We start from the raw sequence: 288,358 nt of genomic DNA, 5'->3' as shown, positions 1-288,358 counted from the left end.
GGGGTACCTCCTGCTACTTTACGAACCTAAACTATGACACAATATTCACTATATTCAGTGTCTTGGACACTGATGTTTGTAGGATAAGGTTAGTTTAGAAGCATCCTAGTGATAAGTATCTGGGGAAACAGAGAAGATACAAAATCATACAGTGGAACTAGTGTTAGTTTCTTCCTTCTAACTTTTATCTTAAATTATCAAAATCAGTCATAAAAACGGATTGATCTTATGGATACATTTTGAAATATTTTAGCAGTGATGAAGGAAAGTCTTCTTGCCAATAAGATTTTAAATAAAAATGCAGTTAAGATAGAACAATAAATTAGGAAATGTCAGTCATAATTCAGATTAAGAAATTCATCATAATTTTTGTAATTATTTCTTTAAATAACATTGAAGCCACCCCCTAAAAATATTACACACAGAAATCTAACACATTTTTATCTCCCCTAACAAATTGTGTTTATCCTTCAGTTTGCTGTGATGTATGTAAGTGAAAATTTTGCATTTTTCATTCTCAGAGGCTTTATATATACTGTCGTAAATCTCAGTGCTTAAAGCAAGATCCAGGCAACTCTTTCTCAGTCAGTTAAGTTGATGATCCACTTGGACTGGTAATCATATCACTCTGTTGGCTAATTAGCAGAGTTTTAACTAATTCTTCTGTGAGCTTTTAAGGAGTTGAAGCCTGATAATGTGTTCCATAATACTGTCTTTGAGTCAGTTCAGTTCAGTTGCTTAGTTGTGTCCAACTTTTTGCAACCCCATGAACCACAGCACGCCAAGCCTCCAAGTCCATCACCAACTTCCGGAGTCCACCCAAACATTGAGTCGGTGATGCCATCTAACCATCTCATCCTCTGCCATCCCCTTCTCCTGCCCTCAATCTTTCCCAGCTATTGTCTTTGAGTGCTATTGTCTAAATCTGAAAAATTGAGAATTTATCCATAATGCCTTTATTTTACTATGACAACCACAAAAAATTTTATACCCTCAACTTAAAATTAGAAGCTGAGACCTTATAGAACCTAAAATGTTTTAGTATGATGATGTAGAATTCTTAAAAGCACCATTCCATCAGAATCAAGCCCTCAAAGCAGGGAGGGGGGTGGTGGAAAAATTGTAGATTCAAGTGACAGAACCCTACAGATTTAGGAGATTCAAACTAAATGTGTATATAGAGTTCTTACCTTGATTCCTGTAAGTCCTGTCTTTATGCTCTTGTCCTAGATCAACTAATTTTATGGTATATCGAAAAAAATGAATGAATTCTGCTAGTAAAATTCCTCAAGAGAACTCTCTTTTTTTGGCTTTCTAAAATGCACAATTTGGTTTTGTTCATGGAAGCAATCTGATTTCAGTTATGCTTATGGTCATACATAGTACAAATAGATATAATACTAAATGTAAAATAGTCTAAGCAAATTGTAATATTTTAGTACTGCTGTGTTATGTGGTATTCTGATCAATGTAACTAATTAATGACATAATAGCCCTTATAAAACATTGTGGTGCTATAAATTACAAGTGTGTCACTTATTATCAACCAACACAGTAAATATATATTGCAATAGTTATTAGTCTGATTCCATTAATTCAAATCTTAATTGGAGTTATAACCAGTTGAAAGCAGATGATATTGATATGGTAACCACGGATATTGAAATTGCTGGGTAATTTATTGTTATGAAAAATATGTATAGTATGAATGCTTCCTCTAGTAACTGTTTCTTCTGGAAGCTTTCAAGGAATTGAAGCCTGATAATGTGCTCCAAAATACTGCTTTTAAATACTGAAAGAAATTTTTTAAAATTTCAGAGCCCTTTGTGTACACGATGACAATCGATATTTCTAAGAGTCTGTCCTTTTTTTTTCCCCCATTAAATTAGCTCTAAACATCTTTTAAAAGATTTTTTTAAGAATATGCCAATGGAAATTTGCTGTATGACTCAGGGAATTCAAACCAGGGCTCTATAACAACCTAGAGGGATGGAATGAGGAGGGAGGTGGGAGAGATGTTTAAGAGGGAGGGAACATAGGTATACCTATGGCTGCTTCATGTTGATGTATGGCAGAAACCAACACAATACTATAAAGCAATTATCCTTCAATTAAAAATAAATAAATTTAATTAAAATAATTTAAGTAACTGTAGATACTTGAAGGTAATATTGTAATTCTTTTGAAAATACTTTTTCACTTTGATTTTCACTAAGTCAGTTGACCTTGCACTTAGCCTTTCCCATTTCAATACCGGCGAATTGTTAGAAAAGCACCTCCCACCATTCATAGCTGTTTTAATTGGCATCATTATAAGCCTGTCATTCTAACCAGAGTATAAATTCTAGGATTGTGGAGGATTTAGTATCCACAGTGCTTAACATGTAGTAGATACACAGTTTCTTAATTACTGCATAAATTAGTGAATGACCAGTTTACCTTTCCTTCTTTTAAATCCTGCTTAAATAACATCCTGAGCTTGAAGTTGATCCCAAATAACATCATGGAAAGTGTAATCTAACCCTTAGGTCTTTATGCTAAGACAGGACTTCACTCGGACTGTTTCTCTAAAGAGTTACAACTAATCAAAAAGAAATCAATGAATTTCAAAATACTATCAATATTTGCTAGTATGGACTTGCCAAGTTTTTACCTGAGCTAACTGAATTTTCTGTGTATCCAAAAAAATGTGGGAAAATTATTACCACAAATGTTGAAGAAAAATTCTACTGGTAAGGCAACCTATATGACACTACTGTTAAAAGATTAAAGGTGTGTTTCATTTAGTATGTTTCCTTTGCCTGTATTTTGTGAATGAAAATAAATTATTCGCCAGATTTTTGTTGTTGTTTCCAGAATTTTTTTCTTGTGGGTTGTCTAGATGCTTGAATGCTATCAAATTAAACTTCCCTGAAAATGATTAATGCATAAGCTACATTTATTTTATTTCATATAATTAGTCCAACTGCAAATTGAAACCTGAGATGCATCTGTATATGTATGTGTGTATATTTCTGCATCTGAAAGAATAATAATCTTTTATTTCTAACCTATAAGCCTCTAATAATTCAGTCTATCACATCACTTATACAAGTCATCCCTTAATTTCTCAGCATGCTGATACGCAGCACATGGTTCAAAGCATTCTTAAAATGTAGATAAATGTGATCCGCCCAGCTCCCTTTATCCATTCTGTCATCTCAAAAAATGATTGTATTAGCATAGCAAGATCTGTGCCTTGCAAATACATTCTGACTATTATGCAATCCTTTTCTTTGAGTGTTCTTAAATCAATATCATAATTATGTTTGCAAGTACTGTATCCAAGATGAAAGTCAGGCTACTCACCGAAACTTGTCCAGGGTAACTACTTTGTCTTCCACTCTTTAAACAGTGAGACCCCATTTAAACTGCCCTTTGCGCTCCTTACACAGCCCAGTTGATTTTCCATGTATCGAATATCACTGCATATTTACATAAACTCTCTTTTTTTTAAACCATTTACTCTCCAACTCTTTCCATTTTTGTTGAATTATGTAAAGGTTACATTACTTCATTCAACAATAAAGTTTGGCTTTATAGTTTCCTTCTTTAAAAATAAGCACTTTTTTCCTAATTCTGTATTATATTTTAGGAAAAATAAAATCTTTCAGTTCACTTTTCCTGCTTATTCTTTGACCTAATAAATTTTTGACCTTCTTTTTCTCTCTCTGTGTTTGAAAATGTTTCGACTAATATATAATTTAAAATCATTTCAACTTTTCTCCTTTTGATTTCTTTCTGTATTATTGAATGCTGGAGTATAACTGCCCAGGTTTTCTGTATTTTATCTTTAGTATGCACTTAAGGGTTCTAATTATGTTTTAAATCCATTTATAAGCATTATTGTTTTTCTGTGCATTTTGACTTCTAACATGAATTTCTTATTTATGGCGTAAGTATGAGTGCATGCACACTCGGTCCCTTCAGTCATGTCTGACTCCTTGCAACCCAATGAATTGTAGCCCACCAGGTTCCCCTGTCCATGGGATTCTCCAGACAAGAATGCTAGAGTGGTTTGCCATGCCCTTCTCCAGGGGATCTTCCCAGTCCAGAGATTAAACCCACGTCTCTTATGTCTCCTGCATTGTAGGTGGGTTCTTTACCCACTGAGCCAACTTGGAGGCCTGGCATAAGTATATTGATTTTTAAATTGCACCTCCTGCCCCCCCCTTTTTGTGTTTATTCAAAATAACTATCCATTTGTTAGTTTTCTACTTAAAATATTTTTGTTGTTGAAAGTGTTAGGCAATCCATTCTAAATTATTTGTGGAAATGGTAGATAGTGATAATACAAACATAATATTAAGTAATTCAGGTGAAGACTTAGAAGAATCTTCAATTCTCATTTGTTTAAGTTGAAATCCATCAAACCTTTTCCATGTCTACTTGACAAAAAGTAAAATAGATTAGCCTTAATTTCTTCTTTTCTGTTGTTGTTAATCCTTTAGCAAAGCTGGGGGTAAAAAGTACTAGTAATACAAAAGAAAAAAGGGGGTGCCAGGCAATGTTCATATACTTTACATATTTTAACTCTCTTAATCCTTGTGAACTCTGTGAGATTTGTGCCATTATCCCTGTATTGTAGGGAGGATAGGCTTGATAACTTGCTGTATAGCTAGTAAGTAGTGAAAACAGTACACAAACCCATTCCCCCTCTTTAAACATCCTGCATCCTTACAGTCAGTCTTCAAATATAGTATGATTTAAATTGCTCACCCTCTATCCTTTGCCTTCTTCTCTGGATCTCACCCTCTAACTCTTAAGTGCTTGCTTGCTGTTTTTTGTATGTCCTCAGATAGATCTGTACCCATTTTATGTTGCCTCATTTGGGTTTCTGGGACCCCAGAAGGTGAAGTTCTCCAGTTTGAGGCACGTTTTGTCACGGCATCTATGTACTTTTCCCATCGACTCTACTTGCTTTTCTCCCCAGTGACTGGCTGGTCAGTGGGAGACAATCATTTGTCAAGTCCACACCATCCTTCAGAGCCTGGACCCAGAGCTAAACCTCCTCTTTCTCAGAGGTCCTGGCTCCCCTACGCTTTGAGGTCCCTAGCACAAAGCACACTTGGTACCATGTCTTGTGACATCCCGAGAGAGAACTGTTACAATCCCTCTTTCCCTCCACTCTGACTCCTTGCCTAAGACCAGAGAAGATAAATGTTTGGGGTTCTGAGGCACCCTTTATTCCTTCTGGACACCCATTATAAGAAGGTTGGAGTGAAGTTAGAAGGGTCAGCAGGCACAAGGGTATCATTTAGCAGTCAGTGTTTATACAGTTGGCATGTTGGCATAAGTATGTTAGATAGAAATAGAGATTGTCCTCTCTAACTCTCTTCTGAATTGGCTGCACATTGTAATAATACACAGTATGATTTTCTTCTTAGGTGCAAAGAAGAATTTGAAAGTTTACCACCCCCCACCCCTGTCTTACTTAATTAGTTATTATTTATATATTAGATGTTACTTACTACTTATTTATTAGATAGTTCCATTCCAAGATTTTAAATATTCCTTTAGGAGATTTGTACTCCCATGTATCAGATTTAATCATTGTACATATTTCATAATGTATTTTCTATATATCTGTATAGCCTTTTAACACACTAGCTCTAATGTTAGAGAACTGCTTTCTTTAAGAAGAAAATTAATCTGCTTAGCTAGGATCCATTGCTTTATTCCATATTTTTATCCCTCAAGTTCTTATTTAGTCTAAAAATCACTCAAGAACAGTCTGTTACTTAGCTGAGCCATCTGTCTTATTTCCCTCAGAAGTGATTTGTCCTTTCTTGTCCACTTGATTCCTTGTCTGCAAGAACTGGATTGTTAAATATTTTTAACCTTTCTTTTGCATATAGTTTTATCTGTCATGTTTACATGACATCAGCTATTTATTCCCCAGTTTTGACATGTCCAATGAATGTGTGATGTGTGCTAGTTCATTTTTAACTAACTTTTTAGCAGTGAAAACTGTCCTTCCTTATATTATAGCTCACTAGCTCAAAAGCAGAGACATTACTTTGCCAACAAAGGTCCGTCTAGTCAAGGCTGTGGTTTTTCCAGTGGTCATGTATGGATGTGAGAGTTGGACTGTGAAGAAAGCTGAGCACCGAAGAATTGATGCTTTTAAACTGTGGTGTTGGAGAAGACTCTGGAGAGTACCTTGGAGTGCAAGGAGATCCAACCAGTCCATTCTAAAGGAGATCAGTCCTGGTTGTTCTTTGGAAGGAATGATGCTAAAGCTGAAACTCCAGTACTTTGGCCACCTCATGAGAAGTGTTGACTCATTGGAAACGACTCTGATGCTGGGAGGGATTGGGGGCAGGAGGAGAAGGGGATGACAGAGGATGAGATGGCTGGATGGCATCACTGACTCTATGAACGTGAGTCTGAGTGAACTCTGGGAGTTGGTGATTGCCGGAGTCCAGCTCCAGCGGCCAGGGATTCAACCTGAAGAGATGGGCGGTGTCGGCGATGATGATATAGCCTCCGACTCATAGTACGGGACTACATCCGACGGACGATGATGTAGCCTCTGACGGGACTGCATCGTCGTCCGCCGATGTAGCTCCGTGCTATGAGTCGGAGGCTACATCATCATCGCCGACACTGTCCATCTCTTCAGGTTGAATCCCTGGCTGCTGGAGCTGGACTCTGGCAGGTGATGGACAGGGAGGCCTGGTGTGCTGCAGTTCATGGGGTCACAAAGAGTCGGACACGACTGAGCGATTGAACTGAACTGAACTGAATAATGTTTGTGCTTCATATGCACAGCTGTACTCTGTACAGGCTTGGAAGCCAATCTAGATAACATTTTACTTATTTTCAGTAAGGTGTTCGTGTATACGAATGCAGACTCGTATACTGCCTTCCTATTTAACCATCAGGTAAATATTGACACCTACTTAACCATGTTTAGACCTCCAATGAATGACTATCATGTGTTAGCTTACCAATTTAAATATTTTCTCTGCTCTAGATACACAAATTTCAAGACCAAATGAAAGCTACAGCTTTCTTTTCAACCAGCTATTTCCACTATAAATTAAACATTAGAAAGCTGATATACATATTGAATGTCCACAGGTGTGTAGTCTGGAAGAAACCTGAGGAAGCCATCGCAATATAAGGAGTCAATTATACTGTAGTGGAAAGAGTCCCATCTTTTTATAGCTGAAGTAAGAGAAGTATGAGGTTCAGAGTCCTAGACTTGCCATTTACTGGTTCTATGACTGAGTCTCTTAACTTCACTGTGACTCTAAAGTGGTAAAGATAATAAAAATATATCCAGAATTATTATAAACAGAAATGTATAAATTGTTTAAAAATCATTTCATAACTCCATGAAGTGAAGTGAAGTCGCTCAGTCGTGTCCGAGTCTTTGTGACCCCGTGGACTGTAGTCCACCAGGCTCCTCCATCCATGGGATTCTCCAGGCGAAAATGCTGGAGTGGGTTGCCATTTCCTTCTCCAGGGGATCTTCCTGACCCAGGAATCGAACCCAGGCCTCCCACATTGCGGGCAGACGCTTTAACCTCTGAGCCACCAGGGAATCCCTATCATAACTCCATAGGACTGTATAAATATACATTTTCATTACTCAGAACTGCAATACAAAGAGTATCATTCTTTTACTATTCATTTCTTTTATACTTTTTATCAGTTTAAAAAATATACTGACTGTCTGGTACATGCTGGGTACTGTTTAAATCATATGAAGAGAGCAGTGAAAAAAGAATTTGAGGCCCCTACATTGGAAGAGCTCACACTCAAACAAGGATAGTAATGTTTTCTCATCCTCTGTATGATCTTAAGTGGTCCCTTTAAGCCCACTTTCCCTGTCTGTTAATAAATAAGGATGAAAAAAAAATAAGAATGATAATCTCTCTACCATCTAAGGATGTGGTTGTGATACAGTAGATATGAAACCATTTTATAGACATTATAAAATGGTAGTAATTGCTCTTTTAGTATTAATTTTTAAAATACTTTAACTAGCTCTCTTCAGTGATCCATAAGTGAAAAAAGGAAATCACAGTGGAAAACAAAAGATCACATATCAAGATTTATGTGATAAAGATGATGTAGTAGAATGAGCTTATTTGAACTCACCTTCCTCTGAGAACACAGAAAATCTGGTCAAAATATTAAAAGATATGTTTGAAGGTATGAGAGAGAGCCTAGAGGAGAAGTATGGGTCCCTCTTTAAAGAAAATAATGTGAGCACAACCATTGGAGCTAGTTTTCTCCTAGAAATTATTCCAGTAGTAGCATTCTTAAAAAGGTGATGTTGATTCTTATAAAGATCACTGAAAAGCTAAGAATCTGAGCAGAGATTTTGAGAGCTTTATGAAGCTATGGAGATAAAATCTAGAGTTCAGGACCAGTCAGGGAAGGGAAGACTCTGATAAAACCACCAGGCTTTGGGTTGGGATTTTAATAGATTATTCCCTAAAAGTAAGGATGAACCAGAAATAGTCAGGCACCCATGGGGGCTGAAGCCCAATTTTGAATCATCTCAATTCCTGATTGAATTAAGATGAGTCAAGGTTGCCAGTTCAGTTCAGTCACTCAGTCGTGTCCGACTCTTTGCGACCCCATGAATCACAGCACACCAGGCCTTCCTACCCATCACCAACTCCCGGAGTTCACTCAGACTCACATCCATCGAGTCAGTGATGCCAGCCAGCCATCTCATCCTCTGTCATCCCCTTCTCCTCCTGCCCCCAATCCCTCCCAGCATCAGAGTCTTTTCCAGTGAGTCAACTCTTCACATGAGGTGGCCAAAGTACTGGAGTTTCAGCTTTAGCATCATTCCTTCCAAAGAAATCCCATGGCTGATCTCCTTCAGAATGGACTGGTTGGATCTCCTTGCAATCCAAGGGACTCTCAAGAGTCTTCTCCAACACCATAGTTCAAAAGCATCAATTCTTCGGTGCTCAGCTTTCTTCACAGTCCAACTCTCACATCCATACATGACCACTGGAAAAACCATAGCCTTGACTAGACAGACCTTTGTTGGCAAAGTAATGTCTCTGCTTTTAAATATGCTATCTAGGTTGGTCATAACTTTCCTTCCAAGGAGTAAGCATCTTTTAATTTCATGGCTGCAGTCACCATCTGCAGTGATTTTGGAGCCCCAAAAAATAAAGTCTGACACTGTTTCCACTGTTTCCCCATCTATTTGCCATGAAGTGATGGGACCAGATGCCATGATCTTCATTTTCTGAATGTTGAGCATTAAGCCAACTTTTTCAATCTCCACTTTCACTTTCACTTTTACTAGGGGTTGCCAGTACCCCTAGCTAATTACCAAACCACATATAAACCTTTTCTGGAAGAAGGTAGCATTATCCTAATCCTCAAATTATCTTTACAATTGTTTCTATATGACATCCATTAAGAATCACCAGGCATATGAAAAAACAAGACAAGGTGAAGAACAATGAGAAACAAGAAGACAGAGAAACAGCAGTCAATCGGGACAGATTTATGGAGGATCAAGATAATTGAGTTGTTCATGCAGATTTTAACATTACTCTGCTTAATATATTCATGGAAATAAAAGATGATACTGAAAATTTTAGGTGAGAAATGGAAACTAAAAAAGTAAAAAGAAAGTATAAACTGAAAAATACATTAATTGAAATCAAGAACTTAATGAAGACTTAAGCTTCATCTAGGCAGAGAAGAAAAAAGGAATTAAAGAACTGGAAGATAGATTAGAAGAAAAACAATGGAATGAACAATGTTTATTATGGAACTTATTTGTCTACTAGTTGCAAGATTGTACCCTTATAACATCTCCCAACCCAAGCCCCTTGTAACCACTATTTTTATGAGTTTGGCTCTTTGGGGTCTTCCCTGGTGGCTCAGAGGATAAGAATCCACCTGCCAATGCAGGGAATGTGGGTTTGATCCCTGATTTGGGAAGATTCCACATGTTGCATAACAGCTAAGCCTGTGCACCACATTACTGAGCCTGAGTTCTAGAGCCTAAAAGCTGCAACTACTGAACCCACAGGCTATAACTACTGAAGCCCGTGCACCTACAGCCTGTGCTCCACAGCAAGAGAAGCCACTGCAATGAGGAGCTCAGACACTGCAACTAAAGAGTAACTGCTACTTGCTGCAACTAGAGAAAGCCCATGCAAAGCAACAAAGACCCAAAAATGAATAAATAAATAAATGAGTTTTGTATTTCACATATAAATGATATCATATAGTTTTTGTCTTTCTCTATTTGACTTATCTCAGTCAAATAGTAATGAACTCAAGGTGCTTCCATGTTGTCACAAATGGCAGGATTTCTCTCTTTCTCGTGGCTGAATAGTATTTCATTGCATGTATATAAATCACATCTCTTTTATCTATTCATTCATTAACAGGCACTTAGGGTGTTTGTGTATCTTGGCTATCAGGAATAATGCTGCAATAAAAATGGAAATGAAGATACCTTTTCAATACTCTGTTTTCATTTATTTTGGATATGTGCTCAGAAGTGGAATTTCTAGATTATATGTACTATTTTTAATTTTTTGAGGAACCTCCTTACTATTCTCCATAGTGGCTGGACCAATTTACATTCTCACCATGCACAAAAAAGTTCTTTTTTCTCCCCATTCTTGCCAACACTTGTTATCTCTTGTGTTCTTGATTGTCACCATTCTGACAGGTTTGAGGTGCTACTTCAGTATGGTTTTGGTTTTCATTTCCCTAATGATTAGTGATGTTAAGCATCTTTTCATGTACCTACTGGCTATTTGCGTGTCTTCTTTGGAGAAATGTCTATTGAGTTCCTCAACAGACTCACTGAGGAACTCATTGACTCATTTTTAAATCAGATTGTTTTTCTCTTACTAAGTTATATGATTTCCTTATTATATATACTGGATATTAATCCCTTAATATATGGCTTGCAGATAGATTCTCCTATTTTGTAAGTTGCCTTTTCATTTTGATTATTTCTTTTGTTGTATAGAAACTTTTTAGTTTGTTACATTCCCACTTGATTTTTGCTTTTACTATTTGTGCTTTTGGTGTCATATCCAAAAAAAAAAAATTGTTGTCATGACTGTGTATATTTGTCATATATATTTAGGATTGTTATATCTTCTTGACCCATTGATACATTAGTTGACATTATGTTCTTTGTTTCTTGTTATTGTTTTTTTTGCTTAAAGTATTTTATTTGATATAAGTATAACCACTCCTGTTTTCTTTTGGTTTTTATTTGCATGGAATATCTTTTCCATCCCTTTACTTTGAGCTTGTGTGTGTCCTTAGATCAGAAGTGAGTCTCCTGTAGACCTGTAGTGTATAATTGGGTCTTCTTTTTTTTAATCCATCCATCCACTCTGTGCTTTTTGATTGGTGAATTCAATCTATTTACATTTAGAGTAATTATTGATATGTGCAGACTTTCTAAAGACTTTCCCGGTGGCTCAGCAATAAAGAATCCTCCTGCAATGCAGGAGATGCAGGTTTGATCCCTGGGTTGCGAAGATCCCCTGAAGGAGGACATGGCAACCTACTCCAGTTTTCTTGCCTGAAGAATCCCATGGACAGAGAAGCCTGGTGGGCTAAGGTCCATGTGGTTGCAAAGAGTTGGACAGGACTTTGCAGGTATGCATGCATAGACTTACTAATGCCAGTTGTTCTCTGGCTGTTTTGTAGTTGCATTGTTTCTTTTTCCCTATGTTTGTGATTTTCCATGATGGTTTATTCTGTCTCCCATTCCTTTCAGTTCAGTTCAGTCACTCAGTCGTGTCTGCATCTTTGCAAGCCCATGAACCACAGCACGCCAGGCCTCTCTGTCCATCACCAACTCCCAGAGTCTACCCAAACCCATGTCCATTGAGTCAGTGATGCCATCCACCCATCTCATCCTCCGTCGTCCCATTCTCCTCCTGCCCCCAATCCCTCCCAGCATCAGGATCTTTCCAAATGAGTCAGCTCTTCAGATCAGGTGGCCAAAGTACTGGAGTTTCGGCTTCAACATCAGTCCTTCCAACGAACACCCAGGACTGATCTCCTTTAGGATGGACTGGTTGGAGCTCCTTGCAGTCCAAGGGCCTCTCAAGAGTCTTCTCCACCACCACAGTTCAAAAGCATCAATTCTTTGGTGCTCAACTTTCTTCACAGTCCAACTCTCACATCCTCACATGACCACTGGAAAAACCATAGCCTTGACTAGACGGACCTTTGTTGGCAAAGTAATGTCTCTGCTTTTTAACATGCTGTCTAGGTTGGTCATAACTTTCCTTAAAAGGAGTAAGTGTATTTTAATTTCATGGCTTCAATAACCATCTGCAGTTATTTTGGAGCCCCCCAAAATAAAGTCAGCCACTGTTTCCACTGTTTCCACTGTTTCCACATCTATTTGCCATGAAGTGATGGGACTGGATGCCATGATCTTAGTTTTCTGAATGTTGAGCTTTAAGCCAACCTTTCACTCTCCTCTTTCACTTTCATCAGGACGCTCTTTAGTTGTTCTTCACTTTCTGCCATAAGCATGGTATCATCTGCATATCTGTGGTTATTGATATTTCTCCCGGCAGTCTTGATTCCAGCTTGTGCTTCATCCAGCCCAGCGTTCCTCATGATGTACTCTACATATAAGTGAAATAAGCAGGTGACAATATACAGCCTTGATGTACTCTTTTTCCTATTTGGAACCAGTCCTGTTCCATGTCCAGTTCTAAATGTTGCTTCTTGACCTGTATACAAGTTTCTCAAGAAGCAGCTCAGGTGGTCTGGCATTCTCATCTCTTGAAGAATTTTCCACAGTTTATTGTGATCCCCACAGTCAAAGGCTTTGGCATAGTCAATAAAGCAGAAGTAGATGTTTTTCTGGAATTCCATTGCTTTTTTGATGATCTAGTGGATGTTGGCAATTTGATCTCTGGTTCCTCTGCCTTTCCTAAAACCAGCTTGAACATCTGGAAGTTCATGGTTCTTGTGTTACTGAAGCCTGACTTGGAGAATTTTGAGCATTACTTTACTAGCGTGTGAGATCTGTGCAATTGTGCAGTAGTTTGAGCATTCTTTGGCATTGCCTTTCTTTGGGATTGGAATGAAAACTGACCTTTTCCAGTCCTGTGGCCACTGCTGAGTTTTCCAAATTTGCTGGCATATTGAGTGCAGCACTTCCATAGCATCAACTTTCAGGATTTGAAACAGCTCAACTGGAATTCCATCACCTCCACTAGCTTTGTTCATATGGATGATTCCTAAGGCCCATTTCACATTCCAGGATATCTGGCTCTAGGTGAGTGTGAGTGATCACACCATCATCATTATCTGAACCCCATGAACAGTATAAAAAAGCAAAAAGATAGGACACTGAAAGGTGAACTCCCCAGGTTAGTAGGTGCCCAATATGCTACTGGAGATCAGTGGAGAAATAACTCCAGAAAGAATGAAGGGTTGGAGCCAAAGCAAAAACAACACCCAGTTGTGGATGGGACTGGTGATAGAATCATGGTTTGATGCTGTAAAGAGCAATATAGCATTGGAACCTGGAATATTAGGTCCATGAATCAAGGCAAATTGGAAGTGGTGAAACAGGAGATGGCCAAGAGTGAATGTCGACATTCTAGGAATCAGTGAACTAAGATGGACTGGAATGGGTGAATTTAACTCAAATGACCATTATATCTATTACTGTGGGCAGGAATCCCTTAGAAGAAATGGAGTAGCCCTTGTAGTCAACAAAGAGTCCGAAATGCAGTACTTGGATGCAGTCTCAATAATGACAAAATTATCTCTGTTCATGTACAAGGCAAACCATTCAATATTACAGTAATCCAAGTCTGTACCCCAACCAGTAATGCTGAAGAAGCTGAAGTTGAACGGTTCTATGAAGACCTACAAGACCTTCTAGAACTAACACCCCAAAAAGATGTCCTTTTCATTATAGGGGACTAGAATGCAAAAGTAGGAAGTCAGGAAACACCTGGAATAATAGGCAAATTTGGCCTTGGAGTACAGAATGAAGCTGCTCAAAGGCTAATACAGTTTTGCCAAGAGAACGCACTGGTCATAGCAAACACTCTCTTCCAACAACACAAGAGAAGATGCTACACATGGATATCACCAAATGGTCAAGACTGAAATCAGATTGATTATATTCTTTGCAGCCAAAGATGGAGAAGCTCTATACAGTCAGCAAAAACAAGACCAGGAGCTGACTGTGGCTCAGGTCATGAACTCTTTATTGCCAAATTCAGACTTAAATTGAAGAAAGTGGGGAAAACCACTAGACCATTCAGGTATGACCTAAATCAAATCCCTTATGACTATACAGTGGAAGTGAGAAATAGATTTAAGGGACTAGATCTGATAGATAGAGTGCCTGATGAACTGTGGACGGAGGTTCGTGACATTGTACAGGAGACAGGGATCAAGACCATCCCCAAGAAAACGAAATGGAAAAAGCCAAAATGGTTTTCTGAGAATGCCTTACAAACAGCTATGAAAAGAAGAGAAGTGAAAGGCAAAGGAGAAAAAGAAAGATATACTCATTTGAATGCAGAGTTCCAAAGAATAGCAAGGAGAGATAAGAAAGCCTTCCTCAGCTATCAGTGCAAAGAAATAGAGGAAAAGAACAGAATGGGAAAGACTAGAGATCTCTTCAAGAAAATTAGAGATACCAAGGGAACATTTCATGCAAAGATGGGCTCAATAAAGGACAGAAATGGTGTGAACCTAACAGAAGCAGAGGATATTAAGAAGAGGTGGCAAGAATACACAGAAGAACTGCACAAAAAAGATCTTCACGACCCAGATCATCATGATGGTGTGATCACTCACACTCACCTAGAGCCAGACATCCCCTTCCTTTACCTTTTATGAATCTACTCTAGTTTTTTTACTTTATGGTCACCACGAGGCTTATATAAAACATCTTATAGCAAACTAATCCACTTTAAACTGATAGCAACTTAACCCTCATTGGAAAAGACCCTGGTGCTGGGAAAGACTAAAGGCAGGAGAAGGGGATGACAGAAGATGAGATGGTTGCATGGCATCATCCACTCAATGGACATGAGTTTGACCAGACTCGGGGAGATAATGAAGGACATCAAAGCCTGGTGCGCTGTAGTTCATGAGGTTGCAAAGAGTGGGACACAACTTAGCAACTGAACAACTTAACACTGATCACATACTAAAGCTTCACCGTTTTAATCTCCCCTGTTGTAAATTTGATGTTACAGTTTACCTCTTTTTATATTATGTATTTTAACAAGTTATACTGTAGTTATCTTTAATACTTATTTCCTTTGACCTTTATATTTAATATAGTTAAATGCTTAATATACCACCCTACTACAAAATTAGGTTTCTGAAATCTCACTATTTACCTTTACCAGTATGTTGAATATATTCATATGTCTTCATGTCACTAATTAACATCCTTTTTTTTTCATCTTGAAAAGCTCCTTTCAGCGTATTGTGCAAGGCAGATCTAGTGGTGATATACTTCCTTAGCTTTTGTTTCTCTCGGCAAGTCTATTCCTTCTTTGCATCTGAAGGATAACTTTTCTGTGTAGAGTATTCTTGGCTGGCAGGGTTTTGTTTTGTTTTGTTTTTTTCCCTTCAACACCTTGAATATGCCCGTCTACTCTTTCCTGGCCTGTAGAGTTTCTGCTGACAACTCTACTGATAGCCTGATGGGACATTCCTTTGTAGGTTATAATGTTTGGTGTTTTGTTTTGTTTTTTCTCTCCTCTCTGGCTGCCTTCAGAATTCTCTTAATCTTTGATTTTGACAATTTCATTGTACTATGTCTCAGATACATAGTATAATTTCGCTGTACTATGTCTTTCTTTATGGAGGATGGGGTAATCTATTCACTTCATAAATGTAAATACCTAAGTCTCTCCCCAAGTAGGGGGCAGTTCTCAGCTATTATTACTTTAAACTTTCTACCCTCTTTTTCCTCTGGAACCCTAATTACTCTAGCATTTGTACATTTGATGGAGTTCCATATCATGTAGGCTGTCTTTGCTCTTTTTCATTCTATTTTCTTTGTTCTCCAATAACTGTTGTTTCAAAGTTCCTAACCTCTAACTCACTTATTCTGTCTTCTGTTTGGTCTACTGTAATATGGATGCTTTCTATAGTATTTTTTTTTTTTCATTTCATCCATTTAATTCTTCAGCTCCAGAATTTTTGTCTGTTTCTTTTTTTAATGATTTCTATTTTGTTGAATTGTGTTTCTTTGTTTTCATGTAGCTCATTGAATTTTTTCAAAACAACTGTTTTGAATTCTATATCAGATCATGAAATTCCAATGTGCTCAGTTATTGGAGGCTTCTTTTTACCTTTTGGTGGTATGTTTCATTGATTTTTCACTTTTATTTTAGTTTTGCGTTACTGCTTTTGCATTTAAAGTAGCAGACACCTTCCAAATCTTTACTAGTTGCCTTCAGATGGAATATACTGGGTTTTGGTCCTATTATATCTGGGATTTTCTCTGATCTCCTATGGATACTCCTGCTCCTTACTCTCTCTTGTGGTAGAATCCTTAAGCTTTTATGTTTTCTCTCATTCTTACTATTCACCAGGCTGGTTGCTGGAAACTTCCCTTTTGTTTTTCAAAGATTGTGCTATAGCTCGTTTGTGATTTCTCCCTTGTTCACAGATTTGGTCTATTTTTCTGAGAGCACTTCGTATACCAATGAATGAGCACACTCGGGAGTGCACACAAGGAACTTAGCCCTGAACTCCTGAATGGAATAACCCATAACTGTATCCCTCTCATGCTCTCTGACATTCTTATCTGCCTCTTTCCTGATTTCCTTCCTCCAATGAGTCATGGAGTTCCTACCTCAGTCGTCTGGGTGCTGCTGCTGAGATACAGGTTTCTACAACAGCATCCCACTCAGCTGTGGATGCTGAACATTCACTTACTGCTCTCCCTCTCCAACACAAGAGAAGTTGTTCCAGTTCAGTGGTGCAGTGTTACCTTGAGTGAGGGATAGCACTAGCAAGCTCCTCTCTCTGTCTCCAGTGCGTCCAAACTCTTTTGTTGTCTTTTGTTGTTTTCAGCAACATGCTGAAATCTCCCCTTGGGAAAGCTGAACTTCTACAGAATCTCTCTCCGTGGGTTTCTGTTCAAGTCTCCAGGTTTTCCCAGGCTATGGCCTGGAGTAGTTATGGTGTATTTTCCAGCTCCTGTTAGTTTCACATCCATAATGAAGTCTGTCTATTACCAGATACACAAGAGGGTAAGAGTCTTCCCAGGCCCTTTGGCATATGGTGCTGGATTCTACACCTCCCATTAAGGTGCTTTCATTCATGGATAGATGCCTGATTAGTTGTTAGACAAAATGGAAGGACATCTTATGCTGCTGATATCATTCCTCAGCCCAACAGTTAATGTTTATTTAGCCCAAGGCTAAATAGTGAAATATTGGATAACATTTCCAGTGAGTTATTTTGATGAGTTTTTCTCTAAATAATGAGAAAAATACCCAAAAATATATAGGTCACAATTATTACTTGTAAATTACAACTTTCCTTTTTATTTTAAAATTTTCTGCAAATCACCTTTTGTGTATCAGTTTTGTTGTATGAAGGGTAGTGATACTACAGAATTAAGTGATTTTATCCACCTGTTCCTTCCTATAGTTATTATCCAAAAGATTTAGCTTCTTTTTACAGTTCTTGGCCGTGATAGTAGTATGTTATCTACACAAAAGATGTTTGTCCAGCTGAAGATGGATCGATTAATACTGTGCTGTGTTGAGTCTTATACTACATCTTCTCAGGGAAATGAAACAGTATGGAAACAATCTATAAATAATTATAAATATAAACCTGCTTTTACACCAAGTTTGAAAGATCTTGACTTTATTGAGGGGAAAACTGATGTTTATTTGCATAAGCTGGCAATATTATCTACATGTCAAGTTACCTTACATTTAATTTTTAGCAGTAATAATGAGACATATCTATTTGCTGAAGATCAAACATAAGCCAGTGTTCACACAGGAAGAGAAATTAGCAAGTTAGCAGATTAGCAGGAATCAGGTTGTATTTAATGTAAGAATGATGATGGCTTAGCCTAAGTAAGAACTCTGCCTTGATTATAGTATTAGTATTTGAAAACAGTAATTACCTGTTAACAGAAAACAGATGAAATGCAAATAATTTTTGCAACTTACAATTGTTAATGTTAGTAAGGCTCAAGTTTTTTTCTTGGGGAAGAGGACACCACACTCAGCAGCATGTGGAATCTTGGTTCCCTGATCAGGGATCAAACCCATGTCCCCTTGCAGTGAAAGCTTGGAGTCCTACCACTGGACCAGAAGGGAATTCCCTCAAGTCTTATTAATACCTTTAATGATATCAGTATATGTTTACTGTAGAAAAATATTTGCTCTAATAAAAGAAATATGGATAAAATCCAATTAGAGTATGTAAATGTTTATCTCCTACAGCATATCTTATAATCTGCCTTTGACCATAAGATGTATGGCTATAATATATTCAGAGATAAATATTTTAAGGACATTAAATTATTGATTACACATTAATCAATATGTATAATAAATAATGAAGTCAGACCTAGTTTCTAAATACAGTATTTTATCCTCCGTATATTTTATTTCCCAAAACATATTTTTAGGCTTACTGGCAGACTAGCAAGCTGTAATCCTGCTCTTAGAAGTTTGGAATGGACATCCAAGAATAATTCTATTACCAAAAAGTTTTACAGAAAATCGACCTTCTTTTTCTCTACTACTAGAAATATATTTATGTGATATTTTTACTGTAATTGACCTTTTCTGAAAGTATATGTATGTTTATTTTATTTTTCTGGGATTAATAGGGCTATGCCCTTCATTTTCTAAATCATGTTGCTAACAGGAAAATTAGAGGATTAATATAACATATGATGAAAATGTTTTCTAAATTACAGTTATTACTTGATGTAAGAAGAAGAAATGGAATAGAGAATAGTTTTCAAAGCAAACAGTTTATGTAAACCCTGATTAAACTTGTGCACGGTTAGTATGATTAGATAAGTAGCCACTGGTTTTGGATAGAAAAAGCTAAGTCTGTTTACACCAAATCATGATCTGGCCAATCCTGGACATTTGCACCTTACTATGCACTATTATTAATCCAGGATGATCAGCAAGACCCAATGAAAATCATCTCTGATGTCAAGAAAAAAAGAATCATTGTCAGATTGGATATTAGGCATTACATAAAGCAAGTAGGGTTGAAGTAGAACCAAACTTTAGAGGAGAGTTGAGGTTCAAGAAGGTCATGTAACAAGAATCAGAATCCTAAACTGGAAAACCAAGCAGTTGTTTAGTCAGTCAGTCACATCCGACTCTTTGTGACCCCGTGAACTACAGCACACCAGGCTTCCTTGTCCTTCACTATCTCCCCGGGTTTGCTCAAACTTACGTCTGTTGAGTCAGTGATGCCATCCAACCATCTCATCCTGTTTTGTTCCCTTCTCCTCCTTCCTTCAATCTTTTCCAGCATCAGAGTCTTTTCCAGTGAGTCAGCTCTTCACATCAGTAGCCAAACTGTTGGAGCTTCAGCTTTAGCATCAGTTCTTCCAATGAATACTCAGGGTTGATTTCCTTTTAGATTGGCTGGTTTGACACTTTGCTTGTCCAAGGGACTCTCAAGAGTTTTCTCCAGCATCACAATTTAAAAGCATCAATTCTTCACACTCAGTCTTTTTTATTGTCCAGCTCTCACATCCATACATGACTACTGAAAAAACCATAGCTCTGACTATACGAACCTTTGTTGGTTAAAGTGATGTCTCTGCTTTTTAATACACCATCTAGGTTTGTCATAGCTTTTCTTCCAAAAATCAAGCATCTTTTAATTTCATGGCTGCAGTCACCATCTTCAGTGATTTTGGAGCCCAAGGAAAAGAAATCTGTCACTCTTTCTACTCTTTCTCCATCTATTTGCCATGAAGTAATGGGTCTGGATGCCATGATCTTTTGTTTTGTGAATGTTGTTTTAAGCCAGCTTTTCCGCTCTCCTCTTTCACCTTCATCAAGAGGTTCTTTACTTTCTGCCATTAAAGTGGTATCATCTGCATATCTGAGGTTGTTGATATTTCTCCTGGCAATCTTGATTCCAGCTTGTGAATCATCCAGCCCGTCATTTTGCATGATGTATTCTGCATAAAAGTTAAATAAACAAAGTGACAGTATACAGCCTTGACTTTTCCTTTCCCAATTTTGAACCAGTCCAGCACAGATTACTAACTGCTAATGGAATTCATCTTAATATGAATTTGATAACTGAGCCAAATCTGACTTCATGATGATTCAGATTATAAACTTGAATCCAATTTATGGAAATGGCCTGAATTCATCTAATTATGTGTTAGGTGCCTTTGTATATTCAGTTATTTCTTTGCATGCAACTGTTTCCATTTATGAATAAAAATTTAAAATAAAATTATCTCAGAAATGAAAATCCACATCTGGAACAACTAAACTTTTGAAAGGAAAGAAAATAGAAGAGATGTGGTTTTCTTTTGAGCGATATTATTTAAAATATATGTCCTTTGAAATAAAAATGACATTTTAATTCCAGGGGAATAAGTGGTGATAGTAAGTCACACAGTCATTAAACTGGTGAAGCCAGTATTTAAGTACAAATCTAATACCAGAGCCCAGGAGCTTAATATAATCTTCCACTGTTCTATCCTATGGTGGTACCTTTTTTGAAAAGGATTTTACTGTATTACCTCCCTCCCCACAAAACTAGTTTGCATTCATATATCTTTTGGGGATGTGAAACATCAAGCTAAAGAGATTTAAATTGCCAAATTTTAAATGTTAATTTTTCAAATTAATTAGGAGATTGATTTTACTACTTGGAACGTATTTTGTAAATCTGTTTCTTAAAACTTTGTATATTGCATTTTGTTTTACCTAGAGACATCCTTTTAAATACAATTACATTTTTATAATAGTAATATGAACTTATTGTAGAAAATATATAAAATATAAAGGAGGAAATCAATACACGTAATCCCATCACCCAGAGAGAGAATTTAGGCTGATATTTTTTATACTCTCCTAATGTTTGTTTCTTTATAATAAGATCATGCAGCATGTACAGTGTTAGTTTAATGTATCAACTATGTATTGTAAGAAATAAGAGGAAAGCGATCTCACTGTGCAGAGGAGGCCACATTCTGTGGACCTCCAAATTTTTACATAGTAAAAAGTTTCCAGTGAAGTATAAGCACACCTTACTCTGCCTCCCACTCCACAAATCCATCTCTCTTTTTGGTCTCCAGACCCAGATATATACAATTCTATATTCTACATAATTCACTAACCTATATAGCTATTTTCTCATGCTATTAATAGCTCTTTGAAAACATTTTAATAGTTATATAATATTCCAGATTTACAGATATGCTATGACTTAAGAATTTCTCTGTCTGGGGATATTTAGATTGTTAGACTATTTTGTCAGAGATATATACTCAGCAATAGGAAGCAATCCAGGTGTGGGAGCTTAGTGCTAGACCCATACAGGTTCTTACTACTGCTACTACATACATGGAAAGTCATTCCTTTTGTTTATAAAGAGCTTCCCTGTGCAGTCTTAAAGAATTAGTATTTCCAGAGCTATAAACCATGATGAAAAAGGGACAGTTTAGGCCAGAGAGGGAATCAGTGAACTTTTACAGGTGTATATTATTTAACTTACTCTACTCAATTCCGCAAGGTAGAAAGTATTAATCCCATTTTATAATTGAGAAATTAATGTTTATGCTTAAGCAGATGGCTCAGATGGCAAAGCATCTGCCTACAATGCGGGAGACCCAGGTTCAATCCCTAGGTCAGGAAGATCTCCTGGAGAAGGAAATGGCAACCCACTCCAGTACCCTTTGCCTGGAAAATCCGATGGATGGAGAAGCCTGGTAGGCTACAGTCCATAGCGTCACAAAGAGTCGGACACGACTGAGCAGTTTAGGCCAGAGAGGGAATCAGTGAACTTTTACAAGTATATGTTATTTAACTTACTCTACTCAATTCCACAAGGTAGAAAGTATTAATCCCATTTTATAATTGAGAAATTAATGTCTAAAATGAACCCCCCAAAAAAATTTTCCTAATGGACAGTAGTTGCTTCTGTACAAGTTTCAATAACTGACTCTGCTGTAGTAGACAATACTTTGCTTGTTTTTTCAGCTAATGGAACAGAGTGAAAATATACCCTGAAGTTGGATCTACTCAGGGTTGAAATGTAACCCTTTTTGGTATTTTAACAACCAGCAAATTGCCCCGTCTTACTTTTTTTGTAACTTCTGGAAATGTTTAGAACTTTCCTTTAGATATGTTACAGAGAAAACAGATTGTTTTCCTGAAGTAGTATTAATTCATTAATCTGAACACAAATTCAGAACAGTCACGTTTTTTAACTGGTTCATATTTTTGTCAAAATATGAGGTCTCTCTTTTAAATGGCAATCTATTCCCAAAATTGTATTTTCTTTAGGAATCCTTCACCAGAATATATATAATGTTTCATGGCTGCCTTCAGCCTATGATATGAACTGAAGTTTGGAGAAACTTTTTTATTTGCTCTTAGTTCTTCCTAGTTAATTCATATACTTCAGGAATGGTAAAAAAACACTCGAAGAATGGCTCATATATAATCATAAAGCATTAGAATTGATGTTGTTCATCTGAAAATAGACCTGTCTGAAAACCAAGCTCTACTGAAAAAAATGGACTAGGGGAAAAAAAAAGAATTCATTTATACACCCACAAATTGCAGTTGTGGGAGTCATCTATTAATCCTTAATAAAAGAAGGTTTATCTGAGTGGTTTTCCTCATTTTAATTTTTTTGTAAAAAGATAAATTAGTGCTTTATTTTGTAGCCTCAATGCAAATTTATACTACAGTGAGATACCACTTCACATGCACCAGATGGCTATAATCAGTAAGACAATAACAAGTACTATCTGTGATATGGAGAAACTGGAGAGAATGTAAAACAATGCTTATGAGAATATAAAATGGTACCCTTTGGAAAACAATTTGTGGTGGTTTCTTAAAAAGTTAAACACACATTTACTATATGACTCAGCCCTTTCACTCATGGAGATATTTAATCCAAGAGAAACGAAACATGTCTATACAAGAATAATAGAGTATAAATATTTGTAGCAGCATTATTCACAATAGCCCCAAAGAAGAAACAATTCAAATATCCATCAACTAGTAAATGGGTAAATAAGATATTTTCACATCCATCTCAGAGGATGCTGTTTAGTAACAAAAAGGGAATAAACTAATGATACATGTTACAACATGAACACAAGAGACTACATTTCTGTGAAATGGAATTTTTTACCTTTGAAAATGTAAGTGTCCAGACATTAGGCTGGGAGACAGAAAATGTTTGCTAAGTTACAGTTGGACATCTGGTGTTCAAAAAAGAAAGGAAAAGAGACTGTCCCTCTTTAGGACCTCCACCTATGCTCTTCCCTGTACCAGAAAAGCTGAAAAGTTCTGCCTCTTCTTTACTTGGCTAATGCATGCCAGCACTTCAGGTATTAACTTAAAAGTATCTTCAGAGGAACTGTGTCCTTACCACACAGTTTAATCAAGTCTCATTGTGATATTATCTTCTACAACCCCTTGCTGTCTTTTAGTAGCATTTATCACAACTGTAAATCATTAATTTATTCAACAAGCATATGCTGTTGAGCCGCCTCCTACATGCCAGGCACTATTCTTGTCTCAGACTATAGAAGAAAGCAAAGCATGGAGCACATCCTAGTGGGGAGAGACAGATAATGAACAATTAAGCAAATATGAAATACATGAAGATATGATAAGTGGTAGGGAGTATAGTAGAACATGGTGAGAGAAAAGTTTGGGGAGGGATGTCTTTATTTATATAGTATCTTCAAGAAAATTATAATAAGGTGACATTTGAACAGAGTTTGAATGAAGAATACACATTTCAAAGAGTATACCTTTCAAAGTTAATACTTTCTTGGTTTCTTCTTTTTCTTGATAAATCCCAGTCCTATAAATCAATATTCTTAAATTTTGAATGATTTGCATTGTATCTGATAATTCTTCAAAATAAGAGATACAGAAAATGCAGACAATTTAATCTCTTGCCAGATAATATTTGTGAATTTGTATTCTGTAGCATGTTATTACAATCACATTGGCAAGTTAGAAAACATTAGCGTTTTCTCCAAAATGTCAGAATCATTTTACATTGTTACCAAATTCCATCTGACCACTATAAACTTACAAAAAAAAAAAAAACAGTGGCAATTTCTTTGGCAGAGGTGGCAAGGAACAAGAAAAAAGCCTAATTTATTAAAACTGAAAAAGTTAGTTTTTAGCCATAATGAATATTGAGACTTTTTTAAACATCATAAAACACAGTTGTCACTAATCCCCTTCCCTTCCTCCCAGATACTTAAGTTTCCGGTCTATTTGTTTTGATGTTTAGTTTTTATATCTGTAGAGAGCCATATATTACCTGTCTAGAGTTATTTTTTAATTGGTAAGGACATTCTTGTATATCTTCAGAGATAGGAGATCACTTTTATGACCTCTCTCTCCCTTACCCTCAGTTATTTCCTTTTTAATTTATTTTTATTTGTTTAAATTTATTTATTTTTAATTGAAGGATAATTGCTTTACAATATTGTGTTGGTTTCTGCCATACATCAAGATGAATCAGCCATAGGTATACATGTGTCCCCTCCCTCTTGAAGCTCTCTCTCACCTCCCTTCCCATCCTACTCCTCTAGGTTGTCACAGAGCACCAGCTTGAGCTCCCTGCCTCATACAGCAAATCCCTACTGGCTATCTATTTTACTTATAGTAATGTATATGTTTCCATGCTACTCCCTCCATTCATCCCCCTGCCCTTTTCCCACTGTATCCACAAGTCTGCATCTCCATTGCTGCCGTGCAAATAGGTTCATCAGTACCATCTTTCTATATTCCATATATATACGACAATATACATTATTTGGTTTTCACTTTCTGATTTACTTCACTCTGTATAATAGGTTCTGGGTTCATCCACCTAATTAGAACTGACTCAAATGCATTCCTTTTTATGGCTAGTAATCATGGCATCTAGTCCCATCACTTCATGGCAAATAGATGGGGAAACAATAGAAACAGGAGAGACTTTTTTTCTTGGGCTCCAAAATCACTGCAGATGGTGACTGCAGCCTTGAAATTAAAAGACACTTACTCTTTGGAAGAAAAGCTATGACCAACGTAGACAGCATACTAAAAAGCAGAGACGTTACTTTGCCAATTAAGAATCATCTAGTCAAGGCTATGGTTTTTCCTGTCGTCATGTATGGATGTGAGAGTTGGACTGTGAAGAAAGCTGAGCGCCGAAGAATTGATGCTTTTGAACTACGGTGTTGGATAAGACTCTTGAGAGTCCCTTGGACTACAGGGAGATCCAGCCAGTCCATTCTAAAGGAGATCAGTCCTGGGTGTTCATTGGAAGGACTGATGCTGAAGATGAAACTCCAATAGTTTGGCCACCTCATGCAAAGAGTTGACACATTGGAAAAGACCCTGATGCTGGGAGAGATTGGGGGCAGGAGGAGAAGGGGATGACAGAGGATGAGATGGCTGGATGGCATCACCGACTCAATGGACATGAGTTTGAGTAAACTCCGGGAGTTGGTGATGGACAGGGAGGCCTGGCGTGCTGCGATTCATGGGATCGCAAAGTGTCAGACACGACTGAGCGACTGAACTGAAACTGGATAGATCAGTTGGCAGTGAATCCACCTGCAATGCAGGAGACCCCAGTTTGATTCCTAGGTCAGAAAAATCTGCTGGAGAAGGGATCGGCTACCCACTTCAGTATTCTTGGGCTTCCCTTGTGGCTCAGCTGGTAAAGAATCCCCCTGCAGTGTGGAAGACCTGGGTTTGATCCCTGGGTTGGGAAGATCCCCTGGAGAAGCGAAAGGCTACTCACTCCAGTATTCTGGCCTGGAGAATTCCATGAACTGTATAGTCCATGGGGTCGCAAAGAGTCAGACACTACTGAGTGACTTTCACTTTCATAGCCTGTTTATTGCTAGCTGACATTTGGGCATAACTGCAGTATGCTGAAACCCATATTCAGTTTATGCATTTAACATGAATTTGTCCATGAACTGTTTTACCTGGGAAGGTATCAATCAGAAAAACAAAAAATGTATATGTATTGTTTTGGTTTGGTTTCATTTTTGTTTCCTGAAAAATACTACCTTAATTTTATTTCTTCAGAATAAAATTTGTAGGCACTTTTATAATAGAAACTCTCTTTAAAATCTGTGACTAATTACAGAGCCTTATTTTGCCATTTGGAGAAGGAAATGGCAACCTACTCCAGTATTCTTCCCTAGAGAATCTTAGGGATGGAGGAGCCTGGTTGGCTGCCATCTATGGGCTCACACAGAGTCGGACACTACTGAGGCAACTTAGCATGTGTTGGAGAAGGAAATGGCAACCCACTCCAGTATTCTTGCCTGGAGAATCCTAGGGACAGGGAAGCCTGGTTGGCTGCCATCTGTGGGGTCACACAGAGTTAGACACAACTGAAGCGACTTAGCAGCAGCAGCAGCATTTTGCCTTTAAACATGGCTTAATTCATTATTATGAAGTGATTCCAGGGATGTTGTAATCTGCATAATCCAGAGCATATAATCACAGGTGTGTTTAAGTAGGAACTCCATGAATCTATGGGGAAATGTACTTCAGTTCAGTTCAGTTCAGTCGCTTGGTCGTGTCCGACTCTGCGACCCCATGAATCGCAGCACACTAGGCCTCCCTGTCCATCACCAACTCCCAGAGTTCACTCAGACTCACATCCATCAAGTCCGTGATGCCATCCAGCCATCTCATCCTGGGTCGTCCCCTTTTCCTCCTGCCCCCAATCTCTCCCAGCATCAGGGTCTTTTCCAATGAGTCAACTCTTCGCATGAGGTGTCCAAAGTACTGGAGCTTCAGCTTTAGCATCATTCCTTCCAAAGAAATCCCAGGGTTGATCTCCTTCAGAATGGACTGGTTGGATCTCCTTGCAGTCCAAGGGACTCTCAAGAGTGTTCTCCAACACCACAGTTCAAAAGCATCAATTCCTCGGCGCTCAGCCTTCTTCACAGTCCAACTCTCACATCCGTACATGACCACAGGAAAAACCATAGCCTTGACTAGATGGACCTTAGTCAGCAAAGTAATGTCTCTGCTCTTGAATATACTATATAGGTTGATCATAACTTTTCTTCCAAGGAGTAAGCGTCTTTTCATTTCATGGCTGCAGTCACCATCTGCAGTGATTTTGGAGCCCCCAAAAATAAAGTCTGACACTGTTTCTACTGTTTCCCCATCTATTTGCCATGAAGTGATGGGACCAGATGCCATGATCTTCGTTTTCTGAATGTTGAGCTTTAAGCCAACTTTTTTACTCTCCTCTTTCACTTTCATCAAGAGGCTTTTTAGCTCCTCTTCACTTTCTGCCATAAGGGTGGTGTCATCTGCATATCTGAGGTTATTAATATTTCTCCCTGCAGTCTTGATTCCAGCTTGTGTTTCTTCCAGTCCAGCGTTTCTCATGATGACTCTGCATATAAGTTAAATAAACAGGGTGACAATATACAGCCTTGACGTACTCCTTTTCCTATTTGGAACCAGTCTGTTACTACAGACCCTTAAAACTGCTAATTTGAATCTAATTCAACAAGTCAAGATTTTCAAACAAAAATTTAGAGGGAAGGACATTTCTAACTCTTGGAAATAGCCTTTAGAAACAGAAAACCTCCTTGCTATTTGAGGAAGGAGGTGTTTGACCTTTTTTCTCATAGAAAGCAGTATCATGTTGTCCTCTTGACTCAGCCCCAGAGAAAGTTTTCACAATACCCTTCATCATCATAGATCGCTCTTTCTGAAAGTGAAAGAAACTGAACGTTAAGTCACTCAGTCTTGTCCGATTCTTTGCGACCCCGTGGACTGTAGCCCACCAGGCTCCTCTGTCCGTGGGATTCTCCAGGCAATAATACTGGAGTGGGTTACCATTTCCTCTGTCTAAATCATGTTAGGTGTCGGGTAAAACTGTCTTGTTGGTTACCACCACTCCCTAATCCTCATCAAACTACAGTAGGTGATCTCGCTGTATGCAGCCCTGGTACCTGTATTGTTCCATTCACATAGCAGGACAATAAGACAAATCATAGTTGCTTATTCAAAGCTTAATAAACGTTAATGATTTTCTAGTCCAGTCCTCTCATCTCACACATTTGGGAAATTGAGTCCCAAATGGTTGTTATTTGCACAAATCGCATAACAGAACAGAAACTAAATCACACGGTTCAGAAAAGTCTGAGTTTGGAACTCAGATTGGTTGACAGCGTTGAAAGTTTTTTGTTTTTGTTTTGTCCTTATCCATATCAGCTGCATTGAAGTTTCCAGTCCCTAAAAGAAGTGAGGCAAAGCTGCCCACAGAACTACTAGGTCATGAACTAAAGAAAGACAACAATCAAGCCAAAATAACTTAAAAAAAAAAAAAGATTGATAGTATTTTAAATGTGAATCTGTATACAAATGTTAAAAGTTTCATGAAAGTATAAACAGGTCCTATTTTTCTTTTTGTACTTTTTCCATTTTATAATTGGATCAGCTCCCTGATTTTCATCATTTTAATATTAATAGTGAGGATAACGATGACGTTTGTTCCACTAGAATGTGAGCCGCAAGAGAGCAGAGACCATGCTTGTTTGTTGGCTTTGGTCTGCCCAGCACCCAGCACAGGGCAATTAGTGTAATAATTAAAAATGATGACTCCTCAAGGAATTCCAAAAACTCTAAAGAGTTCAGTTTTTTAAAATAACATGGAATCTTATCAATCTAGAAGATCAACTTAATAAAACCTTTAGTGTTTTTATTTCCTGTTTGTTGCCTGAGTAAGCTTATGTTTATTTTTCTCCTCAGTTTCATTGAAATTAATATTCTTTTTCAATAGTGAATTAACAAATTAGTATGATAAAATTCACTCTGATGAAGAGAAAGCTGCCCCTCAGTAGAAGAAAAACCAAATAGATCAATATAGTTGCAGAAGATCGTATCCAAAGAATAAACCTTCCAACCAAAAGGTTAAAAACTATAAAATCAAATGTATTGCATTTCTGTATATTTTCATATGATTAGTAAGTCTAATAATCTTTGTTTTGCCTATGTGATGTAAATCTTAATCCAGCAAATATTGCTCTTTAATTCAGTTTTATATGTTACTTTATAATCAAATCCATGATGTTAGAAAGACATTGCGTTTTCAACTTCTAGTTTCCCACTTAATTGTTTTTCTCTTATCCAGTATTGAGAAGCAGCAGTTCTCCTAAAACAGCTCTTGGATTTTTTCAACAGATGGAAGTTTATCTTAGATCAAAACAAAGCTTCTGTTTCAGTGTAGTCCTGCCTAAAGGCAGGAGAATGGACTCAAGACTTCTTAAAGTCCCCTCCATATCCCTATATTTTATTTGCAAATGTCACTGCTTTTTAGTGAGTTAAAATAGATGGAGTCTACAGTGCCCATATAAAAGAAGATAGAATATACTTTTCTCAACTATCATGCTTTGTTAAGTCATTTTTGCCTTTGTTTCTGAAAACTTGGGGCTTAGGAATATAATAAACAAATGTAATACTTTAAGTAAACTTACTGTTTCTCAACCCTTTAGAAAAAAGTTCTTATTTCTCCACTGTATAGTTGTATTGTTCCTATGTTATTTTTATTGTAATTGTATTGCCAAATCAGGTGTGAGATTAGATGTTGGATGTTACATGTAATCTGCACAGAAATCAAATTATTTAACCTCTAAGCCCACAATACCCCCTCCTGCTGGTTTGCTGTTAAATATTCAGTATGTTCTTGTCATGAATACAAATGGAGGACAAATTAGAATCTACAGACAGCTGACCTGAGCTTCAGATTAGAGACTGGGGGGCTTGTGCTGTTTTAAATGTTTTAATTATCATAGTCCCAGTAGCCAGTTGAAGGACACACATAAAATCATTTTTTAACAAAAGAAAAAGAGAAAGAAAAGCTTCATCTTCCTTCTTCTTAATATGAATGTTTGAGTATGATTACATTTGCACTTCCATTGGAACTATGCTAATTTGCTGCATTAAATTAGGTCTATTAGTAGTAAGAATTTTTTAAACCTTTAAACATTTACAGTTTTATTTTCAGTTGGCATGTGTCTTCCATATAGAGAAGATGATATATATTCCTCAGTTTATTTCAAACAGTAGATCTGTGTTTACTTGTAAAGCCTAATTTAGACAACAGGTCTGGCAGTTCACAATTAATATGGTGAAAATGTGTAAGAATAATGGACCAGTTTAGATTTGATTACATGTATTTGTACAGTAAAGCACAGAGCACTGAAGTAAAATAAGCTAGAAAGATTGTTCTTGGAATTTAAAATATTTAATGTTTCATTAAATATTTTTAAGATTTATTTTTAAGTATTACTGCTTAATTAAAAACATTTCCAATTTAGAGTTGAAAAGGTATGAAGTAAGTAGAATGTTGTATTGGATGATGAAATAAAATTATGGCCGTTTATATAGCAAAGAAATACACTTTGAATCTTTAAAAAGAGATACAAGTAAATTTTTTATCTTAAGAGTAACTTTATATTAATATTCATTCTCAAGGTTACATTATTCTGATGTCTGCAGTCTTGAATTTGCAATTTTTGTTTCTTGTATATGTTTGTCTAATGTTGATTTGATTAGTTATGGCTGACTAGTAAGCAGTGAAACATTTTTATATACTCTTGGGAAATAAATTTGGCAGAAAATCAGCATGAGTAGATTTAATTATCACTCTGAGACCTTTTCCTTTTCTAGCTTAGTGATCCTGAAACTCCATGTGTCTCACTGAAATCTGTGTGGACGCTAAGCTTCGCTTCCCAATTTGTTCCTCCATGCAATGATAAGCCAAGCAATTACTGGTTTATTGATTTTTCATCATGGTAAATTTAAAGTTGATTTTTTCCTGAAAAGGCAGGGGTGATTAAGTGTTTCCCCTCGGTTTAGTACAAGAGAGCTATGTGGCAGAATCTAATATCCTGAGGTCAACCTCTGCAGGCAGATAATACGGTGTCTTGGCCACGTGTTAAAGAGAGAAATCAGGGCTACAAATGTGATAGGATATATGTGGAGACAGTTTAATTTGCTCCATTTATATGAACAAGTCATGTGGCACATGCTTGGAAAACATCATTTTGAATGAGCTTAGAAGTGAGGGCCACGTGGGCAGAAAGAATGAGTGAGTATAAACAAAAATGATGTTATTGGCTATTAGGGGAATTTCACTGTCATTTTTAAATGAAAATAAGTAAACCATTGGTATATAAGATGTTCAAAATATAGAGTGAAATCTACATATACCATTATGAAGATTTGCTGGTTTGTAAAATGTAAAAATAGATAGGCTGTCATGTAAGAGAATCATGATTAAGCTCTGCATACTAGTTTAAAAAATATATAGTACATTCTGATCTCTTCAGGCAGTTTTCTAGCAGCAGTATATTTTTGTGTTTTTCAAAGGTAGCAATTTTTTAATCAGATATTCAATGCTTGATTCCAAAATAATCTACAAAATTATTTAGGAACATTTGGGAAAATACTAGTTCATAGACATTATTAATTACTAGTTGTAAATAGGAGTATAGATAAATAAACAAGTAGACATTGTTGTGGGAAACCTTAAATGGGAGAATGGCAAGAAAACTCATCAATAACTGGATTGAATATTTACTATAATTCTTATGAGAAATGGTAGTGTTCCAGTTTTAGCTTTTCCAGTTACAGCAAGCAAATACATTCACTAGAATATAAAACAGAAGATGCAGTTTTCTATGTGGTAGTTTTTCTTAATCTAGTATTGAAAGCTAAATATTTTACAAAATTGTTGAACAAATTTAACCCGGTCCTGAATCTACAGAGCCCATTTTTCAACTGGTTTTATTATTTTGCAGTTTAATTCCTCAGTATTTACTCATTACCAATCCATGTTATTATATGTATATTTTATCAGTGTGATTCAGAAAGATTTTAATTGTGTTCCCCTGATAACCTAAGAATGATGATTGTTGGCTGCTTTGTGTATCTTGTTTACTAAAAAGTCCACTTGTTTGTGTCATCACAACAAGTGTCATTACCTGAAGTTAATTGTAGATCGTACTTTTGGTGAATAACTGAAATTCCTCATTTTTAATATTCAGATGCTTTTATTTATAAAAGCTAATGAACATTTAAATTCCTTTGAAACAGTGGTGCTAAAGGCAAATATTTTATGTTAAGCGAAGCTTACTTCTGATTCTAATACATCTTTTACAATCTTCCACAAAGGATATAATATAAATATATTAAGATCATGAATACCATCTGTTCTCTCACTAAGCACTAAAGCTACACATGCCACCAGAGGTCTGCTTCTGATTGTGTCCTTTCCTATGGATTAAAACTCATGTGGCTAGAAAGAGATTGCACTTTCCAATCAGGAACCCCCTTACTTCCTCAGTGTATGAGCTCTGAAGTTTTGTAGATTTTCCCCCCCCCCCTCACATCTGACAGTAACTGTCTGGCTACTTTTTGAAACTGATGAATCTTCACCTCAAAGTTACATTAGAAAGATTTGTGAATTATTTCTAGTCTTGTGGTAGATTTACGTGAGCTCATCATTTTCCAGTACAGGTTGACTGTTTTAAGTTAGATGAGCATGAGCTTCACTACTCTGAAGTTTTTATTTAAAGACCTTTTCCTATGAAACAATAAAATTTACAATAAAAAATTCTAGCTTCATTAAAAACGTTTTCTACCTGGGTTGATGTGACGTCTACACGTGTGTAAATTATCCATACAGTACTTAAACAAAGGCTTCGCTGGTAGCTTAGCTGGTAAAAAATCTGCCTGCAATGTGGGAGACCTGGATTTGATCCCTGGGTTGGGAAGATCCCCTGGAGAAGGGAACAGCTACCCACTCCAGTATTCTGGCCTGGAGAATTCCATGGACTTAAAGAAACTTAGGACATGATCTTAAAAAGCTTATTTTTAAGCATAAAAGAAAAAATTAATTTTTCTTTCATCCAATGAAAAATGGACCATTAGTCAACCATACAGATGGTTATTTCTTCAGGTATTGTAGTCCTGTACTACATCCTCATCCTTCCCCAGAACAATTACAGATATTTTTGGACTAAGAAAATGGCAGTACATTACCCTTTCTTTAAATGTCTTTGTCTGCTAACCTTCAAGTAAATGTTAGTTGATTTTCTAATGACTAATTGATAAATCACATTCTGATGCTCCTTCACCTGACTTCTAGTGTTGACTTCACAGCAGTGACCACTTATACTTAATAGCTGTTTAAAGGGAAAGGTCAGTATGGAAACTGGATCACCACCTTCCTATTTCATACATATCCTTCCATTAGCAAAACCCCAAGTCTGTTTCAAGCACCAGGCTAAATGCTAGGGCTCTCAAGATAAATAAGACATGGTTCTTGCTCTAATAAGGTTTACAGCCTATTAGAGATGATATGTCGTGTGCATAAATTAGTGTAAAGCAAAGTAGAAATAAGCTTCAGTAAAGGAATACAGGTAGACTGCCTGTGAGAAGCGGGGAGATTACTTGCAGCTGAGAGAATTGGGGAATGCCTTGAGGAAATTGCTTACATTTTTCAAATCTGTCAATATGAACAAGCCTGCAGTAAACATGTAGGTAGTGGGGGAGCTGAGAGAACAGTTTTTGAGTTTATACCCAGTGCTGTTACCAGTGCTAGTACCTAAACATAAGTTATCTAATTTCAGCCCCACAGCAACCCTATGAATTATGTATTTTCACTTTATAAATAAGGAAACATGACAATTTAGTGACTTACTCAAGGTCCTACAACTAGTAAGTAGTAACTAGCTGGAATTTGAAAATTCATATCCTAACTTTATATCTAGAGCTCTTTTTACTGTTACAGTCAACTAGCCCACCTAGCAATTGGACCTTAATCTTGACTTCCACAGCAACATGGTCTAAACTGTACCAGTGCTTCCCAAGCCTGGCATACATCAGAATCACCTGAGAGTAATTTTTAAAATATTTCAACTCCAAGCACTTTATATTTTTTCTGAATTTTGAGAAAGTCAAACCAAGAGCCTATATATTTTCTTAAAGTTTCCCTAGTGCTTCTGATTTTTAACCAGCACTGCTGCACAAACAAGTATTTGGACACAACAGCTCTATGCAGTTGAACTAACTAGTCACCATCATGATTTACCCCAGACAAGAATGGAGAGTCATGTGTTCATATTTATTCATATGTCTTTTTAACTAGTCACTGATTATTTAAATATTCAATGGCACAAATTTGAAAGTGCCAAAATTTCCAATTTTAAAAAAAAAAATTTCCAAAAAAACTGACAGAATGAATGTCAGTAATTTGGAGGAAAACCCAGAGACAATAGTGGAGTACCTTCTTAAGAAAGGCTACCTCACAAATATCCTTGATAGCAGAGAGAACATTATTTTAAGCAAACATATAGGCATCTACAATTCTTAAGTTGAAAGATTCAGAAAAGCTGTATTTTGAATATGGAAAACTTTTGAGAATACCGTAGCCCATTTGTTTCTCTTTGTCTTTTTGTGTATGTGCAAGAGTCATAGATAATTTTTTTAATAAATGTATTTAATTGGAGGCTAATTACTTTACAATATTGTAGTGGTAGTGTAGTGGGTTTTGCCATATATTGACATGACTCAGCCATGGGTGTACATCTGTCCCCCATCCTGAAGCCCTCTCCCACCTCCCTCCCCATCCCATCCCTCAGGGTCATCCCAGTGCACGGGCCCTGAGCTCCTTGTCTCATGCATCGAACCTGGACTGGCGATCTATTTCGCATATGGTAATATACATGTTTCAGTGCTATTTTCAATCTAAAAGAGCTCTTTTAATAAGTAGAGGTAAACAATTCTAAGTATTAAGAAAGCATAGTGCCATAGATGGACAGCTTTTTCTTTCTTACTGAGGTATAAGAGAATTGTGTACTATAATCAATGATATCTTAGATTTGATGAAATATATTAGTACCTGTATCACATTATTTTATTGTACAGTTTTATCATTTAATTTCTCTGTTGTGACCTGCCATGGTCAGCTCAGCAGTACTTTGTGATGATGACTAACAAGAGCCTATTTCTCATCCCATGCTTAGCATGTTCGAAATTGTAAACATTAAAGAGGACTTGCTTAAGTATGAGATATTAGAGTATATTAAGATGTTATTTGAAACTTTAGTACCTCTAGCAAGCTATCTCTTACAGAAATAAAATTCCCTGATATTTTGAAACTAAAATTAATTTTGTTTTTGACAGGTGAAAGAGTCCATTCCCACATTAACCTCTACTGCTAAATGAGTAGTTTATTTCTAACTAAGTTAAGTCTGGAGATGAGTCTCTTTGTTTAACACTTCTTAAAGTAAAAGTTAACATCCTACCTTTATCTAATTGCTATCAAAGACATTAGCCTATTTGGCTCTAGCATGATTCGATTGCATGAGGTCATGCAGCCTAGCTGTAATAACTTAAAGTGCTTCACTTGGTGATAAGAAAATATATTAAAATGCTCTCAGGTTCATTAGTTATTGCCTAAGGTCATGCTTTATGGTCTGTCCATTTACTAAAGTTAGTTGAAATAGCACTGACCTGAAATCACATTTTTAAGTCTTTCAATATAAGAAACATTAAATTTTAAGAAATGGTGTTTGTATTTTAATCCACTTAAAGAAAAGTTATTTATTTTCATTTTTACCACTTGTAGAGGAGTTGGAAATATATTTAATGATATCTTGTCACTAGAATATACTTAAAACCTTTAACAACAACAGCAACAAAAACTACTGTATAAATGAGTGGCTTTGATTTAATTTCATTTTTACTATGATTTGAAATCCTTCTCTATACTTTCATAAATAACCAAATGAGAACAGGTCCCTCCAAGTCCACCCTTTGTGTCCCTCATGACCATGTGCTGCTTCATTAGGCTGGCTCAACCACCTGGTGTGGAATCTTTGGTCTCAGGAGACTGTCTCAACATCTGGCATTAGCTATGATCTTTGTATATGTATACTTAATCTTTTTATTGACATTTTATAAGAAAAAAAAAGTGGGACAAATTAGGAAGATGTATAGAACAATATAAAATAAAGCTGTAGTGTATCCATGATGCCATAATATTATACAGTGTATAGAAGAAACAAAGCAATAGAAGATCAGTAAGTATGTAAAGTTAATTTAGAACTTAGCATGATATATATGACATAAAATATATATTTTATGCCAGATATTGTGGTTGAGATATTCTAGGGTCAAACTCCATTCATCCTTAAAAAGAAATTATATATTCATATTTCAATCAGCATTAAACTGTTACAGCTTTTTAGTACCGTTTATAATAGGTTAAAACAATTAAGATGATTTCATGGTAAAATAGGAAAAGTGTTTGGCATCTTATTAACTTTCTGAAAGATAATGTAGTTGAGTTTCTGAACTAGGGAATATGGAGATAATGTATAAAAGTGTTTTCTTATCACAAAAAAAAAACAAAGAACAGTGTTATGTCCTGAAAAAAAGTAAAAGGAGTTAGTGAGTAACTATTAATATAACTGAACTAGTTACAATGAAAGTGAAAGCGCTGTGGCTTGTTTTTAATTGAAAAGCTATTTCTTTATTAGTTTAAGAATTGTTAGTAAATATAACAAAGAACAACAAATACTCTATGTTATCACATAGGTAGAATCTAAAAACTAAATATATATAACAAAACACAAACAGACTCACACATATAAAGACAAGCTAGTGATTACCAGTTGGGAGAGGGAAGGTCAAAGGGATGAGATAGGGCTATGGAATAAGACGCACAAAGTGCTATGTATAAAATAAATAAGCAGCAAGGATATAGTATACAGTGCAGGAAATCATAGTCGTTGTTTTATAATAACTTGAAATGGAGTATAATCTGTAAAAATATTGAATGACTGTTGTACACTTGAAGCTAATGCAATATTGTAAATCAACTATATAACAAAAACATTTTGAATAATAAAAACTGAAATTTTAGTATAATTTTCAAAATTATCCTATGTATTTGAAATGAGACAAAACAGGCACTTTGCGCACAAAATAAAGCAGCTTGTAGTGATGTGTTGTTCTTTTGTTTGTATATTTTACAGTCCTTCTTTGTAGTAGTATTTAATATTTTTATTAGAAGCAAATGAAGAGTGAATTATCAAACAAGGTATGGGTGTCATCTGTAACTATTTAATTTAGATAAAGTAAACATTCGACTCCATAATGTATATACTTACAGTATGGGACAATGTTGAGATCATATGTAATAGACCTGTAGGTGAATAGAGAGAAATTTCTTCCTGGAGCCCAGGAGATGGAGAGTGACTCTGATCTCAATCTGCTGACCTGCTGAGTGATCTTGATTAGTGTTCATATTATACATGTACAGCTAAGATTGTGAAGATTGTGCAGCTATTAAACGCATTGCATTTTTAACTTAATGGGACAAAGATTAACAGCAGCATTGAGCACTAATTTAATATAACAGATTCACTAAGCGTAATTTTAGCAGTTGAAGACAAACCTCTCTAATAATTGGTGGGGGGGAGTAGAGACATCATTTATTATTCTGATACTTAAGTGAGGTCAGCACATTAAATTATATAAAACTTTTGTTTTTCAATTATTATCTTTTGCTGCCCTATTTTGAGATCAGCTGAAACTGGTAATTTTATCATGGTTTTCTCAGTAATGTGATTCATATAATAAATATCTCATTTCCTGTTGTCTGCTAGGAGATGGGCCAGAAGAAAGACCTCTAAAAGAAATAAATAATAGCTATAGCAGCACTTTTACTGCAAACTTCTTTACCTATTAGACTTTTTTTTATGGTAAATTCAAAATTGAGAAGTGTTCTTAATGTAGGTTCCTAATTAAGTAGGTATAGAATACCATATTGGAGAAGGCAGTGGCACCCCACTGCAATACTCTTGCCTGGAGAATCCCATGGACAGGGGAGCCTGGTGGGCTGCAGTCCATGGGGTCGCTAGGAGTCGGACACGACTGAGCGACTTCACTTTCACTTTTCACTTTCATGTATTAGAGAAGGAAATGGCAACCCACTCCAGTGTTCTTGCTTGGAGAATCCCAGGGACAGGGGAGCCTGGTGGGCTGCCGTCTATGGGGTCGCACAGAGTCAGACACGACTGAAGCAACTTAGCAGCAACAGCAGAATACCATATTTGTGGGGTAACTTAAACTGGCTTTTTCACAGCCACATAGTTCAGGTAATTTCAGAATTATCCAGGATTATGAGAATGCCAGGGGTTTTGTTTTGGGTTTTGTTTTGATTTTCTTTGCTCTTTAGATCCCAGTGAAGAATGTTAAGGATTTCAATATGTGACCATGTTAAAATTGTATGTTTTTAACTGATTAGCAACAGAAATGGGATGTTATAGATTAAAAGTTTAGATTGATTTAGTTAACCACTTTGAGTGTATAACAGTTTTAACATTATTAGACAAATACTGTCATCTTTAATTGTCAAATTACATGCCGAAATAATGAAAGTGAAGATAAGTTTGTAATTTTCACATATGATCAAAGAGGGACTTCCCTGATGGCTCAGATGGTACAGATCTGCCTGTAATACAGGAGACCCAGGTTCAATCCCCTGGAGAAGGAAATGACAACCCACTCCAGTATTCTTGCCTGGAGAATTCCATGGACAGAGGAGCCTGGTGGGCTGTAGTCCATGGGGGTCACAAAGAGTCGGACATGACTGAGCGACTAACACACACACACACACACACACACACACACACACACACCACCCCTGAGATCACAGAACATGCCAACAGTGGAAACCTTTAGTACTTTGACACCTGGTGATATGAGTTGGAACATTTTTAATAAAACGTTTTTATGTTCTTTATGCAGGAGTTTTGCTTTCTTTGTATAATACAAAAATAAGCGTGCTATATTGATATGGTGAAGAGAATTTTTCATATCTCAGTAGTATTTCTTCATGAAGTTTGCTTTTTTAAAGAAAAAAAGCTTTTAAGCTGTATTTATTTAATACAAGCCTTTCCTAGTAGTGTTAAATAATGTAGTGTTATTGCTGCTGCTACTAAGTCGCATCAGTCGTGTCCAATTCAGTGTGACCCCATGGACAGAAGCCCACCAGGCTTCTCTGTCCCTGGGATTCTCCAGGCAAGAATACTGGAATGGGTTGCCATTTCCTTCTCTAAGGCGTGAAAGTGAAGTCACTCAGTCGTGTCCAACTCTTAGCGACCCCATGGACTGTAGCCTATGAGGCTCCTCCATCCATGGGATTTCCCAGGCAAGAGTACTGGAGTGGGGTGCCATTGCCTTCTTCCAATGTAGTGTTAAATAGTGCTAAATAAATAATGACAGTTTTTACGGTTAAAGTGTGTTTTCAGTCAAATAGTACTCTCATTCTGAAACTGGACAATTCTGAACAAATTTAGCCAGAGCTGCTCTTGGGTAGTTTTCATTACAGGATGCTCTCTAGATAGCTGCAAACGGTATAGGAAATTGATCTAAATGTGTTCTGCTCCAGGACATAATCCAGAAACAGGCTATGGGGGAGATGGGGCTGGGAGGTGTTTGCTTGTTATTTTCCCTTCCTTTTTTTTTTCCTCTAAGTAAATTGCCAGTAAATGACTTCTATTCTTAGATACTTTTCAAGTTACCTTTTTCTTCCAAGTGCCATTTTGTTTCATCTCTTTACCTTTAGAAATAAATCACAAAATTATAGATCTAGGAGAAAACTTAAAAATATCTAGTTCCACTATCTCATTGCTGTCTTACTTTACAACTAAGAATTCATTTTGCCCCATCTCCTCAAACCCCCGTCCCAACTCAACAGAAATGTGCTGTGGCGAAGGGGAAGAAGTGAAACTAGGTCAAGGTGTGGAAGATGTTTCAAAGAATATGAGTCAGAGAAGGAAGTTCTAAAGATCACCTTGCTTTAAAGAGTGGCCATTTCTAACAAGAAAACTTCTGGAGAAACAACCCTTACTATTGCAATAGGCAGAAAAGGGCAGTCTAGTATTGTATGTTAATTCACTCTACTCAGTGGTTCCCGACCTGACTCCCAGGGTTTTACAACAGTCACACCTTCAGTTATCTTTAGCAGAGTCAGGGAATTCTGGGAAGCAGATTGAAGTAACAAAAGACTTGTTAAATCCCTTTCAACAAATGCCACAAGAAGCCCTAATCATCACCTACTGTGCTGAAGCAGTAGGTCATTGTTCAGAGCTAAGCACTTGCTGAGTGAGTACCTTGCATTGGAAGAGCCAATAAACTTTCGTTCTCTCAGCCCAGGAGTAGAAGCCTTTGAAGCAGTTTTAGTCAAGTCCTGTATTCATATTTTGAAGTTTGGACTTGTAATTTGTTTTCTGTTAGGGGTGAGGGGGTGCTGGTAAAAATGGAAAGAGAGGTCCAAGCAGAGAATATAGGAAATAGTTTTGTCCCATACCTCCCTTTTGGAATTCCTACACAAACAACTTTCTTTTTTAAAGAGATGCTCTGTATATGGGTCAGGTTAGAGAAAATAGACTTTTTGATCTATCTAGAGAAGTCATTAAGAAAGATTTTATACTGGAATGAAAATCATACCTGAGATGGTAAAAATAAAGGGTGAAGAGGGCTTATTTAAAAGTTTTAGCAGTGGAATTCTTGAAATTATTTTATGACTTCAGTATTATGATATTTTCCCTTGTCTTGAATGCAGTTAGGGAACAATTATAATTTTTGTATTCTCAAAGCCCACTCAGCTAACAGGGGAGAAAGATGACCCAATCAAGGCAAAGAAACCTATAATATGCCAAACTGTGTGCCTTACCTGTGTTCTCTCATTTAGTTTTATGTTCACAAGAATCTGCTCAAGGAGATAACAGTTTACAGGTAAGGAAACTGAGTCTTGGAAAGGTTGAATAATTCTTCTATGGTCACTATACACAGGACAAGAACCCGGATTAATACTCCGTTTATATATCCCAAACCCATGATTTTTTATATGTTGTCTAAGTAACCATTATAAAAGAATAAAGTTAGCTCTAAATAGCAGTAGTTGATGAAAGTAGAATATTTATCGTCACAAAGCCCACTAGTCATTAAATCAACAGATATTAATGAATACTTATTAAGTATATAACACTTTATTAGGTACAAACAGACATTTCTAAGCTCTTTCCCCTCAAAGAGTATCCATCTTTGAAATTGAATTTTGTGGGTACCTTTAAACGTATATGCATAATCTTAATTTCTCTCACATTATATGTATTTTCTTCATATAAAGCCGTATCTCCAGTGTGAATTATTCATGCAGTGTTTGGTTCCTGATTATGCACACACTGCCCTCAGTCACTCAGGAAGCTCAGGTAATGGAAATGTGTTTTAATGACAGTTTAAATCAGAGGTGAGCACATTACAGCCGACCTGCCAAATCCAGCCCACCACCTGGTTTTGTAAATAAAGTACAGTAAGAACAAAAGCCATACTCACAGTTTACATATTATCTGTGACTGCTTTTGTCCTCAGTTCAGTTCAGTTGCTCAGTCGTGTCCGACTCTTGGTGACCCCATGGACTGCAGCGCACCAGGCTTCCTCGTCCATCACCAACTCCCAGAGTTTACTCAAACTCATGTCCATTGAGTTGGTGATGCCATCCAGCCATCTCATCCTCTGTCATCCCCTTCTCCTCCCGCCTTCAATCTTTCCCAGCATCAGAGTCTTTTCCAATGAGTCAGCTCTTCGCATCAGGTGGCCAAAGAATTGGAGTTTCAGCTTCAACATCAGTCCTTCCAATGAACACCCAGGACTGATCTCCTTTAGGGTGGACTGGTTGGATCTCCTTGCAGTCCAAGGGACTCTCAAGAGTCTCCCCCAACACCGCAGTTCAAAAGCATCAATTCTTTGGCACTCAACTTTCTTTATAGTCTTTCTTTTGTCCTACAACACCAGAATCTAGTAGTTATGACAGAGCCATATGGCCTGCAAAGCCTAGTATATTTACTGTCTGGCCCTTTATAGAAAATGGGTGCTGACTGCTGGCTTAAATCATAAACCAGCACAATAAAGTAATTCTAATAGTAAAATATAGTTACAAACATAATTCACACACATATATATACTATCTATATCTGCACACAAACACATGTATATATATACATATATGTATGTTATAAAGACAAAGTAAACATGAAAGAAAAATTATCTGGGATTAGTTTTTTTGTGTTTGTGTGATATCTGTGCCCCTAATGCTCCTGTCACCTAGCTTCTTTGTCCTGGATGTTAAATATTAGTGTCATAATCCTCATAATATATATATCTCAAGGTACACTTGGGGCTTAAACTTTGTTTCATGAATGCTATTCTTCCTATGAATAAGAACTTAGCTTTGATTTTTAGGTATCTGTCATATTTTTGTGTACTTGAGAGATCAGGTTCCTGTTTGAATATATCAGTTGTCCTCAAATTTTCATGTGCCTCGAAATCAGCTGGAAATTTATAGCACCACCCCCAGAGCTTCTGATTCAGTAGGTCTGGGATGGGCACTGATTACTGCATTTCTAAAAACCTTCCAGGTGTTGCTGATGCTTTTGCCCTTAAGACTACACTTTAAAAAGCCCACTGGAATAAGCATTGGAAGATAGTATGAGGGCAACAAGAACCCATGAAAGCATTCAGTGAGATAGCCTGAGTCTTTGGGAAATTTACCACACTTTGCCAGAGAGGGTCTGTAACATTAAGAGGATTTGTTAAGTAAGAATGAAAAAGCAGAATACAAAATAGAATACATATTATAAAATTGGTAATTGTACAGTCAACAAATGTAATATGCAGTGAAAAAAGTGGTGTTAAACAATGAAAGGTTCTTTGCTATTTTATTTTGCTACATTTGCTTACTGGCCTTTCTACTTAATAATTTAATGACTTTGGCCATATTATTTAATCACACTGAACTTCAGTTCTCTATGTAAAAATAAAAGCAAAACAGTTCCTGTCTCACAAGAATTTTGTAAGGATTAACTATATGAAAGCACTTAGTAAAGTCTATTTTGGTGTTAGCTGGAGGCTATGGACCTTCAAAATCTTGATTGTGGAATGAAATAGAGATTATATTTACTAGGAAATGATCCCATCATTAGGGTAAAAGAAACCTTTAAAATGTATTAGAGGAAAAAGTTATCAACACTGACTTAACTGTTATTAAGTGTATTAGATTCATTTGTTAGATATTTCATTTAAATTCTGAGGTTCAGTCTTCAAATTTCCATTAATTTGGACTCTTCAGACTTTTGATGTTTTCATTTGTAAAAATTGTTAGCTCTTGGGTATTACTAACACAAATATCGATGTGTAGCTTTGGCCTGTTAGCTATCAATGGAAATCAGAAAATCAATAAACTTAATAGCTGTTCATTACATAGTTGATGCATTTGCAGGACTATGTTGAGTACTGTCAGTGAGTAATCAATTCAGTCAAAATCTATTACCAGATTACTGCCAGAAATTTCTTATATTATTTCATGACTGTATAGCTACTACAGCATATTTTTATGATGCAGTTTTTGTCTTGTGGGATTCATATTGCTTATAATTTGTGGTATTTCCATTCAGTTGGAAGCACCTACTACCTAGGAAGTATTGTTCCTAGATTAGCTGCCTCATTACTCAAAGCTATACAGGACTCCAGCTCAGCGGTCAGCTTCTGCCCTAGGATTAATTTCATCTTATCCGTTCCTTTAGTCAGCTTATATTATCTGAATCTGCCCTGTGTGCTAAATACCATATAGGGACATATATCTGGGCTCCTTTGTAGTATATCAGCTAGTGTAAAGCAGTAATATAAGGAGAATATTAACTACTGTACAATTGCACTCATCTCACACGCTAGTAAAGTAATGCTCAAAATTCTCCAAGCCAGGCTTCAGCAATACGTGAACCGTGAACTTCCAGATGTTCAAGCTGGTTTTAGAAAAGGCAGAGGAACCAGAGATCAAATTGCCAACATCTGCTGGATCATTGAAAAAGCAAGAGAGTTCCAGAAAAACATCTATTTCTGCTTTATTGACTATGCCAAAGCCTTTGACTGTGTGGATCACAGTAAACTGTGGAAAATTCTGAGAGATGGCAATACCAGACCACCTGACTTGCCTCTTGAGAAACCTGTATACAGGTCAGGAAGCAACAGTTAGAACTGGACATGGAATAACAGACTGGTTCCAAATAGGAAAAGGAATATGTCAAGGCTGTATATTGTCACCCTGCTTATTTAACTTCTATGCAGAGTACATCATGAGAAACACTGGGCTGGAGGGAAGCACAAGCTGGAATCAAGATTGCCGGGAAAAATATCAATAAACTCAGATATGTAGATGACACCACCCTTATAGCAGAAAGTAAAGAGGAACTAAAAAGCCTCTTGATGAAAGTGAAAGAGGAGAGTGAAAAAGTTGACTTAAAGCTCAACATTCAGAAAATGAAGATCATGGCATCCAGTCCCATCACTTCATGGGAAATAGATGGGGAAACAGTGGCTGACTTTATTTTTGGGGGCTCCAAAGTCACTGTGGATGGTGATTGAAATTAAAGCCATAAAATTAAAAGATGCTTGCTCCTTGGAAGAAAAGTTATGACCAACCTAGACAGCATATTAAAAAGCAGAGACATTACTTTGCCAACAAAGGTCCATATAGTCAAGGTTATGGTTTTTCCAGTCATCATGTATGAATGTGAGAGTTGGACTCTAAAGAAAGCTGAGCGCCAAAGAACTGTGGTGTTGGAGAAGACTCTTGAGAGTCCCTTGGACTGCAAGGAGATCCAACCAGTCTATCCTAAAGGAGATCAGTCCTGGGTGTTCATTTGAGGGACTGATGTTGAAGCTGAAACTCCAATACTTTGGCCACCTGATGCATAGAGCTGACTCATTTGGAAAGACCCTGATGCTGGGAAAGATTGAGGGCAGGAGGAGAAGGGGACGACAGAGGAGGAGATGGTTGGATGGCATCACCGACAAAATGGACATGGGTTTGGGTGGACTCCGGGAGTTGGTGATGGACAGGGAGGCCTGGCGTGCTGTGGTTCACGGGGTCGCAAAGAGTCATACACGACTGAGCGACTGAACTGAACTGAATAAGAATAAAATCAGTGCTGTGTTGGGGGTTCAAAGAAACAATTCACTTTAATCAATAGGGATTGGAGAAGGCTTCATAGGAAGTGGCATTTGAGCTGAATTTTGCAAAAGTAAAATTTACTTTAACCTGAGGGAAGAACTTGAAAAGATGTAGAAGCTTGTAGGAATCAGACTTACAGGCAAAGGGAGGGGTTTTGGATAAGGTAAATTCTGAGCTGAGAGTTAAAGAATAAGTAAGATGAAATGGGGAAACATTAGGAGTGTTCCAGATAGAGGACAGTGTTTGTGAAACCTAGAGACAAGAGAACATGGTTTCTCAAATAACTGAGAACTGAATAAAGCTTAGCATGGCTGAAACCAAATGATTCATGTAGGGAAATGGTGTGCTTGAGTAATGGAGGCCTTATCATGCAGAGATTTACAAACCCTTTCTTAACAAAGAAAAACCCTCTAGAAATTTTTTAGGGCTAGAGGTTTACCCACAGCAGAGTTTTTTTGTTTGTTTGTTTTGTTTTGTAGGTGATACTATGAATGTCTGTTCTAAAGCAAACATTTTATGGTCTTGAAAGTCCATAAAAGAATAATGGTACTTGATGAAAGTAGTTGTCCTTTTTTGTATACAAAGTAAAGTATGATAGTTCTTGCTTTGTAGCAGGACTAGGATTATTCTCTATTCAGAAAAAAAAAAAAAAAAGAATGGAAATATTTCAAGAATGCTAGAATTTCCACATCTTAATCAAAAACTTGTTTAACATTCTTACATTTATTTTTATGTTTGGCTGTGCTGGGTCTTCCCTGCTGTGCAGACTTTTCTCCAGTTGCACTAAATGGGGACTGCTCTCTAGCTGCTGTGCACAGGCTTCTTGTGGCAGTGGCTTCACTTGTTGTACAGCACAGGCTCCAGGGCGTGCAGGCTTCAGTGCCTGTGGCTGCCAGGCTCTAGAGCACAGGCTCAGTAGTTGTGGCACATTGGCTTAGTTGCCTGCAGCATGTGGGATCCTCCTGGATCAGGGATCGAACTCGTGTCTCTTACATTAGCAGGCAGATTCTTTACCACTGAGCCACCAGGTAGAGGTATTAAAAAAAAATTTTTTTAATAAGAATTCTTATAATATCTGGTTTTAATCCAGTACATTAAGGATATTTGTATTGGTGCTTTGCTTGTTTGTTTTAAACACTGGTCTTCCTGTAAGGACTTTGTGTCCTAGATCTTTGCCCAGCTTTACATACTGATCAAGCTCTGCTTTACGTATTGGTCAAGCTATACTTGACCCATCCATCTGACACCCTGTCATAAGGTCGAGAATCTTTCCTCTCTCCCCATCCTATTTACTTTTTTCTTCTCTCTTTCTCATCTTTTTATTTCTCTTTTCTGTTTTTTTCTTGCCTTTTTTTTTTTTTGGTTTGTGTCACATTTGCCTTCTCACCCTCGTTCTGTATCTCTTTCTCCCCATTCCTCATTTTTCTTACTCATCTCTCCACAGCATATAACTAAAGTCTGTTATATTTGTTATACTTAATAAATATCATATTGTTTCCCTCTGCTTTTAAAACTATATATATGTAAGATATTTTACATTTCTCTCCAGATATGTTCTCTATTCATATATGTAAAATATATATGATTTGCTTACTTATATATTATATTTCTCCCCACTATGGATCAATGATATTTAACTGACAAATATTAATCTCTCCTCATTGATTATATACAACAAGCCAGGAGAAAGCTGCTGGGGTAATATTGTAAAGTTGAACCAAATCTCTAATCCCACATGATTTTGGTATATATTTTTTTATAGTCCTTGATTAAATCTGTTTATATATTAAACATTCACATGGATATATATTTCTGTACAAGCATATGTGTGTATTTGTTCCTCTCTTACCCTTTTTGCATCTGCATTCATGACTTGCTTCTACGATTTCTTTTTTGTACTGTTCTTGACTGTTTTTGAAAACATGTTTGTGCTAGCCTAATAAAATGAGTTAGTAAGTCAGTTGGTATAACATCAAAATTATCTTTTCCTTGAAAGTTTGGTAGAATTTTTCTGTAAAACCTTCTCAGCCTAGTGTTTATAAAAATTTTTTCACAAATGATTCAGTTTCTCTAGGAATTAGAGGACTACTAAGATTGTAAACTTCCTTTTGGATCTTTGGGGATTGCTTACTTCACATGATCTCAGCAATTCATTTAATTTAATTTTTTTTAATATTTTATCCATTATTATTTGTTCCTGGGTTTAGCAGAGGTATCATTTAGAGAATCTTGTTATAGCAGAAAGTGAAGAAGAATTAAAACAGCCTCTTGATGAAAGTGAAAGAGGAGAGTGAAAAAGTTGGCTTAAAACTCAACATTCAGAAAACTAAGATCATGGCATCCAGTCCCATCACTTCATGGCAGATAGATGGGGAAACAATGGAAACAGTGACAGAGTTTATTTTCTTGGGCTCCAAAATCACTGCAGATGGTGACTGCAGCCATGAAATTAAAAGACGCTTGCTCCTTGGAAGAAAAGCTATGACCAACCTAGACGGCATATTAAAAAGCAGAGACATTACTTTGCTGACAAAGGTCTGTCTAGTCAAAGCTATAGTTTTTCCAGTAGTCATGTATGGATGTGAGAGTTGGACTATAAAGAAAGCTGAGCGCCGAAGAATTGATGCTTTTGAACTGTGGTGTTGGGGAACTCTTGAAAGTCTCTTGGACTGCAAGGAGATCCAGCCAGTCCATCCTAAAGGAGATCAGTCCTGAATATTCATTGGAAGGACTGATGCTGAAACTGGAACTCCAATACACTGGCCACCTGATGCGAAGAACTGACTCATTTGAAAAGACGCAGATGCTGGGAAAAATTGAAGGCAGGAGGAGAAGGGAGTGACAAAGGATGAGATGGTTGGATGGCATCCCCCTGAGTTTGAGCAAGCTCCAGGAGTTGGTGATGGACAGGGAAGCCTGGCGTGCTGCAGTCCATGGGGTCGCAAAGAGTCGGACACAACTGAGTGACTGAACTGAACTGAACTGTCCTCCATTATCTAAGAAACAGAAATCTTCATTTAAACGTCTTCTCTCTCCACTGTGACTTACCACATCACTCAATTAAAACTGCTGTTTTTAAAATCACCAAAGCTATCTAGACGATTTGCCAAGTCTAGTGAGATTTTTCTCCACTAGACCCTGTAGCAGCTTTTAATGCAGCCCACCACACTTCTTGAAACATCCCTTTTTGTCACTTAAATATGGCATAATACTTATCTGTTTTTCCTGCCAGCCCTGGCCAGCCCTCTGTCTTCCCTCTACCTAATCTGCAAGCATTGGTATTCATTGGAACTTAGTTCTTTCCTATCTCTATATTTTTCTCCTCAAGTGAATATAAACTGATAACATTTATATAAAATATAAATATTATGAATGTTATGCTTATTAAGTATAGTATGCTTATTACTTCCAAATATACATCATCAACCTAGACTTTCTCTTTGAACTCCAAAACTAGAGACATTCTTTTTAAAACACAGAAGCATCTCAAAGTCATCATCTTTAAAGCTGAACTCTTAATTCCACCTCCAAGTCTTCTTTGTCTTTATTAATATCACTGTTTATTAGTTACTTGATCCAGAAAATTGAAAATCACCTTCTCTTTGCATCACTCTGCACAAAATTCATATCTGTCCTTTACTTAAAATATGTCCCCATCTTCCCTGCTACCCCTGATCTGGGTAGTCATCATCTCTTGCCTAGACTCCTATGATAGCCTCACAATTAACTAGTTTCTTTACTCTCTCTTGATGTGCTAGAGAATGACCATTGGCTACTTTAGACTGATCACTCTGGGAGGGCCTCCTTAAGAAGCTGGCATTTAAACTAAATCTGAACAGAAAGTGACTTGTCGTGCAAAGACCATTCTAGGTGGAGGGAACAGCTTCTATAAAGATTGTAAGGGTGGGGACGGGGTACTTTCCTGGTGGCTCAGTGGTAAAGAATCTGCCTGCCAATGCAGGGGACACAGGTTCGATCCCTGATCTGGGAAGATCCCACATGGCACAGAGAAACTAAGTCCTTGTGCCACAGCTACTAGGCCTGTGCTCTACAGCCCAGGAGCCGCAGCTACTGAAGCCCTGCAGCCTGTGCTCTGCAACAAGAGAAGCCCCTGCAGTGAGAACCCCTCACCCTGCAATGAGAAGGCAGCCCTGCTTGCTCCAACTAGAGAAAAGCCCATGCCGCAATGAAGACCCAGTGCCCAAATAAATAAATAAAATTATAAATTTAAAAAAAGATTGTAACAGGGAAGCAAGTTTAGAATTCTTAAGAAGAACAAAGAAGGCCTGCATGGCTAGGGCAGGGGTTAGAGATTTAGTTGAAGAGTTTAGCAGGGTTCAGATTATGTAGAGTTTTATTAATATAAGAGCATGAAAGTCATGTCTGACTCTTTGTGGCCCCATGGACTGTAGCCCGCCAGATTCCTCTCCCCATGGAACTCTCCAGGCAAGAATTCTGGAGTGGGTAGCCATTCCCTTCTCCAGGGGGTTTTCCCAGCTCAGGGACTGAACCCAGGTCTCCTACATTGCAGGCAGATTCTTTACCATCTGAGCCACCAGGGCGTTTGAATGTTATTCTACATGAGATAGGAAGCTAATGGAAGGTGATAATTTAAATTTAGGAAGTAAGAGAGAAAAATCAAGACAGGAAGTTTGGTAAAGATGTCAAGACCTAAAGATTTGAGGGTCATCAACGTACAGATTGTATTTATGGCTATGGGTCAGGCTTCCCACATGGCAGTAGTGGCACAGAATCTGCTTGCCAGCGCAGATGGACATAAGAGACATGGGGCAGGTTTGATCCCGGGGTCAGGATGATCCCCTGGAGGAGGGCATGGCAGCCTACTCCAGTATTCTTGCCTGGAGAATGCCATGGACAGAGGAGCCTGGCGGGCTACAGTCCACAGGGCTGCACAGAGTCAGACACAACTGAAGCAACTCAGCAGCAGCATAACTCTGGACCACCTAGAGAAAGAACACAAAGGGAAGAGGAAGGGGTCCAGTCTGAGCGCTGGAACACTCTAACATTTAGAGGGGCCTTTAGAGGAAAATGAAGAATTGTGACCAGTGAGGAGAAAGCCAGAAGTGAAAGGTGTCATAGAAGCCAAATTTTTAAAGTTTCAAGAATAAGGAACTTGTCACCTCTGTTGAATAATGGGTCAGAACACAAATAGAATCCTGCTACTATGAAGCTCACCACTTAGTAATTTCAAGGACAGTGAAAAGGTAAATTTTACGTACTTTCTAGAAATTTTTAAAAGCAGTAAACAAGTATCTGCCATTTTCCAAAAAACTGAGAGTCTTCAAGGCATTTCCCTCCTTAATAAAGGAATGCCACATTTTTAGCAACAGTAGCCTGACTTTATTTAACTCATCATTCAACAGATAGCTACTAGAGGTTTTGCAAATGTTAGCATGACCCAAACACTGTTCTTATTAGACTTTCAAACATAGTGTTTGGTTCTCTGCTTCACGCTGTTTGGCCCATTGCTACTTTATAGCAAAATTTCAGGATGTTTGATAAACCTGTGGACCAGATCCGATTCTCCAAGAACTTACAGCTTTATAGTACCTCTGACTGGACAGACACAGAGAAATAAACATGTTCTTCCTCACAATCAGCACATGGAGGAATAAATAAACTTGTTTTATTAAGAAGGAACCTTCCTTCTGTCATCAGTTTTGAACAAAAGCTTTTTGCAGTGAGTAATTGTTGTTTGAGGTAGTAACTGGGTTTATTTACTAAACAAGATTTTTAGCAGGGAGACATTGAAAGTTATCTTTTAAATCCATTTTTGGGCTATTTTGGCTTTCTGACATGTTGGACAATAATTGTTTCTGGGGACTTGTTTCACTTCATGGCACATAGATGGGGAAGAAATGGAAACTTTGACAGACTATTTTGGGGGGGTTCAAAATCATTGCGGCTAGTGACTGCAGCCATGAAACTTAAAGACACTGCTCCTTGGAAAAAAAAGTTATGACAAACCTAGACAGCATATTAAAAAACAGAGACATCACTTTGCCAACAAAGGTCCATATAGTCAAAGCTATAGTTTTTCCAGTAGTCATGTATGGATGTGAGAGTTGGACCGTAAAGAAGGCTGGACATCAAAGAATTGTTGCTTTCAAAGTGTGGTGCTGGCGAAGACTTGGACAGCAAGAAGACCAAACCAGTCAGTTCTAAAGGAAATCAACCCTTAATATTCTTTGGAAGGCCTGATACTGAACTGAAGCTCCAATACTTTGATCACCTGATGTGAAGAGCTGACTCATTGGAAAAGACCCTGATGCTGGGAAAGATTGAGGTCATGAGGAGAAAGAGGTGACAGAGGATGAGATGGTTGGATGGCATCACCGACTCAGTGAACATGAGTTTGAGCAAACTCCGGGAGATAGTGAAGGACAGGGGAGCCTGGCGTGCTGCAGTCTATGGAGTTGCAGAGTCAGACATGACAGCGATTGAACAGCAACAAAAGCCTCTACATAATCCTGATCCTTTCCTCAGTTCCTCATCTCTTGGATTTCTCCTTCCTCCTAATTTATGAGTGCTGTAGGACCCTCTTCTCTTCTATGGAACAATAAACTCATCTCTGCTGAAGTGCTTCTTCCAACCAGAGATCATATGTGCACTTTAGTAGATGTCCCTATATTGATTCAGGGCTTCCCTGATAGCTCAGTAGTAAAGAATCTGCCTGCAATGCAGAAGACCCCGGTTCGATTCCTGGGTCAGGAAGATTTGCTGAAGAAAGGATAGGCTACCCACTCCAGTATTCTTGGGCTTCCCTTGTGGCTCAGCTGGTAAAGAATCTGCCTGCAATGTGGGATACCTGGGTTTGATTCCTGGGTTGGGAAGATCCCCTATAGAAGGGAAAGGCTACCCATACCAGTATTCTGGCCTGGAGAATTCCATGGACTGTATAGTCCATGGGGTCAAAAAGAGTTTGACACAACTGAGCGACTTTTACTTTCACTATCTTAATTCAAAAGAGGATACAGAAATTTAGTGGGAATACTTGCGCAAGATAATATAGTTAGTTGTGAAGCTAGAACTTAGAGCACTATTTTCAGTCACTTCATCTGTAAATAGAGTTAAACTTGACTAATATTTTGCAGCTTTATGCCTTACAGCATTATATTTGTTATGAAAAAATACTCTTAGAAGCAAATTAATGGTTAGTATTAATATTACTTTTTTCCTATAGCTGATTTCCCTCAAAGTCATGGAGGCATAAGCTAGTATGTATCTTATTTCCCCACTTGTTAATTCCTTTATTTCTTCATTTATACTTTGCTCCTCATCATATTTGAATGACTGTGTGTATCAGTTTACTGTGAAAATGTGGGAATTAAGTATGATTTACTTTATTGATATTACATTGAAAACAGGTTAAAATTATGGAAACTTATCTCCATTTTAATAAAAGTATGGTCATTACTGATGTAAGATTTCCAATTTAAATGCTTTCTACATTCTTTTTCTTAAAGTAGAATTTTCAAAATCAAATCATTAGGTTATCTCACCAGGATACTTTAATTGAAAACATTATACAGCTATGCGTGTGATTCATAGCACCTACTTACTATCATATAATTTTCATAACATTGTTTAGGTTTTAATCCTACCCCAAGTTAGCAGCAGTAAAGCAAACCAAATAAGAATCATGTGCATTTCTTGATAACAGCTCAACCAACTGTATTTCAACATACCCTAATTTCAATGCACCCTAATTTAATAATATAGCTGACATGACACTTAAGGCTTTTCTTGATTAGAAGCCAAAAATCTTCCTTGCATTTTTTTGAAAGGAAAAACTATCATAAGAACAAAATACTGGCAGGGTGATGGGCCAAACAGAGAGGATATTATAATTGCAAACTTCAGAGTTCAGTTTAGGATGTGTATGTACGTTGCTGCTTAGGTGATAGTTTGAAAAGTAGAGATTATTTATGTATTTGGTTTGGGATCTCTGTGCCCCTGTTCTGTTCCCTGAACAGTTAGAGTTTCTCCAAGTTTTAGTCTTTCAGACTCTTAAACATATACACTCATCCTGGATATCCTTATGGGGAGAAATGAACATTGGCCCTTAACTCACGCTATACATAAGAAGTAGCTTGAAATATATTATAGACCTAAATATAAAAACTAAAACTATAAAACTTCTAGAAGAAAAAATAGGGTCTTTTTCAAATCTTTGTAGGCACATATTTCTTTGATAGACGCAAATAGCACAAACTATTTTTTAATGATAAATTGAATTTTTTATTAAGTTTCTACTCTTTGAAAGATTCCATTAAGAACAAAAAAACAAGTCGTAGAATGATAGAAAATATTGGCATGTTGACAAAGGATGTACAAAGAACTCTTAAAACTCAAATAATAAGACAATTAAATAATGAGCAAGAGGTTTGAACACTAACTTTAAAAAAGAAGTGAATGGTCAGTAAGTGCTAAAAATACTCAATGTCATTAGCCATCAGAGAAATCCAAACCCACCATATAATCTAGCCTTTCCAATATTACATATTTACCCAAGAAAAGTGAAAACATGTCCACACAAAAACTTGTGCATAATTGTTATAGCAGCTTTATTCTCAAAAGCCAGAAACTGGAAACAACCCAAATTCTATCAACAGGTGAATGGATAAATGAATTGTGGACATATTCATATAATAGAATTCTATATTGTTATATATGAGTTATATATATATATTGTTGTATATGAGTTATATATTCATGTAATAAAGTTCTGTCAGTAATTTAAAAAAAGAAAAGGGAGATACCCAGCAACCTGGAGCTATCACAAAAATATGGAGAGTGAAAGACCTCAGACATGAAAAAGTATAGCAGTTTATATGAAATTCTAGAAAATGGAGACTAATCCTTTTTGGCAGAAAGCAGATCTGTGACTGTCTGGGGTCAAGGTATAGAAATTGACCACAGTGAGAGGCATAAGGAAATGTTGGCGGTGATCAAAGTATTCTATAGTTTTATTTGGGTATTGTTAAAGTGAGTATAATCATTATACATAATATGTAAATTATATTTCAGTGAAGCTCAATTTGAAGTGTTTAGTAGTTTCTTTAAAACTATTGATTTTGTATGCTGTACTTCCTTAATATTAGAGCAAAATACTCTGCTTTTAAGAAAGAGAAATTAAGGTCTTCTACCATCCACTACTATTCTCCCTACCTCATCTCTGTTTAAAAGATCAAATTGTATATATATTTGATAAGAATGTGAAATACGTGTAAGCAGTCATAGCTATTCATCATTTAAGGCATGTAAGGTTATCAGAGATTTAAGGGCTAAGTAGACACTTGGTGCAATGGGAAACATACAAAATGTGAAGTTCAAAGACTTGGTTTCATATCCCCACTCTGCTTCTTACAGTATCTCTTAAACTTTGAGTGTCACATACCCGATTTGAAAAACAGGGATATTATATATTACCAAAAATTATGTCTGTTTCAGTGACAAATGAAATAATAGATGCAAAGCTACTTTGTAAATACCACAGATCCTTGTACCTATCCACTGTACCTTCAGCTCGTAATTACTTGCAAATAGAAATTATAAACAAAAATTCGATTTTTCCCATGAGCTCTGAGAGAGCAAAATCAAATGTCATTTCAACCAGAAATCTCTGGCACCAGACTAGCATCTGGCAGATAGAGGCATTAAATAGATGTTGGCTGAATTAATTTCAATTCCTGTTTCTGAACCCCAGCATTTTTATCAATATGTTTAGGGAAATTAGAGTAGGTAGAGCCATGGCTTATGAGTCCAAACAGAAAATGCTTTTAAGAAAATGTATTAGAACTCATAAATTTTATCTTGACAACTGTGATATTCAAATATGTTAGGTACCTATTTGCTTCTGACATCATAAAGGAATGGATCACAAAAGACTTGAATTTAGGCTATCCACTTATCCTGGCATAGCAAGTCCCCTGGTTCACAGCATTAAGTCCTTAAAGAATATACTTCATTCATTGCTTCTAAACCATGTATGTGAAGTGAAGTGAAGTCGCTCAGTTGTGTCTGACTCTTTGTGACCCCATGGACTGTAGCCTACTACGCTCCTCCATCCATGGGATTTTCCAGGCAAGAGTACTGGAGTGGGTTGCCATTTCCTTCTCCAGAGGATCTTCCTGACCCAGGGATCGAACCCTGGTCTCCCGCACTGTAGGCAGACGCTTTACCCTCTGAGCCACCAGGGAAGGACAACCATGTATAACTTTCTATTAAAGATTAAATCTAATAAAGAACTAGCTATGAGAGGAAACATAAGATGAAGTCAAGCTGATCATCACCTTCTTTATTCTTAAGAAGTTAGTAGTTCAAATGCCTTTTTTTTTTTCTTTTTTTGGTAGAGGACTCCTGAATATACTCTCTACCACAATCCTGTGGTGTTAGGAGTACGCGGCAGCTGTACAACTCCAAAGGGCTCTGACACCAATACCAGTATAGCTGACGTTTTTCCATTAAGTTTTATTTCATTAATCTGAATGCCACATATGCACCCTTCTCTAGCTACTGGGAAGCCAGAACGTAAGAACTTGCAAACAAAGACAAAAACCATTACTGGGGTGATATGAAGAAGAGAGTTGCAGATTTTTTTTCATTTCCTCTGCACCTTGGAGTGAGCATAACCATTGCTTTGTGGGGGGATGGGGGGGGGAGTACTATAAGGAGGGTACATCTTTTCATTTTCTCTGGGTTGGAAAACCGAGTGGATACTCTGTCTCTGGATTTAATATTTATTGATGGAAAATTTGTCTTCTCCTTTTACTGTCATTCTGTAATAAACTGATGCATTAACTTTGCAAAATTTAAGACTATGGAGTTATTATATGCACTTACAAACACTTTTGGGTAAATGGTTCTTTTGACCTTCTATTACTCTTCATTTTCATCTTATTGACTTTCCAGTTTTAACATGTTTTTTTAAATAAGAATTTAAACATAAAATGATAACCGTAGATAAAGAACTAAGGGATTTTAGTATTTCATAGCTATTCTTTCTGTTTTTAATAGTTTTTGACCTTTATAAGTATATATAATAGTCACTATTAATGCTCTTATTTTCTCAAATTTCTTATAAAAATTATACCTTTACTGCAAATGATATATTACTTTTTAATCATGGGAAACTGTAGCAATATCTATATTGAACCCCAAATATAATATGAATATATGTGATCTTACTTTATATTAACATCTGTATTTTTTATATATGTGGGGGGATATGTGTTTATTTACTTTAGGTGCATTTTACTACATTTATATGTTCACAGAGATTTTATATGGAGGCATTAAAAAAGTAAACAGGTATAGTCAGTCATGGGTGTTTATTTTATATGTGTGTGTGTATATATATATATAGGTTATTGGGAATGCAAAGGATATAAAAGATAGAAGAATCTAGTAATTGCCTTTAAGATCAGAGCACAAAGCATTAGTTTGGATTTTACAAGGCCAGCCAGCAACAAAAGAGCAGTAATTTATGAGCTCAGCGTAAAAGAATAGCATAATTGCATTAAAAATTAATGCTAATGAACACTAAAATGGGGAAGGTGGTTATGATGAAAGTTTGTATTCATCTTCTCTGGTTTGAATGATGGCTAGTGGCTTGATTAATGGCTTAATTTCTATCAATTAGCGGGGAAAAATCTCCTGCGAGACAAGGGTAAATTGAGCATTGAATTACATATCTTGCTTTTGTGTGCTAAGAAAAAAGAGCTGCGTATCTCTGATATTAGCCACAGTGACAAATGTGGTGTGCCCTGCGATGTCTGCATTAGCTCTCCTGACAGGCGAGTTGTGTGTGGTTATGGGGTGTTTGGAGATGGCTGGCAGACAGCATTCACTGCGAGTGCCTCAGAAACACAACTCTTCCATCTACAGAATTTTAATTAGAGTCAATAAGAATTCTGAAATTTAAATGGACAACAAATAACAATTTCAGAGTCTATATTCTCCCCTGTTAATCCAGTATACTTCAAATTATATTCCTTTCTTCTATCCAATAGCTTTAGCTTTGTTGGAATTATTACTTTTATTAAAGTGAATTTAACTACCCATGTTTATTACATTTGAGATAAGCATAAGGTAGTAGTCTGTTAATATTTTGTTTAGTCAAATTCTCAGAAACCATTCTAGTTTTTTGTAGCAACAGTTACTGCACGATAAATAAACAACGGCTCTCAAGTAGTAATTTACATGAAAAAATGATAGGTTTTCTAAGAATTTTGTTTCTTTTATTCATTAATAAAGATTATCAGAATATAACATATATAATTCTTTAAAAATTTATTTGAGTAAGAAAGTTTCCAAAAATATACATCTGTAATCTAGCTCAAGATAATGCCAGAAGACCAAGACAATATTTATGGTGTCTCTTCTACTAATAAAGCTATGTTGTATTTTACTGAAGGAATAAGCATTAAAATGCAGAATAAGAACAATACTAGGGACATTTACTATACTAGTAAATGGTTAAGAAGGTGGGAAAAAGAGTATGTTGCCTGGCAGGAGGGAATAAAGACTTTATTTGACTAGTAAATAATGACTGGATCACAGTTCAGGGATTGGATCCCACTTCTACCACCAACCAGCTGTGTGACCTTGGCCAAGCTACTTAGCCTCAGTTTCTCATCTGTACAATGGAAATATTAACACTACTCTCTTTGATGGTCATGATCATTAAATGAGGTGATCCATGTGAATCTGCTTAGCACTTAATGCCATAAATGTAAGCTTCTGTTACTGCCATGATGACTGCTCCTGCTACCATAACAGCTCAGCTCACCTTTTTAACAACCATTTTAGTGAAAAATTAGCCTCTGTGACCTTCCTCACTGGAAAGGCATTCCAGATATTGATGATCAAAACAAGGGTCTGTAGACTTACAAACACTACACTAACTGTTTTAAAACATGAATTCTACCAGAGGACTACTCTTATAGGGAATGTGTGTTACTAGACATCCATTAGGATTCCATATGGCCAGAAATTGAGAGGTTTATACACTCACTTTTTAGCTAACTTCTATGTCTTTAGTACGATTACTAGATCAGTGCTCTAGAACTAGCTCTCAGCTATTCAGTGCTTTTGTTGCTTCCTGAGCCCTGTGCCTCCTTTTGTAGCCCTCTGTTTTCCTCGATATTACATTGTCTATTTGCATGTGTATTAATCATCTCTCCCATTAAAACATAAGTTCCACGAGGGAAGAAACTCTTGTCTCTAAACCCTGGTATGCAGAACACTTGCCTGAATATGCTCAACTATTTGGAAGTAGGAAAGGAGAGAGAAAGAGAGGGAAGAAAGGAGAGAAGCAATGTCTCAGCCATCCTATGATGTTTCAGCTAGTTTCCCTATGTCACAGAGGAGAAAACAGACCATCACAGCCCACTTGCCCAAAGGTCACAAAGCTAGTAAGTAGCAGAAACAGGGTTTAATCCAGATAGTCTGGACTCAGAGCCATAACTAACCACTTAGAGACATTTAATTTCTTAAGTTACAAATTTCTTATAATTTGACATTGCTCCCCCATGATTTTTTTTTTAATAGTTACTTTGTGTGCATGCTAAGTCACTTCAGTCCTATCCGACTCTTGTGACCCTGTGGCCTGTAGCCCACCAGCCTCCTCTGTCAATGGGATTCTCCAGGAAGAATTCTAGAGTGGGTTGCCATTTCCTCCTCCAGGGGATCTTCCCGACCCAGGGACAGAACCCACGTCTCTTACATCTCCTGAGTTGGCAGGTGGGTTCTTCACCACTGGCACCACCTGGGAAGCATGTCTTTTAATTTTTAAGTTTCAGCAAGTATTTATTGACTGCTTACTAAATCATAGAGCACACCATGCTAACTGCTGAAGTTGACACAAAAAGGTATGTCCCTATAGCTGGGAGAAATGAACCCTTTGCTTATGAACAGATTAATATCAGTGCAAGGTAACATATGCCGAGAGCCAAATGAACTATGGAAGATGTCCTTTACTCACAGATGCCAAGGGAAAGTGATAGGGAGGATTCAGAAAAAGTTAAGAGCATTCTAGGTGAGAAGAACTAAATGAGGTAGAATTTGTGTAGATTTTCAGTAAGGATTTTGTTTTTCATAAAACCTAGTCTGATTCTCAGTTCACTTGCACTTATTAAAATGTTTATCAGAAATTCTTCACTGGTTCAGTCACATTAAAAATATTCCTGTTACTTAATTTGATATGGGTAGCAGTTTGTTGTAAGTCTGTCTTGGACCCCGTCCAAGGGGGTTTGTTACTAGAGATAATCCAGGAGCCTCATTGGCAGGTATAAGTTGGTACTGTACCATAAGCTTCCAGAAGACTGGTAGACAAGCCACATTCTACTTAAGAAGCTTTCTCATCTTTCATGTTATTTATGGATATCAGGTAGTGTTAGTGTTGGATGGATTTCTAATATATATTTTGTATGCTTTGTGAAAGAAACTTACTTAAAATACACTGTTTTGGAGGGAAGCCAGTGGCTGTTTAATTAAAATTTTTGTTCATGAGAAGTTGCTTTAACTTTAGAATTCCAAGTAAGCTTTATAGGATGTTTTATTTGTTTATGAATTTTATTGACTAGCCATCTTCATTTGTATATTGAATAACCAGTTTGTTACTGTTTGCTTTTTTTCCTTCTTTTAAAACACTTGAAAATGCTTTACATTTCAAGGACTTTGTTTTGTTTTCAGTGTCTGTATTGGACCATAAAAGGGATTTTTCAGATATTTCCCTTCTTGACTAAAATTTTAGTCCATTTAAAATGAAAATAAGATATTCTCTTGTATTATTTATGTATTTATAGCAGTATATTAGTATATAATTTTTTTCCCCTTTGGGAGAGAAAAGCAGCATAACTAACTCAGTAACTATGAAGCCAACCAACCCAAATTCTTTGTAAAGTAAAATGCATTTTAACTTTGGGGAAATTCATAAATTAATAATATTCAAAAGGAGTCAAGGTACCTTTCATGAAACTCATGTTGTCCGCTAGCACGATTACATCTTGGGAAATAGTGCCATCTGCTGTTTTCAGCCTGCCATTGCTGCCAGTTTAGAGATGGGCTTGTTTGTAATCTGCAAATAGTTTACAGATTTACATTTTGTCTTTTCAAATAAAAAATTTTTATTGGACCTTGTCATCATTATTTACCAATCTTAAATTTGTGTACCATTTGATAATATTTTCAAAGAAAATTCTTTGTGTCATGTGAAATTATTAAATACAGCTTTAAGTAGCAGGTGAGCCTAATTTTTATAAGATCAGTGGTAACAAAATATTTGATTTTAATTTTCATCTTAAGAGGAACAAAATAATATTCCATTCAGCAAGTGAGTTAATACCTGACTTTTTTAGTCTCTAGTGACTTAATTTTGACTCCATAATTTTTTCTTACTATGAAATATGAAATATTCTACAGACTTCTTGTAAGCAACCTATGAAAGTCATTTTGTTTACCGGTAATGTATTTATCAAAAAGCATCAAGTGCAAACATAAATGTTTACCTCATGTTTATCAGGTTAATATTTTAAAACATCCTATAATTTTTATTCTCCCAGTAACTTCGTCACTTGTCTTCATTTTTACCTAATGGCTGGTAAATGCAGGATACTTTGTATGCTAGGCACTCATGCCAAGCATATAAACAATAATCAGTTTTAATCCACATTTTTCCCAGTCTTAAAATTGGTATAGAAATTTTAAATGACAAATTGGCATGTAAAACTTAAGAGCTTAAATTTAAAAACAATTTACTATATATTATTGATGTGTTTTATTCTGCTTCCCAAAATGACTGGGTTATACCTAAGACATACATTTGTGGGCATTGATCTTAGAATTTTGAGTATGAAGCAATTTAAAACATGTTTTATGCTTGTTTTTAGAGAGCATGGAGCTGAGCTATTTATAAGGCTGAAAATGTAAATATCCTATGAATCTTTCAAATTTTAGTTTATATATCACTCTCTTACTCTTTAATTTAAATATCACACTCTTTAAATATCGCCAGTAAAATGGTTCCCCGCATTGAAAGGTAAAAGCTATGTTGGTTTATTTTCATATTGTAAGTCAGGCAGACAGGCTTTCCCCTATCTGTCCTGTCACTTTGTTAGTCCGCATCTTTAAAGAAACACAAAGATAATGTTCTGTTTTTCTTCTAATCTTCTTTCCATCCTTTATAATTTCTCCAGTGCTGTTTTGTTAAACATACTGGCTCTTTGGCTAGCTTCTATGATAACACTTTTATTTGTGTTAGGAGCTGGTTGTATGCCCATATTTAAAGCTACAAACACTGGAAGCCTTACATCAAGTACTGTTTGTGAGCTCACCTCTGACATCTAATACTAATGATGTGCTTTGTAAATCCAAATTAGAGAATATGTTAGAGAAAAAAATCCGAAGGGTCAAACAGTTGATACTTAGGAGACATCATCCTGAAGTCAGAGATAGTGTTTTTGGTTGGAAACTAATGATTATGAAATAATTGTGAGAGTAATTAAGACCCACGCAAACAAATGTGTTTTCATATTAAAAATTAAAGTTGAATCACCTGGAATGGTATTTTTATGATTTTTCTGTGCTATATTAACGCTATTATACACGTAAATAGTAAAACACTATTCTCTGGTACAGGATGTGTTAATATTAATAAGTTAGCTGGGCAAAGAATCTTCTCGTTTTGCATGCTCAATTTGTACATTGCATAATTAAAGTCCGCAGGAGCTTTTATTCTAAAGCATGTGGAACTATTTGGTCTTCCATGACACTCTGACAGTGTTTGCTTTTATGTTGAAAAATATATTCTTCCAAAGATGGAAGTGTTGTCTCTGAAGCTATTATTTCCACACATTCCATGCAGGATTTCTCACATGAGAAAAGACTGGTTAGAGCTGTCAGGGACACATCTTCAGAAGCACTGTCTTTCTCTTAAATAAACTGGAACTTGCATAAGACTAGATACTTATAATTTGTGATTGGCCAAAAATTGAACCAAAGATTTTTCATAAAATGTTAATTTTTATTTTTTTAGCATATTAAACCAGATTTACTTTTATTCTCTTTATGTATCATTTAATCTTTGCAGCTTAGTATGTAGAAGTTGCTTTGATGCAAGTAGCTCTACCTTGTTAAACCAGTTGTTACAGTTGTTTTTTAAGTAAATTCAGTTATTCATAAAGGCTAAAATCCCAGCATTTTTAGATACCTTGGCTGAGTGTTCAGTAGCTCCTAATTCAACTGTGTATTCATTTCAGCTTAGACTAACCATAAGAGTGTGATCCATAAAGTTGCGTTTTTTCCTGCCCATCTGGCATGTGAAAACAATACAAAAACATGAAATGACACATGACTGTGGCTGTTTATTAAAGCACTAATTATAAAGGCAAACAACTGGGAACAACTCAAATGACCATCATTAGGTATTGGTAGGAAAAAAAACTATTATGCAACCGTATAATAAGTTACTGTATATCTGTAACATAGAATGAGCAAGTCTCTATACTAAAAGACATAGTGCTAAATTAGAGAAGTAATATACATAGAAATGTATAGCATTCTAATTTTGTATAAGAAAGAAGAGAATATGTATGCTCATATTTTCAAAAATAAGCAATGGAAGGATAAAGATCAAAACCTAATAAAAAATGATTGCCTGTGGATTAGGGGAAGAACTAGGGGAGTGGGGGAAGAAAGGAAACCTAGACTTTTCTGAATGATGTTTTAATTTTGACTTTAGAAGAATGTTTTATGCAATCAAAAACAAATATTAATTATGAAAACAACAGAGCAAAAGATTTTAAAACTTTTTTAAAAGCTGAAACAAATGAACCTAACTGTTATATATCAAGTTGGTAGCATAATCACATGGAAAATTATTTCTCCAAGTGACTTTATAGTGTTTTGACGGCTCATCAGTGGAACAAATCCTGAAAACGAAAAGAACCATGAATTTTAAATTGCATAACTCATCTTAATAGTAGTGTTTATCTTATTATTTTGAAACTAATACAAAGGCAACTCAGAAAGAACAAGTAAGTACTTTTGATCATATCTTTAAAGCCTAAGTAATATTCTTAGAATAAGAGGAATAATATACAAATATAAAAGACACAACAGAAGTATTACAGTCTTGAATTCAGTTGGTAATATCAGCACAAACTTATATTTGTTTTTTCTCTTCTAAAAATACATATTTCCTATCCCACCCACTGAAAAATATGAGAAGCATTGACAATCCAAAACCAACGGGAACCTCTACTGCTCAGGTTATTATCTTTAAATAAATGTCATTTCCCACTAAAAGGAATCCAAGCTTTTTGGGGAAATGGCTGATTGCAAGTCTAAGACAGGAACTGTACAGGATGAACCTGGGACCTCTTCAGTTCAGTCACTCAGTCATGTCCGACTCTTTACAACCCCGTGGACTGCAGCATGCCAGGCCTCCCTGTCCATCACCAACTCTCAAGAGTTTACTCAAACTCATGTCCATTGAGTCAGTGATGCAATCCAACCATCTCATTCTCTGTCATGTCCTTCTCCTTCCACCTTCAATCTTTCCCAGCATCAGGGTCTTTTCAAATGAATCAGTTCTTCGCATCAGGTGGCCAGAGTATTGGAGTTTCAGCTTTAGCATCAGTCCTTCCAGTGAATATTCAGGATTAATTTCCTTTAAGATGGACTGGTTTGATCTCCTTGCAGTCTGAGGGACTCTCAGGAGTCTTCTCCAACACCACAGTTCAAAAGCATCAGTTCTTTGGCACTCAGCTTTCTTTATATCCAACTCTCACATCCATACATGACCACTGGAAAAACCATAGCCTTGACTAGATGGACCTTTGTTGGCAAAGTAATGTCTCTGCTTTTGAATATGCTATCTAGGTTGGTCATAACTTTTCTTCCAAGGAGTAAGCGTCTTTTAATTTCATGGCTGCAGTCACCATCTGCAGTGATTTTGGAGCCCCCAAAAATAAAGTCTGTCACTGTTTCCACTGTTTCCCCATCTATTTGCCATGAAGTGATGGGACCAGATGCCATGATCTTAGTTTTCTGAATGTTGAACTTTAAGCCAACATTTTCACTCTCCTCTTTCACTTTCATCAAAAGACTCTTTAGTTCTTCATTTTCTGCCATAAGGATGGTGTCATCTGCACATCTGAGGTTATTGATATTTCTCCTGGGAATCCTGATTCCAGCTTGTGCTTCCTCTAGCCTAGCATTTCTCATGATGTACTCTGCATAGAAGTTAAATAAGCAGGGTGACAATATACAGCCGTGATGTACTCCTTTCTCTATTTGGAGCCAATCTGTTGTTCCATGTCCAGTTCTAACTGTTGCTTCCTGACCTGCATACAGATTTCTCAAGAGGCAGGACAGGTGGTCTGGTATTCCCTTCTCTTTCAGAATTTTCCACAGTTTATTGTGATCCACACAGTCAAAGGCTTTGACATAGAAAGTAGAAATAGAGCAGAAATAAAGCAGAAATAGATGTTTTTCTGGAACTCTCTTGCTTTTTCCATGATCCAGCGGGTGTTGGCAATTTGATCTCTGCTTCCTCTGCCTTTTCTAAAACCAGCTTGAACATCAGGAAGTTCACGATTCACGTACTGTTGAAGCCTGGCTTGGAGAATTTTGAGCATTACTTTACTAGCATGTGAGATGAGTACAATTGTGCAGTAGTTTGAGAATTCTTTGGCATTGCCTTTCTTTGGAATTGGAATGAAAACTGATGTTTTCAGTCCTGTGGCCACTGCGGAGCTTTTCGAATTTGCTGGCATGTTGAGTGCAACACTTTCACAGCATCATCTTTCAGGATTTGAAATAGCTCAACTGGAATTCCATCACCTCCAGTAGCTTTGTTCATAGTGATGCTTCCCAAGGCTCACTTGACTTCACACTCCAGGATTTCTGGCTCTAATTGAGTGATTATACCACCATGATTATATGGGACCTCTTGCCAGTCTTAACAAAAGAGGTCATATCAGAAGAGTGCTCCCACTCTCCCACTCTTCATATCCAAGAGGCTCCCACTTGGCAAAGGTAGAATCAAAATGTGAAGATGATGCCCATGGACTGAAATGCATTAAATATATAACTATTCATGAGCTCATAATGGTCACCTTTGGACCAGAATTGATCAATAAAGGGAAAGAATTAAACGCTCTGCTTTTTCCTGTACAGACTATATTTCAGTCATAAAATAGTCAATGAGGGAAGTTCTTTAGATCAGAGTTAATAAATATGGTACAAATAATAGAATTAGAAAAAAAATCACCATTTTGCAGTGCCTAATAAAATAATGGATCTAAGCAACAATCGTTAATGTCTGCTAAAACCATTAAGTGAAAGTTTAGTGGAGAACTTAATAACAGGGTAGGACTGACATCATCTTGAACACACTGATCAACCTTAACATCATTAAAAGTGGAAGAAGCACACCCTAATCTGATGTATTTGGAATTACACAGCACTACCTGTGATGTATGCTTGACCAAAAGAAACTGAACCTGATACTTAAGCCTGACTAGACCTAACTGCTGGTTTACAGAAAATATGAAGTCCAGAAGAACATCTTAAATGACACCATGATAATAATATCAGCAAAATCCAGAATATAGAAAATTTTAGAGGCTAAATGATCCATTTTCTCCAATAAATAAATGACAATGAAAAGAAGGGTTGGTGGACTGTGATTAAGAGGAATTTAAGATACTTGTTGACTAAGTGTAATATGTGGACTTTGTTTAGATCCTGTTTCAGACGAACCAACCGTTAAAAAAAAAAAAACAAAAAACACTTTTCTTGGGCAATCAGTAAAAATTAAACATGGACTATACAGGACGATATTAAGGAATTGTTCCTAATAATGTTGGACTTAAAGATAGTATTGTGGTTATGTTGCTAGTGTTTTTCCTTAAGCCCTTATCTGAGATGCCTACTAAAATACTTACGGGTAACATGGCAAGAACTGACTCATTGGGAAAGACCCTGATGTTGGGAAAGATTGAGGAGGAGAAGAGGAGAAGTGGGGTTCAGAGGATGAGATGGTTGGATGGCATCACCAACTCAGTGAACATGAGTTTCAGCAAACTCCAGGAAATGGTGAAGGACAGGGAAGCCTGGCATGCTGGAGGAGCCTGACAGGCTACAGTTCATGGGGTCACAAGAGTTGGGCATGACGTAGCAACTAAACCACCAAAATATCAATGCCTACTTCAATTTTGGGGGGGAGTGGACCTGAAGTACTTAAAATTAAATCCCACACATTATGCCACTGGAGAAGGAAATGGCAGCCATCTCCAATATTCTTGCCTGGAGAATCCCAGGGACGAAGGGGCCTGGTGGACTGCCGTCTGTGGGATCGCACAGAGTTGGACACAACTGACGCGACTTAGCAGCAGCAGCAGCATAATGCCATGTTGTTGTTGTTCAGTCACTCAGTCATGTCTGACTTTACGACCCCATGGAAGGGAAACCCACTGATAGATTAAATAAGAAGAAGAAAATTAATATATAATTAATATAAATATAATTATATATCATTATACCAGAGGCTTCCCTGGTAGCTCAGTCAGTAAGGAATCTGCCTGCAATGCATGAGACCCGGGTTCAATCCCTGTGTCAGGAAGATCCCTTGGAGAAGGAATGTTCTATTTGTGGATCTCTAGGGGTAAAATGTTTCTGTTACAACTTAACCATAACATCTTTTTTTGTTTGTTTGTTTGTTTTTTGTGGGTTTTTTTAACATCTTTTTTTTTTAATCCAGTAAGTCATAATATTACTTCATAGAAAGAACATTGTTTAGGTATAGTGCTGTTAACAAGCTTACACATCAAAATACATGGACATTATATGCTCTCTTTTAGACCAAACCACCCTGGTAGAACAAGTAAAAAGAGTCAAAGAAATTGAAGCCATTGAAAGTGATTCTTTTGTTCAGCAAACATTCAGATCAAGTAAAGAAATCAAAAAGGTAAGTTTTCATCCAGGCCTTATGAATAAGCCTTTACATTCCAACTAAAGAGATGCTTTATTAATGGATTTTACTTAAATATAAGTTCTTCTAGTTAGATGAAGTAGGGCAAAAGAGTGTCAGCATGTTATTGAGAGAAAAAATGAATCAGTGAGAATCAGTTTGTTTAAACTGTTAAAAAAAAACCTGTAAAAATGTTTCTGATGGTATTTTTATTTTAAAATTCACCAAGAAGACAAAGTAAAATGTCAACATGACAGTTCTATAGCAGTAATGTGCATTTTGTGAACATACACCATTTTCTTTTCAAATGCATACATCTGCTTTTTGAATTGACATTGCTAGAGAAAAGTTAGAAAAGAACTTTAACAATAAAATTATTGCCCACATAGTAACGTATATCTGTCTACACTCTTTGTCTATATATGGGTATCACTTACTCAGCTCTAATAAAAGGAGCTTTCGTTGGCATTTTATTTCTGTTGAATATTTGATTTATTATTTCAATCATTATCAGGGTTATTTTTTGGAATTTGTATTCCTTTAGGAAGAAAAGGCTATCTACTGTGAAATACATGTATTCTTTAATATCAAACATATAATGAAGATGTGGTATAGTTACTTTTATTCAAAAATATTCTGCATCTGTAGATATGTTAATGACTGTGTGTATGGCATTCTACTGATGAATGTATTGGATCGGCCAAAAAGTTCATTCAGATTCTTTTGTAAGATGGTACGGGAAAACCCAAATGAACTTTTTGGCCAACCCAATATCATAGTTCATTCATTTTGTTTCCTCAGATAAGTAGATATTTAAACAGTTGTAAGTTTGGAGGTATTATATATATGTTTGTGAATATCCATTATTTTCACCAGAGGATAAATTTTTCAAGATGGAGTTATTTGTTAAAGGTTAATATCGTTTATTTTCATACCTATTCCCAAAGTCATTCTCCTAAAATACTGTATCAGTTCAAATTCCACCCCAAAGTATAGGGAGAAGTGTGCCTCTCACACCCTGGTTAACACCTAACATTTTTTTAAGTCAGACTTTTTCATGTTTACTGACCTAATAGGTAAACATTGACCTTCTGTTGTTCCGTTAGCATTTCTTTTATTGTTAGTGAGATGGGTGGCTTTTCAGTTACCATATATATTTTAAAATGATTCATTCTGGAGACATGAATTGAGCATGTGCAAGATGCCGGGATGCACTAGACAACCTTGGTTAGTCCATGCCCCTGCCCTGTTATTTTGCTGATTTCGTTTGAACATTTTGTAGTGTGCCACCACAATCTCTGAAGAAAAAGGAGCTGTGAAATGCACATTCATAAATATAGCTGCCCATTTTATTTAATATCTTACTTGTACATGTTATGGGGTCATTCACTTGTCCTAGTAGAATTGTAATTTATTTTGAAGTTGACTTCAGTAGTATTTGTTTTCTAGAGTTCACCTTGACTTCCCAGTTCTCACTGGACACACTTAAGATAAACTAGCATTTTGTTTCTGTGGAACTATTTATTACTCTATGGTTAAATACTAAGTTTTCTTCTAAATAACTTTTTCCCATATGGTATTAATTATTAATATAATAAATTTATTTGCAGTTCTGTTCCTCTTTTCCAAGATAATAGCAGTTCTTCCAGTAACTAGTAAAATTGACAGTGATTGAGGAAATTGATCCAAACCCTGTTTAATATAGTGGAAAGAGCATGAACTTTGGACTCAAGATCTGACTTTGAACTTAACTTTTACACTTCCTACCATAATTTATGATCTAGAGCAAACCTCAACCTCTTTCTAAGCCTCTGTTTCCAAATTCATAACATTAAGCTAGTAATATCTACTTTTCAGAGTATTGAGGATTAAATATAATGATTATCAAATATCTAACATGTTTATTAATCCATTAAATGTTTATTTCTAAATTATAGACTAGCATCTAAATTATTTGATATCTAAGTATGTTCTACACACTAAGTATGTATAGTATATACAAAACTTGAAAAGTTCTACTGTAGGTATTCAATCTGTCTGAAGTATAAACCTTACTTCATTTATGTTCTTCTGATATTGCCCTCAGTCTCCTTGCTCACAAATCAGAGAACTTACTGATACAGAAATTCTTTAGAATTTCTTAAAAGACTTCTGAAATGAAAAATGTAATAATATCTATATATTTTAATTTCAGGATTTGTAATTTTTCTACCTTGTTATATTCCCAAGAAAAGTTTTAAAATATTATTTCCTTTGGTTATTAATCTTAAGATAACTGATTAAATCCAAGAGAAAAACTGTTCTACCCAAATTTATAACAAACCCTTTGTGTAGTTAAATGGGCTTCCTATGAAAGCAATGTAAAAGAATTTCACCTACCTCTCTCATCAAAGGGACCACCATTATTAATTATTTTAATAATTAGCTTTTATTTGCTTTAGTTTTTAGTGCTGAGTTGGAATTTACTGTTTCAATATGGCTTTTCTTATACTTCCAATTCAGATGCCACAGTTAAGCATTAAGAGGACAAGGATGGAACCCCTAGGGGGTCTCTTCATTTTGTAAGCAACCTTAAGAAATCTGTGTGAGGGCAACCCACCTACTGTCTCAACTATCTCTTAAAAAAAATTTCCCCTTAACAATAATTCATAGAAAGATATAAAATTAGAACAGGCTAGCTCTTGGCTGGATAAGAATGACAGAGAAGCAGTTCAGTTCAGTTCAGTTCAGTCGCTCAGTCTTTGCGACCCCATGAATTGCAACGTGTCAGGCCTCCCTGTCCATCACCATCTCCCGGAGTTCACTCAAACCCACGTCCATCGAGTCGGTGATGCCATCCAGCCATCTCATCCTCTGTCATCCCCTTTTCCTCCTGCCCTCAATCCCTCCCAGCATCAGAGTCTTTTCCAATAGTCAAGTCTTTGCATGAGGTGGCCAAAGTACTGCAGAAGCAGCCTCAAAATATTAATCCAGCACTGCGAGTTGAGCCACTTAGAAATATGTTTAGTTTAAATATTTTACCAATAATTTTATTTATTTCCTCTAAAATTCAAACCAGATTACAATAAATCTTGCATTTAGCAATTAGGAAGCAGTGGTCAAAAACATGAGAGGGAGGGTCAGACGTGGAGCCACATTCTGATTCTGCCATTTGCTGACTGTATCCTTCAACTGTGTAATAGTTTCATTACACCTTGACTCTCTTCTCTTAAAATGGGGATAATACCTGTAGCAGAGGTTTTTAACGGATGAACAAGATATTTACATAAAACAGTTAACCACATGCCTGGCATATATAAATATTCAAGAAATGAAAGCTATTGCCACACCTCGTCTTCCTGCTGCTAATCCACCTTCTCCTCTCACTGAAGACCAAGTGCTGGATGTGTGTGCGACTTCCTTCAGAGCGATTTTAGACACAAAAATTTCCATTTTAGTTCTGCCAGAGATTGTTTTATGTAATTTTTTATGTTCTCTATACCTAAAATTCTCCTTACTTGAGGCTTGGTGATCTACTGTATTACCAAGCAAAGAGTTTTAAAATTACTTTACACAGTAACTTACTGGTTTCATGTATAGACATCAGCTTGAAACCAGTTTGTTTCGACACAGCCATTTGGAAATGTTAAAGCACTAAGCAAATGGTATAAAACAATGTTGTATCCCAGCCCCACTTTTTCATATATATTTAAATAACTAAAATAATAATTACCATTATAATGGCTACCATTATACTAGACATTTAACTTTTATAATTTAACTAGTATCCTAGTAACATTTATAACTGAGGTTCAATAAATTTTATAATGCATGGTTAAATCTAATAAATGATTGAAAGCAGCATCTAAACCAAATTTGTCTAACACCAGAACCCATTTTTTTTCCTACTGATTAAATGTCTCTCATAATTGTAACTCAATGCATATTCCCTGTTAAGTTATTAAAAAAGCATGCTTTGAAGTGACCCTAAAAGGGGAATATGCTAAAAAGCCTCAGAAGATGGCATTTACCTTGGTAAACATACAGTAAGGCTAATAAAATATTAGCTATCCAACCCTGGACTTGTATTAGTTGTCACATATCAAAATCATCAGAAGAGCAGTGATGGGCCAGCAAAGCATAAATTCGCACTGGACTGTAATATAAAACAGTAGGCCAATTTATTAGTTTAGAAAGTGATATCCCTTCCATTTGCTAAAATGTCTGTGTCTGCAATATGAGGTATAGATTCAGGATGTCCAAGAAGATGAATTATTTATCAGGAGATGACTTAGCAAAGGGAGGTAAATTATCTAGAGGACCATTTCATCCAGGTCATGGGGAGATCTTATGGGCTATCCTTTTCTTGAAAATTAAATTATGACCCAAGTTTCAACATCCTTCTCTCCTGGACAATTCTACACATGTTGGTATAAAATTTGTATCTCTAAAGAAGGCTTTTGTATAACCTAATGACCCCTTCCATTGGTAGAGTCTTCAGCTGTATAAATTCCACTAATTCAACTAGGGAGATATTACCAGAAAAGTGGCTATCACCAGTGACGTGCTAGATGGTGTGTCTCCTGCAACACGTTGATTTAACTAGTTTTAACTCTCTACCGTCCTATTCTCTAATGTGAGTAGATAGACAGTCTGACAGTTCCTGATATATCATCAACTTGAGAAACCAAGATGCAACTTGTTTTCAGACTGCTCTCCCAGATAAGCTTATTATAAGTTATTCAGCCCTAACGTCGTGTTTGGCCGATATCCACCAGTGTTCGAAAAGGGTACCTAACTAAGCAGCATGGTCATTTGTTCTTTTACTTATAAAGTACATATTAAAACAAATTGTTCCAAACTGAACCACCAGGTGGCAATGCTACTTAAAGCCAGATGTTTGATCGTGGGCTGGCCGTATTAAGGGTTTTGTAAAAGTCAAATTTTCTCTAAAACAGCTTTCCTCACTTAAAGAAGCAATTAATCATTTTCCTCACACATTTTTAAATTCAGTTCAGTTCAATCAGTCAGCCGTGTCCAACTCTTTGCGACCCCATGAATCGCAGCACGCCAGGCCTCCCTGTCCATCACCGTCTCCCAGAGTTCACTCAAACTCACGTCCATTAAGTCAGTGATGCCATCCAGCCATCTCATCTTCTGTTGTCCCCTTTTCCTCCTTCCCCCAATCCCTCCCAGCATCAGAGTCTTTTCCAATGAGTCAACTCTTCGCATCAAAAGGGCCCAAAGTACTGGAGTTTCAGCTTTAGCATCATTCCTTCCAAAGAACACCCAGGGCTGATCTCCTTTAGAATGAACTGGTTGGATCTCCTCGCAATCCAAGGGACTCTCAAGAGTCTTCTTCAACACCACAGTTCAAAGGCATCAATCCTTCGGTGCTCAGCTTTCTTCACAGTCCAACTCTCATATCCATACATGACCCCTGGAAAACAATAGCCTCGACTAGACGGACCTTTGTTGGCAAAGTAATGTCTCTGCTTTTGAATATGCTGTCTAGGTTGGTCATAACTTTCCTTCCAAGGAGTAAGCGTCTTTTAATGTCATGGCTGCAGTCACCATCTGCAGTGATTTTGGAGCCTAGAAAAATAAAGTCTGACACTGTTTCTACTGTTTCCCCATCTATTTCCCATGAAGTGATGGGACCAAATGCCATATCTTCGTTCTCTGAATGTTGAGCTTTAAGCCAACTTTTTCACTCTCTTCTTTTACTTTCATCAAGAGGCTTTTTAGTTCCTCTTCACTTTCTGCCATAAGGGTGGTATCATCTGCATATCTGAGGTTATTGATATTTCTCCCAGCAATCTTGATTCCAGCTTGTGTTTCTTCCAGTCCAGTGTTTCTCATGATGTACTCTGCATATAAGTTAAATAAGCAGGGTGACAATATACAGCCTTGACGTACTCCTTTTCCTATTCGGAACCAGTCTGTTGTTTCATGTCCAGTTCTAACTGTTGCTTCCTGAACTGCGTATAGGTTTCTCAAGAGGCAGGTCAGGTGGTCTGGTATTCCCATCTCTTTCAGAATTTTCCACAGTTTATTGTGAACCACACAGTCAAAGGGTTTGGCATAGTCAATAAAGCAGAAATAGATGTTTTTGTGGAACTCTCTTGCTTTTTCCATGATCCAGCGGATGTTGGCAATTTGATCTCTGGTTCCTCTGCCTTTTCTAAAACCAGCTTGAATATCTGGGAGTTCACGGTTCATGTATTGCTGAAGCCTAGCTTGGAGAATTTTGAGCATTACTTTACTAGCGTGTGAGATGAGTGCAATTGTTCAGTAGTTTGAGCATTCTTTGGCATTGCCTTTCTTTGGGATTGGAATGAAAACTGACCTTTTCCAGTCCTGTGGCCATTGCTGAGTTTTCCAAATTTGCTGGCATATTGAGTGCAGCACTTTCACAGCATCATCTTTCAGGATTTGAAATAGCTCAACTGGAATTCCATCACCTCCACTAGCTTTGTTTGTAGTAATGCTTCCTAAGGCCCACTTGACTTCACCATCCAGGATGTTTGGCTCTAGATGAGTGATCACACCATCGTGATTATCTGGGTCGTGAAGATCTTTTTTGTGCAGTTCTTCTGTGTATTCTTGCCACCTCTTCTTAATGTCTTCTGCTTCTGTTAGGTCCATACCATTTCTGCCCTTTATCGAGCCCATCTTTGCATGAAATGTTCCCTTGGTATCTCTAATTTTCTTGAAGAGATCTCTAGTCTTTCCCATCCTGTTGTTTTCCTCTATTTCTTTGCATTGATCTCTGAAGAAAGCTTTCTTATCTCTTCTTGCTATTCTTTGGAACTCTGCATTCAGATGCTTAAATCTTTCCTTTTCTCCTTTGCTTTTTGCTTCTCTTCTTTTCACAGCTATTTGTAAGGCCTCCCCAGACAGCCATTTTGCTTTTTTGCATTTCTTTTCCATGGGGATGGTCTTGATCCCTGTCTCCTGTATAATGTCACAAACCTCCGTCCATAGTTCATCAGGCACTCTATCTATCAGATCTAGTCCCTTAAATCTATTTCTCACTTCCACTGGGATTTGATTTAGGTCATACCTCAATGGTCTAGTGTTTTTCCCCACTTTCTTCAATTTAAGTCTGAATTTGGCAATAAGGAGCTTATGATCTGAGCCACAGTCAGCTCCTGGTCTTGTTTTTGCTGACTGTATAGAGCTTCTCCATCTTTGGCTGCAAAGAATATCAGTCTTATTTCGGTGTTGACCATCTGGTGATGTCCATGTGTAGAGTCTTCTCATGTTGTTGGAAGAGGGTGTTTGCTAAGTGGTTATTTTTAAATTAACCATTATTAAATAATAAATTTTATGTTCTGATCCTAACCATTGAGAACTTTATGTTTTCTTTATATACCTTATATGTATAAAAGCTATTTTCGAATAAAACTGATGTACTGTGTAGGTAAAAACAAAATCAGATTACTTGATTTTTGTAATAGAATGTTATCTCTGCCACCTGAATATGTGCAGTCTGCATCTTTGGCAACTAGAATAACAACACTTCACAATTTCTTAAGGTTGTTCAATATGGACAGGTAGTCTCCTAGCTGAGCCCTGTCATAGCCTGGCCTAGTTACACAGAGCAGTATGCCCACTTCAGTATTTTTGCCTGGAGAATTCCACGGACAGGGGAGCCTGGCGGTCTACAGCCCGTGGGATCACACAGTCAGACATGACTGAAATGATTTGGCACACATGTAATACTCTTTTCCCTGTGTGGCAACACATAATTTTAAAAAATTGTGTCTTGGACCTCACTGGGCTGGGATACTTCCCCACATCCCTCTGGGTGGAACATGGGGTTTTACTGTTACATGTCTTCAGTTTTATAAAAAGTCAGTGTAGTATCACTTAGGGCTATGAGTCTTCTATGACCAGTATTTTGGAGATGTAGTAATGTTTGAGGTCTGGGAAAAAAATATATTGGTTGCAAAATAAAAGAAGAAAACTTCCAAATCAAATTTACTGAATATTTCTTTAAACATCTCTATTGTAACTTGTTGCAATTTGTGTTTATATATATATATTTTGGTATTTTTTTGTTAGAGATCTGTCACCCCTTCAGCAAAAAGTCATCTTCAGTTTGGACAGGGAACATGTCTTCTTATTCTCCCTGGTGTACCCAGTGCTAAGCAGTTAGTAGTGCTTAGTAAGTACTGGTTAAATAGACGAATCTCCAATTCTGAGATAAATCATTCTAATAGCTAATTCATGCATATTTCATTTTCCCCAGTGGCATCTGTTTTACACTTCATTCAGAGAAGTGGATGTTCAGAAGTAGGAAAGTCAACAAAACATGGAAATTGAAAAGCTATAGGTTTAGAACAATGGGTGCAGAAAAAAAATAAGGCTAGTCAATCATCTAGAGTTTTTTAATTTTAACTTTTAATTCCAGCTTCTCATCTAGTTTATCTCATCATTCATTTCATATTATCCCTGCAGCCCTGCTGTGAATTAGGCACTTCCCTGACCTTCTCCTCCCTCAGGGAAGGAGATGTTAAAATTAACCTGAGTAGTACTATATTCTTGGTTCTTTCCAAGCAGGCACAATGATTTATTAGTCTTTTGTCCCTGGTACCAAGCACAGTACCTGGCCTATGGTATTTTGTACAGTGGAATAGGATTCAACCACAAACAGGAATGAAATACTGATATACATGTTAAATGAAAGAAGCCAGTCACACACACACACACAAAAAACACATATTGTATGATTCTTTTTATATAAAATGTACAGAATAGACAAATCCATAAAGACGGAAAGTAAATGAGTGGTTGCCTAGGAATGTCAGTGTTGGGGAGAAATGGGGAGCAGTGACTGCTAGTGGATATGTGTTTTTTTAGGAGGGTTATACAAATGTTCTAAAGTTGTTTGGAGTGATAGTTTCAGAACTCTGCTGATATAATAAAAGCAATATGAATTGTGATATGGAATTAAATTTCAGTAAGGCAGTTATTTAAGAAATAGTAATAAAAATCTTTAGATTTGCTTTTTATACCTAAAGAGACCAGCTCAATGGAGATTTGTTGCCTACTTGTTTTGATTAATAGAATTTACATCTGTGTAATGTATATACTTTTTCAATAGTATAGACTCATAAGTACAAATTTCTTAAGAAAAATATGTTGATTGTAAGAATAACATTTTCACAATTTTTTTGTATTTGTTTGCTTGTTTGAGGAATAGTCTGTTATTCAGTATCCTAGGGCCATGTTGCGGTTAGTATCATCTCAAAGGAAGCCAGTTGAGCAATTATTATTCAAAATCGAAAGTGCTTTATGTTTCAGTCAGTGGAAGCTAGTGAAGTGAAGAATGCAGCAGCCACATCAGGACCAGCATCAGTGGTGTCTGATCCACCGAGTACTGAGAAGGAAATAGACCCAAGCAGCATCCCTACTGCTATCAAGTACCAAGATGACAATTCTCTGGCTCATCCAAATGTAAGACCCTTAAGCCTTAAGAATGTCAGCTTAAGTCTAGTTCACTGAAGTTAATTCAGACTGCTGTTCTTTTGGGCTGGTGACAAAAATACCATTGAAGGAAATGGATTCATATGTTCGTATTTGCCAAAAATAAGACAGCTCACCCCCAGCCCTTAGAGCTGTTACCAGTATTTGAATCTGGTTTGAGCCATCCTGTGTTACCTGATTTCTAGAAGATTCTTTATGTGGTTAAGAAAAACAGACAAAAAAGAAGAGTTTTGTTTCGTTTTTTCATCTGGCACTAAAAGATCTAATTCTGGCTCTGCTCCTGTTGGCTTATTGACTGTGGGCATGTCATTAATGTCATATTGTGCTGTCTTCTATGAATTAGGGTCATACCACTCTGTCTCTCAGAAAGTTTGTAGGAAATAAACTTTACAACATGAAATGTAAAATTGCTAATAATTTTTATATTAGCCCTTTTACTCAACTTTCCAAAGGTTATTCCAAATAGATGATCTTCAATTAAGAAGTCATCAAGAGTTAAGTAGTATCTAAATCTTGTGCTAAAGGATGTATTCTATAAAGATGATTTGTAAGATCAAATCCAAGTTGTTTGGCAAACAATGATATTTTTCTTTTTTTTTTTCATTTCAGTTATTTATTGAGAAAGCTGATGCTGAGGAAAAATGGTTCAAGAGATTAATCGCTCTCCGACAAGAAAGGCTAATGGGCAGTCCTGTGGCCTAAAGTAATATTCATGTGGTTGAATTAACAGTAACATTGGAAATTTAGGTTTTTAAATCCTAGTATTAACTTTTTACTCTTAAAAATAATTTAGCTGATTATATAAAAAGGATAATCTCATTTCATTCTTTTCTCATGTAGGCTCTACTAGTTGTTGATTTGAACTTAATCAAACATTGTGAATATTGAAACTAGTATAAAGTTTAAGAATGCATGAAAATGTCATACTGTTAATAAAGCTAATCCTAAAAGTATTAGTATTAAAATAAATGGTATACAGTAGTGTTTCTGAGTACAATTTGAAAAATATCAAGTTGCTGTTTAAAGACACAATTTTGATTGGTCATGAATATAAAAGAATCAAAATATATGCTGTGTGAGTGTGAGATTTCATCTTCCATGTATTTTAAAACCATTTGAAATGTTTTATTTCACCTTACTACAAAATTTTAAGCACAATAACAAGCACTGTAAACAATCTAAGCAGAATGAGCCGTGCTAATCTTAGAGGAATAACACATTTAGTGAAAAATGTACTTGAAAATTAAATAAATTGATGGTTTGTTTGAATTGAGATCAGCTTTTAATAGGTGCTTCTTTGGAACATGTTAGCAGTTCTCAGCTCCTTCTTTTGAAAATTACACATTCACACTAGACCTAACCAGTTGGCCAGATATTCATGATGGAGAATCATTTCTGACAAAACTGCTAAGAGCTCTCACTTCAGCCTTGCTTAACCAACTGCTATATACTGCAGAAGAATCCAGCTAATTGTAATTTTGATAAGGCTATCTGTCATTGTAGAATGCCTTTCTCTGGTGGCTGAATGAAAATCAGCTATGCATTCCATACTGAACATGCCAGAGATAAAGGCTTTTAGGCCTGTCTTACAAACTAGTTTTCAACAGCTGACATGAATATTTCCCTTTTCTATTCTGCTCAGTTTTGTATCTGTGAAGACTGTATCTCAGAACAGAAGCTAAGCATGAAAAGTTCTTGGGCTCAGATTGATGCCATCTTTTTATATTTCTGAAACTGCTAAAATTGTAATCCCTGTTAAAAATGAAAACTCTAAGTAACTTAAAATCAATTGCAAAAGGATTGGAAACAGACTGATGACAAAATACTTGCTTTCTATACAAACATGTTTCCATTTTCTCAATATACACTAGTGGATATTTTTCCTTAGTTGTAAGTAAAGTGCCCAGTATGAGCTCAGGTTTGTGTGATTTTTAACATATACAAATTTTAAGTGACTTTAAAGAGGGACCACAGTTACTGAATAATTTTATATTTCATTATTACATAAATAGTAACAGAACTATCACCCTTTGGGGAAGTATATTTTAGTGGTCTGGGCAAGAATACGGTTTGTCATTTGGGCCACTAATGATTCTACAGAGAAGGCGGACTAGGCATTTTTTCTCAGAATGCCTGATGTTCCTCATATATAAAATAGTGAAAATACTATGATCCGCTTTAATTATACTTAACATCAGAGTTCCTCTTTGGCAAGTGGTCTGAATACAGAGCTTTGAACTGCAATAGATTTATATTTTAAAGCTAAATTTTTCATGAGATAGAGAATCAAGTTATTTTTTTATTTGACTAAGCTTTAGTCCCTGCAGGAACTCAATGACTATTCCCCTTCTTCCTGATTTCCAATGTGATTTATTTTAATGTATTATTAACTTTGTTTACCTGAATTCCTGTTGAAGACTACAGTGTTACCACATAAGTGAAATCAAATTTAATGAAAAAGACTTCATAGACCACTATCAGATATATCACCAAATTCAAGGTAGGCGATCCATGCAGGCCTTCTTTAATATCCTAATAATGAATCTATAAAACAGAACAATTCCTTTCATATCAGTTGATTACTGGCAACAATTTCGACTTACATAAGATCTCAAAGTACTTTTTGAAACATTGACTTTATACAAAATGATGAGAACTGTATATACAAGTTTTCATTTCTGAACAAGTGAGTTCTCAGCGAAAATGGAAGAAGAACATTTTTTTCTCTGGCCCTCCCTAGTTAGGAGGAAGCAAATACCCAAGGATATGAGAAGAGAGCACTTTGAGTCATTCACCTACTTCTCTTCAGCATCCCAGCAGGTGAAATGAAGATACTGATAGCAGACCTGCCTACTTTGATTTTTCAGTAAAGTAACACAAAAGAAAGCCCTTGATAGAAGAAGTGTGCTATTTATGCCAAGGGAGCATTTTGTCATGGTGGCCCATCTTAATGAAATATGGAACAAATGTTGCATGTGTAATTATTTGGGAAGCTACACTCCAGCTTCAGTGTACTCCTTGTGTCTATGCTTGAACTGCCATGGCCAGTAGACCCCAGCTTTGTCCCTGGATTTCCCTGATCTCCCTTCCTGCCAAGACCACAAGAAGCACCAAATGCTCTGCAGTTAGTAACCTACTATCTGCTTACTCGAGGAATCTCAGGTCTTCTTCAGTCAGATTTACCCACTTACTCATTAACATTTTTCTAACTACCTAGTTTTTGCTGAACAGAGTAAGGGTGATTGGGTATACGTGGTGAATCCAACGGGGATCCTGCCTTCAGGAGGTTTAGTTATGAAGCCTAAACATATGTATGACATAAAAGATATAATACTTAGTGACAGGGAGAGGACATGGTTGCAAAGAAGAAAGTTGGACAATTAAAGAAGTTAATGTAAGTTAGAAAATGAAGGAAGACTTCATGGGTGAGATCACAGCTAAATGGAGACTTGAAGTATGAAAAGCCCCTGAAGCCACAGGATCTCTCAGCCATCCACTTCCATCTTCCTGATAGCTGCTTAAGGAGGCTAGAAACTGTTGCACTTCCCACCCTGGGAAGAGTCCCTCATGTAAAAGACCCAAATGGCCTTTCCCTCTCCATCTTATTAAAAATCGTGGCAAAGTCTTAGGTTCCTGGTTACCCTCTAGCTTTCTCTGATCGTTGCTTCCTTTTGGTGGAGAATCAGAGGAGTAAGCCAATTTGGCCACTGTCTTCTATCACCACCATGCTTGAGTGAAACATGCAATGTTAGCTGATAGAGACTTTCAATACTTCTGAGAATGAATTGCATCTGCTGATAAGGCTTGCACAACCATGGGGACCGCTGTACATTCCCTAATCCTGTTTGATTTTCCAGCATGTATTGTTATAGAAGACATTGTTTTGGAGTGAAATGATACAATCCATTTGCATATGGTTAAAGCCCTTGCCAAACTTCCCTTTGGTTTGGATATCAAGTGAAAATCTGTAAGTGAGCAGCTAATATAGTAACAAAAGCTAGAAATGAAACGAGACACTGGACATTTTTGGTTACTAAACTATGGATGAATTGATCTGGAATTCTTATACCCATGTTACTCCTTCCTTCCCCCTGCCTCACCACCCCAAAATTCTTTGTAAGTGTGACAAAAGAGGTTTTGAACCGTCTCTTGGCCATTACTCAATAGATCAGCACTTGGATTATTTAGAAATGTTTTAAATGTCATTCTTTAAATGTAACCCTACTTATTACTCTTTGGAACTTCCTTATGGAATAATGGAAAAGCAGGTCATCTTGATAAGAAGACATCTGAGTCTTTACAGAACAGAAATAAAAAATGGAGGTAAGAAAACTGTGAATTCTCTACTCATCTTCACTTTTATCATAGAGATGGATGTTGATCAGTATTCTATTTGGTGGAGTTTTGTTCCAAATCAAAGAAAATGCTCTGTCATGTATTTCCAAGTTATTTTTGCTATCATTGATCCTATGATCAAGAATCTAACCCTTGCCTGACACAAAGAAGGCTCTCAATAAATATTTTTTCAATGAAGGGAAAATGAATTTGCCCATCTGAAATGAGCAGTCTGTTTAACAATATGGCTATTTATATTACTCAGGCTATTTGGAGCCAAAAGTAAATCAGTATCCAGGTATATACACAAAAGAATTGAAAGAAGAGTCTTGAAGAGGTATTTGTACACCCATGGTCATAGCAGCATTATTCATAATAGCCAAAATATGGAAGCAACCCAAGTATCCAGGGATGGATGAAGTAAAATGTAGTATATATGAATGTTTATATATACAATGGAATATTCCTTAACCTTAAAGGAGAAGAATAATATCTGTTGGCCTTTGAATGGACTAACTCCCGCTGGGGCCAGATGCAACAGTACACCTGGACAGTGTTGCCCTAAGGGTTTAGGGACAGCCCACACTTGTTTGCCCAGGCCCTGGGAAAGGAACTAAGGGAAATACACCTGAAAGAAGAGGCTATTCTACAGCATTTAGACATGTGAATATGTAGCCCCTCCATGGAGGCCTCAGATCAGAACACCATTGAAATTCTTAATTTCCTTGGGACCCAGGGTTATTGGGTCTCCCAGAAAAAGGCACAAAATCTCAAAGCAACAAGTTAAATACATGGGACACATTATAAATCCTGGAAGTAGACAACTATGTCCAGATAAAAAATGAGCTATGTTAGGCCTGGGCACTCCAAAAACAAAAAGATATCTCTGTACCTTGGGCTTCCAAGTGGCACTAGTGGTAAAGAACCCTCCTGCCAATACAGGAGACATAAGAGATGCGAGTTCAATCCCTGGTTCCAGGAGATCCCCTGGAGGAGGGCACGGCAACCCATTCCACTATTCTCGCCTGGAGAATCCCATGGGCAGAGGAGCCTGGCAGGCTGCAGTGCATAGGGTCGCAAAGAGTCAGATATGACTGAAGTGACTTAGCACTTAGCGTAAGAGGAAGAAAAGTGTGCAATCTGCTACAACATTGATGAACCTTGAACACATTATGCTAAGAGAAATAATCCAATCACAAAAAGACAAATACTATATGATTCTACTTATATGAGTAATTAAAGTCATAAAAGCAGAAAGTATAATGGTGGTTACCAGGGCCTAGCAGGGAGGGGAGATGGGGCTATTCTTTAATGGGAATAATTTCAGTTTTATAACATGAAAAGGGTTACAGGCATAGATGGATGCACAACAGTGTGAATATGTTTCATAACACTGAACTGTACACTTAAAAATGGGTAAGAGACATGCTTGGAGCTGGTGCATGGGGATGACCCAGAGAGGTGTTATGGGGAGGAAGGTGGGAGGGGGGTTCATGTTTGGGAACGCATGTAAGAATTAAAGATTTTAAAATTTAAAAAAAATAAAAAATTAAAAATTAAAAAAAAAATGGGTAAGAGAGTAATTGTGTGTACTTTTACAACACCAAGAAAAAACTATTTAAATAATTAAATTTAAAAAGACACAAATTTTGTTGCCAAATGAGTTTGGTTTCTGTGATTTGTATCTCCGCATGTCTCTGAACTGAGCAAGGCCTTTGGATACCATGAGGAAATACAGAGTACACAGGGCCTTCTCTGTTGCAGTAGTGATGAGCAACAGTGGGGCCAGAGTTTAAGCCAGGATCTCATAGTCTTCACTTGCCCAGACTTTCTTTCTGGTCCAATTTTTAAATTATAGAAATAATATTTTAAGTGCTACAGATGTGGTCATTCAGGGTCCACACATGGATGCTGTGACTGCTCTCCTCGCAAATGATAGGTCCCTTTCAAGAAGTAGACTCTACCAGCATAGTAAGACAACACTTTAAACTCAACAATGTACCATTTTATTTTTAGGTCTTGAACGGCAAAATGATCCTGCAGCAGTGCTAAGAGAGAATGATGAACTGAGTTGACCCTTTCTTCTTCACATCTTGTAACATAGTACTAAGGCTTAAATCCCAGTGTTAGAAAACCTAGTATAGTACATGCTCCCTTCATAATCTTTTAAATAATTAACTGCCAAAATCCCACGTCTTGAATAAAATCCATAGCTATGGTTTATCTACCTGTGCCTGTTCTATGAAAATATCATAAGCTTAAAATGGAACTGAAAACAAATAATTGAGAAGTAAACAAATATTTTCAACATACCAGTACAATGGATTGAATTACTATATTAAAGAACAGGTAGATTTTTTAGCTGGATTATTTAGCCCCATTGTAGCTTTTTTCTTTCCTCTTTCTGCTGCAGCAAATCTAGATAACTCACTCATTAATAGTTTGAAAAAATACTTTTTTGATAATGCTGTATATTTGAATTGGCTGCAGTTACCACATGCAGTGGAAATGAGAAGTCATCCAAGGTTATAATCTTAAGTAAATATACTTTCTCCATGTTCACGGTAGATCATTAAAAACATTTTGTTAAACTACCATAAAGCATAATTAGCAGCCCAGTCCCTGTGTTATATAATAGCTGTTCCATCTAAAATACTTGAACTTTCAGGAAGTAAACCATTTTCACAGGAACATTTGTTCTCCCACAAGCACACTTGTGTTTCCAAGGTCATGTGAGCCGTTTTCAACAAAGGTGCTCAGAGGCTTTTAACTCAAACCCTGGTGGCTCAGAGGGTAAAACGTCTGCCTGCAATGTGGGAGACCCGGGTTTGATCCCTGGGTTGGGAAGATCCCCTGGAGAAAGAAATGGCAACCCACTCCAGTACTCTTGCCTGGAGAATCCCATGGACAGAGAAGCCTGGTAGACTACAGTCCATGGGATCCCAAAGAGTGGGACAAGACTGAGCAACTTCACTTTCACTTTCACTTTCTTTATGATTAACTTGATAAGAGAAGGTGACAAATGATTGGTAAATAGGTTAGTATTTGACACGGTCTAGAAATTCCCAGAGACTCAGTTTCTGTTTGGGTTTCTTGAAGTTCCACTTTCTAAGTATGTTTATCTTGCCATAATAGTGTAATATAATTCCCAAAAGACATTGTTCAGTTAATTTCTAAATCCCTTTGAAAGGCATTTACACAGACTTTCAGAGAACTTTGAAAGGGTTACAAAACTTTCAAAGAATTATCTTATTTTTTGAGAAACCCATTTTAGAATTTATCACAATACATGATAAAGATCTCTGTTCTTTTACTATCAAAGACAGCATAGATTTGAAATGTATTTTTACTTTGGGAATTTAAAATATACTGTTTAAATGTCAATGGGAGATTTGAATATTGGATTTTTTTTTTTAAGATTTTTTTAGATGTGGATCATTTTCAGAATCTGTTGAATTTGATACAATGTTGCTTTTGTTTTAAGTTTTGGGTGGTGTTTTTTGTTTTCGTTTGTTTTTTTTTTTTTAGCCAGGAGCATGTGTGATCTCATCTCCCCAACCTCTCCCTGGCCAGGGATTGAACTCACACCTCCTGCATTGGAAGTCAAAGTCTTAACCACTTGACTATCAGGGAAATTCTGAATGTTGGATTCTAGTTCAGATGTGGAATTTGTAAATTAAATATGAACAGCCACCATTTTACTAAACTAATTCTCTTTCTGCTAAGTATGTCAAAATATGTTCTCAATATTCATTTATATATTTTTCTATAAATTATATAATTTATAATTTACACCAAATTTAAATTTAAATTATTAAATGTGATCATTTGCTAGTAAAAGAATACATAAAATGAGATTTATATCAAGAATTAAGCTTTTTGTTAAGTGATATCTTCCACACTTTTGTGATTTGGATTTTTTTTCATTGAAAAATACCAACAAAACACAAAAGGAAAGTCATCCATAGGGAACCAGTTTTTGAATGTAAATATACCTATCCCTCTTGGTCAGCTGCATTGTCTCTCCCTACCTAGTGACCATTTTTTTTCTCTCTTTTCAAAAAATTTTTAAATTTATTTTTAATTAGAGGATAATTGCTTTGCAATATTGTGTTGGTTTCTGCCATGTATCAACATGAATCAGCCATAGGTATATGTATGCCCCCACCCTCTTGAATGTCGCTCCCACCTCCCACCCCATCCCACCCCTCTAGGTTGTCACAGAACACCTGGTGACCATTCAGTTCAGTTCAGTTACTCAGTCGTGTCCGACTCTTTGCGACCCCATGAATCGCAGCACGCCAGGCCTCCCTGTCCATCACCATCTCCCAGAGTTCACTCAGACTCACGTCCATCAAGTCCATGATGCCATCCAGCCATCTCATCCTCTGTCGTCCCCTTCTCCTCCTGTCCCCAATCCCTCCCAGCATCAGAGTCTTTTCCAATGAGTCAACTCTTCACATGAGGTGGCCAAAGTACTGGAATTTCAGCTTTAGCATCATTCCTTCCAAAGAAATCCCAGGGTTGATCTCCTTCAGAATGGACTGGTTGGATCTCCTTGCAGTCCAAGGGACTCTCAAGAGTCTTCTCCAACACCACACTTCAAAAGCATCAATTCCTCGGTGCTCAGCCTTCTTCACAGTCCAACTCTCACATCCATACGTGACCGCTGGAAAAGCCATAGCCTTGACTAGACGGACCTTAGTCGGCAAAGTAATGTCTCTGCTTTTGAATATGCTATCTAGGTTGATCATAACTTTTCTTCCAAGGAGTAAGCGTCTTTTAATTTCATGGCTGCAGTCACCATCTGCAGTGATTCTGGAGCCCAAGAAAATAAAGTCTGACACTGTTTCCACTGTTTCTCCATCTATTTCCCATGAAGTGATGGGACCAGATGCCATGATCGTTGTCTGAATGTTGAGCTTTAGGCCAACTTTTTCACTCTCCTCTGTCACTTTCCTCAAGAGGCTTTTTAGTTCCTCTTCACTTTCTGTCATAAGGGTGGTGTCATCTGCATATCTGAGGTTATTGATATTTCTCCCAGCAATCTTGATTCCAGCTTGTGTTTCTTCCAGTCCAGCGTTTCTCATGATGTACTCTGCATATAAGTTAAATAAGCAGGGTGACAATATACAGCCTTGATGTACTCCTTTTCCTATTTGGAACCAGTCTGTTTTTCCATGTCCAGTTCTAACTGTTGCTTCCTGACCTGAATACAGATTTCTCAAGAGGCAGGTCAGGTGTTCTGGTATTCCCATCTCTTGAAGAATTTTCCACAGTTTATTGTGATCCACACAGTCAAGACTGGGAGAAAAAGTCCTCCCAGCCTAGCCCTGTACTTGAACAAATGCATTTCTGTTGAGATATTGACACATGGGCTCTCTTTTTGGACCAGGAAAACAGATTTGTCTGCAATTAATTTTTTTTTCCATGATCATATGCTTTAGATAACTTTCCAGAGCAATCCACCTACACCTCATTCTTTTTAACAGTTGCATAGATTCCTAAAAGTGTAATTGCTGAGCCATAAACCAGTAAATAACACTAAGTAAACTTTCAAATTGGACAATTTCATGCAAATCATCATCTCAATCTGTTCTTTGAATCATTTAAGAATTAAAAAGTCAGTTTATAGTAAGGGGACATTGTATATAGCTCGTTCTCTCCATCACTTATTCAGATTCATTCTTCACTCTTTTTTTTTTTTTTTTCTCTGCAGTGTCCCAGGAAGCTGGCCTTTATAGACTGAATCACCCAGTTTTCCTTGCCCTCTGGCTTCTGATTTGGGTTCAAGCAATAGCAGGCTCTAACAGGAAATCACAGGAAGGAAGAGAGAATTGGGTCTCCATACCCTGCTGTTTCTGCTGTAGCTGCTCTCCTAAGGCCACAACTCCTGCAGAATAGCCCCTCTCTCAAAGGTACAGCTGTCACCTTGTTACAGGTACAGCTTCCTCCCTCCCCTTGTGACCTGGAGACTGGTGTCAGTCCCTGATTGGCTCCTTTAACCCTTTTCACATCTCTGTATATAATGCCTTCATTAAACTCTTTAGAGTATGTCATTTGTTTCATGCTGGGACCAAAACTGATAAAATTATTTTCAGGGGCAGCGCATCGATTAGGATTAATTAAGTATACCATTTAATTTTGCCTTCATACACAATGACAACAGTTAACAACAAATAGTGGCTTAAGTAGAAAAAAAAAAACATTTATTTATCTCTCAAGGGAGAGACATTGGAAGGTGGGTATGGTGGCTTCATATGGCAAGAACCCAGGCTCTTGTTCTAACATCCTCCTCTCTGTTGGTGGCTTCTACAGTGTGGTTCAGTACAGCTCTAGCCATCATATTCACATCCCACTGCCCACATTCCAGGCAGTGTGAAAGATATACTTACTCCCTTTCTTTTAAGAAGACTCAGAAGTTGAAAATAAAGTAAACTTGGAAGCTTATACTTCATCCAGTAGAACTTAGCCGACAACTCCCCTGTCACAAGAGAGGTTAAGAAATCTCCTTTAACAATATAGAAAATCCTAAAGAAATTCAGCTACATAGCACATCTACACACTCAAATTTCTGCTTATTCAGAAAATAGTTCCAGCAAATGCTGCTGACTGGCATACTTTTTTTTTTTTTTTTTGTAATTGAAGGATAATTGCTTTACAATATTGTGTTGATTTCTGCCATTCAACAACATGAATCCACCATAAACATACATATGTCCCCTCCCTCTTGAACCTTCCTCCCTCCTTCCATCCTACCCCACCCCTCTAGGTTGTCACAGAGCGCAGGATTGAGCTCCCTGCATCATACAGCAAATTCCCACTCGTTACCTGTTTTATATAGGGTAATGTATGTATTTCAATGCTGCTCTCTCACTTCATCCCACCCTCCCCTCCCCCTACTGTGTCCACAAGTCTTTCTCTGAGTCTCTACTGCTGCCCTGCAAAAGATTCATCAGTACCATTTTTCTAGGTTCCATCTATATGTATTAATATATGATATTTGTTTTTCTCTTTCTGACTTAACTTCACTCTGTATAACATGCTCTAGGTGGATGAACCTAGGGCATTCTCCTTTTTCCAGCTCTCCAAAAGCTACTCAACAAGCAATCTTTTCATGAAGATACATTAAGCTGTGACAGTGGTAGCTTTATGTGCAAACACTTCAAACACGAAGTGAGTGGCATCTCAACTCTGAGATTCCTAATCACCATTGCTCCTCAGCTCTCTATTCCAGACCACCACTAGTCACTGAAGAGTGGTTCTCTGAGCCCGAATGTATCTGATTTAGAGAGGTCTGGCATGAACGTTTCAGCCTGACTATGTCAAAATGGTATGATTATCTTGAGGTGAGGCCTCAGGGAAAAAGAGGCACCAAATCATCAATTTAACCCTTGGTCGTAATCACCTCCTTTCCCAGTCAGGAAGTTTCCATGTCTATTCAACTTTTTCTCCTTTAAAGGAAAAAAAAGAAACTTTCATTCATCTTAGGTTGTAAGCACTTGGAAAATGCTCAATTCAATTCTAATTCTGCACTTATCAGCCAACCTTTTCTTAATGATTTCTATCTACCCCAGCAGGGTCTTCCTGTCAACAAATATTTTAATTTACTAAAAACTGAATTAACCAGGTGTGTGATCTCAGGTGAGTGAAACAATAAATTTGGATTTTTTTCAGCTCCAGCCCCTGAAAAGCCAAGCAAAACCATCTAAGATAAACGAGAAGCATAGTCTGGCTCTCTCGGTCTTAGAAGAAAAGGTTGAGAAGGGGACTCCCAGTGCTTCAGCTCTTCCCAGGTCACTGTATTAAGGCCGTAGATCAGCTAGAAATTAGGATCAGAAATCCCAAAGGAATAGTGATGCATTTACCTGGAGCATGCCCTTGCTTATATGTCTGGGAACCGAGTTAGCTGGCAGGAAGGGGCAGAGTGATAGATGAGAACCTTAACTCCAACACATCAGTGACAGGTGACAATATGTAATAGAATATTTGTTACCTACTGTGATGGCTTTAAAGCATGTCTTCAAATTCTTTGACACCTCTCATTGAGGGGTGGGGGTCTATATCCCCTTTCTTGAATCTGGGTCAATCCTAGTGACTTGCTTTTAACCAACAGAATGTATCAGAAGTGACACAGCCTAACTTGCAAGACTAATTCACAAAAAGCTTATGCCTAATTCACGTGGAGTACTCACCTCAGAGCCCTGAGCTGCCGTACAAGATGACCAATGACTCAGGGGTGGCCATGTCCCAAGAAAGCCCAGGCCGTAGGGAGGGTCTACATTGTCGGTGTTCTGGTGTTCAGTTCCAGCTGAAGTTCCGGCCAACAACCAGCATGTGAGTGTAGACTCCTCCAGCCACAGTCCCCTCTAGCTGAGGTTCTACAGACAAGCCATCTTCACTTCCCAGTCTATACTCCTTACCCACAGCATCTATGAGCATAATAAAGTGTCACCCCATACCACAAGGTTTTGGGGTGGTTTGTTACACAGCTAGAGTAACCAGAACACCAACCCTACAGAGTCACTGAAAACTTGGTTAAACCATACACTGGACAAACACATGTTTATGTGGAGGTCTGCTGAAAGCTGGGTGATTGCCCCTTATAGCAGAGAAGCTGTGTGGTGTATGAACATGAGCTATAGAGTTAAACCTCCTGTCTCCTAAGCATTTATTCCATATCTAATATACAAATAATAATTCCTATTTTGCAGAGTCCGTATGTGGTTTAGAGTTGTGTTTACGACACTCGGCACAGTGCCTAGCAAAGAACTAGAATCAATTAAATAGTTAAAAAATAGCAGTGCCCTATTTTCTGATTTTATATTCCTTATCATTTCACTTAGATTGAATCTTTATGCTCTTGTGAGTGATCTGATTTTATAAAGTTGACTCATCATATACAGCTCAGTTGGACAGACAAATCTAATAGTATTTGGGTTAAATGGTAAATATAATTAGAAAATGAGAGTGCTACATAAAAACAAATACTGGGTTATTTGTTCTAGCTAAATACTAGCACCTTTAGCTAGAAATAGCATGTCCTACAAGCTGACTGCCATAAGACTGAATAAGCAATAATCATCAAAATGACTGAGAATTAAGAAAGAAAATTAATTCCCAAAGGTAATCACTATAGATCTCATTAGCTCAAGAATAACCTACCTTAGGACTTTAATTAAAAATAATATTTATCCCAGATAAATGAGTGCTGGCAGGTTTCTGCAGGATCCATAATCTTGGTTATGCTAAATCTTATATTAAGGCAGACATCATTAATCTCATTTGCGATGCCCTCCAGTCTGACAGCTCTTATAGCACTGGGGCTATTTCTTACAGTAGCCTTTTTATCTTCACAAAAGAGTTATAACTCATGCAGATACCTAGTGTAAAAAGGTCTAGGCAATTAGAGATATCACTCTGAGATCTACACTGGCATTTTATCATGTCAGAAGGCTTCTCATAATGAGTTTGTTCTTAAATGCAGGCCAATATCTCAACACTACCATCAAATTAATGGTGGTTATGTTATTATTTTATTTATTTATCCCTATCATTCTTTGTTCCAGAGAAGCGTCAAGTATTTTGTAATTCAAAGTATATGACCAGATAAAAGAGAAATTGTAACAAGTCAGTGAAGGAACTAGGGCCAAGAAGAGAATGAAAGTAGAGACAGCAGGAAGTTAGAAGGAATGAGGTTAATATTGTAAATGCATGCTGTAAAGTTCTGCAGAATTACACACCTGCAAACTTGTCAGCTGATTGTTGGCATATATTCCCAATCTTGGGCTCCTCCTGTGGCTCAGCGGTAAAGAATCCACCTGCAATGCAAGAGCCGCAGAAGACAAGTTTAATCCCTGGGTTGGGAAGATCCCCTGGAGGAGAAAATGGCAACCCACTCCAGAATTCTTGTCTAGAGAATCCCATGGACAAGAGCCTGGTGGGCTGCAATCCATGGGGTCACAAACAGTCAGACACAACTAAAGCGACTTGGCATTCGCAGTCTTATGTAGTTAATCCTGAGAATTTTTCTCTCCACCTATTCTGATTATTTTTGTACTGATAATGCATGCACTGGGTTGAAGAGCATCTCCCCAAAATTCATGTCCACCTGGAACCTGTGAGTATGACCTTATTTGGAATTAGGGTCCTTGCAGTTGTAATCAAGTCACTGAATTAGGATGGGCCCCAAATCCAGTGTCTGGCATCCTTAAAAGAAAAGGGGAATTTGGATTCAGAAACACATGGGGAGCAGGCCATGTGATGACTGAGGCAGAGACTAGAGGGATGGGGACAAGCCAAGGAGCGGCAAGGATTCTTCCCCAGAGCCTTCCAAGCCAGCATGGCCCTACTGACAGCTTGCCTGCTATCCTCCAGAACTGTGAGAGACTAAACGTCTGTTTCAGCCACCTAGTTTGCAGTATTAGCTCTAAGAAACTAGTACAACCCTTAAACACTTTTTTTCCTAAGAACCTAGAGTACGTGTGCAGTATGAATATAAGGATTTGAAGGGGAGAAAATGAAGAAAACAAATTAAATTCCAAATATGTTGTCTATTAAGCTGTTTGTTTAAAACCTATGGCTCTCCTATACATGCTGGACAGTGACAAAACAAGTAACAAATAAGTGAACAATGTTAAGAGGGAAAAAACTCTTGGAGGCATCCAGTCACATTTAGTTTAACAGATTGTTTTTCTATGGGTAAATAGGCTTTTGATATTTTATTGCGTATATTATGAGAGCCTGATTTTTCCAAAGCTCTACAGGGAGGACAGTCTTGAGCAAGACTGCTGTCCCACTGGCACAGAGGAGACTGGCTCTTTTCTTACCTCCCAGTGAGGGAGGGGCTTACTGAGAGCTGGAGTCAAAACCCACAAGTACTTGAGTTTGAAAAACTGGAATGTGAACTTTTTAGAGAACAGGCAAGATGATTTCAGATCTACTTTAAGACACAGAACTAGAAAGGTAATGTAATACCCCAAACTGATAATCAACTTGTGCTAAGCTTATGCAAACCAGATGAAAACATTAGTTTATAATCTAAATGCCTTGCAGAAATGAAGCTACTGCTTCATGGTATCAATATTGTAAGATATGGACAGCCAGTAATGTGGTGACTGGCGTCCACTTACAAAGGCCTTTGTCTGGGAGCCAGGGCACTTCTCAGTTCTTACAGGACAGGCTTCACTGTCAGTGTGGTTTCGAGCTACATTCAGAAGCCAGTGTACGCAGATGCTACCAGGCTCAAGTATCCTTCCCTGCCATGACGGCTCACTTTCGCAGTAACTAGATCACAGGCTTGGGCCAGATTCAGCCCTCAGGCTTGTTTTGCTTGCCTTCTAAGGTATCTTGTTTTTAATTAATTGCTCACTTTTAAAAATTGGAAGGTTCCATATGAAATCCCATACTACCAGTGGATGTGAATTGCTGCAGGGCAGTCCGGTCTGCTAGAGACAAATCCATTCAGTGCCCCACCATGCAGGCCCTTCTAGGAGCCCATGGCCATACAGCACAGGTGCCCAGCAAGACTCGCCGGGTCCCACTTCCCGCTGTATGACCTTGAGGACGTGATTTCTCTTCACTGACCCTTTGCTTCCTCTTATGTGAAATGGGTGTAATAATAGCACCTATCTCGTTAGACTGTTTGAAAGATTAAGAGAGTTAACACATGTAAAGCACTTAAAGTGCCTGGTACCCAGTGGAAGCTCAATGCATGTTTGTTGTTATTCTCTTCACTGTCTTACCTATTCCACTTTTCCCACTTTTATAACTTACCTGGCCCTTATTGGTCTTGTGTTTCTGACGTGGGCTCTAGGTAAAGCTCCATTCTCAGTTGGATGTAGAGACAGCTAGTCTCTAATGTGCTAGACAGTGGGAGTGACAGCCAGTGCGCTGAATGAGAGCTCAGCTTCTAAAGCCAGCAACCTGATGTCCAGTCCCACCTCTACTGCTTCTTAGCAATATGCTCTTGCACAAATTATAATCCTTAACTCTCTAAAGCCTGTGTTTACTTAATTCTATAAAACAGTAACAGAACTGCTGTGAATTAATGTGCCTAGCACATAGTAGGTTTTAGCTTTAATTATTAAGAACACTCAGCAGACCACAGCATTCTGCCCACCAGCAAACCTAGGCCTGGCCCACCTCAGTTTCTCTCATCAGGGTCCAGGGGCTTCCAGGTCTGAGGGAGATATGAATTAGGAAGAAACCAGGTATAGCTTGGAGCTACTTACTATTAACTCCTTGTCACCCTTTATCATGTTATCCCCAAATATTTATCCCAGGTAGCATTAAAACTTGCATGGCTTTGAGATTAAAAACACTTCCTCAAAGATGGAAGCAAAATTTTCCTACCATTTCAAATAGTAAAAGCATCTAAGCATATGACAAAGATGAAGGCATTCAAGTTTTTAAAGTTTTCCAAAATAATTCCCTCAAGCCCTGACAGTCTTCTCATATGATTGCCTTCACAGTGGGACATCCACCCACAGCTTGAATTCTCTCCAAATCTTATCAAAGGTTTAAAAATAACTTTTGAAATAATGCTTTAGACAGTCACATTAAAAAGTTCCTGAGAACAGATGACCTCAACAGTATTTCTTAAAGAATGCTACCTACTATTCAACTTGTTTTAGGCTTCATGATTCTAAAATTTTTCATTTTTTTTAAAAAAGCAGCAAAGTGTTTCTTCTATTTTAGACACAAAAGAAATAGACAGTTGCAAACATCAAAGAGTTGACTCAATAGAAAAATCCTCCTTATGAAATTATTGTCTGTAGAAAGTTTTCCAAATTTCAGTGAAAATAAAGATTTAAAAAGAACTGAATGTTAAGTTGATTTTTAAAATTAAATCAAGTCCTGGGAATTCCCTAGAAGTCCAACAGTTAGGACTCAGCACTTTCACTGCTAGGGCTCAGGGTTCAATCCCTGGCTGAGGAACTAAGATCCCATTAGCTGTTCAGACTAACCAGAAAATTAAAAAAATTAATCAAGTCATGTATAAGAAGGTCATGGCAGCGTTAGTCTTAAACATTAAAAAAAAAAAAAAACTTTCAGCAGTAGATGGGTAAATCACTTATGGTAAATTCCTACAATAAAATACTACACAGCAATGAAAAAGAATAAACCACTGCTATATGCAACAATATAAGTGAATTTTTCAAACATGTTAAACAAAAGAAGAAAATCTCAGAATGCTAGTTACCTTTGAGAGAGAGGATCTGGGAGGGAACATGAAATTTTTAAAATGCTTTGTATCTTCAGCTGGGTGGTGTTTACATAGGGTTATTCATATGTAAATCTTACTGAACTGTATGTTTAAGCTTATTGGACTTTACCATATTTATACCTCAATTAAAAAGTAAATTTTTAAAAACTGTTAGTCTTTGGTTGTGGATTTTTGAAACGACATGTGGCTCCATTATAGACTCTGTGGAAATTTGTCACAGAAAAAAAAGTTATTGTAACATATTTGTACTTTACATTCTCACTCAGATTCTTTGGAGTAATAACCTTTGTTTCATTCATTAAATAACATTTTTGTTATTGTTTGTTTTTCAGGAAAATTCAAAAATCTTTTGATATACTTAAACCAAGCAACCTATATCAATGTTCAGACAGCCCTAGGAGCTTCATGCGTATGCCATTTCACACCACCAAGTTCTTTTCATTGTGTGAACTGCCTAGGGGTGTAGTGAGTAGAAACTGACCTTGAAGTGGTCTGATCTGGATCAAAATCCCTATTCCACCAGTCACCAGCTAGAGGACCTAGCAAACCACTCCATCTCCCTGAATCCATCTTGTCTGCAAAATGGAGATGGTGCCTCCCTTGCACCGTTAGTGAGAGTATTGGTTGGGATAAATTTTGTAAAACTTTTGGTAGACAATTTTTAGATGGAAACTGTCACTAAATGGAAGTGAGCCCTTATCTAAGTTTATATTTAAAAAATATAGATGTGCTTTCACCGAGGAAACAAGAATTGAGAGACACATGTACCCCAATGTTCATTGCAGCACTGTTTATAATAGCCAGGACATGGAAACAACCTAGATGTCCATCAGCAGATGAATGGATAAGAAAGCTGTGGTACATATACACAATGGAGTATTACTCAGCCATTCAAAAGAATACATTTGAATCGGTTCTAATGAGGTGGATGAACTGGAGCCTATTATACAGAGTGAAGCAAGCCAGAAAGAAAAACACCAATACAGTATACTAATGCATATATATGGAATTTAGAAAGAGGACAACAATAACCCTGTATGCGAGACAGCAAAAGAGACACAGATGTATAGAACAGTGTTTTGGACACTGTGGGAGAGGGCGAGGGTGGGATGATTTGGGATAATGGCATTGAAACTTGTATAATATCATATATGAAACGAATTGCCAGTCCAAGTTCAATGCATGATACTGGATGCTTGGGGCTGGTGCACTGAGATGACCCAGAGGGATGGTATGGGGCGGGGGAGGAAGGAGGGGGGTTCAGGATGGGGAACACATGTATACCTGTGGCAGATTCATGTTGATGTATGGCAAAACCAATACAATATTGTAAAGTAATTAACCTCCAATTAAAATAAATAAATTGATATTTAAAAAATAAATAAAAAATAAAAAATCCTTTAGAATGTTAAAAAAAAACAGGTTGGAGTTTCTGGTATGATAACTGACATACAGTACTTGCTCAATATAATGCTCAATAAATACTTTCTCACAGAAAAAAAATATATATATAGATGTGCTTAAAAATGTAGACATGCTATAGTTTTAAAATGGCACGTGCTTCAAAATATCCAAGCCTCAAACATTTACATATAAGAAATATGGAAAAGGCCAAAACTTGCCCATATTTGGCAACAGTATACTCTTTGGTTCAGCCCTGACCCTATGGTGGGCCCTCACTCCCTCCCCAGTATTTTTTAGCACCTCCATCCTCTCTGTCCTTCTAGAGCAGAACTCTCCCCGACTGCTCTCCTACAGACTTCCTTTCTGCCACCTGAATGTTAGGACCCTACCCAGGGACTAATGGGCTTCCCAGGTGATGCTATTATTGGTAAAGAACCTGCTTGCCAATGCAGAAGTAAGAGTCATGGGTCAGGAAGACCCCCTGGAGAAGGAAATGGCAACCCACTCCAGTATTCCTGCCTGGGGAATCCCATGGATGGAGGAGCCTGGCAGGCTACAGTCCATGGGGTAGCAAAGAGTTGGACATGACTGAAGTGACTTAGCATAGCATAGTAGGGACTAAAGCCTCTATTTCTGCTCTCAAGAGCCAACTAAAACAACTTTGGCAAAGGCATATCTCTTGCAACCAATACCCTAAAGGTGATATTGTCTCAATATTTGTCCAAATAAAATATGACTCAATTACAATTCATGCACAATAAATAGCCAGCCATGAATATGCATCTCCACAGAGAAAACAAGATATAAAAGTAAACACAACTCAGAAAGTGTGCTGCTTACTCATGGTTTGTTGTGAACAAAACTGGGAAAGTGTGCTGCTTGTTCATGGTTTGGTGTGAACAAAACTCCTGGCTGTCACCTCAGCAGCAAGCACCGAAAGGGAGGATTTGACACGGAAAGGTTTCCTCCATGAAGTTAATTTGCTCTATTACTTGACTAGAAGAAAAACTTGCTCTAGAGAGCACGTTTCTCAAAGGGAGAAGAATCCTATTGGCATTGAGGACAAGGCAGTTCTTCACTGTGCCAGACTGTGAGAAGCTTAGTGTCCTGGTTCCATCCAGCAAGAGTATAAAGATGCTTTCAGGGATGCAGCAAGGTTGGCAACCAACTCCACCTTGGCATTGTCTTCCTGGGAGTGGGAAGGGTCACCCCTGGTAGATGGGAGCACAGAACATAGATTGAGGTCAGCTATGGAAAAATAAAATTACATTTCTTACTCATGAGTTTGTGAATGAGCTGGGTACATTAACTTTCTATGAGTAGAATTCAGGCTTGGGACTCGGGCGTCCATTACTAAGTGTGTGACTCCTCAGGGCGGCACTAGTCATATTGTACACGTTGTAGACTTGTAAATTTACTAAATGATTGTCTCCTTAATGGAAGTATCTTGAAAGAGAGAGATGCCTATTCCTAACTTGAACAATGGTGCCTTATGGATCAGAGGTAGCCCCACCAGGGATTTTGAAGACCTTGGACCTATGCTTTTTTTTATAGGTCATGTAGCACTATGTATGACTTCCCCACTTCTCATAAAGGTATAATGCAAACCTGTACGAGGGCTGGTAGGACAGCTGGTTGAAAAGAGGATGTGCACTAAAAGGAAAATGAATCACACCTTTTAATAAAATTGGATTTGTGATACAAAATTTGAAGAAAAAATAAAAGAAAAAGATCATGGGATTAGCACAGATGTTCCCAATTCAGTTCAGTCATTCAGTAGTATCCGACTCTTTGTAATCCCATGGGCTGCAGCACACCCTTCCCTGTCCATCACCAACTCCCGGAGCTTGCTCAGACTCACGTCCATTGAGTCGGTGATGCCATCCAACCATCTCATCCTCTGTCATCCCCTTCTCCTCCTGCCTTCAATCTTACCCCAAATGATCTCAGTTCATGATCCCTTCCTGCCTCAGAAATATTTACAGTTTCCCCTAGATCTGAAAAAATACTCAGTAGTTGGTTCTGTTTATTACCAACAACTTAAGTCCAAACAACTTAAGTATGTATGTCCTGAAAACTCAGTAGCCTTTAAAAAAATAAATTGAAAAAAATAATTTTTTATCATTCTAAATAATCATACTGACAGATGTGTACCTGTTTAGCAAGCTCAACATTTCAAACATTGGGAACAGATTGAGATTTGCCAACAACATCTCCTATTTCATATTGATTTTCAGAGGGTACTTCCTTATCATCATGGGAACATCTAAAAACCTAGCTTTCCAAAGCTATGACATCCCCTAAAGGAATGTAGCACAATATTGAAAAAAGTATGTGAAATATCTCAAGATAGTAGTTTCACAGTGTCCAACAGACATCGTTTCATATTCTCTCAACATTATAATGTCCCAGAATCTCTGTGCACAGTTTAAAGCAAATGAAACCCTAGACACATTGAAAGTAACGATAGTAAGGTTGTTTATTATGGCCTAACACCCGTGGTTCTGGAGAACTAGAATTAAGTCTGAAAGTACAGCACTCAAGAGCCTGTTCACTTCTTCTTGGGCACTTGAGAAAAAGTCTTCAAAACATCTTGAAAATTCTGAAGTGCTGTAACAATAGTAACTGCAGAATTAGCTGGTGAAAGAACCATCTGCTGGAGAGTAAGCTCCAAGAAGGCCAGGAATTTTGTATACTCCAGTACTCTTGCCTGGAAAATTCCATGGATGGAGTAGCCTGGAAGGCTGCAGCCCATGGGGTCCCTGTGGGTTGGACACAACTGAGCAACTTCACTTTCACTTTTCACTTTCATGCATTGGAGAAGGAAATGGCAACCCATTCCAGTGTTCTTGCCTGGAGAATCCCAGGGACAACAGAGCCTGGTGGGCTGCCGTCTATGGGGTCGCAGAGAGTCGGACACGACTGAAGTGACTTAGCAGTAAGCAATGCCCAGAATAGTGCCCAGGATATAGTTGGTTTTTTATAAGTAGTTGATGCATAAACTCCTTATTGCCAAATTCAGACTTAAATTGAAGAAACTATGGAAAACCACTAGACCATTCAGGTATGACCTAAATCAAATCCCTTATGTTTTGGATTATGGAAGTGAGAAATAGATTTAAGGGACTAGATCTGATAGACAGAATGCCTGATGAACTACGGAGAGAGGTTCGTTACATTGTACAGGAGACAAGAATCAAGACCATGCCCAAGAAAAAGAAATGAAAAAAAAAGAAAAATGGCTGCCTGAGGAGGCCTTACAAATAGCTGTGAAAATAAGAGAAGTGAAAAGCAAAGGAAAAAAGGAAATATACAGCCATCTGAATGCAGAGTTCCAAAGAATAGCAAGGAGAGATAAGAAAGCCTTCCTCAATGAGCAGTACAAAGAAATAGAGGAAAAGAACAGAATGGGAAAGACTAGAGATCTCTTCAAGAAAATTAGAGATACCAAGGGAACATTTCATGCAAAGATAAGCTCGATAATGGACAGAAATGGTATGGACCTAACAGAAGCAGGAGATATTAAGAAGAGGTGGCAAGAATACACAGAAGAACTGTACAAAAAAAAGATCTTCATGACTCAGATAATCACGATGGTATGGTCAGTCACCTAGAGCCAGACATCCTGGAATGTGAAATCAAATGGGCCTTAGAAAGCATCACTACGAACAAAGCTAGTGGAGGTGATGGAATTCCAGTGGAGCTACTTCAAATCCTAAAAGATGATGCTGTGAAAGTGCTGCACTCAATATGCTAGTAAATCTGGAAAACTCAGCAGTGGCCAAAGGACTGGAAAAGGTTTCACTCCAATCCCAAAGAAAGGCAATAACAAAGAATGCTCAAACTACCACACAATTGCATTCATCTCACACGCTAGTAAAGTAATGCTCAAAATTCTCCAAGCCAGGCTTTAACAATACGTGAACTGTGAACTCCCAGATGTTCAAGCTGGTTTTAGAAAAGGCAGAGGAACCAAAAATCAAATTGCCAACATCCGCTGGATCATGGAAAAAGCAAGAGAGTTCCAGAAAAACATCTATTTCTGCTTTATTGACTATGCCAAAGCCTTTGACTGTGTGGATCACAATAAACTGTGGAAAATTCTGAGAGAGATGGGAATACCAGACCACCTGACCTGCCTCTTGAGAAACCTATATGCAGGTCAGGAAGCAACAGTTAGAACTGGACGTGGAACAACAGACTGGTTCCGAATAGGAAAAGGAGTACATCAAGGCTGTATATTGTCACCCTGCTTATTTAACTTATATACAGAGTGCATCATGAGATGTGCTGGGATGGAAGAAGCACAGCTGGAATCAAGATTGCTAGGAGGAATATCAATAACCTCAGATATGTGGATGACACCACCCTTATGGCAGAAAGTGAAGAACTAAAGAACCTCTTGATGAAAGTGAAAGAGGAGAGTGAAAAAGTTAACTTAAAGCTCAACATTCAGAAAACGAAGATCATGGCATCTGGTCCCATCACTTCATGGCAAATAGATGAGGAAACAGTGGAAACAGTGACAGACTTATTTTTCTTTCTCTCAAAGAGTCAGACATGACTGAGCAACTGAACTGAACTGAACTGATGAATTAAGGGATAAAAAGAAAAGAGGACTCAGTGAATTTCAAACTCTTTGTTATTGTTGTTGTTCAGTCAGTAAGTTGTGTCCAGCTCTTTTCGACCCCATGGACTGCAGCACACCAGACCTCCCTGTCCATCATCAACTCCCGGACCTTACTCAAACTCATGTCCATTGAGTCAGTGATGTCATCCAACCATCTCATCCTCTGTCATCCCCTTCTCCTCACACCTTTAATCTTTCACAGCATCAGGGTCTTTTCCAGTGAGTCAGTTCTTCACATCAGGTGGTCAAAGTATTAGAGTTTCAGCTTCAACATCAATCCTTCCAATGAATATTCCAGGCTGATTTACTTTCGGATGGCAGATTGGATCTCCTTGCAGTCCAAGGGACTCTCAAGAGTCTTTTCCAACACCACATTTCAAAAGCCTCAATTCTTCAGTGCTCAGCTTTCTTTATAGGCCAACTCTCACATCCATACATGACTACTGGAAAAACCATAGCTTTGACTAGATGGACCTTTGTCGGCAAAGTAATGTCTCTGCATTTTAATATGCTGTCTAGGTTTGTCATAGCTTTTCTTCCAAGGAGCAAGTGTCTTTTAATTTCATGGCTGCAGTCACCATCTGCAGTGATTTTGGAGCCCAAGAAAATAAAATCTGTTACTGCTTCCACTTTTTCTCCTTCCATTTGCCATAAAGTGATGGGGCCAGATGTTATGATCTTAGTTTTTTTTAATGTTGAGTTTCAAGCCAGCCTTTTCACTCTTCTCTTTCACCCTCATCAAGAGGCTATTTAGTTCCTCTTCACTTTCTGAGTGGTAGCATCTCCATATCCAAGGTTGTTGATATTTCTCCCAGCAATCTTGATTCCAGCTTGTGTTTCATCCAACTCATCATTTGTCATGATTTATTCTGCACAGAAGTTAAATAAGCAGGGTGACAATATACAGCCTTGTCATACTCCTTTCCCAAATTTGAACCAGTTCTTTGTTCCATTTGTTTCTCACTGTTGCTTCTTGACCTGCATACAGGTTTCTCAGGAGGCAGGTAAGTTGGTTTGGTATTCCGATATCTTTAAGAATTTGCCACAGTTTGTTGTGATCCACACAACACAGATGCTTTAGTGTTGTACAGGAGGCAGTGACCAAAACCATCCTCAAGAAAGAGAAATGCAAGAAAGCAAAATGGTTGTTTAAGGAAACTAAAAATAGCTGAGAAAAGAAGAGAAGTGAATGGCAAAGGAGAAAGGGAAGGATATATCCAACTGAATACAGAGTTCCAGAGAATAGAAGGGAGAGACAAGAAGGCTTTCTTAAGGGAACAATGCAAAGAAATAGAGGGAAACAATAGAATGCGAAGACTAGAGATCTCTTCAAGAAAACTGGAGACATCAAGGGAACATTTCAAGCAAGAATGGGCACAAAAAAGGACAGAAATGGTGAGAACCTAACAGAAGCAGAAGACATTAAGAAGAGGTGGCAAGAATACACAAAAGAACTATACAAAATAGGTCTTAATGACTCAGATAACCAGGATGGTGCGGTCACTCACCTAGAGCCAGACATCCTACAGTGTGAAGTCAAGTGGGTCTTAGGAAGCATCACTACGAACAAAGTTAGTGAAGGTAAATGGAATCCCAGCTTAAGCATTTCAAATCCTAAAAGATGATGCTATTATATTGCTGTACTCAATATGTCAGCAAATTTGGGAAACTCAGCTGTGGACACAGGACTAGAAAAGGTCAGTTTTCATTCCAATCCCAAAGAAGTACAATGCCAAAGACTGTTCAAACTTCCATACAATTGCACTCATTTTAAACTCTCAATGATTTTAGTAGAGTTATAGGGTTGGCTTGGGTCTCATGTCCTTCACTGTGTTCTTTGATCTTGGTCAGTGACCTTCCAAATGTCAGTTGTAGTGAGGTTAGAGGTTTATACGTAAAAATGTCTAGAACATGCATGCATGCCAAATCTCTTCAGTTTTATCTAACTTTTTGCTACCCTGTGGACTCTTGCATGCCAGGGTCCTCTGTCCATGGGATTCTCCAGGCAAGAATACTGGAATGGGTTGCATGTCTTCTTCCAGGGGATCTTCCCAACCCAGGGATCAAACCCATGTCTCCTCTGTTTCCTGCATTGGCAGGTGGTTCTTTACCACTAGTGCCATGCCTACTACATAGAGGTGCTCAAAAATAATTAATTTTTATAGGGAGATATATTAGGGTGATGGCAAGAATATACACTTTGGAGTAGGACTAATTTGGATTTGAGTTGACTAAGTGAAGTGAAGTCTCTCAGTCGTGTCCGACTCTTTGCGACCCCATGGACTGTAGCCTACCAGGCTCCTCTGTCCATGGGATTTTCCAGGTAATAGTACTGGAGTGGATTGCCATTTCCTTCTCCAGGGAATCTTCCCGACCCAGGGATCGAACCCGGGTCTGCTGCATGATAGACAGATGCTTTACCGTCTGAGCCACCAGGGAAGTCCTGGGTTGACTAGGCAATCACCAAATCTCTCTGGGTTTTCCATATGTAATATGGAGATAAACATCTTAGTATACAAAGTTGTTATAAGGATTAAGAAAATGTATGTGAAGCCCTGAATGCAATGCCTGGAACATAAGTACAAACAGGAGCTATTATGCTAATAGGTTATTTTCACTTTACTTGGCCCATCTTATGCTAATAGGTTATTTTCACTTTACTTGGCCCATCTTATTCCTCTGACCTATGAATGGATTGTGCATTATATACACCAGGCACATGCTACCTCGGGGCTTTTGCACTGGCCTGGAATGCTCTTCTTAGAGATGTCCACTTCCTTCTAATGAGTCTGCTCAACCTCACCATCTCAATGAGATCTACACAGATCTCCTTGTTTAAAACTGCATTCCTCCATTGCCCTTACCCTGCTCAGGTTTTGCTCCTAACACCTTTTAACATACGTACTGCTTTCTGTGATGTCATTTTTCATTTGCCCATTCACAAGATATAAACTCCAGGACAACAGGAATTTTTGTCTGTTTGTTCACCAACACCTCAGTGTCTAGATAAGTGTCTGACTAGGGTAGGCACTCAATGGATATTTGTAAAGTTATGTTGATTTTAATATATCCCCACTAAATTTTACATTTTTTAGTATGAGTCCATTATTTAGTTTGTTTACATGATTTTGAGAAATAGTAACCTGCTTTCATCTGCATCTCTCAGTGTGGACCATCACCCACATTCCATGCAAACAGCTCCTACTAGCAAAAACTCCAGGCACACTGCCCAGTTCAATCTCTGGCTGTGTGAATTTTGGAAACTTTCTTAGCTTCTCTGTATCTTGGTTGCATTACCTAAGAATGGAGATAAAACAATCACTACTCCATAAAAATTGTGAGGATTTAATGAGTTAATGTACATGAAGGGCCTACCATAGTACCTGGCACATAATCAGTACACATGATCTATTGTGATTCTATTTATAAGACAGTGCAGGGACCCCTCTCCCCACAGTCCTGCTTTGCAGTTCTATTTTTCCCTGCTCTGGCTCCTACCTGTTACCCACCTGATCTGAAACTGATGAGGTCTCTTTAGCATCCACTCTCCCTTTTCCGCTATTAACATTTTTTAAGTGTTTGCCATTAGGCCCAAACTGCTTTTAGAAGCTCCAGATAACACCCTGAACTAACCTATGCTTGGACTAAAGCTTAAATGTTTCAACAGTGCAATGCTAAGAAAAATTTCCCCATGGGAACAAAAGGGGAAAACTTCCCACAAACTCCTTTATTTGACCTTAATTCAAAACTATTTTAATGCTATCATTGATCACCAATAACTTTCCCCATTTCATTTAAGTCTTTTTTTTTTTTAATGTAGCCTCCTTAACATATTGGGTTGTATTATTTTAAGCAGAAAATAATTTCAGTTCTTCTAAAATAATTGTTTTGCCTTGAAACTAATTAAGAATATCCCTAATATGTATATGCTCTCTGAATTTTATTCTGAGGCTGGAGAAAAAAAATATCCTCTTCCTCAGAAGGGCTATGAGGTCTTAACCTGGGCTGTAAAGGCTGCCCAACCTCATGTCATCAGTCTCAGGGTGGGGGTGGGGGTTGGGAATCAAAGAACTTGGCTAAAGGTGGGGAGGTAAAAGGTCCAAAGGATTAAATTTCCAGCTCCCAAAATAACTCCGAGTATTCCTGCCACCTCCAAATCAGGCCCTGCACACTTCTTCATGCTGGCAGAGTGCCACTCTGCTGGCCCAATCCCAGGAGGCCCTGTGCAGCTATGGATAACACTCTGTCTCCATGTGACAGCCCTCTGTAGAGGCTGGGTAGCCCAGTTAGTGAAGGATGGACATGCAACATGCATTTTCTCTCTTCTTAGACCCCTAATCATTCTTCTCTCTCTCTAATGTTCTCTCTTTTTTTCTCCTCCACATTTTTATAGGCTCCTGCAACACCTCAGGACCCTGTTTTCCAAGCTCAGTAATGTGAGAACCCTCCCACCGACCCCTCCCCTCAACATACCCACATCTCACCTGTACTATTTCCTGAAATTAGCACATGGTTTCACTTAAATGTTGAAACTTTTAAATGTTCACTTAAAGTTATTGCTTTAAATTTAAGACCACTTTCCTTGCCATAAACAGAAGGCTTATATATAAATGTAATTAAAACAAAAATATACAGTAATGGAATTTTAGTTGGCTATGGCTGCTTGCTGCAGGCCTTGGGTCTGAGTCCTACTCTTAGGTTAAGCAATGCTGGAGAAGTGTTGAAGAGACACACCAGCACCAAAGTGAGACTTGCTCCTTGAAACGGACTGGAAAGAGGCTGGAAGAGAGCAACATTCTCATCTTATTTTTAAATACCATGTATACGTAAAAGTTAAGCTTTTCCCACTTGGGAAACATTGCTTTCAGGTTAGGCTCACAAAAGACGAATTTGTTGAAATCTAATAGGCCTCATCCCATTTCCCTCAAGTACTGAGTCACACTATTTACTAAATGTACTCAAAAACTTTTTGCACATCTTTTCTTATTGTTCACAGCGTTAGGTCAACCACCACAGTGTGTTTCGGACAGGACTCTGCTGTGGATCACAAAATGAGGCCGGTAAATGGGTCTTTGGATGCAGAGTAGCCCAAATTTTGACCCATCTCTGTTTTCCCGAAGAGCCTTTTCGAGGCCGAGGGCGATTTACCCAAGGTCACACAGAGGGTAGACTGATTTCTGTGTTCCTGCAGCCCAGAGAACAAGCTATCTTGTCCCACAGGAGGCTTCATGTTGGGCTCCCCGGCTGGCGCTTGGCCAAGCCTCTAGCCTCCACCCTGTTGCTCGCGGTTCCCAAGGCAGCGGCACAGTTTCCTCGCCTCGTCTTGGTGACGTTATGGGATCTGCGCCCAATAGGAAAGCAGCTCCGCGTCGAGCACCGCCTTTCGCGACAGCCGCGGCCCATGCGGCTGGGAGACAGGCGTTGACAAGCCTCTAACCTCCACCATGTTGCTCGCGGTTCCCATGGCAGCGGCACACTGTTTCCCCGCCTCGTCTTGGTGACGTTATGGGATCTGCGCCCAATAGGAAAGCAGCTCCGCGTCGAGCACCGCCTTTGCGACCGCCACGGCCCTTGCGGCTGGGAGACAGGCGTTGACAGTGCTGGGTAGGCTGGCTCGGGTCGCGGCCGCGGCGAGTTACATCGTTTGCCAATCTGTCCGCGAACGCCGCTGCCGGAGACAGAGCCAGGATGTTCGGGATGCTGAGCAGCAGCTTTGAGGATGATCCCTTCTTCTCGTGAGTGTCGGGGGCGGGAGTCCGCGGTCGCGCGGGAACTCGGAGATCTTGAGAGGAGCTATTTTAAGGGGAAAGTCAGTTAAAACGCGAAAGGAGAGAGAATTCGGGTGACTCCAGGAGACCGTTTCAGGAAGACTCGGGGGGCATGAAAGGGAAGGGAGAAGAGGATATAGGGTTGTGTGAGGGAAAGGAGAGGAGGATTTGGAAAGGACGAGAAATTTGGGGGCGTGAGGTGGAGAGGTCTGTGCAGGCTTCCCCGCCCAACCGACCCCCAAGCGGGCTGCTCTTAACTCGGCCCGATTTCGGGTACCTGGCGCCCCCTAACCTCTTTGCCTCTGGCGCTCAGAGTCCCGCCTTCGCAGCTGCAGAGGCTTTGCAGGGGATGGTAACTGCCTCTCGATAGAACTTCTGAAGAGAATTATACTTACAGGGCCTTTTCCACACCTGCTTCTACTCCAAAAGAGAGGCAGGGAATATTTAATAACATGGCAAGTCTTCGAAAAGGGAAACGTTTTCTAAAATAGTATTTTCCATAATATGTGTTTATAAGAGCGTTGGAGAGTTTTGCTGTCTCTCCCTAGAAGTGGTTGGAAGTTGCCAGGTGCACTGTTTGTTTCCTTTCTTGATTTGTTACAAAGGTAGCCTTGTTTGGAGAGGGACTCCTCTTCCTATTAAAAGTGCAAGTAGGCAGGGAAACAGAGGGTGCATTTAACACCTCAGGTAAACAAGTGCCAAGCCCAGTGAACGGTTTCAAGTGAGATACTGTGATGTCTAAAGAGGAAGCCTTCCAGAAAATAGCTATTTAATTGCGATCTAGTTTTCTAGGGTTTCCTGGGTTTTGTATTTTCTATGGTTCTTCCTTTGGTGATTATATAAAAATGTAACACAATCTAGTTGGATCCCTAAAACAGGAAGGTTTGTGTTATTTTTTTTACCCAGGTGTTTTGCCAGTTTGAATTTTGCAGTCCTAATTTATTTTGATCACTTAAATTCTCTGTGCAACTTGATCACCATCTGTTTAAAAGGTTGAAATGTTACCAGTTTACTACATAGATTTGTTTTTAAAAGAAAATATTATATTGGCTTCAATGTAATAGTACTATATTAAAACCAAATAACATAATGGTAATAACTGAGAGAAAATTAACAGTAGAAAAGATGAAATTATTAATGTGAAAAATAATACTATATTAATATTTATTAATATTTAATTCTAATTCTAATTTAATATTTTATTCTAAAGGTTATTCACTATAATTAAGGGGTGTACAGTGTTAGCCACTCCGTCGTGTCCAACTCTTTGCAACTTCACAGACTATAGCCTGCCAGGCTCCTCTGTCCATGGAATTCTCCAGGCAAGAATACTGGAGTGGTTAGCCATTCCCTTCTCCGGGGTATCTTCCCCACTCAGGGATCAAACCCAAGTCTCCTGCATTGCAGGCATGTTCTTTACCATCTAAGCCACCAGGGAAGCTAAGGAGTATGTGGGCTCAGGTAAATTTATCATATTGTTTTAGTTAATGTGTTTAGGAGCAGTTGCGACATTTATGAACAATGTCATTTTAACAAATTTCAAAGTTTGTATTATAATTTGCTCTTTTAAAAGCCTGTGAGCGTAGGGACTAAATATATCCATAGTTTAGTTGAGCTGTTGAAGTGGTTCTTACGTAATTGTGACCTCAGTACAATGGGCGGCAGTTAAGAAGATTATGACAACTTTTGAGTTGTATTCTCTTGATTATATCAAAAGAGCAATGGCCGTAACTAAACTAATGTATGATTGGTACTTTCTTTAAAACATCTAGCAAAAGTGTAATTTAAACTCTTGGATGCCTCTTTCTGAGCAAAGGCAATGAACCCAAGAGGCAGGGTCAGAAATAGTAACAGAACACAAATAGTAGGCATACATCAAAGAATACTTCCCTGCACTTAGGATGGATAGGACCATCAGTTACATGGCAGTAGGTTTTTCAGTCATCATTCTCTGTAGCCGTCTTCAAATCCAGGCAGCCATATCATAAAGATTTGGGATAAAATTAACTTTATAAAACTGACTTATTTCTTTGCTCACAATTGGCAATATAGAGAGTAAAAATAATTAGAGGAGATAAGAAGGAGAATGTGAGTTTATATTTATTTCAAGTAAAGTAAGTTTTATTTATTTTCAAGTAGATTTCAAATATTTATTTCATTTGACTCACCCCTTTTATCCGAACCCCAAACAGAATGAGTATCCATTACTTAATCTGTCAAGCGTAAGGAATTGATAAAGTCATTATTAAATCATGCACTGACCTTAAGGAACACAGAGGGGGTTCCAGGCCTTGTATCTTTTATATAAATATTATCCCTATTGCCCACATTATGTGTCTGGTCATTGGGTTGCCTGGTGGCTACTTTAACATCTGACATGTAGAAAATGTTCAAGAGATACTATTTAATGACAATCTAGTGTCTTTTACTCTCTGTCTTATAGTTAATATGGTATAGTTGATTGTTGGATTGCTGAAAGTGATTACATTTGGTCCCCAGTTTACAGTGGTTCCACTTAACATTTTTCAACTTGATGTGGTGTAAAAAAAATACACATTAAATAGAAACCATACTTTCAATTTTGAATGTTAATCTTTTCCCTGGCTAGTGACATGGGGTTCGATACTTTCACAAGGTGCGCAATAGCAGGGGTAGCAAGCCTCAGCTCTGTCCTCAGGGGTAGCAAGCCTCAGCTCCGCCACGAGAACATGAGAGTGAACAACCCGTATGCTTACAGACATTCAGTTTTTCACTTTTAGTACAGTATTTAATAAATTACATGAGGAATTCAATACTTTATTACAAAATAGGTTTTGTGTTAGATAGTTTTGCCCAATTGCAGGCTAAAATAAGTGTTCTGAGCACATTTAAGGTTTAAGGTACACTAGACTAAGCTATGATGTTTCACAGCTCAGGTATGTTAAATGCCTTTTCTACAGGGTTATTTTCCACTTCTGATGGGTTTATGAGGATGTAACCCCATTACGGCTTCCCAGGTGGCGCTAGTGGTAAGAAACTACGTGCCAACACAGGAGACATAAGAGAGGAGGGTTGGATCCCTGGGTTGGAAAGATTCCCTGGAGAAGGACATGGCAACCCACTCTAGTAGTCTTGCCTGGAGAATCCCATGGACAGAGGAGCCTGGACGGCTACACTCCACGGGATCACAAAGACTCAGACGTGACTGAAGTGACTTCGTACACACGCAACCCCATCATAAGTGGAGGATGATCTGTATTCGCATTCAATAGATGCCATTGTTGATGTTGGCACTATCTAATTTAAACACTGTCCATGGGATTTCCAGGCAGGAATCCTGGAGTGGGTTGTCATTTTCTTCTCCAGCGGACCTTCCTGACCCAGGAATCCAACACGTTTCCTTCATTGTGGCGGACTCTTTTACCACTGAGCCACCGAGAAACCCAATTTAAACACTGCCATTTTCTAAATAATTCATTAATTGGAATCAGGGGTATCAATCATAAGCACACTCTCCAAATTTACTAATTAATCAAAAGTGGGCAGACAAAAAGAATATACTTCTTGGATATAAAATTAGAATTTTTAAATAAATTGAGGCTAGTAACTAAGCTAAAATATGGTATCAAATTGTCAAATACTTAAGAGCTTTAACAAAATCTAGTTTTGAATCCAAATATATTTGTTTTTAATGGTTACCTTTCTATAACAGCACGTTAAACATTTCATGAGAAAATTAAAGAGAAATTTTAAAAGTGATAAAGTTTAGTGTTTTATTGTATGCTTGTGACTTTTCGGGGTTTCCTTATATGTTTCAGAGCTGAAGTTGTTTCACAGTATATAGTGTCTCACAGTATATATTCTCATACACCTTTTCAAATAAATAATACTTGTAATTTGGTTAAAAACACAAATGTTAAAAGCTAGCACTTCCTGGCATGCAGAGTTGGGGTTTTTTTAAATCATCTTATCTTTACCTTTTATTAAATGTAGATACATGTATTTATTTATGGATTTTACAAGGGAACATGGAGCACAATTTATTTTCTAGCTCTCCACTGTGGTTTTCTCTGTGGACTTTTTTAAAAGAGTTGAGATAGTTTTCTCTCAAGAATACTACTTCTCCCATTTGCATTTGCTTAAGAATAGAAACATGTATGTACTGACAGGAGAATTAAATTTGAGAATAAAATGGTCTTGACCCCTCTTCTATGCCCTAAGAAACATTGATTATTAAATGTCAAAGTTTACATATATCTAATCCAGTCTAGAAGTTTCTACTGCTTTGTACAGAAACATGATCTTTGAACCTTCTGAGCTACAGAAATGAAATTCTGATCATGGACATTTACAAAGAATAGCTATGTTACCATTTATCAGCTATTAGACATGAAAGGCTCAGAAATAGGTTGGAAAAGCAGCCTTATTCTTCATTATAAATTGTTAGCATTTCTTTAAGCCACCCAGACTCTTCTTGTGGGCATGATATTGTGATGGCCAGTCTTTAAAGACGCCCTGCATATTTTCATAGACTATTACTCTATCTCCTTTCTCTCATCAGGGGCTAAAAAATATATATCTATAATCTCTATTTTTAATATTTTATATTTATTTATTTTGCACTTTGGAGGTAGTCAGAGGACACTACTTTTAGCTACTTACTGAGTTGAAAGTGAATGTATTACACATGCAAGACTGATATTTTCTTAATTGAAAATATTGCCACGGCAGGAAATAAAACTAAGTAATCTTATTGGCTAAGCTAAACTGTTCATTTGGGGAATTTCTTGGTTCCTTAGGTGCAAACCTTGAATTAGGAGCCAAGGAACACAACACAGTTATAATGTAGTCGCTGGTGCTAGTCAGTGCCATTTGGTACTGACTGACTATATCATAAAGCTTAGTTCTATCAATGAATTTTGTAAACATTCACACAAAAGCAGAAGAGTGCTTACAGGATGGGACGGAGCCATAGTCATTCCTGCAGCTCTTATAATATCAAAGCCTTCTACCACACCACCATTTTAAACTGTACTTCTAAACAATAGGCAAATGAAATTGCCTGCATGCCAAGTTGCTTCAGTCTTGTCCAACTCTTTGTGACCTAAGGACTGTAGCCCTCCAGGCTCCTCTGTCCATGGGATTCTCCGGGCAAGAATACTGGAGTAGGTTGCCATGCCTTCCTCCAGGGGATCTTCCCGACCAAGGGATCAAACCCGCATCTCTCACGTCTCCTGCATTGGCAGGCAGGTTCTTTACCACTAGCGCCACCTGGGACACCTAGGAAAATGTCATTTATTCTTCAAGTATTTCTTAGGTTTCTACTATATGCCCAGTGCTATAAACTTTATTATAAATTTTTAGAAACCATGGCCCATACCCTAAAAGATTCTCTTAAGAGTGTTGTGAAAGAAAGTAAACGTGAAGTCACTCAGTCATGTCCGATTCTTTGGGACCTATGGACTATAGCCCACCAGGCTCCTCTGTTCTTGGGATTTTCCAGGCAAGAATACTAGAGTGGGTTTCCATTTCCTTCTCCAAGGGATCTTCCCGACCCAGGGATCGAACTTTGGTCTCCCACATTGCAGACAGACTCTTTACCGTCTGAGCCACTAGAGAATCCCTTGTGTGTTGTATGCATTATTTATAGTGTCTAAACATAAATCACTTGATGTATTTTCTTTATGGACCCGTCCACCTTATTGAAACTAGGGAATGTTTCTTTATGATCTGAGAGCCATACAAATCTGCTTATGCCACTACTAGGTATAGTAGAGAGAAGGAATTTCCCTTGATGAATGGGACTGCCTTGTCAGTTATCTGAGACTCTTACATAATAAAGAATATGGGATGCTTTTTTACTTAGAAGCACAAATATCTATATTTTGTACAAGGCAATAAAACTATAACTGGCAAAATATATATAATTATACTTGAGTCTTACATATATATACACATATATATAACATATATTTGAGAGCATCTTAAAAACAGGAACTTACTCTGAAGTGAAATATTACCAGTCCTTTAAAAAAAAAAAAACTTATGTTGAGATTATCCCAAGAGACCCAGAATCAATCCAGGAGTTAAAATGTTGTTTTGGGGGGGCAACATTTTTCCTGCTTCTGATAGGTGAATAATGTGGAGTAAAAAACATGTTTGGTGCCAGATTTCATTCTGTTTGACTGTGGTTTGTGTCAGCAATCCTGAAAGAGGTCATATAGTCATCATAGTAGTATAAGTAAATTTTTCCTCATTTAAATGAAAATGCATTCTCATGGAAAATCTGAATACTGAAAATTTGGTTAAGGGAATCACCCAATCCAAGATTTTGGTTCAGTCAGTCAGTCAGTTCAGTCTCTCAGTCATGTCCGACTCTTTGCGACCCCGTGGACTACAGCACACCAGGCCTCCCTGTCCATCACCAACTCCCGGAGTTTACTCACTCATGTCCATTGAGTTGGTGATGCCATCCAGCCATCTCATCCTCTGTCATGCCCTTCTCCTCCTGCCTTCAATCAATCCCAGCATCAGGGTCTTTTCAAATGAGTCAGTTCTTCTCAACAGGTGGCCAAAGTATTGGAGTTTCAGCTTCAGCATGAGTCCTTCCAATGAATATTCAGGACTGATTTCCTTAGGATGGACTGGTTGGGTCTCCTTGTAGTCCAAGGGACCTCAAAAGTCTCCACCACCACAATTCAAAAGCATCAATTCTTCAGTGCTCAGCTTTCTTTATAGTCCAACTCTCACCTCCATACATGACCACTGGAAAAACCGTAGCCTTGACTAGATGGACCTTTGTTGGCAAAGTAATGTCTCTGCTTTTTAATATGCTATCTAGGTTGGTCATAACTTTTCTTCCAAGGAGCAAACGTCATTTAAGCGTCTTTTAGATTTTGGTTACTATCATTATTTTGCTTCTATTTTCCATATATGGATTTTTTTCTCCAAAATTAGACCAAATTTTATGGTTATAAATGAACTATTTTCCTTACTATATACCATAAGCATTTTCCTAGTCTTTAGATATTCTTTGAAGCTTGAATTTAGTGTCTGGAAAACATTGCATCCTGTAAATATGCAAGGGCTTCCCTGGTGGCTTAGCTGATAAAGAATCTACCTGCAATGCGGGAGACCAAGTTTGATTCCTGGTGGGTTGGGAAGATCCCCTAGCGAAGGGAATGGCTACCCAAACAGTATTCTGGCCTGGAGAATTCCACGGACTGTATTAGTCCATGGGATTGCAAAGAATTGGACATGACTGAGCAACTTTCACACTTCACTAACTTAACAGGTATAGAAAGAATATTTTTCATATAAATATTTAATCATATTTCAAATTATTAATTTAGTTTATATGCATGATATGACCTGTTTCTAGTAATAGCTTTGCAAAGTGTCTTATTTCCAGTATATTTTCCTAGAAGAATGAAACATTAATTTTCAAGAGAACAATATGAATAAGTAAAAAAATATAAAAACTCTTCTTACTTGAGAAAGAAAACTATACTAAGTTAAGTTTTAAAGTTTTAAAACAACTTCTTGCTACCATTAGAGATTTACCCTTTGTTAAAAAAATTCAAGCTTGAACAGAAGAAATCTTAAAAGTCTTATTTCTAAGCAATTGCTGTTTTGGGTGGACATAAGTTGAACTCACTTCAGGATCCAGCCAGATTTCTTCCTGAACAGTTCAGACAGGTGCAAAAGCCAGACTGTGAACCCATTTTTTAAAGCAGCCTTTTGTTTGTGTCAATAAAAAGAAAAAGGTTTTTTTTGACATTTGTTCTATGTACAAATACACCTACTCCTATTTGAATAAAGAGAAACCTGGACAACATTTTTAATGAACCACATTTAGTGCTGAATTTTTAGCCCTATTAGAAAAATAAATCTTATTAAATGTTATGTTTCTATAGAAAAGTAATAGCTGTTTAATTCTCATCTATTTACTGATCAAAACTAGTATTCCCTGAATTATCTTTCCTTGTTGAAGTTGAATCTCATCCACGTATCTAAAGAGAACGCTGAATCTTTTTTTAAGTATCTGCATTTTAATAAGAATGAATAGTTTAATCCCCATACTTGTACCCATATCCTAAACTCTTGAGTGTCCAGTGAGTATAGAGATCTCAGCAAAAGGAGACTCTTTTGAATCATCCATTTTGAAACATCAAGCAGTATAAAATTGTTTAATTCTACATAGTTCTATTTCTTTTTTATTCTTTAAAGATATTTATCATAATACACTTTGAATGTATATTACAAAAGTGTAAGAGTATAGTACTGGGTGTACCCCTTAATCAGAATTTCAAAATATACACCTGCTTTACCCATCTCTATTGCTGTTGCTGTCTTTAAAGTGTTTTAAAACAAATTCCAGATTTCTTGTATTTCACTCACATGTATTTCCAAATACATCTCTGAAAAATACTGTCTTTCATCACCACAAAGCCACATTTACATCTAACAAGATTAACAATAATTCCAGTTTCTTGCTATCACCTGGCATTGAGTATCATCTGGATATGAAACACTTCAGAATAGTCTGGTTTTGAGATAAAAACTAGGAATTATTTCTTAGACAGCTCACTTATTGGTCTCAGAACTACTTGAAACTCTGTACCTTTAAGTAAAAACTGGGAAGATAACATACACCAATTTCTGATTCCTTAATTGTAAACTAACTTCTGGACTTCAGGTCTTTATTTGGGAAAGCATAAAGCAACTCTCTTTCTGCCCGCTAGTTTCACTGGGTGCCATTGGTCTATCTAATTTTTAAATTATCACAACTTCCTCATAGTGCTAGTTGCCTATAATTCTGCTGAAATAGTGATTATCAGACTTTTTAATAGGTGGCAAATCTAAGAACAGTAATCTGTTACATTTCCCATGCCCATCACTCCTATCAGTAAGACAGATACAAAACTTTATCCTACAAGAATTAATGGGAGGATGATCTTTTTATGGCACTTGTCTGTACTGTATATGTAATATTTTTACTTGATTTTCCTAAATATATTAGAGTCTGCTTTTAGCTAGAAAGAATGAAATATGAATAATCTCTAAACAAACCTAAATGCTCTAGTGTCTTCATTTTATTATACTTCTTAAGTGAATTTAGGGCAAGTGTATTTCTGTACTTAAATACCGAACAATCAGCTAAAGAAATTCTTCATTCTCAGAGATTGGGTTACTAATTTTGCTAAGAGTAGTTTAATTTTTGGACTCCTGCTGAAATTTTTGTGTTCTGGTGCACTAAGAGCATACTCGGCCTGCACACACTGGAGAGCACTTTCCTTTTATGACTTTGTGTAAGATTTGTCAGCCGGAGGGAGGCTGAAAAGTAGGGAAATGTCCCCAAGTGGATGAGTATAGAAAGGACAAGAGAAGGGCAGCAAGAGAACAAGTGAAGAAGTAAGAGTACTGACGTGCTCCAGTTGCTTAGTACCTGGGTCTCTCATCCAGACTCGCGCTGGTCCTGCTGCAGGGGTGGCTGAAGTTATTGTGTTGGTCAGGTATGCAAAGGAGCTGCTATTTGTCATCTGTAAATATGTTTCTTTTTCTACTTAACCAGCTTCCTTTAGAACAATTGATGCTGCACAGGAATAAACAGATCTGAAGAACAAAACAGTCAGAAAGCACTCTCATAAACATCCTTCCTATTAGATTTATTTGTTGAGAATACTCATTTTATTTAGTTTTTCTATAAACAAAGATTTTATTTGAACATTCCATCAATATCTCTCCAAGAGAAGTCTTTAAAGTTTTTAATCTGCTAAAACACACCAACATACAGAAAGTGGAGCTAAAGACCAACTTCTAAAAGAAGTTTCTGAGGACATAAAGGAAAAGCAGATGCACAAAGTGCACCTTCATGACTTTTGTTGTGATTATGGTGAGTGGTATGAAGCCACTGAAATGTCCAAAAAGAAATTGTTGTGGGGGGTATAAATTATGATCACCCTAGAGAAATGCTAGGCAACAGGATAACACCCTCCTTCTCCTCCTGCAAAAATCCTAGTGACATAAGCATTCGTGGGAGAATGAGCAGAAGAACAGAGGCATAGCTATAAGGAAGATCAGTTCTTTTTATTTTTTACTTTAATATTTTGTAATATAATCGTATGTACCTGGGAAATTGTGCTCTTTCTGAATAAAATACTAGATTATAATTGCTGAAAATCCTTTAGACGAGTTAAAAACACTCAACACCATTATAGTAAAATCGATAAAATCATTAGGAACATTCTACATAACAAATTTCTACATTCAATTTTAAGAAATTATGTTCAAGTTGAATTAAGGCAATAAGACTTCAGAACTACACAATATTTTTGGAGTAAAGTTCTGTCTTAGCATATGATTAAAACTGATACTTTACTAAAAACAGGAAATGTATTTATTGAAACAAAACTTAGTAACATCTTACCATGAATACCAAAATCTGACAAGCTTTAGGGTTTTCACAAAGATAAGTTAGTACTCAGTTGTGCCCTACTCTTGGCAACGCCGTGGACTGGAGCCCACCAGGCTCCTCTGTCCATGGGATTTTCCAGCAAGAATACTGGAATGGATTGCCATTTCTTTCTCCACACAGAAATATATTGGTGTACTTTATTTTGCATTTTAGTGAGAGTTGCCAAGAAATAAGCTTTATTACCATATGGGAAAAAAACACATTTATACAGTCTGAACTGAACATTTACATTGGATTTAATTGTAGAAGTTTCCCCCCATTTCAATTTTCCATATTTACACATGCACTGTAAGACTTTTAAAAGTGAGAAAACGTTCATTTTAAGATGTAATAACATCCAGTATCCAGCAATTATGACCTTACTTTATAAAATATCAAAGTGCTTTGCATTTTCAAAAATGTGTTTTTTTAACTCCTTTTGTCTCTTTAACAAGCATATTAGCCCCAAATCATTCTTTGTAGTATTAAGCTGCCTACTTATTATTTAAATTCCAACATTTATACTTACATGATTGCATGTATTTTCAATAGTGATTCTTTTATCGCACACCGAGAAAGTATGCGACAGATGATGAGAAGTTTTTCTGAACCTTTTGGAAGAGACATGCTCAGCATCTCTGATAGGAGAGGAAGAGCTCGTAACCGTATGGGACATGAGGATGAAGAAAATTCCTTGACTGTAAGTTATTTATTTTAATGATAGTGAAGAAAAGTATTACAGAAGAATTTATCTCTGATGATAGGATAGGATTAATGTTATAGAAATAACCGTTATACACAGGGAAGGACCTGTTGAAAAGGAGAATTCTTTGACAATGAAGTGTTAACTGTATAGAATTGCACTGTGATACCAAAACTTTTAGCACCATAGGGTTATATATTATAAGCCAAACTTAAGACATTCTTTTCCATGTGAACCATGTAAGGAAGAAAAACCATGATAAGGTTTTTCTCACCTTATTATTTACTCCCATGTCTTAAATTAGGACAGGCATGGAAATATCCTTGCATACAACACTTTTTCTTCTCGCTTTAAAATAGCATCCAAAACTGTAGTACAATGCTTTTTATCTACTGGACCAGGAAAACTCAACCTACTCCTTGGCTACCTTGGACCCTCAAAATTTAGATTAACTTTTAAAAGTTAATTTAAAAGTTATTCAGAAGCCTTGTAGAACTACAGTATATGTTCAGAAGTCTTGTCTGAGAGCAAAACTAAAAGGTTACAAACAAACAACAAAAACCTCAGGATATTTATATACCTTAGCTGTTTTCTGCTTATTTGTGTTGCTTTTTCAGCCTCAAGAATGGCAGTTCTAGAACAACAAATCCGCAGGAGTTTCTAAAACATAAATCTCTACAGTTCAAATGTAGAGCTCTGGACCTCAGTAATCATTTTTTAGCGTATTTCTTTTTAATTGAAGGATGATTGCCTTACAATATTGTGCTGGTCTCTGCCAACATCAGCATGAATCAGCCATAGGTTTACATATATTGTCCCCTCCCTGGCACTGTCTCCTGCTTCCCACCCCGTTCCTCCCCCTCTAGGTTGTCACAGAGCCCCAGATTGAGTTCCCTGAGTCATAGAGCAAATCCCCACTGGCTATCTATTTCACATGTGGTAATGTATATGTCCGCATGCTACTCTCAATAAGCATTTTTAGTTGGTCAATTGGGAAACTTCCAGGACCTTCCAAATAAATACTTTCATATTTTTTATTTGCAATAATCTTGTTGTTAAATAGAGCAAAATGTTTCAAATACTCCTAAGAAGTTTGATGGATAAAATTACATTTGCCATTTAAATGAAAGTAATCTTCACATTCTTTCTCACATACACATTATTCCAATATCTATATATATTAATTTCATTCCAATTATTTTTAAATTTGTTAATGTGGTCATTGTGTTATTTTTTACTTTTAGGGCTATAAATTTCCATAAAGTCTAAAATTAAGCCCAAAGGAAAAAACTGTCAAAGATTTGAGCAGAAATATCAAATATGACATTCTGAAATTTTATCTTTCACATGAGCATTGAAGTATTTTATATATTTGTTATAAACGTAGCAAAGAAAGACTAGGGCTGTACATAGTGCTTTGTATTATTTGCATGCAAAAATGAGCTGCTGGTAGCATTTATGCAAAAAGTAGGAGGTGACGATTTTATTCCCTTGTAAGCACAGAAAGGAGATCTGTTTATAATTCAGCTGTAAAGTTCTTAGTGAGGATGCCTAGGCTGTAACTCTTCTGGTTATCCATTAGAAGAAGAAATGTTTTTTTCCTCAGTACCTGTGCTTAAAACATCTGAGTGTTTAATGTGCTGGAATAAGAAATATATAACCAATAGAAAGATAAATTTATTTGAAACTGTTGTTTATCTGATTCATAATTTAGAACAATTTGTATTTTAGCTTGCCTCATATTTGTCTTGCCAGAGAAGGCAACGGCAACCCACTCCAGTACTGTTGCCTGGAAAATCCCATGGACGGAGGAGCCTGGTAGGCTACAGTCCATGGGGTCACTAAGAGTCAGATGCGACTGAGCGACTTCACTTTGACTTTTCACTTTCATGCCACTCCAGTGTTCTTGCCTGGAGAATCCCAGGGATGGAGGAGCCTGGTGGGCAGCCGTCTATGGGGTCGCACAGAGTCGGACACGACTGAAGCGACTTAGCAGCAGCAGCAGCATATTTGTCTTGCCAGTGCGGCTTGAAATCAAGTTTTGGGGAACTAAAAAGCCCACATAGCTGAACTAATACGGTTGCATAAATGTGAGGATTAAATAAGGAAAGTCAAATAAGAAAACAATTCTGAATACAAAAGAAGGCCAAGACCAATCAATATTTGAATGAAAAATTAAAATAATTGCTACCAAGTCCAGTTTCTAGTGGCATAAATTAACTTTTGTCTAAGATGATGAAATCATCTCCCTTATTATTAATCAAATCCCTTGCAGTTATACAATGCAAGTGACAAATAGATACAACGGATTAGATTTAATAGAGTGCCTGAAGAACTATGGACAGAGGTTTGTGACATTGTACAGGAGGCAGTGATCAAGACCATCCCCAAGAAAAAGAAATGCAAAAAGACAAAATGGTTGTCTGAGGAGGCCTTACAAATAGCCAAGAAAAGAAGAGAAGCGAAAAGCAAAGGAGAAAAGGAAAGATGTACCCATTGGAATGCAGAATTCCAAAGAATAGCAAGGAGAGATAAGAAAGCCTTCCTCAGTGATCAATGCAAAGAAATAGAGAAAAACAATAGAATGGGAGACTAGAGATGTCTTCAAGAAAATCAGAGATACCAAGGGAACATTTCATGCAAAGATGGGCTCAATAAAGGACAGAAATGGTACAGACCTAACAGAAGCAGAAGATATTAAGAAGAGGTGGCAAGAATACACAGAAGAACTATACAAAAAAGATCTTCACGACCTGGATAATCATGATGGTGTGATCACTCATCTAGAGCCAGACATCCTGGAGTGTGAAGTCAAGTGGGCCTTAGAAAGCATCACTACGAACAAAGCTAGGGGAGGTGATGGAATTCCGATTGGGCTATTTCAAATCCTAAAAGATGATGCTGTGAAAGTGCTGCACTCAGTATTCCAGCAAATTTGGAAAACTCAGCAGTGGCCACAGGACTGGAAAAGGTCAGTTTTCACTCCAATCCCAAAGAAAGGCAATGCCAAAGAATGTTCAAACCGCACAACTGTACTCATCTCACCTGCTAGCAAATAATGCTCAAAATTCTCAAAGCCAGGCTTTAACAGTACGTGAACCGAGAACTTCCAGATGTTCAAGCTGGATTTAGAAAAGGCAGAGGAACCAGAGATCAAATTGCCAACATCCCTTGGATCATTGAAAAAGCAAGCAAGTTCCAGAAAAAACATCTATTTCTGCTTTATTGACTACACCAAAACCTTTGACTGTGTGGATCACAACAAACTGTGCAAAATATAAAGGGATGGAAATACCAGACCACCTTACCTGCCTCCTGCAAAACCTGTATGCAGGTCAAGAAGCAACAGTTAAAACCAGACATGGAACAACAGACTGGTTCCATGTAGGGAAAGGAGTAAGTCAAGGTTGTATATTGTCACCCTGCTTATTTAACTTATATGCAGAGTATATCATGCAAAATGCCAGGCTGGATGAAGCATAAGCTGGGATCAAGAAATAGCAATAACCTCCGATACTCAGATGATACTGCCCTTATGGCAGAAAGTGAAGAACTAAAGAGCCTCTTGATAAACGTGAAAGAGGAGAGTGAAAAAGTTGGCTTAAAACTCAACATTCAGAAAACTAAGATCATGGCATCCAGTCCCATCACTTCATGGCAAATAGATGGGGAAAACAATGGAAACAGTGAGAGACTTTGTTTTTCTGGGCTTCAAAATGACTGCAGTCATGAAATTGAAAGACGCTTGCTCCTTGGAAGAAAAGCTATGACCAACCTAGACAGCATATTAAAAAGCAGAGACATTACTTTGCCAGCCAAAGCCTGTCTAGTCAAATCTGTGGTTTTTCCAGTAATCATGTATGGATGTGAGAATTGGACTGAGCATCAAAGAATTGATACTTTTGAACTGTGGTGTTGGAAAAGACTTTTGAGGTCCCTTGGACTGCAAGGAGATCAAACCAGTCAATCCTAAAGGAAATCAACCCTGAATATTCATTGGAAGGACTGATGCTGAAACTGAAACTCCAATACTTTGGCTACTTGATGTGAAGGACTGACTCACTGGAAAAGACCCTGATCCTGGGAAAGACTGAAGGTGGGAGGTGAAGGGGACGACAGAGGATGAGATGGTTGGATGGCATCACCAGCTCAATGGACATGAATTTGAGCAAGGTCCAAGAATTGGTGATGGACAGGGAAGCCTGGCATGCTGCAGTCCATGGGATTGCAGAGTCAGACACGACTGAGCGATTGAACTGAACTGAAGATGATGAACCATAGGTGTCAGCTAAAATCTGTGTGTAACGTTATCCAGTAGAATGCTCTGGATGATTTAAATGTTCTAAATCCACCCTATCCAGTATGGTTAGCCACATAAGACTATCAAACCTTTGAAATGTGCCTAGTGCCACCGAGGAACTGAATTTTCAATTCTAATTATTTAAAATTAATTTTAAATAGCCACATGTAGGTTTTGGCTACCTTAATGCAGGGTATGATAATATTCAAAAAGAGTGCAAAGCTTTTAGCTTTTTTAAAAAAACCAACACTGAGTAAAGGACACTAGTCAGCTACAGGTGAACCTATCATCTTATTTTTTCTTAATTTAACAATAATCTCTTTCAACATTTTCCCAAGAGAAACTGCAGTACTCATCTACCTATTAAATAGAAAGTAAATGGTGATTTTACTATATCAGATTTAGACCAAACCATTTCATAAAACTTTTGAGTTTCGTGGTGTTTTACATAGTAAATACTGCTAGGTAGTATTTACTTATCTCTCCCAGCTAAAATCAAGTGGTATATATAATATATTCAATTCCATTATATTGTATCTTAGAAAGCTAACACCAGTGAGGTTTTTTTCCTTGTTCAAGCTATGAAAACTCTTTGCTAACCAAGAGTGCTGAGCATTGCCCTAGAGCAGTTGAAGGGCAGTAGTAATTTTTTAATACAGGAATTTCATATGGTTACAGTAGGTTTTCCAAGGAACATTCAGCTTCTTTTTAACCTAAACTCTTCTTTTCCTCTGAATGAGTTATACTGGTGAGATATGGCTCTCCTTTTTTCCCCTGGGGTGTGATACATTTGACGTGTTTATGTCTCATTGTGAAAGATTTATGTAAAAGCAAAAAAACCTAAATACATTAGTTAAAAGAAAACAAACAAACAAACCACAGTAACAACAAAAGACCTCTATCCCAACTTGACTTTTCTAAGTTTCCAAGTCAATGTCCTATAATTACATATGAAAGCAGGTGTAAAAATGAGAAATTGACTATAGAAGATGGACAAATCAGCTGCCCAGTTTGAAAACAGCACAGCTAAGTAGAGTAGGCTTTTTGTGCATGCTAGCTGTTCTGTTTGAACTTTTTAATAATAGTTTACACAAAGCTTTTTTTTTCTGTTTCTGTGAAGTTATAAATTTTAAAAAGAGTATTTAAGCAGTGAGCCATAAGCTGATGCTTCTAAGCATAGTGGATGAAAATTTATATTTCAAACATGTACTTGATAACCTTTTTCTTTATTTTTTGCCCATTTCTTGGCATTTGTCATCTTTATCAGCCCTATTATGAGGGAAAATAGAGATTCCTGCAAAAGTAGGAAAAGCATCAGCTATGCCATTTCTTTGTACTATTAGCTTTTCTTCAGTTCATGATTTCTTTATTGGGATGTTTTTAAGCCAGTTGTCCATTTGGGGTCGGTTTTGTTTAAAACTAGATCATTTAATCTGTAAGCTTATTTTATTAGGCAGTTTATAATTCAAGATATAACCTATGGCCATCTGACAGACTGAGAGATGGTGCCAGAGTCAATGTAAAATCTGTTTCCTTTCAGTTAAAAGAAACAATAAGGAATTTTATTGGTGTACAAATACACTTTGGAGATTACTGTTCTAATTTATTATAAAATTTAAACAGTTTTCTCTAGCTTTTTGACATAACTTACACAGGGAGAAAATTATCACTAAATGATGGTATAATTTTGTATATACCTTTTACCAAGAAACTCAAAATTTATTTTCAACATTTGAAACTTCCAAGTAATGAAAGTTTTTAATTTATGTATCTAAAAATTTATTTTTATTATCCCATCTATTATGCTTAACATTCTTTTTCCTATCAAAGACTAATATCTTTAAACCTATATGCATGATCCTTTCTGAAGTCTGTATTTCTTATTCCATGTTAGTTCTTAGGAGGTATCCAATAAATTTTTTTGACCAATATCTCTTCTAAGCTTTTGAAATGTTATTAATATAGATACTTTGGATTTTTAACTGGTTTCAGGTGAGAGTAAATGATTTTTTAAAAATATGGAATCATTGAACAAAAGAAAGATGATATAATCTTAATCATTATACCTTATGTGTTAATTTTGGTGTGAATTTGCATTTTCTTTGAAAAATGTTTGTCTTAGTCCATAGCAATTACTTTCTCTTTAATAAGGAGTCTTATTTAAAAGATATGTGGTCTCCTTGTTCGTCTTCTTGGCTCATGTCAGACTCTACAATGAATAATAAGCAGATAAGTTTAAATATATATACTGAGCTCTTTTTGATTAAACGGTTTCGTAATTTGGTTAGCTCTGAACTATGTGATTATGTAGTGCATTACTTTCTTTTTCAGAGATTGTTGTATAATAAATATCATACCAAAATTAATTGGATTTTTTTCTAGGCAATGAGTTCCCTTGTACCTTTTGGCAGTTTTGGTGGTATGGTTCGTATCATAAGACACAAGCCATTTAGCAATATTTTCTGACAATATTTTATTTTTCATTAACTCAAGCATACTGAATCGGCATGCCATCTCCCTTTCATAACAGCTTTTAGCATTTGTTACTGAAAACTTGTTTTGTGTGTTAAATTTGTCTTAGAATGTTTAGGCCTGTGTTTTGTGGAGTACATCACATCAACATAAAAAAAAAATCAGTTTTCCAAAAGAAAAAGTACATTTTGATTGATGACAATTCACTTTATTTACAAAAGGGATCCTTGGAGTTGTGTTTAAAAGTTGGAGACTTTCACTTGCTTATGCTGACTCTTCAAAAAGTAAAAAAGCCCCAAATTGAGGAGAGACAAAGGCTCAGACTGACTGCTTTCTCTAGGACTCTGTTGTCAGTTCAGTCATGCTTTCCTTTCCCATGTCCCAAGTACTCTGCAGCCAGCTTTTTACTCCCACCCCTGTTTTTCTCTGAGCCTTTGGTCCTCTTTTTCTGTGCTGCTAATTTCTAACACACTTAAAGGCAATCTGGGGAGTAGCAGAGAATAGCATCATCACCTTGGAGCACTTTCTATGCATGCATCTATACGCTCATGAAAAAGTTTTTTGAATTCTCTTGTGCTAGACTTTAGCCATTTCTTACCTTAAAATTTGCCTTATAACATTTGTTCTTCTGATCAGAGTTTTTAGTGGGACAAGCGATGAAGGAAAAAAAAAAAAACAACTGTAGCACAGAGTTATCAGTCAAGTAATCCGGAAATTCAGCATGCTTTGGGCACACAGATAGAAAAAAGCCTGTAGCCCAGACCTTTGGGTTGGTGGAGTGGAGGTCAGTTAGAGGAGACTTCTTGAGCCTTAAGGATTAATAGGAATTAGCCAGGAAAAGCTGGGAAGGGAGAAGAGAGATCAACACAGAGGAAACAGCATGTGTAAAGACCAGGAGTCTAGGGAGCCCAAAGATATTTGGAGTTATTTGGCCCTAGGGTGTGAGTTGGAGAATAGGTGTAGGTAAGGACGATGAGGTGCCAGAGGGGATTGGGCCCTGATAAGGACTGTGGACTTTTAACAAAAGAGCAGGAGAAGCAATTGATGAATTTTTGTCAAAATAGTAGGAGAATCAGATTCTTATTTTTTGAAAAAGCATTGTCCCTGCAGGGAAGACAGGTATTAGAAGGGGCCAGAGTGGAGGCAGAGAGGCGAGGAGGCTGACAAAGTGTTCTGAGAAGTATGAGTGATAGATAACTTCTACTCAAGTAATAGCTGTGGTGATAAAGAGAAATAATCTCTTTTGAGAGAGTTAAGTAAATGGATAGCACTTGGCGATTCATGGATTGTTGGATCAGTAGAATAGGGGAAGAAAAGTTTTTTGCTTATTTTTCTGGCCTGAGGAATTAGATGAAAATGCTACTGAGCTAAGGAACAGAGCACTGAGGCAGTGCCAGTATGAGGACAGGAGGGCTCAGAAAGATCATTTCAGGTCTGGGTGTTTTGCAGTTGAGGCATCTGTGGGCCGTTCAGCTTGATTTATCTAGTAAGCAGTTGGATATATGAGCTTGAACTGAGCTACAGATAATTAGTTCATTCATTCAGCAAATATTTATTGAGCCCTCCTATGCACCAGGAGTTGTTTCTAAAGTACTGGGAATATGGTGATGAGTAAGACAGAGAAGATAGCCCTGCCTTCACAGAGATTATTTTCACAGAGTGGGAGGACAGACAATAAAGAAATAACTCAGATAGTCAAAGTGCTTCTAAGTGCTTTGAAGGAGATGAAATGGGCATATGATACAGGGACAGGTTCAGGTGGAGCAAAGATTAGACAGGTAACCTTTCTAAGGAGGTGATACTTGAATGATGACAAGAAACTATACCACCGAGTCAGGAGAGAACATTCTAGGCAGAGAGAAGAGCAGCTGTACAAAGTTCCTGAAGGCCTCCAAAGCCCACTGGAATCTCAGCTCTAATTTGTACCCCCCCTTTTTGTCAAGGCGTTGGGCCACCCACATAACAAGTACAGAAACATCTTTTAATGGCTGACAGTGAATTGAGAAGAGACAAAATATACCCAAAACATGTGATCTTTTTTCCCTCACCTTCCTTAGGCTAGCTCTTTAGTCTCTCTTGAATTATCTCTTAAACAGCATTGATTCTCAGTGTAACGCTGAGACAAACAATTCACAATATTTCTGGAATTGTGTTAAATCTCTGAAATGCAGATTAATTCTCTTGCTGTCCTTTGCATCCTAAGTGTGAAATTTGCTCAGTCGTGTCCAACTCTTTGTGACCCTGTGGACTATACAGTCCATGGAATTCTCCAGGCCAGAATACTGGAGTGGATAGCCATTCCCTTCTCCAGGGGATCTTCCCAACCCAGGGATCAAACCGGGGTCTCCTGCATTGCAGGTGGATTCTTTGTCAGCTGAGTTATCAAGGAAAGATGTATCATATTTCCTAAATGTGTCTTTGTTGTTCTGTACTATGGTTAGAAGTGAAGTGATGTGACAGTCGCTCTGCTGCTAAGTCGCTTCAGTCATGTCCGACTCTGTGCAACCCCAGAGACGACAGCCCACCAAGGCTCCCCTGTCCCTGGGATTCTCCAGGCAAGAACACTGGAGTGGGTTGCCATTTCCTCCTCCAATAGTCACTCAGTTGCGTCCAGTTCTTTGCAGTACCATGGACTGTAGCCCACCAGGCTCTTCTGTCCATGGGATTCTCCAGAATACTGGAGTGGGTTGCATTCCATTCTCCAGGGGATCTTTCTGACCCAGGGATCGAACCTGGGTCTCTGGCATTGCAGGCAGATTCTTTGTTACTGAACCAAAAGGGAATCCCACAATGGTTAGTGCAGATTCTAAAGGGGAATTTGATTTTTCTATTTCCTATTGTATGTGAACGTGTTAGTCACTCAGTTGTGTCCAACTCTTTGCAATCCCATGGACTGTAGCCTCAGTCGATAGAATTCTCCAGGAAAGCAAAAGAATCTCCAGAAACTCCTTCTAACAGTAGACGATGCTTTGGCTGACACACTAGAATGTGTGCTTCACTTGTTGATTCCTGGTGATTGTTCCAGTGATAAAACCTAAAATCAATAGGAGGCTTTTCTAGAGCAGAGTTTCTCTGCCTCGATGCTGCTACTTTCATGTTGGGCCGAATAACTTGCTGTGGGAGCTGTGCTGCATTCTTGTGCTTTGTAGGATATTTAACAGAACCCCTTGCCCCTGTCACTGGGTGCCAGTCATACACCCTCCTCAGTTGTGACAAACATAAATGAGTGTAATTATTGAAAAATGTCCCCCTGGGGTAAAAACCACTCTTGGCTAAGAAACCACTGTTCCAGAGGAATTCTTAACTGTTCTTGGAGAGGAGCACACCGCATGCTTCAAGGGTACGCCCTATTGAGCAATCAGTGATAGGCAACAATTCCAAGACCTGTTAGTGGAATGATTCAACCTCCATCGCTTGGCACCAACTCTGATGGAAAGGCTTCCCTGGTGGCTCAATAAAGAGTCTGCCTGCAATGTGGAAGACCTGGGTTTGATCCCTGGGTTGGGAGGATCCCCTGGAGAAGGAAATGGCAACCCACCCCAGTACTTTTGCCTGGGAAATCCCATGGATGGAGGAGCCTGGTGGGCTATAGTCCATGGGGTTGCAGAGTTGAACATGACTGAGCAACTAACACTAACACTGATGGAAAGGAGGGCTGGCTACTCCAGAGTCAGCCTCTATCAACCATGTGGTCCTGCTGGAGATGACACTGTTATCTTACACTCAGGTTTTATTTATTTGCCTGGTGGGATATACAGAAATAAGAAGGAAAAACTTGAAGACTAATCTGTGCTAAAGCTGTACCAGCCCAGAATATACCACTCAGTATTTAAATAGCAACCAAATTATGTTTTCAGCAAGTTGAATGATATGTATGTATATATTTATCTGTTCTTGCATGTATATTCATGTGGATATATACACATGTATGTATGCGTGTGTTTATAGTGTTACAGCTTCCTAACCATTTATATGCTGGCTGTCTAGGATTGTGTGTATGCTTCAAATTTTTCTTTAACAAATTGCTTTCATTGTATAGTCCTTATATTATTTTTGCCTGGTTGATCACTGCATGAGATCCCACAGCAAAAGTCAAGAAAAAAAAAAAGAAATTCAGCTGTTTTGGGAAGGTGGATTTGCTTCTTTCGTGTTGTATTTATAGTTAATAACATACTTCCTAATGTCCTGTAGCATACAGATGTCAACCCTTTTCAGGCAATGGACCGAATGATGTTAAATATGCGAAACAGTATGCAGGAATTACAAAGAAACTTTGTAAGTACTGAAAGATGGATGAGAATGTTGTTTTCCATTATTGGTGCCCTATATTATAGTGGCTTTCAACCATTTTCTAACCATAGTCCCCAGAAACTAAAAAATATATCTTACATCCTGACATTCCTTGTGTACTGTCTATATTGTACACCTGAAATGAAAGTTTCATGAGAAAAGGATCATGCTGTTCACACTGTCTATTGATATTTTCTATTTTATTTCATATTTTAAAAATCCTGGTCGCAACCTATCAAAATGATCTCATAACCTACAAGTTTGATAAATACCATTACTTAAATTTTCAAAGTAAAAATTCAACCTCAAAAATATTTATTCTGCTGAAGGTCACTATTGTAAATGAACACTTTATATGAATTTAGATTTTTTATTATGTATAACTGGTCTACTTAAAAAATTATAGCATCTAAGTTATTAAGTGTTTAAAAATAACTCAAATTAGGAATTTTAAGAATGATATTTAGAAACTAGATTAGAGTCATATAGTCTGAATACTTACAAACTAATACTAATATTCTTACTTTTCTACTCATAACATTAGTCATAAACAAAATAATAACTTGATTCAGTATGAAGACCAACCATATTATTTTGGTCATCCAGTTTGAAATCTAAGGATCATCTCATAATGTCCAAATCTTGGACATTAGAAGTGTAGCATTGGTATCCACAGAAGGTATAAAACTTCTTGGCACATAGTTAATTGGCTCAACATTGGCAAAATTGCTCACAAAAGTTAGCCACTGACTATAAAAGTATCACATGCATCAAAGCATAACATCTATAAACTTAAGCTTCGAAGTCTTTGACCTCAAAAGATTTGAGGAATTCTAAGTGAATCACTTGTTATTCATTATTCCTTATAAGAGGAGTGTGAATTGTTACCTAAAATGGAAGGAAGTTAGGGCCTTCATGGGGGTACCATTTGGATACATCATACTAATCATATACAGTATCTTTACTAGAGCTTACAGCTAGTGTTGTTGCTTATTTGAATCTTCTGACATTAGTTCTTCATATTTGATTGAACTCACTGGATATACAATTTATATTTATCTCCAGGGTCACCTTTCAATGGATCCAAATGGGCATTCATTTAGTTCTTCCTCCGTGATGACTTATTCCAAAGTAGGAAATGAACCTCCAAAGGTTTTCCAGGCCTCAACACAAACCCGCAGGGCTCCAGGAGGAGTAAGTACTTTCTTGGAACTTTATAAAGTTGTGGAATGATAGATCACACATATCAAATTTTAGCTATTAAAATTTGACCTGGTACTGGTGTGGAAAAGAGAAGAGGGAAGAAAACACAAAGCAGTGTGGAAAGCAGTCAAGTTGACTGTAGTATTTTATTTTAAGGCATTCTTTGTCTCCCCAACTGGTAGTGCGGGAGATAATGCAGGATCTATTCTGGACCTCTGCCGTGAAGGGAACAGTGCAATAAAATGGGTCACACGAATTTCTGGTTTTTCAGTGCATACAAAAGTAATGTTTATTCTGTTCTGTTGTTGTTAAGTTTGCAATAGCATTATGTCTAAAAAAGCAACGTACTCACCATAACATAAAGGCTACCCACTCCAGTATTCTGGCCTGGAGAAGTCTATGGACTATATAATCCATGGGGTTGCAAAGAGTTTGACACGACTGAGCAGCTTTCACTTTCGCTCACTTGTCTCCCCCACCTACCTCCATTTGTGCCCCCAGGCGCTTTTTTTATCTTTAATGTCTATTGATGTTTATTACCTTTACATGTTGGCAAGGGAAGTAGACACTAAAGTCTTTGTCTCATGAAATATAAATGTCTATAGTTAGCTTATATTTGAAGTAAATGAATTTTTTAACTTATAAAATATTTCAAGGGTACAGACAGAACATAGAGAATAATATAAATACCCCATATTTCTTTAATCCAGTTTAGTGAAGTCATAATGCTTTTCTCTATTTAAGTTGTCTTTTATTTTCTTTTTAAGCAAAAATGCAGTTAAAATTTCCAGTATGCTCCTCCCTCCTTGGTCCCTTTTCCCTTTCTTCCTCCCCAAAGAGAACCATTTTCTTATACAGGCATATCTCATTTTACTGGTCTTCGCTTTATTGCACTTTACAGATAAGTTGCATTTTTTGCACACTGAAGGTTTGTGGCAATCCTGTGCTGTCAAGTCAGAGTTAGCAATTTTTAGCAATAAAGTGTTTTTATATTATGGTGTGTACATTGCTTTTTTAGACATAATGCTACTGCAAACTTAATAACAACAGAATAGAATAAACATTATTTTTATATGCACTGGAAAACCAGAAATTCGTGTGACACGTTTATTGCACTATTTCCTTCATTGCAGAGGTCCAGAATGGATCCTGCGCTATCTCTGAGGTATGCCTGTACCTGGAACTTACCACTTTTGTGCATGCTTTTATGATTTCATTACTTATGTATGCTCCATGTACAATATAGTGAATCATTTTACAGGTTTCCGAGCACATGTGACTTTGCTCTGCAACTAGACTTTGCTCAGTAATTGCTTCTGAGATTTGTTCAAGTTGATATGTGTAGCTCTGGTTTCTTTAACTTCTATGTAATGTCCAAAATATGAATATACCACAGTTTTAAAATCTACTTTTCTAATAATAGATATGTAGGTGTTTATAATTTTTCACTTATTTATCTTCATAGCTGTCTCCTTGTGCAAAAAGGGCTAGCAGTTGGACTGGAGGAGGTGTGTGTCCTCATCCTTACCTAGAAATTACCAACTTAGTATCATGTAGGGACTTCCCTGGTGGCTCAGACAGTAAAGCGCCTGTCTACAATGCAGGAGACCTGGGTTTGATCCCTGGGTTGGGAAGATCCCCTGGAGAAGAAAATGGCAATCCACTTCAGTACTATTGCCTGGAAAATCCCATGGACAGAGGAGCCTGGTAGGCTACAGTCCATGGGGTTGCAAAGAGTTGGACATGATAGAAACAGTTGACTCCTACAGATTTTGGTATGAGTTGCCACTTCTCCATTTATTCGTTAGTACTTATAGTAAAGAAAATAAGGGGTTGCCTGTCTAATGGGTGACTTAAATGAAAACAGTATTTAAGTCATTTCATGACTGCTGAATAATTAGTTGCCCTTACATGTATTCTTTTTTTAAAATAATTATACTGGTTCTGCTTGTCCTAGACATTTTAATTTTAAGCAGGTCAGGAAACATCAGAGAATTATTACCATAATTTTACTACAAGTTGGTAGTGGAACTATGTACCCATTATTTTTAGAGCAATAGATTTATGTTCTTGCCTGTATAGGTAAGTAGGTTCTGAGGAGTTATTATTTATGTGAATAATAACTAATTTTTATTTTCTTCATTTTCACAGATAAAGGAAACCAGGAAAGCATTAAGAGATTCTGATAGTGGACTAGAAAAAATGGCTGTTGGTCATCACCTCCATGACCGAGCTCACGTCATTAAAAAGTCAAAGAACAACAAGACTGGAGATGAAGAGGTCAATCAAGAGTTCATCAATATGAATGAATGTAAGTTATCAGAAAAAATGGCATTCTTCCTCTCAAACTTAAAATAGCAGCTCTACCAGGAGAACTTGGTTAGAATTTTTTTAATAGAAACATTTCATGTGATGTTCTTTCAGGCAGTTCATGAATTGTATATGTAGGCAATACATTATCAACATAGTAATAAAATTGTGGTTTCATTGTTTCATAGTAGATCTGTCTTTTCATAGTGATTTTTAATGTTGAATATCATTTATTTTTTGTTTTATACTTAGAAAATGGAATCTTTTGTGTTTTAGTAAAGCTGTCATTAGTAAAAATGAGTTTTTATATATTTGCAGTTATCAAAGAAGTATATTTGAAAAGCATAAAAAAGTACAAAGAAAGAAAATAAAATCATTCATAATTCCAACCCCAAATACTAGTATTAATGTTTTAGTATATATATGCCTAATAGTTTTATGTATATATAAACATATAAACACACATACTTTTCTTTTTCAAAATCAGTATTTTACCATCTATATAGTTTATATTGTGCTTATTTTAATTCCCAACTATAATTGTGAACAGCTACCTATGATGTTACTTTTTCAAAAACATTCTAAATGGTTACCTAAAAGTGATGATATATATGGATCAAGCTCATCTTTTCCACTTCCTATATTTTCTACTCATTCTTTAATGCATTCAATTCTTTCTAGTGTCCTAACTCTTCTCATTATAGTTTTTAAGTTATATTCATTTCCTGTTTTTAGAAAGTATTTTAAATAAAAATGTTTTATCATAGTAAAGAGTTTTAATTATTGTTTCATTTTAGAAAAAGAAATTCTCTTAAGGTTAGAATTGGAGAAAATTATTCTTATGCAATGAGATGAAAGCCACAACATCTTAACCTTTCTTCAATTTTAACCTTTGCAGTTTGATCACATTTAAATATATACAGAATACTTCACAATAATTAACATATTTAAGAAAATTTTGGCAAAGTAACATTGTTGTGCAGGCAATCTGAAAGAACAAGTATTGTCATTTACTTATCGTTATTATAGAATTTAGATTACCTACTTCATAGCAACATAAATTGGCAGATGAGTAACCTATTTTAGGAAACTGAAACAGAAACTTGTGAGGCCAAATTATGTAGTGAAATTGTGAGATTAATAGGAAGTGCTAGCCCCAGGAGGACTGTCCTCCAAGTACAGAGGAAAAGTGGGATCACTGTGAGATGACCAAGGAAGAAAGAAAGACTGTAAGTCAGTGTCACTGGGTCATGGGGTCCAGGGATAGAATAACATGATATCCAGGCAGGTGTGGGAAAAAATAGCTCATCAATAACCAAATTACCAGCAGGGATAGGAGAGGAACAAATAGAAAAGGAAATATCACTCTGAGTCAAAGACCTTTATATTTGAAGCAGTTTCCTATCTCTAAGGTTAGGCTGATGGAAACACCAGGGAACGTGTAGGGAGCAGAGCAGTTACTGACAGTTGACACCTTACTACTTACCCTTTCATTTTGATACTTAATGTAGGTGATGCTCATGCTTTTGATGATGAGTGGCAAAATGAGATTCTGAAGTACCAGCCAAGGGGACAATGGCGCAATCTAGATAACTCTAGAATGCGAAGTGTTGGTCATGAGAATTCAGGATCCCGAGAACTTAAAAGAAGGTAAAAGTTATTTCTAATTAAATTGTGTTTTTTCAAAACAAATTAGAAGGAAAGTTATGTAATTTTACCTCTGTTATCCGGAAGTTTTGATTGATGTCCAGGTAGTATCAATGTTTTGTGAAAGGTGTAATAATTTTAAATTACATCTGAGTATTCCAACACAAATTTAAATTTGTACCTGAAACCCAATAATATTTTAGGATTGTATGACTAGTAACTCACTAGCAAATTATGCTTTAGACAGTGGGACTAAAATCCTCCTAAGGAAAAGTGATCTACTATAATGCAGTTATTCTTATGCAACAGATTCTCATCTGGAGAGAGTAGGAGTTGTACATTTTGTACTAGGTAAAGATACCGGTGTTGTACTAGGTAAAGATACTGGCATTTAGGGATATGGTAAGGGGAGAGGGACTGTAGCTATAAAAGGCTGAATGAAACTTCCCTAACAAATCAAAATTGAGCATTTAATGACAAACATGTTTTTAGATACTTACATATTAAATAGTATGTTGCAATATCTGTATTAGATATTTTGGAAGAATTTTGCAAAAACTTTAGCCTCATTTGGAATTACCTTTTGGAGTAGATGTGAAATACAAATATGCTAAAACCATCTTTAAAGATGAGACTTGGACACATTTAGTGTGTATTCTAGAGTTACAATTTAATTTGGTTCTCTGGGGGAAAATTGAAAACACTACCTCATTCCTGTTGCCATTAGACTTGAGAGAGAGAGAGAGAGGCCTCACCAGGCCTCAAAACAGAAATCTGTTCTAGGCTTTAAGAGAGTGGAGGATCGCTGCAGAAGGTGGAAGCCTGCCCAGAACCAGCGAGCAACAAGTGGGTACCAAGTAAACCAGAAGCCTTGTACAGAATTTTGTGTGCTATTTTAAAATACTTGTCTAGAAATTTAGAGCCCTAATGTTTTCCATAGAAAACTTGCTCCTCTATTATTTGTAAACCATAATTGTCTCACTTTGAAAAGTTCATTGATAAAAACCTAACAGTGCTATAATCAAACCTAAGTTTGCCTGTGAGATTCAGGTCCCAGCTAGAGAAAAGCATGCTCCTTGTAGATGGTTTATAAATCTATAACCCTATCAGTGGCATTTTCTGTAAACCAGCACTGTCCAGCTGAACTTTCTGAAATGATTTTTGCAGTGATGAAAATGTTACACATCTGTACTGTCTAGTATGGTAGCCACTAGCCCCATGTGGCTATTGAATCACACTTGAAAAGGCAGTGATGCAGCCAAGGAACTGAATTTTGAAATTCTATGTATTTTAATTAATTTAAATGTAAATGATGTGGCTAGTGGCTATGATGTTGGACAGCATGGTTCAAAGGTAAACAGTTAAATCTGTCTCAGGGAAGCAGCTGTTGCTCTCTTAAATGTTAAGTGAAATTGTCTGCCATATGTTTTTCAAAGCTATTATGGAACTCTTAAGATAAAACTCACCTTAAATTACAGTGGCCTTTATCAAGTTTGTGTTGATGTTTTAATGACCATTTAATAATGATATTAATGTTCACATGTATATTTCTTAGGGAGAAACATCAAAGTCCAGCCATTGAACATGGAAGAAGATCAAATGTTTCTGTGGACAAACTCAACATCAAAGGATCGCCTGTGAAAATCAACAAAAAATAAATAGCATTGCATTTGATTTCTTTAGTTTTGATTGTTTTAACAGAGAAAGTAATGGTGCTGGGTAATACACATAAGACCAATCTTTTGTTATTAAATCAGTACTGTTCTTAGCAACTTTCTTCTGAATATTCTTGAAAATGCTCACTTTGTATTGTCCCTACTTTAGGAATAAAACTTGAATCTTCAACAGTGCAAGCTGTTAAACATTCTCTTAACACTCTTTAAAACATAACACATGCTGATTTTGCTTTCATAATTATTTTTATATTGGTTATGTTTTCCCCTGTATATTCAAGATTGAACGTACAACTGTTCCATCATATAAAATTAGTTAAAATAAATAAACTGCTCAAAAATAGTCCCAGTGTTTTAGCAACACTATAATAGAGTGATGTTAATAAAGGTTAAAATTATTTAGCTCAAATTTTATAATGTGTTTATGTAGCCAGCCAGCTTAAAGAATTTTTAAAAATAAAGCAAAAACTAGTACTCTTTATAAAAAATTAGTTGTTATTTTGATAAAGGACATAAAGAATAAGCAAATAGTTCATTTTTGAAGAGGTTTTAAATTGCTAATATACCTGAATTTTCTTATCATTTCTTTATACAGTATATTCTTTTTTTGTTCTGTATTACATTTTTAACACTCATCAGACTTTCCATTGACCTTTCTCTTTAACATCTTAAGGTAGCATATTCTGTTCTCCTTTCTCAAAGACAGCTTAATTTATCTCCATGGTTAAGATTCTAAAGTTGGATTGTCCTTGGAGAAACTCTGCTCAGCCTCTTTGTGACATTTAGAAAAATGCATTTGGTATTCTGCAAACCTTAATGATTGATTATCTCAAAATTTCTTAGACAGGTGATGTGTGTGTTTGAGCACAGTACTTAATAATTCAACTGTTCCCTTTTTAATTATACTATTTAAAAATTCAGCTCTTGAATTTTCTGTTCTAGAATTATAGCATTGATCTGTTTATATAAATTTAAGCATAAAGCTTATGAAAATATAAAATCTTAACTCTTTAAGTTTTTGTCGTTTCAAAGGGAGGAAAAAAGAACAAAGTCAACTAACACTCTATAATCCTAATATCTTCCTTTTAAAACTTTGGTATTAGAATTGTGTAATTGTGCTTATACTCTTCTAATTTTCTGTATCATATCCTGTTAATATTAGTAGTCGTGTTTCATGCCTTTAGTCTCTAAAATAAAATCCGTATGTGTCATCTCATTTTTAGAATGGAAAGTAATTGAGCATGTATCAGTTAAAGATGTTAAAATTTTCCTCTATGAATAATGAATATACTAATAACATACTATTACACGTTGGGGACTTATAAGGCATTGGTTTTAAATAATACGTTTGTGTAAATTCACTGGATAGATCAAAATCCAGTAGACACTGTAGTTATTCTCCTAAATTATTACACTGATTGTTAACTCAAATCATTGTATTCAAATATGAAACACACTTGAATAAATATTGTATTTACAAGAGTATAACTTTCATGCATCATATAACAGAATTCATAGATGCTTTTTTCACCCCAGTTTGTTCACCGTGGCAATCATATTAAAATTGAATTAAATATGTATTTCCTCTTCTGCCACAGTGCTTCCTAGGGGGCTATTTATAAAATATATGACATCCAGGGATTAAATTGGAATGAAAACTGACCTTTTCCAGTCCTGTGGCCACTGCTGAGTTTTCCAAATTTGCTGGCATATTGAGTGGAGCACTTTCACAGCATCATCTTTCAGGATTTGAAATAGCTCCACTGGAATTCCATCACCTCCACTAGCTTTGTTCATAGTGATGCTTTCTAAGGCCCACTTGACTTCACATTCCAGGATGTCTGGCTTTAGATGAGTGATCACACCATCATGATTATCCAGGTCGTGAAGATCTTTTTTGTATAGTTCTTCTGTGTATTCTTGCCACCTCTTCTTAATATCTTCTGCTTCTGTTAGGTCCAGACCATTTCTGTCCTTTACCGAGCCCATCTTTGCATGAAATGTTACCTTGGTATCTCTAATTTTCTTGGAGAAATCTCTAGTCTTTCCCATTCTGTTGTTTTCCTCTATTTCTTTGCATTGATCACTGAGGAAGGCTTTATCTCTTCTTGCTATTCTTTGGAACTCTGCATTCAGATGCTTGTATCTTTCCTTTTCTCCTTTGCCTTTCACTTCTTTTCACAGCTATTTGTAAGGCCTCCCCAGACAGCCATTTTGGTTTTTTGCATTTCTTTTCCATGGGGATGGTCTTCATCCCTATCTCCTGTACAATGTCGTGAACCTCAGTCCATAGTTCATCAGGCACTCTATCTATCAGATCTAGGCTCTTAAATCTATTTCTCACTTCCACTGTATAATCATAAGGGATTTGATTTAGGTCATACCTAAATGGTCTAGTGGTTTTCCCTACTTTCTTCAATTTAAGTCTGAATTTGGCAATAAGGAGTTCATGATCTGAGCCACAGTCAGCTCCCGGTCTTGTTTTTGCTAACTGTATAGAGCTTCTCCATCTTTGGCTGCAAAGAATAGAATCAATCTGAGTTCGGTGTTGACCATCTGGTGATGTCCATGTGTAGAGTCTTCTCTTGTGTTATTGGAAGAGGGTGTTTGCTATGACCAGTGCATTTTCTTGGCAAAACTCTTATTAGTCCTTGCCCTGCTTCATTCCGCATTCCAAGGCCAAATTTGCCTGTTACTCCAGGTGTTTCTTGACTTCCTACGTTTGCATTCCAGTCCCCTATAATGAAAAGGACATCTTTTTGGGGTGTTAGTTCTAGAAGGTCTTGTAGGTCTTTATAGAACCATTTAACTTCAGCTTCTTCAGCATTGCTGGTTGGGGCATAAACTTGGATAACTGTGATATTGAATGGTTTGCCTTGGAAACGAACAGAGATCATTCTGTCATTTTTGAGACTGCATCCAAGTACTGCATTTCAGACTCTTTTGTTGACCATGATGACTACTCCATTTCTTCTGAGGGATTCCTGCCCGCAGTAGTAGATATAATGGTCATCTGAGTTAAATTCACCCATTCCAGTCCATTTTAGTTCACTGATTCCTAGAATGTTGACATTTGCTCTTGCCATCTCTTGTTTGACCACTTCCAATTTGCCTTGATTCATGGACCTGACATTCTATGTTCCTATGCAATATTGCTCTTTACAGCATCGGACTTTGTTTCTATCACCAGTCACATCCACAGCTGGGTATTGTTTTTGCTTTGGCCCCATCCCTTCTTTCTTTCTGGACTTATTTCTCCACTGATCTCCAGTAGCATATTGGGCACCTACTGACCTGGGGAGTTCCTCTTTTCAGTATCCTATTATTTTGCCTTTTCATACTGTTCATGGGGTTCTCAAGGCAAGAATACTGAAGTGGTTTGCCATTCCCTTCTCCAGTGGACCACATTCTGTCAGACCTCTCCACCATGACCCGCCCGTCTTGGGTTGCCCCGTGGGCATGGCTTGGTTTCATTGAGTTAGACAAGGCTGTGGTCCTAGTGTGATTAGATTGACTAGTTTTCTGTGAGTATGGTTTCAGTGTGTCTGCCCTCTGATGCCTCTTGCAACACCTACCATCTTACTTGGGTTTCTCTTACCTTGGGCGTGGGGTATCTCTTCACGGCTGCTCCAGCAAAGCACAGCCGCTGTTTCCTTACCTTGGACGAAGGGTATCTCCTCACTGCCACCCTTCCTGACCTTCAACGTGGGATAGCTCCTCTAGGCCCTCCTGTGCCAGTGCAGCAACCACTCCTTGGACGTGGGTTGATCTTCCCGGCCCCTGCCCCTGGCCTTGGGCGCAGGGTGGCTCCTCCCAGCAGCCGTCCCTGGCCTCGGACGTGGGGTGGCTCCTCCCAGCCACCGCCCCTGGCCTCGGACAAGGGTGGCTTCTCTGGCTGTTCCTGTGCTGTCGCAGCCTGGCACTCTCAACCACTGCCCCTGACCTCGGATGAGGGGTAGCTGCTCTCTACCGCGCTGAGTGTGCCGGCCATTGCAGCCACTTGCACTGAGAGCGCCAGAAATTGTATGGACCTAACAAGCAGAAGATATTAAGAAGAGGTGGCAAGAATACACAGAAGAACTGTACAAAAAAGATCTTCACGACCTGGATAATCACGATGGTGTGATCACTCATCTAGAGCCAGTCATCCTGGAATGTGAAGTCAAGTGGGCCTTAGAAAGCATCACTATGAACAAAGCTAGTGGAGGTGATGGAATTCCAGTGGAGCTATTTCAAATCCTGAAAGATGATGCTGTGAAGGTGCTCCACTCAATATGCCAGCAAATTTGGAAAACTCAGCAGTGGCCACAGGACTGGAAAAGGTCAGTTTTCATTCCAATCCCAAAGAAAGGCAATGCCAAAGAATACTCAAACTACCGAACAATTGCACTCATCTCACACACTAGTAAAGTAATGCTCAAAATTCTCCAAGCCAGGCTTCAACAATATGTGAACCGTGAACTTCCTGATGTTCAAGACGGTTTTCGAAAAGGCAGAGGAACCAGAGATCAAATTGCCAACATCCGCTGGATCATGGAAAAAGCAAGAGAGTTCCAGAAAAACATCTATTTCTGCTTTATTGACAATGCAAAGCCTTTGACTGTGTGGATCACAATAAACTGTGGAAAATTCTGAGAGAGATGGGAATACCAGACCACCTAACCTGCCTCTTTTGAAATCTGTATGCAGGTCAGGAAGCAACAGTTAGAACTGGACATGGAACAAGTGACTGGTTCCAAATAGGAAAAGGAGTCCATCAAGGCTGTATATTGTCACCCTGCTTATTTAACTTATATGCAGAGTACATCATGAAAAACACTGGACTGGAAGAGAAACAAGCTGGAATCAAGGTTGCTGGGAGAAATATCAATAACCTCAGATATGCAGATGACACCACCCTCATGGCAGAATGTGAAGAGGAACTAAAAAGCCTCTTGATGAAAGTGAAAGAGGAGAGTGAAAACGTTGGCTTAAAGCTCAACATTCAGAAAACGAAGATCATGGCATCTGGTCCCATTACTTCATGGGAAATAGATAGGGAAACAGTGGAAACAGTGTCAGGTTTTATTTTTGGGGCTCCAAAATCACTGCAGATGGTGACTGCAGCCATGAAGTTAAAAGACGCTTACTCCTTGGAAGGAAAGTTATGACCAACCTAGATAGCATATTCAAAAGCAGAGACATTACTTTGCCGACTAAAGTCCATCTAGTCAAGGCTATGGTTTTTCCTGTGGTCCTGTATGGATATGAGAGTTGGACTGTGAAGAAGGCTGAGCACTGAAGAATTGATGCTCTTGAACTGTGTTGTTGGAGAAGACTCTTGAGAGTCCCTAGGACTGCAAGGAGATCCAACCAGTCCATTCTGAAGGAGATCAGCCCTGGGATTTCTTTGGAAGGAATGATGCTAAAGCTGAAACTCCAGTACTTTGGCCACCTCATGCAAAGAGTTGACTCATTGGAAAAGACTCTGATGCTGGGAGGGATTGGGGGCAGGAGGAGAAGGGGACGATAGAGGATGAGATGGCTGGATGGCATCACGGACTCGATGGACATGAGTCTGAGTGAACTCCGGGAGTTGGTGATGGACAGAGAGGCCTGGCATGCTTCAGTTCATGGGGTCGCAAAGAGTTGGACACGACTGAGTGACTAAACTGAACTGAACTGAAAGATTAAATGTCATTCTTTACGTTCACACACTGCTGAAATTGACTTTTTCCAGTATTTATTTTTATCCTAATTCTGAAGTCAGTGAAAGTCACTCAGTCGTGTCCGACTCTGCAACACCATGGACTATACAGTCCATGGAATTCTCCAGGCCAGAATACTGGAGTGGGTAAGCCTTTCCCTTCTCCAGGGGATCTTCCCAACCCTGGGATTGAGCCTAGGTCTCCAGCATTGCAGGCGGATTCTTTACCAGTTGAACCACAAGGGAAGCCCATTCTGAAGTCAACTAGTATAAAAAAGAAGGGTCGCCATAACTTGTAGTTCACATATTATTTTTTCTTTATTGACAACCACTGATCTTCCTGGAAGTCTGCATCTTTGGGGAATGTAAGGTTGTTAACCATTTGGTGAATGTGGCCTTGACAGTAAGGTCAAGTTGAGTACTTAGGTTCCTTGCTACTTTAGTGATTTTCCTGGTAACTCAGTCCCAGGGATAGATTTCCATTACTTACCTTTATGATTTCATTATCTATTACTGTCACAGGGCAGTGGCAGGAGCACATTGGTATCAGATGGTGACTTGCTCATGGCAATGTGATGGTATTTGGATGTGGGGCCTTTGTAAGGTTATGAGGGTGGAGCCCTCACTAATACAATTAAAGCCTTTGTAAAAGAGACCGTCTCAATGGACTTGAATTTGATCAAACTCTGGGAGATAGTGGAGGATGGACTGGCAGGCTACAGTCCATGGGATTGCAAAGAGTGGGACATGACTTAGCAACTGAACAACAACAAAAAAGAGACCCTGGGGTCCCTGGTGGTTTTGGCAGTAAAGAATCTGCCTACCAATGCATGAGATGTGGGTTTGATCCTTGGGTTGGGAAGATCCCCTGGAGGAGGAAATGTATTTTCCTGGAGTATTTCCCACTCCAGTATTCTTACCTGGGAAAATCCAGTGGACAGAGGAGCCTGGTGGGCTGCAGTCCGTGGGGTTGCGAAGGGTCAGACATGACACAGCGACTAAACAACAGAAACAACAAACAAGACCCTTGACAGCTCACCTGTTCTTTCTGCCTTGTGTGCACACAGTGAGAAGGTGGCCTCCACGAACCAGGAAGTTCCACACACTGTCACTGAATCTCCTGGAGCCCTGATCTCAGGCTTCCCACCCTGCAGAACTGTGTGAAATAAATTTCAGTTGTTTACAAGTCACCCAGTCTATGGTGCTTTTGTTATAGCAGACTGAATGGGCTAAGATGGTAGTATTCGGCTAGTCAGGCTAGGATATTTTGGAGAGTCTACTGAGGTTTGACTAGACCCTCACTGCAGTGAATCAGGACCTTCATTGAATTTATCTTTATTCTTGTATATTATAAAATGACTATGAATTAGCAGAATGTGCAATTACTTTAAACATATGTGTTTTTTGTTATTTTAAAACTTAAGTAATTTATAAAGTGTGAAACCTAGCTAGACGGTTTTTGGTTTTTGTCTTCCAGTTCTTTCTGTGGAGCAAACAAAAGTTCATTACTTTGGTTAAAAGTGGTGATTAATAAAAAAAATTAATATACTTGGTATAATAATTACAGAAAAATATGAGTATAAATATACACACACAGGAAGAGTATGAATTTTTACTCTAGGAAATTTAGTTTGTTAAAATGATAATTTCAAAAAGCAATTTCAAAAGTAACATACCTTTGTACTTAAATTATACCTTAAAATTAAAGTAAAACCTTAATTTTATTACCATTTACATAACTATTATTTAATTTGTATATTTTAAACAAATACAAAGGTTTATAAAGACTCAATTTTTGAAAGCCTACAAATAAAGTTTGCTTAAAAGTGTATTCAACATTAATGGATTTATTCATCAAAGTCAGTCCTTTACTGCAAATTAACACATGGTTGATATAAAAAAAATAAGCCCAAATTCATGATCGAATCTATGGTTTTTCTTGTCTCTTGTAATATACTCTGATTTCTATTTATTTGCACTTACTCATTTAACAAGTATTTATTGAGCAAAGCAAGGAGTACAGCAATTAACAAAATCACATCACTGTCCTTTTGGAGCAGTTCTCATTGGGAGAGTCAGACAGCAGACAGTTGTGTAAAGTGTGTCTGGATCTATCTAAGAAGAGCTCTGAAGGAAAATGAAGCAGTGCACAACATAGGGAAGAGCTTGGTCAGGGAACACCTAATTGATCGGATATTTGAACAGAGAAGGGAAAGAGTCATGCCTGTATCAGGAGGAGAGCACCTGGCTCTGGTTATGTGCGGGTCAGCAAGGAGGCAGAGAGGAAAAAGAGCAAGCGAAGTAGGGCTACGCTCGACTTGGCTGCTCAAGCAAGGCTTTGTAGGTGCTTATTCTGAGGGTTATATATTGTTTTATTTAGTTATTTAAATTTTTAAGGTAATGAAAAGCTTTCAGATTAAAAAATTAAGTTATAAAAAATTTCAAGCCTACGCTAAAGTAAAGATGACAGTGACTGATTCACTGGATGGGTGTTTTCAGCAGAAAAATGACACACTCAGGCTTAAAAGGATCCCTTTTAGTGACTGTGAACAGGATAGACCGAGCAGCTGCAGGGCAGAAGCAGTAAGGTCAGGTAGGCTATGACAGTAATTTCTAGAGACAGCAGTGTTTTGAGAGGTGGGGAGAAGGTGCAGATTCTGGATCCATTTTTTAACGTAGTGCTCATAGTACATGCCCACTGACTAAAGCAGGAAAGTCAGGGGTTCAAAGTGACATTTTTGGTCCCGGCAACTCTAAGAATGGAGTTTCCGTTGAGACGAAGACTGCAGAAGAAGGTTTTGAGGGGAAGATCATTAGCTCCTATGCCTCCAAGAAATCGAAGTGGAATTTCAAGGATGCTATCTTCTATATGGACTAGACATATCCTTTTAGTAGCATAAATAACTATTTTGAATTTTGAATTTTAAATATTATAAACATTTCCCCACTTTGCTGTATAGGCAAAGCAAATAAGGGCTGCATCTTTCTGGCAACATGCGTAAAAAGCATTAGCTGCGCAAAGCGACTGCGCTTTCTCTTCCCAGTCGGTAGAGGGCATCCGGGCAGCGGAGGACGCCGCTCTATCCTGAGATCCGGAAGCTTCTCCCTCTCTCTTTTTTTTCCTCTCCTCCCTCGTATCCTTCGCCCCGGAAGTGTTCTTCCGCACTGATTGCCGGCGTGACTTTGACCGCTTCCAGTAGTAGTGCTGGTTGCTGGACAGAGCCGGAGTCGAGGGACCTTCTCTCCTGGGCTGAGTTCGCCATGAGGTTGCTGGGAGCTGCCGCCGCCGCGGCTGTGGGCCGCGGGCCGCTCCCGCGGGTTCCCGCAGTCCTGAGCTGGCAGGGGAAGCAGGTAGTGGAGTCTGGCTGGGCAAGACCGCACTACGGTCTGTCCCCGGGACCTTGCGGTGCGTCCGGGACCAGGGGGGAAGCGACAGCCCTCCCTCCCTGGCATCTCTTTACTGACAACTGCGAATGGACCTCAGTGTGAAAAGCCCCCTGGGTATCTGCATAGCTGCTGGTTATTAATGAGCAGCGTCTCTGTGCCCTGGGAGGGGCGGCCTCCCGTTAAGCCTTGTATTTTTGGTATACCTTAAAGAGAAGAGGTACCTGGAATGAAGATCAAGACAACTGAAAAATTAGTGTGTTCAGGGCTCGAACCCAGGGCTTCTGGCTTATTATCCAGCGCTCTTTTCAGTACAGCGGGTCGTTGGGCTGAGTGCTATCTCTTTTAGCTGACCTGGGTTATTTGATTTGTAGCCTTACCTTCCCAGTACCTTTCTTTTCTTCTGTCTGCCTTTTGCGGGACGCGGGGAGAGGTCGCAGAGTGGACTAGCATTCAGTTCAGTTTAGTTGCTCAGTCGTATCCGACTCTTCGCGACCCCATGAACAGCGGCACGCCAGGCCTCCCTGTCCATCACCAACTCTCGGAGCCTACCCAAACCCATGTCCATTGAGTCGGTGATGCCATCCAACCATCTCATCCTCTGTCATCCCCTTCTCCTGCCCTCAATCTTGCCCAGCATCAGGGTCTTTTCCAGTGAGTTAGCTCTTCGCATCAGGTGGCCAAAGTATTGGAGTTTCGGTTTCAGCATCAGTCCTTCCAAAGAACACCCAGGACTGATCTCCTTAAGGATGGACTGGTTGGATCTCCTTGCAGTCCAAGGGACCCTCAAGGGTCTTCTCCAACACCACAGTTCAAAAGCATCAATTCTTTGACACTCAGCTTTCTTTATAGTCCAAATCTCACATCCATACGTCACTACTGGAAAAACAATAGAATGACTTTCGTTGACAAAGTAATGTCTGCTTTTGAATATGCTATCTAGATTGGTCATAACTTTCCTTCCAGGGAGCAAGCGTCTTTTAATTTCATGGCTGCAGTCACCATCTGCAGTGATTTTGGAGCCCCCCAAAATAAAGTCAGCTGCTGTTTCCACTGGTTCCCCATCTATTTGCCATGAAGTGATGGGACCAGATGCCATGATCTTCATTTTCTGAATGTTGAGCTTTAAGCCAACTTTTTCACTCTCCTCTTTCACTTTCATCAAGAGGCTCTTTAGTTCTTCTTCACGTTCTGCCAGAAGGGTGGTGTCATCTGCATATCTGAGGTTATTGATATTTCTCCCGGAAATCTTGATTCCAGCTTGTGCTTCATCCAGCCCAGACTTTCTCATGGTGTACTCTGCATATAAGTTAAATAAACAGGGTGACAGTGTACAGCCTTGATGTACTCCTTTTCCTATTTGGAACCAGTCTGTTGTTCCATGTCCAGTTCTGATTATTGCTTCCTGACCTGCATTAGGTAGGAGTTGATCCTTTCCTGTCATGCAGAACTTTGCTTTGCTTGCTGATATCCCAGGAGTTTAGCAACTAAGCACTGATCACCCAGATTCCATTTTCTGAGTGGAAATCAATTACGTACTTTCTTCTACTTCCCCTTATCTAGAAGTGGCTGCAGTGCATTTTGGATGTGTAGTCATGTAGGGAGAGATTTATATTATGTCTTGATTGCATAAAATGCAGAATTCCCTGTCACCACTGGAGTACAATAAAGTTGGAGTAAAAGGTGTCGTTGTTTAAAAGTTATTGTTTTGGGGTAGAAGGAATTGGCAACCTTTTGTACACTGCCTTGAACATATTGGCACCTCCGCATACAGCTTAAAAATCCTCAAAAATCCTTGCTAGTTGTGAATCTACAATAAGAAGGAACAGGGGAAAATCAAAGTAAAATTTAGAGTGAAAACCATTTCCTATTAAAGCAGCTATTGGGAACTTTATGATTTTATCAGTCTCAGTGTATGTTTTCAAACCTGTGCCATTTAGTAAAAATATCTGTCCATTTATTAATTTATTAATAAACTATTAATAAATAATGTATTAATTTGCATGTATTTTTTCTGAGGTTTTTTTTTTTAAGAGTATGCTTTTCCTATTCTCCCTTGCAATGTCTTCCTTGGTTATAGGAGTTGACAGTTGAGACATTCACTGTTTTGCCTTTTCAGGCTATCTCCTATGCCGTTTTGTGTTCATCGAGATTTCTCATTCACCCCTTTCTAATTGTCCACTGTTATCTCATGAAATGCACTGAATCGAGCTCTTATTTTTTCAGGCTAATTGGAAGATCTGCCGATGGTGTTCATCAGGGGTGATTCCTAATGAAAAGATACGAAATATTGGAATCTCAGCTCACATTGATTCTGGGAAAACTACATTAACAGAGCGAGTGCTTTACTACACTGGCAGAATCGCAAAAATGCATGAGGTATGGGGTTCATGGTTGACTTCAGATTAGTTTCACCTTGGTTTGATTGTTTTGTAAGGATTTAATAAACTTCACAATCCTGAAAGATTAGAAAGATGGTAACCCTGGAAATTTAATCAGAATCACAAAGTGGATAGCTCAGGTTGGCTTGAAATGTTGCTCTGAGGAGTTTCTTTAGAAATCATCACTCTGGGTATCCTGAGTAGATTGTTTTTTTTAAAATGTTAAGTCAATCCGAGAAAACCATAATTGAAAAAGACACGTGTACCCTAGAGTTCCTCACAGTGCTATTTACAACAGCTAGGACTTGGAAGCAACCTTGATATGTCCATCAACAGATGAGTAGAGAGAGAGACACACACACAAACATGAATATTAACCAGGCATAAAAAAGAATGTTTTAGTGAGATGGAGTCTGTTATATAGAGTGAAGTAAGTCAGAAAGAGAAAAGCAAATATTGTATATTAACATATATATATGGAGTCTAGAAAAATGGTTTTGATGAACCTGTTTGCAGGGAAGGAATGGAAACGCAAACATAGAGAATGGATTTGTGGACACGGTTGGGGAAGAAGAGAGTGGGATGAATGAAGAAAGTGGCATAGACGTATATGCCCTGCCATGTGCAAAATACATAGCTGGTGAAAAGTTGCTGTGTAACACAGGGATCCCAGCCTGGTGATCTGTGACCTAAAGGGGTGCGAGGAGAAAGTGGAGGGAGACTTAAGAGGGAGTGCGTATATGTACAATTATGACTGATTCATGTTGATCTATGACAAACCAACGCAACATTGTAGAGCAATTTTCCTCCAATTAAAAAATTTAAAAAAAGAATGTTAAGTCAATACGATATACCCCTAAGCAGCCATAAATATAATGTTTACATACTTTTAAATGTTTTGGAGAGATGTTTATAATGTTAAGTGGGGAAAGTGTTTAAAATGTTGATGTATAGTATTAGCCCACTAGTTAAAAATTACAGTTACCAGGAAAAAACTGTTTTAGAAAATCTTGGAACTCTCCTGAAGGCATAACATATCCAGTAACTCAACTTTCCACTTAAAAGTGTTACTTCAGATGAAGACCATCTTGTTAAATCACAGACTTTAGAAGCTGAATCCTTCTCACCCAGCCCTCAAAGTCCACGAGTAGCATAGAAGGGAAATACCTGTTCCCTGCACACCTGCTCACAGACTAACACAAGGCAGGTAGGAGAAACGTGGCAGAGAGAGCAAGGGTGGCTTTTAAGACCAGGTGACGCTCAGTGGTAGCAGCTGCTGACAACAGCAGTGAAAAAAGGGTTACTGTTAATAGAGGCCAAATACTGTAATCAGTTTTTGATTGAAATTTCCTGAGATTTGGTTTGACAATTAAGTTTCTCTGTGTTCTGGTTCCTTCTGTAAAGATGTCTTCCCTTCTTGGAAGGCAGGGACAGAGAAATCTGAATTGCTCTGCTTGTGTTTAGGTGAAAGGTAAAGATGGAGTTGGTGCCGTCATGGATTCCATGGAACTAGAGCGACAAAGAGGAATCACTATTCAGTCAGCGGCCACCTATACCATGTGGAAAGATGTCAATATCAACATCATAGATACTCCTGGTGAGTTGAGTTCTTGGTTTTATTGCAGCCTTTTGGGCAGCAACTCACTTCTTTCCTCTCCTATGACCTAGCTCATTTTTTAATATCAAATAAAACTCCAAAAGTGTAACTGTGAATTCCCTATTAGAGAAATCTGAATGGGACCTAAGATACTTCATCCTTAAGTGGTTTCTTTGAAAACCAGTGCAAATAAATAGTGACTAGGAAGATTCCTACCTTTTACATGTTGCTGCTCATTCCAGAGGTGCACATGCCCTAGTGTCTTTTTGAAGTTTGATTTTGTTAGGCCCCTGGACCTTACGGTTGGTGAATGATATTGGTGGTTTAAAGAATCCGCATTCTAATTAGAAGACTTCCATAATAATCAGAGGTAGACTTTTATCTGTGCACGTTGTAAAAATTCAGACTGCTTTTTAAGACCTTCACACACTTCTCTGTCTCGCTCAGGGCACGTGGACTTCACAATAGAAGTTGAAAGAGCCCTGAGAGTGCTGGATGGCGCAGTCCTGGTTCTCTGTGCGGTCGGAGGGGTGCAGTGCCAGACCATGACTGTCAACCGTCAGATGAAGCGCTACAATGTTCCGTTTCTCACTTTCATTAACAAGCTGGACCGCATGGGCTCCAACCCAGCCAGGGCCCTGCAGCAGATGAGGTACTGCACCTTAGAGCAGAGTGGAGTTATGATCCAGCTAACAGACCGCACATCTGGAAACACAGTTAATTCAGTGTCTTTGAGCTTTATCCTTAATATTTTTTTCCTTTTTAAAATTCACATATGTGAATTACTTATCTTAGTAAATGGAACCCTGATGTCCATAGTTTAGTTTGTGATATGATTTTATCAACTACTTTCTCTGTATAATAGGAGAAATATGACTTAAATTTTTAGAGAATTTGAAGCATTCAGAACTCATCTGGTGATTTGTAGTGTTGTAATTAGAGAAGTTATAATCTAGGACAGATTGTAAAGGTACTTCATGTTTATTTAGACAAGCGTAAAGGATTGAAACTCCAGTACTTTGGCCACCTCATGTGAAGAGTTGACTCATTGGAAAAGACTCTGATGCTGGGAGGGATTGGGGGCAGGAGGAGAAGGGGATGACAGGATGAGATGGCTGGATGGCATCACCAACTCAATGGACGTGAGTCTGAGTGAACTCCGGGAGTTGGTGATGGACAGGGAGGCCTGGCGTGCTGCGATTCATGGGGTCACAAAGAGTCGGACACGACTGAGCAACTGAAAGGGTTGTCTTCAGTTTTAACCTTTATTTGAGGAATTTTAATTTAACGCCTTAAATTGTCAGTACGACGCGATGTTCTTGTTTTCATCTGTTACTGTATTTGTTGGGATAGCAGCAGTCCTTCCTTCCTAGACATAACCCAGTGGTCTTCACACGATTTTACTTTTTTCACAGCACGATGTATTTCACACGCCTTTGAGAAGAGTCGATTTCACTTTTTACCTTTTGTAGATCTGTAGATGGAGCCATAGAGCTCCTACTCAAGTCTCCCGCGCCGGAGCTCTTGGATGCAGGCAGTCAAGTCTGTGGCAGTGGAGAGACTAATGTGTCTCATGACAGGAGATGCAGTGTTAGGGGCCTTGAAGTGACGGTGTTGCTGTGTGCTCTCTGATGGAGGTGACGTGTTTGAGAATATGCGAGTGAACCTTTTCTTTATTGGGTGTTTGTAATACTTTCTTGGTAAAATGAAATGTTTTCACTTTTTGTTCCAATTATATTTTACTTGTGGTTGGCAATAGCCGGGCTCTTTCCACCAAGTCTCTTTCTGAATTCCAGGCAGATTCTCTTTCAGCATTTATTTGACTATTTTGGTAGTCAAATACTGCTTTGCTCCACTCCCCTTTATCTGTTACCTCATCCTATAATTCCCATTAAATAGGTTTTGAAGCTTCTGAATCTGGCCTCTCTGTCTTACTTTTTCTGCCACACTTTCTCATACTTTCTGGTTCCTTCTCATTTTTCCATGGGTGATGAGAAAATTTTTGAGGTTAGTCTTCCAATTCACTTCTCTGGTATTCATCTGCTTCCCTTCTGTTATTTAGCCTGCTTTTTGTTCTTTTTAATCCCAGGAATTATGTAGTTCAGTTTCATATTAATGGAGGTGATTACTTCTTGGATCTTTACATTTTATTTTCTCTAGTAACTCTTCCCTTGGAAGTTAGTACTGTTTCTTGAACTCCCATCTCTTTCAAGCTGTTCGTTTCCTTCAAATATTTGGTAGTTCTTAGTTATCTGGTCAAAGTCACAGACTGAACAGCATATTTCTACTTGAATGTGAATTCCTGCCAGTGAGTGTCATTTCCGTTCTGTGGTTGTGCCTGATTGGATGCACAGGCTGATGATGAGTGTCTAATAACCACCGTATGGATTTTCCCTCTAAGGAACTTCCTTTTCGGATAGCTGTACTTGGCTTCACTTGTATTAGCTGATCCAAGAAGGAGATGTGGGCACAATTATCCCACCATCCTTCAATTTCCTGGCCAACCACTCAGTGGCCTGCCTTCTCCCTTCTGTGTCTGATTCAGGGTATTCTGGGGATCCAATGGGAAAAACACTTATCTTACAGTTACTTTTGTTGCCTAAATAGGGTTGTGCTTCCTGAGCACAACGAATTTGTCAATCTGTTCCCAGCTGCTTTGTACCTTTGGCTCTGACCTGCTAATCAATTCTAAAGATCTGCTATTGATTTCTTTTTTTAATTTATTTTGTCAGTTCAAAGAAATTTGGTGAAGAGAAAAAGGGGTAAACATGTGTTTTTATTTTTCAGGTCTAAACTAAGTCATAACGCAGCGTTTATGCAATTGCCCATTGGTTTAGAGAATGATTTTAAAGGTATTATAGATCTTATTGAGGAACGAGCCATCTATTTTGATGGAGACTTTGGGTAAGTGTTAAAAATATACTATTCAAATCTTATATTTTAAAAAAGTATCAAAGAGAAGGAAATGGATGAGTGCTTTAAATATAAACCTTTTTGAAATGAGACTGAAAAAAATGTCATCTAAGATGATTTTCTTTTAATGCATTTAATTCTAGTCACTTCCCATTTTGCTTAGCATTCATTCCAAGGGGGAGTATGTTACTCTTTGGATGATATATGTGTGTCACATTATGATATACATGGTATGGTGAAAGGAGGCCTTCAGCTTAAACTAATGATGTAATATCTCTTTTTCTACTTTTATTCATCAATCTATTCATTCGTTCTGTAGATTTTGTTGGAACAACTGCTGTGTCGTGAGTATTGTTATAAAAGCTGGGAAGAAAGAAGGGATTATAAATACTTCTCTACTTTATAGGATTACAAAGATAAAAAGATTAATGTGTAAAAGAAGTTACATATTCTTTTATATAAATAAAAGAATGTAGTTTGGGCAATACAAAAAGCAAATTGGTAACTTTTGACATGGTATTTGGTCCATCAACCAACTTTTGAGAGACCTTTGCATACAAAGCCCAGTGCTTATCAAACTGTGGCATTCAGAAAAATCACCTGGAAAAACGCACATATCTGGATCCATTAGCAGGGATTCTAATTCAGTAGCTATAGAGTGGGGCCTGGTATTTGCATTTCTGGAATGCTCCCAAGTGGCATTGATGTTTCAGATCTGAATGCCGTAGTTCGAGTGGCACTAAATAGACAGTGTGGGGAGTTGTAAGTGATCCTTTGTTCTGAAGAGTCGCTCTGGAGCCTGGCAGTTTCTCCAAAGGTCCTTTTTAAGGGGGTCACTTCCTTTGTTTGGAGAAGGAAATGGCAACCCACTCCAGTATTCTTGCCTGGAAGATCCCATGGACGGAGGAACCTGCAGTCCATGGGGTCGCAGAGTTGGACACAACTGAGTGACATTTACTTTACTTTACTTCCTCTGTTTTGGAACTGAGATTACTAGTCTGGCAGGTGGATGAAAGCCATTGTGATCAGATAACTATAGAGTTTATCTTTATTGACCATCTTTTACGTAAGGAGAAGATCAAGCCTATTCAGTGGACAAGGCGTTTCTCTCACTTTTTGTTCCACAACTAAGTAATGACAACCAAGTTTACTTCTCACTCCTTAGAATGTAAGGGACAAGAATTTTTATCAGGTTTATTCACTGCTGTGTCCCCAGCCCTAGAACTGTCTGGTACAAAACAGGCTCTCAAAAAATATTTTTAAGTAAATGATTACATCGCTTGCCTAGAATTACCAGTGCACACATTTCTGTCTTCTAAAGTAGAGGTTTTTACCCTTTGTTGTGCATCAGAACCACAGGTGGAACTTCTTAATATACCTGTGCCTTTTCTCAGCCCTAGACCACTGAGTATGTATATTTTGAAAGGAAGTTTCCAAAATGAAAGACTTAAGCAGGGACCTTGCCAGGAAGGAAGAAATTAGATTCTGAAGGCTGTGAAGAGCCATTCTTTAGGATAATAAGAATTAATTACTGACTATTTGCTTCTCCCTTCCCCACCCCCTTTTTTTTTCAGGAGTTTTTTTTTCTGAAAAGCTTGTTATTGCTTGATATTAGATTCCATTTTTAAAGAAATATTTTTAAAGTGTTCAGACTGATGTTTGTAAATATCAAGTATGTCCATTTCTCCGTTGTATGTATGTATTTATTTGTAACTTTTAGCTATCTGGCCCCTAAAGGAATGGAGAATAGAGGTCAAGTTTGGAGAGTCTATCATAATTAGTAAACTTTTTTTTTAACTACAAAATGGAGTATTCTGTATTAAAAAGAATTGTGTAATTGAATTTGTTATTAATGACCTGGAATAGTCAAGTCTCTAATCTTGCTTGTCAAACACTGTGATATTGTGATTAATTTGGTTAATAGAATTTTCCAGTACAGTTGACCCTTGAACAGTGTGGAGATGAGAGGTGTCGATCCCTCATCCAGTCAAAAGTTCGAGTATAACTGTTGACTCCCCCTAAAACTTACCTCCTAATAACCTACTGTTGACTGGATGCTATCAAAAATGAAAAGATAATGTGAAAAGAAATTCATATTTATTTACAGGCATAACAGTTCATGCATTGATAAGAAAGAAGCATCAATGTATTGCTTTATGGTAGCCTAGTGTAATTGGTGTAAAGCAGTAGCCTAGCCTAGTCCTTATAAAATTGTTTATGGCATATAATATTATAATCATATTCCTAATACAGTATTGGAAATATTGTGACTTAAAAAAATTATCTATGATGGTATGCAATTTCTCTAATTCTGTGAGAGAGGCGTACTGTATGGATGTAATTCTGTGAAAGCAAAGTTAAAAAACAGTAATAAAACTAACACATTTAAAATTTCATATTAAATATCACTTACTTATTCCTACATAATGATAGCCTGTCCACTTCAATACAAGTCTTGCACACAATGTAATACAAGTATTTTTGCATGTTTATTGAAAAACAGCTTTGTATAAGTGGACCTGCACAGTTGAAACTTGCATTGTTCACGGGTCAGCTGTACTCATGGGCTTTGGAGTCAGTTTGGCTTTGAATTGTGTGTGGCTCATATATTTACTGGTAGTACAACCTTGAACGATTTGCTCTGCCTGTTTTAAAGTATTTTGTCCACTGTTCCGTCTGAATTTTACAGATACGTATTTTTTTTATTTGTGATTTTAATGCAAAAATATCAGAGCTCTTACCTCAAAAAACATTTTGGCTGTTAGTTTATCTTTTTCATTGATAACTTATATGTTTAATTGAATATTCTTTTTCCAGATTAATTTTTATTGGAGTAAAGTTAATTACAACTTAATTGAATATTCTTTAAGCACCAAAATAAAACATTTCTTCTCTTAGTCAGATTGTTCGATACGGGGAAATTCCAGCAGAATTCAGGGCAGCGGCAGCAGGCCACCGGCAGGAGCTGATTGAATGTGTTGCTAATTCAGATGAGCAACTTGGAGAGATGTTTCTGGAAGAAAAAACTCCCTCAATCTCAGATTTAAAGGCAGGTGCTCTCAAAATATGTCTTATATTAACAAGAAAAGGAGGGTTTTGGGGGGTTTTGTTTTTGTTTTTTTGTAGGGAAGGGACATGATGCTTTTATGTAGGGGCTTTATTAATGAAATCTGAGCAAAGTTGTTTAACATAATTGGTTCCTTCAAAAAAAGTGTGACATGGCATATTACTCTGTTTTTAAGTAGTAAGTTATATAAAATGGGAAAGGAATCAGTTTGTTCTAAGAAAAAAGATATTTAAACAGTAAACCTCTTAAACCTATCTGTAGCAAAAAGAAAAAAAAGATAAACTATACATGTACGCTGTTGACTATTTGGAAGGCCATAGATTCCCTTACTTGATTGTTCAGCTCTTTAAAATGAAGTGATCACCTGCCTAAGACTGGTATTCAGTTTTTAAATAGACAGTTCTCCATTGCTGTTGCTTGGTTGCCCAGTCATGTTGTGAAATTGCAAAGCCCAACTCTTTTCAACCCTGTGGACTGCAGCACACCAGGCCTCCCTGTCCCTCACCATCTCCCAGAGTTTGCCCAAGTTCATGTTCAGTGCATCAGTGATGCCATCCAGCCATCTCATCCTCTGACGCCCTCTTCTCCTGCCCTCAATCTTTCCCCGCATCAGAGCTGTCTGTCTGTATCAGGTAACCAAAATACTGGAGCTTCAGCTTCAGCATCAGTCATTCCAGTGAATTTTCAGGGTTGATATCCCTTAACATTGACTGGTGTGATCTCCTTGCTGTCCAGGGGACTTTCACAAGTCTTCTCCAGCCCCACAGTTCGAAGGCAGCAATTTTTTGGCATTCTGTGTTCTTTACCATTCAGCTCTCAGAACCACTGGGAAGACCATAGGCTTAACTATATGGATCTTTGTCGGCAGAGTAATGTCTCTGCTTTCAACACACTGTCTAGGTTTGTCGTCGATTTCCTGCCAAGAAGCAATTGTCTTATGATTTCATGGCTGCAGTCACTGTGTGCAGTGATTTTGGAGCCCAAGAAGAGGAAAACTGTCACTACTTCCACCTTTTCCCCTTCTATTTGCCATGCAGTATGGGGCCAGATGCCATTATCTTAGTTTTTTTTTCTTTTAGTCTTAAGCCAGCTCTTTCATTCTCCTCCTTCACCCTCATCAAGAGGCTCTTTAGTTCTTCTTCGCTTTCTGCCACTGGAGTGGTATCCCCATATTTGAGGTTGTTGATGTTTCTCCCACTTATCTTGATTCTGGCTTGTAACTCATCCAGCCCAGCATTTCTCATGATATGCTCAATGTGTTGCTTAAACAAACAGGATGACAGCCCTATTGTACTCATTTCTCCATCTTGAACGAATCAGTTGTTCCATACAGGGTTCTAACTGTTGCTTCTTGACCCACATACTGGTTTCTCAGAAGACAGATAAAATGATCTGGTGTTCCCATCTCTTTAAAAGCTTTCCACAGTTTGTCATGATCCACACAGTCAAAGGTTTTAACATAGTCAATGAAACCGAGATAGATGTTTTTCTGAAACTCCCTTGCTTTCTCTATAATCTAGGGAATGTTGGCAATTTGATCTCTAGTTCCTCTTCCTTTTCTAAACCCACCTTGGACATCAGGAAGTTCTTCGTTTGCATAATGCTGAAGCCTGGCTTGCAAGATTTTAAGCATGACCTTACTAGCATGGGAGATGAGTGTAGTTGTCTGATGGTTAGCACATTCGTTGGTACTACCCTTCTTGGGAATTGGGATGAGGATTGACCTTTTCCAGTCCTGTGGCTACTACTGGGTCTTCCAGATTTGCTGCCATAAAAACCTTGATGGTTCATCCTTTAGGGATTTGAATAGTTCTGCTAGAATTTCGTCGCATTCACTAGCTTTATTAACAGCAGGGCTTCTTAAGGCCCACTTGACTTCACACTCCAAAACATCTGGTTCTGGGCAACTAACCACACCGTTGTAATAATCTGGTTCGTTAAGATCTTCTTTATATAGTTCTTCTGTGTATTCTTTTCATCTCTTCTTGATCTTCAGCATCTACTAGGTCTCTACCACTTTTATCCTTTATTGTGCCTATCTTTGGGCGAAATGCTCCCTTGATGTTTCCAGTTTTTCTGAAGAGATCTCTAGCCTTTCCCCACTTGTTTCTTCTATTATTAAGCATGGTTCATTGAAGAAGGCCTTTTTGCCTCTTCTAGCTATTTTTTGGAACTCTGCGTTTAATTGGATATACCTTTCCCTCATTCCCTTGCTTTTCACTTTTCGCTTTGTTCTTCCGCTGTTTATAAGGCCTCTTCAGACAACCACTTTGCCTTCTTGCTTTTCTTTTTCTTTGGGATGATTTTGTTTGCCACTTGCTGTGCAGTATGGCCTCTGTCAGTAGTTCTTTAGGCATACTGTTAATTAGATCTAGTTGCTCCAACCTATTTGTTACCTCTACTGCAAATTCATACAGCATTTGATTTAAGGCATACCTGGCTGGCCTATTGTTTTTCCTGGTTTTCTTTAGTTTACACCTGAATTTTGCTATGAGACACTGATGATCTGAGCCACAGTTAGCTCCACATCTTGTTTTTGCTGACTGTATACAGCTTCTCCATCTTCAGTTATAAAGAATATAATCAGTTTGATTTCAGTATTGACTAATTTGGTGATGTCCATGTGTAAAGTCATCTCTTGTGTTGTTGAAAAAGGGTATTTGTTATGACTGGTGCATTCTCTTGGCAGAATTCTGTTAACCTTTGCCCTGCTTCATTAGGTTCTCCAAGGCCAAACTTGCCTGTTACTCCAGGTGTATTTTGCCTTCCTGCTTTTGCATTCCAATCCCCGATGGTGAAAAGAACGTCTCATTTAGGTGTTAGTTCTAGAAGGTCTTCTAGGTCTTTGTAAAACTGATCAGCTTCAGCTTCTTCTGCATTGGTAGTAGGGGCGTAGACTTGGATTACTCTGATGTTGAATGGCTTGCCTTGGAAATGAATTGAGATCATTCTGTCTTTTTTGGGGCTGTAGCCAAGTACTGTATTTCTACTCTTATGTTGATTATGAAGACTACTCCTCTTCTTCTATGGGATTCTTGCCCAGAGTAGTAGATATAATGGTCATCTGAAATTTTTTTAAAATATCAATTTATTTATTTTAATTGGAGGCTAATTACTTTACAGTGTTGTATTGGTTTTGCCATACATCAACATGAATCTGCCACGGGTGCACACGTGTTCCCCATCCTGAACCCCCCTCCCTCCTCCCTCCCCATTCCATCCCTCTGGGTCATCCCAGTGCACCAGCCCCAAGCATCCTGTATTATGCATCGAACCTGGACTGGCGATTCATTTCACATATGATATTATACATGTTTCAATGCCATTTTCCCAAATCATCCCACCCTCGTCCTCTCCCACAGAGTCCAAAAGACTGTTCTATATATCTGTGTCTCTTTTGCTGTCTCACATACAGGGTTATCATTACCATCTTTCTAAATTCCATATATATGCATTAGTATACTGTATTGGTGTTTCTCTTTCTGGCTTACTTCACTCTGTATAATAGGCTCCAGTTGCATCCACCTCATTAGAACTGATTCAAATGTATTCTTTTTAATGGCCGAGTAATACTCCATTGTGTATATGTACCACAGCTTTCTTATCCATTCGTCTGCTGATGGACGTCTAGGTTGCTTCCATGTCCTGGCTATTATAAACAGTGCTGCAATGAACATTGGGGTACATGTGTCTCTTTCAATTCTGGTTTCCTTGGTGTGTATGCCCAACAGTAGGATTGCTGGGTCATATGGCAGTTCTATTTCCAGTTTTTTAAGGAATCTCCACACTGTTCTCCATGGTGGCTGTACTAGTTTGCATTCCCACCAACAGTGTAAGAAGCTTCCCTTTTCTCCACACCCTCTCCAGCATTTATTGCTTGTAAACTTTGGGATAGCAGCCATTCTGACTGGTGTGAAATGGTACCTCATTGTGATTTTGATTTGCATTTCTCTGATAATGAGTGATGTTGAGCATCTTTTCATGTGTTTGTTAGCCATCTGTATGTCTTCTTTGGAGAAATGTCTGTTTAGTTCTTTGGCCCATATTTTGATAGGGTTGTTTATTTTTCTGGAATTGAGCTGCAGGAGTGGCTTGTATATTTTTTAGCTTAATTCTTTGTCAGTTGCTTCATTTGCTATTATTTTCTCCCATTCTGAAGGCTGTCTTTTCACCTTATAGTTTCCTTTGTTATGCAAAAGCTGCTAAGTTTAATTAGGTCCCATTTGTTTATTTTTGCTTTTATTTCCAATATTCTGGGAGGTGGGTTATACAGGATCCTGCTGTGATTTATGTCGGAGAGTGTTTTGCCTATGTTCTTCTCTAGGAGTTTTATAGTTTCTGGTCTTACGTTTAGATCTTTAATCCATTTTGATTTTATTTTTGTGAATGGTGTTAGAAAGTGTCCTGGTTTCATTCTTTTACAAGTGGTTGGCCAGTTTTCCCAGCACCACTTGTTAAAGAGATTGTCTTTTCTCCATTGTATATTCTTGCCTCCTTTGTCAAAGATAAGGTGTCCATAGGTGCATGGATTTATCTCTGGGCTTTCTATTTTGTTTCATTGCTCTATATTTCTTTGTGCCAGTACCATACTGTCTTGATGACTGTGGCTTTGTAGTAGAGCCTGAAGTCAGGCAGGTTGATTCCTCCAGTTCCATTCTTCTTTCTCAAGATTGCTTTGGCTATTCGAGGTTTTTTGTGTTTCCATACAAATTGTGAAATTATTTGTTCTAGTTCTGTGAAAATTACTGTTGGTAGCTTGATAGGGATTGCATTGAATCTATAGATTGCTTTGGGTAGTATACTCATTTTCACTATATTGATTCTTCCAATCCATGAACACGGTATATTTCTCCATCTATTAGTGTCCTTTCTTTTACCAGTGTTTTATAGCTTTCTGTATAGGTCTTTAGTTTCTTTAGGTAGATATATTCCTAAATGTTTTATTCTTTTCATTGCAATGGTGAATGGAATTGTTTCCTTAATTTCTCTTTCTATTTTCTCATTATTAGTGTTGTATAGAAATGCAAGGGAATCTGTGTGTTGATTTTATATCCTACAGCTTTACTATATTCATTGATTAGCTCTAGTAATTTTCTGGTGGAGTCTTTGGGGTTTTTTATGTAGAGGATCATGTCATCTGCAAACAGTGAGAGTTTTACTTCTTCTTTTCCAATCTGGATTCCTTTTATTTCTTTTTCTGCTCTGATTGCTGTGGCCAAAACTTTCAAAACTATGTTGAATAGTAGTGGTGAAAGTGGGCACCCTTGTCTTGTTCCTGACTATAGGGGAAATGCTTTCAATTTTTCACCATTGAGGATAATTTTGCTGTGGGTTTGTCATATATAGCTTTTATTATGTTGAGGTATGTTCCTTCTATTCCTGCTTTCTGGAGGGTTTTTATCATAAATGGATGTTGAATTTTGTCAAAGGCTTTCTCTGCATCTGTTGAGATAATCATGTGGCTTTTATTTTTCAATTTGTTAATGTGGTGTATGGTCATCTGAATTAAATTCGCCCATTCCTGTCTGTTTTAGTTCGCTGATTCCTAAGATGTCAGTGTTTATTCTTACCATCTTCTGTTTGACCATGTCCAGTTTTCCTTGATTCATGGACCTGACATTCCACATTCCTATGCAATACTCTCATGAACTGTATAAAAGGCCAAAAAGATATGACACCTGGGGTACTCATCTTCGGTGTCTTATCTTTTTGGCCTTTTATACAGTTCATGAGATTCTCACGGCAGGTATACTGGGGTGGTTTGCCATTCCCTCCTCCAGTGGATCACGTTTTGTCAGAACTCTGCTGTGACCCGTCCATCTTGGGTGGCCCTGCACGGCATGGCTAATAGCTTCGTTGAGTTATACAAGCCCCTTCGCCACCAAGGTAGTGAGCCATGAAGGGGATACTTAAACAGCCAACCTCTTGGACATATCCTTATTAAAAAGAGAGAAGATAAACTAGAAATGTACACTGTTGACTATTTAAAAGGCCATATAGATTTCTTTACTTGATTGTTCAGCTCTTTAAAATGAAGAGAAAATCACTTGCCTAAGACTGCTATTCAGTTTTTAAATAGTTCTCCATAAAAGAGAACAAATGACTCAATAAGCGCATGATAAGATGTTCAACATCACTAGTCATTGGGGAAGCAAATCAAAACCACAATGAGATACCACTTTATTCATTAGGACGACTGTTACTTAAAAAGCAAAGTAACAAGTGTTGATAAGGATTTAGAGAAATTGAAATCCTTGTGCATTGCTGGTGGGAATGTAAAATGATGCTTCTTCTGTGGAAAACAGTATGGTAATTTCTCAAAAAAAAAAATTAAACCCAGAACTACCATGTTGTTTCATTCAGTTGCTAAGTTGTGTCCGATTCTTTGCCATCCCATGGACTGTAGCACGCCAGGCTCCTGTGTCCTCCACTGTCTCCCAGAGTTTGCTCAGATTCATATCTAAGAACTTCCATACGGTCCAGCAATTCCATTTCTATATACACAAGAGAATTGAAAGCAGGGATCAGATATTTGCACACCAGTGTTGATAGCAGCATGATTCACAGTAGCTCAGAGTTGGAAACAACTCAGTGCCAATCAGTGAATGAAGGACAAATAACATTGGTGTGTTCATACAGTGGGGTATTATTCAGCTTTAAAAAGGAACCAGATTCTAATACATGCTACAATATGGGTAACTCTTAAGGATATCACGTTAAGTGGAATAAGCCAAACATAATAGGACAAATATTGTATGATTACACTTCTGTGGGATAGCCAGAAGAGTCAAGTTCCTAGTAGGACAGTGGTTACCAGGGGCTGGGGGAGGGGAGAATGGGAAGTTTAATGGATCCAGAGTTTCAATTTGGGGTGAAGAAAAGTTTTGGAGACAGATAGTGGTGAGAGCAATGTGAATGCTGCTGAACTGTACACTTAATGGTTAAAATAGTCAATTTTGTGATGTTTACATTATCATAATAAAAAAAGACTGACACTTATTTTGCCAAACCACTTCATGCACTTAGCAGAGATAAGATAAACAAACAGTGTATGTAATACAGTACACTCAGGGAGTTTATAGATCAGGTGCACAAGGAAAGAACCCTGTTGAAGCTGACATGGTTACTAACATATCTCAGCTTGAGTTCTGTACCATTCACAAAGGCCTTATCACCTCAGCTCTCTAATGACTAAAGAACTCCATATAGGAAAGTATAGGTCTGGGCCTTAAATAAGGTCAAGCAGTGTATCCTAAGAACCAACAAAGAGAGGTCTTGATCTATTAAAAGGAATGTGTCAGGAGTCCCCAAGACCACTCCAGATTCTGTGATTCGCTGGGAGTCAGGACTCAGCACGTAGTCACACTCATGGCTCTGGTGCATTACAGTGAAAGAGTACAAAGCAGAATCAGCAAAGGGAAAAGGCCTGTGAGGTAACGTCCAGAAAAAACCAGGTGTAAGCTTCCAGGCACTCTCAGGTGGAGTTTTGCCGTGCATACCTGTGTCCTCGAGCAGCAAGTTGTGACTGTACCTGTGAAATGTCTACCAGAAAAGGTCATTAGAGGGACTCAGTGCCCAAGGTTTCACTGGAGGCTGGTCACATAAGGCTTCCCTGGTAGGTTAGATGGTAAATTATTAAACTGCAATGCAGGAGAGCTAGGATCAATCCCTAGGTTGGGAAGATCCCCCTGGAGAAGGGAATGACTACCCACTCCAGTATTTTTGTCTGGAGAATTCCATGGACAGAGGAGCCTGGCCAGCTATGATCCACGGGGTCACAGAGTCAGGTATGACTGAACGAGACACATACTCACGTAGATACACCCTGCCTAGCACATACCAATTTCCAGACTTCCAGAAGGAAAGCAGATATTTAGCATACATCCCATTGTTTTTGCAGCAGTATAGGCACAGTGAACCAGTCTTACCAGCTCTGGAATGCTGGGAATCCCGATACCCAGACTCCCAGAAGCCAGCCAGGGGCCAGCCTTGCAGGGGGCTTTCAGCGAGAGCGCTTTCAGTCCTGATGCGTTTCCTGCTTTCTTCCAGGGTGCAGTATACTTTAGTTTCTGTGTTATCGTTGGATATATTAGGGACAGTGGGAAGGCAACAGTTTTCAAGTGTGAATGTGATTCTTACAAAGTAAGGGAAATTTGGGGTAAGAACATAGCTTTCGTTAGGCTGGTACAGGTTTAGCTTTAATTTCTCCTTTTTTCTGTTTATCAACCACACTCGTGTTTCTCTGTTCGGTGGAAGTAAAGAAGGTGTGGTAAGATTCATTCTTTCCTACTTTTGCATATAAGGGAGGGCTGGAAAGTCAAAAATGTGACTTTGTGGCCTAAGGTAGCCTCAGTGGTTAGTGACCAAGCCATTTCTGGTTCCTAGAAAAAGCAAGTTTTTAAGAGAGTTTCAAATAGTAATTGCTTTCTTAACACTCTTATTTTCTGCTTTTTATACTCCTTTTATTGTGCTCAGTTGTTATCCTAGTTTTCATTGTGATGTTTAGAAATTGTGGTTATAAATGTGTTGCTTTTAGCTTTGTGGAATTTTTCCTGAGGACTGAGAAATAACTATGCTGCTCCATATTTCTGCTGTACCAACAACTGTGGTGAGTTGTGGCCACAGCACAGACTGCTGTTGGCCTCTTCCAGCCGCCAGAGCTAAAGCTCTACTGCCCCCTCTGAGGCCTGTACCTAGTAGCCCCTGAGGAGCAAGGCTGGGGCACATGGATGGTGCTTGCACGAGAGGTTGGTATAGGACCAGGAGGTCGTTATTTGCAGCCTGTTACTATCAGGACCCTTAATTTATGAGCAACTTGCACTAGTTTGGCTTCCCGTATGTTTAATCCTTTAAAAAAAGAAAACAAATTGGTTAATTGTTTTTTTTAATAGATGATACTTTCATATGGTTTAAACATTTAAAAACTATATAAAGGTACACAGTAAGAAGTCCCTTACCTGGCTCTCATCTGCCCGGCGCTCTGTGCTGTGCTTAGCTGCGCAGTCGTATCCAGCTCTTTATGACCCCATGAACCCTGCCAAGCTCCTCTGTCCATGGGGATTCTCCAGGCAAGAATACTGGAGTGGATTGCCATGCCCTCCAGGGAATCTTCCCAACCAGGGATCAAACCCAGGTCTCCGCATTGCAGGCAGATTCTTTTCTGTCTGAGCCACTCTGGGCCCCATTCCTAAACCAGGTTGCCAGTTAATAGTTTCTAGTGTTTCTTTCCATAGATTTTTGTTTTGTTCTGTTTGCATATATGTTGCCTTTTCCTCTATTTTACACAGTTTTTAACATACCATTTACACTGTCCTGTATAGTTTTTTCTCCAAATTGAAAGTTAGTGACATTCTAAGGGTTGAAAGCAGTTACAGTGTTGAAAGTTAAATAGCCTTTTTCTTTCTATTTTGGGGAAGGGCATATTTTGACCTTAAGTTGTAGAGAACCCCATTCCAGTCTCCACTAAAGCCAGTACTCCAAAGAGTATCAATTTATTTCATGCATTGGTTGCTTTATAATTGATCTGAAACACAAAATGTAACTTTCAGATGAACTAATTATTATAATTTTTTTTTCTTTTGTAGCTTGCCATTCGAAGAGCTACTCTAAACAGGTCATTTACTCCTGTCTTTTTGGGAAGTGCCTTGAAAAACAAAGGAGTTCAGCCTCTTTTAGATGCTGTTTTAGAATACCTCCCGAATCCATCTGAAGTCCAGAATTATGCCATTCTCAATCAGGAGTAAGTCTTGGAAATTGATTTCTAGTCTGTGCACAGAGAGTTTAACATCTGTGCACTGGAAAGGAATTTAAGAATGGTTTTAGAAATTATGTTGCATTTGTGGGTTTTTTCCAATAATTTATAAAAACCAACCTTTATTTTTGTTTGGGTAACAATTTTGGCATAAAGTAAAATATTTATTATACCTTCCCATATCATATTCTGTTTGTAAGTTAGAATATGGTTTGTTGCATTATCAAGATTTACATCATTAGAAAATTTTCTCATTTGGAACCAATTTTTCTTTTTATGTTATTTAAGAAACAAAAATTTTTTAAGCTTTCATTATTTTTTTCTGAGATTTTGTGTTTATTATTCTACTCTGGTCCTGTCATAGTGCATTATTGGCCAGAAGTTATTCTTGTTGATCCCATTCAGTGAAATTTCACTTAAGAATAAGCTCAGAAATGTTCAGTGCAAGTGTGCTTTTTCTCAGGTAATATTCTGATGAAACAAATAGATATAAAAAAATATCAAATGTTGCATCTCACAAATGTATATGTCTTTTATTTTAAGTGACTCCCAAGAGAAAACCAAAATCTTAATGAACCCCAAAAGAGACAGTTCCCATCCATTTGTTGGCCTGGCTTTTAAACTGGAGGTAAGTTGCTTTCTAATGTATTTAACTGATGTATATAGAATTTTTCTTTTTTTTTAGGCTTTTATTCCTATTACAAAGTGACTCTTAGGAAAGATTTAGTTACAGATTCCTCCACTGTAAAGTTACTTTGTCCCCCATCCTGTTCATACTGACTCTAGAAGGTTTCTATGCACAGCCCACACTTAAGGGGTGGGGAATTACTTCCTTCCTCCATGAGGGGGCAGTGTCTCTGTGAGTTACGTGGGATTCTTCTGAAAGGGAGAGTTGTCCTTTCTCCCCCATATTTATTTATTCAGTCATTTGTTTTTATCAGTCTGGACTTATGTATATTTGTTTCATACTTTGAGTTAAAATCCAGTACTATGTTATTTATTTTACTGCCAGATTGAGCAGTTTCGCTGTTGGTGCTCTTTCAGGCGGCTTTTGTGTCCCTTAGACATTCCCCGGTATTTTGCTTCTTTGAGCACTTCCTTACCTTCCAGGCTTATGTTGTATATTCCCTGCCCCAACCCGAGAATCAGCTCTTTGTCTAAGAGTCCTGGTTCCTTTTAATTGTGAATGGTATTAGGAACCAAGATTTGGGGACTGGGTGTGCTTTCTGTTGTGGTGTTGCTTCTGTGTATAATATTTTAAGGAGGAAAAAGGTAGATAAGTTGAAAGTGTTCGAGGGTGGTTATTTCTGGGATGGAATTATACTGGGGGTGTGCTTTTTCCTAGTTTTTATTTTTAAATTTTTACAGTATGATTTTTGTTCTAAATCCAGGAAAAGTAATTCTAAGTTAAAAGTAGAAATAACATTGCAGTGACAGTGTTTGTCTATTAGGCGTCTTTGGCTGCGCTGGGTCTTTGTGGGCTGTGTGCGAGCTGTCTCTAGTCAGGGTGAGCAGGGCCTACTCTCTGTTGCAGTGCTTGGGCTTCTCATTGCAGCGGCTTCTCTCGCTGCAGAGCATGGGCTCTAGGCACACTGTCAGTGGTTGCAGCGCACGGGCTTAGTTGCTCCATGGCGTGTGGAGTCTTCCTGGACTAGGGATGAAACCCATGTCCCCTGCATTGGCAGGCCAACTCCCATCCGCTGTGCCACCAGGGAAGTCCTAGGAATATTTTTCTTAGGATACCCAGAATGTGTTTCTTGAGTAAAAGATATAAAATATTTTGAATGTTTAATGGTATATATTGCCAGATTGCTTTCATATTTTTAGTTTCAGGTAGACAGGGAAGAGACTCAGCCATACATATTCATGTATCCATTCTTCCCCAAACTCCCCTCCCATCCAGGCTGCCACATAACATAGAGCAGAGTTCCCTGTGCTGAACAATAGGTCTTTATTGATTATCCATTTTAAATGTAGCAGTGTGTATATGTCCATTTCCTTAACCGTCCCTCCCCCCAATCTTTTCCCCATATCTTGCCTTAATTCTTAATAATAGAAAACATTTTTCCATATAATCATTATGCAATTCTGTCTTCTTTTGTTATTCCCTCTTTATTTTTTTGTTTTTCCCTTTTAAAAATTAGAGTCAAAGCGTTTTACTTACTTGTATGAATCTTTCTCTAATAAAATTTTAAAAAACCAATTAGTTTAAAATTTACATAGTCAAAACATCAATCTTTGTCTTTTGTCATTTTCTCAATCTTCCTCTTTGATTATACTCTATAAATACTTACTTTTATCTCTTCTGCTTTCTTGTGGGTTTGTTTTTTTCATTGTTAATCCTATTGGACTTTATTTTGCTGAATGCAGTATTAGGATCTAAGTGTATTTCCTCTGTCTCCAAATAGAAGAACATTTGTACAGTTACCAGTTTTTGAACAGTGTCAAATTTTTTCATTGATTGTCATGTCTCCTTTTTTATCTGTTGACTAATGAATTAAACATTTTAGATATTTATTCTATAAGAGCTATTACTTTTAATATTTTGAAGTATTTAACATGTTCTTATATCAGAGTTATTTTCTGTTTTTAGCTTTTCTTCTAAATATTAAAAATCACTAATATATTTTAAAAGTCCTCTTTGGAATTTTATTGCTATTGTGTTAAACCTAAATATTAATATGGAAGAACTGGCAACTTTTAAATATTTACCTAACATTGAGTGTTAATATTCAGGAGGAAATGATCCTGATTATTCATTTTATATTCAATTACTTTACAGAATTCATATTTGCATAGCTTTCCAGGTGATTATCAGTTTTTCTAACATGTAGTCTTTCATTTCTAACGATATTTTTGTTGTCTTTCTAATATAATATTACCTTATTTTTATATCTTACTGTATTAAACTGAACTTATGAAATAACTGCCTTATTATATAATTTTAAAACTTTTTCTAATAACTTTTTTCGGAGGAAACAAAAGTAGTGTCTTGGATTTTGATATCAGAAAGAACAAGAACCATTTAACTTTATTCAAAACTAGCATCAAAGTAGTTTATGACAATAAGCTGAAACATATATATGTAAGTTGTACTACTAAAACTGAGAGCAAGTATTTGAAGGTGATTATGAAATTTTCCTCTTATTCTTGATTCCTATATTTCTTTTTTACTCTTTTTGTCCTTACCTAATCTTGACTTCTAGGCGGGTCGATTTGGCCAGTTAACTTACGTTCGCAATTATCAAGGAGAGTTGAAGAAAGGTGATAACATCTACAATACAAGGACGAGAAAGAAAGTGCGTGTGCAGCGACTGGTCCGCATGCATGCCGACATGATGGAGGCGAGTACCCGCGCTTCGTTGTACAATCAGAAATTTCTCTCATGCAGTTGAAATAGGTCTGCTTTTTTGGTATCCTGAGCTCCACAAGAAAACCACCTCTAGTTGAATGTGTTTCCCTGGCTTCTTCCTTTTTAGTTAGGTGGGCTACATTTCTCATGTAGCACTTTGGTGTAGGCTAAATTAGCACATATTAAATGGCAACCCACTCCAGTGCGCTTGCCTGGAGAACCCCAGGGATGGCAGAGCCTGGTGGGCTGCCATCTATGGGGTTGCACAGAGTCGGACACGACTGAAGCAACTTAGCAGCAAGAACACATTTTATACCACCATTTGTGAGTTAGCTGTCTTGCCTCAGTGGCCAAGATTAGGGAGAAGGGACAGCACTTTGCTCAAGAGCTAACCTTGGAAAGAGTATAATAGGTTTTTAGTTCAGTGGAACTGTGGTTCTCAAAAGTAAATGAGAATGATAAATTTACATTAACTTCCCATATTGTTCAGTGGATTTACTTCCTGAAATATGGAAATAGAATCAACCCCTTAGAAGGGCTTTATTGGTGCTAGAGTTGATTTAAAGATTTAAAACCTCTGAAGGCCTAGTCTGGGAGATAAACTTTGGCTTATGATTTGACTTTTTGAATTGGCTCTGAACCTGTCCTAGCCTTCTGTGGTCCACAGGGTTAAGTGTTGGCAGGAATACCAAGTACAGGAGATTGTCCTCTCCTTGCACCCTTTCCCAGTTCAGCTCTATTATTCCTAGAGAAATTTATTAGTCTAAGCAAAATCTTATGGTAGACATTTTTGGCGTCCATAACTGTTGTATCTCCTGGAAAATAAATAGACAGTCTTTCAAAATTAGACATCGTTATTTTTGAAATAGGCAGCAGGGGGCAGGCTAGAGGGATTAGTGATTGTCACAGCTGTTTCATGGGCCAGAAGGATCCCTATAGCTGTGTAACCATTAAAACAAGACACACACACTTGCTCATTCATAGCCACAGCTGTTATGAATGAACTGTTAATTTAAAAGGACAAAGACTAGGAAGTTTAGAGGCCCCAGTGCTTTATTCTTAGATTTCCTGTTTTCTTAACTGCTTACATCTCCTGCCTTTGTTTTCAAAACTTCCTTTGCAAGTTTTCTGTGTATGCCTTTGTCATACACATTTCCTTGTTAGACAATGGCAGCACGTATAGTACTACGTACTTTTTAATTCTATAGGAATAACTTTAGAACCATGAGGCTCTGTGTTCTGTTGGTACTGCAGATCCTCCAAGTAAAGATGCTGTGTTCTGAGTTTCCATTTACAGTAGAATCTTGCCAGTTGAGATGTGGTTTAAATAAGAGCCCTGTTGAAGGTGTATCTCACCATGGTTGATTGTTGGTATTGCGTTGATTCTGTCTAATTCTTTGTGGAATTCATGGTGAGATTCTGGCATGTTTGTTTGTACACAGTGTGTTTATTGTGCAATTACTTTTTAGTGATTATGTACAGATTTGAATTACTTGCAAGTATCATTCTGTATTCTTTCTTTCTTTAGGATGTTGAGGAAGTGTTTGCTGGAGACATCTGTGCATTGTTTGGCATTGACTGTGCCAGTGGAGACACATTCACAAACAAAGATAATAGCGGCCTTTCGATGGTAAGTCATTTAACTTCAAAGCTGTTTATCACTTGCATTTCAAAAATGTATATTTTGGTACTTCAGAAAAACACAAGTTTTCATTGAGTGCCCCAGGCATCAAGTGTAGATTGGCTGTGGCTCTTTTAATGTCAACTGAACAAGTGCCCTGTGTTAGCTAACTTACCTGATTTTTCTTAGTAAAATCATTCCACCATCCTCCAAGGTTTAGCATGGAGGGAAAATCTCCACTAGGTAACCTGGACTGTGTGGCTGTGATTCCTCCCCACTGTGGGTGCATCCCTGGTTGCCGTCACCATCATCAGGCTGGTCCCAGCCAAGTGCTCCTTCCTTAGTAACTCACAGCTGGAGAGAGGATGCCTCCCTCAGTCTCCTAGAGAACCATAAGAGCAGACTGTAACATTTAGGCTGGACTCAGGGGAATTGCATGACAGACCAGAACTGTGCTCTGCAGGCAGGATGCAACTAGGAGAGTATGCTCAGGGCACTTCCTGCCTTTCAGTCCCCTTCACTCCCGCCCCCTTTTTGCCCCCACAGGAGGGCGGCTCTTCGACAGTATGACCATGTGTTCATGAGGGTGCTTCCTCTCCTGAATTCAGTAAAGGAAGAATATGAGTACAAAGGGGATAGGAGCTTACAGTAGGTTGTTTATATATAAGAACTCGTCCAGCCCTAACAGATGATCTCTGTAATAGCTCCTATATCATATGATGAATTCTACATTTTATAATTTAGCTTTTTTGTTTAATATTCTCCGATGTCTGTGGTTTTACATGTGGAGTTAGTACACTACAAAAATCAGTTTCAATAAGTGGACTTTTTAATAAGTATTATTGATGAGACTTTCTCTAAACTTGTCATTAGCAGTATGAAGGGATTGGAGGTTGTGGGAAGTGCTCGAGCTTTGAAGCAAATAGACCTTGGTCAGAGCCTTACTTCTGCCCTGTGCTACGGCTGGCCCTTGACCAAGTTATTCATTTTTCTTGCCAACCCTTTAATTATTTTATTTGTAAAATGGGGATAATAAAATCCATCTGCCTCTCAGAGTTGTGACTTGTTAAATGAGATATTGTATGTGTGAAGAATCTAGTCCCTTTCTCTGCTTCTCTTATGAATGATTGCAGTATAACCTTTATTTATATATTAATATATTCATCATTTAATGAAAAGTAGAGCAAGATATATTTTGTCTGCCTTAAAGATGTTGACTATAGTTTTTTCCTGCTGTAAAGAACATTAAAATTAATCCATCTCTGACATATACAGTACTGTATTTGAATTCATGTCTGTTCTTTTAAAAATATTTTAGGAGTCAATTCATGTTCCCGATCCTGTCATTTCAATAGCAATGAAGCCATCTAACAAGGTAGGAGTTTGATTTAGCATGTAGTAAATCACAGTAAAACCTTGAGCTCATTTTCACCTGTCTCCACAATGCATATGGTGTCTTGTGATGACTATAAGCATGGATTCTTATGGATTCTGTGTCCTTTTCTGGTATTCAAATCATCTTTTAAAATTTACCATTTATTAGTAAGTACTCCTCAGCATATTTGAAGAAGTCGATGGTTTTAATGTATTCATGAGACTGTGCTTTATGACTCTTACTGTAGTGAAGGTATATCATTGGCTCCAGAATGGTAAGTGTAAGTAACTTCCCAGATGCAGATCATAAGAGATAGAAAAGAGGAAACTGGGGCATTTGTCCTAAATTGCAGAAAAACCTCACTGTAAAGAAAACAGAAAACTGCATCAAGTAATTGCCTCATGGATTATAGTACATCTCCACATCTATGGTAGTTATGCAGTAAATGTCTGATTATGACATGGAAGGCCTACAAATAAGACTGTTTTGCCTCACTTTCAGATATAACAGTTTTATGATTGTATTTCATGTCATTTAGCTTTTCAGCCAAAATTGCTTGAATAGGTTCTGTGTTTGCATAACTTGTCACTGAAATTAGTCCTGATCCTGAACCATAATTGTTTAGTTCTTAAGTTAGTTATATTCATAACTGTCATGTTAATGTGCTATATTGAAATTAATTCATTTATGCATTGAGTGAACATTTTATGATCTCTTGTCATCTAGGTACTATCATTATAGAACATGTTCTGATTTATTGTCTTATGGATATATTAACGGCTACTGCTTCATTTGAGATTTTCCTTCTCAAATTACAGAAAAGAGAATGTCGAGGTGGCAAGAAACATTCAGTCACTCCATCTCAGAAATTTGAAGCAAGTCGAACCTTACATCTTACCACAGTGATAGGCCAGTTTGTTCAAAGTTCTTTGCCAAATTGGTTGCTTTTCCCTTTGGAAGACAAAGGACTAGAAGTTAAAAATATTATTCCTTATTCCTAAATTCAGAGTTTATGTAGACATTTTACTGTTGATAGTTCACAATAATGGATGGAAATCAAATGGATCAATATTCAAAAAGCTTATTGGTGTCTCAGGGTTGTCTGCTTGCTGGAGTTAATACAAATCAAATAATGAAACCCTGCATAAAACCCTGAATCTCAGTAGTGGAGAAAAGGGAAAAGACTTTGGAGGTAGGCTAACTTAAGATTCACTCCTAGTTAGCTGGGTGGCCTTGAGCAAGTCACTTGACTTCTCTGTACCTAGCTTCCTCACTTGTAAAATGGGGATAATTCTACCTTGCAGCCTTGTGGTTAGAATTCCAGATAACATAAACAAAACACATTAACACCTCTTTAGCTATGTATGTGGCTGTTAACACTGGTGATTCAGGGCTTGTTAATTTTCTATTGCTGCCATAAGAAATTAGCAAAAACTTAGTGGCTTAAAAACAGTACAAATGTATTATTTTACAGTTATATAGGTCACAATTCACAGTTCTTAATGGGATAAAATCAAGTATTGGCAAGATTCTGTTCCTTTCTTGGAGGCTCTGGGGGACAGTTTGGTTCCTTGCTTGCTTAGATTGTTGGCAGAATTCAGCTGTTTGCTGTGGGACCTGAGATTTCTGTGCTGTCATCTGAGGGCCATTCCTAGCTTCTAGAGGCTGCTCGTAGCCCCCTTTGTCCTGTCTTCAGTGCCAGCAACAGTGAAATGAGCCCCTCTCATGCTTCAGGTATCTCCTGTTATTTCCCGCTTGTCTCTCAACTGCCCTTCTTCATTCCTCTTCCATTTTTAAAGTCTCATGCAATTACATTGGACCTGTCCAGATTATTCATGATAATCTCCCCATCTGAAGAGTCTGTACCTTTAATCACATCCACAGAGTCCCTTTTATCAGGTAACAGTCACAGATTTGGGGGGAATGGGGCATGCCTTTAAAGAAGAACACCATTCTGCTTACCACATAAGGAATTAACATCTAAGGAGGATAGAGGTACATCCCACTACATCCAGGTAGATTATTTGGAAATGGAGATGTCTCAGTGTGCATTTGCTGGTCTTAACTGTCCTCTTGAACCTAGAGTCTTGGTGACCATGCTGATTTCTTTGATTTAGGATTTCTAAACTCTAACACAGTTACAGTTGATTACAGCCTCAAACAATCCTTTGGTTTAGGATTTCTAAACTCTACCACAGATTCTACTTTCTGTTTTAGGGGGAGTTTTCCACAAATGGAGAGATTTTGTCAATAGGAAAGGGCATAGTTAAGTCTTAGACTCTTGAATCTTGGTGTGAAAAGAAAATTGTGAAAGTTAGCTGTTCCTTGCTCTCTTGTGTGGTATCCAAGCTCATATATTAAAACAGCATGAAGAACTTAAATGGTAGATCATTTTTATTTAACTGCCCATGTATTTGATTTCATTCAATCAGATTCTAACAGTTTCATTGTGCTTAGTACAATGTATAATGTGTGTGTGTGTTTTTTTTTTAAGAATGATCTGGAAAAATTTTCAAAAGGTATTGGCAGGTTTACAAGAGAAGATCCCACATTTAAAGTCCACTTTGACACTGAGAGCAAAGAGACAATTGTATCTGGAATGGGAGAATTACACCTGGAAATCTATGCTCAGGTAGTGAATAACAAAGAAGTTAAAGTCACTTCATTTATGTCTGTGTTTTAAGAGTGTAAAAGTCAAGAATTCTCAGTCTAATGGTCGTAAACTAATAGTGGTTCTTCAATCTTCACTCTGGTTTTTTATCCAGATGTGGTACACTGCATCTTCTACTATCTGTTACTAATTAATTACTTTTGATCTCTAAAGCTTTTTATTTGTAAAAGATTGCAGTCAGACCATCCATCCATACCTAGGTCATGGTTCTTTGGGTCAAGTATATCCTTAAGGTCTCAGCCTTAGGGGGACAACCTCAGGGAGAAACCTGCTGAGAAAGTCAGCCCACCAGTACTCACTCTCCAGGCCATTTCTTACCTGTTTTCTTCTCAAGTCAGTACTTGAAGATCAATATAAAGTAGATAAACAAATGGGTAGATGGGAGACCCTACTTTCCTAGGAAAGGTCTTATGTGTATATGAATGAGATCAAAATATATATGACTTATTTAATATATCTGACTTATGATTAAAAATTCTGGTTGTGATTGTATCTCTGAAGTTGAGATAGTAGAAAATTCTGACAATAGATCCATATACCATTCCAATGAATATGTAATAAAATGGAGCAGAGGTAAAGTTTTAGTAGATTAACCAGAGGTAAGTGTAAGTTAATCAGTCTAAATTAGAATTTGTTCATATAAAATCTATAAAAGTTTATAATGTATTTATCCTCATAAGGTACTTAAGTGGTTTTAGATTTATTATTTGCTCATCATAACCTTCTCTGGTGTCTCAGATGGTAAAGCATCTGCCTGCAATGCAGGAAACCCCCAGGTTTGATCCCTGGGTTGGGAAAATTCCCTGAAGAAGGGAATGGCAGCCCACTCCAGTATTCTTGCCTGGAGAATCCCATGGACAGAGGAGCCTGATGGGCTGCAGTCTGTGGGGTCACAAAGAGTCGGACATGACTGAGTGACTAACATTTTCACTTTTAAATGAATCCTTCTAAGGTAATTAAGACTCTTAGGATTTTTCTTCTTTTAGTTTATTATTTTTTAATTTAAATATATCAAAAAAGATCTCTCTTGTTCTTTTTAGCGAATGGAAAGAGAATATGGCTGTCCTTGTATCACAGGAAAGCCAAAAGTTGCTTTCAGAGAGACCATTACGGCCCCTGTTCCGTAAGTATCCAACACGGTGAAACAAGCTATGAGGCTGGAATTAAAAGGTTTTATTAGGGGTATCACGGCACTGTTACTGTTGATAAGACACTTACACTGTGATGCTCTTTATTATGGAAGCGATATAGTTCTGTACTGTAATCAGGCCATTTATAGATAATGACACTTCTGGGATTTGTCTAACCCCTTAAGCTAGATATCAATGAAGACTGGTATACAGGTCATCGTTAACAAGCATGTTTACACTTAATCCAATGTTATGGTCTTCGTTTATTCCAATTGTGCTTCCTTTGGCAGACGGCTATTATGTTTTACTTTAGTACCATATTGTGGATGCCAGAGAACTTGCATTTGCCAAGGAATAATCTCCTGCAAGTAAAAGAAACTAATGCTGTGATAAAGTTAATAAAAACATTTAGGAAAACAGTTAGACTTATGTTCTGTTGGAGACAAAACAGTCCTCATAAAGATAGCATAAGACAAGTTAAATTGCTACAAGTGGTAATATACTTCAGTCTGGTGCCTATTTGAATTTACATGAATTCTGATTTAGAGTCAAAATTAACAAGGCATACACTGAGGCTACAAAGTGAGTCTCAATTTCCAAAGTGACATTAAATAATGGTAAATGATACTATACCTGAGATGCAATGTCATGAAGAAGAATAGTGTAGTCTAACTCGATGAAGTCATCATTTCTTTGCTGTAATAAAAAATAAAAACCTGGCATTTTAAACTTAGTATCATTGGTAAAAAGTATATTTTAATTTTAAAAATCAGTTTTCATTAGTAGATGATGATAATAATTAAGTAAAATTAAAAATTGAATGTTGTGGAATTCCCTGGCAGTACAGTACTTAGGACATCCACTGCAGGGGCATGGGTTCAATCCCTGGTCAGGGAACTAAGATTCTACGTGCCACACAGCACAGCCAAAAAAATTACAAATTGAATGTCATAATTTATTTGACCTGGCAGAAAAACTATTCTCTTACAAATAAGATTTCTTTCAAAATATGTTTTAAAATTGTTGTTTTTTTTTCATTCCTTACTGTATAAATCATTTACCCTTTCTGTTTTTAGTTTCTGAGTCGTGGAACTCATAACATTATAGTCTATAATTTGAACATTTTAGAACATTTCAGTCTATAATTTGTCATTTAAGATTCCTTAATATTTGCATTGCTGTTTAAGGGATAAACAGCTGAAATAAGTATTTACACTAAAGAAAACCAATTTTATAATAGAAATTCTCTTTTAAAAACTGAAAATAATAAAATGTAATATTTGATTTTGTAACTAAAGCTTTGATCTATGCTGTCTACTGCTTTGGGCATCTAAAGTATACCATCAACTACACAGAAATATCGTTATCTACATAGTTTCAAACCTTGATCATCAGAAATTTGCTGTACTTAAATAAGGCTCTTAAACACTTATAATGAGGCATTGAAAAATCCTGTGACTCCTTTGGTTAACAGTAATTATAAAGATTGCCCTAGGATTGAATAAAAGTATTCTCACTATATAGTCTCTTGAAACAATCCCTATTGACTATATCAACAAAGAAGGTCCTTTAAGGATAAGGTAGGATAGGCTCAATAAAGGACAGAAATGGTATGGACCTAACAGAAGCAAAAGATATTAAGAAGAGGTGGCAAGAATACACAGAAGAACTGCACAAAAAAGACCTTCACAACCAAGATAATCACGATGGTGTGATCACTCATCTAGAGCCAGACATCCTGGATGGTGAAGTCAAGTGGGCCTTAGGAAGCATTACTACAAACAAAGCTAGTGGAGGTGATGGAATTCCAGCTGAGCTATTTCAACTCCTAAAAGATGATGCTGTGAAAGAGCTCCACTCAATATGCCAGCAAATTTGGAAAACTCAGCAGTGGCTACAGGATGGGAAAAGGTCAGTTTTCATTCCAATCCCAAAGAAAGGCAATGCCAAAGAATGCTCAAACTACCACACAATTGCACTCATCTCACACGCTAGTAAAGTAATGCTCAAAATTCTCCAAGCCAGGCTTCAGCAGTACGTGAACCGTGAACTTCCAGATGTTCAAGCTGGTTTTAGAAAAGGCAGAGGAACCAGAGATCAAATTGCCAACATCCGCTGGATCATGGAAAAAGCAAAGGAGTTCCAGAAAAACATCTATTTCTGCTTTATTGACTATGCCAAAGCCTTTGACTGTGTGGATCACAATAAACTGGAAAATTCTGAAAGAGATGAGAATACGAGACCACCTGACTTGCCTCTTGAGAAACCTATATGCAGGTCAGGAAGCAACAGTTAGAACTGGACATGGAACAAGTGACTGGTTCCAAACCGGAAAAGGAGTCCGTCAAGGCTGTATACTGTCACCCTGCTTATTTAACTTATATGCAGAGTACATCATGAGAAATGCTGGGCTGGAAGAAACACAAGCTGGAATCAAGATTGCTGGGAGAAATATCAATAACCTCAGATATGCAGATGACACCACCGTTATGGCAGAAGGTGAAGAGGAACTAAAGAGCCTCTTGATGAAAGTGAAAGAGGAGAGTGAAAAAGTTGGCTTAAAGCTCAACATTCAGAAAACGAAGATCATGGCATCTGGTCCCATCACTTCATGGGAAATAGATGGGGAAACAGTGGAAACAGTGTCAGACTTTATTTTGGGGGGCTCCAAAATCACTGCAGATGGTGATTGCAGCCATGAAATTAAAAGAACCTTACTCCTTGGAAGGAAAGTTATGACCAACTAAGACATCATTTCGCCTACAAAGGTCCGACTAGTCAAGGCTATGGTTTTTCCAGTGGTCATGTATGGATGTGAGAGTTGGACTGTGAAGAAGGCTGAACGCCAAAGAATTGATGCTCTTGAACTGTGGTGTTGGAGAAGACTCTTGAGAGTCCCTTGGACTGCAAGGAGATCCAACCAGTCCATCCTAAAGGAGATCAGTCCTGGGTGTTCATTGGAAGGAATGGTGCTAAAGCTGAAACTCCAGTACTTTGGCCACCTCATGCGAAGAGTTGACTCATTGGAAAAGACTCTGATGCTGGGAGGGATTGGGGGCAGGAGGAGAAGGGTTCGGCAGAGGATGAGATGGCTGGATGGCATCTCTGACTCAATGGATGTGTGTTTGAGTAAACTCCAGGAGTTGGTGATGGACAGGAGGCTGGCGTGCTACCGATTCATGGGGACGCAAAGAATTGGACACGATTGAGCGACTGAACTGAACTGAACTGAAAGATCAGGAAGGTTACTTATGTGTGATCTAGCCCAAAAGTTTCTGATAAGTAGTTGCAAAAGTTTGTGGAGTAAAGGTGCTCCAGCTTTCTTGCAGTTTGTTATCAACAAACTGAGATAAGCCAATGGAAACTGCTTTTCTCTTACAGAATCTTTTTCTTGCATTCCATTAAATACTACTAGTTGACATTTTTTTTTTTCTTTTAAACCTCTTAATAAAGCTAAACTCAATTTGTTTTAATCTCTTTAAGGTCTAGAAAGAGGCAGTTTGGAGTAGTTCTATCAGACTTAAAGTACATGCTAGCAACAAACAAGATAGGAGGCAGGCAGTTATGACTGAATGGTTATCAAAGACAGTTGTGTGCAGCAAGCTTCACAGAGACTGAGATGCTAATATTTTATTTTGGCAGATCCAGGTGGGGAAAATGTCAACCCTGTATCTAGCTCTGGCACTAACATTTGAGGAGAGGAAAAAAGCAGAGGTAGTTTCAGTATCTTATGGTGATAGTAATCAGAACACAAAACCTAGGCTGCCTAAGGAAATGATCTGTATTAAGCTGCACACAAAAACCATTGCCAAATTATAACTGAAGACTTCACTCTTGAAACTTCAGCTTCACCTTCTCCAGCCTTGATAACTGACCTCTCCTTCAAATACTGAGTTCACTACTTTAAATACAAAATGACTGAAGGGGCACTATTTATCCCATCATGAATTAGGACATCTTATATAAAAAGTGAACCTATTTAGAGTGTATTTTATAGAAATTACTTACCACTTGCTTGACAGTTTGAACTTTTGCCATTTTATACCATGTATTTTCAGTAGAATTTTGCCATATTATATAACCACTGGCAACCCAGGCTAAATGTCGAACTGGCTTCATTTCTGGAGGTACATTTCCAAAACTGTCTGGTGAAGGAAATATTTATATGATAAATGGAATTATTTTACATAGAGGGTATTAACCTTTTAAAATGTAAATTCTAAGTCATTTCTTACATTTCTTCAAATGTGTGCAGAAAGTAATTAAGCTATGTCTATAAAGTCCTAAGGCCTTTTTTTGTTGTTAGATTAGATTAGTAATGAATATTTTTGTGGAAGTCAGTTTATTTCCAGCATAATGCAAACATCTTAACAATTTTGAGCACAGGTAAATTGATACTGTTTTTAAAATTGAAAAAATATTTTCCTCTGCTATATATTTATATACCTGGAATATTTTGTGCTTCTAGTGGTTCCTTCATGGATTTGAGTCTTTCATAAAATGTATTATCTTCTTCATCTGGGTTTTTTCCAATTTCTCCTTCAAATGTGAAGTTGACTTCTGGTGCAGTATCTTGTCCCGTTGGAGGGTACAGTACTTCAGCTGTGCAGTTCACTGTAACTTCCTGTTTGAAATATTTTGCAAAAGATCTTTACATGTAGATGGACATCCATTATTAATTATTATTCTTTGAGATAGAACCTTTAAAGCATTGTGCCCCTTATGGTATTACTTCAGACTGGACTTGAATGCGCCTATTTCAGAGGTATCTAATTTATGGTTGCCCAGTAATTTTCTTGAAGTGAACTCGCTCAGTTGTGTCCAACTCTTTGCGACCCTGTGGACTGTAGCCTACCAGGCTCCTCCGTCTATGGGATTTTCCAAGCAAGAGTACTAGAGTGGGTTGCCATTTCCTTCTCCAGGGGATCTTCCCAACCCAGGGATCGAACCCAGGTCTCCTGCATTGTAGGCAGACGCTTTACCATCTGAGCCACCAGGGAAGTCAATTTTCTTAGAGGTAGCTAAAATAGGTAACTTAGTTTATAACTTATAAAGTCTCATAATCTTGTAAATTCATTGAAAACTTTGAATGTATTTCAGTAGTAATGGGAAGTCCATCTCTAAGGCAGATTTTAGTCTGACTTTATTAAGTCATTCTATTCTTCTCTCCTCCAGAAATAACAAAAATTTTCTCAAACTCAGATTCTTCGATCTGTATCCAGATGTACAATGAGAAAATTGTAGCGTTGGTTCTGCTTTATAAAGATGAATACTCGTCTAGCAGCTCAGATGCCTTTTAGTGGATCTCTCTATGTTAGCCTGTATCTCTTAGTTATGCTTAACAAATGGGCAAGCTTTTTAAAATTTCAAGATGGTTATGGTACAAGTGGCAGTTCCTTCCTTTTAAATTTGTCTTGTTAATAATTTGATAGGTGTATAATTTTTAAAATTGTCCCTGCCCCTTTACTGAAGGATTCTAATCTGAACACAGTGGTATCAGTTGGCCTTTCTGTTGCTCATAAATAACTAAAAGCACTTGCTTTCTTTAAATAAAAGAAACAGAATGAAACAAATACAAAATACCTAAATGATGATTAGAGAGTTAATTATTTCACTTCTTCATATTAGGCATAAATTCACACTGACCTATGCATATATAACATTTTCAAAGGAAATTTATTCGTATTGAAGTATCTAGAGCCTCTTCTAAATAGCTCAATAGAAATACTAAGTGTATCTCAGAATACACAATAAGTAAAACCCTTGTATGGTGATCTTTTTTTTTTTTTTTTTTTTTGAGGCAGGAATTTCACAACTTTTTCTCAAAAAAACAAAACAAAACAATCCTATGATTTGATCAGCAGAGGTGACCTGAAATGTTAGGAATCAAATTTTATTTCATAATAAAGGATATTTCACTTACTTTTTGGATAATTTCTTCCACAGAAAATTTAAGGCGGTATTTATGTCCTCTTCCTGGAATATCCTAAAATTAAGAAAATATGTTTTTATACCAAGAAATACATAACAACAACAACAAAAGGTCTTTATATTGTTAGAGGAATCCATTCTCTTTTGATGGGGCTGGGGTAAGCTGACTTTTGGAGGTAAATGACTAAAGCCTTAGACCTTGAGCAAGGCATGTCACCATGTGTGTGACGTCTAAGCAGGGTTATTTTGGATGAGAACAAGAATGGGATAAAAGCATATATAATCAGTTATAATTCACTTTCAATCATCATAGAATGCTGACATCTGGATCCGTGACCCTGAGTTCCACATAAGAAATTTTAACATTTTTAATTCTAAAGATGACAAATAGGATACCCCCTGAAAAGATTTTTCATAAAGCCTCCAAACAGAATTCCATTTTGAGGCAGGTTACTGCAAAGTGATTAGAGATGTTAAGTACTGCTTTTCCTTGTGTATTAGTGGACCTGCAGAATGAGACTTTAATGAACTTTATAACAGTAAGACAAACATTTAGGTACTTCACTTTTGAATCAAGATACAATTCAAAGTTTATACCTAATTATGTTACCTGGTGTGGTTTTGAAATATGTACTCCCTGTTAGCTCTTACAGACTGTTAGCAGTTAAACTTCTGTCAGATCCATTAGATTTCAGTAAAATGGCAACAAGCTTAGTGCTTGCTAAGGTCTTAAGCATAGCACTTAATTTAACCCCTTAGCCAGAGAGAGCCCATCACTCACAGCAGTCAATAGCAGTAGTGTTTGGGTGGTTGAAGTGAAGCTTCAGCCCACAATTCCTTCACTCGGACTCCGTTTTGTCAGTTTCTGTTGTTTTTTGTTTGTTTGTTTGTTTACCCTTCGTTTTGGCCAAATGAACAATTGGTCTTAAAATTTAGGCAATGAAGAATCTTAGGCAAGACCAGAGCTTTTGTTGGTCCAGACTGGAACAGTAGATGAGAAACATGGTACCAGTTTTAAGAAACTTTTGAAAATGGTTCTTGTAGGTTTCACTTGGGGAAAGGGGAGAAGTCGCCCCAAACTGAGAACATTTATCCATTTCCTTATAATAGTGCCCATAAAAACTATCAGTGTGTGTTTCCCTGTGAAAACAATAAACAGCCCCGGGGCTGCCCCCAGAGACTAGAGAAATGCCAGAAACACCAGCTTCTTTAGAGAGACGGCAGCAGTGAGACCCGAAACAGGCATGGTGTCTGGGGGAGTTGGGAGCAGACAAGCAGGGAGCGGAGGGAATGGAGGGAACGCTCGCCGGTGCCCCACCGCCCTCTGCCTGACTCACCTCCAGGCTGGCTTGTTTGACTGTCTGCACCAGAAACACCTTGTGGGGAGTCCCCTGCTGGTAGTTGATGCAGCTCTCTACCACCGAGGCCGCCCTGGCGGCCGGGTAGTGGGTCGGAGGGATTTCCATTCTTGCTGAGTGTTGGCTGGGCTTGCGAGCGTCCGCGTCCCCGTCCTGCCTGCTGCTGGGTATCCCAGCCGGAAAAGTCCTCCCGCCGTCTTGGGCCTGGGCGTGGGCTGGGGCGGGGTCACCAGCTCCTTCCCGCTCTCTCTTCCTTCCCTCCTTCAGATTTTGAAAGCAGCTGCCTGGGAGCTGGCTCCTGCCAGGGCCTTTTGTGGAGCCCCGCCCAGCTGCCGCCTGCAATTGCTCTCCGGTTCCTGCACTGAGAGCCCCCTCCTCCTTTAAGTGGGGGTAGGGAGGGAATCGGGGCGGTGGGGTGGGTTGTCCGGGACTACATCCTTCCTTTTATTAACCTTAACAGAAGCGCGGGGAGGGGCTTTTTGGCTTTTGCCTTACTGCAGCGTCGCTTCTGGGGCTTCAAGTTTCCTCTCCGTGGAAAAAGTCTGGTTGCTTCACTTGCAGACTGGAGCAACTTCTTAATCCACCATCCAGTGTCAGGCTCGGGGCAAAGTCCAGAGGAGCTCCTGGTAGTGAGTCATTGTGATTCCTTCTTTTCTCTCTCCTTTCCAGGAACAAGCTTACTCAGTTCTGCACAAATCAGGGTTTGAAAGACTGCAAGCAATGGCACCCCACTCCAGTACTCTTGCCTGGCAAATCCCATGGGCGGAGGAGCCTGGTAGGCTGCAGTCCGTGGGGTCGCTAGGAGTCGGACACGACTGAGCGACTTCACTTTCACTTTTCACTTTCATGCATTGGAGAAGGAAATGGCAACCCACTCCAGTGTTCTTGCCTGGAGAATCCCAGGGACGGGGGAGCCTGGTGGGCTGCCGTCTCTGGGGTCGCACCGAGTCAGACACGACTGAAGCGACTTAGCAGCAGCAGCAGCAGCAAGCGATCGCATTAATTTGGAGGATTATGTAATTTAGGGCAGGGGAATTTTAAAAGATACTTGGACCCTTCTCTTCCTTTGCTAATCTTAGAAAGATAAGATTTTGATCACACCAACTTAAGTGCTATGCTTCCAACTTTCTGGATCACTTTGAAAGAGGATTAAAACAGTTTAAAACCGAGTTTATACAAGGCACTACATTTAAGTACTTCTGACAAAAGCAGTTTTTAAAAGCTCCTTAAGGAAGCACAAACTTAGTAGTCAGTGCGTTTCTACTCTCCAGGTCTCTTAATTACCTTTTTCTGTCACCTTTAAAGGCACTGTAGACTGTTCTTAAGAAGTGCTATTGAACTGCAGCTAAGATTCGTTTTCTTCAGATATGTAACCAAACTGACATTGTAGCTTGTTGGTTTAGAAATAAAGATTCTTAGGTATTTTTCCCAAAATGGGTTTTGAAGGTTCTTTGGGTAGATACATAAGTTGTGTTGCTTTAAACAAAAAAAATTTTTTTTAATGTATTTGTAATGTGTTCTCTTCTTCAAATACCCTTTTAAATTTATTTATTAATAAAGTCTTTGGAGTAAATAGTTTTTTTTTTTTTAAGAATAGTAGGTAGTAAGGCATTCCCATCCTTTCTAGTTATATTAGCCAACAGCTGTCAAGTAACTAGAGAAAGAAAGGGTTTCGTTTCTTCTCTTAAGGCTTTTTCTGAAAAATTGAAAGCTGTTTTCCTTCCTTTGATGGAAGGGCCAGTGACTCATTCATCTAACAGCCAACCTCTTAGATAGTTGTTTGTGTGTGTTCTTAATAGTTGTGTGAATTATGTGCTCCTTTAAGAGTGGTCAAATAGATTCTAATTGCATAGATCTTTTTGCTGAAAATGAAATTTTAAAGTTTCACATGCAGCTAGTTAACATCTCCTGTGTTATTACCAGTTAGAGCTGTGAGAAATACGGTATGTGAACCCTCCAAAGTCACCAGTTTGAAGCTTTAAGAATGTAATTACCATCTCTGTAGATCAAGGCTAGTAATAGAGGTGCTGGGTGACAGACAATATCAGGCGTTTATTTGCTAAAAACACACATTAAGGTTCTTTAAAAAATATTATATTATTGCTCAGTCATGTCTGAACCCCATGGACTGTAAACTGCCAGGCTCCTCTGTCTATGGAATTCTCCAGGCAAGAATACTGGAGTGGGTAGCTGTTTCCTTCTCCAGGGGATCTTCCCTACTCAGGAACCGAACCCGGGTCTCCTGCCTTGCAGACTGGGCCGCCAGGGAAGTACACAGTAACAACTTTAAGCTGCCTGTGTAGATGTTAAATAAGCTGCGTTAATAGAGTCTTACCCCGATAGAGTCCTTGAGATCTTAGTTTCTTCATAAAATTCCATTAATGGTTAATCAAGAGATCATTATCCTCAAAGTTGAATAATGTATGAGTTACCTTGAAAGTAGCAAAATTATTATAAGTCTCTGGGATCGTGCAAATTAAATTATTGTTTTAAATAACTGTATGAAAATAAGTAAAAACACCTATGGCTTGCAACTTAGGTAAGACTATAAAGTCAAAATAAATCTACAAAATAAGATATACAGTAAAACCAACACAATTCTAATCAACATTAACGTTTATGTGAGAGGTGATGTTTCGCCAAAGTGAAACTCTTTCACAGAATGCCAGTGGTCTGACCACAAGAGCATGGATTCTTGTACCTTCAGCGTGTCTATTCACTGCCTACCAAGTGGTGTCTTAGTTCTTCCGCTTCTCTAAGCTCCAGGAAAGTCTCTTTGTGCAGCGTCCTTACAAGGCTTTTGAGTTGAATGCATCGTTTATATTCTTACTGTCCTTCTAGAAACATGTTTGTTGGTCTTGGTGCAAATTCTGGCTCTGCCACTTAAGAGTTGCGTCACATTTGGCAAGTTACTTAGCTTCTCTGACCCTCAGGTTTCTCACCTGTAAAATAATGATAAAAAAATAGTGCCTACTTCATGGGTCTGTGGTGAAGAATAAGTACTACAGTCCATAGAAAGCACTTAGCATAAGCCTGGCACTTGTATCCTCTTATCTGGCATCCACTCGGTTATAAACTCAGCCAGGATCCCTGAAACTGCATGGATAACTCATTTGTAAGCTGGTCCTCCAGGGCACTGCTGTCCATTGGAACGTTGTGCAGCAGTGGGAATGTTTTGGCAGTTGCTGTCCTGGACAGTAGCCACTCTCTACGCTTGCCTGTTGATCATTTGCAGTGTGACTGGTGCAACTAAGGAATTGAATTTTAAATTTTATTTAATTGTAATTAGCTTCAATTAAATATCCGTGGTTAGTGATTATCATATAAACAGCACAGATCTAGAGTATGTTGTATGGATATTATTATTACATTGAAAACAAAATTTACATTGTCTTGGAGGACTTGAGCATACCTGAAAATATGTCAGTGGACCCGTTTTGAAACCCCTTAGTAATTCTGTGGTGATTTGGCAGTTATTTCTCTTCTGCTGTCCTTTTGGTTCTAATGTCTGTTTACCTTTCAGCATTGTTTTCGCCAGCCCATCGTGAAACTCTTGGCAACTGAAGCATTATTTAAAGGCAATTCATCAGGCACATTCACACTTAGGGTCTCTATGAAAACTCATTCCAAGCTGACATCTCCTACTGAAATTGCTATTTACTTCTGCCAAACCATTCACAGATCTCTATGCAGGAACAGATGTTCATTAATGTCCACTTACCTGCAGTTATCTGTAGACAACTTTGAAAGCAGCCAGCTTCTTCCATCTTATGGTCTTGAGGAAGGTTGCAGTTTAAAAGAAAAATGCCTTGCAAACAGTAGAAACTCATGAAATGTTTTTTAAAGTGATATAGTAGCCTATATTTATATATATTTAATATGCATGCAAGATGCTTATGCCATCTTATTAATGTTGTCTTTAATAATTTGAAGTAAACACTGACCTGTGTCTATATATGTGTCTATTTGGAGGACTTGACTTATGTTAATTGTGCTGATTCTGCCATTAATCATTTTCAGGTGTTAGTTATCCTTCCTGAAACTCCCCTTTTTGTATTTTCTCAGTCGATAGTGTCCAAGTTGTAAAATCAAATAACTATCTGGATGAATTACTGCATAACTCCTATTTTCAGATAACTGTCCTCAGAGAGATTCAGGACAGAACCCTGTGTCCCAGGGAAACAGAACCCTGTTTCCAAAAGAAAATGGGTAAGCTTTTTGGAATGTAGGTTAGAATAAGAACCTTCCACTGACTCTTTATTGTAACACTTTTACTTTCTACTTGTGAAATTCAGATAAATTAGCAGAATTGAAACCATGGATTACTTGATGGAGTACCCCACCTCTAAGTAAGAACAGAAAGGAGCGAATTCCTTTTTAAATAAATTCTATAATATTTTATAGCAAGGCCATCCTATTTGAAGGAAGAAGTAAAATTGATGAGAGGTGGTTTTCATTTCAGTTAGTAGGAGTTTATTTCATTTTGGTAATTACACTATGTTGATTTTTTTTTTTTTCTTCTCATATTACTTTCAGGTTTGACTTTACACATAAAAAACAATCAGGTGGTGCAGGCCAGTTTGGAAAAGTGATAGGTGTACTGGAGCCTCTGGACCCAGAGAACTACACTAAGTTGGAGTTTTCAGATGAAACATTTGGGTCAAATGTACCAAAGCAGTTTGTGCCTGCTGTGGAAAAGGTAAAAAGAAACAAACAAAGCCTTTATTGCATTAAAAAAAAAAAACAAACAGTGTATTAGATATCAAATCATATTGCTATCATGTCTTCTGTGGTTCATTTTTGTTCCGGTCCTGCTTCTTTATCTGATTAAGCTCTCCATCTGGTTTAGAATCATTAAGTTCAAGAGCTATAAATATAAGCTATGACAATGAGAGGAAATCATTCTGTTTCTGAATCATGGTTATTGCATTTCTCTTGATAAATTGAAACGACTTGATTGATTATAATTAGCAATTGAAATTTCCAGTAGTCGTTAGGGGTTTGTGAAAGTCTTACATGTAGTACCCTTGTAGTAGAATGGCCATGCATTAAGACTTCCAGCACCTGCGTGTGTTGTTATCTCTGCTAATGATTAATATGTCCTTGGGTAAATCACAGTGTTCAGAGCCACTTTCTTTTGTAAATTGAGCATACAATACTTAATCCTGAACCCCTCACAAAACTGAGGATTGGATAAGACTCTGACATTTCTTTGGGAATTGTGAGGTGTTTTGCACATATAAGGGGTTATTTGTGTTTTACTAGCTTTCTACATCACTGGCTTTAAAACTGTTGTAAACCTTTAGCAACTGTCTGTTCGTAAAGATTGAGGTTATTTTAAAAAATCTTTTAACTTTTAACTTAGAAGTTTTTATTAACAGATCATGATTTTGGTTTTAGCATTAATTGTGGTAGCAGTTTTTGTGATCATCCTTTATACTTAATTTCAAAACAGTATTTTGTCATTCACACAAATGAATGTGTCATTCACACAAATTTAAATGATCTTTTATTCTCTAAGGTTCACATAGGTGAAGGAAAGGTTAGATGTTTTACAGCATTCAGAGTTCACAGTTTTGAAATGTCAGAAATATATTGTACTACATGTGCAACTGTGTAAACTAATTTGAGCTGTAGCAGCTCTACAAGTATTTAATGAATGAAAAAGAACTGCACACATATTAAATTGTGCTCTTTAAATGTGTGTAATTTATTGTATATCAGTTATATCTCAATAAAGCTGTGTCTTAAAAGAATTGCTTTGGAAAAGTGAAATTAGTTTTTAATTTTAGTTCTTACATTGTGTAGCACAAAAATTATTATGTAGTGGTCTGCCAGTGAGTCAGAGCAGTGACAGGTATAGAGTAGGAGCTTACGACACAGCTGTTGATAAGATGTCAGTTTTGATTAAAGTTTTACTTTAGGGAATTTTTTAGATTTGCCTTTCCTCTGTTTACACCTTGTAAAACTAAGATCATGCTGACTCTATAATGTATCATGAGAGTTTAGTAATTTTGAATATTAGGTTATGAGAAAGTGATTGCTAACACTCAGCATCGTTTTCAAACCGTTTCATACCTTTAAGTAATAGACTGTTCCAAAGGATTGCTCATCTGCATTCCACAATAATAAAGCTTAAATAGGCTGTTCGACTTTAAAGAAATTTTTTTTAATGAAATATACATGAAAATGTTAAACTTCTGAATACTAAAATGTTCGAGGGTTTTTCTTAATGCATCTGCAAGTGAAGAGACACTCAAGGAGCTTATTCATTAACAGGGGTTTTTGGATGCCTGCGAGAAGGGCCCTTTGTCTGGTCACAAGCTCTCTGGGCTCCGGTTTGTTCTGCAAGATGGAGCACATCACATGGTGGATTCCAATGAAATCTCTTTCATCCGCGCAGGAGAAGGTGCTCTTAAGCAAGGTATGCTGCGCCTGGCACCTGCCCCATCGATGATCTGCTTCCCTAGTGGACCATCAGAGCCACAGAAGGTGGCACTATGTTGCTTAGGTCTTCTCCCAACACCCCCCGCCCCTTCTACCCCCTTCCCCTGGGGCAGTAGGCAGCACACCAGGGAACAAGATAGGTTCTGGACAGGTATTCATAGAGTCAGTGTGAGGATAGATTACCGTGTTTTCTTTTTTACAAAACTAAGATCCTACTTTGTTCTCCTCAATTATCTGATATTTTTCATATGTTTAAATTCATAGATAATCTGCAAGCTGTATTTTTAATAGAGACGACAAATGCTTAGAATTTTAAGAAATATTTTAAAGAAACATTAACTATAGTCATGCTATTTTTAGTGATTTATTCAGATGTCAGAAAACCTATAAATTTGTAAACAGTTTTTTCACGTATAACATTTTAGGCTTTTAGGCATTATGAAAGAATTCAGTAAACCTTATTCTCAGTGCAGATTTCTTACTAAACTGCTAAAATTGTCAACCTTTCTCACAAGGATAATAATGTGTATTAAAACCCTGATAATACCAGAACCATAAACAATTGCAGGTGTATCTGATTGATTGCTTTTAAGAGAGAAAAGCAAATGACACAGCAGTTTGATATCAGGGTTATTCAACAAAAGAATTTTAAGTTATAACTGAAAGTCAGAGAATTCATTCTGTTTGTCATCTCTTCCATATCCATTATATGATGATTCATTAGTTATGTCCATTAGTGTGTTTTCACAGAAAATTACATTATAATTCATAAAATATTTCATAAATATTTTTATCAAAGAGGGTCAAAATGGACAGCAGAAAATTCTAACACTTCTTTTCCAGGCATTCAGAAAATCAGGATTTTATTGATTTTGTTTGAGTTTTGGACTTGGTTGTTTTTAGTCTGTTTGCATCTGTGATCAGGTGTGGGGCAATGGCTGGAGAGGGTTGCTTATTTTTTGACCAAGCCGCGAATTCCTTATTTTACTTAATGGGAGCCATTAGTTATTTGTTATTTCATTTCCTAGTTGTGAAAGAGTATAAGAATCCTTTATTTTCTTTATGCCAGCTAGCTGTCTATTAAAAATGCAGTTGAAATCTATGATCTAGAAACTTTGTCACAATCTGATAATTGTGTTAATAGGAAAAGGGAAATAAAGTCACAAAGTAAAATTTCATTAGGCATGACAGAGAAGGAAATGGCAACCCACTCCAGTATTTTTGCCTAGAGAATCCTGTGGACAGAGGAGCCTGGTGGACTACCTGCTGTCTGTGGGGTCACACAGAGTCGGACACGACTCAAGCAACTTAGCAGCAGCAGCAGCAGATTATAACACCTGCCTTTTGCCTTCAAAGGTGTTTACTACTTTAATAAGTCTTAAATTGACAATTTAGTTGTAATCACTTTATAGTTTTCTCAGCTTTATTGAGGTACAGTTGACAAAACTGAAATATTTTAAGTGATGATTTGATAAACATATGCATTGTGATACTTTTTTTAGTATAGTTAAGACAAATTAGAAATCACCAACTATTCTATCCTGGAAATAGGTAGCTTTCCTGGATACAGGTTACATAAAGCAAGATAATTGGTAAAATCAATAAAGAGCATCATGCTTTTCAGTTGTACTTATATGAAATATAAATAAACGTAGATTAGATGTCCATAATATACGTATATCCATGAAAAAAATCTGTATGTCTATGAATATTAATTAAACAGATATGTACCATTTAGTTTTTAAATACTTAAGTGTGCAGATATTCTTATGTGTGATTAATTGCCTGATAGGGAAGCAAAGGAAAAGCACTAGATGATAATAGAACTGAGGAGTATTGTGGGGTTTTTTGCCAGAAAAATATGTGCAAATAAACAGGGTGCTAGCATGAAAAACGAGTTACTTTGCTGTTTCATCATCTGATTCTTTTTTCTCCATGATTAAAAGATAAAAGTGTAAAAGAATAAAAAAAATTTTGCTGGGCTCTTACGAAAATCAGTTTTTCATACACATACCTCCACTGATTATCATATGAGAGTTTTAAGGTGGTAAATGTTGATAATTGAGCTTAATATCAGATTAACTTATACTTTTGAACTATTATCAAAATTGGAAGAAAAATAGTTCATGTTCTCATGTTTTTAATTTAAAAAAGTGAAAACTGGAACTATATTCAGTCACAGTTTAAACTTTATCCCTGAAATTAATCAGTGATATAACTAAAACTGAAACGTGAAATTAAATCTTCTTTCAGGGATTTCACCCCATGGTGTTAACCATTACCATCATTTTCTTTTCTTTTCTTAATTTTTCATTTCCTGCCCTGGTCTTTTTTGCAGCATGCAGGATCTTTGATCTTCTTTGTAGCTGCAGGATATTTTTAGTTGTGGCATGTGGAATCTTTAGTTGCGACGTTAGAACTCTTTAATTGCAGCATTCAAATTCTTAGTTGCAGGATGTGGGATCTAGTTCCCTGACCAGGGATTGAAGCCAGACCCCTGCACTGGGAGCGCAGTCTTAGCCACTGGACCACCAGGGAAGTCCCACCATCATTTGCTTTGGCCAATATTTAGACCACTGTGCTCAGTCTCCCCACAAACATTTAATTGGTGGTTACTCCACAGGAGAAATAAAGGCCTACCCAGGATTACATTAGCTCATTTTACTCATCATTGTCCCTTTTTTGATCTCCTGGGCTGAGTTTGAATCCTGGCTCTTCTTCATACCTAACTCTGTGGAAATGGGCATGTCCAGCTGCTTGCAGATAGTAATTCCACACTGTTAAATCAGAATGTGCTTAAACATGGCACAGGCTTGAAGATCCCCTGGGGGATGGCACAACAACCCACTCCAGTATTCTTGCCTGGAGAATTTCATGGACAGAGGAGCCTGTTGGGCTATAGTCCATGGGGTCACAGTCAGACATGACTGAAGTGATTTAGCACACAACACACTTGCACATATGTGTTTGGGCATAGTGAAAGCTTATCCCTCTTACCTTCATATTACCTTGGACCTGTTCCATGCTACCCATTCCCAGATTTTTGTCTCAGAGAAGTCACAGTAACATTTATTGATGACTTTTGTGCTGTGTAATAATATTATGCTAAGTACATGAATTATCATATTTTCCACAGTGACCCGATAGTTGAAAAAACTGAGACTCAAGAGTAGTTAATTGAATGACCCAAGGCTACATGTTAGTTAGTGGTGAAACTGAGAGTTAAACCCTCACCAGGGTCCTAGCCCTTGACCACCTCCTCTCAAAACTCTTTGGCGCCCAGCGTGGTGTTTTCAGCTTTATCCCTAGTGGACTGAAATAGAAACATTACCACCTCTGCCCACCACTTTAGACTTAAAGGTCTTGTGATGGATGGTGTGGATATTTTCACTTCCTGCTATTCTACTTGAGGAAAAATTGCTTTTAGGACTTGGCTGCTATGTGACTATTGAAAAATGGCAGGATGAATTAGTTCTGCAGTCTTGTCATTACGGAATGGAATAGAGAAAAGCATGAAGAAGGGCAAGTGAATCAGAAGGTGGATTTAGGAAGAAAGAAGGAATTAAAAGGAGGGTGGGGGAATATGAAACAGAACTGGACAGGTCGCCCTCAACAGTTAAGGGATGGACACTGTATACTGGCCCCTTCTTTCCCTTTAGGATATGATGACTCTTTCACACTTTAGCTCTTTTATATTACTGACCTTTTGAAAACACTAGATAATATGTAACTAAATATGTCTGTTCACATCCCTCTTTCTGGGTACCTCTGTGCGTGTGTGCTCAGCCATGTCTGAGTCTTTGCAACCCCATGGACTGTATAGCCCACCAGGCTCCTCTGTCTATGGGATTCTCCAGGCAAGAATACGAGTGAGTTGCCATGCCCGCCACGGGATGTTCTCAGCCCAGGGATTGAACCTGCATCTCCTATGTCTCTGGCATTGACAGGCAGGTTCTTTACCACTAGCACCACCTGGGTTCTGCATTAATTACATTTATTTAGAGCCAAGGACGGAGAAGGCACCCCACTCCAGTACTCTTGCCTGGAAAATCCCATGAACGGAGGGGCCTGGTAGGCTGCAATCCATGGGGTCGCGAAGAGTCGGACACGACTGAGCACTGAGCGACTTCGCTTTCACTTTTCACTTTCATGCATTGGAGAAGGAAATGGCAACCCACTCCAGTGTTCTTGCCTGGAGAATCCCAGGGATGGGGGAGCCTGGTGGCTGCTGTCTATGGGGTCGCACAGAGTCAGACATGACTGAAGCGATTTAGCAGCAGCAGCAGCAGCAGAACCAAGAAAGCCCAGCCATTGTGGTAACCCAAGAAGTTACAAGAAATAGAGCTGCTTCTACAGTCTAGAATTTTTAGTCTAAACTGCTTTAGATATCTACATAGAATTCTGCAGGGCCTCGCTAATGACACTGAGGAATCTGCAGAGCTCACTTATCCCTCTTTTGAAATCAAAACTCACTAATTAGGACTAATGAGTCAGAGGTAGGTCTGAGCTAAGATATGATTTGAACTAGAAAATATTTCAAAGAAATCCAAGTATATTAAATGGCTGTTCTTCTAAGTATTGCACTTAAGTTAGTATCTTTAGAACAAGTGCTTTAAGGAATATACAAGAATAATTGCCGACTAGTTTATTATAAACAATTGATGCTTGGAAGATTAAGTTTTTGAAAAATTAAATATTTCTTTGTCACCTTTTCGTGCTTTGTTGAAAGTCTTTTATATGTTATTTATTTATTTTGGGCCGTGCTGGCTCTTCGTTGCCATGAGGGCTTTCTCAAGTTGCAGTGAGAGGGGGCTGCTCTTCGTTGTGTGCACAGGCTTCTCACTGCGGAGCTTCTCTTGTGGAGTGCGGCTCTAGGCTCACCAGCTGCAGTAGTGCAGCGTGTGTTCTTAGGTGGCCCTCAGGCCTAGCCGTTCCGTGGCATTTGGCATCTTCCTGAATCAGACCAAACCTGCATCCCCTGCATTGGCAGGCAGATTCTTACCCACTGTACCACCAGGGACATCCTGCTTCAAGTCTTTAAAGATAATCCATCCAGTCTGAGGCTGAAGTATTATTCCACACTGTCATAATGTCCATATTAAATTTGAGTGTTGGAAGTTACATTCTCTCCACATTGTTACATTTCTCCCTAAAGCATCTGTTACAGTAAGAAGTATTCTGTTTAAGTACTAAGTGGGACTAAAAAAAAAAATGTGTCGACATACACATTGGGGTTTACTGCTTAATTGACCATTAGCATCTCAGCCAGTGTCTTTATTTTGTAGGTGAAGAAACTCAATACCTGGATTGATTGTGTTTTTCCAAAAGGCATGTCACTTATTAGAGGCAGAGCAGAAAGCAGAAACTTGTATTTTTAGCTCTCAATCAGGTATTGAAATTGTTTAGCCTAGACAGATCTCAGGCCTGACTTGATTGTTGTCTCCAAGTATAAATGTCTGCCACGGACCAACAAGAAAGGGTTGATTTGCCTAGGTCAGAGACTCAACAGCTAGTGAAGGATCTCAGAATTAGTGACCGCTAACTGCATAATTTAAGTGGGAAAGGACTTTATTGAATGTTGTTCTAAGACCCCTTTTATATTATTCCCTGCAACCTCATGATTTTTAAGGATAAAAAATGGTAATGGACATACTAATATTAGAATTAAGTGTTGTCCTTCTGGAAGTTCCATTTAAAAGAGTGGCTGCTACTGCTGCTAGAAAAATGAGTCCAGATCAAATATTTTAATCTTATCATTTGTGTGTGTACCTTTGGGAGAGTACTTTCCATCTCCCTTTTGTACATCTGGATAAGGAAAGAGTTCCAGTTTGTTTAAAGATTAATAAACTGATGTATTATTTATTTCTTTAAACCCCAGCCCTGGCAAATACAGCATTATGTATTCTCGAGCCTATTATGTCGGTGGAAGTTATAGCTCCAAATGAATTTCAGGGACCAGTGATTGCAGGAATTAACCGACGCCACGGGGTAATCACAGGACAAGATGGAATTGAGGACTATTTTACACTGTATGCAGATGTAAGTACTGTTAGTCACTGACAACCTTGCTTTTATTATCCACAGGAGAAAATCAGGATTAGCTTTTGTGTTTGGAAATTGTAGAGCAAATTGGCACATTTCCCTGGCTATTCAAGTGTTGAATTTGTGCTTATATATGTGTGTGTCAATTTCTATACTTTGCTGTTAGAGCATCTCTTTAAGTGTAAAAGGTAAAAATGAGATTCATCTCATGTAGGCCTTTTGTATGTCATTTTCTTAGATGTACAATTACCTTTTCTTCCTCATGATAGCTTTATTTGCATAGCTGTTTTCTTATGTTCTCATTTATTAGGATAATATTTATCTCCTTTGCCTTACTTGACTTAAAGTTCATGGGAGAAAGGGCTTAGTCATATTACCTGAGGTCTCCTAGAAGACATTACTGTGGGCATATCATTGAGGAATCCAGAGACGAGTTCTATTAATATTCACCTTTTCACAGAAGAAACACTGAGTACTTGAGCTGCAGCCGTGTGGAGTGGGGATGGGGGGGAAGGCTGTCAGTGGTGTCCACTCCGCCAAACTGAAAGATCGATTTGCTAGTTGTGACTGTCAAATGAAATTATCTTCAAATGGGGTTTCTATTCGCAATAAAACAAAAATAAGTTTTTCTTTGGCTTCTAATTCTTTTAAGCCAAGAGTTACTAGTAGAAACCAGTAGAAACTTTTAAACTAAGAGTTACTAGTTACTGGGTCTAAAGGAGTTAAATGGCTAAGGCTTCTGTGTTTTTCTCAAATATTTTCCAATAAGCAATGCTGAAGTATTTACTGTGTTTGTTTTCAGGTCCCTCTGAATAATATGTTTGGTTATTCTACTGAACTTAGGTCATGCACAGAGGTAAGCAGGTGTTTAAATTTTACTTCAGTGCTCTTCAAGAGACCATCCTACAAAATGATCATTTTTGTGAAATCTTGGCTTTGCATGACTTTCTTTACTTGATAGTTTTTGGAGGTCCGGTTTTTTAAAATCTTTTTGATTTTGTTTTGAACCCCCAGGGGAAGGGAGAATATACAATGGAGTACTGCAGATATCAGCCATGTTCACCAGCTACACAAGAAGAACTCATTAATAAGTATTTGGAAGCTACAGGTCAACTTCCTGTAAAAAAAGGAAAAGCCAAGAACTAATTTTTCTCACTTTGTTGACGAACTTTAACTGTATCTGCAAGTTTGGATACTTTAGTGGATTCCAGTGGAATAAACTCAGGCTGAAAACAAGTAACTTTAGAAGCCCATCCTATATATTCAGGAGTTTCTATTATGTAAAGGTTAATTCTGTGTATATCTCAACTCTGTTGATTGGTTTTATACCTCAAATAAAATATGGTTATTATCAAAATATAGTTAATATTTATTTGAGAGAGACTTATTTCTGTTCTACTTATAAGCTTAGAACATATATAAATGTGCAGATTTTTCAGTGTAAGAATTTTTAGTATACAGAAAAGCTGAAAACACGGTAAAAACAACAGCCATATACCATCTGTCTAGACTGAATAGTAAACAGTTTTGTTAAGAGTGTTTATCAGATAATAATTTGTCATATTTGCTGTCTGTTTGTTGCCCATCTGGTTACATACTTCCATTCTTTAAAAAAATATTGTTTTGCTGATACTTGAAAGTGAATTGCATATATCATGATACTTCTTGGAGTGTCACTTTTTTTTGTTTAAGAGTGGGGTTCCTTTGTGACAACCTGGATGGCCCTAGAGGGTATTATGTGAAGTGAAATAAGTTAAGGACAGATACTATATGATTTTACTTATATGTGGATCTAAAAATCAGAACAAATGAACATGACAAAACCAAGTCTCATAGACGCAGAGAACAGAGAAGCAGGTGGTGGTTAAAAGGGAGGGGGGCAGTGAAATAGCTGACTGAGGTTAAAAGGTACTGACTTCCAGGTCTAAAATAAATGAGTCATGGGGATATATATATATTTTTTTAAACAAAAAAGGATTCATATGATCTTAATGGAGAATGATTTTCAGATTCTTCATTGGGGTATTAAAATGCTAGCTAAACTTCTAGCTGTTTTATATAGAGCTGATGGCTTCACTTTGTGGCTTATACACATTTGTAACTGCTTGTTTTCAGGGGTATAAATGTTACTTTTTTGTAGACCTGTGAGGTAAAAAACAGACCCTTGCATATGCTTGTCTGTGTTCATTTTAATGTTTCTGCAGTTTGGAAATAATAAAATATAACTTACAGGGTTGTTGGGTAGTCTGTTTATCCACGCAGTAAATGTTAGTTGAATTTGAGTCTGTTGGAATATATCACATACTGTGTTGAGATTATGAAAGACAAATGCTAAGCTTTTGTTTCTAGGGTATATTGGACTTCGCCAGGAAGTTCTACTATATTATTCAGAATTGGCTCATCCAAGAAAACAAGAATAAGATCTCGTAAGAACCCATCCAAGACCAGAACCGACATCTTTTGTTGACTCAGTTCGGTTATAGTTGGTAAAGACCACGTTACCAGCCAAAGTCTGCAGAAGGAAAAAATTAATGACAGAGTGTATAAATAAGGGTTTCTTTTATCCTGCTTTCAGGATGATTGTTGGCTAAAGAAAGACAGTATTATTTGCTGGAGAATGGTAGCAGCACTGGACAGTAGTATCACCCTGATTCCCCCTGGTAGCAGGGTTGGGAATTTAAAATTATTTGCGGAGCTTTAAAAAAAATATCCAGGCCAACCCTTAAGTGCTGCTGCTGCTTTGGATCAAGATCAAAGGTTTTCCAGCGTGTTCTAATGTACAGGCGTGGTTAAAGACCCCTGTAATATCACCTGTACCTCCAAAACATGTCATATTGTTAATATTCTTTTGTGTGATGTTAGAGTTTGGGCTGTTAGTTCTTAGCTTGATAACTTTATCTGTAAAGATATACAGTCGATTTTCTATTATTCCTTTCCTCCTTGCTCACTCTGAGATTTAGGTTGTGAAGTCACTACATTGTCGCTGTGACAGCTGGGTCTTAGTTATGGCCCTCAGGATCTTTGATCTTTGTCGTGGCTTGCAAACTTTCAGTTGCAGCAGATGGGATCAGTTCTCTGGCCAGGGATCAAACCCAAGCCCCTTGCATTGGGAGCACAGAGTCTTAGCCACTGGACCACCAGGTAAGTCCCACTAAAATTTAATACTGAAGTTTTAGAGTTTTTCATATTTTAATACTTTTGAAATATGGATGGGTCTTAAAATTGATGCCAGTTAACCAAGGCAGCCACCAAGTTAAGTAGTAAATTGTGACAAATAGAAATAAATCCCTTTGTAGAAAACATCTACTTTCCAAAAGTATGAATTTTTGAATTCGAGCTTTAATTGCTGCTTAAAATGTCTTCAAATAAAACTAATGCATCATTGAAATAGTTAATGTTTTCACAGGCAGTTTATTGTGAGCATTCACTCATTTATCCATAAGTGCCAGGCAGCATGTTATGTGGCTGTAGCACTTTGAAAATTAGGAAAGGTCACAGAAGAGGTCATAGAATTTCCTAAGTTGAGAGAAATTAGTGTAATAAGCTCATTATGTCATGAAAGATTCTCATTCAAGGGCCAACATAGAAACTTCCAAATGACTTTCAGAAGAACTTATTAACTTCTAACTATTCATAGCTCAAAACAAAACTATGAGTAGAATCAAAGGAATACAGGCAAAATCCTGGTGTCACCTTATATGTCTTAAAATTTTTGAAAATTGGAAAGAGATTAGGAAAATGAATGTGATACTGCCTATAACTCTCAGTGTCAGAGTGACTCAGAGTTTTTTAGACTCTTAATGAAAAGAGGGCTTAGGGAATTTAGAGGTTTTCATTTTATGTCAAGGCAGATGAAGTAATTTTTCTCCATTGTTAGCTAGCAAAATCAAGTCAGCAATTTTAGACTTTGTGCTAGAAAAGATGTTCTAATGGTGATATTCGGAGAAGGCAATGGCACCCCACTCCAGTACTTTTGCTTGGAAAATCCCATGGATGGAGGAGCCTGGTAGGCTGCAGTCCGTGGGGTCGTGAACAGTCGAACACGACTGAGTGACTTCACTTTCACTTTTCACTTTCATGCATTGGAGAAGGAAATGGCAACCCACTCCAGTGTTCTTGCCTGGAGAATCCCAGGGACGGGGAAGCCTGGTGGGCTACTGTCTATGGGGTTGCACAGAGTCGGGCACAACTGAAGCAACTTAGCAGCAGCAGCAGTAGCAATGGTGCTAGTGAGAAATTTTTAGTAGGCTTAACTTTTGTGGATTGTGTAAATCTATAAATTAGGTAACTTTTTTGTATGTTGTAAGGGTAGAGTTCACCTTTGTAATCTATTTTATATGTCTGTGTATGTTAGTCACTTAGTCGTGTCCAACTCTTTGTGATCCCATGGACTGTAGCCCGCCAGACCCTCTATCCATGGGATTCTCCAGGCAAGAATACTGGAGTGGATTGCCATTTCCTTCTCCAGGGGATCTTCCTGACTCAGGGATCGAACCCAGATCTCCTGCATTGTAGGCAGATTCTTTACCTTCTGAGCCATAGGGAAGTACACATACAGACCTCGCCCCACTGCCTTTTGCAATCACAGTGAGCCACATTGAAGTCCCTGAAATCTGTTAAAAGGTTACCTTAGATTCCTTACCTGGTTGGATTAAAGGTTACATTTGTGAGTCTAATCTCACTAGTTAAAAATGCTTTTACAAGGATGAGAGGACTTAGAAAGTTGAGATAAGAAAGATGAAACCCCTTTCTAGTTCTTAACATGACACTGAAAGTTTAGAAATCACAGGACACTGAATGTGCTCACAGTGCTCTTGGCACTTTTTGGTAAATATTTAGGAAACTTCAGTTAGAGGAGCTTACTGCTTTGTGTCGGCTTTATCTATCACTAGATTGTTTGAAATCTTATAAGTATTTTCTCTGCATTTGAACTCTTAAAGTATCTTCTCTGCATTATCATGTATGTTGGGGATCTGATATTTTCTTTAAATGGCTGTTTCCAATGCTTTGGAAAACTTACAATTCTTAAATCCAGTGGATGTTGAGAAGATGACTGCAGAGGGTTGGGGTTTTAAATGGAGTAGTACATAAAATGTATCTGCTAAAAAACAATAGTATAATCCGTCTTTTCTTTTGTAAGAGTCCATGTCTTTACATACTAGATAGAAGCAATTTAACAATACAAATTAGTTGCCTGCAATATGATAAAACTACTGAGAAATGTAGATTTAGAGATGCGACCATCAATTTTGTCATAAATACTTATTAGTGCAGCTGTGGTATATACTAATTAACTAGATTTTATACTTCAGGGCTGAAACTGTGGGGTCACTGAGCAGAGTTCAGTATGTACCTATTCCCAGAGTTAAAAACTAAACCATACCCATCAAGAAACAAAAATCCCAATATCTTTTAATGTTTGAATATTTATTTGTAATCACAGGCTTTCCTAAATTATTAGATTGCCTTATACTTGGCTGTTTTACTAGAATAATGATTTAGGCTATTTAGTGCAGAGTACAGTCATTTTGTTTAGAATGTGGTATAGACAGATGTGTCTTGCTTTTCAGAAATTACTAAGCTCCGTCAGTGCCACAGCCGATCCTTCTTCAGTTCCAGAGCCTTCTTCTGGTGTCTGTCGCTCTTGACAGTGGTACTTCACTTTCAGTGGTTTGCCGGGGTACCAGACCAAGTGAATACGGCAGGGAATAATTTCCTGGGGAACAAGAGTTATAAAAGATTATGACCTGCCAAAACTTCTGGTTTAAGCAATTCTATGTACCATTATGTTTTACCTGTGTTGAGAATTCATGGAGTAGAACAGTATAATCAAAATCAATTGCATCATCATTTGTTTTCTAGAAGAAGAAAAAAAGAATTAGTGCGATAGATAGGATAGGTTTATATTAGCTCAGAATTTGGAAGGCTCATCTTACATAACTTCTCCAGTGGGTGCCTTGAATCACCTGCCGCCTCTTTGAGTCTAGCCTCATCTCCTTTGGTGCTATCCTACATCAAGATGTAGAAGTCATGGATTCTTACTGTTTTGCCACCAAGTCAGGAAAATCTAGTAAGATCTTTATCATTTTTTCTCTCTAATACTTACAGGTTTTGATGGAGACTAAGGTCTGTGAGGATAGGGAGAATCTACTGATACTCATATATGCACCTCGAGCTGGTATGTAGACCTGCTATGCCAGGCAGTAAAGACGGGCAGGGCAACCAGGATTTCTAGAAGGCCACTGTGGCCAAGTCCTGTGCTAGGCATTTCATACATTTTCCCATGGAATTCTCCTGGTCCTGCAAGAATATGTATTATGGTAGTGGTAGTCGTTCAGTGGTGTCCGACTCTTTGCAACCCCATGGACTGTAGCCCACCAGGCTCCTCTGTCCATGGGATTTTCCAGGTAAGAGTACTGAAGTGGGTTGCCCTTCCTTTCTCCAGAGGTTCTTCCCAACCCAGGGATCAAACCTGGGTCTCTTGCATTGCAGGCAGATTCTTTACCATTTGAGCAACCAGGTAAGCCCTAATTTTATAGGGACGGTAACTTGAGATTACAGCTAGTAGGTGATAAATGGGGATTCAAACCCAGATAAATCTATGGACTTCACCACTCACATCCTTCATGTTTTACCATACTGCTTCTAAAACCAGCACATTTTCCAGGTAAGCAGGCAGTCTCCCACATCTCTTTTATTCAACTGATTTTTATAAATGTTAAGAGTGACTAAATCAATTTCCTGTATTTTGCAATAACTGCTTGGGCTGTAAAAGAGCTTATCCCTTTCGTTAAAAAAAAAATAAAATGGAAGAAATATTTAAATTAATTTGGATTGTGACTTTAATCCACCAGGCTTTCGTTGAGACTATTTAAGAATATGAAAAAGCAAAAACAAAAAGGAGATACTACATTCTGTCTTCCCTTTGCTTACACTGTTGAAGATTTTTTACAAGCCATGAAATTTCCATCAGGTGGAGAAAGGGAGGGAGGGATAAGGCAAAAAGAGTGGGCCTGGATCAAGCACAAATTGACCGCTTTTCTGTGATGCTTTTCACCATTGGGTAGGTTTGCCTTCGCCTAGCAGTGTACCCATGAATGATGAAAGCACATATCCAAAAGACAGACTGCACAGTCGAAGAATTCCTAAGAGAACATGTAGTGTCTCTCTTCTATAAAGGAACAGCTTCTGGAGGCTCCAGCTGTCAGCTGGGCATTGCTGGCTTTGGGGGTGGATTTAGCCTGTTTGACTCATTTGGTGGCGATCTTGACCTTGGGCTCTATTGACACAGCTGGCTGCTGTGCTGCGTAATTCTTGTCTTAGACTTCTGTGCTGCCTGCATGATTTCTCAAGATCTGCTTACCATGTATTTCTACAGCTAAAAAAAATGGTATTAAGATTTTTTACAGGCCATGAAATTTCCATCAGGTGGAGAAAGGGAGGGAGGGATAAGGCAAAAAGAGTGGGCCTGGATCAATCAAAGAACGCATGTACACACATGGCTGATTCATGTCAGTAAAAACCACTACAATATTGTAAAGTAATTAGCCTCCAATTTAAATAAATTAATTAAAGAGAAAAACCTGGTCTTATATGTATGTTTTCAGGGCAGTGTCTGTTTTTGAAACTAGCATATCATCTGAAGGAAACTGTGGCAATCTCCAGATTTATGGCAAAACGGGAAAGGCCTGAAATAAATGATGGCATTCCAATTAATAATCCACACAAAAATTTGGGTTATTGTAATGCTTGGACACTCTCTACATTTAATTAAGACTTTCCTTAATAATTGGGCTTCCCTGGTGGTGCAGAGGTTAAAGCGTTTGCCTGCAATGTGGGAGACCTGGGTTCTATCCCTGGGTCGGGAAGATCCCCTGGAGAAGGAAATGGCAATCCACTCCAGTATTCTTGCCTGGAGAATCCCATGGACGGAGGAGCTTGGTGGGCTACAGTCCACGGTCGCAAAGAGTCAGACATGACTGACGACTACACTTCCTTAATAAAGTTATTGAAACTAGGCTTATTAAAGAACTGCAGCCCAGACAAGGCACGTCCATGAACCTGGCAAAGTATCCAGGGTGCACTGCTCACACCAAGTAGGGCTCTGTCCGCCAGGGAGCCATCATTTTTAATATTATTCAGAAATAATCCCTTCGTTCAAATCATCACATATGTCAAAACCTCAGTCCAAACTGATGGCCTACTGTCACATTTTCCTGATAATTCAGTGCTGTAATCTTCCTAGAGACAGACCTGAAGTGTTTGGTTTCCTTACTCATGACCCCCTGCTGCCCCGCTCACCTCTAAAAAAGGAATGATCCCTAGCAGAACCAGGGTGGTTTTAGTAGAGAATAAGTAGGCTTAGGTTATGAGTATATGCTATGAAAAATTTTGTTTTGTTTTAATTGAAGTGTAGTTGATTTACAGTGTTGCTACTTTCTGTGTACAGCCAGGTGACTCAGTTATACATATATGTACATATTCTTTTTCCTATGTTGCAGTAGGTCCTTGTTGGTTATTTTATATATAGTGGTTTGTATCTGCTAATTTACCCCTCTCCTACCCCCTTTTCCCCTTTGGTAACCATAAGTTTGTTTTCTATGTTTGTGAGTCTTTCTGTTTCATAAGTCAAGTTCATTTGTATCCTATTTTAGATTTGACACGTAAGTGATATTGTGTGGTGTTTGACTGACTTCACTTAGTATGATAATCTCGAGGTCCACCCTTGAAGCTGCCAATGGCACAGTCTCATTTCCTTTTATGACTGAGTAATACTGTGCATCTATACTACATCCTCATTATCTGTTTGTCTGCTGATGGACAGTTTAGGTTGCTTCCATGTCTTGGCTGTATTGTAAATAATGCTGCTGTGGGCATGAGTATCTTTTCGGATGATGGTTTTCTCAGGATATATGTCCAGGGGTGGAACTGCTGGATCATATGGTAATTCTATTTTTAGTTTGCTATTCCTTAGTTTTCTAAGGAACCTTCCTGCTGTTTTCCATAGTGGCTGAATCAACTTACATTCTCACCAACAGTTTTAGGAGGTTTCCTTTTCTCCAAACCTCCAGAATTTCTATTTGTGGACATTCAAGATGTGATGGCCATTCTGAGCAGTGTGCGGTGGTACCTCACTGTAGTTTTAATTTGCATTTCTACAATAAACTAGCAAGGAGATCAATCAGTCCTGGGTGTTCATTGGAAGGACTGATGCTGAAGCTGAAACTCCAGTACTTTGCCCACCTCATGCGAAGAGCTGACTCTTTGGAAAAGACCCTGATACTGGGAGGGATTGGGGACAGGAGGAGAAGGGGACGACAGTTTCCTGAGCTACCTTGGGCCATGGGACCCCTCCAGTCACTCCTTGCTTCTCTGTCTTGGCTTTGTCAGCCCTGCCTTCCTGGCTCTAGTCTAGGGACAGTCCCGAGACTTTCTGATCTTGGTGACTTAAAAAAAAAAAAATGTTGCTTGTTTTGCTTCTTGCTGGGTTTTTTTTTTTTTTTTTCTTTTCTTTTCTGAAAGATCACAAAAATCTTTAGTGGCTACCAAATAGCAGAATTAGAAAATCTATGAGGGTTTGTGCATACTTTTCTTTAAGACAGCTCTAATCTTGGAAGCTAAGCTAACAAGGGTCAGGCCCAGTTAGTACTTGGATGGGAGACTGCCTGTAAAAATACGATAACGCTGATCTGAAATGTGGGCTTCCCAGGTGACTCAGTGGTAAAGAATCCACCTGCCAATGCAAGAGACATGAGTTCAATCCCTGGGTTAGGAAGATTCCCCTAGAGAAATCAATGGCAACTCACTCCAGTATTCTTCCCTGGAGAATTCCATGGACAGAGGCACCTGGCAGGCTACAGTCCAAGGAGTCACAAAAGAGTCAGACATAACGAAGCAACAACAATCTGAAATGCTATCAACCTTAAACCAAATTTCCAAGTTGCTTCAGTACTGAAGCTAACATAAATCTAAATAAGTTTGTTAATCTTCATTTCATAGTCCTAAGAGAAGTGATTTGCCTTAGGTGACCCAGAAAGCAGTTGCACATTCAATTATTATTTATCTAAAACCCAAATACCACAGAGTAAAAATCTAAAGCTACTCAGTGACCATTCTCCCCCTGCGTTTGATTTCCTAACCCTACAGTTACATTTGTCCCCACTTTCCCACTTTGCAGGCTGGTTGAACGATACTGATGGGACAGATGACATCAAGACAGGCTAGAATGAGCCAGAAATGGAGCTGCTATTTTTGACCCACAGCAAAAACTGGTGGTGACTTTGGTGATGTGAGATATACAAATGCAAAAAGTGGAAAACACTGCCATTAAAAGATACTAATTTTTTGTTTTGTCTCTGTTCTCTCTTCCTATTGAGTTTTCCTCTGACACTCATTAAAATTATTTCTATTACTTTGACACCATTTTCTACACTAAACAAAAAATTTCCCCTAACTTCTCAGTTAAAGTCTTGTGTTAAAGTCTTGATAGTTGAGAGAAAGTGACCTAAGAAAAGATGTAGTACTGTATCCAGACCCCTAACGTAACAACTCTCAGTTAGATGGTCATCTCTATTAAAAAGTGCGCTATAGGGGAAAGAAATGTGTTCATTTCAGTAAGTAAAGAAAATACATTTCAAACAGTGGTCCACTTTACAAGTGACCTTTGAAAGGCACACCAAGCTCTTACTGGCATTAATAATGCTAACTGGATGCTGGGCAAACCCTTGTCCTCAGAAGATACTCACTGAGCAATCCACAGTGAATCCACTGCTTCACCCACCCGAGAAGAAAATGATTTTTAGAAATCTGTACTTAAAGTTGGCCCAGCTTGCCTCTTGCAGAATAGTTGATATTGTTTACTCTGGAAATGCCCCTCCCCTCCCTGCACATCACAACTGGCTGAGAAAACCCCCACTCAGCCTTCTCCATGTCCACACCCAGCGTGAAAGTGTTCATCGTTCAGTCGTATCCAACTCTGCGAACCAAGGACTGTAGCCCACCAGTCTCCTCTGTCCATGGGATTCTCCAGGCAAGAATACTGGAGTGGTTGCCATTTCCTCCTCAGGGATCAAACCCAGATCTCTTGTACTACAGGCAGATTCTTTACCATCTGAGCCACCAGAGAACACCCAACCAGCTGAGGAAGACTGGCCCTAATTTCAGTTCATGACCGCAGGCCTAGGGCCTGCAGAGCTGTGTGATGCTCAAATCCAAGACTCCCCCTTGCCCTCCAACACACACACACACCCCATCACCTCCTGTCTCATCCTTGCTCTCAGCTGGTGACTTTCCCTCATTTCTCACTGAGAAGAGACAACAGAACTTCCACAAGCTGCCACATGACATCAGCCCTCCCAGCAGCACCTGCCCCACATCTGTCTGCATTCCTCCAGGGGAACCCTGTGCCCTTGACCAAGGTCTTCTCCTGGATTGACCTTATCCTCTCTATATCTCTCCAAAGATACTAACTCCATCAAGTCTTCCTTCTCTTCCCTACAAGTTCTACTTCACCCCTCTTTATTGGATTTTTCTCATCAACATACAAATATGTTGCTGAATCTCCCAACCTGAAAATACAACAGAAAACCCACGTGACCCACCCTCCAGTGCTAGTCTCTTTTTTTAAAATTCCCCTTTATAGCTAAATTCCTTGAGACAAGGAGTGCCCATTCCCATTCCCATTCCCATTCTTTCCTTACCCTGCTCCAGTCAAGAGTTCACCCACACTGTGCCAGTGAGACAACGCTTGATAAGCTTGCCAACTGCCTGTATCAAATGGCCAATTCTTGGGCCTCATCTTCCTTGTCTTCCCAGGAACATTTGATACAATCAACCCTCATCCTTGAAAGACTTTCTTTTCTACTATCTCCAACTTCTAAAGTTAGAAGTGTTTCAGGACTCAATCCTTACATGACCTTTGTCTATATCCATTTTCCGATCTCATCCACTCTCGTGGCTTTGAAAGCCTTCTGTGTTGTGTTTGGCCTTGGAGTATAAAATGAAGCAGGGCAAAGGCTAACAGTATTGCCAACAGAATGCACTGGTCATGGGAAACACCCTCTTCCAGCAACACGAGAAGACTCTACACATGGACATCACCAGATGGTCAACACCGAAATCAGACTGACTATATTCTTTGCAGCCAAAGATGGAGAAACTCTATACAGTCAGCAAAAACAAGACCGGGAGCTGACTGTGGCTCAGATCATAAACTTCTTATTGCAAAATCCAGACTTCAATTGAAGAAAGTAGGGAAAACTACTAGGCCATTCAGATATGACCTACATCAAATCCTTATGATATACAGTACAAGTGACAAATAGATTCAAGGGATTAGATCTGCTAGACAGAGTGCCTGAAGGACGAGGGATGGAGGTTCATAACACTGTACAGGAGGCAGTGATCAAAACCATCCCCAAGAAAAAGAAATGCAAAAAGGCAAAAGGGTTGCCTGAGGAGGCCTTACAAATAGCTGAGAAAAGAAGAGAAGCAAAAGACAAAGGAGAAAAGGAAAGATACATCCATCTGAATGCAGAGTTCCAAAGACTAGCAAGGAGAGAAGAAAGGCATCCTAAGTGAACAATGCAAAGAAACAGAGGAAAACTATAGAATAGGAGACTAGAGATCTCTTTGAGAAAATGAGAGATACCAAGGGAATATTTCATGCAAAGATAGGCACAATAAAGGAATGAAATGGTATGGACCTAACAGAAGCGGATATTAAGAAGAGATGGCAAAAATACACAGAACTATACCAAAAAAGTTATGACCAACCTAGACAGCATATTTAAAAGCAGAGACATTACTTTGCCGACTAAGGTCCGCCTAGTCAAGGCTATGGTTTTTCCAGTGGTCATGTATGGATGTGAGAATTGGACTGTGAAGAAAGCTGAGCACTGAAGAATTGATGCTTTTGAAGTGTGGTGTTGGAGAAGACTCTTGAGAGTCCCTTGGACTGCAAGGAGATCCAACCAATCCATTCTGAAGGAGATCAGCCCTGGGATTTCTTTGGAAGGAATGATGCTAAAGCTGAAACTCCAGTACTTTGGCCACCTCATGCGAAGAGTTGAATCATTGGAAAAGACTCTGATGCTGGGAGGGATTGGGGGCAGGAGGAAAAGGGGACGACAGAGGATGAGATGGGGGATGGCATCACTGACTCGATGGACGTGAGTCTGAGTGAACTGCGGGAGCTGGTGATGGACAGGGAGGCCTGGTGTGCTGTGATTCATGGGGTCACAAAGAGTCGGACACGACTGAGCGACTGAACTGAACTGATACAAAAAAAAAAGATCTTAATGACCCAGATAAACATGATGGTTTGATCACTCACCTAGAGCCAGACATCCTGGAGTGCAAAGTCAAGTGGGCCTTAGGAAGCATCACTACAGACAAAACTAGTGGAGGTGATGGCATTCCAGTTGAGCTATTTCAGATCCTAAAAGATGATGGTGTTAAAATGCTGCCCTCAATATGCCAGCAAATTTGGAAAACTCAGCAGTGGCCACAGGACTGAAAAAGATCAGTTTTCATTCCAATCCCAAAGGACAATGCGAAAGAATGTTCAAACTACCACACAATTGCATTCATTGCACATGCTAGCAAAGCAATGCTCAAAATTCTCCAAGCCAGGCTTCAATAGTACGTGAACAGATGTTCAAGCTGGATTTAGAAAAGGCAGAGGACCAAGAAATCAAATCGCCAACATTCATTGCATCATAGAAAAAGCAAGAGGATTTCAGAAAAACCTCTACTACTAAATTAAGCTAATTTCTACCCAAATCTGTTCCTCTGTAAATGAAAAGTAGCCTTCTGGTTATTCATGCCAAATCCTAAGAATCATCCTCAACTTTTCTCATTGTCAGTCATTCCACATTCAGCCCATCAACAAATACTGTTAGTCCGTCTTCAAAATCCAAATGCTTCTCACCACCTCCACAGCTGCCACCCTGATGCAAGTTACCAGCAGACTTTGCCTAGGTCACTGCAACACTCTCTTGTTCTGCCTGTTTCCACCCTTGTCTGTCTAGTCTGTTCTCAACACAGCAGCCAAAATGATCCAATCTGGAAGTCAGATTGTCACTCTTCTGCTAAAAAGTCCTGTAGTAAGTAAATGACAAGGTCCTTCTGATGGCCTCCCAGGCCTCGTGTGGACTCATCCAGCCCATCAGCCACACTGCCGCCTCGGGTCCCTCCGCCTGAAACCCCTTCTCTTCTGGGGGCATGGCTTGCTCTCACTTTTGGACCTCTGCTCAAATTAGAGGGGCAGTATTTTAGACTAAAGTATAATTCTCTCAATACCCCACATTCCCTTCTCCCTACTTTATTTTTCTCCATAGCCCTTATCACCATTTGATACACATTTTCTTGTTTACTGGTTCACCATCTTCTCTCCCTAGAATTAGTCCCAATACAGACAGCTACATTTGAGTCTTTTGTTCACTGCTATATCCTCAGTCCCCAAAAGAGTACCTGACATTCACATATTAATTGAGTGAATGAAATGCAGTTAAAACTCTTGCCACAAATCTAGAAATTCATCTTAATTTTTTCTAAGAACATTGCACTGGTTGTCTCCCTTGGGTTACAAGTTAATTTTTTTTTGTTTTTCTTACCCACTGCTTGACACTGCTAATCTGTGACATGAAGTAGTGTAGAAATGGTGTTGTCTTTTGCCACATCACGTAAGAGCTGCCCAGAAAAGCTAGGTTCCAGATGGGTCTCAGGGATGGAGCAATATATCCATGACTATCTGAAGGAAAAACAAAGTGCATTCGTGTTAAGACATTTATGGGACAAAAGTTTAGAAGTTTCAGTAGTCAAACAGGACTCGTATCTGTGTCTATGTTGTATAGAGGTTTACATGCTTCACCTTGCCTGGTAAGTAAAGCTACTATAAAACAGTTTAAGGGCTACTTGCTGTATTACATAAATGCAAACTAAGAGCTGTAATGATTAATCTAAAAATCCTCAATCTTTTAATTAGATGGGAATATCTATCAGTTATATTCTCCACATCACTTTCTACTTGTGTTCTACAGTGAATGTGCTGGTCTTCACCAATCCAGCAAATGTCTTTGTCCTTCTCTGATCCCAGGCATTAAAGCCAATCCGTGGCAGCATCTGTCACTTTTTTTTTTTTTTTGACCAAATGAAAAAAATCAAGTGGGTTTTTCCTGTGGTATTGATTTTGGGACTGTAATCTTTTAAATTCAGCATTTATTTTTAAAAAACTACTTAATATCAGATATTGGGATAGGTAGGGAAACAATGACTAATTATCTTTTGTGACTTTTAGGAACTCTAATTTTAGCAAGTTATTTATGAGCTGTTCATTGACCATCATTTATGTAGTTTGAAAGAGATATTCCTGGTCTGTATTAAAGCCTAATAATAGTTTAATATGTGACAGCTTACTTAGGAAACGAACCCTTCTTGGTAAAATAATCTTTCGCATAAATTCTGCTCTGTGTTGGTAGAACTTGATTGATTTATAACAGTATCAGTTCAGAAGGCATTCATTGATTGCTTGGGTGCTGTAGGCAATACAAAGAGAGACCCTACCTCTTCCTGATGACAGTGTAGAAAGGCAGCTGACACCTTTCTTAAGAGAGGGAAGATTAGAGAGGAGAGGAGGGCACAGGAAACGGGGAGATTTCTTTGGGCTGAAGAAGTTGGGGAATATGTCACAGAGATGAGATTTGAGCTAAGCCTTGAATTCTTGTTGTGTGTGTGTGTGTGTGTGTGTGTGTGTGTGCACGCACGCATGTGAGAAAGAGTGAAAGACTCCCTTCATCTTACAGTGCCACTCTGAGTTTAAATCTTGAGATCAAAACAAATTAACCACAGAAGAAAAATCAGTTATACAAAATACTGTGAATAGTGAGAGCAACCGAATTTGTGTCCAGCATGAATTCGGTAGCACTGATGCAGAGTCACTTTGGACTTTAGCTGGTTATTCCCCAGTCTTTTAGATGTAACATATTGGCCTCATCTATAGGAAGTTTATAAAATTAGAAAAGGTGAAATTTTTTACTTATAATGAAAACTAGACAATTACTTTTTAGGGGAAAAACAGTGCAGAGCAAGGACATCATAAGATGGATTCAATCTTCTCACTCACCAATTGTAGAGAAAACTGCTCAACAGTCAAAAACCCTGGGTTAACTAAATAATGGGATCTGCTGAGAGTTGAATTGCCTACTCCAACATGGATTTTGATTCACTTTATCCAAAACCAAACCTTTTCAGTTATAAGTAGGTAATTTTATATATACAGGCTATAAATAGTACCATTAAATGTCTCTGCTGAATTTAAAGTGACAAGAGAACTTGTAGATTTCATTGATGAAAACATGCCCTCTATTAAATCATTTGAATCTTCATAGCAACACATGGAGAAGGCAATGGCAACCCACTCCAGTACTCTCGCCTGGGACTACAGACCCTAGGGACTGTAGCCCGCCAGGCTCCTCTGTCCATGGGATTCTCCAGGCAAGAAGACTGGAGTGGGTTGCACTTCCTTCTCCAGGGGATCTTCCTGACCCAGGGGTCGAACCTGCATCTCTTATGTCTCCTGCATTGGCAGGTGGGTTCTTTACCCCTAGCGCCACTTGGGAAGCCCCCTTTTCTTCCCATTTGCACTTAGCTAAGCAGGGGATTAATCCCTAAAAAACTAGATTGTAAGTATTAGTCAGTGGTCCCCTTATTTCAGGCAGTTAAATATAAGCAAATTCTACTACAGTATGCGATTCTGATTCTTTGGAACGGGATTTAATCCAAGTTGCCAGAGTCCTATAATGAGAATGATCCAAGCTCTGCATTTGAGAAGCACAAAGAGCAGGATCCTACCTCCAGGTCTGTCAGAACACTCGGCCCCTATAATGGAGGGACACAGATGCAGTAATGAATGGAGACGGCAGGGCCTCCACGCTGAAATGGGTCTCTCTCAGCCTCCGGGCAAATGAGCAGGCTGAGAGAGAGTGACACAGGGAGCACTGTGGTGGCCAGATGTCAAGTCTAATGCCTAAGTGCAGGTGCAGAGATGACTTTGCGGTTTTGGAAATTGGATTTGCCGGTAAGTGCCCAGTCTCTGAGTGCCAGAGCAAATGGGCTCTGCTTCACTTCAGCTGAGTCACTGGAGAGGCAAGGTTCATTTCTCAGAAGAGACGGCACCACTGCCCATTAGCTCTGGACCTAAAATGAGATCAGCTCGACTCCACTACAGCCTCCCAGCAAGGCCCCAAGACAGTCGACTTGCCCAGCCCTGGTGCAGAACGCGATGCTGGGCATAGCCAAGGCCCTGGATAGGGTCTCATCACTTCAAGTTCCCAAAACCACCACTAGAAACCTCTAGAAACGTCTCCTCGGCTCCTGGACTCAACCCTGAAAACTGCACCTCTGTGTGTGGGTCCTGTTACAAAGACCTCCACCTCTTTTGCAGTCAAGCTCTTGCCCTGCCCGCGTCTGGGATGGAAGTGGGCAGGTGAAAGGGGCACAGATAGTTCCTGATGGAGTCACTATCTTGTATGGAGGAGGAGAACCGGAAAAGGACTCTTCTGAATTTTGTTTAAATAATGAGGTAAACCACCTTCTGTCGTTAAAGTGCCATTTGGGAGATAAACTTTTAGATGATCATTCTTCTTGAGATTTAGTAATGACACACATTCCTGAACACAGACATTCCAGAGATGGGTATATACCAGGAATCCTGACTGCGTTCAAGGGGCTTTTAAGCTGCTTCATGAGCTTGTAGAGCTGGTAATCCTCTTCCTGTCTCCTCTCCTTCTTAATGAGCTGAGTACATGTCACATTAACAGCTGGTCTGGGTTTATCATTCCTGAAAAATACTTGAGCAGAACATGTTCCCAGACGTTTCTCACCTTCCTGAAATAAAGATTTTGGAATTAAAAAGGATGGTTCCTCATCACTTTCACACCCACCCCAACGTACAAACACAAGACAGGGGAGCTCCCCATACATGGCAGGTATGCCCTGGCCTGTGTATGTAGTGTTCTGCTTTGTCGAGTGTGATTTTGGGGCTCACACTAAACACAACAATCTTCAGCCTTTGCTGTCTCTTAAATTCCTGCTTTCTGATGGTGCCCTTAGGAAAGAAGGCTGGGCATTTTCCAAAGAAATACTCACTGACAGCTGTGAGTGCTGCTCAGCTCAAAACTCTAAGACAGGTACTTTCCTCTCTGGGACCAATGTAATACTCAGTTGGAACTCAAGCTTGCAAACTTTGACCAAGAGGAAACTGATCTCCATGAACACAAGTGACAATACCATCATGCTGCCTGATGAATTTGGTCCTCTTACTCCAATTTACAGATTAAGACTGACGATTAAAGAGGAACCTCCTCCACGTGTCACAGCTAGTAGGTAAGTGGTCAGCCAGGACCTGAGCTGTGTCTGTGATGCCGGGGCCCTAGCTCTGGAGAGCCCCGAGATCTAATCTGGAAGAAGCAGAAGCACAAACCACCCCTGAGGGGCTGCTCCAACTATCCACGTGACTGAGGGCTGTCGGCTTATACTCACACTGAAACCTGGACACTCTGAGTGTTCTGGGATTGCCCTCACTTACTCTGTAACCCAGAGAAACGTGGAAATGGGTAGCTGGATGCTTTAAGTAGACATCAAGTGCACGACTCATTTCTAGGACAGTTCTTTACCCTTTAAGGTCACTGATTCCTCAATCTAACAATAAAAGCCAAGGAACTGCTTCTCAGAAAAATGCATGTTCGCTCAAACCATCCACTGGGCCTATGATTTGAGGAAGTTCATGGCCCGAGTAAACTCCTGTAACAACTTGGTCAGTTGACTAACTAAGTTCTTTTCCCTTTTACAGTTATTTGAACTGGGTGGAGTCCCAGTTTTGTTTTTTTGGTTAAAACAACCAAAAAAAAAAAAAGCCCACAAACAAATTGTAATCAAGATTGGATTTACCTAATAAGCTCCCCCTCCTAGAACTAAAGCCCCAAAACCCACAAAAACTGCAATAGGCTTTCCTAATCATCAGTGCCATGCAGGGAAATGGTGAAGAGGCTTATCAAGGGCAAAAGACAGGGCTGGCACGTGGGCTCCTTTGAGGTCAAAGCTATTTCCAAAGCAGGGGAAAGGAAATGGGTGTTGTCCCCTTTTGTTTTATTTTTCTTTCCCCCCCCAGTTGGCCCCACAGAATCAAAGCAGCTGCCTGAAGATGAAAGAACTCTCCTCAGGCCCTCATTAGCTCCCCATGCCCTTCAGAGAAGCACAGCAGGTCAAAATAATCTAGTAATCATTTTCCCTTTTGCTTTAATTGAACACCTCCGCTGGCAACACAGAAACCAAAAGCACCCTCCTTATGCTTTAATAAAATGTTAATTCTCAGGTTAATAAGCAAAGTTGGCGTACTGTTGTCCGGTCAGTTCTGAATACTGGTAAGCTTTCTTCCAGAAGCCACCACTGGAGAGGCCCTGCCTTCTCTGAAGCTCTGCCTCCCTGAGACACTTTGGTGCTGCCTGCCCACCCCTGCAGCCCTGACTCAGTGCCGCATAGAGGGCTTTGGGCTGCTCCCTCCACCCAGGTTCTGGTTGATGCCTCCCAGCTCGGCCCAGCACTGGGAAGTTCATCTGGCTCTGATTTCTGTCTGGATCTCCTGTTAACTCTCTTCTTGACAGCAGGGGAAAGGAAACTTGGAGAATCACGGCCTGCTGGGTCACAGCTGGAGAGGTTGAAGGTGCCTGCAGGGTGACAGGCTGCTCTGGGTTACAGAATACCCCTGCTCAGGGCAGCTCCCGGAGATGGTCTCCCGCTATGCCAGCCCACTAATGGGAAATGTCACCAGCTGACAGGAAAAGAGCAGGCTGGCATTTAGAAGTGAGTCACTCCAGGGATTCTGAGATGTGCGGGAGGGGCTGCGGATGCTAGAGCGCGAAACACCCTCCTAGCGACAAAGATGGCTCTGTGGACTGTTTTCAGAGCAACCCTGTTTAAGGTCATGAAGTTGTCCTGCCAAGCTCTAGTCTTCGGTTCTTGAGAACAAATAGAAAACGAAGCAGGACAGAAAAAAACACACACACACAAGTAAATCTCCAGGCCTCTATATACAGGTTTGATCAAAAAGTCTGTTCGTGTATTATGGAAAACTCCAAATGAACTTCTTGGCCAACCCAATATTAAGATTCTCACTTAAAAAAAAAAATCCATAAAAGTTGTTAATGGGACACTTCACGAACCATGGCAGCTTACCTCTGCTCTGTAGAATTCTGTGGTAAACACCAGGTCAAATTTATATTCCTTCTTCTGATTAACCTGAAGCACAGAAATGGAATTTTAGCCAAGTGGAAGTTCTGTTAATGGAAATCAAACGTGAATATTCATTGGAAAGACTGATTATGAAGTTGAAGCTTCCATACTTTGGCCACCTGATGCAAAGAGTCAACTCATTGATAAAGTCCCTGATGCTGGGAAAGATTGAAGGCAGGAGGAGAAGGGGACAACAGAGGATGAAATAGTTGGATGGCATCACCGACTCAATGGACATGAGTTTGAGCAAGCTCCGGGAGATGGTGAAGGACAGGGAAGCCTGGCGTGCTGCAGTCCATGGAATCACAAACAATCAGACAAGACTTAGTAACTGAACAACAACCGCTTACTCTCTTGGGATAACATGACATGCAAATGGAAGCTGTAGTACTTACACCTGAATAAAACCGATTTTTTTTTTTTAACCAGGAGAAAAGATCTCAAATTTTGGTCTGATCATGCCACTCTGCTTGCTGATTTGACAGCTGCTCACAAACAGGAAGGTTGAGAGGGGGAAACTGGTCCTGATGCTAGAAGCTGGCTGTGTGGGAGCAGCTGGAGGAGAAACAGACGTGAGCACACAGGGTTGAGGAGAGGGTTCCCTCCTTCCCCAACCACCAGTGCCCCTCCATGCCCTGTGCTGGGCACCAGGCCTCAGCAGCTCCCCCTCCTGCCGCTCACAGTTGAAAACAAGATCTGGGGACAAAGATGCAGCCAGTAATGATGGGTTTCCAGGTGGTAAGCGAAGAAAGAGTGGGGGTTGAGGAAGGCATCTAGGGGAGGAGCCCTCAGTGGAGGTCAAAGGGACAGTGCGGAAGCAGCACCCAGATGCAGCGGGGGCAGAGTGGACCCGCACGGGAGGCCTGAGGTTGGGGAGCTCTGTGACGGGCTGAGCCTGGGGCAGGCTGAGTTACCACAACAATCATGGTCTTCACTTTGGAGCTTCACAAGTAGGCATGCTTCTAAACTTTGGAAATGCATGTTTAGCCTTTTTAAACCTTTGAACTGATTCCAATGCAGAGCTTTAGAGAATACATATCCATATTACTGAAGCCCATTAGACTGTTCAGAAGAACTTTGTTATTGGCCATCACTTTTTTTTTTTAAAGAGCACAATGATCATTCAGTAAAAGGGATGTTTTCTAGAGAAGAAAGGGAGCTTCTGCCACCCGGAGCTGAAGTTATTCCACACAGTGTTAAGTTATTCTGGAAACCGCCATTTCCCTTTTGTGGGAGGTGGGGGTGAGGCGGAAACACAGCCACACGGGATCTTAGTTCCCCAACCAGGGATCAAACTCATGTACCCCTGCAGCAGAAGCAGAGTCTTAACCACTGGACCACCAGGGAATTTCCTCCACTTCCTGTGAACTTCAGCCCAGGAACACAACCACCAAGCATGGTTATTTTAAGTAGATATCATCCATTCCTATCACAGACTTAAAAAAAAAAATAAATTCTGGGAAACTGGAGAATGGAGAGTGAGGATTCATGGCAATTGTTTACATTAGGAATATTTAAATGTGCGGATGTATAGATATTGCTGGGGGTCAAGGGGCACCCAGAGCCCATGCGTGAGAGCTGTTTGCTTAGGGCTCATTTTCAATCTCAAAACAAGTTCTGGTGGAAGCTGAGACACTGATTTCACTTACATATTCATACGAATTACAAAATTCATACACATGTGTCTGTCTTCTCAGCCATTCACTGTTTGCTACCTAGTATGCCAGGCACCAGGGAGATACAAGGAAATTAAACATCCTGTCCAGCCTGACCGGAAACCTGCACCCTGTGTGGACAGGATAAATCAACAGCCACACAGCGCAGCTTTCCTATGTGGCCGGAGCACATGTGTGCTGGGCACTTAATCTGGGGAGGCTTTCTAGAGCAAAGGGGAGCCAGGCAAAGACGTGGGAATGGAGGGCAGGGGCTGGCGTTTCAGGGAAGGCTGCGAAGCTAGGGAAAAGGCTGTCTGGGGAGGCTGGCGCAAGGTCACAAAAGCCTTTTTTTGTAGAGGACTTGGAAATTGATCCCAAAGACTGTGGGAACCCCAGTAAAGTAAACTCCGCAGCACTCAGACTGTTGTGCAGAGCAAAGCGCGACAGAGTTTAGGTGGTGCCTTGGTCAGGGTAAAGGTCCAGTGCTCACTATTTGTATTGCTATTAGAACCTATTCAAACCCACAGCTAACATCACACTCAACAGCGAAAAGCTAACAGCATTCCCTCTAAGATCAGGAACAAGACAAAGCTGTCCACTCTCACCACTTTTATTCAACATAGTTTTGGAAGTCCTAGCCACAGCAATCTGAGAAGAAAAAAATTAGAGGAATCCAAATTGGAAAAGAAGTAACACTGTCACTGTTTGTGGATGACATGATACTATACACAGAAAATCCTAAAGATGCCACCAGAAAATGACTAGAGCTCATCAATGAATTTGGTAAAGTTGCAGGATACATGGAAATTCTCTGATGATCCGGTGGTAAGGATTTGGTGACTTCACTGCAGAGGGCCCAGGTTCAATCCCCGGTTGGGGAACTAAGATCCCACAAGTCACAGGGTGGCACACCACCCCTTCCCGCAGAGCTGCAGTATACAATACACGGAAATCTGTCGCATTTCTACACACTAACAACGAAAGATCGGAAAAAATAAGGAAACTATCCTAATCACCACTACATCAATGCAATCCCTATCAATTACCAATGGCATTTTTCATAGAACAAAAATTTTTGTAATTTGTAGGGAAACACAAATGACCTTGAATAGCAAAGCAATCCTGAGAAAGAGAAATGGAGCTGGAGGAATCAGACTCCCTGACCTGAAACTACACTACAGGTAGCTTCCCTGGTGGTCCAGTGGTTAGGAATCCACCTTCCAGGGCAGGAGACAAGGGTTCGATTGCTGGCCGGGAAACTGGGATCCCACATGCTGTGCAGCAACTAAGCCTATGCACTGCGACTACTGAGCCCACATGAGCCCACATGAGCCCAACTACTGAGCCACAACTCGAAAAGCCCACACAGAATGAGAAGAATTCACCTTCAAAGCAGCTCATATAGCTCAATATCAAAACAACAAACAGCTCAGTCAAAAACTGGGCAGAGGATCTAAATAGACATTTCTCCAAAGAAGACATACAGATGGCCAAAAAGCATAGGAAAGATGCTCAGTGTTGCTAATTATTAGAGACAGGCAAATGAGTTTTGACCTCACACTGGTCAGAATGGCCATCATCAAAAAGTCTACAAACAATAAATGCTGGAGAGGGTGTGGAGAAAAGGAAGCCCACCCATAAATGTTGGTGGGAATATAAACTGGTGCAGCCACTATGGAGAACAGTATAAGGATTCCTTTAAAAACCAAAAACAGAACTACCATATGACCCAGCCATCCCACTCCTGGACATACACGCAGAGAAAACCATAATCTGAAAAGATTCACTGCAGCACTATTTACGATAGCCAAGACATGGAAGCGACCTCAATGCCCATCAACAGAGGAATGAAGAAGATGGGGTACGTACATACAATGGAATACTACTCAGCCATAAAAAGAAGGAAATAACATCATTTACAGCAACATGGACGGACCTAGAGATTGCCATAGTGAGTGAAGCAAGTCAGAGAAGAACAAATATCATATGATACTGCTTATATGTGGAATCTAAAAAATGATAAAAAATGAACCTATTTACAAAACAGAAATTGAGTCACAGATGTGGACAACAAGCTTATGGTCACCAAAGGGGGAATGAGGAGAGAGGGGTAATGTGGGAGACTGAGATTGACATATTCATACTGCTATAAATAACTAATAAGAGCCTGCTGTGCAGCACACGGAGCTCTTCTCAGTTCTCTGTACATCACCTGAGGATACATGTTGATGTCTGGCAAAACCAATACAATATTGTAAAGTAATTAGCCTCCAATTAAAATTAATAAAATTATATTAAAAAAAGAGTGGATATATGCATATGTATAACTGATTTACTGTGCTATATGGCAGAAGCTAACACAACATTATAAATCAACTATACTCCAATAAAAATTAACTGAAAAAAATCACATGAGGGAGAGAAAGAACTGTGCTGGGAAGCAGGGTCTGGTCCAAGGATGAGACTGTGGAAGGCTGAGATCCAGACTCCATCTAGCTTGTGCTGCACTCAGTATGCCAGCAAATTTGGAAAACTCAGCATTGGCCACAGCACTGGGAAAGGTCAGTTTTCATTCCAATCCCAAAGAACGTTCAAACTACCCCACAAACTGCACTCATTTCACATGCTAGCAAGGTAATGCTCAAATCCTTCAAGCCAGTCTTCAACAATATGTGAACTGAGAATGTCCAGATGTACAAGCTGGTTTAGACAAAGCAGAGGAACCAGAGACCAAACATCAGTTGGATCTTAAAAAAGGCAAGGGAATTCCAGAAAAACATCTACTTCTGCTTCATTGACTACGGTAAAGCCTTTGCCTGTGTGGATCACGACAAACTGTGGAAAATTCTTAACAGAGATGAGAATACCAGACCACCTTACCTGCCTCTTGAGAAAGCTGTATGCAGGTCAAGACGTAAGAGTTAGAACCAGATACGGAACAACAGACTGCTTCAAACATCAGCCTAGTGTGCTACAGTTAATGGGGTCACAGAGTCAGCATGACCAAGCAACTGAAAAACAACAGCTTGTTTTTACTTTGGTTTTCTCCTGCCTGGAGCTTGCAGAGAACCGGCAAGGCTGTATATTGTCACCTTGCTTATTTAACTTATATGCAGAGTACATCATGCGAAATGCTGGGCTGGACGAAGTACAAGCTGGAATCAAGATTGCCGGGAGAAATATCAGTAACCTGAGATATGCAGATGACACCATGCTTATGGCAGAAAGCAAAGAGGATCTAAAGAGCTTCTTGATGAAAGTCAGAGGAGAGTGAAAAAGATGGCTTAAAACTCAACATTCAAAAAACTAAGATTATGGCATCCAGTCCCATCACTTCGTGACAAATAGGTAGGGAAAAAAAATGGAAACAGTGACAAGACTTTATTTTCTTGGACTCCAAAATCACTGCAGGTGACCACAGCCATGAAACTAAGACACTGGCTCCTTGGAAGAAAAGCTATGACAAACCTAGACAGTGTATTAAAAGCGAAGACATTACTTTGCCAACAAAGGTCTACATCAAAGCTGTGGTTTTTCCAGAAGTCATGTATGGAAAATTTGGACCATAAAAAAGGCTGAGTGGTGAAGAATTGATGCTTTTGAACTGTGGCCTTGGAGAAGACTCTTGAGAGTCCCTTGGACTGCAAGGAGATCCAACCAGTCCATCCTAAAGGAAATCAGTCCTGAATATTCATTGGAAGGACTGATGCTGAATGTGATGCTACGATACTTTGACCACCTGATGTGAAGAGCTGACTCACTGGAAAAGACCCTGATGCTGGGAAAGATCAAGGGCAGGAAGAAAAGGGGACTACAGAGGATGAGATGGTTGGATGGCATCATCGACTCAATGGACAATAGTTTGAGCAAACTCTGGGAGATAGTGAAGGACAGGGAAGCCTGGAGTGCTGCAGTTCATGGGGTCACAAAGAGTCAGACACAACTGAGCGACTGAAAACAATAGCTTGTTTATACTTTGGTTTTCTCCTGCCTGGAGCTCACAGAGAGCCGTTAAAGGGTGTAAGTGGGACCTGCATGAAAGTAGCTGAACAAGGTGACCCATACATCTGTCTCCAAGTCTCCTCGACACCAGACCCGAGTTAGAGGAACACAGAGAACACCCCCCTGAGCCACATGGACACCAACAGCTGAGACTCACAGAGGCAGTAGTTCTGTGTGCTGGCAGGTCTAAGGCTTGAACTGCTCGCTGCACCAGCCCTGTAGACCTCCTGCTCCACGCATGACCTGGGAGTCCGCCCTTCACCTCCACTTAGGGGCCTGGGGTCAGCCCCCTTCACAGGAGTCAGGATGCCCCTCAGGCTGCTATCTGGGGGTCAGCAGAGTTGGTGGTACCACCTTCATGCTCCAGGACATGGAAGAAGGCCAGGAAGCAGCTGGCTGTCATAAAAGGAGATTCAGTGGAGGTGGCGGTGGAAGCTGTGGCATTTCCTGTCATGCCCCCAGGAAGGCAATACTGAGAACAATCTTAAGGATCACCCACCTTTCCATAACTAATAAACTGGGCACACTTATTTGCTAGCCACAGAAATTCACAAAAGCCTGCTTTAACCTTGATATAATTGTGCATATTTCAAATAGAGTACTTAAGACATTATTTGACTCTGTAATTTTTTTTGAAAACACATGGAGGCTAAATGAGGAGCTCTTGCCGAGTCCAAGCTCGCTCTGCTCGCCATAAGATGAGTCAATGAACCTAGACGAGGTGTTGGGATCAGGAAGGGACTGTATTCGGGAGCCGGCTGACTGAGAAGATGGCAGGCTAGCATCTCAAAATAACCATCTTGTTGGGGCCGGGCTGCCAGGTTCTTTTATGGATCAGAGCTGGGGGGAGAGGGGAGGTGAGGAAACAAAGTAAAAAGCTATTCAATCCTTGTAAATTTGCCCTGGAATGGCAAGCCTCAGGCAGGGTGATGTTTTTGCTTCACTTCCTTCACAGGTGGGCGGCTCAGGTTATCTCCCTGAGGCAGACCACTATAACAATAAAAGCTGCAAAATAAAGGTTAAAGTGGCAGGAGCAGATCCAGAGTAAATTCAAAATTAACCCTTCCCAGTTACAGCACCAATACCTACTCTTTGTGGGGAAAAAACACCTGCAGTAACCAAGGCTGTGAGCTGAGTCAGGATGGAGCTGTCCTTCTGAGGAGTCATTTTCCTTCCTGATTTGCTCTGCTTCTTTTGTATTAATCAGGCACTCTTAAAAACATCTACATTTTGTCCCAAATAGGATTTTTATATTTGTGGTTGTACTTTATCATTTATCAAGACTCAGTCCCTTTATCTCCCCTAAAGGCCTCTCCAGGCTCCCTTCCTCTGAGTCATCAGTTTCTCTGAGGCCAGGTTGCTGGTTCTCCAGAGATAAGGTGGCAGCCTTGGAAGACCAGTCAGGGCCGTCCGGGATGAGTGTCTCACGCTCCTCAGGGCACTTTAGGGCTGTGTGTTCCCTTGGCTGTCTCTGATTAAACCACCCTGTGATGAAGAGGTCTCTGTAGTTCAAATCCACCCCAGGAGTTCTGAACGTGAAACAGGGCTGGGAGCAGGAGGACAGGGAAGAGACTGTCACAGCCACCCTCGGGGCAGTCAGGCCACAGGAGAAGGACTTCAAATAGTTCATGGTACAGCTGATTATTTGATCACGGATGACGTAGGAGCTATGAAAGGACAACTGGAGAAGTGATCTAGTCTGGGGACCAGAAAAGTGACATTTGAGCTGAACTCTGAAGTTAAGGGATTAACTTTGGGGATGTCAGGATGAGGGTACGTGTGCGCATGTTCACTGTGTCTGACTCTTTGAGACCCCATGGGTTGTAGCTCACCAGGCTCCTCTGTCCATGAGATTTCCAAGGCAAGAATATTGGATAGCCACTCCCTTCTCCAGGGGCACTTCCTGACCCAGGGATCAAACCTGCCACATTGTAAAGCAGATTCTTTACCATCTGTGCCATCTGGGAAGCAGGATGACTGTGAGTGGCTGGCAAACATTCCACACAGAAGGATGTGGGATGAACCAAGGTGGGGATGGCAGAAATGCAGGGAAGAGTATGGTAGACAGATGCGGATGCGAACTAGCAGGTCAACATGGTCAGCTAAATACATTATTCAGGTCGGAAATAATCACTAGAATGCACATTTTGTGTTAATACAACGTTATTAAATCTACCATCATTTAAAAGATGCTTATATGTATAGAACAATAATATATACCCTCTAGGGCCTGTGCTGGGTGAGGTTCTAAGCATGTCACATGTCTTACCTGGGTTAACAGAGCTCTGAAGGCCTGTACACAAGAGATGCAGCTAAAGGAGCAGGGAGGGACCACTGCACAACTGTTACATTGGCAATAAATGGGAAAGTGCATAAGGCCAATCTGTTGGCCAAGGCTGGGGGTTCATGGCTGGTGGAAGGTAGCCCGGTGCAGCCTGGCTGCGGGGCAGTCTGGATGACTCAGCCAAATCAAGATTATACATACTTTTAGGATCCGATAGCTACTTCCAGGTATGTATCCCAGAGAAACGGTGACACTGTAACAGGGGACTTATGGGATGTTCCTTGAGGCATTCTGTGTGTGGTGGGAAGTTGGAGACAATCTGCTGTGCCTCCCTGGGGGGTAGGCAGGTAGAATGGGGGTGCTATGCAGAAGGGCAGGAGGAGAAGGGGGAGACAGAGGATGAGCTAGTGGGGCGGCACCACCAACTCGATGGACATGAGTTTGAGCAAACTCCAGGAGATAGTGAAGGACAGGGAAGCCTGGCGTGCTGCAGTCCACGGGGTCGCAAAAAACTGGACGTAACTTAGCAACTGAAAAACAAGCACAGATCACAGCGGGGAGAGGTAGCCAACAAGCCATCCTTAGAGCAACTAAGAGAGACCCTCAAGGCAGGAAGTGAAAACAGCAGACACAGGAAAATGCACAGCATACCACTTACAAAAATGTTTTAAATAAAAATTTACACACACAGCAACAATCTCTCTCATGAGAACATTCACAGGGACTTCCCTGGTGGTCCAATGACTACGACTCAGAGTTCCCAATGCAGGGGGCATGCGGTTTGATCCCTAGTCAGGGAACTAGACCCCACAGGCTGCAACTAAGACCTGGCGCAATCAAATTAAACAGAAGAAAACACAGACAGAGGATACATCAGCCCTTCTAGTTCCCCAAGGGAGGTGGGAAGAATGGTGCAGATGAAGAATGTCGCCTACCATACCAGCAAACAAAAACTACTGCAGCCATAAAGCCCCTACAGTGCGCCCTGAGGGGCATTCAGGAAGGAGAGGAGCAGGACACTGGCCTTAAATAGTTGAGGTGTCTATCAAAGGAGTGACTTCAATGAGCCCAGACTGCTGCATCTTCCCATACACACACAGGCTCTAAACTCTGACTTGAAATGTCTGTATTTGTGACTAACAGTAATCTTGTCATCTTTGGATATTTGACATTTTTCCCCCCAGAAAGAACTCCTACATCTCCTGGCTCCTCCCTCACCTCTTTGAAACAGTCCCTCCGCACAATCTGAGAGGCTGTATCCTGGGCTATAGTCCTCAGTGAGTCCACCAAAGAGAACAAACTTCTCATCTCTTAGGTTACGTATTTCTTCAGCTGACAGATCCGGTGGCCAGTGAAGGGACCCAGGGCAGGCTTCTCCGCTTCACCCGGATCCGGAGCCGAGGCACCAGCAGTGGCCTCCTAGCCCAGCCTGCCTCCTCAGAGAGAGTTGCAGTGAAAATGACAAAAAGAGGAGTGAGTTTTTTTCTTTCCCTTTCTCGACAACAAAGAAGATTAAACACAACAGTGAGCAGGCCTGAACATGCCCTAGTTTGTTTGTTTGTTTGTTTGTTTACTTTAACTGCTCCTAACTCTGCAGGTCTGCAAAGAAGTTTGCTTCTCTGCCTTCTAACTGCAGCTGTGCTGTGCTGTGTCAACTGTGCTGAGTCACTGTGCTGTGGCTGTGCTGAGTCACTCAGTCGTGTCCAACTCTTTGTGACCCCATGGTCTGCAGCCCTCCAGGCTCCTCTGTCCATGGGAATTTTGAACAAGACAAGAATACTGGAGTGGGCTGCCATGCCTCCTCCAGGGGATCCTCCCAACCTAGGGATCAAACTCAGGCCTTCGGCATTGCTGGCAGATTCTTTGCCATCTGAACCACCAGGGAAGCCCAATAATACTGGAATGGGTAGCCTATCCCTTCTCCAGGGGATCTTCCTGACCCAGGAATCGAATCAGGGTCTCCCTCATTGCAGGTGGATTCTTTACAAGTTGAGCTACCAGGGAAGCCCCTGCAGGAGCTAAACTTCACACCTGTTTTCCTTTGGCTCTATGCTAAATGCATCCTGCACCTGGTGTTTACCCTTGCAACACTCTTCCCCTTATAGTTCTTTTTACAGATCAGTACGAAGGCCACAGAGCCAGCCAACCACCCGACTCAGTGACTGGGCGCCTGACGCAGCCTATGACTGTCTTTGAAACAATGCAAGAGGAAGCAATCAAGATGCTAACCCTTCTGTTCCTCATCCCCAACTCCTGACTACGAGCCCTCATCTTATATAAGCCCCTAGCGCAGGGTGGGGGGGAGGGGGCGCACAGATCTGAGGCATAAGCCTACTGGATTCCCCTCTCCACTGGCTGAGAATTAAAGCCACCTTTCTATTTCCTCGAAGCTCTGTCTCCGTATCTTTGTTTGGCTTCAATGGGCAGAGAAAGCTAAGATTTTGGCTGGTGACAAGAGTACAGACAAATGTGGGTGAATCTCTCCTGGCTTGCAGCTCTCCCAGCAGTGGCTGAGGGTCCTAAGTTTTACTCGGTGGTGTTAACCTCCTCTTGCCTCCAAGATTATCCTGAAAACTTAGTTTCAAGAAGAGGTACCTGGGTTATCCTCAGTTAAAAGACACTGAGTAGGGCTGGACTGTGTAATTAGGTGGGAAGCTGGCCTGTTGTTTTAACTTGGATTGGCTATTTTAATAGAGTTTTTCAGAATAAAATGGAAGATATCTCATGAGAGCTTTCAGCTCCAAGGAAGGAGATCTCCTAGTGGGCTTTCTCAGGTAATTGAGAAACTTGTGGGAGTGCTGGAAGCACGTCCTCATACCACGCAGCTGTCCCTATAGGGAAACCCACACATTTTAATTAAAAACTTGCTCTGCCAGGGATGAGCCTACGAGCTGGCCACTCTGATGGGAGCACTCAGAGTGGTCTTAACACTACTAGAAGGAGAAACTGAGACACCGGGAGAGCTGGATCGACTCTAGGGTGACATCTAGCGAAGTCAAGCTTACAAACAGCACACAGGTCCACGACAGGATTGTCACGAGCATTTTACCTCGACAAACTGACTTTACAATGGGGAACAAAGCTTTCAAAGCAAAACAGCAGTAGATTGCCAGCCTCCAACTAACACCCCAGCCAGGTTCATGTACAACACATATGGAAATTTATACTTGCAAATACTCACTTCACTGGAAGAACTATACTAGGAGCTCTCAACCTAAAATGGTCAAATCGGGGCTCTTTTAACATTCTGAAACTCATTTTTAAGTGTGTATGCAGCTAGAAAGAGCCTACTCGATAAAATATCTTTTCAGAATTCAGAAACAAAGGCCCTTCTAGGAGAAACTTGCATTTCTCTCCCTGTGTCTTTAAGATGTAAATGCTCTACCTGATTTTCTTAAGTGTGTGTGTGTGTGTGTGTGTGGTGTGTGTGTATGTGTGGTGTGTGTGTGTGTGTGTGGTGTGTGTGGTGTGTGTATGTGTGGTGTGTGTGTGTGTGGTGTGTGTGTGTGTAGTGTGTGTGTGTAGTGTGTGTGTGTGTGGTGTGTGTGTGGTGTGTGTGGGGTGTGTGTGTGTATGGTGTGTGGTGTATGGTGTGTGTCTGTGTGGTGTGTGTGTGGTGTGTGTGTGGTATGTGGTGTGTGTGGTATGTGGTATGTGTGTGTGTGGTGTGTATGGTGTGTGTGCATGGTGTGTGTGTGTGGGGGGATGTCTGTGGTGTGTGGTGTGTGGCGTGTGTCGGGTGTGGTGTGTGTGTGTGTGGTGTCTGGTGTGTAGTGTGTGTGTGGTGTGTGCTGTGTGCTGTGTGTGTGTGTGGTGTGTGTGTGTGGTGTGTGCTGTGTGCTGTGTGTGTGTGTGGTGTGTGTGTGTGGTGTGTGTGTGGTGTGTGTGTGAGGTGTGTGTGTGTGGTGTCTGTGGTGTGTGGTGTCTGTGGTGTGTGGTGTGTTTGTGTGGTGTGTGTGTGTGGTGTGTGGTGTGTGTGTGTTTGGTGTGTGTGTGGTGTGTGTGCGGTGTGTGGTGTGTGTGTGTGTTTGGTGTGTGTGGTGTGGTGTGTGTGTGGTGTGTGTGGTGTGTGTGTGTGTTTGGTGTGTGTGTGTGTTTGGTGTGTGTGTGTGGTGTGTGTGCGGTGTGGTGTGTGTGTGTGGTGTGTGGTGTGTGTGTGTGTTTGGTGTGTGTGTGGTGTGTGGTGTGTGTGTGTGTGTTTGGTGTGTGTGCGGTGTGTGTGTGGTGTGTGTGTATGTGTGTGCTATGTGAGTATGTGTGTGTGTGTGTGGTGTCGTGTGTGGTGTGTGTGTGTGTGTGTGTTGACAGTCTGGTCTCTACCAACTGGAAGGTACACATATGGTGCACAACTGGCAGCCCACGGAACAGACTGGGCTTCTGAGAAGACTCCGTCTGGCTGAGGCAACTCTAGGGGCTTCTGTCACCTTAACCTTTGCTGCATCTACCTGTGCAACAAAGATCTTTACTTTCTGAGACAATTTTGGGGAGTGTGTTAATCTTTCGGTTGTGTCTGACTCTTTGCCATCCATGGACTGTAGCCCACCAGGCTCCTCTGTCTGTGGAATTCTCCAGACAATACTGGAGTGGGTTGTCGTTCCCTTCTCTAGGGGGGCTTCCTAACCCAGGGAGTCTATAGGGACAAACGAAAATGGATATAGAAAGCTGTACAAGATTTGTAGAAAGGCTGCTCTGACAAAGTTATTCCATGCATGGTTCCGTAAGGATTGACTTTAATTAGATAAGTAAATTTTGTTGTTGAGGGTGGGCTGGTGCAAGACTGGAGTTTGGTTTTCTCTCTCATTTTTATAAGAACACAGTTTTCTTATGAACTATTTTTGGTAACAGATTGTGAATAGCTCTGCCTTCTACATGATCTGTCATTTGCCTTAAATATCTTTTATTGTCTCTTTGGTTGAGTGAATAAGCATTGCTTCAGTGACCTATGATCCTATTTGACCAAGTGTTTTAAAAACTTGATGTTTTTTTTAAAAAAGAACAAACTTCCCAAATATCAAATTCTAATTAAGATTCTTTTGACCCCCCGCTAACTTTGGGATGCTTCAAAGGACCCCTGAAACGTCCCAAAGAGAGAGATTAAACTAATTAGGTTTATCTGGCATGTTAAATTACATGGGTAGCACTATCAACTAAGTGTAGCAAAACTTTCATCTTTTATAGGTAAATGTCATTAATGTAGTCATTCCGAAAGTTTTACAGAATTCCTAAAAATCTGATGTGTCCTAATACACTGTTATTAGTCATTATCTTTAAAAGGTGGTACGCCACAAAAATAACTAAATTTCTTGTCAATTATTTTGTAAACAGATCTTTAACCATGCCATTTTAAGTCTTTTGTCATTTATAGACAATCTCTGTTTTACTCTTATGCTTTTACAAAATGAGGATTTTCAAGAAGATTCATAAAAAGAGCTTTTTGACAAATTTGTTTCTGATAACTTTGAGATCATACCACTGAACTCAGTGAGAAATTACAAAACTCTAATGGAAAACCTAATGACTTCATACAGATCAACTGGAATTACACAGAACTGAACAAATTGATAAATATGATTTACAATTTTATGACTTCTGAAATATTCTAATTTTTAATGTTTGTTTTCCAGAAAGTCTTTCCTCTTATACTCTTTTTTTGATCTACAACAAGCTGATAAAATATACCTTTGTAAACAAAGATGAAACATTCATTTTTTTCTCTCTACATGATCCTTCCAAAATTTGGCTTATCCAGCTGGCTCCCCTATGAACTTGATGGCTTACTGCGACCAGATTACAACTAGCTACACTAACCATTGTTTTAATTTTTTCTCGTTGTTTTCAAATTACTTATGCCTTGTGTCTTTCTCTGCTGTATTTTATTAATGTTACTAGCTGTATTACCTATATTCTATTTTATAAGACTATTGTCTCTTTCATTACCCAATGCACAACCAGGCCACTGAAAAAAATTAATGATGGCTAAATGTCTTGAGGCAATCGACCACATATATAACTCTATATAAAATAACTGTGACAGTAAAATTCTAGATATGGGAAGAATCAACACGGGAAAACATTTCCTGGATGATAACTGACTAGTAAAACGGTCAATTCAGAGGATTTTAGATAATCAACAGGGCCTCATCCAAAAAATTTAGCACACTGAGTAAGCTATCAACAGAATCCTCACCTGATCTAGGAATGAGCTTTCCTAGAGCCATGGGACAAAAACGGTCATGAAATGCCTCCCAACTGTTGGTCAAATTTATGACCAAGAAGGCACTGTGGACAAAGAATGGTGCCTGCCATTTCAGTAAACAAAGGATACTGCAGCCTTAAGACCCCAAAAGTGGACCCTGAGAGGAAACCAGGAGGGAGAAAAACAGGATATTGCTCCTAGATAGTTAAGATGTGTATCAAAGGAATGATTTCAATGAGCATCTTCCCACACATAGAAAAGCACTAAAATCATTAACTTGAGGTGTCTGTTTTAGCGATCAGCAGTAATCTTTGGAAGTTCAACTACATGTTTGTTTGTTCTTTTCCAGCAAAATCTCCTACGTCTCCTAGCTCTCCCCTTTCCTCTTTGGAACAGTCCCTCAGAGCAATCTGAGCAGCTGTATCTGGGCTACAGTCCTCAGTTAAGTCCACCGAATAAAACACACCTCTCAACTTCCAGGTTCTGCTTTGGTTTGTTCGTTTGTTTTTTCAGTTGACAATGGGAAAGGGGATAAAAGAGAATAACCAATCATCAGAGAGGGGTCTCCAGGGAGCAAAGGTGATGAGGGTATTACTCCCTCAGCTTTGTACCTGGGACCAACAAGCGCAAGAAGTTAAGTCCAAAGTAACCTGGTGTGGATGTCTCCACCCTGAACCTTAAACTTCTGTCTTTGACCTGCATACTGGTGTGACCAGATCTGTGAGTGCAGTAAACTGCTTACTGTAGTGATTCTGAATCTAGAGGCTCTGCACCTGGGATGAAGCCGAGGTCTCAAGTTCAGGTGGTCCTCCCCTGCACTTAGAACACGTGTTGCTACACGTGGTACATGGTACAAAGCTAATCCATTCATTGAAAGATGTTTTTTTTTAAAGCTGAACCTTTTTTAAGAGCCAGGTCTGTCGGGAAGGGGACAGGCAGGTCTGGCTTCCCTGATGGGAGGCGTGTTCCCACAGAGAGGATCACAGGGCTCTGTTCCTCCCATCCTCACGCTGCCAAAACTGCCCATCTGCAAACAGAATAGGAAGTTCCACAACCCTCTCTTAAAACACGGCTCGGGGCACAAACACAGCACCTCGTTCTAATCTTTTCCAGAATGAGGCTTTTTATATAAACAACAAGTCAGCAAACAAAGCAATTGACCGTGTGGGTGTATAACCTGAAGGAATGAATTAGCAACTCTTTGCTACAGATTTCTAATTACGTGTAAAAGAGGACTTAGGTACTATAGCCTAGAAGTAAATGCATTACAGTCATGGACCACCAGTGATGTGGTTCATGTTCTCATCTGTTTTTTGTGTGTTCTGTCAATTTTATAGGTTTCTTGGTTTTTGTCCCCAAAGGCCACGAACAAGGATAGTCCCCCGCAGCCGCCCTCTCTCAGGACAGGCTCTTTAGAAAAGTGACCAGCACTTTGATTTGGGGCATCCCTGGTGGCTCAGATGGTAAAGTATCTGCCTGCAATGCGGGAGATGCAGATTCGATCCCTGGGTTGGGAAGATCCCCTGAAGAAGGGGATGGCAACCCACTCCAGTATTCTGGCCTGGAGAATTCCATGGACAGAGGAGCCTGGGGGGCTGCAGTCCACGGGATGGCAAAGAGTCAGACATGAGACATGGCTGAGAGACCAACACTTCTCTTCACTTGGAGTCATTTGGGAGGGAAACAGGCAACTTTAAAAGTCCTGTTGAATAAAGTGTACCAGAGAATGCCTTCAAAGTACAACTTATCTCATAGATATTTTTTTATAAACAAAAAAATGCTCCTCAAATGTCTATCAAATCAATGTCGAGCATTTATTCAGGGACTGTGTATAAAGCCTCCTGCTAGCCACTGGGCAGCATCATGATAAAAGCGACATGTCAAATATACTGAACTCTCACTACATGCTTCATGTGGCTCGACACAGTGCCCAGGAAGTACTTAACACAGCACAAGAGTCCTTCAGGGAAATACTGATCTTATCCCCATTTAAGGATGAAGAAACTGAGGCACTTGCCCAAAGTTAAGGAATTAAGTCCCAGAGGTACTAAGTAGTGAAGCCTGGCTCCAGACCCCTGTTCTTCCCTTGTATAGTGCAGAGGTCACACATACAGACCCAGTCACTCCCTCTAAGAGAGGGCAGAAAGAAAGCTGCTGGGGTGTGCGTGGGAAGTGTGTGTGCGCGAGGTTTGAGAAAGGGAGGGAGGGACAGAGAAATTGACAGAGCTGGACTGTGCTTATAATCATGCTTCCTGTAGATAAGACAGTGAAGACCTTCTGGAAGGGAGATGCCAGGCAGGGTGTGTTCTGTTTCCTAAGGCTGCTGTAATGAAGTACCACAAACTGTGTGCCTTAACAGGACAGACATGAATTCTTTCACAGCTCTGAAGGCTACAAGTCCAAAATCAAGGTGTTGTTTAGTCCCTCTGAGGCTCTGGACAGAATCCGCTCTTGCCTCTCTGAGTTTCTGGTGGTGGCAGGCAAACCTTGGTGTTCTTGGCTTGCAGCTCTATCACTCCAGTCTCTGCCTCTGTCTTTAAATGGCGTTCTTCTCTCTGTATCTTCACATGACCTCCTGATAAGGTCATCAGTCACTGGGTTTAGGGCCCATGCTAACCCAGTATAGCCTTATCTTAATTACATCTGTAAAGACTTATTTCCAAGTAAGGTCGTAATCACAGGTACAGGGGTTAGGACTTCAACACAGCTTTTTTGTGGGCAAAATAACCCACAGAAGTATGAAAGTGAGGATCATCCAGGACTCTGGAAGGAGGCCCTGGATGCACCCTTTCAGGCAAGGCTTAAGTGGGCGCTTGAGTTAGTGCAGCCATGAACAGGAATCTCCAGGAGGACGAGGGAATGGAGACGACCTGGGAGAGAGAGGGTGAGGGGACTTGGGACAGGAAGAGAGGGGAGCAGCCAGGCTGGGGAGACCAGCAAGTTAGTGATGGGGATACTTGGAGTGGAGGTTACCATGATGGATGGGGCCAGATTAGAGAAGGTGTCTTCAGGGACTCTATTCTAGAGCAATGGGTTTCAAACTTGAGCTGGAACAGACTCTCCTGGAGGGCGTGCTAATGAAGACACTGGCCCTGCCAGTGTCTTATGGGGCTGGCCCCACTCTAGTTCTGATTCAGTAAACCAGGGGTGGGGCCTAAGCCCCTGCATTTTCACCAGTTCCAGGGGATGCTGTGGCTGCTGGTCCAGGGACCACACTTTGAGAACTCTCTGGCACTGAAGTTCAGAGGGAGGGACAGGAAGTAAACACTAGAGGTGGTCACTAGAAGACAGATGAGCAGGGGATGAAGGACATGACCATGTATGCTCTCCTAAGGCCTGAAGAGTCTCCTATCATGAGACTGAATGAAATGGAGGAGTGTTATAGTAAATTTTGATCCACCTGGGGTCTCTGGCAAATCAGGTCACGATGCCTTACAAAGTTCAGGGGACAGGTACACCCTCTCTTTCAGGGGATGCAACTGACAAACTCCATGATGACATACGATGTGCTTGTTTTTCAAGCAGGGATATTTGGAGTAGGTAGTCTGGATTAAAAAGAAATGAATGGATCTGGTTGTCTTAAGGGTTAAAGGAGATAAGTTTATTTTATTACTGATATATGTGTTTATTTAGGCTGCACTGGGTCTTAGTTGCAGCAGTAGGATCTGCAATCTTTGCTGTGGTATGTACAGTCTAGTCCCCTGACCAAGGACTGAATCCGGGTCCCCTGCACTGGAAACTCAGAGCCTTATCCATTGGACCACCAGTGCATGCGCGTGTGTGCGAAGTCACTTCAGTCGTGTCCGACGCTTTGCCACCCTAAGGACGGTAGCCCCCCAGGCTCCTCTATCCACGGGATTCTCCAGGCAAGAATGCTGGAGTGGGTTGCCATTTCCTTCTCCAGGGGATCTTTCTAACACAGGATCAAGCCCGAGTCTCTTACATCCCCTGCATTGGCAGGTGGGTTCTTTGCCACTAGCACCACCGGGGGAGTCCCTAGACCACCAGACAAGTCCCTAAAATTGTTTTTGAAGAAAATTCACTTCTTTGCTTCCTGTTACATGGGTAGCGACTTGGCCATGTAATACAATTTACACCCAGAAGTTAAAAATCACACATTCCAAAAGCGGCTCCACTAAGTTGTGTCTCATTTTTCAGTAAAAAAGCTGTTTTCTGTAAAATACAAAGCTTTTGTTTTCAGGTCAGTGGGATCAAAGATGTTTCCTCCAGCACATGTCCAGACTATCATTATATTAGATACTATGCAATGCTTGCTTGCCTGTTTAAAACTCACTGAAATATGGGGCGCGAGTACTGAATGTGAAACTGAGGAATCTAATAAGGGATGGAGAACAGGCATTTATTATTCTAAGAGCACATTTTAAAAACCTAACATCCCCTTTACACTCAATCAAATCCAACAGAAACCTGGGCAAATGGAGGAGTAGCGCAGGTACCCAGAGGAATCTTGCTGCCAGCTGCTGCAGGGGATGCGAAAATGCCGTGACTCTGGGAGGCTCTAAAGACACGATTCTGCCCAAAACTCATCTCTACAAGGAAAACCCTTGGGAATTGCCTGGTGATCCAATGGTTAGGAATCCCCACTTCCACTGAAGAGGGTGTGGGTTCGACCCCTGGTTGGGGAACTAAGATCCTACATGCCATGTGGTGTGGCCAGAAAGAGAGAAAGAAAAAGAAAACTCTATGTTTTAGGGAAAGACTGTCTCATGTTCTTCCTCCCTGCCGTTGGTTTCTAGGCACAGTCCCTTCATGTGGCCTTAGAGCCGGCAGTGATAGCCTTAAACTTCATGTTCCCACACCGAGGGGGTGGGCAGCGGGGACAGGCCAGTTGTCGAGAGCTCAAAGCTGATGCTAATCTCCCCCTCGGGAGCACAGTGAGCTTCACTGACCTACCAGACTCGGCTTCTAAATGTCCCCTCCAGACTTCACGTTTGGTAAGAAAACATAAATGTCATGCCATTCCAGGAAAAGCAAACTTCTTCATTTTATAAGGTTAGTTTTATGAGTCAGGCTTAGTTGGAGACAAGTAAACAACTCATTTGTGGATAAAAATTGCTGCGCTGCACTTGTGTTCTGGACAGGAAGAACATGAGTGTATTACATCATACCCTGGAGTTATTTCGCTGCATTTTCCTTTTCCCAGGCAATGCCAGATAAGGTGAATGCAAGGTATGGAGCAAAAGCCAGTGACCTTCAGATCAGGCCCTATCCCATGGGGATGAAGGAGATCTCTGCCTTGGACACTATCAGGCTAAAGAGTAGTGGAGAGAGACAGACAGACTACTATGCGTTAAGCTGTTTGGCCAACTCTGGGGATAAGTTCTTGACCCTCCCCAAAGAGCTGGTATGGGAAGGGTCAGAGGCAGTGTTCCCCTCTGCTTCCCCTCTGGCCCAGGATGGGGCTCCTCAGGAAAGGCTGATTGTGAGAGGGATTCGAAGTGTTGTAGGCAGGTTGGGAATGGGTTGGGACCTGGACCGGCCTCCTGTTCCAGGTGCCCAGTGGTCCTAACACCCTTCCAGCTGCCTTTGTTTTCATCTAATTTTATTATCTTAATCACTATGCTTTACATATTTAAATATTTTTCTTTTGGGGTTTGTAGTCAGAAAAATTCAAGGATATAGACTCATAGAATATTAGACTTGGAGACTTTCAACTTCTTGCCAACATAGAATTGACCGACACTTGATTATTCAGCATTTGGTTGAAGATGGGGAAATCAGCACCTCCTAAGGCACTTCTTCCTATTGTCTTTAGCAGGTCCCTTCATCAGTACAGTGGGAGAGATAAAGAGAAGGGATGCCCTCCACCCTGTAGAAGCTCACACACGTGCAGGGCAGGAGCACAAAGCAGCCGCCAGTCAAGCGCCAGTCAAGACAGAGTATGAAGGGCAGGCGTGCTGGGGGGTGAGGAGGTTACTGGGGCTGCAGAGATCAGCCAGAGCTGCCCTTTCTTGAGCAGAGTCACGTGTCTGGCGGTGTGGCAAGTACTTGCATCAGCTCACAGTCACCCGGAAGCTGGGTGTGGTGGGCTGAGGACTGGCACCCAAAGAGGTCCACATCCTAATCTCTTGAGCGTCTGAACATGTTACAAGGCAGAGGGGACGTGACCAGCACAATCAGGTTAAGGACCCTGAGCTGGACAGGTATCCTGGCTCATTCAGGTGGGCCCACTGTACTCACATGGGTCCTTACAAGTGTTATCATCAGATGCTGCCTGCTGGCTATGAAGATGGAAGATGGAGAGCGAGCCAAGGAGTGAAGGCAGCCTTTAGAAGCTGGAAAAAGCAAGGAAATGGATTCTCCCCTTGAATTTCCAGAGGAAACACCCTTGCAACACCTAGATTTCGGTCTTCTGACCTCCAGAATCACAAGAGAATGCATCTGTGGGAGTTGTTTTTTCCTACAAAGATTGTGGTCATTTGTCACAGCAGTGAAATCAATACAGATACAAAATTACTTGTGATCCTTCCTAGCGTTCTGTGTAGGCACCTCCCTTGGGGCCATCGGTACTGAGACACATCATCTCCTATACAGCTATGGTACAAGACTCTTTTCTAACTCGACTTTACTGGCCAGAGACATCCTGAATGATTCTAAGAAGTAACCCAAGGTGGAGAAGTGCTACTGCTACTATGGGACTAACTCTGTGCAAACCTCTTAAACTGGGGACCATCACAAAGGCAAATAAACGCCAAGCCTGCAGAAGCGTGAACGAACTTCTAGGTGATTCATGCTGATGCTCTGAGATCAAGGGTCGGGTGGGATTTGGGAGACCGTGTGTGTTTGTGTATTTAACATTCTGTGTCTCTTTAAGATCAGTCATTTTAGAGCTATTTACATTCTGTCTCCAGCAGAACCACCTAGGCTGTTCAAGAAGAGCATGCCACAAAGCCAGACTCCTGGTGGTTAAATTCATGACCCACCAGCAGTGGTCTTTATTTGGGGCCAAGACTAACCCTCTGTGATCACACGCATCCTTGGCTCTGACACCCTGTGTGGCAAGATGAGTGGAAATGTTGTGGGCTGGTAAAAAAAAATGTGTGTGACTCAAAAGCAACTTCTTACAAGCTGGTTAAAAGCATTCCTACTTGCCAGCTCACTTGTAGCTGGTTCGGGTGACTGAAGGACGAGGCTGGGAAGGCCAAGGCTAGATTTAACCTCAGGGCCTTTTTCACTTCGGTGCTGGATCCAAACTCTGCAGTCAGAGCCTGCAGGCTAAGTGGGCACTGCGGGCGGGGGTGGGAGAAGGAGGGCAGAGACATGGGGGGCACCGGTGCCATCTCAGCAGGTGCAGTGCCCTGGAAGGTCTCTGTTCTGTGCTTTCTGGATTGTTATGTTTCATTAACACAGCAGAGGGCGCTGAGGAGCACCACCTTCATCCTGCCAATAGCTATCCCCCTGTGGTTCTTTCATGGGGGCTGTAAAAGCACTGAGAAGCCTTCCTTGTGTGAAAGTAGAGATTCCTTCGCTTTAGGGTTTTACTACATATCCTTCCCCTCCATATTCATTGCAGCCTTCTTCATTCTCCAGTTTTTCTTTTCTATGGTCTGCTTGATGCATTGCTTTTCTGTTCTTGTGAACCATCACCTCTGAATTATTGACATTAATGGAGAGAAGACTTCAAGGAGAGCAGTAATTAGATGAATTATGCTGTATTAAAGTGCTTTATAGATTGAAAAGGGATAAAGGAAGAAGCTTTTTCTTAGTATACTAGGCGCTCTCCCAGCCTTGTCGGCTCAGTGGACAGGCTTTGTTCTGCCCATAGACACGGGGTGTGTGTGGGGTGGGGGGGGAGGGAGGGCACACAGTAGCCAGCCTACCTTTGGGGAAGGGGAGGGATGATCAACAGAAGTCAGCTGTTTTGCTCTGAAACTTGCCTATGTTAGGTGTACACATTATCTAGCTGCAAAATTGTTAAGTAAACTGGTGAAGAGTAGGCAGAAAAAAACATAAGTCCACAAAATCCAAGTTAAATACTGTAAAAAGAATTGATGAAGTCTCTAATAACTCTTGCTGGTTAACTGGGTGTGAGTGAGTCAGGGTTAGGCAAGAAAAGTCAGAAGTAAAAGGAGAGGACTGTGAACTGTATTCTTTGCAAGTGCTTCTGCCATTGTAAGTAAACAAAAGTGAAAGTCACAGATGCCCATTATGGGTGGATCTTCTTGCTTGAAAGACTGCAAGGAGTGCCCATTAATGTCCTTCACGCTACACCAAAAGACAGATGATAGTTTTATATTTGCTGATTTTCATTTAAATTGAAGCAGTTAAGGTTTGGGCATAATTCCCCCGACCTTACCTTTGGTCAACTGTTTTGATTAATGTTTCCAACCAGGTCGTGGCCTGGTCCTCTGAGTAATCCCCAAATAAGGGCTGATTTCAAATGGGTTGCCTTTGTTCTTAAGTCTGTGCACACAAAGATCTCACCAGTCTTTCTAAATGCCAGGGAAAGGCTGGCTTCTCACCAGATGCTTGGGGTAAGGACTAGTGGTTGTAGGTCTTAGAAGTGTCCTGAGCGTACTTGCCTCACTGTAAGGGACAGCCCCAGGTGGTCGGAAGCAGGCTTATCCAGGGTACCCTGGGTAGCATACGAGCTCTCAACACCACAACCTTCCATGCTCTGGAGCCTGCGGCATCAGAGAAACAGGAGCCTTCTGGTCATGGAAGGGTAGCGTACGGTTGGGAAAGAGAGGTCATCAGACAGGGGCAGTGAGGGGTGCCTGTGTCCCTCACTATGCCTCTCTCCTTACAATCTCTCCTTATGATCAGTAAACAAAACAGAATACTCACAAGAGGTTTCACAAGCTAGTTCTGACTTGAGAATCTCAATACTACTTTGCATTTACTATCATCGTGGGTGGCCAGACGGTAAAGGATCTGCCTGCAATGCAGGCGACCCAGGTTTGATCCCTGAGTCAGGAAGATCCCCTGGAGAAGGGAATGGCAACCCACTCCATTATTCTTACCTGGAGAATTCCACAGACAGCCATGTGGAGGCAAAGAGTGGGACAGACTAGTGACTAACACTTTCACTACCATAGCTGTTACTGCATTTTACCACCAGAGGGCAATATTGTTCCTAAAATAAGGGATTCACCCAGAATCGAAAAATCACTTAGAATTTAGAAATTTCAGAGCTGGAAGAGGTCTTAAAAATCACCTGGCTCACAGGCTTTCAAATTTTTTTCAACTGAAACGCACAAGAACTGCATGCTTCATAATGAACCATTTCATACATGTATGTTTGCGATCTTCTGAGGCACTGCTTACCTTTACTCTGCAATGCACGCTAAACAATTTGTATTCCCAATTGTTTCATTAAAAAAAAAAACAAAACTGAAACCACTAAATAGATGTCATAACCAACCAGTGTGCCATTAGCTTGAAAAACCCTGATTTGGTCCCAGTCTCTCATGTACCAAGGGACACAATAAACCCAGAGTCAGTCCTGGAGGAATGAAAGACATTGTGCAGCAACTCAACATTTACTCTACTAATGCACTGACTGGATAAAGTAGTTGAGAGTCTATCATCTTCCACCTCTTGTCAACGATACAACTGCACATGTAATGGAAGCAGAAATTCCTTGCATTAAAGGTCTCTCCTCATTCAAGTAGCTTCAATCAATCAAGTGATTGCAATCGAGCAATTTCATTGAATTTCCATAGAAACTGAAACCACTTAGAGTCTTGGCCCTGAAAGTCACCAAGTTCTCTTCCTTGGCTCCCTGATGTTAAAGCACTTAAAATCATTTTCGGAGGAAATGTAAAAGTAAGCCAGAAGATCACAGGAATATATCCTTTCTTAGGGTCAATGCTCTGGGTTCTTCTACTAACTCCTCCTCCCTTTCATGCATATCTGTCTCTAATTTATTGATTACCCCCACACCCCTGGGATTTTTTAGGCCAAAAAGGAGTATCCCTTTAAAATTCAGGATTATATTATTACAGATGAAAAGAGTAACTGAGCTCTCTGGATAAGAAAGGAAAATTTTTCTTCACTCACTTGGATTTTGAGAGCTAGTTTATTTTATAAAAGATGCCACAAATTCAATTTTTTTAAAAGGGGGTATCCAGCAAGGTCCTACTGTATAGCGCATGGACCTCTGCTCAATGTTATATGGCATTCTGGATGGGAGGGTGTATGGCTGAGTCCCTCTGCTGTTCACCTGAAACTATCACAGCTTTGTTAATCAGCACTCCAATATAAAATAAAAACGTTTTAAAAATTCAAATTATGTAAGTAAAAAATAAGGGGATAAATAAATGCATGAAAATGCCAATTATTTAATTATTTAATAGTCAGAAGAAGGAAAAACATTTCTGGGGCTGAAAAATTCCTGGTGCACTTTAGAAATCTGAGCTTGGCTTTCTGTAGAGAATCCTTCCCACTGATAAGCAGGGAGCAAATCTCCAGGCGGGGAGTGGGGGTGTGCGTGGAGGTGCTGTTCCGGCTCTGGGACGTGGCTACTCTCCACTTTGATAGAAAGTTCTCAAGTTCTATTCCGTCACTTCTCTGCGGGGAAGTGGGGGGCCGGGGGGGGAGTTAAACTGAACCTCCTTGAGACAGCAAGGTCTGTTACAAGTGACAAGCGCAGGTTGCCTTTTTCTAGGGAAAAAAAAAAAATGCTTTCACCAGTTAATAAATCTAGCCAAACTGGGTGCAGGGTTAAGTCTTTGAAGAACCAAGGCGTTCTCTTCCAAATGGCGTTCTCACACCCCCAACATCACGTCTAGAACTATCTTAAAGCTTCTACTGCCACTCCTTAAAATTTTCTCTTTATCCTCTTCATTAAACTCTAGCTTCTTCAATGATGAGTCTACAGGCTTTGTGGAATACTGGGGGTTGCTGGAAAGAGCATCCTTACTTTGGGGACAAACAGGGTAGTTCTGTAACTTTCGTAGTCATCTTCTACTTGAAAAAGCAACAGAGCTCCACGGACACAAAATGGTACCTACAGCCTTGAAATTAGCAACGAAACAATGAGCTGCCAAATTCTCATTCATTCCCTTTACAAACACAACAGCCCTGGGTCATTCACTCTTATTAGATTAAAGCAGACGCCAGGATTACGAAGGTTCCTGGCCAGGCCGACGCGTAAACTGCAATATTATCCTAAACCCTTGCAAGACGGCCTGCATTTGACAAGGGAACGTCCACGGTTCGGCGTGGGAACTGGCTTGGATTTTGAAAAACCCTGTCCAGAACTGACGCTCAAGTCGTGCATTCAGTGACCACCTCATAGCAACCAACTCTGGAAACATCAAGCCTGGCCTTTAGGGCCTGTTCCTCAGTTTCCCCATGTACCTGTTTCCCAGGTATGGGAGCTACCCTGTGGAAATTCTTTACGGCCTTGTAAATGCCAGAAAGAACAAGTCAGCTTTCCGCGGACTCTGCGCCCCGACGGGCCCTTCCAAGCGCGGGAACTGTTCGGGCTGTCTCCGCACCTGGCGCACACCGTTCTCGCCGGCGGAGCCCCAGCACGGGCGCGCGCATTCGGCAGTCACCGCCCGCGCGGCTGGCGGCCGGTCCCCGCGCGCGCCCCGTGCCGCTCGGGTACTCACCCACGCGCGGCCGTCCAGCACACTCGCCAGCACCTGCAGGGCGCTGGGCGAGGCGGCGCGGAAGTTGAAGAAGTGCAGCGCCGCGCGCGCCGCCTGCGAGAGGAGCCGGCTCGAGGGCTCCGCGTCCTGGAGCCACCCGGAGTCCTCGGGCTCCCCGGACGCCGCCGCCCCCTGGAGGGCGAGCAGCAGTAGCAGCGGTACCGCGAGCCGCTGGGCCGCGGGGCGCGTGTCCCCCGGCCGGGGAGCGGAAAGCGGTTGCCTGCGGAGCTGCATGGACGCGGGCTGGCGCGGCGCTAGACCGGTCCGAGCTTCGGGTGGGCGGCGCCGGCGCTTGAGGAAATAAGGCCGGGCGGGCCCCTCCCCGCCGCCCCCAGGGCGGCCCGCTGGAGGGCGTCCGGGTCCCTCTCTGCGTTTCCCGCAACCCCAGGGCCCCTCCGCCCCGCCCCACTCCGCCCGGGCTCCGGCTGCCCCGGCTCGGTACCCGGACGCGGCGGCGCCTCCGCGGCGCGGGGCGGGGATGTCTGGCCGGGGCCGCGCGGGCAGGGGGACAAGAGGCAGTGGAGACCTCTCTCCAGGGAGCGCGGCCAGGTCGGCGCCACCCCGCGCCCACAACCTAGCGCGGGGACCTGGTTTCTGGCTGCGGTTGCTGTGATTTCGAAGCCCTCAGGGTTTCACAGCAAACCTGCTTCAGTTGTTCAAGGCTTGGAGCTTATTTCCCAGAAGAAGAAATTGGAAACGGGTGGAGAACAGGACGTGACGCTGGCATTGATGGGGGTCCTTATAGCCCAATGACTTTGAAGTGAGCCAGATACCCAGAGAATTGGGGCTAGAGAGGGGGCTGCGGTGGTAAGCTGATAAGAAGCTAGAGGCCCCACTGGACTTGGAAACGTTGATAACCGTGGTGGAGCGCAGGTGGGCGTGGAATCCAGAGTCCGGCGAAGTGAGGCATGGATTGGGCTGTAGTTATGTGGAGGCAGCAAGGGTTGACGACTCTTTTTAGACACGTGGCAGTGAAGGAACCAGATGGCCATTGTTCTTAAGTCACAGACAGAAAGCCCAGGAGAACTCGGAATTAGAGGCATTCCTAGCATCCTTTTTCCCACCTGTCTTTAGTTTGTTCAGGGGTCTACCCCTCCCCAACACTCGCTGACCCCATCCCCACCGAGGAACCAAAGAAAGTCCCTTCTTGCTGGTTACTGGTTGACGCCCCACATAAAAAGAATGTGGTTAAGATACGCGTGGGGGAAGGCTGGGGGCGGGGGCGACAGATGGGGACGCCATCTTTGAAAACATCTTTCCTCCCCCATTTCTTCGTTTGGATGTTGTCCGTCTCGTGCCCTTCTTTTCTCCAAGGTATTCATGGACCACTCATCCTGCTGGGCCCTGAGGGAAGTGAGGAAGGGGGCAATCTGATAAGTCTCCAGGCTCCTGGAGCACAGCTTCGAGGCAAGGGGAGACCAAGAGGCAAGGGAATGGACCCTTTGTTGGATGCAGTTACACGCTGTGGAGAAGGGGATGGGGAGTTGGTTATAATTTTAAATAGCGTAGTCAAAGCATGCCTCACTGAGAAAGTGATATTTAAGTAAGGACCTGAAGGAGAGATGAGGGAGCCAGGTGGACATGTATGGAAAGAGCACTGTAGGTAGAGGGGACCGCAAGTGCAGAGGCCCCGAGGCAGGAGTCCACTGGCATGAGTGAAGCGCGAGCAGGTGCCGCTGGAGGGAGAGGACAAGGAGAAGACAACTGAACGCCAGGTCTGAGGGACAATGGGAAGACGGCAGAGCATGTATACTGTGTCTGGGTGTGCCCCGTGTAAGTGCGCCCCTATCTTGCCAACAGTCTCGCGATGAAGCCCATCTGTAGAATGGCTGAGCAGAAGAGAAAGGAGGAGCCTGGGATCCTGATGACGCTGAGCACCCAAATCAGCTGATCCTGGAGCTCATTTCTTATGTTCATTGAAGCTGGCGCTTCTGTTTCTTGCCTTCAGAGGCAGCCTAACACAAATAAGTATCTTCCTAGAACCCAGGCAACTTCTCCTCCAAGGGGTTATCATGGTAGATTTCTTGAGAAGTTATCACTTCCAGGTTTTATAAAGACTTATAAAAATTTTCCTTATTTTATTTCAGTGCTTCATCCCCAGTGGGTGCTGGGCAGCTTTCAACTGCAGTAACAGGAAAACTCATCAACGTTGTGGACTCTGCAGTGGTGTGGAGTGGGAGGTCTCCCAGATGGTTTGAGGATTCAGCCTTTCTCCATCCTTCAGCACAGCTCTCCTCAGCTGTTTGGCTTTTTGTCCACAGACTCACCTGTCCATAGACTCACCTCCATGACTATAGAATGGCTGTCACAGCTCCAGACACAGCTCCAGGCTTGATCCCTGCATTGGGAAGATTCCCTGGAGAAGGGAATGGCAACCCACTCTAGTATTCTTGCCTAAGAAGAAATAGTCACACAAGGGAACAAGCATAACTGCCTGAGTACAGAGAATTCTTCCAAGGTCAGCTGTTTATAATATTGGTAGTAACTACACTTGGGCCAGATTGTTGGTCAGGAACACATATTTCAAAAGTTAATTACAGTGTTCACTTTATTAACAGATTTTCTAGAACAGGAGAAGATCCCCTTGATTGAAAACTGTGTGTTTGTCCTTTGTCCATTTATCTGTGAGATCTGTGAGATTCTAATTGATTTATCAAAGTTCTTTAAACACTAAGGAATGGGGCTTCCTGGTGGCTCAGATGGTAAAGAATCTGCTTGAAATGCAGGAGACTCAGGTTTGATCCCTGGGTTGGGAATATCTCCTGGAAAAGGGAATGGCTACCCACTCCAGTACTCTTGCCTGGAGAATCTCATGGACAGAGGAGCCTGGTGGGCTACACAGGGTCGCAAAGAGTCAGACACAATTGAGAGATTTTTCAATTGAGCGATTTTCACTTGCAGGCTGAGATGTGTCACAAGAATCACTAATATTTTTTCCCCTAAGTTCCTACACTGTGTGTGTGTTGTTCCTTCTTGCCAGATGCCGTGTGCAGGGCGATGTTAACGGCGCACTATGTGTGCCAAAGGGCCTGAACTTGTGTCACAGGGCTGATCCCGCCCTGGTCTCCCTGGCGTTGTGGGAGGACTGTCCTGCAGGCAGGGAGGAAAGTCTTAGCCAGTGGGACTGGCCAACCCCCCCACCCCCGCCAAGAGTGTCCTGTATGTTATGTTTGTGTGTGTGTTAGCTCAATCGTGGCCAACTCTTTGCAACCCTAAGGACGGTAGCCCTCCAGGCTTCTCTGTCCATGGAATTCTCCAGGCAAGAATATTGCAGTGGGTGGCTGTTCCCTTCTTCTAGTTCTTTAATCATGGCTCAGGTGATTGTGAGCATTTTTATAATGGAGAATTTGGCTTGTGTTTAAGAAATATAATGGTATAAATCATTATATATGTACTTAGACATAATTGTATGAAAAGATTCAGAAGGAAAATTGATATAATATTTTTCTAGGCTATTTGTAACGTCTATCAAAATTAGCAGTTCATGTACCCACTGACCCAGCAATTCTCTGGCTACCTCTATAGCTTATAGAAATGATACATCCACCCTTGTACACAGAGATGTATGAGAATGTGTCTCTCTTATGTAGGTTGTAAATTCATTTTACAAATGTCTCATTTTCTGCTCTCCACCCCAGAACAGTGTCTGGCATACCATGGGCATCAGTACAAATTTTAGGAAAGAGTGAAGAGTAAAAGCTGGAAAAATCTAAGTCCCATGGCTGAATAATTATGGGACCTCCATCTAGTGGGATACTCTGCCACCATTAAGGAATGAGATCCAGGAGTGTAGATACTGAGCCATCTCTGAGGTATAATGTTAACAGACAGCAAGGTGTAGGGTAGGGCAAATTGTATGCTGCTGTTTGTTCAGAAAGAAACAAACTATATAAACATATGCATGCATGTATGCTAAGTTGCTTCAGTCACGTCCAGCTCTTTGTGACCCCATGGACTGTAGCCTGATAGGCTCCTCTGTCCAAGGGATTCTCCAGGCAAGAATACTAGAGTGGACTGCCATGATATGAGTATATACAGAAATGTGCAAACAGGCAAAGATGTCTGAACAAGTTTATAAGAAAATAGCAATAATGGGATGGGGGACAGGGGTGTGAGAAACTCTTTACTATATAACCTTTTGGAGTGTTTTTTTTTAAACATGTATTACCCATTCTAAATAAATAAATGAAATGCTGTGTATGAGTGCCCTTCCTATCAGTTTCTTCATCACCATTCCTACAGGGACATTACAATTCTATTAATATCACTCAGCACAGCCAGAGCAAGCATGACCTCAGCTTATACATGCAGTTTGCACTTATCTTCCTCCCTCTGCACCTCACCTTTCAACACTCTTCTGCCTCTGGCCTAGTCATGTTTCCCCTCGTTAGACTATCCAGGACAGGAGCCAAAGAGCTAATTCATACTGTAGTGTAAATGACTGCCACAGTTCATTGCCTTGCTTCTTTCAGGGGTTTTGCCATTTTAATAGGGGTAGAGTCTTGAGCCAGGAGACCTGAGTTCTGATCGAACAGACTGCAGGATGGGCAGCTGTTCATTGTCCAAGTCGAGGTATTCAGCAGCCCTGGGCACCTGCCCTGCCCCTTCCTGTCCCTTTGAGTGGTAAGAGGCCAGAGAGCTAAGTGGGAGGGCTTTGAGAGGCATTAACTGTTGATTCCCCTCCTCTAGGAAGCAGGAGCTGGGATGTGCCTTCCCTGCGGGTAGCTAAACACAAGCTTGCTGAAGTGCCTTTACAGCAGCCTGAGGGGCCTGGGCCGTGATGTGCAGAGAAGAGCAAGGTGACCCTACTGCCATGGCCATCCCCAGCTCTCCCGGCTTGTAGAGGGTGTGTATGAGGACTTAGGAGCCAGTTCCACGAGCCACAGGGCCCCTGTTCTTTATCCAAGCCCCAAGAATACACCTGAGAACAGAAAGAGTCAGCTGGGCATTCAGCCAGAGGAGCTGTCATCTGAGGTTACAGAAGCTGGAAGAGCTTTGTTTCTCCACAGATCCAGCCCAGAATACTGTCCAGATTCTCCACCTGGGGATCTCTATACAATGGGGGGTTTGTAAATTAATTGTTGATGAAATTTTCAGTTTGACTTTTGACCAGCAGTCTCTTGCTGACTTATTAGTAAATACTAATGTGTTTCTGTGAAAATGTCATCAAATAAAATGGAGGAAAACATCTTTTCTAGCTAAGAAAAGCAAAAGGACAAAAAAGGCTGGGGTCTCCCAGCAGGGACTGCTCTTCCTCTGGGTGATGCTGCTCTGATCTTCGTCATTCCCTGCCCTTCCCCAGTGCTGCTGAACGTGCTTCACTCCACCTTCACACCCCTGGGCATTGTGGGGGTTTCGGCGTAGACTCGGGGACCTATCTGGACATGTGCTGGCCTGCAAGCCTTGGAGCTAGCTGCCCAGCCATGAGACTGAAGAAAGAGCCTGAATACAGAGAGCAAGACATCAGGGGCTATCAGATAGCAGAGCTTACAAGTCTGAAGCCAAAGGTCCTGGAGAGACACCCCCTACCCCATACAGCAGACAGGACACGGCTGTAGTCTTTGCTATGGGGAAGAGGAAAAAAAGAGGTTGACGCTTACATGGGGAATTAACATCAAGTTGGCTCATCAGTTACCAGGGAAACCAGCGGCTGGGACAAGGGGCAAGCACGCAGGCAGTTACTGATTGGGCCTTATGATTAAGGGGACTAAATAGTGATGTGAGAGAAGCAGGTACTGGTCGAGCAGGGGGTGGACAGAGAGCAGGAGAGCAGCCATCTTGAACAGCCTGACCACACAGAGAGTGAATCATGAGGAGCTGCTGATAGTGTCTTGGAGAGGAGCTCCTGTGCTCTTCTAAGACACCATGTTCTTCCCTCTCTTGCCGTGACTTTGAGAGGAAGCCATGGCCCCCGAAGCTGTTGGCACCATCTTGCCATCCTCAGGAGAGTGGGTGTCGGGATGAAGGCAGCTGCTAAGTCACTTCAGTCGTGTCCGACTCTGTGCAATCCCATAGACGGCAGCTCACCAGGCTCCTCCATCCCTGGGATTCTCCAGGCAAGAACACTGGAGTGGGTTGCCATTTCCTTCTCCAATGCATGAAAGTGAAAAGTGAAAGTGAAGTCACTGAGTCATGTCCAACTCTCAGCGACCCCATGGACTGCAGCCCACCAGGCTCCTCCATCCATGGGATTTTCCAGGCAAGAGTACTGGAGTGGGGTGCCATCGCCTTCTCCGGATGAAGGCAGAGAGGAGGCATAAAAGAAGCCAGGTCCTTGAGACATTACTGACCTGCTGGCTCATGATCTTCCTGAAGCCTACCCTATCCAGACCTTTCAGTTACAGGAACCAGTGAGTCAAATTTATTGTTTAAGCCAACTGAAGCATGATTTTGCTGTCCCAGTTGAAAAATTCCTAATGGATTTCTGAAGCAGGTACTACTGGCAGGAACCAAAGAGCTCTAAGACTGCCCCGTGGGGGGTCTGCGCATGCTGGGCCAGGGAACACTCCAGCTCCCTCCAACCTGAGAAGACAGTATTGGCAGATTCCACAACACTGGGCTAAACCAGGTGGTGAAGGGAGACGCCCTCCCCCAACAACTCCCTACTTCTCCAGCCATAGAGGCCGGGCCAGGCTGTGAGCCAGGAGGAGAAGTGACTGTTCCCAGGCTGGACAGCAGTCAGCTGCACTGCCTCAGGCGCTCCTCTAAGAAGAGCAGGCTCAGGAGGAATGGGAAGGAGGAAAGACCCTGGGCAAGAGAAGGAACCCCTAAGATAGAGACTGGAATCCAGGCTGTGGCTCAGAGTAGGATCCATGAGAGCACTGCTGGAGCAGATGGGGTATCTTGAGTATCCTTAATGACAATGTTTTCTTACCCGTGGAGGCTTGGGGAGCAAAGCTGACTTCAGGGACTAGTAAAGATGAAAACCCCCAGTTTATACACAAGTGACCCGCCTGCCAGTGCAGGAGATGTAAATATACGGGTAGGATCCCTGAGTTGGGAAGATCCCCTGGGGTAGGAAATGGCAACCCACTCCAGTATTCTTGCCTAGGAAATCCCATGGACAGAGGAGCCTGGCAGGTTATGGGGAGCTATGGGGTCGCAAAGAATTGCACACGACTGAAGCGACTTATCACACACACACACATGGTGTAAAACCCCAACTGCTCCTTTCTGGATCCTGACGTTCTCCCAGACCGTCTCTAGAAGGACAGTCAGAAGCTGCTAACAGTGGAAGGGAGCTTGGGGAAAGAGGGGCTTATTCAAACTGTACGTCTTTGGTTCATTTCTATTTCATTTGCAGACCGCACAGAGGCTCAGAGCTCAGACTTGGAGCTAGGCTGCCCGGTGTGAGGAGCAGCTGCACCAGTGTGAGCTGAGGCTGGTTGTTTCACCCCCGCCCCAGGCCTTGGGGGTACTACCTCCGTCACAGGATTATCAGTGAGGCTCCTGGGCACTAATATCTACACGCACATAAGGCACTTCACAGTAATGGCCATGATTGTGATTATTATTTAAAAATTGAGGTGTAGTCTTGAAACTAATGCAATCAGCTGTGAAATTTTCACAAATGATGTAGAGAGATAGCAGGGTCTAAAAACTGCCGGTCATTAAATAAAATCTTAGCTATTACTTTTAGCCTTCTTATTCTCATCTTTTGTTGGAGGTACTGGCATTGAGTCTATATTCCTTTTTTATTCTTCTCCCTGGTATCAGTGAATGCTGGTGGAATCAGAAGAAGAATATGGATAATCAATCCTTAGCTACTGAAAGCTGCTTCATCATAGTTCAGTTCAATTCAGGGGTGACCGAGATGCTCCTATCTGCAGCCCTGGAACTAGGAACGCTTGTGGAGAAAATTCAGCTCACCTGGTTCTTTGGGTTCGCATCTTGTATGCTCCAAGTGACCTCTTCACTTCTGTTTGGGTTCACCCTGTAAACCCCCACATTTTCCATGCTGGGTCGGTGGTCCACAGTGTCTCTCCTGAGACCCCTGGAGGGAGACGCTTTGCTGGTGGTGGAAAGAACGGAGGCCTGGGTCACTCCATCTGCTCTCCTAGACTTGTGGCTTCCTCCTTTCTCCCTTGAGGGTGCCAGGGACTCGTGGGGGGACTCACCATGTCCTACACAGGGGCTCATAAGCTACCTGAGGTTCATACTGGCTGCAGTGAGTCCCCAGAGAGGGCATTTTGCTTTGGGAACAAGAGCAGGGTTGGAGCTTTCCATGTTGTGCCCACACCCCACCAGACTCTCAAGGACAAGGCAGAGGCTACAGTGCCCATGACCCTAGACATAGGTCTAGGCTGTGGTGGGACAGCTAATAGTTGCTTTCTGAATCTCTGAGGATAAGGAGACAGCATTTCTATCCTGAATCCAGTGAGGCTTAGTTCTTTGAGATACACAACTGGAGACTAGTTTTCTTTTAAAAGAGATATGATAGGAAACAAAGGGCTTGCATTTATTCCTGTTACCAAAGGAAAGATTTCCCATGACGTAGTTTAGGTAAAGACTGATGTGGATGTTTGGAAGCCTTGAAATCCAAATGAATAAAACCAACACTATCCAGTAGAATTTTATGATGAAAATGTTGTATGTTTACACAATCCAGTATGGTAGCCACAAGCTACAGATGACTCTTTAATGCTTGAAATGGGGTTAGTGTAGTTGAAGAACTGAATTTTAAAGCATATTTAATTTTGATTGATTTAAATGTACATAGCCACTAGTGGCTGGTGATGATCACTTTAGACACACAGTTATAGACAACTGACTTTCACTACAGTAATGATTGGGGAAAGAAAGTAGCATTTTTGAGAGCTGTATTTCAAACAGAATGTTGGATGGTTTCTGTAACAGAATTATCTCATTTAATCCCCACAATCCAGAGGGATGAACTGGGGGCCAGAGAGAGGGGACTGGCCCAAGGTGGCATCCTCAGAGGGGTCAAAGAAAGGGTTCAGCCCTGGATCTGGCCCATTCTTTCTCCAAGCACCATCCTGTATGCTCTATAACCAAACAGACTCAAGATGGACTGGAGGGGGTTATCTTACAGCAACAAAGCTAATTAAGGCCAGAAAACACAACTTTGTGGTTAGGGAAGTTGGAATTATCTTAAGAGAAGAATATTGAAGGAACCAATCAGTCTTTCAGTTCAGTTCAGTTCAGTCGTGCCCAACTCTTTGTGACCCCATGAATTGCAGCACGCCAGGCCTCCCTGTCCATCACCAGCTCCCGCAGTTCACTCAGACTCACGTCCATCGAGTCAGTGATGCCATCCCCCATCTCATCCTCTGTCGTCCCCTTCTCCTCCTGTCCCCAATCCCTCCCAGCATCAGAGTCTTTTCAATGAGTCAGCTCTTCGCGTGAGGTGGCCAAAGTACTGGAGCTTCAGCTTTAGTATCATTCTTTCCAAAACACCCAGGACTGATCTCCTTTAGAATGGACTGGTTGGATCTCCTTGCAGTCCAAGGGACTCTCGAGAGTCTTCGCCAACACCGCAGTTCAAAAGCATCAATTCTTCGGCGCTCAGCCTTCTTCACAGTCCAACTTTTGTATCCATACATGACTACTGAAAAAACCATAGCCTTGACTAGTCGGACCTTTGTTAGCAAAGTAATGTCTCTGCTTTTCAATATGCTATCTAGGTTGGTTATAACTTTCCTTCCAAGGAGTAAGCGTCTTTTAATTTCATGGCTGCAATCACCATCTGCAGTGATTTTGGAGCCCCCCAAAATAAAGTCTGACACTGTTTCCACTGTTTCCCCATCTATTTGCCATGAAGTGATGGGACCAGATGCCATGATCTTCATTTTCTGAATGTTGAGTTTTAATCCAACTTTTTCACTCTCCTCTTTTGCTTTCATCAAGAGGCTTTTTAGTTTCTCTTCACTTTCTGTGATAACGGTGGTGTCATCTGCATCTGCATATCTGAAGTTATTGATATTTCTCCTGGGAATCTTGATTCCAGCTTGTGCTTCTTTTTAGTATTAAATTGAAAGATTTAGTATTTGGAGGAGAATGGCAGGCTGCCTCTCTCACCACTACTGAAAGTGGCACTTAATTCTGGCTACAAAGAGCACAAAGGAGAAGGTTTTAAAGCCTTACCTCTGTCATGGGGGCACTTCTTTCCACATCTCAGTGAGCCTGAGTGGACTTCAGGTCCCCATGGGTCAACTCTGGTCCAGGAGGACCTCAAGCCTTGGGGCACTGTGAGTAGCATTTAGACTGAAGAGAAACTGGTGGCTTCTGAAGCAAAAGTCTGTATTCAGATTATCTGTAGATCTCAAAACTGATGTTAACAAAAGCATGGAGCGTGGACAGCCTCTCTGCTCAATCACTCTTGATATGGAGTTATTGCCAAGCTTCCGCAGATGAATAGAATTGTGAGGAAACTCTCTGCTCCACTCACCTGTGGTCAGGAAACAATTCCTTAAAAATCCACCATGAAACTAAAGGTAATTTAGATTGTATAGCTTTGAGAAAAAAACTTTTCTTGCACAGATTTGACAAGAGAGTTTTACATGTAATTGACAACAAATGATTTTTTTTTTTAATGAAATGAACATGGTCCATACTGCATGTATTGGATGTTGCAGTTTTCCAAAGTAAGCCGTCATTTTTGCCATGTCACTCGAGTTAAGAACACAGCATCATCGTAGACCAATTATACGTATTCTGGTGAACTTGGCATGGCATTTTGTTTTTCCATCACTCACTTAAAACAGGATGTTTGCCATTCTGAGAATGAATTAAAATTCTATTTGGTGATCTGTAAACTGTGATGTGAAATAAATTATGAATTGTGACTGCTTTGATGTTCCAAGCAAAAAATATATAAAGCTTGAAATTGTAAAGTTTACACAATGCTGTATTCATTACAGACTGAAATAAAGGATTTGAAAGTTTTTTTTTTTTTTCCTGGTAGCAATACTTGGAATTTTATGTTCTTCCAAGAAAAATCCCCAGTAGTTGTTAATATTTGTATACCATAATCTTCCTGGAGCAAATGACCCATGAAACTCTGTATATGGCACTAATGTTCACCAATCAAACTTGCACAGAATATGTTATCAGGGAAATCAACTCTGTGTACTATGGAGAAAAGCCTCTGCCCATCCGTGGCAGTCTAGATAACAGGACAGTGTGTTGGAAATCTCACGTTCTGCTTTTCTTTCCCTCCTTGCCATTCTTTCCATGGGTTCATTACAGGGCATGAGTCTAATATAACAAAGTGCTGAGAAGTAAATCACCTGAGTAATATGTACAGGACAGTCTCCTAGATCATCTGTATACATACAGACGTTGGTGTTCTTTGGAATGTGATGAAGCAGTCGGTGAATCTTCAAGGTAGGAAACCATTCAAGACAGGCTGGATCTGTGGTGGGTTTAGGAGAGTCGCAGGTTGGGAGAACATCAAGGGGCAGGCTGTCCAGGCAGAAGGGGAGGCCTGAGCCAGCAAACAAGGGGCCGCAGTAGGGCCACCTGGGGTACAGCAAACAGCTGGAAGACCGGGTGGCCTGGATATGGGATTTGTTCTTTGAGGTTCCTCAGAACTTCTGTACACCTAGGCTGAAAAAAGCATACAAGTTGGATCGTATGAATATTTGTTTTGGAAACAGCTGTTCTTTGGAAGTGGTTTTCATTGGTAACAGAATTATGACCAGGTTTTAGGATTAGGAGGTCCTGTTGCTGGCTAGCATGAGATTCTTATCTTTTGATTCTTACAGGACTAATAAGTACGGTCTAGTGCACAGGTCTATGGTCTGAGAGGGAGGAGGGATGAGGTCTAGTCTCAGCTCCACCACCCAGACTGACTTCAGTCTTTTCTGTGTAGAAAGCCTGGTGTGGGACGAAGGAGATGATAATCAGAGGGAATTGCCAGTTTGGAACACAGAAGGTTGTACTCTAGCTGTGCCCGCTCGGTGCAGGGAGACTTGCTAATTGTCTTTTCCTGGGACTAATCTCAGTGACATCTCCCCACCTTCTACAAGAAGCTCAGTGCCCTCTTACTAGCATGCATATTTTAGGTATGAAAAAAATCCAAATGTTCCCCAAATCAATGATTTAATGGCTATTTCTATCATCTGAATTAAAGAAAACAACTGAATGTTTGGAATTTGGTGAGATGACTCAGATTTGAAATGGTCAGTAAGCTGATGTAGCACTCAGGAGAGGCTAGGGTACTCTGCAATAATGAATATGCTGTAATCTCAGGGCTTAAAATAGCAAAGCTTCATTTATTGTTCCTACTATATAAGTCCATTACTGGTTAGCTGGGAGCCCGGCCCATATCACTGGTTCCAGGAGTGGGCTGCCATATCTGCTTCTTCAGGGGCCAGCTCCTGGATGGGGCTGAGGGGGCAAGAGAGCAAGGACAACTGTCCTCAGGCTCTTGAAGTTCCTGCTGGAAGTGACATTCACTTCTGCTCACCTTGTATGGGTCAAAGCACATCCCATGGCTGGGCCTAGCTTCTTCAGAGGGTGGGAAGGTACAATACCATTATGTTCCCCAGGAGATGGGAAGCATGCGTGCTTAGTCATTCAGTCGTGTCCGACTCTTTGCAACCCATGGATTATAGCCCTCCAGGCTTCTCTGTCCATGGGATTCTCCAGGCAAGAATACTGGAGTGGGTGGCCATGTCCACCTCCTCCAGGGGATCTTCCCAACCCAGGGATCAAACTCAGGAATCCTGCATTGCAGGTGGATTCTTTACCGTCTGAGCCACAAGGGAAGCCTGAAGTATTTGGAACAGCACAAATGCCTGCCACAACAGAAGTGCCAGGCGTGGCCCAGCTTTATCACAAGTCTTTTGGTAATGTTATTGGTCTGCTATGCTGCCCTAACAAAGTGCCACAGGCTGGGTGGATGAAACAGCAAAAAAATTTTTCTCCCACTTCTGAAGGCTAGACGTCTGAGATGAAGGTTTGGCAGCATTGACTCCTCTGATGCCTCTCTTCTCGGTTTGTGGACGGCTGTCTTCTCCTGGAGTCCTCACGTGGTCTTCCCTCTGTGCACGTCTGTGTCCTGACCTCTTCTTATAAGGACACCAGTCATATAGGACTAGGGCCCAACTCAATGACTTCACTTTACCTTATTACCTCTTTCAAGTCCGGGAGTTAGGACTTAAACATATGAATGTATTGAGGGGAGCACAGTTCACCCCATAACAGACACGTAAAAACTGGGGCCTATCTCCTGCATTGTGGCTATGACAACACTAGGAGCATGCAAAACTTTTCCTGTTTTTGGTTGTGCTGGATCTTCACTGCTGTGAGCAGAGGCTGCTCTCTGTTGCAGTGCAAGGGCTTCTCACTGCAGGGGCTTCTCTCGTTGCAGAGCTCGGGCTCTAGAGCACATGGACTGCAGTCACGTGGCACAGGGGCTCAGAACTTTCGGTTCTCAGGCTCAGCAGCCAAGGTGCATAGGCTTAGTGGCTTTGTGGCATGTGGGATCTTCCTGGAACAGGGATCGAGCCCCTGTCTCCTGCATTGGCAGGCAGATTCTTCACCACTGAGCCACCAGGGAAGCAAAACTTTTTGATACATCATTCCTATACTTGGTGCCAAAACCCTAATGAAATAAATTTCTGCAAACAAGTCATTACTTGCTATGACCTTTAAGACAGATGCTGTGACTAGGATTTAAAAGTTGAAAGAAACTTAAATTCAATGGCAGGCCTATAGAAAAAGCTTTCCTAATTCATCTCATATCCTATATTCTTTCTGAACTTAGATTGCACAGAGTGCAGAAGACTGATTTAATTTTTTTAAGTGTTTGATACCTTTTTTTTAAATGTACCTTTATTTATCATTTTTTTATTTGGACTGTGCTGGATCTTTGTTGCTGCTCGTGGGTTACTCTCTGGTTGTGGTATGCAGGCTTCTTCTTGTGGTGGCTTCTCTTGTTGCAGAGCAGGGGCTCTAGGCATGCAGGCTTCAGTAGTCGTGGTGCTCAGGTTTAGTTGCTTCACAGCATGTGGGATCTTCCTGGACTAGGGATTGAACCTGTGTCCTCTGCATTGGCAGGCGGATTCTTTACCACGGGACCACCAGGGAAGTCCTGATTTAATTTTTTACTGTAATCTCTTGTGATATCTATACGATAGGAAATCACAGACCAGTTAACTGTTTTTGACTATTTCCCTGCTATTAGCCATTGATCCAGGCTAGTGATTCTGAAACTTGCCCATATAGCAGAATCCCAGGAGGTCTGGGATGTACCTGAGGGTTTGCATTCCTAACAAGTCCCCAGGCGGTGCTGTTCCAGGTCTGGGGACTAGACTTCAAGGAAGGCTGGTGTAGAAATCTGCAGCTGGGATGGTAAACACCATCTTCACATGCTTCCTCATCTGGGTGCCTGTATGGTTCATGCAGGGACACACGCTGGCACCTTCCAGCACAAGCAAGCAAGCGAGTCAGAACTGTGAATCATCTGACCAGGACGAGCTCTTTTTTATTCTTAGTCTCTGTACATGTAAACCATGTACTATTATTACTCACTCTGCACCAGGCCTGCCTCCTCTTGGCTCACTTTTCAGTCAGTTTATGTTTGTTTCTAGAACACAGGGTTCTAGTAGAACATTCTTTGTAACAGTTATGTCAATTCCACCAGTTTTGAGAAAGGAAAAAAAGACTTACCCAATCCTTTTTCCATTTCCAATGGGTGCTATTTTCATAAACAAAACTCCCTGGGCCTAGGGTTAACTGCTTTGGGGGATCATGGAACTTCCTGCTAAGACATGACACTCACTCTCTTCTTGACGTCCTTACCCTCCTGTTGGGCTGCAGACTCCAGCCCTGCCATTAGGAATGGTGATGTTTTAGTTCCCCAAGGACTGGTGACGGCCAGGAATGTGACAAGTGTACACGCCCAGAGCGGGTGGCTGAGGCAGGCCTGTTCTCTGCCTACCCAATATCTGTTGTCCTTTTCTTCCTTACTGACTGGAGCCCAGCATTGTTTGGGGTGGCAATGTGCCCCCTAAATACCATGGCAATGCCCTTGCAGTCAACAGTGGCTGTGTGATCCAGTACTGACCAAAGACATCCAAGGAGCTTCTGTGTGGGACTTCCAGGGAATGGCTTTTTAAATGGGTCTGGCTCAGTTGGGGTGCTCTTATCCCTTTCTTCTTCCTTTTTTTCCTTCCTAGAATGCAGACGCAAGACTTGGAGTTGTAGCAGCCACTTTGCTACAAGAGCTGCACACTGAGGAGGCTGAAGCAGGAAGAAAGAAGGAACCTGCCTCTTTAATGACTTCCCTGCAGCTGCTGATCTCCAGACTTCCTCTTCTGTGAGAAAACAAACCCCTTGCTCAGCAGGGCCTCCGTCAGGTTTCTGGCTACTCAGTTACCCACAAGGGCTCTGCTTCGGGCAGTGTGGTATCTGGGAAGGAAAAGAAGTGGTTGAAGGAGGACAGGACTGTGCTCCCTGCTGCTGTCACAGTAATGAGAAGTGGTGACCACCGTTTCCTGAGCACTAACTATAGCTCAAGCATGATGCCAAGCCCTGGACACAGAGAACCGTGGAGTTGAAAGGAATCTCGAGCATTATCCAGCCTCACCCTTTCCCCTGAGGATGTCAGACTTGGGAGGAGGGTGGGGTTGGACAACTTACATGGGAGCCGGGAGCTGAGCATTCTGTATATAAAGAAAAATCATGTCTCCCACTTTCCAAATGTATCAAGACACTGTTGTGATTAATATAATAGTATAGGGACTTCCCTGGTGGTCTAGTGATTGAGAATTTGCCTGCCAATGAGGGGACATGGGTTTGAGCCCTGGGCCAGGAAGATCCCATGTGCTGTGGAGCAACAAAGCCTGTGTGCCACAACTACTGAGGTCTGTGTGCCCTAGAGCCCATGCTCCACAATGAGAAGCCACAGCAATGACCTTGCTGCAGCAATGACCTTGACCTTCGAAGCACCGCAACGAAGAGTGGCCCCTGCTTGCTGCAACTAGAGAAAAGCCTGTGCACAGCAGCGAGAACCCAGCACAGCCAATAGACAGATAAGAAGAAACAACATAGACAACAGAATAACATATATTAATATGTAAAATAATATATATTAACATGTCATATATTATGTATAACATATACATATACGTATGTGTATAATATACATGTTAACATATAATATACATTGATATAATAAAAGCATTGCTAAATGCAGAGGTTGTGGCCGTGATGAATTTTCCGGGGGGGGTGTGTGTGTTTAAAGGGTTTTCATACCCCAGGCGTTATGAACCCCTCCTCATGCAGACCTGCCCTGTGCTGCTCCTTCTCTGAGAAAGCCCCCTGGGAACCTCAGGGCCTTCCTTACCTTGAGTTCAGCTCTGACTCTGGGTAGCTCGTACCAGTGATCTGGTCCACTTGAGGGCAGCTGAGAATAAACCCTTCCGAATATTTGGAGGTCGGCAGCCATATATCTTCGCACCTCTTCCCTCATTGTCACCTTGATCTAGACTGACAGTTTGTCTTGGTTTGCTTGGGATTATCCCAGTTTTAAAACTGAAAGCTCTGTGTGGAAACCTTCTCAGACCTGGGTAAATCAGTATGTTTAATCCCTTAACCTGTAACTGTCTATACTTCTTCAGGCTAAGCAACATGTTTCCTAAAATGTTTGCAGTAGAATGAGGTGTTTACATCTCCTTGCATCCTGACTCTGCCCTTGGGCACACTCTCCAGCTTGTCAATGTTGCTTATAAAATCAGTACCTGGAACCAAAGACAGCAGTCAGTGTTGAGCTTGGTGGACTTGTCTGTCAATGCCGTCAGTTTGTAACCAACTGTACCACCACGAGTTGGTGATGGAGAGGGAGGCCTGGCGTGCTGTGATTCATGGAGTCGCAAAGAGTCGGACACGACTAAGTGACTGAACTGAACTGAACTGAACCGAACCACCATTGGCTCCTAACTGCAAGTGTGTTTAAGGAAAACCATAGGGCTTATGTCTCTCAAGTCCAGTTTCCCAGTCACACCCTGGATTTGGCAGTTGGCTTTTCTGACCTAATGGCAGTTCATTTTCTCATTTATTCTAGTTTAACATTTTGGCTTGGGCCCAGGCCTCATTCTTGTTCAGGTGATGTGACTTGTGAGCCCACAGCCTGTCTTATTGGTGGTCTCAGCCCTGTATGTGCCTTCTAAACATTTGGTAAGCACTTCTCAACGCTCTCATCCAGGGCTCTGGACAAAGCACACCATCAAGACACCCTTTCAGATGGATATGCTGTCAGTCAGTAATCTGTAGTTTTCTTGATGAGCCACCTAGGAATCCATCTCATTGTTTTGTAGCCTGTGGGGGTAATCACAGCGATTTAGAGCACAAACTCCTGAAAAATAAAGATCCATGAGGGGATGAAGCCTTTCCCAGAAAGGACAGAGTGTCACCCGTCAACCCCACTCTAATGAGCACAGACAGTTGAGGCACTGACCCTATAATTCGCTAACCACGAATCCCTAGTGGTTGACTGATTCCCTTTGGCCACTCACAGGTCTCTGTGTCAACTCCTCTCACCAACAATTGTTTATCAAGCTCCTGGGGAGTTCAGATTGATTTGCTAACTACTCCAAGGTTTTATTCTGTCACATGAAGACATTGGTACAGTAGGATACACTTTCACAGGTATCCTTTTAGAACTTGTGTTTTAACTTTTCTGTTCCTCTACCTGTTTCTATGATCTTTATTACAACTGAGTTAAGGCCTACAGATAAATGCCCAGGTCTTAAATGTGCAGTTCCATGAGTTTTGACAAATATACGGATCCTCACTACCAGCATCCCAATCAAGTTACAGAGCTTGTCCATCACCACAGGAAGGTCCCCTCCCTCACCCTTCACACAGTCTAAGGCTCTACCACTGCAACACATCTTAGACACCATTCTAACCTAATTAGGGTAAAATAAATATCCTACTGGAGAAGGCAATGGCACCCACTCCAGTACTCCTGCCTGGAAAATCCCATGGATGGAGGAGCCTGGTAGGCTGCAGTCCATGGGGTCGCTAAGAGTCGGACATGACTGAGCGACTTCACTTTCACTTTTCACTTTCATGCATTGGAGAAGGAAATGGCAACCCACTCCAGTGCTCTTGCCTGGAGAATCTCAGGGATGGGGGAGCCTGATGGGCTGCCATCTATGGGGTCGCACAGAGTCGGACACGACTGAAGCGACTTAGCAGCAGCAGCAAATATCCTACAGAAAACATGATCTGAATGTCCCTCCTACATTCAACTACATTCAGCTGTCCCTACAGTTTAGAATGTCCCTCCCTCTACCGGCGGCAAGGTACCAAGCATTTACTACATCTTGTCTCCATAATTCCCACTGTATAAAACAAGCAGTTACATACACCATAACAATCAAAGCCATTATTCTGTGTTGTAACTTGTGGTATGTAACAAACACGTGCATAAAACTGAATCTAAATGGGGACAATCTGCCTGGACATGAGTGTCATTGGGTATGGAAGGACCAATGTCATGATCACTGGTTGGCTGAATTAACCCTTGAGGCCTGCAGCCAGTAGAGGTGCACACAGGGGAGGGGGTGCTGGCTGGCCTCCACCACTGGTTTGCGTTGGCTGCTGTTTAAGGAGACCCACATTTGAAGAGCATTGCTGACTGCTGCAACCGTCACACCTGTGTGTGTCTGGGAAATGTGAGTGATTGGTGGGTCCTGACTTTGCAAATAACGAAGCTTTCATTTGTTGCCAGAGGTGAACTGGCCCATTCACCCTGAGTGGACAGAAGAAAACTCTCTGAAATTCTGCCTTGTAAGGAGTGTTCACATTTTTTATGATGGTGACTTCAGGAAAACTCTGGAACATTCTATAAGTCTGATGCAAATTATGTTTTAGGAATCCTACCTCAGGTTCAGCTTTGGTGTTTTTGCCCTCCTGTGGTTAAGTGCTATTCAGATCACCGGGCAGCAACAAAGAAATATTAGCAGTGACGTCAATAATAACCACCACCATCATGACAACAGTAGCAACCATTTACTGTTTGCTTGTGTGCTGGAAGCTGTGTGGAGGAGCTTATGTAAACCATATTGATTAATTCCCATGGCTGCACCATTTATAGATGAAGTAATTGGAGTCAGACAGGTTAGGTAACTTACCTAATAGGGCTATATCATGTTAACAGCAGCATTTATACCAGTTCTCCCAGCAGAGAACAGATGGCAGACTTACACTGGGCGATTGGAAGTGAGTGTAAATAAGGTGTGGACAGGGTTTAGGGAAACCATAAGGGCTACTAATAGGGGGGCACCTGTGGCCCTAAGAAGTCAGTAGAGAGGAGGAAGCAGGGGACAGTGAGGCTGTGTGCAGAGGGCTCTTTCAGGAGCTGTGGTCTTAGGTTGGGAGTCACTGTCAGTCACAGGGCATCCACAGATACAGGGAGACTGCGTGCCCTGACCTCACAGCACTTGCCTATCTCCACTCCTGGGCTCTCCCCTGATAAACCCAGTGGAAGCAGGAGGTGGAGACCCATCGGTGTAGTCAAGTGTTTATACTGGAAGTTTCTTCCCTCAGCCTATGGCATGCTTTTCTTCACTTCATGTATGCTGACTTTCATTCTACATATATTTTACACTCCTGTTTAATCAGATTTAGCTTTTCTTTCATGGCTTGTACTTTTATACTTTACTTAAGAAATTCCTGTCTTACTCCAATGTCATAAAAATAGGCTCTTGCTTTCTTCCACAGGTGTTAAGATGCTGTTTTCGACATCAGGTCTTTAGCATCCATAATTTTGTATGTGTGTGTGTAAAACAGTGACTTTTTTCCCCCCAAAACAATTGACAGTTGTCCCAGCATCATTCACTGGTCTAAACTGTAATACCACCTCTGCCATGAATGGAGTTTTCACGTAAGGACACACACGTGGATGTGTTCCTTGGTTGATTTGTCTACCTGGGCTTGTTATTTTATAAATACCTGGCATTCATTATGTTAGTTTCTCCAGCCTTCTTACTAAGTCACATTATCCAGAAGTGTGAGTCTCTATCTCCTTCTCTTCCTCTTCTTTCTTCAATTTTTTTAGCTGTACTATTCCTTTTGTTACTTGCTAATATTTTGAGAATGAAATTGACAAGTTCCAGGGAAAAAAGTTGTTGAGGTTTTGTTTGAAACTGCATTGCATTTATTGATTAACTCGGAGAGAACTGACTTATTTAAAATATTGAGTTTAGAGGAATTCCCTGGTGGTTCAGTGGTTGAGACTTGGTGCTTTTACTGCTGAGTGCCTGGGTTCCATCCCTGGTCAGAGAACTAAGATCCCACAAGCCATGTAGCCCAGCCAAAAAACCCCAGCAAAACGAAACAAAATTATTAAGTTTTGCCATTTGTGACTGTGGTAGATGTATCTACTTGTTGCGGTGTCCTTTCTTTTTTTAAAAAAATTATTTATTTGTAATTGGAGGATAATTGCTTTATAATATTGTGTTGGTTTCTGCCATACGTCAACATGGATCAGCTGTAGGTATACATATGCCTTCTCCCTCTTGAAGCTCCCTCTCACCTCTCATCCCATCACCCCTCTAGGTTGTCACAGAGCACTGGTGTGAGCTCCCTGAATCATGTCAGCAAATTCTGACGGGCTATCTATTTTACATACGGTAATGCGTATATCTCCACGCTACTCACTCAATCTGTCCCACCCTCTCCTTCCCCCACTGTGTCCACAAGTCTGCTCCCTATGTCTGTCTCTGTCTCCACTGCTGCCCTGCTAAAAGTTCATCAGTACCATCTTTCCAGATCCCATCAGTTCAGTTCAGTTCAGTCACTCAGTCGTGTCCGACTCTTTGCGATCCCATGAATCACAGCATGCCAGGCCTCCCTGTCCATCACCAACTTCCGGAGTTCACTCAAACTCACATCCATCAAGTTGGTGATGCCATCCAGCCATCTCATCCTCTGTCATCCCCTTCTCCTCCTGCCCCCAATCCCTCCCAGCATCAGAGTCTTTTCCAGTGAGTCAACTCTTCACATGAGGTGGCCAAGTACTGGAGTTTCAGCTTTAGTATCATTACTTCCAAAGAAATCCCAGGGTTGATCTCCTTCAGAATGGACTGGTTGGATCTCCTTGCAGTCCAAGGGACTCTCAAGAGTCTTTTCCAACACCGCACTTCAAAAGCATCAATTCTTTGACGCTCATCTTTCTTCACAGTCCAACTCTCATATCCATACATGACCACAGGAAAAACCATAACCTTGACTAGACGGACCTTTGTTGGCAAAGTAATGTCTCTGCTTTTGAACATGCGATCTAGGTTGGTCATAACTTTCCTTCCAAGGAGTAAGCATCTTTTAATTTTGAATTAATATATGACATTTGTTTTTCTCTTTCTGACTTACTTCACTCTGTATAATAGGCTCTAGATTTATCCATCACATTAGAACTGACTGAAATGGCTGTTCAGTGGTGACAGAACTGACTGCATGGCTGACTGAAATGGTGTTCCTTTAACGGCTGAGTAATATTCCATTGTGTATATGTACCACAGCTTCTTTATTCATTCATCTGTCGATGGACATCCAGGTTGCTTCCATGTTCTAGCTATTGTAAATAGTGCTGCAATGAACACTGGGGGTACATGTGCCTTTTTCAGTTATGCTTTTCTCAGGGTATATGCTCAGTGGTGGAATTGTTGGGTCACATGGGAGTTTTCTGGAACTCTCTTGCTTTTTCCATGATCCAGTGGATGTTGGCAATTTGATCTCTTGTTCCTCTGCCTTTTCTAAAACCAGCTTGAACATCAGGGAGTTCACAGTTCACGTATTGCTGAAGCCTGGCTTGGAGAATTTTGAGCATTACTTTACTAGCATGTGAGATGAGTGCAATTGTGCGGTAGTTTGAGCATTCTTTTGCATTGCCTTTCTTTGGAATTGGAATGAAAACTGACCTTTTCCAGTCCTGTGGCCACTGCTAAGTTTTCCAGATTTGCTGGCATACTGAGTGGAGCACTTTCACAGCATCATCTTCCAGGATTTAACTCAACTGGAATTCCATCACCTCCACTAGCTTTGTTCGTAGTGATGCTTTCTAAGGCCCACTTCACTTCACATTCCAAGATGTCTCGCTCTAGATTAGTGATCACATCATCATGATTATCTGGGTCGTGAAGATCTTTTTTGTACAGTTCTTCCATGTATTCTTGCCACCTCTTCTTAATATCTTCTGCTTCTGTTATTGTCACCCTGCTTATTTTACTTATATTCAGAGTACATCATGAGAAATGCTGGACTGGAAGAAACATAAGTTGGAATCAAGATTGCCGGGAGAAATATCAATAACCTCAGATATGCAGATGACACCACCCTTATGGCAGAAAGTGAAGAGGAGCTAAAAAGCCTCTTGATGAAAGTGAAAGAGGAGAGTGAAAAAGTTGGCCTAAAGCTCAACATTGAGAAAACGAAGATCATGGCATCCGGTCCCATCTCTTCATGGGAAATAGATGGGGAAACAGTGGAAACAGTGTCAGACTTTATTTTTGGGGGCTCCAAAATCACTGCAGATGGTGACTGCAGCCATGAAATTAAAAGACGCTTACTCCTTGGAAGAAAAGTTATGACCCACCTAGATAGCATATTCAAAAGCAGAGACATTACTTTGCCTACAAGGGTCCGTCTAGTCAAGGCTATGGTTTTTCCTGTGGTCATGTATGGATGTGAGAGTTGGACTGTGAAGACGGCTGAGCACCGAAGAATTGATACTTTTGAACTGTGGTGTTGGAGAAGACTCTTGAGAGTCCCTTGGACTGCAAGGAGATCCAACCAGTCCATTCTGAAGGAGATCAACCCTGGGATTTCTTTGGAAGGAATGATGCTAAAGCTGAAGCTCCAGTACTTTGGCAACCTCATGCGAAGAGTTGACTCATTGAAAAAGACTCTGATGCTGGGAGGGATTGGGGGCAGGAGGAGAAGGGGGCGACCGAGGACGAGATGGCTGGATGGCATCATGGACCCAATGGATGAGAGTCTGAGTGAACTCCATGAGATGGTGATGGATAGGGAGGCCTGGCGTGCTGCGATTCATGGGGTCGCAGAGTCGGACATGACTGAACGACTGAACTGATGGGAGTTTTATTCCTAGTTTTTTAAGGAATCTCCATACTGTTCTCCATAGTGGCTGTATCAATTTACATTCCCACCAACAGTGCAAGAGGGTTCCCTTTTCTCCACAATCTCTTCAGCATTTATTGTTTGTAGATTTTTTGATGATGGCCATGCTGGTCAGTTTGAGGTGATACCTCATTGTATTTTTATTAGCATTTCTCTAATAATGAGCAATGTTGAACATCTTTTCATGTGTTTATTAGCTATCCGTATGTCTTTTTTTGCTAGACAGACTGTAGCCCTCCAGGTTCCTCTGTCCATGGAATTATTAGGCAAGAACACTGGAGTGGGTTGCTATTCTCTTCTCCAGGGGATCTTCCTGACAGGGATCAAACTCACGTCTCCTGCACTGCAGGTAGATTCTTTACTGTCTGAGCCACCAGGTAAAATTTGGGAAACGAATACATCAAGGCTGTATATTGTCATCCTGCTTAATTAACTTATATCCAGAGTACATCATGCAAAATGCTGGGCTGGATGACGCACAAGATGGAATCAAGGTTGCAGGGAGAAATATCAATAACCTAAGATACAGGTGACACCACCCTAATGGCAGAAAGCAAAGATGAACTAAAGAGCCTCTTGATGAAGTTGAAAGAGGAGAGTGAAAAACCTGGTTTAAAACTCAACTTACAAAAAAACTAAGATCATGGCATCCGGTCCCATCACTTCATGGCAAATAGACGGGGAAACAATGGAAACAGTGTCAGACTTTATTTTCTTCGGTTCCAAAATCACTAGCCATGAAATTAAAAGACACTTGCTCCTTGAAAGTAAAGCTATGGCAAACCTAGACAGTGTATTACAAAGCAGAGATAAAGATACTCTGCTGACAAAGGTCTGTCTAGTCAAAGCTGTGATTTTTACAATAGTCATGTACAGATGTGAGAGCCGGACCATAAAGAAAGCTGAGCACCAAAGAATTGATACTTTTGAACTATGGTGCTGGAGAAGATTCTTGAGAGTCCTTTGGACAGCAAGAAGATCAAACCAGTCAATAGAAAAGGAAATCAACCCTGAATATTTATTGAAAGGACTGATGCTGAAGCTCCAATATTTTGGCTACCTGATGCTGGGAAAGACTGAGGGCAAGAGGAGAAGAGGGCAACAGAGGATGAGACGGTTGGATGGCATCATTGACTCAATGGACATGAGTTTGAGCAAACTCTGGGAGATAGTGAAGGACAGGGAAGCCTGGTGTGCTGCAGTCCATGGGGTTGCAAAGAGTTGTACATGACTGAGTGACTGAACAACAACATCTTCTTTGGAGAAATGTCTGTTTAGCTCTTCTGCCCATTATTTGATTGGGTTGTTTGTTTTTATGGTATTGAGCTGCAGGAGCTGCTTGTATATTTTGGAGATTAATCCTTTGTCAGTTGTTTCATTTGCTATTATTTTCTTACATTTCGAGGGTTGTCTTTTCATCTTGTTTATGATTTCCTTTGCTGTGTAAAAGCTTTTGGGTTTAATTAGGTCCCACTTGTTTATTTTTGTTTTTATTTCTCTAAGATGTGGATCTTAGAGGATCTTGTGATTTATATCAGAGTGTTCTGCCTGTTTTCCTCTGAGAGTTTTATAGTTTTTGGTCCTACATTTAGGCCTTTAATCTATTTTAAGTTTATCTTTGTGTATGGTGTTAGGAAGTGTTCTAGTTTCATTCTTTTACACATAGCTATTCAGTTTTCCCAGCACCACTTATTGAAGAGAATGTTCTCTTTCCTCCACTGTATACTCTTGCCTCCTTTGTCAAAGATAAGGTGCCAATAGATGCATGGGTTTATCTCTGGGTTTTCTATCTTGTTGCATTGATCTATAGTTCTCTTTTTGTGTTGATGTCCTTTCATGTCCTTCATTATAATTTGATAATTTTCTCTGGGTCATAAACTGTTTTTGTTAGAATATTTTCCTAGTTAAATACCTGGTAGTTTTGTTTTATACTGAGATTGGAAACTTCTTTTTAAATACATTTTCATTAATTGATTCTTATCTAAATACTTTTGATTTTTCATCTGTGGATTTAGTAACCTGTTAAAATGTCATATTAGGTATAATACTTTAAAATAATCTCTTGGATTTTCTGTGTTGTGGTAGGCAAAAGTTTAAGAAAGGCTCCAAGATCATTAGATTTTCACCTTCTGGTACTTACACCCTCTATAATCTCCTCCACTAAGTGTGGCAGAACCGGTGAATATGGTGGAATAGTCACTCCCTTGAACAGGCTATTTTATATGGCAAAGATGATGGGACAACACTCACTTGCATTATTTTTGTATCACAAAAGACTCAGTCTTAGCCCATGGAAAAGAAAGATTCTCCTGGTCACTTTGAGTAAGTATGCTGTCATGGATTGGGGCATGTAGCAAGGGACTGCAGGCAGCTTCTGGGAGCTGAGAGCAGCCCCCAGATGATCAAGGAAATGGAAACCTCAGTCCTACAACCACAGGAATTTAATTCTGCCAATAACCACATGAGAATGGAAATGGACCCTGAGCTCCAGCTGAGAAAAGAAACAAGAAGCCACCTTGATTTCTACCATCTGAGATCCTGGGAAGAAAACAAAATTCTACCCAACTATGAGATAGTAAATGTGTGCTGCTTGAAGTTGCTATACTGTGGTAACTTGTTACCCTGCAACAGAAAACAAATACATACACAAACAATATATATTATCTGCAACTAATTGTAAGTTTTTTCTTCCTTTCCAAACAGTATACATTGCATACTGGTCTCTGGTCTTATCTTGAGGGCTAAAATCTTGGGTTAAATAGAAGAACTGATATTGAAAATCCTTGAATTTTTCTTAATTTTGAGAAAACCCTTCTAATGTATCATCTTTAAGTACAATGCTTGCTGTAATTTCTTCGAGGATATCTTTTATGAGGTCTAAGCTATCTCTTCTATTCCTACTTTGCTAAGAGTTTATTTTCTAATTATAAAATGGGCTTTACAGTTATTAAATGAGTCTTCTATATCTATGGAAATAATTATGTATTGTCCTTTTTTTAACATGTTAAACTGGCTCCTACAATGATAGATTTTCTTAAGCTAAACATTGTTTCATTCTGGCAATGAATCTTAATTTTTTTCTTAAGTTTCAATAGATTGCTGGATTCAGTCTGCTAACATTTTATTTAAAGATTTTTGTGATCTTCAAATATTTGGTAAAACAACTGTAATATCATCAAGGATTGTTGCTTTTTTTTTTAATAGACTTTTTCTTATAAAGAGCATTTTTAGGTTCATAGCAAAGTTGAGCAGAAAGTAGTAATAGAGTTCTCATAAACTCCCTGTCTTTCCCCACCCTCCCAGACTCCCTCCTCATCAATATCTTCCACAGAGTGGTACATTTGTTACAACTGATGAATCTACATTGACACATCATTATCTCCAAAAGTCCCTAGTTCACATTAGGTTTCACTCTTGCTGTTGTACATTCTGTAGGTTTTAACAAATGTATCATGTTACACGCCATTATAGTATCATATAGAGTACTTTCACTGCTCTAAAAATCCCCTGTGACCAATTATCCCTTCTACCTCCGAGCCCTTGGGAACCACTCATCTTTTTACTGTCTGAATAGTTTTTTGCCTTTTCCAGAATGTCACATAGTTGGAATCACACAGTATGCAGCCTTTTCAAACTGGCTTTGTTCACTTAGTAATTCGTATTTAAGTTTCTTCCATGTCTTTCATGACCCGATAGCTCATTTCTTTTTAATGCTGAGTAATATTCCACTGTCTGCATGCACCACAGTTTATCCATTCACCTACTGAAGAACATCTTGGTTGCTTCTAGGTTTTGATAATTATGAATAAAGCTGCTATAAACATCTGGTGCAGGATTTTGTGTGGACATAAGTTTTCAAGTCCTTTGTGTAAATACTAAGGGCTGTGATTGCTGGATTGTAGTCTCTTTAGCTTTGTAAGAAATTGTCAAATTGTCTTCCCAAGTTACTATACCATATTAAAGGATCATTGCTTCTTTTTAGCGGTTGAATTTTTTTTAAAATTACTGATTCAACTCATTTTTAAAGTTTATAGATTTTTACAGGCTTCTAAAATTCATTTGATTTTTCTGCATTTTTCTAGAAAATTATCTACTGCATCTAATTATTGTCCTATTGTGCATAGCATTCTTACATGAAAAATTTAAAAATTTCTTTACTTATATTTAATTTCCATTTTTAGTATTATTGATCTATGCCTTTTCTTGTTTATGATTGACCAATTTTGGAGAGTTTTATCCATTTTACAGGTCTATGAAGAGTCAGCCTTTGATTTTATTAAACCTAGTGAGTTAGATTTATTTATTTCATTCACTTCTGTTTTTACATTTATTACTTCTACTTTATTATTTTTATGACTTCTTGAACTGAATGCTTTAGACCATTAGTTAAATTTTTCTTCTTTTCTACTATATTTGATTTTTTTTCCTCTAAGCATTGTTGCATTCCACATATAGAATGGCATCCATTTCTAAATATTTTATAATTTTATAATGATTTATTCTTTAACTCATGAAATAATTAGAAAACTATTTCTTATTGTCCAAATACATTGATTTATTTTTAAAATTTGTTTTTGATTGAATTTTTTCATGGTACTGAGTTTTTATATTTACTGAGATTTCATTTGCTGTCGTTCAGTGGTCAATTTTTGTAATTATTCAATTTTTATAAATGTTTAAAGTGTGACAGGACAAAAATATGTTCCTAATGTTGGGCACATGGTTGGATTATCCCAAATTTTTGAACTCTTAATTCTTTTCTGGTATCCTTACAGGGCAGTCTGCCTATTCTTAAACCCAAGGACTTTTTAGGTCCTAGACTAGCTCTTGGTTTAACTTTTTGGATCAGGATTCCTGTGCTCTGGAAATAATGTAAATGTGACTCCCATTCCTATGAATGGAGTAAGCCTGGGGATTTGATTTCACATGAAAGACTTACTTTTCTTTACACACAGCAGCAGGCAGATGACAAACTCTGGATGCCCATAGTCCTTGGGGAAACATTTGCTTTTACAGGTATAGTTTTTCTAGCCCTTTTCTCATGGAAGGGTTCACAGAGAGTTACAAACCTTATGCTGCATTTATTAGAGATTTGAGAGGTGAATCTCTCAGGGAACACTTGGTCAGATGATACAGAAGTGTCAATTACAAAGGGAAAAAAATATGTATATATATAAAACAGTGGGCACTTAGGTTTTCGTTGTAGTGTCTATTATAGCACCTATTTTCAACACTACTTTTGAGCTTGATAGAAAGACTTTAATTATATACAATATTTTAAAATTATCTTTAAAAAAATTCTATTGAATTGGCTGCAGCTACTAACTAGGTTGCTCAGCTCTCTCAGCTAACTAATTCTGGTACTTGAGAAATTAGGAACTAAAAGGATTTATTTATTGTCTGTGCTGCTGTCAACAGAAACTGAGATCAGCTCTGACTAAGATTTGCTGTGTACACAGTGGTTTAAGGATTTTCCTTCTCCTTTTACACAAAATAGATCTCATAGTATGTGGGACAGAGAGTTTCCAATTTTCTCAGCTACTCATTACCTACTGAGCTGATTATAGTATTCTTGAATCAGCATCGCTATAGACAGAAGGCCACTGAAGACTTTAGTAGACCCCAGTTTGGGAGTATAATCACTCTGAATGAAGAAACCTAAGTAACTAGAGTGGAAGAACTATGGTTGGGATGAGATAAAAGGGGTAGTAACCAGAAAACGAGTGAGGCCAGGAAGCCAGGAGGGGCCAGGCACTCTCAAGCCGAGACTGTGATCCTTAAAGAGGACGCTTTGGTGGAGAGGCAGCCTCAGTGCATCAAGTGGACAACCCCTTCCAGGAGCCATGCAGGATCACAGCCCTGGTCAGCAATGTCCAGGATTTCTATTCCTTTAGTTACTCTGAACCCAAAGGCCATGGCTACTGAAACAGAAGTCCTGGCACTAGTCTTATCAGTTATCATAGCCTTTTAATGTATTTAATATTTGGCAGAGCTGATTCATCCTTACGATTCCTTCCAAAGTTGCCTTTTCCATGGTGCCTCTGCAGAAGTTGAGAAGAAAAACCACTTCAGATAAAGGAATTAAGCTAGACATGAGGATGGCTTACTTCAGGAAACAGAGTGCATAGCATCCATAAGCTACACAGAGAGCTTGTGAAGAATGAGCAAGATGCTGCATTTGGGTGACCTTTACTTCCCAGAACATCAGTCAGAGGGAGAGTACATGAAAACAAAGAGAAATTTTCCTGGTCTATTAGGGAGCATAAAGATTTAAGTGGCATTTGACTAGACTTCTGGGGCAGGGAAAAATCTTGAACTGAAGAAAAATTTAGGAAGCTTAGTTATCTTGACTAGCCTGCTTGACACATTTGCCTAATACTTAAATTAGTCAACATAACTGAATCCCCACAAGCTTTTGCACATCAAAGGTAACCATAAGAAAATGAAAGGACAACCTACAGAAGAGGTTGAAAATATTTGTAAATGACGTGACAGACAAAAGCTTAATCTCCAAAATATACAAACAGCTCATACAACTCAACAAAAACAAACAACCCAGTTGAAAAATGGGCAGAAGACCTTAATAGATGTGTCTTTAAAGAAGACACACAGATGGCCAATAGGCACATGAAAAGATGCTTAGCATCACTAATTACTAGAGAAATGCAAATCAAAACTGTAATGAGTTACCACCTCACACCAGAGAGAATGGCCATGATTAAGAAGTCCAAAAATAACAAATGCTGGAGAGGATGTGGAGAAAAGGGAACCCTCCCACACTGTTGGTGGGGATGCAAGTTTGTGCGGCCACTATGGAAAACAGTATGGAGGTTCCTCAGAAAACTAAAAATAGAAATACCATATGATCCCAAAATCCCACTACTGGGACTATATCCAGGCAAAACTATAATTCAAAAAGATACATGTATTTTTTTGTTCTCAGCAGCACTGTTCACAATAACCAAAACATGGGAACAACTAAATGTCCATCAAATGAATGGATTAAGGAGATATGGTACAGATATACCATGAAATACTACTCAGCCATAAGAAAGAAGCAAGCAGTGCCATTTGCAGCAACAGGGATGCAACTGGAGATTATTATACTAAGTGAAGTAAGTCAGGAAAAGACATATCACATGATGTCACTTCTAGGTGGAATCTAAAATATGGCACAAATGAACTGATCTACAAAACAGAAACAGACTCATAGATACAGAGAATAGACTTATGGTTGCCAAGGGGGAGTAGGAAAGGGAGAGAGATGGACTGGTAGTTTGGGGTTGGTAGATGCAAAATATTACATTTAAAATGGGTAAAAAAACAAGGTTCTAATGTATAGTACTGGGAGCTATACTGAATATCCTGTGAGAACCATAATGGAAAAGAATATAGAAACGTCTATATGTGTATAACTGAGTCACTTTGCTGTACAGTAGAGATAGTAAATCAACTATGAAGTGAAGTGAAGTCGCTCAGTCGTGTTCGACTCTTTGCCACCCCATGGACTGTAGCCTACCAGGCTCCTCCGTCCACGGGATTCTCCAGGCAAGAATACTGGAGTGGGTTGCCATTCCCTTCTCCAGGGGATCTTCCCGACCCAGGGATTGAACCCAGGTCTCCCGCATTCCAGGCAGACTCTTTAACCTCTGAGCCACCAAAAAGAAAAAAAAAAAAAAAAAAAACCCCAAAACCCAAGTCCTTTTTAGCACCAAGAATCTGTGATGATTTTCTTTCATATTGAAGGATGGAGATACATGAAATGAAGTAATGAAAATACAATTAAATCCTAGAGGGTAAGATGAGAAATTTGCATGCTGGTTGTACCCTCTGCTGGAGTGGTGGGCAGTGAGTCCAAATCTTACATTTCTAAAAGATGGGACACCATTTATTCATGTGGGAAGCATTTATTGAGTGCCTTTGAGGTACCTGGGCCAGGCATCAGGAAACACCACTGTGAACAAAACAGACATAGGCTTTGCCCTTGTGGGGATCACAACTTTAATGAAGGAGGAAGATGTCACACACGTGCCAACATAATTGCGCACTGTGATAAATTCTTGAGGGAAAGATACTTGGTGCTGGGAGAGACAAATTTGTCTAGGGTAGGAAATTCATGGAGGAGCAGACTTTTAGGCTGAGATCTGAAGCGGGAGTGTGAGACAAGGCAGGAGGGAGGGGAGGGGAGAGAAGCCCTGGAAGAGGGAACAGAGCCTGTACAGAGCTCGATGTAACACAGAGCCCTCGTGGAATGCCTGAGGAGCTTATAGAAGGCTGGTGCGCGGGAGCTGGACGTGGACGAAGGTGGTGGAGAAGTGGGCCTGAAGACCCTGTGAGGACGACATGATCTTTGTTCTAAGACTGATACGAGGCCTGAATGTTTCGGCAGAGGTCTGATGGGATCAGAAGTGTCTGGAAAGGGTCACCCTGGCTGCCCTGCTGTGAACATACGGGAACAGGCGGAGGCAGAAGGCAGAGGCAGAACACCCTCAGTGAGGAGGGTGTCCCTGTAACCCCCCACTCTGTGCTGGTGCCTCCCTCCCCCTGGTCTGTCCCCTAGGACCTCAGGTTACATGATGTCTGTAGTAGTGACTTCTCTTGGCAACTTGGTGCCCTGGGCCTACGGTGGGGTTTGGGGAGCTTCTCAGGTTTCAAAAGCACCCTGCTAAGTCGCTTCAGTCATGTCTGACTCTGTTCGACCCCATAGACGGCAGCCCACCAGGCTCCGCCATCCCTGGGATTCTCCAGGCAAGAACACTGGAGTGGGTTGCCATTTCCTTCTCCAAAGCATTAAAGTGAAAAGTGAAAGTGAAGCCGCTCAGTCGTGCCCTACTCTTAGCGACCCCATGGACTGCAGCCCACCAGGCTCCTTTGTCCATGGGATTTTCCAGGCAAGAGTACTGGAGTGGGGGTGCCATTGCCTTCTTCGCAAAAGCACCCTAGGAAGACTAAATATTGTTGTTACCAACCCAAGTGGCCTGAGGCCTCCTAAGCACAACCACCATATCCTGCTGTACCCGGTTGCTCTTTGGTGGTGCCCTGCTGAGCTCTCTTCAATCCCAACTCCTATCTGCCTGAGAACCCAAGCCTACAGAACTAGAGGGGGAATGGCTTTGGGCCACAGTGTGAGCAGTCTTAATCCTTAATGAAATTCACCTCTATTTCCCTCCTTACTGACCTGCAGAAATTTTGCTTCAATCATTTGGGAATTAATTCTGAATTCTGAGTCAATGTCCATGTAAACTGATAGGCTGTCTTTCAAATCTTAATAGAAGTGAAGGGATTTTTCTCTGGTGGAACTTTTTAGTGGAACTATTATTTTTTGTAGTGTTAATTTTTCACCACAAAAAACTAAATGGTACCAACAAAATAATATGGTATCAACCTTTTGGAAACTAAAGGTAGTTTTAAGGGATCCAAATAAGATTTAGGTCTGCATGTATTGCTACAGCTTGGATTCTGCAATCCAAATAGTTTATTTGGGGACACATTGTATTCAAAAAGTACTTTGTTCTTCTCTAATTAGAAGAGAGGGATTCTTATCCTATCAAAAGAGATCAGATCTGCTCTGTTCACCATCTTGGAGCCTGTGGAAGTCTGACAGTAACAGGACTTCTAAAGAAGTAACTGTGGGGTAGGCTGTGGTCTGGGGTCATTTTTGTTGGCTACAAGCGTGGTCTCTGCAACCAGAAGGAGCACACGGCTCTTCTTAAAACTGAAGGCATTTATGCCCCAAATGAACCGGAACTCTGGGCAAGAGATCGAGGCGTAAAGCACAACAGAGTGACTTCTGGTGGCAAACCAAACAGAGGAATCTGGAGCATGGTAACCTGTGGTGCCCAAGGAAACAGTAGCAGGTCCTGCTAGGAACAGACTTCCTGCTAACAGACTTCACTGCACATAGAATTATATGATACTGTACCCCTTGAGGATTTAAACTAAACTGGTTCTCTTGAAAAGCAAAGGCTACCATGTTCTGATGTGCTGGAAGGGCCAGGTGATGGAATGCAGAATTTTGAAGTGGGGGCAACACCTAGAGTCCTTCCTCCTGACTGGCCCTTGCAGCGTGCAGACAGCCACCTGCTCCTCTTCCCTGGTGTGTCACTGGTGGGCTGCCCTGCCCTCCCCAGGTGGCCCTTTGTGGTCCCTCTGGGGTGTCCCATCTAATCATCATGGGAAAAGTCAAAGTCATTCTTGGAGAGAAAACTAATTAGACAAAAACATTAAGCAGCTTAAGGTGAAGACAGTGAGAGACTATCATGAATCTTTTGTAGATTTGTTACAAGATGCTCCATCTACCAGCTGGAGATCCAGGGGAGTTGGTCATGTGGCTCCAGTCCAAGCACTCGAGAAGACGGAATGTTCCAGCTGAAGACAGGCAGAGGGAGTGAATTCTCCATCAGCCCACCCTTTGTTCTACACAGGAGTCCGATGGGCTGGGTGATGTCCACCCACACGGGGGAGAGCAATCTGCCTAACTCAGTCCGTGGACTCGGAATGTTAATCTCATCCAGAAACACCCTCACAGACACATCCAGGAATAATGTTTAACCAAAAGTCTGGGCACACCATGACCCAGTCAAGCTGACACATAAAATTAACCATCACACTGTGATATCTTTTTAAGGGGAGAAAAAGTAAGTTATCAAAAGTATATAAGGTAAGCTTTCATTTGGGTGAAATATACACACAGGTTCACACAGATACACCCTACAGGTGGGTGACTGCACTAGCTCTAGTTAGCTGCAAGCCCGTGACACAGGGCTGGGGTGCGGGGGCTGTCATGATGCAGGAGTGAATTGTATGTATTCACACACACATTTTTTTCTCTTTTTTGGCTGCACCATGTGGTATGCAGGATATTCCCCAACCAAGGTCCAAACTCATGTCCCTTGCATTGGGAGCGTGGAGTCTTAACCACCAGACCACCAGGTAAATCCCATACATGTATTTTTTAAATACAAAATTTACGAGATGGATAGTGTCATCTTGATCAGCTATGCAGGGTGGTATAAAATGGGGTATATGTGGAAATGAATGGAAAATTTCCATGAGGATACACAGGAAGTTGTCAACCATGTTTTCTCTTGATGGCAGAAAGCTGGAGACTGGGAAGCAGTGTAAAGAGATTTTACTTTTTATTTTATATACTTCTTTTTCGTTTAAACATGTCAGCCCATGAACGTATACCCTTTTAAATGACAACTTCTTTGAAATGTGTGTGTGTGTGTGTGTGTGTGTGTGTGTGCAGTTTTGCTGGTCACTAGTGCAATAGGCTCCTCTTATGTGATGGGTGGAGGCATACCTACTGACAGCTTGAACTCAGGTTACCCTGAACTGGTCAGCTTTGTGGTCGGCTTTGGGTTGGACCTATTTAAACTAGAGTACTCCAAAAAAGTGCCAGTAGAAACACTTCACACCCATTAGGATGCATACATGCTAAATCGATTCAGCTGTGTACAACTCTGTGCAACCCTTTGGGCTGTAGCCCACCAGGCTCCTCTGTCCATGGGGTTCTCCAGGCACAAATACTGGAATGGGTTGTGATGCCCTCCTCCAGGGGATCTTCCCAACCCACCCGTTAGGATGGCTACTATCAAAAAGATAGAAAATAGATGTTGGTGAGGATGTGGAGAAACTAGAACACTTGTTCACTGTTGGTAGGATTGTAAAATGGTGCAGCCACTGTGGAAAATAGTGTGGAGGTTCCTCAAAAAATTAAAAATAAAATTACTCTATGATCCAGCAATGCCACCCAAAAGAACTGAAATCAGGGTCTTGAAGAGACATTTATTCATCTGTGTTCATAGCGGCATTATTTATCATAGATAAAAAGTGGAAGCAACCCAAGTCTCCATCAATGGATCTGTTTCCAAATATAGTCACATTCTGAAGTACTGGAAGTTAGACTTCAACATATGAATTTGGGGACACGATTCAACTCAAAAACACCTGCTTTGCTGCTAAATCCAACATACACTTTCCCACCCTTATTTTGCTTAATCCTTCAGCATCACTAGACAAAGATATCTACCTCCATCCACAACTCTCTCCTCTCTTGCTTCCCTGACTCCACACTCACGGTTTTTCTCCCATCTCTCTGGCTGCCTCCTTTCAATCAAGAGCCATAGATTCTTCTTCCTTTGTCTTGCCTTTAAATGCTGGGTCTCCTCAAGGTTTTGATTTTGTTTTCTCCTCTTTGACACATTCTTACCCACTTCCACAGCTTCCACTACCTTTCTGTGCTGATGCCATCCAAATCCCTGTCTTCAGCCCAGCTCCTCTGCAGAGCTCTAGACCTGAATACAGTGTCCATCCAAGGGACATTTATCTGTGCTAGATTTCCTACAGGTAACTTGAATTCAAGAGGTTAAAACTGAACCATCATCTTCCCAAAAAACCTGTTCTTCCTGTGAGCTCCAGCTCAGGGAAGAGCACCTTCATTCACTCCCTTGCTCATTCTAGAAGCCTGCAGCTTCATCTTGATGTCTCCTCTGTCATCCACCGTATCTTTTTCCCTCCTACATATAAATTCCGCCTCCTAAAAGGCTCAAATTCTGCTGCTTCTCTTCGTCACCACTGCCACTTTTCTGCTTGAATCACCATCTGATGTTTCTAAAATGCAAATATGACTAATGCCCTCTCTCACTCCTGACTAAAAGATACTTCAGTGACTTCCCATTTCTCTCAGAATAAAGCCCAAACTACCTAACTTGATGCCTCTGTGATCTTACCCCTGCTTGCCACACCCTCCTTCATCGGCAGCTTCTCTGTATTTTTCTAATTTTTAAAAAATGTCTACTTGGCTGAGCTGGCATGCAGGATGTTGGTTGCAGCATGTGGGATCTAGTTCCCTGACCAGAGAATGAACCCAGGCCCGCTGCATTGGGAGCGTGCAGTCTTAACTGCTGGTCCACTAGGGAAGTCCCCAGCTGCAGCTTCTTGTGCCCCATCATATTCTCTGTTCCAGGTTTACCCAAATACAACCCAGCATCTCTCATCTATGGGCTGTTTCCCTGCTGGGAACTCTCCTTGCCCTCCTTGGCCTGGTTTTAGCTCTTAGTGATCATTCTCTGGTTATCTGGGCCATATGTCCCTTTATGTAGCCCTGTAAGACTCTACAACTTCCAGCTCCTCCATGAGACTTCAAGTCCCTTGAAAGCAGAAATGTGTCTGTCTCATTTACCACTGACACATAGTAGGTACTCAGCCTGTACAACCAGTATCCTTAGATGGAGCATGGCTGGAACAGGGCTTCTGAGGACTTTTCCCCCACAACTTCTAAGGTGACTTCCCACGCTTTCTGCCGACACAGATTTTCCTCCACCACAAGCCACACTAGAGGGCCTGTGCAGTTCATGGACAATGGCAGCTGGAACCCTGCCCTCCTAGAGCTGGCCTCACATAGGAGATTATTTGAAAAGAGCCAGAAGAGAGGACTTTTTCCCTGCACTTGAGACATGGAAGCACTAGATTAATCAGCATACATGAGCTCCCAGGTCATCCTGAAACAAAATAGATAGAGTCTATGCAAGCTCATGGGATAGATAAGTGGATTTGAACACAATACAAAATAGAACTCTCCTGACACTCTCTCTTGTGGCAGGATACACTTATGGCCATCAGATGCTAGGTTTTTAAATTTTTCATTCATTTAAAAATCTTCATGGAGGGACTTCTGTATGCCAGGCTCCGTTTTAGACATACATAGTTAGAACTTAGCACTCCAACACATGTACATGGAACCAGATTCCTAGAAGTGACCGCCCCATAGAATTCAAGAGCCTCAAGATTATGCCTGTTCTAGTTATCTTGTTTCCCAAAGTCAGGGATTTTAAACGTCAAGGGCATGCCTTTTGCTAAAAAGGAATATTTACAAAACTTAGAGTATTGCTCCTCCAAATATTTTTCCAGGAGTAAATAAAGGCAAAGTAACTGGAATTAAAGAAAGAATGACACTATACCTGGAAGTCTCAACAAGTGGAATGTGAGACCAAGAATTCTCCTTAACTGGGATATTCCTCCTAGAATGAGGAAGGGGCTGTTCTGATGTGAACTGGTAAGTCTGGCATTAGACCTGGTTTATTCCTGAGGACACAAGAGTGGAGATACAGACTTCCAGAATTAGAAAACGCCAAAAGAAGGGGCCTAGACTAGTGAAAGTTCTTTTAGCTACTCCTGGATGATGATTTGATCCTTGTTCCAGTGGGAAGAAATGGGGGGAAATCCAGATGGGGGAAATCCAGATGGGGGAAATCAATGGACATCTTAAGTCAAGGAGTGAGCAGAACCGGCAGTCAGCTTGTAGTCTCCCCATGGCCCTCCTGGTAGAAAGGAAAGACTGGAGAGTTTTCAGCACCAGAGAAACTGTTATTTCTCTGCCTTAGAGTGAAAACCTTAAGGTAAACATGAGGATGCTTGTGGGAAGCCAACCAAATTTGCACTGTGTTGACTTTTGTCTTCCTTTCTTTCCATCCTCAGTGTGAACAAATACTTGGGAAAGACTAGGGATTCTGCAGCCGGTGTCGGGAAAGTCCCACCTCCCTGCACCATGCCCTCCCTCAGTTTACGGGTTCAAGTCCCATTGTGACTTCTTTTGCACTCACTGCTCAACTGTCTGAGGCCATAAGTTTCAATTTTCCTCTGTTCACATGTTGTCTCTGCAAATAGCCAGTATTATATCTGAAGGCAGGAGTGTCCCTTGCATATTAGAGATGCCCACTTCATATACTGTCAGAATACACAACAGGCCATTAACCTGCTGAGTGAGTCAAAGAAGTGCTAGAGGCAGCAGTGTTGGTCCTAACACTTGTTAAGTGTTTATGATGTATGAAACATAGTGGGGTTTTCATTCATTGTTTGTTCATTCATTCAAATGTGTGCTGAGTGCCTGTATGTTGGGTGACTAGTGAAGACACTCCCGGCTCTCCATATGAACCAGAGACACAGATGCGAGAGGCTTGGGGGAACAGAACCTCTGAGCAGACCCGCCCACCTGTGTGTGGCCCTGGCACCTTCGCTATTTGTTATGATGCTTTTGACTTAGAAAAAAAGAGATAAAACCAAGTTCAAATGAAGTTCATTGTGTGTGTTTGTTTGCTTGCTTAAGAGTTTACATTTGGCAATTCTCAAGGGAGGACTTTGGCTGAACCTAGGGAATCAGTAGGGGAAAGAATCACAAAGTTTGGGACTTGTTGACCGGAAAATTCCCTGTGGTCTGACAGATCACCGTTTCCCACACAGCCCTCTTCATCAGAGAGATGACGGTCTCACTTTCAACTGGCTCTGCTGCTGCTTCTGGACTTTTCTTCCATCTGCCTAAATCAGAGGCTTCTGTATTTATTTATTGATTTTTCAGATTTAGCTATAACCTCTTGACTTCCTGCTGTGAAAGATAAGGATGTGGCACTCTTGTTCTGCCCATTCTTCCAGTGGAACTGTATCGTAATTTTTTATTAAATCAATAGTCAAGGTAAACACTGTGGTGATTACTGGAAATGTTTTTCCCAGCTCAGGCAAACTGATAATGTTTCCTTTGTAATGCAACTTTTCTCCCCAGAGTTCAAAATTATCTTAAGATTTATAACTATTCCTAATGTTCTTTCAACTCTTTGCCAGAATTGTTAATCTCCAATTAATAGTCAAATGTGTCAGGTAATCTGTTGATTTTTTTACTGGTTTATTTATTTATTTATTTTTGGCTGTGTGACACATGAGATCTTACTTCCCTGACCAGGTATTGAACCCGTGCCCCTTGCATTGGAAGCAGGAATTCTTAGCCATTGGACCATCAGGAAAGTCCCTTGATTTTTTTCTTTTAGCATAGCCCACCTGGAGTCTTCTGGCCTCCTGCTCTGATGTGCTATCCAACTCTCCTAGGTTGAATCCATTTCTTGAATCCTATGTCTCCTCTTTCCCTGGTTTATTCCCTCATTTTGGTGAAGTACATCCTCTAGTAGCTTCCCAATAAGGCCTGCTTGAATTCTACTAAATTTTTGAATATTTTCCCCTGTTTTTATAGGAACTGATAACTCATTTTATTCTTTAAGTAGCATTTTTTCATTGGTGCAATTATCTTCCATTACCTCTCTGAAGATATTAGTGATGATTTTTTCTGAAAGTTTATGCTGTTCTTTGTGCTGCCTTAATTTCCTCTGAATTTCTATGTCTGATTAGGATTCCCAATAATCATTGTGTATAAGTCTTTTCTTTGAGTTCAGTTACCCTAAAGAGGAACATTCTAACCTGCTGCCTCAGATGTACAAGTTGGGCCACAGGATTCGCAGAGGCAGTGGAAAAAGAGTTGCTGGTGGTGCTCCCCATTTATTCAGCATCCTGAGCTGCCCTTAATCTCCTTCTCCAACGTGTTTTCTGTGGAAGTCGATGTCTGGCGGGTGAGGTAGAGAAGTGATCTAGGGATCCCCCTGCTTTTAGTAAAGCCTCTTAACTCTCACCCCCCCTCCTGAGAGGTTCCTGGTGCCCCCAATCCTGTGCCTTTCAGGGGGCTGCCCTATGGGGCCAATCGGTTTGCTTCCTGTCTCCTCTCTGCAACTCATGCCTGGTCTCTAAGTCACTCCTTACTTGCTACCTGCTTTCCAGTTTCCAAAATTTTGTTCACATCTCTTCATTCTTGTTGCCTTTTCTTTTTAGCTTTGTCCTTGAAGAGTTTGTTGCCTTGAACAAAATCTTTATATTGTAATGAGGTTTTGAGATGGGATGAAGGCAAAAGAGGCTATTTAATACACCATGTTGACTTGGATGGTTGCTCCATCTTTCAATGGGGAAAAAGTGCTTAAAATATTCTTTGAAAATCCCACCAAGTTTGAGAAAGTTGTTAAATCATCACATCTGTAGGTCCAGTTCACAACCCTTAGTGAGCTGTCTGCCACGTAGAAGGCGAGGAGCTCCTGCCGGTTGACTATCTGAATGAATAAATGAATCAGGTGTTCACTGATAGTACTACTGACTCTTGTGGAAGTTCAAGGACTCTGGAAACCCAGAAGGGAGGAGAGCACAGTAGGTTCAAGTGAGGTCAGGATTCACTGGTTTCACCTGGGAAGCTTCTAGAGTGACAGATCTCTGAAGATGGTTCCAGAACTAACTGAATCCTGTCCTTGGGAACTTGGTCCCACGTTGCTTCAATGAAGCAAATGCCCACCTCTAGCCTTCTTGTTACAAGAGAAAAAGAAACCTCTGTTGTCTAAGGCACTGCAAAGCATGTTCTTTTTTGCTGTTTGCAACTGAAAGCATTCCTTACAGATACATGGGGATCGTGAGTCCTGAAACATGAAAGTGGAAAGGGTGTCCGATCAGGGGAGTGTGGAAAGAGTTCAGCAAACATCTCCAGGGATGCGTAGCTACCAAAAGCCTCCCAGGAGGAAGGGTACTGATGGGGAGCCCTCTCAGGTGCTCCCTAGGTTCCCAGTGCTGACCTGCTCCTCCTTGCTCCTCCCCTCACCCCACCCAGCAGACCTACTCTGGTCTCCCTGGGAGGCACTGGGCTGTGGTTGTCTGGCCAGTCCTCTAATCTCTCTTCTTGTTTTAATGCTTCTCCATGCGCTTCGTGCCCTAAGCCTAAAGCTGTTTTGGAGTCACCAATCTCAACACTGACTATTCTTGACTCTTTTCAATCACTTTCTATCAGCTTTATTTTTCCACGAGGTCACTTGGTCACTGTACAAGGAAGCAGGGAAGGAAAAGTCCACAAAGTAATATCTCAGGGTAACATCTTGCTATGTTTGTTGATAACAACCTACCCATTGTTGCATTCACCTCTCCAGCCCTACCCTCAGCGAGAGAGGCTGCAGTTACTTCCCAAACCGCTGGAGGTAGATTCTGTGGGAGCCTGCAGAGATGGCAGAGAGACAGGTAGTTCTGGGAAGAGGTCAGTGGCTGGAAACCCAGGGAGTTCTCCCAGAACTAAAGAAGAATGAAGGGGGTCCATTTTCCTGGAGGAAGAGAAGTGGTGAACTCCAGGGCCAAAGCCCTATGTCAGGGAGGCAATGAGAGAGATGACACTTCAAAAGAATGGTACACATTCTTTTATGGTTAAATGTAGCAGAGTGATATTCCATTCCTAGAGAAAGGAATTCTACTGCAGAGATTACTGCCTCTGACCTGAGATTCTGCCCTAAGTAGACACTGTATGTTATGGTGGCAGGCACCAGGTGACTCTGCAGATCCAACAGAGAGAGTTAAATGATCTTCATGAAACAAAAGGTCTCAGGGAAGAAATTAGTGATGATGTGGGGAACTCAATGATGATCTCCTTGCTGGGGAGGAAACCAGCATTTAAAAATTTTCTCCATGTTTACAATCCTTCAGACCATATTCCTGGAGCACTTCACTGCTCTAAGTGTCTAAGAAGGACTCCTGAGGGACCAGGTACCAAGATGCAGCTGCAGATTATGTTTAGCCTTTGACAGCAAGATTAGTAACTAGAGGATCCCAAGGCAGGACAAAGCCCTGGTGATCTGCTGACGCTGATTAGAATTCATTTCGAAAAACAAAGATGGAATGCAACAGTCTCACTTGATGATGTAATAAACACATAGTGTTTTACTTGAAGTGCCTGGAGATGTTTTCGAGAGGGCTCACTAAGCACGTGGGATGGATGGGGCTCACTCTCCAGTGGTTGCCCCTTCCTGAATGTCCCTATGGCGACTTCAAGGCCAACCGGTGCTCAGCAAAGTCAGGTGCTTTGCAATAATGAGTTCACAATTAGAAGTGACTTGTTTTTCAGATCAGTTTTCAACTTAATTAGTGACTTTTCTCAGTGAATTTCAGAGCTGTAAATTTTCACCTTTTATACTTTGAAGCTAAGGCTAAGTTACTGTGTGTGTAAGCATTTGAGCCTGTGCTGTGTTTCGGTTGGACTGACCCTCTGGTCATTACAGAGCGTCCTGTTTTCTGTTGGGTGGTGCTTCCTGCCTCACAATGTACTGTCTGGTATTAGGACATCTCCCCCAGCTCCGTGTGGTGAACATCTGCATGATGACTCATCCTCTCAGTGTTCCTATATTAAAATCTGTTTTTCAAAGTCCATTATTATGGTTGTAGCTTTTTACTTGGATTAATCAGCCTTCTTGATATAGTTTATATTATATTTACATTTGTTCTTGATATAGTTGGGTTTTCAGTGACTATCTTACTGTTTTCTCATTAAGCCACCTGCTTCATGTTCTATTTAAAAATTTTCCCTTCCTTCTTTTGAATGACTAAAACACGTTTTATCATTCCATTTTACCTCTTTATTGACTTGTCACAGATTTCTTTACTTAGTGTTTTTATGTCTTGAGTATGGGCTTCTCTTGTGGCTCAGATGGTAAAGAATCTGCCTGCAATGAAGGAGACCCAGGTTCAATCCCTGGATCGGGAAGATCCCCTGGAGAAGGGAATGGCAACCCACGCCAGTATTCTTGCCTGGGAAATCCCATGGACAGAGGAGCCTGGCGGGCTACACTCCATGGGATCACAAAACAGTCGGATATGACTCAGTGACTAACACTACCACTACTACTATGTCTTCAGTGCTGATCCTAGCTACATTGTAAGGCACTACCTTCCATTCCAGGTTCCATAGGGTGAAGAGGAAAAGTAGCAACCTTTCTGAATGCTAAGAGGTGGGCAATAGGTGGTTTAAGCTTAGAAATTAATGGCTGGATGGATAAATAAAAATGGAAGGCTGAACTAGGTCATTCTTTGAAGGAATTCATGGGATACATGGTTTTACAACAGAAGAGACCACATTTGCAACATAGAAAAACACCTTCAGTCAATTCTTTTATATTTGCTTTCTGGTTTTGATCCAATGAACGTGAAAGTTGCTCAGTCGTGTCCAACTCTTTGCGACCAAATAGTTCATGGAAATCTCCATGTCAGAATACTGGAGTGGGTAGCCATTCCCTTCTCAAGGGGGATCTTCCCAACCCAGGGATCCAACCTAGGTCTCCCACAACGCAAGCTGATTCTTTACTAGTTGAGCCACCAGAGAAGCCCAAGAATCCTGGAGTGGGTAGCCTATCCCTTCTCCAGAAGATCTTTCCAATCCAGGAATCAAACCGGAGTCTCCTACATTTCAGGCGGATTCTTTACCAGCTAAGCTACCAGGGAAGCCAATATCCAACTGCTCTTGGAAATTCATAGGACGACCCATGAGTATCTTAAATTCAGTGTATCCTCCTTCACTCCCCTGGCTTCCTTTTCTGTACTCTATCTCAGCAATAGTGCCACCTCCTACCAGGTTGCCAAGCCGAGAACCTGGGCATCAGCTTCAGCTTCCCCCTATTTCTCATCTCTTTTTATCAGCAACTCTGACTGCCCTGCATCTTGAAGGCCCCTCGCATCCATCCACACCTCTCCACACTGTCTCCACCCCTCCCCCGGTCTTTTGTATCACCCAGCCGCAGAACTGCCTAATGACTCAATTTGCTACATGAATGCTCACAGAAACAATAGTTTAGGACAAACAGCTACCACCCTTTTGCCATATCAATTAGCCTCTTTTCAGATAGGAAAGAGCCCACAAGGGGCTGAGGGCTACGGGAAGACCTGCGAGGCAGGAAGGACTCCTAACAAAGAGCACTACAAAGGATCTATGATTTCACTCCCAGTGAGTCCCATACTAGCCAGTAAGTGCTTCTCTCCTCACATTGGGAAATAGAAATGCTCTCCCTGGAGGTCATAGCGACCTAAGTGAGTAAAACTCTGAAAGCCAGTTTTCAATTCCCAAGTGTACTGACTATCTGGAATTTTCAGGGGACTTGATGGATCAGAGTAATGCAAAAAAAGCAAGACCTCCAGCCCCAGGGTTTTACGGCATCTATAAAACATGTTTTACAGTTTCTGCTCAATTTTATGCTGTTAAGCTAAACATTTGATATCATATGGCACTTTAAGCACATTGATTTATTGTAAGTCAGCAATTGCATCTGTAATAAAAAACCCAAAGTATGGGTTTTAAAAGTAATCTACTGTATTTATTATTGACATAAACGGTTACCTGCAGTCCATTTGAACATCATCTTAGATTTAACTCGTGTATTAAAGATATTATGTTTCCCACTCAGCAAGGTCATTGCCAAGGTGAAAACTATATATGGTTGGAAATGAAAAAGATCAAATGCGTAATGATAAATATTTTTCAAATAAATGATATATAGGACTTCATCTCTCTATATTCCTGATTAATAATCACATTCTGTTTATTTTTTACACTCACCTCTTTCCCCCAGCCCCCAAGTCCAGCAGCCACTAATCTTTTCTTCATCTCTATAGTTTTTTTTATTTCAAGAATGCTGTGTGTAAATGAAATCAGGCAGTTTGTAAACTTTTGAGACTGGCTTTTTTCCCCATTCAATATAACTCCCTTAAGGTCTGTTTAGTTTTATGTGGGTTGTCTGGTGCTTATTTTGGCAGCATGGATACAACAAGGGTGGCATAATTCAGTTAATTTGAAAACTACTTCAATACAAACCAAAGTAAAAGTGTCTAAGTTCAAAGTACTTTCATAACAGGGAAATAATTTAGTCCATTTTAATGAAGGAAAAATGTTAATTTCTAGACAGTGTTAGAGCAAGTTTGGACTAAAATGCATTTAGTTCATTTAAGAGGTGGCTGGCAGCATATTAAAACAAAACAAAACAAAACTGATATCCCTAAGGCTAATTTAAGAGATGCTTTAAACATCACATTGTATACTTTAAATAAATACAATTTCAATTTGTCAATCACATCAAAATTAAGCTGGGAAGAAAAATAAGGAAACTGAAGCACACGGAGGTGAAGCTGACTTTTCCAAGGTGACAGAGAAGTCTGTGGTAGTGTTAGCTGCTCAGTCATGTCCAACTCTGCGACCCCATGGACTGCAGCCCATCAGTCTCCTCTGTCCATGGGATAATCCAGGCAAGTATACTGGAGTAGGTACCATTCCCTTCTCCAGGGGATCTTTCCAACCCGGGTTTCCTTCATTGCAGGCAGATTCTTTACCATCTGAGCCACCAGGGAAACCCACGTAAGTGGTAGGATTAGGCTAGAAACAGCTTCATCTGTGAGCCAAGCAGGAGTGTCTGACAAGATCTAGCAGGCCTGGGAGTCACAGTTCTTTTGGAGGAAACAATGAATGAGCCACCTTTCTCCTAATCTCTGTTTCTCCTGTGTCATCTTGCCCTGGTAGCTTCTTTTGAATTTTCTTCTTAAGAGAACTGGGCTGCCATAGCTTGCTTCATTCATCTGGAGAGGGGTTGGGAACTATACCCGGTCCCTTCTCTGGTAGGTGACTTTACCTTACACGGGACACTGGTTAGACATTGGCCAGGATTACAACTGCTCAGAACTGTGTCATTAGTGCATTATTAAGCATTATTTTACTCCTTTCCAGGTTAGTTGACTGGAACTGAGAAGAACTAAAATTAGTCAGGAGCATCAGTAGTAATAATCCCTTATAATCCCTTATAATAATATCTTCCCCAGCTATTAAATTATATTCCTCCACACAGTATCAACTGGTTATTGCTTAAAACCACTAAATTTGGGGTAGTTTCTATAACCAGAAAAAAAATAGATAAAACTATTAATTTTGTCCAATAATAAAAAGAGAATCCAATTAAAAATGAGCAAAGGATCTGAATAGATATTTCTCTAGAGAAGATTTACAAAGTCTAATCAGCACATGAGAAGATTTCCAATATCATCAGCCATCAGAAAACACAAAGCAAAGAAATATTACTTCACACACACCTACTAGGATGGCTGTCATAAAAAAGACAAGACAATAACAAGTATTGGCAAGGATGTGGAGAATGAAATCCCTAGTGAGAACTAAAAACATACATCCACAAGAACCTGTATAAGAGTACTCATAGCAGTTTCATTCATAACCGCCAAAAAGTAGAAACAATTCCAGTGTCCATCAAGTGATGAAGAGATAAAAAAAAAACGTATATTCACACAATGGACCATTATTTGACATTTACAAGGAATGAAATACTGATACACGCTACAACATGGATGAAACTTGAAAACATTTCATAAAATGAAAGGAGCTAATCATAATATACCACATGTGTAACTCCTTTTAAATGAAATGTTCCAAATAGGCAAATCTACAGAGAAAAATCTTGGGAAAGACTGAAGACAAAAGGAGAAGGGGGTGACCGAGGATAAGATTGTCAGATAGCATCACTGACTCAGTGAACATGAATCTCAGCAAACTCTGGGAGATAATGAAGGACAGGGAAGCCTGGCACGCAACAGTCCATGGAGCCTCAAAGAGTCGGACATGACTAAGCGACTGAACAATAACAGCAGGGGCTGAAAATATAGTAGTGGTTTCTGAAGCCTGGGTGGGTGGGGGATTCTACAGGGTAAAGAAGAGTGAAAGGTAATGGGTATAGGGTTTCCTTCTGGAGTGTGGAAATGTGCTAAATTTAAATGGTGGTGATAGTCGCACAACTCTATGAATATACTGGGGTGGCCAAAAAGTCTGGGCTTTTCTGAAAAGCCCTGATGTTACAGAAAGACCTGAACTTTTTGGCCAACCCAATACTTAAATGCATTGAATTTTACATATTAAATGGTTCAATTGATGGGATATGAGTGGTATCTCAATAAAGAAAATAAAAATGAAAGCCATAGCCTGGGAAACATTATTTACAAAATATAATTTGATTTAAAAAGTAACAACTCAAATATATATTACAACTAAATATTGGGAACACAAACAAAAAAATAGGGCAAAGATCTGAATAGACAGTTCACCAAAGAAGATACATGAATGCTAAATAAACATAAAAAGTTGTTCAATCAACATCATTAGTCATCAGGGAAATGTAAACTGAAACTAGCCAGAGATATTACTACATATCCATTAGAACGGCTAAAATCAAAGTAAAAAACTTGACAATATATAGTGTCCATGAGCATGTGGGAACACTGGATCCTTCATACATTTCTGTGGGAATGCAAAACGGCACAGCCAGTTTGCATAGTAGTTTGGCAGTTTCTTAAAAACTTAGGTATATACTTAAACCATTCCACTGACCAAGCCTACACATAGGTATTCACTCAAGAGAAATAAACAATTTATGTTTTTACAAAGACTTATGCATGATTGTCCTTAGCAATTTTATTCATAATAGCTCAAACTGGAAGGAACTCAAGGTTTCATCAACAAGCAACTACACAGACAAACCATTCTAAATCCCTTCAGTGCATGGATGTGGTGTAGATGGTTTATGTTACGTGAAAGGAGAGAGACCACAATGACTACATATTCTCTGATTCCACTTATATCCCAGGGGTTGAACCTGGGTCTCCTGCCTTGCAGGCAGACGCTTTAACCTCTGAGCCACCAGGGAAGCCCATATAAAAATCTAGAGAAGGCAAACTGTAATGAAGGGAATCAGATCAGGGGGCGTCTGGGGATAAGCGCAGACGAAAGGATTAACTGTAATGGACCAAGAAGGAATTTTGGGGGGCAATGTCTATTTTATGTTTTGATTTGGGTGGTGGTTACATAATAATATACATTACTCATGAATTACTGACTTGTACAATGACAAAGTACACATTTTACTGAATGTAAGCCATACCTCTATAAAGGTGACTACATTTTTTAGACAAATAATCAAAGAAACATGTGGTTTATGGAAGTAGGGAATTACTACAGGCTGAAATGTTTGTTTCCCCCCTCAAATTCAAGGTTAAAACCTAATCCCCAACATGATTATTAGAAGGTGGAGCCTTTGGGAGGTGGAATTAGTGCCCTTAGAAGCCAGAGAGCTCCCTCATCCCTTCTGCCACATATAATGCAGGAAAAAATAAACAAACCAGAAAGCAGGCTCTCACCCGTTACAACCCCAGCTGGCACCCAGATCCTGCACTGGTCAGCCTCCAGAACTGTGAGAAATACATTTCTGTCATTTATAAGCGACTCGGGCTATGGCGCTCTGTTTTAGCAGTCTGAATGGACTAAAACAGGAATAACAAGGGATTATTGTTGATAACAAACTGAAATCTACCATTCAGTCCTTAAGTGAGGCATGTGCAGATAGAAGTTAGGGTTCTTAATTCCTAGAACAGGGATCGAGCCACTCTACCATGTGTTCAGTTCTTTTCAGTTTGTATAATATCACCTGATATGAATGCAAAGCACTGTGAAAACGGGAGAAACATGAAGGAGTTTTAAAACCAAATATGTTGACTTTGTGACACAATTCCTGGATGGTGCCCTCAGAGGAGGGGCATGTTC

The 288,358-nt window shown here is 39.8% G+C and overlaps 5 protein-coding genes and 1 long non-coding RNA gene across 10 annotated transcripts in view; 4 read left to right on the top strand and 2 right to left on the bottom strand.

Annotated features, from left to right (window-relative positions):
* The window catches only part of RSRC1 (arginine and serine rich coiled-coil 1), a 448,688-nt gene extending 370,570 nt beyond the window's left edge, over positions 1-78,118 (top strand). Inside the window, exons 8-10 of the mRNA XM_018048443.1 lie at positions 67,260-67,366; positions 76,661-76,813; positions 77,453-78,118. Of these exons, the coding sequence (XP_017903932.1) occupies positions 67,260-67,366; positions 76,661-76,813; positions 77,453-77,545 (353 nt within the window). The 3' untranslated portion in view covers positions 77,546-78,118. The remainder of the gene's footprint in view (positions 1-67,259; positions 67,367-76,660; positions 76,814-77,452) is intronic.
* Positions 106,009-136,723, top strand: MLF1 (myeloid leukemia factor 1). Of its 4 annotated transcripts, XR_309749.3 has the most exons (9): positions 106,009-106,175; positions 117,196-117,343; positions 124,029-124,070; positions 128,310-128,393; positions 129,474-129,602; positions 131,763-131,922; positions 133,433-133,571; positions 134,352-134,414; positions 135,124-136,723. XR_309749.3 is itself a non-coding variant. In XM_005675391.3 (8 exons), the coding sequence occupies exons 1-8, from the start codon at positions 106,129-106,131 to the stop codon at positions 135,224-135,226; spliced, it is 852 nt and encodes a 283-aa protein (XP_005675448.1). In that variant the 5' UTR covers positions 106,009-106,128; the 3' UTR covers positions 135,227-136,723. The 4 variants fall into 4 exon arrangements, 2 of the variants coding, with proteins under 2 accessions (XP_005675448.1, XP_005675449.1); XR_001295858.2 differs by lacking the exon at positions 124,029-124,070; XM_005675391.3 differs by lacking the exon at positions 134,352-134,414.
* Positions 144,082-196,183, top strand: GFM1 (G elongation factor mitochondrial 1). Its single transcript, XM_005675390.3, has 18 exons — positions 144,082-144,278; positions 146,538-146,690; positions 148,157-148,289; positions 148,737-148,941; positions 151,077-151,193; positions 154,101-154,251; positions 163,854-164,008; positions 164,564-164,648; positions 167,227-167,364; positions 168,901-169,002; positions 170,312-170,368; positions 172,863-173,000; positions 174,080-174,162; positions 185,995-186,157; positions 187,738-187,882; positions 193,784-193,944; positions 194,750-194,803; positions 194,962-196,183. Exons 1-18 carry the CDS (start codon positions 144,189-144,191, stop codon positions 195,091-195,093), a joined length of 2,262 nt encoding a protein of 753 aa, XP_005675447.1. The 5' UTR covers positions 144,082-144,188; the 3' UTR covers positions 195,094-196,183.
* LXN (latexin) lies at positions 174,190-181,605 on the bottom strand. The gene is made up of 6 exons (XM_013965102.2): positions 181,438-181,605; positions 180,093-180,155; positions 178,616-178,793; positions 178,178-178,314; positions 174,803-174,865; positions 174,190-174,531 (listed from the first exon to the last, which is right to left on the bottom strand). The coding sequence occupies exons 1-6, from the start codon at positions 181,564-181,566 to the stop codon at positions 174,433-174,435; spliced, it is 669 nt and encodes a 222-aa protein (XP_013820556.1). The 5' UTR covers positions 181,567-181,605; the 3' UTR covers positions 174,190-174,432.
* On the top strand, positions 197,069-204,293 carry LOC108636031. Of its 2 annotated transcripts, none has more exons than XR_001918102.1 (2): positions 197,069-197,088; positions 204,125-204,293. It is a non-coding gene; the product is annotated as an uncharacterized LOC108636031 (long non-coding RNA). The 2 variants fall into 2 exon arrangements; XR_001918101.1 differs by lacking the exon at positions 197,069-197,088 and adding an exon at positions 199,813-200,125.
* On the bottom strand, positions 199,354-240,639 carry RARRES1 (retinoic acid receptor responder 1). Its single transcript, XM_018048385.1, has 6 exons — positions 239,956-240,639; positions 214,180-214,242; positions 211,650-211,833; positions 208,563-208,699; positions 199,743-199,805; positions 199,354-199,663 (listed from the first exon to the last, which is right to left on the bottom strand). The coding sequence occupies exons 1-6, from the start codon at positions 240,226-240,228 to the stop codon at positions 199,514-199,516; spliced, it is 870 nt and encodes a 289-aa protein (XP_017903874.1). The 5' UTR covers positions 240,229-240,639; the 3' UTR covers positions 199,354-199,513.

Source organism: Capra hircus, chromosome 1, assembly GCF_001704415.2.
Source record: "Capra hircus breed San Clemente chromosome 1, ASM170441v1, whole genome shotgun sequence".
NCBI classification, from domain to species: Eukaryota; Metazoa; Chordata; class Mammalia; order Artiodactyla; family Bovidae; genus Capra; species Capra hircus.
Note: the sequence above shows the minus strand (reverse complement) of the source record. Positions and strands in the feature narration are given on the sequence as shown.

Coding starts and splice junctions, on each gene's coding strand:
- GFM1 (XM_005675390.3), top strand. CDS start 144,189: ATGAGGTTGCTGGGAGCTGCCGCCGCCGCGGCTGTGGGCCGCGGGCCG. Junction 148,290..148,736: donor CAACATCATAGATACTCCTG/GTGAGTTGAGTT, acceptor TGTCTCGCTCAG/GGCACGTGGACTTCACAATA. Junction 194,804..194,961: donor AACTTAGGTCATGCACAGAG/GTAAGCAGGTGT, acceptor TTGAACCCCCAG/GGGAAGGGAGAATATACAAT.
- RARRES1 (XM_018048385.1), bottom strand. CDS start 240,228: ATGCAGCTCCGCAGGCAACCGCTTTCCGCTCCCCGGCCGGGGGACACG. Junction 208,700..211,649: donor GAACGCAGTCAGGATTCCTG/GTATATACCCAT, acceptor TTTTTCCTTCAG/ATAGTCATGGATATATTGCT. Junction 199,664..199,742: donor TCCATGAATTCTCAACACAG/GTAAAACATAAT, acceptor CTTGTTCCCCAG/GAAATTATTCCCTGCCGTAT.
- LXN (XM_013965102.2), bottom strand. CDS start 181,566: ATGGAAATCCCTCCGACCCACTACCCGGCCGCCAGGGCGGCCTCGGTG. Junction 178,794..180,092: donor TGGAAGAAATTATCCAAAAA/GTAAGTGAAATA, acceptor TATTTCAAACAG/GAAGTTACAGTGAACTGCAC. Junction 174,866..178,177: donor TTCAAACTGTCAAGCAAGTG/GTAAGTAATTTC, acceptor TTTTTATTACAG/CAAAGAAATGATGACTTCAT.
- MLF1 (XM_005675391.3), top strand. CDS start 106,129: ATGTTCGGGATGCTGAGCAGCAGCTTTGAGGATGATCCCTTCTTCTC. Junction 106,176..117,195: donor GAGGATGATCCCTTCTTCTC/GTGAGTGTCGGG, acceptor TATTTTCAATAG/TGATTCTTTTATCGCACACC. Junction 117,344..124,028: donor ATGAAGAAAATTCCTTGACT/GTAAGTTATTTA, acceptor ATTTTTTTCTAG/GCAATGAGTTCCCTTGTACC.